The following is a 288358-nucleotide window of genomic DNA, read 5'->3' on the forward strand; positions in this document are numbered from 1 at the left end:
AAGCATCTCCAAGAGAAAACCCCAAATATTTATTGAGATCTCAAAATTTACACCCATGTTGTGGGGGATTCACAAAAATAGCATTGATAACTCATAGTCTTGACTGGAAATTGCTAAAGCCAAACCAAGCAGCTCTCTGGTCTGGGGATACTCTTTCTTAATTTGACACTAAGATCACTCTTTAGCAAAGGGGATTATTTATTTTTATTTAATTGTGAGTAGAGAAGAATAAATGCTTATGGATGTTTTAAAGTCTTTTTTTTTTTTTTTTTTTTTTTTTTGGGGTGGGGGTTTTTTTGTTTGTTTTACTCTGTTTGGGGTTTTGTTGTTGTTGGTTTGGTGTGGTTTGGTTTTGGGGTTTTTGGGGGGTTTGTTTTTGGTTTAATTTGCTTGTTTGTTTGTTTTTGTGGGGTTTTTTTAAGGAAAAAAAATACCAATTCAATATCCAGCTCTGTCATGGACATTCTGTGACCTTGGCAAAATCATTTAGGTCTGCACATCTACATTAGGCAGCTAATCCACCTAGACAATGCAGAGAGACAGAGACAGGCACCAAAAGAGTGGGGATGCAGACCACCTAAATAATACATAAACATTTTTTTTTTCTTCTACTCTTCATCTGCTCTATTGAGTATTGCTCGTTCAATGCCGCATTATCTTTATGGCATAGACTTTTCTCCCACCCCCAACAGGATCCCCATTTCATAAACCATCCTGAAAAATTGCATTAATACAAATAAAAGTAAGAATCTGAATTCCAAATTGTTGTATTTATCTCATCAGAGCTGCTTGCATTTAAAAGATGTAACTGTCACAGTGAACAGCTCACAAGCAATCTGCAAACGAAAAAGGCAAATAAATGTTTTGTTAAAAGTTATTTGAGGAATGATTCTAAAAACCACAATCAACACAAGAAAACCACAGTCTGCTCAGTGACCCATTGAGAACATACAGAGATATGAAGTTTGAATGAAAAAAAAAAAAAATCACAACTTAATCTGCCAAGCTACCTTCTTTATTCTCAGAAATAGCAAATAAAGGCAAGCATTTGTGAATAAGGACTATTCAAGGCTGGAAGCAGGTACATTAGATATGGTGGACTGAGAAAGCAGACTCAGTCTGCTGGAGACAGACAGTCGCAACAATTTCCAGTGTCAAAGAAAAATCTGGCACCTTGTTAAATATTAATAAGCTGTCGAGGTCAAAATGTTTAGGTCCTCCCGACTCAATCACTTTCATTTCTACTTCTCAGAAGCCATTCAATTGGAAATACCCTTTCCTGTCTTGCCCCTCCTCATCCTGCCTTCTCACCAAGAACCATGCAGAACCAGATGAAAACGGACAGCAAATGAGTTGGCAGCCAAATGAGGTTTTTGTCTGCCCTGCCTTTGCTGCTATGAATTCTGTTATTGTTAGTGAGGCACGGAAAACTTAAATACAAGGAAAAGAACAATGTGAAGAGTTGGTTTAGCAAACCTCTGCTGCATTTTCTGCAGGTTAGTGTTATTGATTACTGACACCTAAGGGTCTGACACATAATCAATAGACCCCATGACCCACATATGTGACATGGCCTGTGGGGGCTTTAGAAACAAGAATGAACATGGCAGCTCCATCCAAAGCTTTTCATATAATATTTATTTATTTATTTGCTGGCAAAGCTGTTTCCACTCAAATTACTGTCACGGTGAAAACTGGTGTCAGAGGGGTTTGTTCATATTTTTCTCTGGAACCTGAAGACTTGGAGCAAAAAAACCCAAAAACCTGTTAGTGGAACAAAAATCTACCTCAGACCAACAATCTTAACAGCTGAACCTCCCCTTCCCTCATGAATTCAGTTCCTTGTAGTGAGAACTAGTCATCTGAAGGAGAAATAGCTGCTAGAATAAGAGAAAGAGGCAGAAGGTGTCTCACCATCTTACCTTTATCTCTCTGCCAGGTGTGCACAGAGCACCGTGGAAAGCACCAGTTTGCCTTCAGACAACTGGGCTGGAGGGGCTCTTTCCTGGTGCACAGTCCTCAAAAGCAGGTGGTGAGAAAAGCTTTTGTACTGCAGTTTGCAGACCAGGGTCTTCTCCAGGCATAACTCTTTGTTTCTTTGTCTTCTCCCAGTACAAAATGGTCACTTGGGATCGCTGCTGGGACCCAACGAGCCAGATGTGCTCATTTCCTTGACTGCAGAGTTGTTTTTACCTGGGATTTTACACTCCCAGAGCTTTCCTTCTCACTGTTTGCTGTTTCTGAATGAGAGTTATCTCCACAAAACATTGTTCACTTTTAGTTGGAGGATTCTCAGTGCTGAACTGCTATTCCACATATTGTTCAAATGAAGGCAACCATCTGAAATTCTCCATCTGAATTTTCAGGTATCACTAAAGATTCTCCTCCAATTTCTCCAGAGTATTCTATCAATTGCCAACTGCCTTTGTAATTTTTCTATTTTGTTTGGCTTTCTAGCCATTAAATTGATACAGCAGTATTTTAAGACCAATCCATATACACAGGCCACACACAGGCTGCTTATGAAGACACCTGAGAAAAGTACAGGCATAAGCACAACAAACAACTGAGATGACTCTCTATAGAGAGTTATGAGATCATGGCTGGAAGAAGGGAAACCAAAGAAAGTCAAGCATGATCAAGTGGTCTGAATGAGGCTCTGATACCCAGAGCATTTTCACCCACAAAAACTGATACTGTCACACAGCAGGGCTGACAGGGAGGCTGAAGAGAAGCAGGTGTAAGTCTGGGCCTAGCCTGATGTTATTGGAGTGCTCTGCTACAAGGGTGGTTCCTCACTGCTTTGTAGACTTCAGCATCCAAAGAGAATAGCTGAGCCTTTCCCATCAGCAATGCCTTCTTACAGCAGCAATGCAGCTTGCTTTCAAGCCAGGCCCCAGGACTCACTTGGTGGAGCTGTCTGAGGCCACAGAAGGCATCCTGCTGCTCTCTTCCCTGAAGAATTTTTGCCCTGCTTCTGTTCCATTGTCACTTTCTTGGCAAATCTTCAAGGAAAATACATTTCTGACCCAAAGCTATGTCGACTTTCAATGCTTCTCCCACATCACAAAGAACCAAACTGCTGGAACCAAGGAATTCCCACCAATAGCAAATAACCAGGACAGAAGTTAAGACCTCACAACAATCCTTTCTTACATTAAATGCCTCACAATAGCATCTAGTCTTGAAGTATCAGTCAGCAAAAGTCAATTGAGAGGCTGTTGACAAGTTCCTCCACAGTCCTGTTCTCTATGCCAGCTTTTGTGCAACCCTGGAAAGATTTCAGTTCTAATAAACTCTTTGTTGACATGAGCAAAGTTTCTATTAGGCCAGTGAAGCATAAATTTTATAATGCATGGAGGGTACTACACTGTTGTTGAGAGGCAAATGCAGATTAAGACAGAGGTGGAACTTAAGTGAGAGTGGGGAACACACAACCCACACTCAGGTGATGGCCTTAGAGACACTTGCTATTTCAACTGCTCACTGCTGAGCCTGGCAATTCAACCCTTTCCACTCAAACCACTTCCTGCCCTCCCTTAATAAAAACATCAATTCCTGATGCTGGGCAGCTTCACCTCAGTGTTGGTGTTTCACATCAAATACGGCTGAATTTAAGGGAGGGTGGCATCTGGTCTGTAAAGGTTTCTGAATCTTTCAGGATAGAACACACTACACATTTTAAACATACACACTACACAAGTCAACTACTGACATTTTTCTCTAGTTTTCAATCTCTTGCAAGACACTGTTATTTTATGGAGAGCTGAAAAATACCCTTAAGTTGCAGACAAATAATAATACCCATTCAGTTCCACAGTAGAAACCCTATGAAGATTTTCTCTTTCCAACAGACCCAGCAATATCCTGCAGGAGAGATGACCTGCTGCTATCATTTTAGAGGTGCAATCTCTTTTTTTTTTTCATCCTTCCTGCTGCAGAAAATTCTTCATCAGCTCCTGATAAACACTATTTCTGTTCTAGCCTGTTGTGTTGCATGGGGAAAAGCAGTGCTGGGTGCAGGAACTTCCTGGTATCTATTTTACGCCTCCAGGAGTTTTCCAGCAGCCTGCAATAATATAAAAGATCACCATGGGCTGTGATAGGACCAATTACAGCAGACAGCAGTTATTTATAGAAAAGTCAGCAGCACTGAGGCTTTAACACCAGCCAGCACAACCCCCTCTGCTTCCCATCCCTCAGTGTGAGCACCAGCATCCTGCTACACCCTGCAGGGGTGAGGAGTTTTAAGGCAATTACCTTGGTACCTCCCAGGACTGTGGAGACACATGGCATATGCCCACGGGACAGGGGAGGAGTAGCACTTTACACACACCATACCTCGGAGCTGCCACAGCAGATTTCATTTCCATAAATCCCTGACCCCAGATGTCACCCGCGTTCTGCAATCCTTGTCCGCCTACTCAGCAGCACAGCACATCAGGGCACAGCACAGCCAGTGTAAGACCCTGTAACACACACCCTCCCCAGCCCTGGCTCTTTGCTAAGTGGCTCTTCTCTTCCTCTCCAGGACCTGCTGCAAGGTCTGGCCAAATATCACAGCTGAAAGGAAAACAACGTGTGAGCTACGAACCTCTCTGACCTTTCCCAATTATGATATAAACTCAGTGAGAGGATTCAGCTTTCACTCCCTTGATGCAAAGGTGAAAAATTCGCTGAAAAGGTGTGGAATTCACCAAAAAGGAGGATGAATCACAAAAAAAAAAAAAAAAAAAAAAAAAAAAAAAAAAATTTATAAAGAAAGAAATTAAAATGTTGAAAATTTACCGAAACCTAGACAAATGGCAGTAGGCAAGTGGGAGATGTCACTTCCAGGGGTCAGATACTGCCTCATTGAATCCCTGCCACAGGACAGACAGTGCTGATCATCCCTAACATGCAAATGTCCATTCTCAGAGCTGACAAGCAGGACAAGGACTCGTTGGGTCCTGCAGTTTGTAGCTCAGGCACTTGACTCTAGTCACTAAAGAAATTTGGGTTCAAAACGGAATTTTGAATTATTTCCCTTCTGGAATACTTAATGCAGTCTGTAAGTGCAAACGTGCTCTTGGAAGCTGAGGGGAAAAGTTCATGGCCCCTTTCTGAGGTGAGCCTTTCTCGCAGAGCAGCTGCAGAATGAAATGCAATATTGCCATCTACTGCCCGGCCGTGCAGCCAGCCCCTCTCTGCCTGACACAGCCAGCTGGAGATGAGATCAATGTTTCAGGACAAGGAATCTTTTAATCATAATGAAAATGTGATCTTGACTGATCCGAGGTCACATTACATTAATACAGTCTTCAAAGCTTTTTTAATAATACAATTAACGATTTCTGCCATACCATTAAGAGAATTAAAGACCAAAAAGCTTAAGGGGTATTGACCTATTCAGTTTCAGTTTTTAAAATAACCTCAAAGCAACACGGACTTTTTTCCTTTTTCACTCCCTCCTTTAAACTCCCACATAATAATTCTTGGATGCATTTTTCTATTTGTGTTCATGGATATCACACTTTTACTAAAGATTTGGATAAGCCAATAGAGGGGATCTCCATTCTGATGAGTTAACCCCTTTTATCTCATGAACCAACAGGTCAGGCTGGGACCACTTGCACTGCAGTAAGAAGAAAAACAACAACATTAATTAGGAAGGTCAAAAACTACGGTTTGATGCAGAAAGAGACTTACACAAAGACACTGTAATTCCTCACCCCCTTTTCTCCAAGCCAACAATCTCATTCTCCTCCTTAACCTACCACTAAAGCTCTCACCCATGCCTTTATAAATTACTTGGAAACTTAAAAGGAATTTAATAAATACAATTAAAATACACCCTGGCTAATTTTCCCTCCCAATCAGTTCGCTCCTCAGCACCAGAAGCCGCAGATTTAACTGGTATTTCTCATCAAGTGGTGCTATTAGGTGGCCACACTGTAGCCTGGGCATCCCTGGGTTCAAACTGCTCCCTTGGCAGCTCAGTGTGGGATGCTGGCCCCCAGGAACATCCCCTGCCAGGACATGGTGGGGCTCAAACTACCCAGAGGCTGTGACCAAGCAGCCAGGACTGACGTGCCCTGCTCTGGCTGCTGAACAAGCAAGGTCAGCATCACAAAGCAGCAGCACTGTGACTTTCACCCTGGATGAGTTCCAGTATTCAGGAAAAGACTTTAGCCAAACTGGCACTATAGTGTGTGTCTCTGTATCAACTGGGCTCTCTTCTGGGCTTCCTTGTTTTCTTTCTTTTTTTCAGGCTCTATATATAAAAGCTGTCAGTCCATGCTTAATTTTTAGGACAAGTGAATCCTGGGTAAGTCGTTTTGAATCAATTGCAGGGTTCTGTGAGGGAGAGCAGCCTGCTCTAAAGATCTGCGTAACTCCTGAGCAGGATACAAGGGGGAGAGAGCAGAACTGTGTCTGAGCAGCAAAAACTGTAGACAAAACCAGGGGGTTGTGAAAATCTGTAACAACAGAGAGGAACACAACTCAGCCCATGCCCCCACCATGTGAGCTCACTGTCCTGGGCAGGGGTTCAGCCATGGGATTTGGCAGAGAGGATTCTTTCTGATCAGAGTTACACCAATCCACTGCCATAAATACAAGGAATAATCCAGTATCAAAGCTGCCAGGGTTGTATTTCCCTGCATTTCCAGGTCCTGAGCAATAGTATGCTGTCTGCCTCCTAGACTTCTAATACCAATGACCTTTTCCCTTGACTAGGACAGGCAATATTGGTTGTCCTGACCCTGCTATGTTGAGAGGTGAACTATCCACATTTGTGTTACCTCCCCTTCAGATCCCATTGCTGGAATCATCTCTGCCACTGTAATTACACCTGCATCAAAGAGACTGACTGGTCTGAGAGTAAGGCTGCAACCAGGCGAAAATACAGAGGCAAAAATCAAGCACTTCTATTGCTGGGAACTGATGTCAGCTCTGTCTTTGGTAGAATCCTTCCCCTTCCTCTTTAGGCCCACAGCACCACTCTGTGAGCTCAGGCCTGTAAGTCAAAAGCCAGGCAAGGACAGAGCACAGCATGGAATATCCATCTGTGGAAGCAAAGGCTCTCTGAAGCTCTCAGTTACCTCAATGACTAGAAAGACATAAGGTCCCTCCCTCCCATGCCCAGCATGGCAGAGCAACGTGCTTTGCAATCTATTTGACAACTCATGAGGATATTACCTATCGAAGTGCTCGTGTCTTTGATGCCTTAACTGTTCAGGCAGGACATGCTAAATATCATCTTGCAGAAACTTCTGATGTCTACAGGGAGCAAGACCCCTTCTTGACCTTTTCTCTCGGCATTTTGCTGGTTTTGTTCTGTGCTTCTCAGAGCTGCTCCTCCATCCCAGATGCACAAAAGGGGTCAAGCTAGCAGAGGTGGCTTGTGCCAAAGGCTTTGGCTTCTACCAAGAGACACTTTAAAAGGAAGATATTTGTGCTTGTGACATAGAGCAAAGAGGGACAATGCGTCTTTCACTCCAATTGATTTACCCATCAACCTTCTACGCAAACAAGGATAAAAGCAGCATTTCAGTCTGTATTACAGCAGATGGGCTCTGCATGCAGCACAAGAGAAATAGCTTTAAAAAAATTGAACCAGCCCCAAGATCTGGAGAGGGTGGGGGAATCAGAAGGCTCTTTTATATCATGAGGCTTGAAGACAGCATTTACCAAAAGGCATCTTGGTTAAGATACTTATCAAAGGCTGGATGAGTGGGGACAGGCCAAGCAAGGAGAAACTCAGAAAATTAGTCAGTTCAACTAATCCTTTTAGGAAGGGTTTTTGTGTTCTCCCTCCCCACTCCTTGCAGAAAGCTGGGACACGATTACTGGTTCCAGGTAGGAGGATTGAAGGTATGCTGCACATCTGTATCTTTTAAAAGCAGCATGAAATTAAAGCCATTAAGCCAAGGCCACTGTGCTGACCAGAGGGCACACACAGCTCTGAAGTGTTTCTCCTCTCATGGTCACTGACCTTTAACATACCACAGTCCAGAGAGGCTGAGCTATTAATTTACAAATCCAGTCTTGGTGAATGAATGCCAACATCCCCAAATACTCTCATCATGGTGAATGCAACCTCTGATCTCCTCCCTGAGAATGCAAAAACAAAAACCAAAAAAGAAAAAGGAACAAGTTAAGCTTCATCTAAGTGTCAGGTGGCTGGGAGAAAAGAATTCTTCCAGATGGAGTTTATTGATCTTCCAAAAACGGAGCCTTCAGTTCAAATTAAAACCAAAAAGACTTCTTAAAAACACCACCAAAAAAAAAAAATACCGACAACCTTCAAAATAGAAAAAGTCAATAAAGCCTAATGCAAAAAGAGGAGATTAAACTGGGACTTCACCATCAAGCTGGACTGCAAGAGGAAACAAATAGCAAAGCAGGCTAATTACAAACTCCTAATTTTGTTTCCCACGTACTTAAATTTTATTGCATGCTCATCTGCAACAAGGAATACATAAAGGAAGGCCTAAGACAGCAACAAACAATGAACTACAGCTGGATGCATTCTTTGTTTATGCAGTTGAGCAATAAAGTTGACAAAGCAGAAATTCAATTTGGACACGTTACTTTCCCCCTTTTTCTGCAACATCCTTAATATGCAAATGTTAAGAAGTATCCAGGTAGAAGTTTACACTGTTCCCTCCCTTGTTAATCCCCAGGAAAGGACACTAAAATGTGAATCTGAGCATCCCTGATTCTTTTCTACTTTGGCACTTACTTGTTTGGCAGAATTTTGAATGGCTCACTTCTCAGAATCAAGTCATACAAGTCAAAAGTGGTTATTGAGTGTTAATTTCTATTCCCAAACACCTAAAAACTTCGCACAACACAGCCAGAATCATCTGCTGGGAAACAATGAGATATAAAACATAGAAAGTCACACACAGCGTTCCCGATGAGACAAGAGTGCAAAGGGGCAAAATCTGGGTGCAATTTGCATTTGGTGCTACTCTGACTTCACCTTGACTTCACAAAAATTCGAAAAAATCATCCCGGAGCCCACTGGAGACAAACTCCACAGACAAATGAGCCTGAATGCCAAACACAAGACAAGCTTTACCACATTCCCATCCTCCTTCCCGGGGAAACCAAGGCAGCCTGGGATGCACTGAAACCCCGGGCACGGTCTGCAGCCCCGAGAGATGACGACAAAGTTACGCTGTGTAATGGTGCCATCTCGTGGTACTGAGACAGGTGACGCTGCAAAAGCTGCATTTCCAGTGCAGATATCACAAATCAGACATCGAAACCAGACTGGTTAAGTTTTACAGGGCATGGCCATCCAAAAGCACAGGAGAATTCCGTGATGATTTACAACCACAGGTCACGGCAGCCCCCATTGCTCAGCCTGACCAGGACCAGGACAGGGGCTCTGATGATGTTTCAGCTCTTAAAAGGAATTTGGAAAACTGAAAATCTATCTGAAAGGACAAGAAGAATGCAGCAAGGTCAGGAAAAGCTGCCTCACAGAGGCAGATCCAAAAACAAACCAGTGCTGTTCATGGATGTCATGAAGGACCACAAGGTCTCCAACCCCACATTTGAAAGCATCTTGACAGTACCAGAGCCATAGCTCAGTGTTAAACAGAAAACCAAAATTCATCACAGGAGGCTGAAACAAAATTAATTCAGACTGAAGAAACTGGATGCACTTGTAAAGACAAAACTTTAGAACAACTTGCCAACAAACGTGGCAGATTTCCCACTGCCCAACATCTGAAAATCAAAACTTCCAAATCAAAACAATCCCTCTAAAAATGGGTTGTTTCAACCAAAACCAATGATTTTTTTGACACAGCAACCATGCACAAAATTGTCTGGCTTACATTATGTGAAACATGACAGATTAACCTAATGAAATTTCTAGCCTTAAAATCCATATGTTTACTTGTCTTGAGAGCAAATCAAATCCTTTTTTCAGTTGGCACACACCCACCAGATGACTGCTAAGACTAATTTTGATTTTTAACATCTTATTTGCAGGCCAGAGTTCAGTGTCTCTGCTTGTAAGAATCAGAGATACAAACTCCCTCTCAGCAGATCTGCCACCCCTCTCTCACAGACACACTCACCTCCTCCTTGTCTCCTGAGCAGAGCCGTCACTGTGTCTCACCATGACCAAAGTGCAGATTCAGAAAGAGATTAAATCCAAGCTTTTGAAAACTTCCCTCCAAAAACTGGCATGCTCTTTCAAGCCTTTGCCAACTTTTTCAGCACCCTGAAACCATCTCATCCCTAAGTAAATGCAGATTTGTTTTAAATGAAAGATCTTCCAATAAGAGAAAAAAAAAAGTGTTTGTGCTGTTGGGTGTGTTTTTTTCTACTCTGTTCTATTAAGACAGTGAAAATACTGGATTTGTTTCTGCTTCACACCCTCTTAGGATTCTTCTGATCTCATTAAGCAGTGCTTCAGACTGCTAAGAATGAGTTGCAGGTCCAAGCTTCTGCATTAATCAGACACCTTAAAGCACTAATATAACAAAACAAAACAAAACAAAACAAAACAAAAAAAAAAAAAAAAATCAATATTCAGACTAATTGTTCTGTAAATCAGCATTTCTGTAATAACATGGAACCAGCCTCTGCCCTCCTGGAACCTGTAGCCCTGGAATTTAGTACAGTTAAGTAGGACCTCAGAATTCCTGGCTGTAGCTGTCACAAGTTTTGATGAGAAATAAGTTTTGATGATATCTTTCATTAGAGAGAACCAAGCAACTGCCACCACAACCTCAGTAAATGCACCTTTACCTGCTCCAGTTGTCATCATGAGAATTTTTGATACTTAGAACACAAAGAGATACTTAGAAAACAAAAACCTAAAGAAAATCAAGGAAGGAGAGTCATACACAGGGGAAAGAAGCAACATTTCTGTGAGAACAGCCAGTAGTGGTTGTTAATGTAGCTGTGGATCACTGGCTAATAGCTGAAACATATTCATTTTGGGGATTTTGAAAAATTGATGGTCTCATCCTCTAACTAAAAGAGTGAATGAATTTAATCTAATTATTCATCTGCTCATTCCAGACAGTACCTTATATTTCTCCTTTATCCTCATATAAATTCATTTAGAGTTTCCTGGGGCCTTCTTAGATAAAATTTTGTTGAAAGATTTAATTCAGATTAAAATTCTTAATGTTCCTCACTTGCTGGGACAAACCCAGTTTTCCTTACTCTGCCATTATAATATAATGTGCAAACTGGACATGAGTTCAGTTTGCCAGGCCACTGCAAGTCCAGATGAGCTTTCATGAGTAGAGACATAATAATTTTCTATCATATTTCAAAGCAGTTGCAGTTGGTATTCCAACTCTTCACAAATTTATATATTTTTAATGTATTTAACCATAATTTTAGCAAGAATATAGGCTGTTCCACAAGAGGACACAGAGTTCCTAGCAGTCTTCACAGCACTCTTGGGGACTTTTCAACAACCTTAAGATCAACTGACTTTAAAGTTAGTCCTAAATGCACTTTCTTTGCAACAAGAGAACCATAGCAACGTGATTAAGGCTGGCACACGATCCAGTGCTTTAATTCTCTTGGCAAAAACTTGTAAGTTCCAATTATAGCATTTCTTTTATTTTTTTTTAAGAGATGCTTAGGAAGGTCTGATTTCACTGTGTCTCAGGCATATGGTTTACAGAGCAGCTCAACAGGGAAGGAGTTACTTGGATACATGAATAAATGCTTCATTAAATCACAACCCTAAACAAAAACAGGGTGATGGGGCTATGTGTGAGCAATTATGCTGCACAGGGAAAAATATACATCTCTACAGTGTACCTACAATGGCTGCCTACAGAACTGTCTCCTTGGAAATGCTGGATTAGTTTCTGGAAAGAAACAACTACCTCTCCTTGTTCCAAGGCAGCCACTTAAGAATTACAGGCTGCTGGATCTGTTCAGGATTATCAGGATGCTCCTGCTGTTCACCTCTTTGCAAAGCCTTCTCTGAACTGAAGATCTGATCCTTATGAGTTTCACCTGTAATTCATTAACACAACATTCAGGCTTTTGAAATTCTCCACTAAAAGATATTAAAATATTCTAACACAGAACCAGCCTGTGGTAAAAGAGCAAAATGTCTTTATCAAGCCACAGCATGGTAATCTAGTGATGTTGTATTTCCAAGTTAATTGAATGCAAAACAAGGAAAGAGCCTACAGGAAATAAAATATGCAATATGGAATCTACAGGAAGTTCTACACCCTGAGCTTGCACACAGAATTATCACAGTGCCTGAACTGAAAGGCAGTTTAATGCCTGTAGCTTGTTCACTCTTCTTCTCTGCACCAAACTTTTTCTGCATGAATGGCCTTTGTGTGCCATCCTGTCCACCACAGGGTTTAAGGCAGATTTTTCTGCTAGAAAAGCTCAAATGAAAGCAATTCAAGATCAATTGTTCACTCTGAAAGGAAGGTTACAACTGTCATTCTGATACCAACGTGTGTTGTGGTATCTCTCTTCCATAATGCAGGATGTGGTTTCCATAGAAATATCTTCTCACATCAGTACCTACAAGCCCTCCAATTATTCCCCTTTGGACACCTTGTGCAATCCAATAAAATCTTTTCAGAGCAGGGAAATAACCAGGCTCAGCTACTACTTAATTACTTGGTGAGAAGAAAAAGGAAAGGACATTTAGTAAACAAAAGCTTTATTTAAAACAAAACATAAAATGAAGAAGGTGTGTTGCAAAAAAATTTCATCATATCTGAAGAAATTTCTCCACTGTTACAAATTAAGAAAAATCAATTACAATTTTTAAGATCATACTGAATTTTGCTGATTTCTGAAATAGCAATTATGGTGTAGTTTTGAATTGTTTTGTGGCCTTATCTCCTACTAAGTCCCCAGGACCTCCTCTTTTCCTGAGTCCTTTATGTTGCTGAGCATTGCCTGCACCTTGTTCCAAGTCCTCCTCTTCAGGACCTCGTGAGTTTGGAGTCCCTGCTGTTGTTGTGTCATCTTTTTTCTCTATGGCATCTCCTGCCTCTTGCCCAACGCCAGGAAAGCAGTCAACACCCTGAAATTAGAGCCAAGACAGATGAAACAGAAAATTACACACAAACAAAATCAACAGTGGTTTGATCCTAATATCAATATGGCCATGGCCGCCATAAAGGTGCAAGGCAAGAAACTCAGCTGTATTTTTTCTATAGAACAGAACAGCTTCATTGCTGCTGCTCTGCCTGCCTTGCCAGAAGTGTCAGCAGAAGGAAAACTGGGAGCACAGGGAGCCTTGATCTGGCTGGGTGGGCTCTGAAGCCGTGCCCACAGCACACAACAAGAGCGTGCACCACGGGGGCTGGAGCCATCACAGCTCCCCCAGGACACTCAGGGCTGAAGGAAACAAACTGATTTAGTTGTGTGGCAACCAAAATGTGCTGGGGAAACAACCCCTGCAGCTCTGTTTTGCTTCCACTCGTCTCTCTTTTTTCTTTATTACTTGAAAAAGCTTCATTACTGTGATTTTTTTTTCTCAGATATGTGGCTTAGGCTCCATTTAAACCTCACCGCCTGTTTTAGGTCTCAGTGCTACAAAAAGCTAAACAAGGCCAGATCTGCAGCTCAGCAGTGAGATAAAATAAATAAGACCATAAAGAGTTTGACTTATTCATTCTGAAGTCACACTCAAGCTCCTGCACAGAAAAGACAAGTGGAGTTCAGAAAGCCTTTCCATATGCAAACCTTAGAATTCACTGTACACCTGCTTGGTTACACCTCCCTTATCTCAGTAAGGATGAAACTAAAGCATTTTATTAAAACTATTCTGCATTCTTCAGCCTCTCAAACTATTACAGCTATGTAAATTAGCTATAAATATAATTTATAAGTGTGTATGTATATATATATATATATAATATAGCTGTGACTACCTACATAGATATAGGAGTCAGTAGTAAAACACACCTGTGGAAATCTCTCATATTTAAACCTCTCCACTGAAAAGGGGAAAGGCCACCAATGGAAAACAAGGTCATAAGATGGCATATTAATGACTGTACCTTATTCATCTGCTCCATATCCAATTGTCTGTGTTTACTGGTTGGAGTCTTCTCCATACAAGAGCTCACTTCAGCCTCTGGAGAAATTGGGGGGATATTTTGCCCCAGAAGGAGATTAAAAAGGGAAAAACATTATCATACTTCCATGGCTATTTCCACTAAAAAAAAACCAAACCAAAAAAAGCCACCTGACTCTTACCTTCAATCCCTCTTGCTTTGTTTTTGTTAATTAACCAAACCAGGGCACCCCATGACATTACCACAAAAACCTAAGGTGAACAACTTTACCACAAACAAAATGTCTTTGGGTCTTGAAATCTCTGCTAAATAAATAATCTGTTCACCTCTTACATCTGGAAAACCCATAACCCTTTCTCCTTTTCAGAAAATATAGCTACTCTGACCAATTCTGATAAAGAATTATATGCAATCAATTTAAATTTATTTTAATCCTTCTCAGCCTGCTTGGTTTTGCATTAGCTTCACATTTACATGCTTTATGTATATTACTAAACTACTTCAAAACAGCTCTGTTCACTGCCTGGTAGATTTAGCAACCACGACCAAACCATGTGAAATGATTTCTGTTCCTCCAATCACTCCCAGAAGAGAAATGTCACCATGTTCCTGTTGCTGAGACTATTTGATGAAACTCTATCTCCTACATTTTTCAAACAATAAGAATTAATTCAGAATGAATGACTGCAGCTATGTGTGACAACACGCTAAAAAGCTGGATTTTTATAGATATATATGTGCAGACAGAAATGTGTGTGTGTACACAAGCCTATGTATCTGTGCACATCCAAACTGAACCATCAGCTGCAGCAAACAGAGGGCTGCAGTTCAGATGAACTGCCACTAGATGCAGCCACACCACCTTGCAAAATAGAGAATTCTGACCTCAGGATTACAGAAACCTGTTTTGGAATATGTATGACTGTAGAATTCTTACAGGAACATTAATGGTATTTCAATCCTGAGTACTGGTGTGGGAAAAGAAACCCCCATAATATGGGCAAAATATTCAATTTTTCCTCTCAGTAATTTTGTTCCAAAACAAAGCATTGCACAGCATTGCAAATGTCAACAGGAATCTAAGAAATCAGAGCAGAATAAGATTCATCTATTTTCACAGTTGTTGCCATAGATCCTGATTGGAGCTGACAATATTGTATTACATTGTGTTTTGCTTTCTGCATAACAGAGAAAGCAGGAATGAAGTCCTTGTTCCCAAGAGCCCCCCTAAAGATAGAATCATGGAATCATAGAATAGTTTGGATTGGAAGAGACCTTTAAAGATCATCTAATCCAATCCCCAGCAACGAGCAGGAACATCTTCTACAAGACCAGGTTGCTCCAAACCCCATCCAACCTGACCTTGGGCACTTCCAGGGATGGGACTGTCACAGCTTCTCCAGCCAGCCTGTACCATGGCCTCAACACCCTCACGGTAATTTTTTTTCCCTTTATCTAGCCTAAATCTATCTTCTTTTAGTTTAAAATCATTATCCCTTGTCCTGTTGCAACAGGTCCAGCTAAAATCGTTATCCTCATCTTTCTTACTGTCCCCCTTTAGGTAGTGGAAAGCTGCAGTCAAGGCAGTTCCATAGCCTCATGTGTATTTTTACTGACAGCAATTCTGGAGGAATGATATTTCCCCATTCTTTGGGTCATTCATCTCTTTGTTTTCCTAGAAGATGGCAAAAAGAAGAAAGAAAAAGGCAAGCATCCTCTCCCCCAGGATCGGCTGAGTTTTGATCTGATCACAGTTCTCTTCAGTTGCCATTAATAAACTTCACTTAGCAAGATTAAAGGAAAGAACAACACCAGGTTTTGCTGGTTTGAAGCATGAGGAACACAGATATAATGGCTTCAGAGGAGCCCAGCCTAGGGCTAAAGTCTGACTTAACTCTCCTGTGGGTGCTGCAGACAAGATGAAACGCGGTGTCTCGACGGAAGGTTCCCGAGCCAAAACAGAGCAGGATGGATGTGGGAAGGCATGGGAGCAATTTGCTCTGGAGCACTCCTTGCTGCACTTCCAGAAAGAGACAATGTGAGCCCTTCTTTTGGAACCCAGTGCTTATCACAGCTTGTGTGCATGCAGCAGAGGGGCCTGTCTGAGTCCTCCAACCAGCTGAACAGATTACATCAACGAGATCCCCATATGAACTCTCAAAAGGTTTCCCTACTCTGTTGCTTTCTTTTGTGAAGCAGGCAGAAAATGCTCCCAGCAAAAAGGATTTACCCTGTAGGAGAGTACTTGGAATCTTCCAAAACCCATAATGAAAACCTTTGTGTTTCCATCCAAGAATGGTATTGGCAGCAATTGAAGGTAATTAAACACACTGCCCCACTGGCCATACAAATTTCTTCTTTGTAATAATTTTAGAGAAACAAACCCCTGTCTATAACCCAGACAATGTGTTGTGCAATAGGGACTTTTTGGGCTAACTTCTACCCTGCTCTAAGTGCACTGCAACAGGAGTTACAGCCTGGCTGTGCTTTGTTCAGGGTCTCTCAGATGCTCTGCGGTTCCATTTCATTACCTCATAATTTCTAAGAATTGTTCTGTTTACTGTGAAAAGATGAGGGCACTGGACTGCACACTCAGTAGTTTCTCCATGTGCAAACAACAGAGACATCACCTCTCCATGATCACTACCTAACCCTTGATTACATTTCTTATATTTATAGAACTGTAACACAGACAAGTTCACACTGATCGTTTTAACTCACTTTCTGAAAGGGATGAGTCCATCTGAATTTTTAACCAGATATTCACTCGCTGGCTCCAATCTCCTGGTGCTTCCACTTCCCACAGTCGCTTCTGCTCCTCAGGATGAGCCTGCAGGAATTTCTGGCACACTGAAAGGAGAAACCAAGGGGCAGAAGTATGAATGAGTGAAAAGTACGTTGGAAGAAGGAGCACGTTCTCAGATCTACTTTCATTAGTTCCTTCAGAAATCTTTCTTTTGCCTTTTCATTTTCCTCCTCTTTCTTTCAGCTGGGACTTTTGGTAAAAGTCTATGTGGAATCACCTAAACAGTCACAAGTGAATCCTGCCATCTGCTTCAGTCTAGATTATTTCCTTGTGAGTGCAGAAATAAAGGACTTGAAGTGATTTGCTGAGCACCTTCTTCTGGCACTGTAGCACATAACAATGTCCAGACACTCAGTAGGTTTCAGACTAACAGCACAGTGGGGATTTTTATCCTCACTACTCTGAAGGGAAAGGTGCTCCTCTGTCTCCCATCTTTAACCATTCAGAATGCTACTTTAATCTCTGTTTATAAAGAAAAGCTCTGCTTCAGTTTGGTTTTGGGCCAAAATCACCCTCCTTTTCACTACTGCTACCCTATGCCCCATTGTTAGGTTGATTTATTTCTTTGGATGTGAAAAAACAGAAATGGGAAGAATCAACAGAAAAATTTCAGGATATCTGTGACAGATGTACAATCACCTTTAAAAACTATATTGCCTCAGATTCCTATCACTGTCAGTACATACAGACCATCCAAAAATTTGGATAAACTATCAAATTTAGGTCTGCTTATGTTATCAAACTGCAGTATGTTCTATTTAGTGGTAACCTTAGGATGTGTGCAGTGTCAAGAGGAGGCACATGCTGTAGAACAAACAGTTCAAAACATTTAAAGGGATTTTTAAGCTTCCTTAACCACCATCCTATTGCTTGGATCAACTGCACTAAGATAGTGATCTGTAAACAACAAAATTACTGTCATATTCTGTCCACTGTAGTTCATCATGCTACAGAATGGGTAATTTATCTTCAACTTTCAGTTGAGTTTAACAATGGGATGTCAAAACAAAAACCCTAATTCTGGTATGTAAACATTTGCCTTACAGTACTGAGCAGATTGCAGACATCAATTTTATCCAAGAATATCCTGACTAAATTAACCATTCCAATAAAAACTACTGAAACTAACATATATACTAGAATCCAGGTATCTGCTGAACAGCTTTTTCCTTCCTTTTAGGCCTCAACAGCAGCTTAAATACCATGTCCATGTTAAATAAACTGTCCACAGCTTCAGAGATTTCAGCACAGAGATTTAAAGGTTGCATTCATTTGTCAAAGTATGAAAATGTGGTTCCAATGAAATTAAAAACAGACAGTGACTTCAATACACTCAAAATTTAACTTACAGTATTGGTATTTTTATAAAAGAAAACCTAATTAAAACATGATGCAAGTCGAATTTATTCACTATTAGCTCTAAACTTAATTGAGACAAAAGCACAGTCTTCCAATATATTGCTAGTGCTAACACATAAGAAATGCAGCTTTCTCATCCAGGGTTTCCACAGCCCTGAGCTCTGCCAAAGGAAAACTGGATATTACTGGGAAAAGAGAAGAAATGCTCTCAATACTATTCCCTCCTGAATTTAGAAGTAGCAGTACCTGCTCAGGTGCTTTTGAATACACTCAAGGGCACATAATAACCAGGAGAAAGAGCAGATGTGGCCAAAATTTTGTTGACATTTATTAGGAAATAACTGGAAAGCTGTAAGTCAATCAAAACATCTCCCCAAAAATAGTGGTGAAGACTGCACCACACAGAGAGCAACCTTAGAACAAAGTACTTTTCTAAAGAAGACAGTTTTATTAATAACGTGAGCACAGATATTTTCTGTGAATATTACTAGCAAAACTAGAGTTTTGACCTGAAGACAGAGAAGATATATTACTACTTTGTGATCTTTTAAAAGTGACAAATGTTCAAAGACAGTTGATACAAAACAAGTACTGATGTAACTGAATGACTGAGTAGATCCTGGGTATTTGGCTTATTAAATGTAATTTCTTAAAAATGCAAGATCTACCAGAGCATTATGTGCATAGTGTGGGCTTGACAAGATCTTATGAGTCTTTTCCCTGTGGTGTCAAATAAAATGTGTAAGTCCCTGTCTAGGGCAGTGACACAGTTCTAAGAAAGAACAGTTCTGGGAACACAGTACGTCAAACAGACACTATGAGTTTTGTGCTTTTTGTTGTCTTACATAAATATTGGCCTACCTTTCCACAAGAAATTCCAGATGGCTCTGGAAAAGGCACCAGTTGCAGGTTAACAACAGTTCAGTTCAGACCAGGGCACTGAACTCTTACACAGTGAAGACAATCTTACCAAGACCATATTGAAAATTATACATTATACATGACCCTTACCTAACGTGTCCACATCAAAGGATTTACCTTGATACATGGCAGCAGAAATAGGGCAGCTGATCCCCAAGGCATCCTCAGCCAGGAAAGACTGACAGAAATCATGCAACATTTTCATCCCAAGGCCACCTCTTCTGCACTTTCTCCTGACGAATATAGTATCCAAAACTGGCAGCAGGTAACACTGACTGGTTGTGCCATCACATAGGCTTCCTGAAAACAGACAGGGGAAAACACATCCATTTGCAAACAAAACTGGTATTGCTGCACTAACTGCTGTGTGAGTGCAGCCACACACACGGCCCTGGTACCTTTCCACAGGCTGTGAGGATGATCTCATGGACAGTAAAACACTTTCCAGGAGGATGACTTGTGCCATGAAATGGAGAGGACCTGCCTAACGTGTGGCTGACAGGTCTCACCAGAGGTCTTTTCCAGACACTGATTCTTCATAATCACACCACCTTGGTGCACAGGCAGTGTATATAGGAAAGCTCACTAAAAAGATGTAAACAGTCTAAACCCAAAGAGATATAAATATTCCGAATGTAATGTCAGTATGCTCCTTTAAATAAACAACTGAGTGGTGCATTTTAAGAAAGCACTATAAGAGCTCCTTTGTAAGTCCCTCTATTTCTACTGAGTGATAATTTATAACACATGAAGGTGCTTCTATTCCATGACCTGAACTACCACTATCAGTGTTAAACCAGAGGTTTCACTCAAGGACAGTCCTTGCTAACAAACACATTAAGTCAATTAACTGAAATCACGGGGTCATGACATAATGCTCTACATGTGGACAAAATACAGACTCAAGCATAAGCCTCCAAACTATTAAAACTAGTTCTCAGTGAAAATTTGTCCAAAAAACCCCAAAACACAGAACCAAGGGACTTATTTTGCAATCACAAATGGTAAACTCAAACTGGAGTCAAGAGAATTGATTAAGAACAGACGTTCAGCATCCAAAATTTTGATGTTCACCCTAATCAACCTAGGGTCCTATTGCTACACTTCCATTCAGTGCAGAATACCATAAAAATAGAACTTCAAACTACTTTACAGCATAAGCACTCAGTCCTGAAATGACATCAGTTCACTTACATATAGGAGAGGGTCCCCACAGAAAAACCTCACTGATTTATCTTAATTTTTAGAAAATATTTATGAAGATTTTATGCTGCTTTTGAGTACATGGCAGGTTAAATACAACTGGATATCCAGGTCTTTATAATAGAAAATTGTTATATTTTCATACTTTGTTGCTTAAGTCTCATCAAGACCTTCTTGGTTTATTTTTCTCACTACTTCCTAGTGGACCTGACTCAGTTTAGTTCCAGTCTTGAGACATGAAGCTTTCACCACTTCACTAAGACCCGTTTCACAGTTTTGTCAATGTCCTGTTGAAGGCCTGTTCCTAAATTCCAATAAAAGACTTTTAAGTAACAGATATTTTCCTTGTCACATCCCCACAACAATCTTGAACTGGGGTCTATTTCTGTTCCTTCAGTTGGTGCACAGCACCTTTTGCCGATACTGGACAGGCCTGACTTTAGTTCCTCTCTTTTCTAGGATGCCAATTTAGCACAGGATATATGACTATTCTTAATTCTAGACCCTGATTTGTCAAGCTCATCATTTAGCAAGAATCCACATCTCACAGACTGAGCCATACAACAAGAGTATGTAGCTACATAACCATCCATTCACATCTTGATTAAGCTTCTTGGTTCACTCCTGCTTAATCAAAGTGTATACTTAACTTCAAACACATGTTCCAGCACATTGTTGGAAAAGGGTGGGTTGTGGTGGTGTTTATAACCTTCCAATATTTGTAACACATGATGGGTAGTTACTCTTTTTGTCATGAGCCAAAAAATTGAGTATATCCCCAGTCCCATTGTTAGCTGCCAACCCAACAGAGATGTCAAATTCCAGCAGAATTGCACCATCCCTTCTAAGGGACAAACTTTTCCTCATGAAGTCCTTAAGAATTCCTGCATGTTGCAAGTGTTCTTTAAAGTTTGTTATTATCTCATATAGTCTGTGTCCTATAAATCCTGATGAGAATGCTGTGCAGCAACCCCAGGAGCTGAGTGATTTATGCCTGAGCTCCTAATTTTGTGTTGAGAAGATGACAAAAACTTGTCATGTCTAAAGGCACTGTAAATAAAGAAACCATGAAGCCATTCTTCACCTTGTCCCTGGGAAACACATTAGGAGAGTCACAGCCCACAGGCATTTGAAATAAAATAAACAAACAAACCAACCTTTGGAACAAAGGCCACTTTGTCCCTGTTTCCCACAGAATGGCACAAAGTTACCATAAGCTAATGGTGGCCTGGAGTTGACCACTGGGCTCTCACACATCTGGCTGAGAGGTTTGTTTCATTGCTGGAACACACAGACAAAGTTTTGAGGTGAGGGAGGAGACAGGGAAAATAAGGGCACTGGTGATGGAGAGGGAAGCATTCATGCAGTCTGCCCTTTGAAAGCCTTTGATCTGCTTGGTTAGGTCACAAGTGCCAAATGACCAACTTAGGAGCCAGCAAAATGGCAAACAGATATTACAAGGGCAGGAAAAGCAGACAGCCATTAGCATTCCCAAAGAGCCACAAACCAGAAAAAAAAAAAACAAAACCAATCTGGTCCCCACATCCAACAGACCCAAAAAAAACAAGGTTGTGCACACCAACTATTTCCCTGCTGAACAAGTTGGCTTGGCACACACATGTTTGGACAGGCCTGGAGCAGGCTGAGCACTTGTGTAAAGGGTGGGGAGTATTTCTGCAGAGCAGAACCCAAGGTCAACCCATTGTACGAGTTTGTATGTGAGAAGGCGAACAAAGGTTCTGGCTTCAATAAAATTAAATGAATTCATGTCTGGACTGGTATGTAGTCATTTCATTTTCATTACAGCCAGAACCTTCAATCCACCTCAGAAATGCACATTAAAAATATTATTGCTAGCAAACAGAGGGAGACAAAAGCAATTATTCAACAAGATTTCAGCTAATTGTCTGTCAGGTTAACGTCAATGTCAATTTATTTTATTTTTTTTAAAAGAAATGTATATAATCAATGAAAAAGTAAAGTTCTGTTATCTTTTTAAGGATCTCTTTCTACAGAATAGCACCTTTTGATACTTTAGAAGTATCAAAAGATATTTCCAAAGGCTTGTATGAAGAAAGGTGTGAAGTGAATTTGAGCTCAGGAAGCCACTTCCAAAGACCATCTCTAAGATTCTAGTGTAGGATAAAAGCAGAGATTGGGCCAGGGTTGCTTTTTTGCCTACTATATGTCTGCTTAAGAGTTTTTGCAGTCAGGTGTTCCCAAACTGTGACTTGTGGAACATTTCTAAAGAATGAATAAGAAGCCAACAACACATTTACTCCTGATACACCGGTATGTTTTACAGCCTTTTCAGAGGATTCAAAGGCTGGTTTGATTCACATCACTCCATAGTTACTACTAAGATTTGTCAGGAGGGAAGGGACAAGCTTTAACAATCTGACTCCTTTGTTTTTCATACCACAGACCGCTTGGTCTGCAGCTGGGCAGATCATATGTGTTACAGAGACAGCAATACATAACAGTAGGGGGGGAAAAAAGGCTCTATAAAAAAGGGATTTTGTTCTGGTTTGTTCTTAAAAGCATTAAGACACTCCTGGCTCATTGCATCCTCCAACTTCCTTACTGATTTATTTGCATCATGAATCTTCTGCATTCTCCTGGCATTTATGTGAAGGTGGTGAAGTCTATTTTTAGTAATTACTAGTCCTCAGTAAATAAGAAAGGAAAAACTCTCAGGGAATTACATGGTCTCACTGCACAAGAAACAAGTGTCAGTAACCGTGGTAATTAATCCTACATCACCACACAGAACACATTCTTTCTGAGGTTTTCACACAGAGCACGAAATAAATACTTTAAACAACATAAAACGGATCCCAAACCCCAAGTATCTATATCAAAGCTTTCTGCAAAACATTTCATTTTCAGGTTGCTGCCTGCAGAGAAAGGTACAGGAAGAGGGAACCGTCATTTCCTATTGTACCTTTAAGTAGCTCCATTTAGTGAGGTCTAACTGCTCAGCTGACTGATATGGAAGCTGCTGACATAGATAAAATTGGAGACATTTATCTTGGCACGTGACAAAGTGTCTTATCAGCCTCATTAGTGGCTTAGTACATCTCATCAATCTTTAGTATACCCAGTGGTAAATGCTGCATGCCTGTCATTGGACAGGAATAGGCACATTCCAGAGAGGCCAAGTTGATGATCTGTGTAGTCATGAATAAATTTTGCTTTAATAAAGGTGTCTAATGCTCACGAAAAGTGATAGCCTTGAAGAATGAGACTTGTGTTTATCTATACAACAGGTGCAGGGTGGCCAGTGCCAGAAGTGGCCAAATTGTCTCCAAACTTTGACCTGCAGGAGTTACTGCATCTCTGAGCAAGGCGGGTGCTCGAGACCATCTGTGCCTCCTTAGCTGGACTATTTAAAGAGATCCAGTTAAGGATGGTCATAAGATGGATGGAAGCATGGAACTGGACCAAAACTACCGAGTTCACTTTGTACAGGCCACCTAGGAACTGGCAAATGGAAATGGCATTACAATATTGCCAAGACAGTTAATTGGAATCACTCAAGTCCATTGAAAATTTAGTTTGCATAACGACACATTAAATCTGTAGCGAAGATAGAACAGACTCTCTGTTCCTTGGTCACCACTTCTGTGATTCACCCAGAAGACTCATGTTTGAAAGAGCCATGCTCCACAGACCTTTTTCTGGCTTATTTGCCTCCACTGAAGCATGTTTTTTGTCATGCTGTAGATAATGGAAAAATTCACAGATGAGAAATACAGTTGAATACAACATCAAAATGAGAATCTCAATTACCCAGTGAAGAAAAATCAAACTGGAAAGAATGGTCAGGTAATTGCAGAGCATGGAAATAAAGGGAATCAGAATCACATGGTGAGCACAAAGAGAAATAATTCTTTCCTAGGACCAGAAGCTGTAACAGAGGTCCAGCACAATATAAAGTTCTGTAATCAAAGCTGCCTCTACTAAATGTTCTGACCAGGACAGCAAAAGAAAATAGAACTTGCATTATGATTTAAAAAAATAAATTACGAAAATATGTAAAACAACCATGTGAAATACAGCTTCTGAGGGAAGATATTTATCATAGTCTGTTTTGGGCCTAATAAATCCAGGCCTCTTCTAAAAAGCAGAGAGAATAGAATCAAACACAGCCATGGCTGGTATGAAATTGAAATCACAGAACTTCAGAAAGAGGAATTATTTTCTAAATGCGTACATCAAATAGCAAAAAGCAGCAAAAACAATCAGTTTCAAGCTTCCCGAAAAGGCTTTGGCAAAAGACTGCAGTAATTTGTGACACAGGCCAAAAACTAACAAATATAGCTGCCCAGAGAAAAAAAACACTGGCAAGAAAAGGCAGATGCTGACAAAGCTGGACTTGAAGGATTTGTATTTTATGTGGACCTGGTTTAAAACCAAACTGTGACTCTCAACTTACTCAGAAACAGTTTCAACTTGGCTAATACTCCACCCATAACAGACTACTGTGCACATTTATTTTACTGAAGCATGAATCATTACAGCCCCTACAAGTGTTTCTTTCCAAAAGTTTTGCTCAGGAATATTTATGGACTTAAAGGAAAATGTACTTGTGTTTGCCATTACAAACCAGTTCATCAGCATAATCAGAGATGCAGACAGGGGTCCTTGATCATAGGCTGAGTCCTGATTCCTCATTGATGGAAGCTACACCTCTGTGTGTATCAGGATTTTTCCATCCCAAGAAGCAGAACATCTCACTGTTGCTGGCCTTTGGGACTGCAGCAGAAAAGGCACCTTCAGAGTGTCCTCTGGAATCCAAAACAACCCAGCTCTCAAGCTGTTTTTTTTTTCTCCCATTTTGGATGGATGGGTATTGAATTCTGACTTGGACAATATTTTGCTTCCAAAGATCCCACCTTCTCTGTGTTTAAGCTGCTGGTATCAAGGTGATTCCCATGAATCTTAAACACAGACTGGTAACCAGCTCCTGTGTGGGGGCACAGGCTCAACTGCATACCTGGAGTTATTCCAATTAAGCCTCTTCCACTCCAGACTGGTTAACAGCTATTATTGGCATTAATACAGACTCTGTGTTTAATAAAAGACCTTTACTAAAGCTAATCAAGTATCCCTAAAGGATTAAAACACATTTTGTTTCTTTTCTATGCCACTTAATCAATTATTTATGAAATCAATTAATCATCATCCTTTAAACTGGGAGTACCACAACTGCACAAAACATTCCAGGACTGATCTAGTGCACACCTTCTCTACACAGCCCAGCCACTGCTCCTCACACAACCAAGGATCCTTCCTCTTCTTCCCACCACCAACTCCCAATACGTCTTTCCCCCTGGGAATTGCATTCCTTTTTCAGGTATCATTCTTTCCTGCAGTCCTCCATCCTGTGGATAGGCCCTGCATTCTTTGTTCCTAGATGTACGACCTCCTACTTGGCTGCATTAAAGCACATTTTACTGGAGTAAGCCTAAGTACCTCAGATCAGAATAGGGTTTGGAACTATCATGTTTAAATGAAAGTAACGTGGATGGCTTCCAAATTCTGGGAAGGTTTGTTCCCCAGATTAATTCTGAGAGAGATTTCATATAAAAATGTAAATGAGAGCCAGGATTATTTATACTGAAAGATAAACAAAAGGATTACATTTTTAGCTATTAGGAACCAGTGGAACTGTGTCTCTAAAATGACCTTACCTTTCATCTTGACTGAGTAAAAGGCAGCAGCCTCGCCGTTTCTCCAGAGTATTTTGGCACGCTCGGTGGCAGAGTGAGGTAGAAAGAATGCATCATTAGCTGAACTCCCTTCCAGCATTCCAAAAATAATGCAGTTCAGAACAAAGAGGACAATCCTTTCTCCAAATGTCTGGACCTTAGAGAACAAACAAAAACAGACCAAAGAAAAATGAGGCAGAGAATAGTATTTTGCATCTCATAAAAGGTTTCAAAATCAAAAGAGGCTGGGAAGGAGGAGGTCAGGAAACATGTACACTTAATTTGGGGAAAATACCTCCTGAGCTGGTTCAGCTAGAATAACAAAAACAGTTTTTCCTAGTGTTTCACCCTCTATCCAGCGGGCATAGAATAATTTAGTAACTATTTATAAAGCTTGACATATCTCTTGTTGTCACAGAGAGGAATTCTAAAGCAGCAGAAGTATCTTGATTGCAGTCACAGTGAACAAGTCACAGATTTGGAACCAGATTTGGATCAAGGCAATCTAATCCTACTCAAAAGTGACATGACAATTGGACTCACACTGTGGGCCCAATCACCTCTCCCCTATTACCTGTGTTGCCACAGCATCGAAGAGTTTAGTGGGCCAGGACCTTACTGAGATAGACACTGTACAAAACAGAGAATGGTCTTTCCCAACTAGCTGTAATCTAGTGTAACATAAACAGTTATTCTGTGCTGGGCTTCTTAGGAAACAACTGACAGGAGAGGGAGATGGAGGAATATAAAGGAACAAGATTATATTGACCATCAAGGTAAAAATGGGTGCCAAGAAGCTTCACACCAACGTTCAGAAAGAAATTAAAGTTTCCACAAATAATGGGGATTTACCTTTCAGCAATGAGCTACAGGGGGTAAGGTTTCTATTTTCAGACATTATTTTCATTCTCTGTTGATACAGAGATGCTTGAAAGCCTGAATGCTTGTGTTCCTGCTCCAAGTTCTATCTTGCAAGGATTGGTATCTCAAAATCCCTCCAGTTACCCATAAAAAGCCTACTTAATTCTGAAAATAATTAACCTCTATGTGTGAAAGGAAAAGATGATAAAAGAACAGAATCATTAACGACCAAAGATACTGAGGGTTGAGTAGGAAACAAAACTGATTTAATAACCTCATGGCAACACAAAGCTCATCTGCAGCAGGCATCTGACATTTTAGCTGCAAACAGACTACAGGCTACCCAAACCTTTCAAATTATGAAAAAGTAGTTCTATCTTACTAAAATAATTTATTTCGAAAAAGAATTATGGATACAGAAATTATTAAATAGCAACCATTTCATAACATGAACATAATATAAAAATTATCCAAGGAAAAAAAATCATAACTAGCTAGATAATACATTGTTCCAAAGGGTAGTAACACCTCCCACCAGACAGTTAATGTGAGAAATTATTGCTAATGTAGTATTTCAATTTATGATTATTCCTTTAGTAGGCAGTGAGGGTAAACTAAAAACCAAAAGAAAATAAATCCCACAGATGAATCATAAACTGCATGCATACAGAATTGTTTGGAGAGGACTAATGTGCATGTCACTGTGTTGTGGAGATGTGAAGCATTTGGTGAGCCACAAAGCCCAAATCCCACAGGTTCACAGCAGAAGCTGTAGGAGACCAGAGACAATTCCATAGGATTGTTCTGGCTGGGAAGGTCCAGGATAAAGGCAACTGTTCAAAACAGCATCCTCACCAAAACAAGCCCATCTCTAGCAGGATCAGCCGTCTTCACAACATCTTCCACAGGCCACCAACGCTGGCTCAGATAAACTGCCAAGACTACAAAAACAAAAACAGGGGAACACGTTACCCACAAATACAAAGTACGTTCAGAATTCTTCCACAGGCAGCCTCAGATCTACTTCTCCCCACAGCTGACTCCAGTCTGTTCTGCTATGAGACAGCAGAACAACAATTGTATTTCAATTTCACCTCCACGTCCCCTGATATCCAATTTTCAGTACTGCACGAGGCATCAAGTGAAGATAATTTTTCTCAGGAATTGATGTGACTTTGGTGTGACAGCCTGTGTTCCATATGAATAAAGCACTTCCTGCTTAATAGTAAGTTCAGTAGCAGAGAAGGTTTGAGTGGCATTTGGGACAGAGGAGCTATCTGGATAAAGGTTACAGTTTTCAAGTTTCTTTCAAACTTTCCCCTGCCCACACACACATATTTGCATATATTTGAGTGCACATATTTGCACTCATGCAAGTCAAACACAAAAATTCTCATAACTGCTTTATCAAACAGTTTTTCAGCTCTCTCCGTGATTGAATTTCTATCTATGGGTACCTTTAGAGTACAGACTCCTAAATCTCTGCATGGACAGATATTTGGGGAGGTTCAAATGCACACAGAGAGGTTTCTATCAAGAAAAGACAGACATAGACACACATAATAAGATACACTTTGCCCTGAAGCAAAAGTGTATCAGCAGCCCACGTAAGTCAAGTCCTCATGTAGGTGTGATGCAAAACTTGCACCCCACTTCTTCCCATCCTTCCTCAATTTTTCACATATGCAGGAACAAGTATTTAAACCCTACTCCTACATGTTCATCTCCAGAATTCATTGCCTGCCAATAGATTTACAAGGAAAAGACTTGAAGCAGCAACAGCGACACTGAAATTACTTCCAAGCCTTGTTCAGAAAGAAAAGTTTTGACATGGGGTCATTTCAAAGAATTGAGAATAAATTTTAAGGGTTTGGATGAGGTTTTGGAATAAACACAGAAATCTGATCATTTATGACCACAAACACAGCAAACAGCAAATATTTCAGCAAAAAGAACTTTTAGTATCTGTACACTGGTGACATTCACCTAAAGTACATGGCTACAATTCCAGGATTGTTCAAGAGCACCAGTATCTCTAATATCTTCAAATAGGGCACCTACCATGTCCATTTTTATATAGAAAGATAGAATAGAATATAGGAAGAATGTTGCAAAGAACAGCACACAGTTCACATGTTTTGAGTCCTACAAGAGCGCTCCAACAACTGGCTCTAACCTACCCAGCTAGGGACAAATATAAGAAAGTTCAAAACCATCTGTGAGTTAGAAACAAATTCACACATGAGGAAATGAAATGACTTTAAGGACAGGATTCAGCATTTACCTGTTTTAGCCTCAGGTTATACAAATGTCACTGATGCACACAGGTTAATTTCCCTTTTTGCTTCAGACTCCATCACTCCTGCTGGCTTTAAGGCTGGAGATTCCGCTTAGCTAACTTATATTTCCAATAAATTATTAAAGCATGTGCCAGAAAGCATTACACTTTGTGTGCTGGGTTAACAAGGAAGAAGTATTGCACGCAAGGGCAGATGCCTGTTTATAGCACCAGACTCAATTCATTAAATATTATGCACTTACTTGCATGGGATTTTCATACTCTTTCTGTGATGGATTCAATCTGTTCCCTCAAACCCTTCCCTCTGCTTTCAAATGCAGCAGCCACTGCTCCATTACACATCCATGAAACATGCAGCTACAAAGGGAGCTGAGTCACACAAAGGGGACATAATGGGCCAAATGCTGACTTTAATAAGAGCTGCAAAGAGGTTTGGCACACAGTTCAGACATACAAGACACATAGCAAAGGTCAGAAAAGTTTTTAAAAGCTTTGAGGAAAACAGGAAGATGCATAACCATGTTGGAAGGAGTTGCTTTTATAGAACATTTACTGTGCTATTCAATAATTTAAATGTGTGGAAGGGAACACTAGTTGACATAGCAACTGTCACATCACATTACTTGAGCAACCTTATCTATATGGATGCCTTCCTTGAAGGAAAAAACATTTCTCCAAATTTCACACAAACATATGTACTTTGCTTTTTGTTATCATTTTTCAAGTCAACATCTGGTCCGCAGTTAAATCCATCCATGTTTCCCCATACTCTCATTTTCATTTCATAATCAACTTTGAGGAACACTATTTCAAATGCAAACATGATTTGTGAGACCACATGTTCCCTTTCTCTCCCTTCCCAGCCTTGTTGTTCTTTCCAAAACATTCAGTTCAGTCCACCTGATCACGAGAGATGGAGTTATTGCCAACACACATCACCTGAACTCTGAATCACCATGTGTGTGACTACAGTGACCTTGCAACTGCAAGACTCGATGTGCTGGATCTTGCAGTTGCAAGACCAAGTGAAAATGCATTTCAGGTCACAATTAATGGGGTTTACACATGCTCAGGTGGGTGGCTTGCCCTGTAAGCAGCAGCTTGCTAAACCTCAGTACTTTCATCACCTGCACTCAGACAAACACAGGGTGTTGCAAGAAGCTGACAGGCAGTGGAGCACAGGATTCCACAGCACACGAGAGTTTGGAATCCAGGACTGAGCTGAATTAGGCACAAAGCATAATGCAATTGTGATTATGAAATGTCTACTTTTGCTGGGCAAACATGGATCCCTTCCCAACTCAGGCCTGGATTATATTTTTACTTCCTAGGCTATGCTGGCCAAATGTTCCCACACTGGTATGCAACTATTTAAATGAAATGTGCACATCAGGATTCTACACACAGAGCAAAGAAGAAAAAATAAAGCGACATCCAGCTTGGTCCTTCTTTTTCCCCAGCCTTATCTGAATTGCTGAAACACATCCCTCAGTTACAAACTAAATAAAGGTGATGTTACATATGATAGGTGCAATTAGAGTTTGCTTAATAAATATCTAAGATAAAGTAGTAGTACTTTCTGAAAAGTCATCTTTACCTTAATTCTGTCACTATTCCCGATTGCTGACACACTTAAAGAGGTTGCTTTTGCAAGACTTCCACTGTGGAAATACTCTGATACTGGAGCAAGAAAATCCTCAGAAATCCTTCTCTGAACTGCACTCTGCAACACTGACATACCCTGAACTAGCTGGGTCCCACAGTTCCCTGTCTTTATAATGGAATAAGAGCATTTCTCACTCTTTTCTAGGAATTTTATCAAAACAAACACATTAAAGCTTGGGAGGAAAGCAGATTCCTGCTGGAATGGCAGCCGTTCAAATATCTCAGATAGATGTTCCCTGCAACCAGTTACATTCTCTTATAAAATTCAAGCTCTACTCAGTGATTTGTAGCAAATGTCTTGTGATAAATGTTCCAAGGCATCTCACAGTTATTGTGAATTATTAGATGCAGCACACAGAAAATGCCACAATAAGGTATGTTTATTTAGTGTTATAAAGATGTTAATCACCCATGTTATGCTCTGTAAGCCCTTACAATGCAATTTACGTTCTCATAAAAATATCTGTACAGATATACTAACAGAACACAACACTCAGCCCATCAAAAATAAATTAAAAATGCTTCCAACCAAGACCAAGTCCTAGAGAGAAGCTGCCATAACCATTTTCTCTTTGAAATATGCAGATCATTTCAAACCACAAGCTACACATCACTTCTGGACAACTCATCTTATCAAGATGATCAAAAATAAATCTCAGTGGTGGAATCCACCCCTCTTTAAACCAATTTTCAAGAATTAAATGCCATCAAACTGAATCACAACCAGGAAATTTGCTTCCAAGAGTGCTCCTGCTGTGGAAGAGAACTAAAATGTAGATGCAGTGGACAGGTAGAGGAAAAGAAGAGATGAACTACAGCAAGACTGTTTTCCTCTTCCATCTGGATGAAACTTGCTTCACAAGAAAAGTGTAAAGCTCAAGTCAGGAAAAGAAAATTATGTAACTTGCTAAATGTTTTCATTTTCTGCCCTTAAAGTAAAATGTCCTTAAAGTAACAAAGACTAAGTTAAAATATATTGCCTTTCTCTGAAGGAATTGGTTTTGAATTAATTTGGTCTGTTCACTGGTCAGAACAAAAGGTCACGTAGGTGAGCAAATCCAGGTGGAGTTGCCTCCTTAGCACAGTCTGCCACTCTAAGAGTCAATTCCAAATCTGCTGAGCTGTGGGAAAAATTTTAGGACAAAATACTTCAAATGTATAAACCCATATGTATAGGTATGCACATACAACCCAGCAGGCTTTACAGAATTACTGAAAATTTATTAAAACTCATCTAAAGAAAGAAAAATCACATCGGTCAAATCTGATGTGTGCAGGAAAATTGGTCACATGTTTATAGTACATAAAATCCAGAAACAAAGAACTTCCAGAAAATCCTTTAAATCATACTTGTGGAATGAAATATCAAAAGCCAGGTGATGTGGGCCTTATTTAAATAACCAGGCTTAAGAGATCTCTCTGTTCCTCTGGCTCTGCACTGGTAACTTAAGCTGAAATTTTACAAGGGGGGATCAGAGCAGTCAGTCAGGCTGTTGTTTATAATATAATAAGGTGTTTCTTCTGCTAGGTTTAAGCTTTTAATGAAGATAGCTATCATGTAATTTAGGCTCCAATTGGACTTGTTTGACTTGTTCCTGTGAGAAATCATTTTTCCTTGTGTGCTTGTATCTCATTAATACTTCTTGTTCCTAATACGAGATCATTTAACTGAAGAGCTGTGCTAAATGCACTTTCACCTGCATCTATTTAATAATTCTTTATTCCTGCTTTGTAGTTACAGATCCAAATTCCTCTTGTGTAGACTAAACTATCTCAGTGCTGTTTTCAGCCACGTTCCTTTGAACACAAGTCAGGAGAGCACAACTGCACTCTGAGCAAGTCTGGCCTCTGGTGTAGATACTTCTCCCCTTTATAACACCAGTGTGTGCCTCTCTGCAGAGAAATATTAATGGTATATATAAATTAATGTCAGAAGAGTAATTCTACATCAATAGTTTCAGAGGGACCAGAAAGTCTTTTGACTACACTTGGAATGTGGAAAGGTCTCCTACCTTCTCCTGTGAATCACAGCCCATTAGCAAAGATCCAACTGAAATCCTGTGTAGAAGGAGCTGGAAAACTGCAGAGTTCACCTCTAACCACAGGTGATTTTAATCTGTTTTTTGTTCTTCTGAAGAAATTTCCTGCTTACAGGGTAGGACTGAACAATGAACACTTACACTAACAGAACCTGCTCTAGGAGTGCAAGATCATTACCTGCCACACTTAGAACTGAACAGAGAATTTTGTTTTGCCTTTGCTTTATTATTAAGAATCCTGGTTATTGAAGCTTTTCAGGCATAATTTATAGCTTATCCTTTTAAAAAGGAAGTCCACTTTTAATGACAGATGTCATCAGTTTGCTGCCACATTTGGAAGCTGGAAGCTTGAGAGGTTTCATGTGTTCTGTATTTCCTAAGTGACACAGTGGGTCAATGCAAAAGTTCATGTCCTCATTGAAGATATTCCAAAAATTCTACAGCCCATTCCTTCACAGTAACATCAACACTCCTCATTTAATCTACACACCAGTAAATAGCTCTGGAATAGCACTGGTGGTACACTCCAGTACTGGAAATAAAAGGCAATTAAACCCAGGACTGAAAAAAATATCATGAAGTAAGAAAAAAAAAAAAAAATCAGTAAGAAGCAATACTATTTCATACCTGTATTTTATTGTTTAAAGATTTCAGGATTCTATTCAAATCATAATGTTAAATTTCACATCATTCTGAATTAGAAAAAATATTATCCTGTTGAATAAAGTCAGAAAGAATGACAGATTTACCCAAGGTGATTTTTTCAGCTACCAGCATAGAATTTATGCATAGAATTTAAAAGTCCTGATTGTCAATTCTTCCACCTAATCAACAGCCCACTGACACAAATCCTTGACAGATAAACAGATACCACTTCATATTCAAAACAAAACCCAGAATATTTAAATACATAAGCAAACCATCTTAAAGGTAAAGAAATTACAACTACTCAAATTTCAAAATATTTTGACCAATTCTAACCTGTCTCTTTATCCTTTGGATCAGTTAACAGCAACAGTTTGCAAGTAGGATTATTTCGGTAGAGAGGGACAAAACACACACAGGAATCTTCAAGTTTAACCTAAAAAACAAATAAGCCCTGTAGCTCTTTGTACTGCAAAACTCACAACAAGTACTTCATGTATCAGATGCACTTATGACATGTTTTATTGACATGCTTTGCTGACATGCAAGGTACAAGCTTAGCACAACAACTTCTCAATCCTCAAGTTCAAGGCACTGAAATATACATAATATTTTAATATTATCCATAAGGAAAGTTAATTTCAAAGAAATCAAGCTACTGAAGTTAGTGAAGACCTTAATGCTGACTTGCTCTGGTTAGTACATAACCTGGCTTTGAACACTGTCACACGCAGACAAATGGTGTTATGAAAGACCAGACACATCAAATGAAAACAAATATAACTTGCACTTCTTACAGCATCCTCCAGCTGAGTACTTGTGGTGTTTTGCAAACAATGAATCAAGCCTCAGGGTACAGGGAGTATCAAAGCATGAGGGCAGTGCCTGGGCAGTTTATCTTCCAGGCACAGCGAGGGTAGATAATTGGCACAAGGTGGTTAAGTTGAAGGCAAAGCTAAAATCAAAACGCAGCTCTCAAGCTTTTGCTCTTAGACTAAACTTCTAAATGATGTGACACATAAACACAAAATTACTGTGCTCAAACAGCTCTATATGCATAGAAATGACGATTTCCATATGAATATTGCAAATGCTGTCATGTAAGTTTAGGTACAGGCAAAGAGCGTGCATGACTTAGCACAGTATGTACTGTACTTTCCAAAATCTGGTCCATTGTGTATGTGTGGGTGTGCCTCTCTCTCTAATTGCACCCATTTGTCAGTTTGCTATGAAACTCAAATCAGTCACGTGCTACATTTAATATTTCTTGGTACATGGAAGAAATATGAATATGGATTATTCAGGATAACAACTCTAAGCTGAAACCAGTGTTCAGTAGTTGATGAGCGCCAGAATCCTGGAAGCATCTATGCAAACACTGGACTACAGAAGAGAAAAAAAAAAAAAAACAAAAAAACTTGAAAACTGCTTGAAATCTGTATTCATGAGCTTGCCTAAATCTGGGGATTCAGTCGTTCTTTGCATGCTTCAAACATAACAGCATCGATGTCATTACGGCACCTGGGAGAGTTTCCATAATGAAAAGGCCAGGAGGACTTGCAATACTGCCATGATTGTTATTTTGTTTGATAAGGTAAATGTGCACTTTCACAGGTGTTAACAAGAGCAGCAGGAGCCAAGCATAGCTTTGTGTGCGGCCGCTGCCAACGGGCTCGCACCCTCACTCGCAGTAATCCTTGCTATTTGTGTCCTGGATGCTTGACCAAGCCGTACCAAAAAGAAGTTCTGTGACCCCAGCAAGTGGGCTGACAGCCACTTAACTCCTGCTAAATGATTATGCACTGTTGCCAGTCCTGCCACTTGAAACCTGCTTTAATTCGGATGCAGAAGGAGGAAAAAATGCTTGGTAATGCAGCCATTATTCGAACACCAAACCCCTCATCCTTCAGGTTGTGGGTCTGGAGTAGAGATTGTTAGCTGGGATGTTCACTGGGAAGGGGAGTTTTGCCTTGATACATTTACATTATTTTAAATTACAAAACATCAACATTCTTTGAGCTATTTATTATAGAGTATAAGGAAAAAAGACAATACAACAAGAACAGTACCATTACTTATGCCCTTGACTGGCTGACTGCAGATTAGATTAGACCTGAATTAAATGAATGCAAAGAGAAATGTGTTGCTATGAGACTCAGATCAGTCATGTGATACATTTAAGGGCTGGTGACAAGCCACAAAATCAAGACAGTTGTGAACCAAAAGCCAGAAGTCCACCTTTGATTGATCTCAGCGTGTGTGGTTATTGCAGGAACACACAGAGCACTGCCTGGGATTTTAACCTCCCCTCCCTTCTACTGGAACGGCAAATGAACCTCTGAAAGTACCAGCAGGCATGGAAGGTAAGGACACAGAAGCCCTAAACTGGGGGATCTCTGCATGTTCAGTCTGTTTGTATTTAGCCCTACAGGCTCCACTAGAGGGCATTAAAAGAGTATTTAAACCCTGTTACATTCCCGGCTCAAAGCCGAAGCTGCTCCCACCTGGAACAGCATTTTTCTGGAAACTACTGCATATTATTTTCCTAAATTGCAGAAAAGCTACTGTATTCTAAACAGTCATTTGAACTAATTCAATTTCTGCTTTGATAGTACAATAACAGGTACCTCAGCACATCTTTTATGATCTACCAAATGCCAGAATTAAAGGTTTCATAGGTTGACTGCAGTAAAAATTTTTAATAGGTCTGTTCAGTCATCTCTATTCCACCCAGGTGTCTTAGGAACAGACTTCCTTTGGGAGCATCCACACTCAAATTTACCAAAACAAGTACTGGAAAGAATGGAAACAAAAGACAGACTGTATCATAATGCCTGTGTAAACTGCACAGTAGAGGCAGAATACAGAGCACCACCCTGGTATAAATCTCTATAAAATTTGCTTTTGGTTCAGTCCTGTAATGAGGCAGGTCAAGATGCAAAGTTCACCAAACTTCCACACTCAGAGGCTTTTAGACTTGGACTTTAAGCTCATCTCTCATTGACACCATGCAAATTATTTGAAATAATGCACGATTTGCTGATTTTATGAGATCTGCAGTCCAGCCACACAAGTTTACCCCTACTAGCTGATCATGAGCACAATCAACAACTAATCTGCAGGTATCTAATTTGCAGCATAGGAAACAGCAGCCTACTACCTCTCCTCCTCCAGGGATGGAAAAAACATCAGGAGTGGACAATGACTTCTTCAAGAGTTTTTCATAGTATGTTTCCGCATCTGCTTGCAGAACCTCTGGATCTCCTGCTATTGTATCAACCAAGTAAAGTCGACCTGTGATTAAAATAAAACACAAGATATTTTTAATTGTTATATTAAATAAGAAACCTAAGTCTTAAAACCTCAGTTTCCCCCAGCAGCTGCTTGGTGTGGCTGGGCCCTTAATGATCTCATTAGAGCCTTCTGTATAATCTTAGTCTAAAATAGCAAGGCTGGTAAAAACCTGTATGTAATTTATCTGTATGTTATTTACCTCTTAACATGCAATTTTACAAAGTAGAACCATGACAGCATCAAATCACACTCGTCTCCTTTGAATTCAACAAGCACAGTCTCAAATTTCTCTAGGTGTAAGTCAATTGCTTTAAAGTTAGAAGAGCAAAAAAAAATTCTTCAAAACACAGCCTGACTTTAGCACTGTCCAAAAATATAACAGAGAAAGAATTCCAAAGCTTCCATTCTTTCTTGGAAGACTGCCTCTTTTTGGGTCAGTCTATGATCTGTTGTTTGTCATTAACTTTTTCCTTCTCTTTTTTGACTAACATCATTTGAGCACTTTCACAACAATGAAATAATGTCAAAAATTTACCTACACAAGGCTTTCCAAAATAGTAACACCATCTTTTATGCAACATAACTTTGAATCCATGTGGCTCAATGCTGGAGGGTATTTGTTAATTGCCTGCAAATATATCTGATGCCTGTTACCCAAATGCAAAGTCCAACCTGGTGCTCCTGAAGAAGCATTAACCTCTTTCTGATGTAACAAACCAGACTGTCTGGTGGCTCATCACCAGCCCAAGAACAAGAACGTGACAGGAGATGTGTCAGCAACCCAAATGGTGTCCAGCCACTCTTCAGTCACAGGAATGAAACAGCTTCAGTTTAAGGGGCTTTCAATCAACAAACTAAACCTGCAACTCTTGTAAGCCCTAAAGTGAGGACCAAATGTTCTACCACACAGCTCTAGTTGGTATCTTAGCTCTGAATCCTCCCTTTTTTAAGGATGGTTTGGTCTCACATGGCAGCTCCCTTGGTAAGTTAAATGTAAAATAACTGCACTCATAGTTAAGTAAATGGCTGAGACAAGGAAGAGGCTTAAAAGGATCAGTGCAAGACCTGTCTATACTAAGACTAAGAAACTGAATCATACAGGTACCATATTGAAAATGATACCTTTCCACATAAAAGTAAGAGCATGGGATTTGTAGTACCAGTTCAGACCATTCACCCATGGTCCCACCACTCTCCCTCCAGCAGCGATCAGTATTTGATTCCTCAGCAAAAGGATAAGAAAATTCAAATGCTTTAAATGCTTTAAACACTATTTTCCTGCCCTTTGCAGGCAACCAGCCTCCATCCCTAGGCTTGGCAGGAAAGCTGTGTACTCAGAATGCTGAAGAGAAGCTACTTTGTAAATGGATTTCATAGCATGTTTGTATGTGACAAAATGGGAAAGAAAAGAACATTGCAACATTGGCAAGTCGAGTCACATTATAAAATCTCAGGCAGAACTTAAATACCATCGAGCAAAGAACTTATGTCAGGAGAGAAATTAAAGATTATTATTCAAAACTTTGGCAATTCACAAAAGCAAATTTACCAGTAAATTAATCCTTTACAAAAGAGCAGCATGTAAGACTTGAGTTTAGCACAAAGAAAAATATTTGCCATGCTAATAAATACTGTTCATGAGGTGCTGCTTACAAGGCTCCCTCCTGCCACGGTGCAGCCAATGCAACTTAACAGCACAGTCATGTTTTCTCCTCCCTGAACAAAGCAATTAACTTTCTGCTTCATAATATGCTTGATCTCTAAGGTAACAGGGACCACTTGAAGGACAAAATAAGGTCACAGCTTAAATAATGAGGCATTAGAGGAAACTTCTACATCAATACGGCTTTGCACAGAAGTAATCTTTTCCTTTTAAAAATGCTTTTAGATTTCCAGTGAATTTGTCTTTCTTGTGCAATGCACTGAAAAGGCCCAAGTGTGTTAGGAGCACACGTTCCAATAAAAGCTGAATCAAAAAATTTCTTGTGAAGTAAAAAATGTTGAGGGAGGAGAGAGAGTGAGGTTCCTTTAGGAGGAACATGGAACAGAAGTGTCACTTTAGGTAATCTGGAATGGCCTCAATAAGTTGGTGGGGCTAATGCTGGCTTTTGTGAACATCCCCTCAAAATGCATATAATGCACAAAATGCACATGCACATATCACACTGCTCAGTTGCCGCGGGCAGGACAAAAACTACTTGTCTGCATTTCTTTTTATGTTAACTAATGTGTTTCCCAGTTTCTTCCCAGTATAAAGTGACAAAATAACATTTGCCCTCCTGTGTATGTCACTTTTACACTTCTTATACAGGCACAAGAAAAAAAAACCCTCATAGTCGATCCATAACTATTGCTACTAGGCATTCAACTAAAGCCCTAATTACTGCTGGCTAGCAGGATGTTATAAAGGTTGCTAAATCAAATGCAAAATAATCTAGCTTTGCTTTAGAATAAAAGCAGTGCTGTTCTCCCAGGAGTACTTCAGTCTCAGGCCAAACCAGCATCTTGGGATATGGAAATTACGATGTCCCAAGGACGGCCTTTTGACCTAATTGGAATGACAGGATTTTATTTGAATTTGATCTTACCTAGCTGCAACAACAGAGCACATGGTGGCAGCCACTGTGCCAGACCTTGCCAGCAGCCCTCGTGAGGGGCTCTGTGCACAAAGGATTCCCCGAGCCACAAAAGGGGCCTCCTGCTGCAGCCACAGAGGAGGCACCATAAACCAGGAGAGTAAATTTAGAACAGGAGGCCTACTGCACCAGAGGGATTCCTGACATTGGGGCTGACATCTTAAACAGCCAAAGCTCCTAAACAAGGTCAAGGCATCCTCGAGGTGGATGGGGCAGCAGCAGTGACAGGGAGGGGGTGACAGAAAGATACCAGCCTTTGTCTTCTGCAGGGCACTGGCTTTCAGGGCTAAGGACATGGAAGCTTTGCAATTCCACAGGGAAAAATTATCTAGAGACAAATAAATGAGAAACCCAACGAGCACATTTCCATTTCAGGCATGCAGAATAGATTTTAAAGCAAAAACTAGCAGCGCATCTGCTTCTCTCTTTTGTTTCCATGGAGCAGTCTGGGCCACATTCTCAAGCGAGGATGTGCAAGTACATCTCCTCTCACGCTGGTGATCTGTCATCAATTTGCACTAAGAATCTGATTTTTTGAGTGAAAAGCTACAGCTGAAACCAGCTATAAATACCAGCAGGCACTGCCCATACAACTCAGTCATCTTTAGGAGATTCTACCCTCCAAAACCTCAGCCTAAAACATTGTTCAGCTCTGCCAAAAAGGAATAAACCAAGGCCCCTGTTTCAGTCTAGACCCCTAAACTCAGCTTTTTCTACTCCCACTGCTATTCCACCCCTTGTCTCCTCCAGAAGAGAGAACTGAATTTCATGGGGGTTCGATCAAGTGGACAAACATCCTCCTTGAAAGATAAAAGCCAAACAAATTTTACTCCACTTAGGACCCAAAAAGATCAGTATGTGCGAATCCAGATATAGCTCATCAGCACACACATGTTCTGCACCATGGGACACAATATTCTACCCTAAACTAGAACTAATTTTTATGGATTACAGACAGACTCCCAGCATCACAGATTCAGCAAGATCTCATTCTATCAGTTAAAGTAAGCAGGAAATATTTTTCCATGGGCAAAAGAATTTATTCTCAATACAAGAGAAAACACATGGTGCATACAGTCGTATGTGAAACTACAGACTGTTGTAATGTCCAAAGGTAAAGGACATACTTCCATCTAATGAGATATTCTGAAGCCTCTTTGCAAAGTTATTTTTGACCATGAAGCCAATACACAATTTACTAAAGAGACATTTCCTAGAACCATGGAATGGTTTGGGTGGAAAGTAACTGTAAAGACCATCTCATTCCAACCCCCTGCCATGGGCAGGGACACCCTCCACTAGAGCAGGTTGCTCCAAGCCCTGTCCAACCCAGCCTTGGACATTTCCAGAGATGGGGAACATTCGCTTTCATTGTTAAATCTTCTATTCCTACATTCACTTGTAGCTAATTAATACTGTTCCCTTAAGCCAGCAAAGTTGGTGATGCAGTTTGTTTCCAGACAAGACACACCACTGGCTTGATTAAGATGCACTGAGATATTGCTGGTCCTTCCAGGAAGTCAGACTTGTTGAAATGCCCATTTCAGAGTAAGGCCATTTAGGATGCAGCCAGATTGTAAAGCAAAATACATCAACCACACCGTAGATGAAGCATGAAAAGTGTTATGTCTGAAGTGAATTAATCATTTATCCTACAACTACTCTTTCATGTTCTACAAACACAGAGAAGGATACTACATGCATCCATTAAGGACTGTATGTTTACAGAAGAGCCATCAGTCACCACAGGACTTGTATCTGGATTTTGTACATTTGCGCAAATTTGTGCATAATTTTACATGTAAAAATATGAAAAATACCTCAGTCAGATTTCTAGTGGTGTAGGAACAAGAGGGATAAAAAGAACTTAACATTTCTAATTTTCAAGTTTCATTATTTTTTAATTTAGTTTTGCCACTAATGCTTGCAATAAGAGCATTGGCTTTGTTTATTGGCTTTATTTTCATGCCAATATATTTCACAATAACAACAATGACAAAAAAAACCGCCAAAAAAAAAAAAAAAAAAAAAGAAAAAACACCAAAAAAACAACTTCAGCAGGTTTTAAGTGTTTCTGGCGATATTCTGAGGGGTTTTGTACAGGAAGTATTTTTCTTTTTTTTAGTTTTTAAACCACTTTGCAATATGAGACAAACATGCTCCAAAACAAAATGACAGTATATCATGTCAATATTTAGGAGGGAGTGTTGTTGTAATTAAACCATGCAACTGAGACTAGAGCTCCTAAGATTTATTCTTAACACAGGTGTGTTTTTGTGGCCCCTAACAAATCACTGCATCTTCTGACTGGTTCCTTATCAGTTAAGTGTATGTCTTATCTACCACTTCAAAAGGGTGTGATGCTTTCCTTATCAGTGCCTCTGAAGCCACTATGTAATAAGACCAAGAAGTCACATAACATAAATTGTTCTCGGTTCTCCATGGACTGTCACTGCCATACTACAGAAGCACACCCAGGACAGTGTCTAGGTTTGAATAACTACTTTTTTTTTGCCCTTCTGAACCATCCACACATGACTGAAGTGCTGTCCCTCACCCTCTCACAGGAGCAGGAGCTCTGTGATAAACAGCAGGGTTTCACATCAACCCTTCTTCTTCCCTTCCCCATGAGCCTGAACAACTCCAGGCATGTGGTTTTTGTTAGACAACCGTATTTGTCTAACCTTTCAAAGGAAGGAAGAGGTCTTTGGCACGCTCCTGGGAGTACACGCAGAACCTGACTCTCACATCCTGAATTTAACCGAGCAAATACATGTACGAAACCCAAATTCTGGTGTAAGTGAAACTGCAGCATCAGAACAGCGTGTGGTGGCACTGGGTGAACACCGTGCTGCGGTATCACAGCGAGGCAGCTCCGCACCATGTGCTGCACACACATCACCCATGAAAACAACGTCCTTCCCACTGCTCTGCTTTCCCCCATTTCTTACAGGACAAGAACTCTTGGAATATTCAGGATGTAGGCTTCAGGTTCGTATGTTCCAATCCCAACATTTCACTTACTGTTCTATCACTGCTCAAATGGCCAGAAGGGCTTGAGGAGACAAACTAAATAAGTTTCTGTCTGTAAATATTCTTCAGCTGTGGAATTAATAACTGAAGGCAGAAAGGAAAAAATAATCCTAATCCCACTCCCAATCAAGAAATCTGTTTGATTAAATAGACGAGTTTAGCTATATATGTCATTACCACAAATTTTGTCACTCAAATGGAAGGCAAACCAAATCCTAGGCAGGCCAAACACAGGCTGCTATCCCACTAGCCATGCCATTCCCACAAACACATTTTTACTACTGATTTCAGTAAAGAGAAGAAAAAAGCTTCAGGTATACACATATATTTAGCTGGATGTAGATGAGAAAAAGGAAAACACCTACAATTTTCACACACTTCCATGAGCTCTGAAGGCCTTCCGAACCTTCTATTACCAGGTCTATAAAACACGTGTTTTTCATTTCCCAAAACTTAAGGTAATCCAAAATTTTCGAAATGGAAAAAGAATAGACAAGGAAATTAAACAATTGATTTAATTATTTAGCTTTTTTTCATAAAAATACTTAGCTGAAACCACATGAATTAAAATGTTTTGAAGGCTAGAAAAGCAAGTGCTTATTGAGGGCAATCATGTAATGGTGAGTGCACACTGAAGGAACACTTCCTCCACTCTAACCTGCACTACTCCCATAATCAAAATTCCAGCAAATAGGTTCCAACTATATCTATTTTCCTTCAGATGGATCCTTAGCAGTGTTATACTTCCAAATATAAAGCCTCATCCAACTCATAGCACAAATAAACTAAAATACATCTGTGTAAACAGGCTACCCCTGTCCTATTACACACACAATGCACATCTGGACTGGCATGTTTAGCACTAAGTTTTAACCCAGTGTAATTGAAAAAAGCTGAGGTATTACAGCCCAGAAACAGACTTTACAAATAAAAACTGCAGCATACTGTTAAACCATGGAAGTGCTACCAGCTGTAGCTATGACATATCAGAATTCATACTTCTGCACATTTAACTTTGTTTTTCACAGAGCTTAGATGTAAAAAAAAAGAAAGAGGCAGCTTACAGAATAATTCAGGGGAAAATGCAGTGCTGGAGAAAAGGGTGATTCAGGATTGTCATTAATTAAGACTTTAAGATTCATGTTCACATCAAGGTTTTCCAAGGAAATTCTATCAACTGAGTGGGACTGCTGCTAATACCTCTGAGCTCGTGAACATCAGCATCAAGTTCTTAATAAATACTGGTTTTCATAGAATCAAGAAATGGGCAGAAGTGCTCCTTGGAAAGTCTAACTTTGACTACTGAAGGCTGAGGTATGGATTTTGGAATCATAAAATGGTTCAGGTGGGAAGGGACCTTAAAGATCATCAATTCCCTGCCACGAGCAGGGACACCTTCCCAGGCTGCTCCATCCAACCTGGCCTTGGACACCTCCAGGGATGGGGCAGCCACAGCTGCTCTGGCATCAAACTTGTCTTTTCTTGCACATAGAAGCAAAAAAAAAAAAAATCTAAATCTGTCAACTTGATTATTTGTCTATCCCTTAAACAAAATGAAATACACAAGTTTTCCAGAACAACTGGAAGAAGGCGGATTTGAAAGGAAAATGGCAGGAAAGATTCTGTGAAGAGCAGCAGATCTTTGATGAAGCACAAGTGCAAATGCAGAAAGTGGCAATTCAATCCTTTACAAAGATAGAAGGTAGAAAGGAGGATCTCTTAGTCCAAAGTCATCCTGTAACTTGAGGGAAAGGAGGAAAACAATGACTCCCATTGTGATAAACAAGGAATAGTGAAATGGCAGGAAATGACAACTGAGTTTGACAAATGGTCTCACATGAATTCTCCATGGGGAGAAGCCAGACAGACTGACAGGACACTTTCAGAGAATGATTGTGTTTGAATAATTAAAAGTTATTACTGAAACACACACTGTTATAACCTGGCACCAGGGCTAGGATTTCAGTACCACATCAAATACATTTCCCCATTACTACCATCATCCAAAGGAAGTGTGAGAAACCTGAAGTCACACCCCACACAACCCTTAACATCATCTCATACAAATTACAGCAGTATGTGGCACACCAGGAGTACCTGAAAGCCCTGCTCTGCTATCAGAAAGGACAACATTCCCCAAACAAACAAAGCAGTGATGAAAACATGAGACAACTGTCTGGATTTTCAGAGATATCAGCTTCAAATACCACATCATTTGAGTTGCAAATGCTTTACATCTGACAGGCCTACTGCTCCCACCAGCAGAGAGCATAAGTCTGCCTAAAAAAGCCCAGCAGCCTTTCTCCAAATTACTTGCAAGGACCAATTTGCACAGCCAGAATAATCTCAAAATAAAGCAATTAATTTGAAGGAGGGGTGGGACAGGGAGGTAAAAAAGGAAAAAAAACAAAACCCAACGTCCCTTCCCCCAGTAATTCCCACTTTGCTGAATTTATTACATGGCTGCAAATTAATACATCACCTGCACCAGCTATCACAAGGCTGTCTCAGAACTTGCTTTAATAAACAGCTGCCAGTAGTGGAGGAAATATGTAAACATCACTCTTGGTTCTCTGTGCCATTGTGTCAGCTATTCTACATGTCTTTGAAGGTGCTCCAAAATCAGCATGGCTCTGCTTTTCCCTTTTTCTCCTTTTAGGAGGAGGAAAAAGCAGAGAAGGAAAGACAGGCTGGCAACAGAGGGCTAACTCTGTGCTTGCTGTGCTCTTGATAGTGAGGCTCAGTGTGTTCAAATGCAGTTTACACAGGCTCTTCTGTAAGGACAAAAGAAACCACTGCTGGTGGTTAAAAATGCAAAAGGTTTTGATTGCAATTGCTTGACAATCAGCCAAAGATATGACTTGGGGGAAAAACACAGCAAGGCAGCTATGACCAGAATAGAAGAAACAAGGAAAAACACATGGCTCGACTTCAGAGCAGAAAATTGACTTAGGCTTTGCATAAACGACAGCAATACCTCCAAGCCTGCCTTATCCACAGTCTGCCTGCAATGGGAACATGCAGGCTAAAAGCAGAGCCTATTAAAAGGCATAATGTTTCTAAACGGCATCTGTTACATACTAATAAGCATTACTTAAAGGACACAGGCCTTAAAATTGCTACCAAACGTGCACTTATCTGAGACTGCTGCAAGGCAGTCCTTACCACAGTGTCACACGGCACCATGGGAATCTGAATAATAGAAAACGTTTTTATTTCCTTTGGCTTGAAATCCTTACGCGGGAAAAACATGGAGGCACCTCCTGAGATTTTGAAGCTGTGCAACTTCACAGGAACGAAACACCAGCAAGAATTACATCAGAGGAGCCATTTGCCATCTGCTGTCAGTAACACTGTAAAGCCCAGCCACCAGACAGCAGTTTCAAAGGTTACAAACACGACGTTTTTAAGCATCCACAGACCTCGGGGTAACTGAGCAGGACACAGTTTCCTCCAGTTATGCGCGACCTGAGGGTCTGCCAATCATCCTGCAAAGACAACATGCCGGAGCTGGGAATTGCCAGGCGAGGCGTTTGGAAGTCTCTCAGTATGCAACCTTTACACAATGTGGCAAATACATACCAGCCTCATCACGTAGGTTCCTATAACACACTCGCAGCCATAATGCCTGCACACCTCCTCCCACTTGCAAATTGAAACCGGCCAGACTTTCTCCTGTGCTGTTTGTTTTCCCAAACTTTCCCTCAGGGGAAGGATGGTGTTCACTGAAATGCTACTATGGAAAGGGACTCTGGTTTGTTTGCTGGGGTTTGGGCTGTAGTTGTGCTTTGAAGGAAGTATTTAGGATTTTGTTTCCTGATTTCTTTTCTTTCTAGACCACGACTACATATTTATGTTAAAGACAGCGAGGTTTCAACAACTTGCCTTAGCTGTGGCAATGTTATGGGAGCCCTTACCTCTTATGTACACACAGTCTGAGTAAAATTCTACCAGTTCCATAGATGAGATTTTAGTTCCACTGTAGGAGTCTGGTTGTTAATCAGTCTCAGAGCTCTGAGAAGCATTTTTAGATGCAGAGGCCACATTCCTGATGGTGCCTATACACTACCTGAATTTTGTGTTTCCACCTTCCAGGCTGCTGACCTCCTTCCTATAAACTGATTAGCACGGATTTCATGGAGGGCAGGGAGATTTCCATCTTCCTAGAGAGACAGATGGAAATTTAAGGCTTCATTAATGCAATTGCCAAACTAGATATACAGGTTTCTCATCCACTAACTATTTCTCAGGCTCCAGAGCTGTATAGACGTGGTTGCTCACTGTTCTCACTGTTTCTGTTGGGTGGTTAACACATTCAGGTCTGACTTTCAAGGTGTTCTATAATCAAAATGAATTTGCAAGAAGGCTGAATTTAAAACAAGAACCTCAAGTTCTAGGTCAACAGCTGGCCTGCTTCTCAACAGCCAGGTTTGTCTGGGACTTGCAAAGGGGCTTAGAAACTTGGAAGTGTAAACAATCTTTCCCTGTGAAAAACAAGTTACAAGGACAGGCATCAAGACCGAGTTGTAGCATCTCAATTACAACACAACATGAACTGAAAAGCACTATTTGCACAAGAGCTAATGGCTGACTCTATCTGTTACTAAAGTGTACTGCATACTCAACTTGCTCATTGCCAACTGTTCCATAATTATTTTGAACATAGATTTATGCAATTAAATAACTATGCCAATACTCAGACAACACCTAAAAACAACATCAGCTATCCCAAAAGAGGAAGGGGATGGAAGAACAACTATTCTAAACATTCGGTTTGAGGGTGATGAAAAAGTCAGGGAGAAATGCAGACATTAACTGAACTGCCCAACACTACAATGCTTCCTTGGACATGAAAACCCAAGTTCTGTTCATCTAGAGATATTTTATTTAAGGACATCAGTAGAACTGAGAGTCTTCCCCCACCCAACCCCAAGAAATAGCATTATTACAAATGTTTTACTTCTGTAAGTGGTTGATAGGAGGGGAAAAAAGAGCAATCTGACTGCAATGCATTTAGCCATGAGCAGCTAGAGGAACTAATGAACAACATCATTATTTTACTGAAGGGGATGAAGTAGGTGCTTTAGATAAATGGCAGCAACTTAAAATGTGTTTCAGAAAATAAATTCACTTTCTCTCCATTTACCTGCTAGCGTGACAAATTAAGAAAGAAGAGTATAAAAACAGAGCAGGAGGGAAAGCAGTGCAAAAGCTAACTGAGGTGATGCAATGGGCCCTTATCCAAACAAGTGCGTGAACAGAGATTCTTGGAAGTCCTCCTAGTCAAACACAAACCCAGAACACTGCACATGCCAGACTCCTCTGGAAACCCACGTGCAGAAGATCCACCTATGCTAAAATCATGTCTCTTACCAAGCACTGGGAGCTTGGCCATTTGGGAACTGACACAATGTTCATTTCAAAAGTCCACCAGGTACTGAAGGGCTGAGTTCTGCTGGGCAGAGCAGCTCTTCACCCACTGCCACAAACACCAGCAGATCAACTCCTGCTGAAAGGAGACAAAGGGAGAGTGGCTTTGTCACAGAGTTCACCCTCTATGTCCACATGTTTCTTGTTCTAGTCACCTCGTCAACAGCAAAGAAAAGCTTTAAAGAATACTTTCTAAAGGATGGGTATGATATAGTATATGTATGCAGTAATATATTTGTATATTTTACTTTGTACACTACTCTGCAGTATACAAAGCCTTTTATATCTCATCTCAACACCAAAACAGTCCAACTAACTATTTTTGTGTGGTGAAGAACCAATGTGTTTACTGCTTTTTGTCCCTGTGTTTACCCTTTTGTCCCTGTTAAACCCTGCTCTGCTTTTGTTAAACCCTGGTTTTTGCTCAGTTTGGGTAAACAACTGCCGACGGTGCCTTTGAAAATGGGTATTTTTATGCAGTGTCCCCAATGCTCCTTAATGGCTTAAAGATCTACCGAAGTCTTGATTCATCCACCGCAAACACACACTGCAAACAGGAGTTGGGGGATCATCCTCTCCCCAGCATCACCTGCCGAACCACGGCGGGCAGGAGCCACCGGGCCGGCTCTCTCTGGGCAGGCCTGGACTAGCTGAACATCTGCAAAAGTCACCTGTACTTTGGGAAATGGAAAAACAAACCCTGCAGCACCTGCTCCGGGTGACCCTGCGCGCAGGGCTCGGGCTCTCCGCCTCCCTCGGGCGCTGCCGGGAGCGCGGCCGTGAGAGCCCCGGCCCCACCGGGGCACGGCCACAGGCGAGCGGGGCAGAGTTCCCTTGGAAAGCCCCGAATGTTTCGCGGTGTCTCGGCCGCCCGTGGCCACCCCGAGCCGCCTCCTCCTCCTCCTCTCTCTTACCCGCGGCCGCTCTTCCTCCTCCCTCGGCCGCCATCACTTCCTGCGGGGCGGGCGGGCAGCACTGAGGGCGGGCGGGCAGCGATGGCGGCTGAGGGGGCAGAGGATGGAGGAAGGCGGGGAGGAGAGCAGAGGGGCAATGCCGGGCCCGGGGTGGAGGCTGAAGGGGCAGAGGAGGGAGGAAGGCGGGGAGCAGAGGGATGGCGGCTGAGGGGGCAGAGGATGGAGGAAGGCGGGGAGCACAAGGGCCATGCCGGGCCCAGGATGGCGGCTCAGGGGGCAGAGGACGGAGGAAGGCGGGGAGCAGAGCAGAGGGGCCATGCCGGGCCCAGGGTGGCGGCTGAGGGGACAAAGAATGGAGGAAGGCGGGGAATAGCGGGGACCGTGCCCGGAGAGGCGAGGGAATGTCCTCAGGCTCGGGGAGTGCCCTCAGGCTCGGGAATTGCCCTCAGGCTCGGGAATTGCCCTCAGGCTCGGGATTGCCCTCAGCCCTCGCCATCGGAGCACGGCCCTGGGAGAAGGTCGGCCCGCGCTGCGTCTGAACTCAAAAAACTCCTACAAAAATCCCAAATTGTTTATTTAAAAGGCACAGAACGACAAAGCATAAAGTTACCGCCAGTTTGTGTTAACGCGGGTGACGTGAGGTAGAAGGTTTAGGAAGAGAAAAGAAGTACAAAAGTAACGTTTTTGTAGCGTTCTGCAGTGACCGCTGTTGATCTGAAAGAGGCTTTTGGAAAACCCGGGCAGCTGCCTGCTGTGCAGTACCACAGACCATAAACTGAGGTACAGGGGCTAAAACCAATACTACAGCTGTCAAAATTAAAAGTAGAATTCAGGAGGTGACTCAGAGCAGCCTTCATACCCCCATAGTACTGTCACTCAATTATATTTAAAATAACAGATAAGTATCAAAGCCATGGAGGTCTAAAGTATATGGAAATAATGGGTACATTTGCAAAGAAATAAACTCACCTTTGCACTTTGAACACCCAGGTACACTGATGTGACCTGGGGACCCAACTCAACAGGGACTCCATTGCCTGTTAGCAGAGCAACCAAAAAAAACCCTGAGTGGACCTGCCATTATATTTTTCCATTTACTATTTCTGTGGATTTTGCTGTAGAAAAGGCCTCATTCCACAGGGAACAGTGAGCTTTGCACTGAAATGTTTGCATCCTCTCTTTTCGTGGCATCTTTTTCTATCTACATAAAGACCAGCTTCAGTCTTTCCTGAGGACCATTTATTTTTATTAGTATGGGAAAGAAATATGGAGTGTTAGATCCTGAAATTTCTATTTAAAGTCCCATTATGGTTTAGTGTTAAATAGCATAACAGCTTGATTTCTCCCCCCCTCTCATTAAGTGTTGAACAGCTTAGATAAAAATGAGAATATATTAAACACTTCCACTTCACAGTTTAAAACGCTGGTCAGTGCCCGCCAATAACAAGAAATAAAAGAAATATATATAAGTAATAATAAAAGAGATAAAAATTAAAGAGCTGTTTCTAAATGAAGGGCCATATTCTGTTCTTGCCATCTACTAAAAAGCTACTCAAGCAGTGTGCTGCCAGCTCTGCAGCGTGGTCAGAATGCATTTGGAGAAAATATATTTTTCTCTTACTCAGCAGTTCAAACAATTTTTGAAAGTATCAGACAACTGTGCAGAAAAATATTCAAGGTGATAACCAGGATTTTCACGGTTGAGTTACTCCCATTTCTTCCCTACCTCGAGATGATGCCGTGCCAATCACACCCGTGTGTAGCAAAAAGGAAAACAACCAGTGTTTAGCTGAGTCAGCTGTGTCTGTGTCTTGCCCTCAAATAGCAAGGGCTTGGATTCTTAATTATGGATGGGGAGATTAATTTGCACAGACCTCAAATATCCAGTGACCCTCAAATCCATTGTTTTGGGCACAGATACACATGGGAGTGCTAATATTAAAGCTGCAATCAAACTTTAACAAAAACTTCAAAAGTGGCTTCAGCTTCAGATGAAGAAATCTTAGAGGAAAGAAAAGGTTTCATTTCTGAATAATTTCTGAGTAAGGCCTAGTTCAGATTTTTCTTGTCTTGTTTTTACTGTGTGGCACAACTGCAATAAACGCATTATTCCTCTAAGTATACTACCGTGCACACAAAGCTTGGGAACATGAGCAATCAGTTAAATCAGTGCAAAAATTAATTTCAGTGATTTCTGTCAAATTCCTGGTTTATTTAAACCACCAGCATTCCTCCCACACTTGCACAAGCGTTTACCAACACTGGAAAGATCTCAGAATCTTTACTTCCAATTCAGCAAACATCTGCTTATGAAAAGGGACTAAATTAACTACTGAAGACAATACTTCTGCCCCCCTCCAAAATTCTGTCAGCTTCTTCATACAGGCTTAGTGAATTAATCTTTGCTACTCTGTATTTTTCTTATTCCCTTTTGCCAGCTGTAAAAACTTTAAAAACTAGTACTACATTCCAAACAGATCATATCAGTTGTTTCAGAGTGCATGGAACTAATAGACTTACATCTCCCCTCTGGAAGAATATCTAATGAAATACCTAATATTTTCCAGCATTCAAGCAATACCCTTCATATATATATGCTATATATGAATACCCTTCATATATATTGCTATATATATATATATATGCATATATATATATAAAGCAGCTCTCATGTCCCAAAGAAAATAGAAAGTCTCACTCTAGAAATTAATTAAGCAACTATAGACCTTAAATCTTGCCTTATTCCTTACAAAATCTTTGTTCATTAGACCACCCTGTACTTAGATTTTTCTCTAAATAAACCCCAGCACAAATCAAAAATAACTATGAGAAGATTGGTATGTCATTGTCCTGTTCAGAATCATAGGAAATGTCTTAATGACTGGTCAAGCATAAAAATAAAAAAAAATTAAAATCTGGATTAACATAGGAGTATGAAGAACTGTAGGATTTTAAGAATAATTCAGTGCTCCCAGTGGCAGATTTCACCTTATTTAAAGCTGCAGAAAGCTCTGCTTCCTGTATTAGAAGCTCCTTCAGCCCCAGCAGCCAGCAAAAGTTAATTCTGCAAGTTGTGTTAAGAGAAAAAAATGGATGGTGGAATCAGAGTCTTTTAAATAAGGAGAATCCACACTTCTTTATTTTGGGTCTCAGCACAGGACGATTTAAATGACAGACACAGGTCAAAGCTCCAAACTTCATTCAGCCACCACCCAACCCAAGGGATTTCTTCAGAGATTTTTATTTTTTCCTTAAGGTCTCACAATTACCAGCTCTCTTGAGATAATATAGTGGCTTTCTATTCTTAGCTTATTTCTCCTCTCCCTCTCTCTCTCTCTCTCTCTCACACACACACACACACACACACTTCCTACTCAAAACAAGACCCAGTGAAACCCTCTGCCCACATAGTTATAATTCCCAAGAGAACTTGCATATGCTTTTGTTTTGGGCAGTGACAATGTGCATATGTTTTGATTTCAGGCCCCCCCATTGGCTCTCGGGCTCTACTTTAATGAAGACAGACCAGCTATTAAACTCACCAGTTTCAGCAAGCTATAACCCAGCTTCTAGAGTCCCTCTGACCTTGCAAGTTGGAGTGAGATTTTCTAACATGTTGCCTGTTAAAGGATATTACCAAGTAAATGTTTTGGGTTAGCAAATACGCACTTTTTCCCATTGGTGTTTGGTTTGAAAAGTGTACAGTGCTTGGACTCTTTCATAACAAGCCTGAGATAAAGATCAAGAGTAGTAAATCAGATAAGTGCTGTGAAGAGGAACAGCAGAGTTACCCCTGAGCTTAAGTTAGTAAGAAAAAGCCCAAGAAGAGTGGAAATGGACAGATAAGTTTTTGCAGTTGTCATTCCTCAACATTAAAGTGAATTACAACTGCTAAAAACAGAATACCCACAAAGATGTAGTAAAACTGATTCAATCATTTTCCGTTTACTCGTACATAAACAAGTGATGAAAAACATTGCTGGATATTTTCCAAGAAATTTCTTTAAGCTTTTCCTCTTCTTCCTAAAGACTCCATGTCTGGGAAGGGAACAAGTTTGGGGCAGTCCCAGTCAGCCAGTCTTCTATCTTTAATAGAGACGTAATCATTTTTGCTTTAAAAGTTACATGAGTCACAAATCATCCCTGTCATGTGAAGCCAGACTCATCACACTTGGAAGAAAAAAAGGTGCCCCAAATGAAGTTTGCCACAGATACCTGAATTAGAACACTGCTTGGAACTGAATGACAACAAAATTCCACCTTCTGGAGGATAGATTTCATGGATTCAAATTCCAACACTGTGGTGGTGACTGGTAAGATTTTGATTTTATTCTTTGAGCCAGAGATGGTATGCATGCATGCTTGATCTTTGTCATAAACAGTTTCCTGGAGGGAAAAAGAGTAGCAAATGGTCATAGTAACATTTCCAAATGGAAAATAACTTGCTGTGTCTTCCTAAGAAAAATCAGATGCATGTCAGAGGAAACAGACTGCAGTCTGCCCTCTTTACTGCCATCCAGTTTGGTTTGTTGTTCATTCTCTCCATGTTTTAATCTTTGTTGACATTCTCTCTGATCCAAACCACATAGCTCAAGGCAGTGTGGGCTACTATTAGATAAAGCTTACCCAAAGACGCTCTGAAGCAAGAAAACCAGGTTGCATCACAATGTCATACAGTCAGTGTCCAGAATTAGAGCAGCACATGGCAACTTTCAGGGGCTCAGTTTCATGGCAAGGTAAGGGAGTTTTAAACAGGAGATGCTGCCTCATCACTGCTAAACTAAACCATTCCATTTAAATATACCAAAGGAACATGCCTGAACATGCAGCACAAGGGACCAAATTTGGAGTTTCTCTTGCTGGCTCCAACTACTGCAGCATCAGAGAGGCAGAACCACCAGCTCAGAGAGTGCTGAGCTTTAAAAGGTTAAAGCTCCTAAGGAATGCTGCTGCTCGCTGTTCCTCTTGTTGCCACTGGCTCATCTAAGGGCAATCATTACACATATCTTGACATGTGAGTTGCTGGATAATTTTCCACTGCAGGTCATCTGAGGACATAGGAACGAGGGTGAAGCTACATCAAAGAGATTTGCATCTTGCTGTTTTCAATTAAACACTTTTTTTTTTTTTTTAATAGCTGCAAGATGGGCAGAACTAGTCTGGCTTGCTCCAGACGTTAACTGCAGATGAGCTGGATGGGAGTGCAGGAAAGGGCAAGAGGTATTTGCTAACCTCCTAAAAGGCTGACAGTCTGGTTCTCTCCTATGATATTTATGGCACATACCCCTGTTGGGAACACTTCTTAGCACCCTCTTAGTTTTTTCCTCTCTTTAGATCACCATTTATGTCCAGAAATCTCCTTGGTCAAAAAGCTTTAGACCAGTTAAGACACACGTGCATCTTTTAATCTACTACAGAGATTATCACAGCATGTCTCTGTCACATTTTCACCTGCTCAGAATATAAACCTGCTGGCAGGGAGCCCAGTTTATTATATGGAGCCCAGTAACACTCAGCCACCTACCTCTCCACATTGCTTCAGGTATTGCAGTAAAACTCTCCTACATTTTAGTAATCTTTCATAGCAATTTTATCCTAAGCTGTAGTTTCTTAGGGCCACCACTGACACAAGTGTTTCATTGTGAGCTACTTAATAACTTTATTATAATTCTGCAGTTCTACACACACAGGTACAGAAGGTTGTACAACTACGGCTCCAAAATGGAGCAGGTGCCACCTGAATTTTGCTCTCAAAGCACAGTAGGACTAATGGGGTTTTATGTTTCCTGGAAATGTGAAATGAGCAGTATTTTCTTTGTTCCCTCCCCATAGGAGGAACTCAAACCTGGAGAAGATATTGTCAAAAATATAAGCTTTTCATAACATTAAAGAGAAAAGATGGAGCAATCATGAAATAAATATTAACAAATTAAGAAATGCTTAAAGTCTAGCACTAATTAAGCTGTCACAAGCCTGCATTTAGACTTAATTGCCTCCACATACAAGTAGCTTTCACTGTGCAAAATGGCAATCATCTGCTGTCAAGTATTTACTTGTCCATTTAAGGATTTTAAATATTTAAGAGTTATAGCATTAAAACCATTTCACAAAGTCATTTTCCTGACAGCCAGGATCTAGGACTTGGCAACACTCTGGATTGAGAACATTAATTGAGATTAATAAAGATAGTGGGAGTTTTCCATCAAACTTTCCAATGACAAAATGCCCATCTGCTCAAAATTAGGTCTTTTCCCTTTTTTATTAATAAAAAAAAAATCCTTTTACAAAAAAAAGATGCATAAAATTGAATTTAATACTTTTGGAGTCAAAGTGTTGTTTCACCTTTTCTCCTCTCTTTCCTGGTGAAAAAAGTGAAATAAGACATTTTTCCCAGCATCACATTTCCTGGATAGAAAACGGTAAGTTTTCATTACTTGTGATTAAAATAAATCACAAATTAAATAAATTTTACTCTTCCAAACATTTTCATTAAATATGCACAGCTTCATCTTCATGAGCTTTAACAATACGAATGACACATTAACTGTGACCCAGGAGTATTTAATACCATAACTTTTAGTAGTGGTATTTCTATGGATGATGATCCTTCCCCAAAATCATCATTTACATGATCTGTCCTATTGGTTCCACTACATTTACCCAGCTCTCTGATAAGAAAGCCTTGACATCAATGAAGATTGCAGGATTAGTTCTTTTATCAGTGAATATACAAATTGAAAATACTATTCCCTTAAGTGTTATAAAAGCTAAATCCTATCTAAAAAACTCAACCTCCATAACCAAAACTAGGAAGATAAAGATCAAATATATGTGTGCACACATGTCAGCACGTAATCTGCAATTGCAGAATAAGCACAGGTTAAAAACATATTTCTCTTTTTTTCAGGTTTTGGTCCCTTCAGACAATACCTGGTTAATTCTAGCTGGGAAGCAGTGAAGGTAGGCATAAAAAAAAAAAAAAAAAAAAAAAAAAAAAAAAAAAAAAAAAAAAAAAAAAAGGAGGGAAGAATTTTATTTTTTAGACATCCCAACACAAACTGGTTTTAGGCTTTCCATTCCCTTTTCCTGAATCATTAAACAGAATTGTGCCACATGGAGCAGACACCCAACATGGAACAAAGAGGATAATGAAGAAATTAAATGTTATTTTACTTGCATTATTTTTTTGGTGCTATTTAAGCACTTCAAAACATTATTCTTTATTTTAAAAAATTATTTTTATCCCGGGTGCCTTCTCTACAACTACTGCATGTTCCACAGGTTATCCCTGTCTTCAGTACACTGATCATTTCTCCTACCACAGTTCATTTTATCCTGTCTGTGTGACACAAGTGGAGCCTATTGAGTTCTCACTGCCTGCTTCAGGCACACAGAACCTAAACTGCAGTTCTGAGTGTGAGTTCACATTTCAGCTTTGGCTTCCACTTTCAAATGACAGTGAAGTCTACAGTTAAATTGAAAACAAGGTCATTCTGAGAGGGTTTTTTTCCTCCATACACCTTGACTGGCAGTAACAAGTCTCTGATGCAGTCTCGAAAATTCCTGCTTGTTTCCTAAATCTGTGTATTAGAACAAATTTAGCTGGGAGATACAAAGACATGGTTTGGATACCTGGCTTTCAGCATCAACTGATTCATTCTCCTTGTCACAGACAAGAGCCTTTCCTGGAGTTCAGTTACTCTCATAAGGTACTATGAACAGAGTTACTGTGAGAGGGTCTTTCACATAAGATTTTAGTAATCCCAAGGTAAAAAGAAGGTTACAGAATGAAATATGAAACTAGTGGGGGAACAGTCAAAGTAGTAAAATTAAATTGGAGCATTGGTCCAAAATGTGCAAGAAATGACAGATAATACTGGAAAAATGGAAAGCAGGACATGTAAAACAAACCAAGGAGTCTGTGTTCTATTATGAAGGCTGAAACAAGTCCATATATTTTTTAATTCTTTTGGACACTGAAATGAGAAAATCAGCTATAGGAAAGTATTAGCAATGACAGAAAGGTGATGGCTCTACAGGACTATAACCATAGTACTAATTTAGGTGACAGCTACTGAATATCTGTTTGGAAAATGAAGTACACTCAAGCCAAGATGATTGAAAAACAAGGAGCCACTATGTTTTTCCAAAGACCAAAGCTGTAGCAATTCCACCAAAACATACATCTTTTCTATTCTACCTTTGTTGGGTGAAGAATGCTGAGTGCAGCTTGGTGTTTGGTAGAATAAATCTCTTGCCCCCTCCAAGTCATGAGGGATGTTATCCCTGTAGTCAAACAAGAAACAAAAATACTTCTGTGATACCTTTCCACACCCCAGCCATGACCCAAGGAGGCCCATAAATTATCTTAACTCCAACTTGACATGTGCCCTAAACCACAAATATTTGTCAGTTGACAGTGTTCTTGCTCATTATTTCCTGATTCCTATTGGTTCTAATTTTGGGTGCAAGATCATCCTCTTCTGGCTGAAAATAGAGCATGTTCTTTATCTGCAAGCAAAACAGCCTGGAGCAAGAAGGCACGGATGGGATGAGTTTTCTGTAACAATGCCACGAGCTGGCCACGCCAAGGAGTTACATAACAAGGGCCACAGCATTCTGTAACAAAACAGATGTCAGTCCTTGTGCATGGAGGAGAACAAATCCATTTCCCTCTGATGTGGCACCCTCTATGTGGAATTAATTTGTATTCAGACTTGGGATGCTGCTTTGGTTTCCTACTACCTGGCAAAGGTGGTTAATTCAGGCAAGTCAGAGAAACTTGCTGCAAATCTGGAAGTACTTTGGATTTTGATAGGTTTCTCCATACTAAATAGCAATCTCATAGTGTTGTTCCATTGGCTTCATTCATAGGAGTAGCCCTTGGATCTTCAGAAATCTTATGCACATATATTAAAGATAGAAAAATTTAGTATTTACATCTGGAAGTAATCCTGTCTTGGCTTGGGGTACCTGCATGGATCACTGGAGTGACATAAAACCCTCCTGCCAAGTCTCTTTGCTGTGAACCATGCAAGTGTGCACTCAAATTCATCCTCAGGAACGTGCTGAGCAGCCAGAACAGACCTACTAAATATGACTGGTCAGGCTTAATGCCTTTGTAGCATTACCCAGAACTATCCTAATTATTACCCCAGAATGAAGTAGGTGCTTATCAGAAGCCTGGACATCACAGCACCCTCAGTGATGATGTAATGCTGATACACACAGTCATAAAAGTTCACATCCAAGAAGGGTCCTCATACCAAAAGCATCTGAAACCTTGTAAAAATACATTTAACAGTTCCAGTGTCCTAATTCCAAAGCATAACCTCACTTTTGAAATGGATCCTTTGCCAAAGAACCGTGGCTGCCCTTCTGTGAGCAGTACTTGCTCACAACTGCTCCCTTAAGCTCCTCCACAAGATGCTGTTGGTGGGATCACCTGTGCTCCTGAACCTTCTCTTCTTGCTGTAGGGAGGATCAGAGATTGATCCAATGAGCACACAGCCCATTCCAATAGCTACATCCCTTCTGTGTCCTCCTGGGCACACAGAAAAATATTATTTCTCTTACAAATTCACTATTTACTACTATTGCCTTTGTGGTGAATAAGCCAATTTCCCTTGAAGTCCTCAGGAATCCAACGATAAATGTGAGTAAAACTCTACAAATCACAATACCTACTGGTTTAAAAAGAGTATTTGTCTTGAATTTCCTCTTTTAGAATATGAAGATAATTTTTTTCAAGAATGTGAGGAATACCCCATTGTTTTTGCATGGACCCAAGTTCTCATCACAGCACAAGACTCACACCAGGCATTCATCAGCATTGCATTCTTCATCCATGCAGTTTTTGTTCCTCAGCAGGTACCCCTCAAGTGTTCAGGGAAAAGGAGATCAAATGAACCCAAAAGCACAGACAAATCTGTCAATTCAAGGTCCTGGAGAAAAACTTCAGAGCTCTTACACACACCATCACCTGGCCCAGCATGGTTGTCTAGCACTAGGAAGACAGCTTATCTTTTAGAAACCTGTCTCACTAAGTTTTTCATGGTTCTCATAACTTCATTCACCTGAAATAGCCTCATAAAATATGCACAAAAGCTCTGCCAGCAACACTTTTAACTCTGGAAGTGCAGGACATTCTCACTGAAGGAAAACACCACCAGGTATTTACTCTGCATTTGCTGACACTGAGTTATCAAGATGCCTTAGTGCTGCAGCACCACATGGGACCTTCAGAATCCCAGATCCCCTGATTTATTTATTCCATGCTGCAGATTGATGGTTCCACCTAATAACCCTTGATCCAACCCTGCTGCTGTGTCTCCTCCAGAAAGTCCTGTCTGCAGCTTGGCACCCAAATGACCTATCAGAGCACTCCACCATCAAGGTCAAAGTCCCCAGTTAACAGGGCACAAATGTAAGTTGAGTGACAACATTCATAGTAATTAAACTGTTAGTGCAAAGAACAGGTCACATTTCCAACTGCTTCTGGGAACTATGTCTGCTATCGGGAGATGAGGATCAGATCTCCCAGTGCAGTTTTTCATCCTGCCACTGACCATGTGGTCTTTGGAAATCTGTCATTTAATCTGTCTCTCTCCCTCTCTGCTTTAGTTTCATCATCTGTGAAACTAAGACATTGCTATTTAGTGCCTTCATTTCTGTTTCTTACGTCCCTGAAGTTTTAAGAAGGTTATCTACAGGATTAGGAAAAACCCAACAACTCAAAACAACCAAAAACCCAAACCAAACACATAAACAAACCCCCACTAACCAGCCACACAAAAACACCTTTGTTTGCAATGTACTTGCAGTGTGGCTGGGGCAACTGAAACCTTCTGGTTTCCTTTCTGCACCAACACAAGCAGTTCACAAGATTAACACACGCAACCACCTTCCCAGCGACCCAAATCAGTGAGAACTCAGACAAAATCAGTGATGTTTTCCAGGGTTTTCTAGAAGTTCAAGCAATTTCCAACGCTGAGCACCAACCTGAGCACAGTGCTGTGCAAATCACTTCTCTTTGGACCAGAACACCAGTGGACCAGAACTATGACCACAACTCACAATACCTCAAGGTCAGCAGCTGATAATGCTGGATTTCTTCTCCCTTCTAGAACTTCCCAGAAAAAGAATCTTCATGTTTTCTTTTGAGCTACTTTTCCCACAAAACAGTCCTCCAAAACTTTTCTCCTCCTTTGAAATTTCCTTTCCTGTTTCAACTACAAAAGACAGGCACTTGTTTACTGACTTCACTCACCAGTGTGAGCTCTAGTTTCCAGGTGCAGTTACCCTCCTCTAACCACCTTCAGTCTCCCACCTTAAATGCAAAATTGGTTCTGGTTAAGGCTGAGACAAGGAACAACCTTTTTTTGTTTTGTTCCATGTTTACACAACATCTGGTCTAATGAATGTAAGCCCATGGCTGGGATTGTTAGACAACACAGTAAAACACATTATTGACAACACGCTGAAATTGCTCAGGACATGGAGAACCATCTTCCTTTGACACAAATTCTCAGCCATTTGCTATTGGCCAGCTTGAGTTTGGCCCTGCACAAAAGTACTTCTGTGTGTTTCTGCCACTGGTGACAGCAGAATGTCTCAGCCCAGAGAGCACGAGAGGAGAACAGCATTACAGCTGGCTTTGGGTATCCACGTTCTGCACCAAAGTTAGGGGCAGTTGAGTCCTTTAAGCCTTAGAGTTTAAAAGAAAGCATCTCATTAAATGTAAAAATTAAAAATGCTTTGGGGGAAAAAAAAAAAGCTAATTGTGAACCATCTGGGGTTTTCTTGTGTGGAGGCTCAGGCACAGTACAGCATTCTTCAGCAGGATGATGCAATGGGCTCTCAAAGACTGTCAGTGCCTACAGGAAAAAAAGGCTGGCACTGTTCTCCAAATGTGTTTACTTCCCTGCAGGCATTGTTTCCTTGCTTGTGTCAAATAGTTTATTGAGCACAGCTAATCAATGCTTCCGCTGACAAGAAAATTGGAACAGTTTATATAGGAAGTGAGTGTTGAAGGGCAAATTTCCCAGAACTGTGGGCCTCGTCCACATGGGTATCCTGAGTGAGAAACAAAAATCCGAGAATACAATGACACTGATTACAGTTACAGGTCTCTTGGGCTAATCAGACATCTCCACTTTTGCCTGTGTCCCCTTAAAAACTTAACCTGTGCCATCCTTTGGTAGTGGTTTACTGAAATGGAACAGGGATTTTCAACCATCATTCCACTTTTCTGGGACAAAGCTTTCCACCTCAGACAATTCCTTCTGCATCCTGCCACTGCAGCTGCTTATCTTCTGCTGGGGCCTATGCCTTGTTTGTTATCCCTCTTCCACTGACAAAATCATTTCAAGTCATCTCCATGTGACATTTATTCTCCAGACCATCTTCCAACCACCTGCCCAACCTGCTGCTTTGTTCTATTCACCTCAATTCTGGGCATAATCTTTTCTTTGGGAAAATTGGTCCTGTGTGGAAATTCAACTGTACATAATTAACACAGGAGTAACATCTCAGTGACATTTCCTTTTACTAGAGAAACATTCTGGACCAAAAAATTAATTAAACTCATTCTAAATGTGACTTCCTCACATTAACAGTGACCTTCAGCAAAGCTTACCTGAACCTGGTCAAGCCAGCAGATCTTGTGCCCCTGCAGTGAAAAAGTCACGCTTAAGGTGAATTCTCCTTGTTTTTGTCTCTTGGTAGTGCAGTTTTTCTACCAGATCTTTCAGAGAAACAGCTCTTACCTACAGCAAAGCCTATTTAGATGCTTTCAAGGGTGGAGCTTTTCTGAGAGATGCTGTCTCATGGCTCCCCAGGGACCAGTCCCAAAGCAATAACCCCTCCCACCCACTGGAGACTGAGCATCTCCTTGGAAAACACAACAATGGCTCCACACGGACAGACGTGACATTAGCAAACTGTTTAACACATTTTAGCCTCTTCCAGTTAAAAGAGAGGGAGCAACCACAAAACAAATCTCATTGCAGACCAATGTTCAGGAACCATGGGCTAAGATGTTGCTCTTTAACGTGTTTTCTCAGTTCAATCAGCTCAGTTTCTTTATCAGAATCAGAAACCTAGTGCTCCTTCAAGTCCTCAGTGGCTTTTTTGTAAACACAGGAGCTGTCCAAGAGAGGCCTTGGTGAAAACATCAATCTCAGGATCATGCAGCTACCAGTGGTTTACCAAAAAGCAAAGGAGCAAATCTGCAAGATATGGACAACTCTTCAGCCACTGGTGGGTAATGATGAAGTTACACAATTTCCTCCCCTTCCCTGAAAACAATGAAAAAATCTCCAAGAGAGTTATTGCAAAACATCAAACAACTCTGGAAAGTGACTAATGATACTGTGATCAAGGTTCCAAGCTGAAATTCCGAGCACACATTAATTAGCAGGCTGGTTTAACCCTATGCCAGTTAAACAGCATAACTGATGCTGAACAAAGGAAAGGAAAACATCTACCATAAACTGCAAAAAAGGTACTGCAGCTCTGCAGTCCTGACTAGACACAACAAAAAACTCCAGCCTTACTTGGTTCTCATTTATAATCCCTTATCAAAGTTTTCTTTAGACATGAGCAAGACTCCCCACCTTGAAGCCAGCAATTCACATAACGCTTGGCACTTTTGCATCACGTGTTTTTTTTAAAAAAAAACAGGTCTCATTTTTAATTTCCTGTTATTCACTCTGGTGGGAAAAACCAGCTTACAGTTCACGTTGGGCTGGCTCCATCCGCCACAGCGCTCATCATCCTGGAGCAGTGTGGGAAGAACAAAGGCTACCAGGAGAGGGATGCTTGTGGTTTTCACCCAGAAGGTGCCTGCTGCGTGCTAGATGGCCCAGAAAAGATTGAATCTGCAATTAATATGAAGGCTCTCTGGAAAAACATCTCAGTGGAAGGGATTGATATCATCCTTTCCAGAGATGCAGGAAGGTAAATGCCACCTGTCAGGGGCTCACAGAAACAACTCAGCTTGTTTCACCTTGGGGAATCTTTGCCATGGCATCTTCTCAACACAAATCACTCTGAAGCAAAGTCTTCAGAGGGGCACAACAACGAAATTGGGATGGATTTAAATTTTATGTAAAGCAGCCTTCATGAAAAACTACAGCCAGTAGATATTTTTCCATAGATTTGTAAATTCCAAAAGAAACAAGTTCCAACATAGCACGCCCCGTGATGAGCAACTCCAGTAAACCTCAGCTATTAGGAGAGTCTGAAAGCAATACTGACTAGTAGCAGATTTTAATCTATTTTTCTCAGCTGGGAGGGATACAAAATGTAAATAGATATACTGGAGAGCAGCAATTACAGGTACTGTTAGAACCAGGCCTGTGATCTCATTATGTGTTCCAGTAGCATTGAAGCAATTTTCTACTATGCTAGTCTTCACTGGAAAGGAAAACAAACCAGTAATTTTCATTTTTATTTTAAATAAAAATCAGCTAATATTGGCCCTTAAATTCAAGATTTGCACCTGAATTTTAAAAGGTGGAATGATAAGAAAAATTCCTTCAGACAGGGAGATTTTATGACTTAGACAAAAACTGTGTTACATGGTTGTAATTTCCAGCAGGGTGTGTAACCTTTCCCACCCCACAAGAATGCCTGTCTTGTGATTATTTTTTTTATTTTATTTAAAGTTCTTTGTGGGTGGGTGTCTGAGAAACCAAACCATCAGATAAGCAACATTTGTTTCTCAAACTTGGTTTATTTTAGCATTTCCTTTATTCACTAAGCAAATATGTTCTTAATAATTTCATAAACCAGATCTGGTTTGGCTACTTAGAATATTTTAATTTAATCAAGGTTTACTGAGCCTTAATTCAGGTTTCTGGTTTTGTTTTGTTCTTAATATTGCAGGTACATCTGTGATTACACCTACTACACTTCTCTGTATTATGGCAATGGAAGAGCTGCTTTCATCCACGTCCCTCCATTATCTGAGTCGGTAACAGCAGAATTTCTAGGAAAAGCATTACAGACCATTATCTTAGCAATGTTAGAACAGTGTGGGGAACAAAGAGAGACAGATCATACAGGGGGAAAATGATGATTTCTTAGAATGTAATTCCTTACCTCTTAAATGAAGCAGATCTAAAGATTATTTAAAACCCACACACAAAGGATTTTATAGCCCATGTTATTTTCAGTGTAATTTCCTTGCAAAACCCAACCGTTTGCATCTCTTAGAAAAGGATTGAGGGGGAAAAAACCCAAATGATTGGCGGCTCATATTGCAAACAATAAAGTTGTTCAGATTTCAGAAAGTGTGAAAGTGGATTGAAAACATTTTAGATGCTGAATCCTGGTTCTGTTGGTTAGAAAGACATCAGAAAAGACTTGCTGACCCCAGATGGATGCTCACAGCTATAAGGACTCAGCACGAGATGGAGGTAACAGAGATCCCCCTCAGCCCTTCCGAGTCCAGAGTTCAGCCCACAAAATATGTGGGTATGGGAGAAACCAAAACACACTTGGGGATTCTGGTGTGTGAAGTTCTACAATTCTCTCTCACTGACCTGCTGTAGATGCTGCTTTCCACATCAGCAATGGGCTCTGACTCAGAGGGACTTCAGAGAAAACAAAACCAGCAGGATCTCTAATGCTCTTTGTACCTTGAGTTTCAACCCAAACCTGCCACTTTCCCCAAATTCTTCAGTGCCTGTCCCAAGGGAAAACACCCCAGTCCTTCCACAGAGCACAACCCAAAGGCAAATCCAAAAGCTAACCTGTCCCAAGAGAGGCAATCCTGAAGCACTGTGCTGTGGGGAGAGTTAGGGCACCTGAGGTTACCTACAGAACAGGCACCCAAGGAGATCCCAAACTGTCAAACATGGGACCAGACTCCTCCACATCTCAAACAGCTCCACACAGAAGGGCTGGTACCACAGGGGGTCACACAGGGAATGTCCACACTCTCCTCTGAAATCCTGCTGCCAGGACACAAGGACAAGATGGAATCAGTTAGTGGAACAGCACAGCAGCAGCTTAATCTGAACACCTGGGATTTCCTGAGGGAAACAAAAGCCTGTTCCTCAAGCACCATCAGTAAAAAGGACAAGAGACAAACACAACAGCACAGGCAGCTGCTGGGGCTTTGGGGCCACCACTGAGCCTTGTTTTAGTCAACGTGTTGATGCCAAGAGTCTGAGGAACTGGAAACGCCAAGATAATGCTGCTACTGGCTTTTCCAGTGGTACAGAAAGCTGAAAACCAGGTGCTGGCTGGCTGAATGCCTCACATGGGGACTGCTCTGCAGGTAAATGAATAACTAACAATGCTCACCTTATCCACAGGAACCGCCTCGTGCAGAACTGCTCAAATCTCAGCCACAAAGGAGCCAAAAGCTCAGTGTCTCTCGATGAAAATGCTTTTGATTTCAACCAAACAATGGCAGTACTGACTCCTATTAAGAGTAGCTCAATTAGAAGCAGCCAGAAAGGGCAGAGGAAAATCAGAGCAGCTTTACTCTGAGTTTTCTAACCTGTACTTGCTTTGCATAAGGAGCAACAAAATCAGAAACAAGCAAATGCATACAGAATTCTTTTATTTAACTTAAATCATGTAGTACTGAAACTACTAGAAAAAAGCAGAGTAAGAGAAACTAAAGGAGCCTTAGCTTCAGCCATTCAAAATAGACAAAGTTTCTTCTTTTCATAATGTAAAGAATCCCGAGTATATCGCAATAACAGGAATAAATTCTTACAACAGAATATACAAAAACATTTTGAAATTTTTTTTATCTACTGATTCATTTTAATATAAACACAGGAATTTCTTTAGGAATAATTTATACACAGCAAGTCTTTTTATGTAATAAATTGGCCATGTTATTGTTTAATTTTCTCTTAAAAAAATTTAAACAAGAAAAATTGGAAAATGTATTTGCAACTGCATCCATTCCTTAGCACTTTCTAGTTTTTTGTCCCAGAGGTAGACAAACTCTGGCCAATCCTTTCATCTCAAACCTCACTGGTTCAGAAAACAGAAGAAGTGAAAGGTGTCCCTGTCCACAGCAGAGAGGTTGGATCTTCAAGATTTTTAAATAACAGTAAATAGGGACCCTGCCTTGCTCATTTCAACAAAGCTTCCAATGGTGCTCAACAGCTTTAGAGGCTGCACACAAGCATTTAAAGTGATAAGAAATTTGCACAGAGTTCTTCAATGGCAATTACCAAAACCACCTTCCCTCTTTCCCTTGTGCAGTCACATCCTTCAAAGCAGGAGGCCCCCCACGAGCCTGGGGAGCAGCAAACCCTGCTCTGTTTCCCCCACCAGTGAGGTTCCTGTCATCCATGAAGGTAACTGCCCTAGACAGCAAAGTGAAATGACCAGGTAAGATGATCCCACCCCAACCAGAGGGCTCTGGAAGACCAGGATACTGAAGATACAGAACATTTTCCCAATTCCTTTACTCACTCGCTGTATACTGGGTCACAAAGCTTGGGCGGGACAGGGGAGAGGGACAAGCCATGAATTGGACAAGTCAGCAATTCCTTTTTTGGCATATTGTAAAGCTAACTAGTAACTGGTACCATGGAAAAACTGATCACAGACAGACACACCCACACACAGAAAAGTGCCCTTAAATTATATTTTAGGCATTTATAAACTACAAACATTTTATAAAATTATTCTATGTACTTACAAAAATGCAATGAAACATGTAATTAGTTCTTGTAAACCAGATCTTCGTCAACTGACTACCCGTAATCTACTGGACTTAAAGCCCTATTGAAAATGCTAATTAATGGTTACTAATCAACGGAACGCATACCCAAAAAAATATATATGAGCACACACACGCATTTGCACACACACAAACTAGTGAAGTCCTAAGGTACTTGCAAAGCAGGCCGACTGCAGGTGAGACTGATCCATACAGGCTGATGACCAAGCTCCTGGTCAGGAATTTACTGCTCCAGCTGCCAAGTCCAGAGGTTCATTTACAAGTACCAACCATCAGAATTGTGACACCTGAGCACTGATGCTGTCCCAGATTAGGCTCAGGATACTGCCTCAAACTTCTGCCAAGCCCTATGTCTTTGTAAATTCCCACTGCTGCGTCCTGTGTTTTCGGGTGTCTCCCCACAAACTCCTCCAGGCTGACTGACCCGGCTGCTCCACACCAGAGGCTGTTCAGCACCTCTGAGCAGCCACTTCTGAACCAAGGTGTCCTTCGAAGCCCTCCTGTCTACTTGAGTTCTGTATCTTCAGCACCCCTGGCCACTTGTGGTGTTTCTACACATCATTCTTCAATCCTTGTCTGCACATCTACTCATGGGTTTAAGTTGCAATATCTGGCTTTATCACTGGTTAGTAAGGAGTGGATCCCTTGCACCTTCCTCCACTGTTGTTCAGCCCAGTGATTGAATACACGGTTGACAAACAAAATAAGAGTAACAGGAAACAAGTGTTACTTGTACTAATGGAATGAAAAGGGTTTAAATATATATATATCTATATTATAGATATACATATGCAGATATATATATGTATATATAGATATATATGTATGGAGTTACACCAACAGCAGGAGTGTTGTTCACTTAGACTCGGATTGAACCCAACACCCCTCAGCAGTTCCCAGAGGGCCTGACAGCAGCTCCCTCTGGTCACCACTCCTCCTGGGCAAACTGGGCTTTCTTTCCTTTGTTTTAAGAGACCAAGAGGAGCATCAGTGCAGCCACACCTGGAACCACTTGGCACCAGCTGGGAGGAGCAGGGGCATCACACAGGGTGGCTCCACACCTTGCACCGTGCTCGGCTGCCGCCTCTGGTTCATCATCCCCCCGAGGAGCACCTGGATTTAGTGCCACGGCTGTGATCCCTGCAACCAAACCACCTCCTGTGCCACGGGCACTCTGCAGTGCCAGGCAGGAGAGCCCTGCAGTCCCAGCAGCCTGCTCCCCTCGGTGACGCCAGCTCGTTATCCCACTGCAGCGAAACATCTCGGTGCCATCCGCCAAAATGCTGGTTTTTTCAGTGCTGGGTGGGCTTTTGTGTTCAATTTATAAACAAACTGGATTACTTTAACTTTATTCAAACATAGCTGAAGTTCTAAATAAATTTTCCATACCAGACAAGCCAGTGGTCTCAGGGAAGAACAACATTACAAACCATATTATGACTCTATCAAGCCAACATTAATTCTCAGTTGTTCACATGCACAAACAACTCGATTTACTGTCCAAGGGAAGTCTGCATGAAAAACCCATGTGAATAAAGCTATTCAAAATGCACAAAACACAACAACAACAAAAAAAAGCTATGGAAACAAACAGAACAAAAAAGGAATTAAGCTTGAATTGCAAACACAGAATGCAATGGTATCATGAAGGTGGTTTGGTCCAGGAGAGCTGACTGCCATCACGCACACGGACGCGAGGCCTCGTGGCCGTCTTCTACGGAAGTGCTTTTTGAAATGCTTCTCGTGATGCTACGTCATTAGTGTTTCTTCCTAATGCATTGTAAAACCACCTATGTACAATTCTACAAACCAGTAACTCGGACAGTTTTAACAAAACCCTCCTAGCCAGCTGAAAGATCTGAGGATCTCCAGTTGTGGTAATCAATATGTGCAAGGGAGGGGAACAGCCACTGCACTCAAAGGTCACTAGAACAATCATCAAACATGGAAAACCAAACCAATGTAGTAAAAACTTCCAATTTTGCTGGTTTCTCAGGACTAGGGAGAAATGCTCCCTCCAAAGACAAACTGCAGTAATTAACCACAGCACTGTGTATCCAAGAGGCCGGGTACAACTCCAAGTAGCCAAGCACCACATTACTCAGATACCACAACCAACACCTGCACGAACAGCTGCCAGAGCTGGAAAAAAGGAAACATTATACAGCAAGTTGATGGCAAGCTCGTGTTAGTCCTGTGTGCTTGTAAACCAGTTACACGCTGTCAGAGGGCAGTTAAAATTTGATGGCTGGTCCATCAGAATCCACAGTTATAATGCATATAAACAGGGGAAGAAAAGGGAACTGACTTTTTACTGGCACATTAAAAGAAATTAATTCAATGTTAGTTTTGAAAAAAACATCAGTGCTCTCATCAAACAGAAGCAGCAAAGACCAAAGCTGTAAATTTGATGTAGTATTATCATCAGGCAGCCTGTGACAAGTTTTAGTCAAGAAAGCAATGCCATCACATATGAGCCAATTTATTTTTGGGTTCTGATTCAGCCAAGTATCTTTTTGATGCTTGTGACATCTGAGCAAGAACTGGCAGGAATGACTTAGTCCATTCTACAGGACAAACAGAAAGACCATTCCCTTTAGTATTTCTTCTGGACCTTCAAACATTGTAAACACTTGATTTATGTAACAGATTTCAGGAAATACTCACAATTTGAGGTTCCCATATTGGGTCAGCTGCATTTCCACTCATCCAACCACGCAGCATTTTGCTGCTGACCCAAGGGCTGCTGTGACAGCACATTAAAAAGCCCCTGTGTTTCCTTAAAGAACGGTCACCCTAAGTCAGACAACTCTTGGATTTCTCCTCACAACGACAAATTTTTAAAAATTGGAGAAACCCCTTGGAAGTGAGGCAAATATTCTGAGGTGATCCTCTGTGACAGGCAGTGACTGTTCCCCTCCAGAATCTAGAGCATGTGGTATATGGAGTGAGAGGTTACCAGTATCAACGGCATTTATTGGCTGCTGAGAGATGTGAGATGTATTTTTTTTATATACACACATATAAAAAAATAAGAGTGAGGTAGATAAATGTTTGAAAAAAAAAATCAAAAACTGTCCCCCTGTCATACTCTAAAACCCTTATCTCAGTATTTAAATTCATTATGGGGCATCTCTACAGTGATTTAAACTGATATCACAAAAATAAATAAAAAATCCTACATAGAATACCTTCTTAATTAACTTTTTTGTCTTTTTCATTTTCAAAAGGGAAAAATAACTATGGGACAGAGGCAAGAGAAGATAATGGGACCTAAACTACACAAGCAAAAAGCACTACAAACTTTTAAAAATCTCCAGTCAAAACTAGCAATCAGTATATTTTAATTCATTGTTCTTACTCAAAAGATTTGAACATTTCCATCCCAGAACCACCTCTTCCTGCCATCGTTTGGTTGGATCAGTGCTAAACAAAGGCCTAGACTGGAACTAAGGTAAGATGAGCAACTGGTACGACTCCTTGGGCGTCGGCTTCCTGACGGCCCCTCCTTCCCCTCTCACCAAGGCTTCTGCAACTCAACAAGCTCACTCGTCTTCTTTTGTTCTGAGGTTTGGTCTGTGATTTAAGCCACAAGCTTGGACTTGTACAGGTTTCCATAGCTGCCAACACTTCACTGTTTGCCAGCCAAGCTGCCGGCCCCAGCTCCGAGCTTCCCACCGGCCCCACGGGAACGGCGCGGGGGCTTCCCTTGGGCTGGGGGTGGTTTTCTTCACCAGGGCTGGGAAGTGCAGCCCAGGTGGCCTCCACGAGGGCTTCCCATCCACGAGGGCTTCCCATCCACGAGGGCTTCCCTCCACGAGGGCTTCCCCTCCAGGAAGGTGAAGAGCTGGGGTTGGCTGGAGCCAGGTGATCGATGGCCACCCTAGGAATGCCTGGCATTGCCAACTGCACCTGGCACAGCTCTTGTTCACAGGGTGGAAGGGTTGAAAGAATCTTTTTAAGGATCAGTGACCCAAAAGCCTGGTGTTTGCTGTTGTACCTAACTAATAATTAAAAAAGAATACATGTGTGTGTGTGTGTGTGTCTGTGTGGGGATGGGCGGGTGGATTTGTGCCACGACCAGAAACAAGCGGGGAGGGCAAGAGGGGTAAAGGACCCTTGTACAACAATGAATATAAACACTGAACAAGAATGTACTAAATAGTTAACCTTTTGTTTCTGACCTGAGTTTGTATCACGCCTTGCACTGTAAGAGACTCGCCTGCTGTCTGGGCAGAGGTTAGTGGGAAGGAAGGAAAAGTGGGGCTTAAAAACAACCACACCACAGCACTGCCAGAGTGTTCCCGTGCAGGGTGTCCCTTCTCTCTCCTTGTCCCCCTCCAAAGCCCTGTAGCCCACACAGCCAAGATGTTGTAAAACAACTAATGGGAAGGAAGAAAAAGGAAAAAAAAATAAAGAAAAAAAAAAGGAGGAAATGTATTTATAAAAAGGCATTAAACAGTTCATGGCAAATCATATGAAAGGTATCAGTTACTGGGAAGGAGGAAGTAAAAGTTACACACTATAGTACAAAGCATAAGAAAATTTGTTGAAGTGGAAGGGAAGGGAAAGGAGGGCAGACCTGAAGGTTTTCATAGATTAAATCCACAAAGATAAAGAACAAAAAAAATAGCAGCTTTTTTCTGTACAGACATATAGATGAGTATCTGAACCGTAAGAAAGTTATAAAAGTGACACAAAAGACAATGTGTATGCAAATGATCCATGGTCTAACATAGAACTGCAAGACCCTTCAAGAAGTCTTAATAATAAAGAGAAAAGGTCAACAAAGCATCATATACTTGAATCCGGTTACTGCGATTTTTTTGTCTTCTCCAATTTATGTTTCTAGGTGTTTTTTCCTTGCAAGCCTGTGAAGGAAGGCAGGCTGCAACGATGGAGATCTCGGCCGCTTATTCTCTGCTTTCTCGTAACTCATTTTTGGCGGGCAGTTGACTTTTTTTGTACGAAATGCATGTGTTTGTTTAGCTCACCACTGCCAGTTTTGTCCAGAATTCACTGGGATGGGGACAGGGGTGGAGGGAGGGCTGGTTCTTTACCCCATCCCTTTTATCTTCTCCATCACAAGAAAAAAAAAAAAAATCACATTTTGTCCAGTTTTGAAAAAATATCTAGACAATTTGACTTTTTAATTTTTTTTTTTAAATACCAGTGCATGACTGAATAGACATATTGGTCAGGATCTGTTTTGAACAGAGCAGTTGATTACTGTGCTCCTTCCATGACTACATTAAAAAAATAAACAAAAAAAACCAAACGAAAACAAAAAACAAAGAGTTCTCTTTTTTTTTTTTCTTTTTTTTTTCTTTTTTTTTCTTTTTTTGGCAAAATTTGGCAGCGTTGAAAATGGTAACAGCCTTGGACGAATGATGGCCCTTTTTTATTCTTTTACATGTTCCTAAAAAGATTAAAGAGCAACATTAAAAATCCAGTCTTTTTTTAGTTTAGGGGTTTTTTTGTGTGTGGTATTTTTTTTTTGTTTGTGTTTTTTTGTTTGTGGTTTTTTTTATAAAGACCTACAGTGTTAGGCAGGTGCTTGCAGGGGTACTGGGAACCACCTGGCCTGCGATATCTTTGATCTGATAAAAGTGCTGTACGGTTGAACTTGCACGCAGATATGTTTTCCCATTATGAAGCAAAAAGAGACAGAAAGAAAGAGAAAGAAGAGAGAGGAGAGAGGAGAGAGAGAGAGACATCAGATCTCAAGTTTTCTGTTGCTATTAAGTGTTAACATTAAGAGTTTTAAAAGGCCAACTGTGTGCCCCATGACTGGAGTCCTTGACTGAAACGAACATCTGCTTGCATATCGAAAAAAAAAAAAAAAAAAAAAAAAAAAGAAAGAAAAGACGGTAACTTGTTTACTGAAAAAAAAAAAAGGGTTCTCCCAAGTGCAGCTATGGCAGTTCTGAAGATCCACTGAGGTACAGTAGGCTTTTTTTTGAATATATTGTGATTTTCTTTCTTTCTTCCCCCAATGCCTGTGTCTGTGTGTTTTGTTCCTGCTGCGAGGATCAGCAGGCCGAGGACTGCGGCAGCGGCAGCGCCCTCTCGTTCTTGCGGCCCCCGTTCATGTGCGCGTACGGCTGGCGCTCCTCGAAGCTGGCCCGCAGCACCACCACGCCGGGGCCGTTCTCGGCCTTGTGTCCTGAGTGCTTGTCAGTGGGTTGCAGGGTGGAGGAGGGGTCTAAAGGAATGCTCTCCATGTTTTCAGTCTCCAGGTCAAGCTCCTCTGTGTCCGGAGGCTTGTTCTCTTCACTGTAGAAGAAGGAGACCTCTTTGAAGGCTGGGTCCAGCTCGTCTTTGATGCTACCGATGATCTCCAGGAAGGAGGGTCTCATTTTGGGGTTGTACTGCCAGCACATGCGCATCAGTTCAAACCTGGGCAGGGAACACAAAGGAGAAACGTTTACTGAGGTGTTTCAGAGCCATGGCTGGGTCAGACCACGCATTTGAGACAATCATTCCATTCTGAGGGAAGCCAAAGTGACAGAACTTTCACAGGCTGAGATCCCCAGGGCTGTGGGTTCAGTACCCATAACTGGCCACTTACTCAAGAGTTGGGCTTGATCCTGGTGGATCCCCTCCAACTCACAATATGCTGTGAATCTCTGTGTCACATTTCCACCCTCCTTCTCATCACCCATTCACTCCCATACCTCCTATCCCACCTCTTCCGCTCCCTCCCACACATCTGCCCACACCTCATGTCTCATGGGTAGGTATCTGACATCCAGAACCATTTCATACTTTTATTCTGACTTGGTAGTTCTCTTTTTTCCTCTAAATTACCCTGTGCTTAGTCAGCCGTAAGTTACGTGATTGTAGACACTCTTGGAGTATCTTTTTCAAGCAACTCATCCCACCCCATCAATACTGACTTGGAAAAAAATTAAAATAGGAAACGCACGCAAGGTAAAGCTCTGCCTTTTTCCCCTGAAAGAAGAAAATTATATTAAAATTAATTGTAATCCTCAGCGGACATTTGCCATTCTCATTCTCTAATCTTTTTATTTTAAAATTAGCTTGTTTTCATTTACGGCCAGGGATGCATTAATATTTTACAGAGTGTGAGATCATCTGTTTAAGCACATCCATGATTAGATCTGTACAATGTCCCATGCTGGCAAAACAAAACCACAAAATGAAACAGTAATAGAGACATAATGAAAACAGCATTTTCATGACACAGCAAAATTGGATATTCCCAGGAGATCGCCCTGAGCTTTAAACATAACACAAGAAAGGATTTCACCGTCTGTGAAGGTGGAATAGGGATGTCTTCTGTTAACACAGCACAGTAATAGGACAAATTTAAATAAGAAAAGGAAGATTAGCATTAATTCTTCGAGCCAATCCTCTGTGTACACAGTGTTCAGAGAACACGCTGTGTGGAGGAAGTCACTGCTGGCCAAAACTACTACTCTGTGCTAGAATAAGAATGGATCTAAAAATAAAATAAAGCCAAGAAAGATCTCTCAGTTAAGGTAATGCATGTCTCTGACTCACCTGCCAGCACTGGGACCTGCAACTCCAGTCAGACCCCCTTGGCTTGCTGGGGTTTATTTCCTCACCTCTGCCAGCCTTCCCCTTAACCCAGGTCACCTAAACTTTTAGCTTCAATTCTAGAGAACAACACCACCATATTTCCAACTTCCACAGATTTTAAGAGCTCAAACAAGCAATTCTATTTCATCTTTCATTAGCTCTCACTGCCTTGTGCCCTCAGTTTACCAGATCTCATGCATCAGTGCGGGAAGATTGTATTTTTAAATTAAATAGACAAAAAAAAATCTAGAAAAAAATCACTCTCTTTTTGTATAGAACCTAAGTTCCTCCTAGAGTAATTTCTTTGCTCTAGAACAATCCTTCCAACAGGACTGACACTGAGCTGGAGAACCCTGGGCTCTGCAGCCCATGGTGGGTCTGGAGAGAGTTCAGGAGCCCTGGCCTGAAACCAAACCCCAGCAAAGAAAGCCCCTGCCCAGAAACTCGGGAAATTGGGAAATACTGTTGTACCTCCACCGTGTTCTCAGCTGAAGTGAACCAGCAGAGAGGGCAAGTGGCTGTGTTTGGGCTGCAAACACTGCTGAGTGCTTCAACCAAACCCAAAGCAATCCTCACTGAAGTGCATCTGAAGTGCCCAGTTATCCCTGCCAGAGCTGCACTGGCACAGCTCCGTGTGAACAAACGTCAGCCACCTGAGAATGGCCTTGTGACACCCAACAGGAGCTGGCAAAACCAGTCTGTGCTGGGAGAACTCCCCGGGTACTCAATGCTGCATTGTAACCGCACGTAGACACGTAAACACTGCCCGAGTCCTGCTTGTTTTCGAGCCTGTGAAAAGCCTTTCAGAGCAAAAGCGAAGCCAGACTATAAAACTGCACCGTACCCTCACCCACAAGCGGTGAGGAAAGCTTGAGACATAAATATATAAAATCCATTTCTGTTACTTCATTGCTGTTTCCCTTCCAGCTGACTGCTGTGTCCCTGAATAGAAGCTTGGCTGGAGCCAGGAACTCTGGATATTCGCTGGCGCTGCGCCCCGAGGCCTAAGGGCAATGCTAAGGAGATACCACAAGCAGCGGAGTAATGCATGTGACATCAGCACAAACAAGGACATGTGATGTTTCTTTTAAGCCATTCCAGATTTAAAAACCCTACAGAGTTCCCATAAAAGGATTTTTTTTTCCCCTCCTTTTTAACTCTGTGTTCGCAGGCCTTGTTTATATTATCTTAAACAAAATAAAAACCTTTCCAATGGACAATGGAGAAATTTACAGGCTGTTAATTTAACCTGAGCAGATTTATAAAGTACGTTCCTGACTGGTGGCAACTGAGCTCCAGGGAGCTGGAGGCACCACCATGGGTTAGGGGAATAGCCAGCATCCCTCTGTGCATCTTTTGCTCAAAGAACTGAGCAGAAACTGAGTTGTGAATTGTGAGTTCTGAGTTCTGCTTTGCACCAAGACAATAAAAAAAAACAAACAGAAAGTGGAAAGTTCCTATAGAACCTGCATTCTATTTGTGCTTTGCAATACACTTGATTTGGTGGGGAAAGGCAAAAGGACCTCTTCTCCCCTGCTGGTGCCGTGTGCTGCCAGTGCCTCTGCAGAGCAGACCCCGGGCTCTAAGCAGGAACAAAGGGAAATCAGCACTGCGTAAATAGTCTACAATGCATGTGGGGGAAGCAATCCTGCTTCAAAAACAGAGTGGAATTCCAGCCTCCACAACTTTTAAAAGGCCCATGGGAACACACTGTCTGAGAGCTTCAGCTGTACCAAAGCTCGGTGCCACGCAGCCGTCACCTGATGAGCAGTGCCATAACAATGGGAGGACATAAAAACATCACTGAGTGCACAGGAAGAGGAGAAAAACAGCAAAGCTTCTCCTGGCACCGTCTTACTGAACCATCTGTCTTATTGCATGGTTCTGTCTGCAGAGCCACGCGAGCTATGCCAAGAGGGTGTAGCATAAACACAACCGAGGCTTGTTTCACCCTGTACAAGAGTAAAGAGCCTCCAGAAATACCCTCCTCTCTGTGCTTTGCCCTTTTCACAGGGATCCACCACCTCCCAGCCACAGGACAACCCCCTGTAAAATGCCCCACCTTTGCCCAAGCATCCTTCGCCCTGCACAGCCACACACTGTAGAACAGAACCTCTCCAGCTTCACCTAAAAGCTACTGACCCACTGCTGCCAGGCTCAGGGGAGCACAGGCAGTGACAAGGGATGGAGACACAGAGTGCCCCAGCCTGCCTGCACCCTGCAGAGTTCATGGGAGGGAACTCAAGGTCCTGAGAGGAGCTCCTGCCCTGTGGCTGGAGGGTGCAGGGCTGTGTCAACATCACATCACCCACACGGCTAAAAATAGCAGATTTGGTGACAGCAAGAGTCCTCTCTGTGCTCTCATCTACACTTCCCCACAGCAGTTACCTCTTCCACCTGTCCTGGAGGTTTCTCTCTGTCAGCACACTCCCCTCTCTCCACAGACAGGTCCACTGATGGTCTGACCAGAATTTCAGCTGCTTCCAAGTCAAACTAATTTAAAGAACGAAATCCCTGTGCTTTTGTAGCTACCTCATGAGACACAGGAGCACAGAGCTCCCCTTCTCACCTGCTTCCAGGCAGCACCAAGCCCAAGTGACCTCTCTGCAGCCAGGCTTTGCTTTTGAGACATCCTGAGTTGACATTAGGAGTCAATACTGAAGTATCACAGACCAGTCTTCATCAGCAAGAATTTGTGCTGCCTAAAAAATACCTCCCACTAGCACAGACACGCCAAGAAACCTGCCTTCAAACAGAATCTTTTAGCAATCTCCAGAAAAAAGAGGATCCCTTGGTTTACATAGGGTTTCATAAAGCACTGGAGAAAACAGTGGCCTGGAACATGCTGGGATGCAGGGTGAGATCCATGTGCAATTTCAGGGCTCTTAGACACTGTTAGAAACACTCTTCTGCCCATGTCCTAATTTTCCTGTAGGTCCCCAGCTGAGAAGGAGGTTACTGGGCCCTGGGGAGGACCTCTGCCTACAGACAGGTCTGATCCTGCCAGCAGTGTGTGGGTGAGGACTGGGAGCAGTGGGGAGGTCACTGAGGGTGGCACAGTAGTGTCACAACACCCTGGGCAGGGAAAGAGGTGAAAACATGCAAAGAATAAAAGCACCACAGGAACACAGGAGGTTTTTTGATTGCCAAGTGCGTGTGCAGGGAACAAAGGTGAAGGTTACTCCTGGAGCTCCCTACTGTTATTCCTACAACTGCCTATTTGGATTTCAACAGATTTGGGTGTCTCTACTAAAACAAAGACAAAACAAGCTGAAAGGGAGCAAAAGCAAGTCACAATAAGGTCATACTTTTTTTTTTTTTTTTTTCTTTTTACAGTTGGGATAAAGCCAAGATGTTTTATACTCAACTTTATCACTGAAAAAAAGCAAAACAAAAAATCACCACTAATGTGGACGTGCCTTAGGTCTGAGTTCAGCTTCATTCCTTTTTCTGACAGAGCAAAGCAGCACAATTCAAAGGCAGATTTTTTTTTATTCTGCACCTCTGAACTGTGAATCCTGCTGGGCAGAACCAACGTGAGAACAGCTTCTTCATGAGGAGCAGCACAAGAAAGGCCCTGGCTGTTACACACCAGTGCAAAGATTTGCTCTGCCAGACTTCACCCAAGTTCTCCCAGCTCACAACCCAGGACCTTGAAAGTGGATTCATCCAGTAGCAACAACCCTGGAACAGAGGAGATTCCCTGAGGAGGGGGAGGAAGGAGAACTGGGTGGGCTGCAGCAGAGAGAACTTCTGGCCTGACTCCCCTCCCAGCCCTGCTCAAACCACACACACCCCAGTGAACGCTGGAACTCTCCCCAGTGAGTTTGTTCTCACTGCAGAGGTGCTTTCTCCTGTGATCCCAGGGAGCTGAAGCCATTTGTGCCCACCCCCATTGCACAGCTCTGACCGTGTTAAACAATGTCCAGTCAACCCGACTGCCAGGAATTCTCCACAGCATCTCGAAAGGGAAGGAATGTGAAACCAAGGAATCACATGGCAGCTACACCTCCCCCTGCATATACCACCCACCCCCCTCAAACAACAAAACAACACTGCATGTCATCTGAAACCACAGCCAGCCTCCAGCCAAAAAAGCTATTTTCCTAAGAATCCCAAGCAGCTGAGGCCCTTAAGTGATTGTATCCCTTCTGTGGGCCTCCAGCAAATTTCAATAACTGCAAGACGCAGTATTTCCTTCCCAAAAGTCAGTTTGGGAAGTATATCAAAGCAATAAAGTCTGAACAACTGAAACTGCTGTACACAAAGGCCAGCAGAAGTATTTCAGCAATGTAAAGCTAAAAACTGAAGCTGCTGCACTGCACACCCTCTGCTGCTGCAGGGCTTTGGGTCGATCCTGGGGCAGGGAGAGGTTTTTCTGTGGACAACCTCACCCTGTGCTTGCAGGGAAGGAAACTTTTAGCAGGGGGGATTTGTTTATCTCAATGGGACAAGTGCTGTGACTGAAACAGCAGATCCAACCCAGCTTCTGATACACTGATTTATCTGTATGCTGAACTAAAAAGTTGAATTCCAGTGTTTACACACATTTCAGCTTGTCCCGTGCTCCTTTCTCTCTTTATGCTCAACAGAATTACTTTAAGCAGAAGAGATATGATATAGGCACAGAGCCTCCTGATGCAGCAAACATCATTTATGAAATGACATTTTTATTAAGCCTAATTTTATTTAGTAACACAAAAGCTTGGATTTTGTTTGCTTATTAGAGGAGAGATTCTGGTGAGATTCTGAGCAAAAGTTGTTTTCTGGAATGTCTCGCTACCATAAAACACAGGATTGACAGAGACCGACTGTCACTCTCTCCCAGCCCCTCCCGTGGCAGAAGGCAGAGCAGGCCCTGCAGGGGGTCAGGAGGCACAGGCTGTGCCCTCGGGGCAGTGGTGGCACTTACAGCATGTCGGGACAATTGTCGGGCTTTTCCAGCAGCCCCCCTTCCATGACGAAGCGCAGCACCTGCTCGTTGGTCATGCCCTGGTACGGCTGCTCCGCCAGCGTGGCGATCTCCCACAGCACCACTCCGAAGGACCTGCAGGAACAGCACACTTTTAGCACTCCCAGCCTCCTGTACAAGGGTGTGTTTCTTACAAGATGTTGAGTGCTAGGTATCCATGGGTATTTTCTTTCTTTTACCAAACAATTCCATTTGCCAGCAGTGACAGAGACTGTTGACTCAAACACTCTGCTCTAGTGAGAAAAGGGCTCAGGTGAGAAAAACTCAGTTATCCCTCTGTGACATGCATGTAACTATGTTCTTGAAACAGAGCTTCCAGCTCCTTCCAGATAACTACAAAGGAGAGCAGAAGTGAAAAAAAAAGCAGTTTTGTCTAATAACAGGAATTGATTACTGGCAAAGGAAGATAAGCATAGTTATGTAATTGGGTAGTTTGAACGTAAGTATTGACACTTTCTAAAAATATCTCCATTTAAAATTAGATTATTGAGCAGACACAGCTCAAATTGTCTGCCCTGCACTGAAGAGTCATCTGCTTTTAGAGCTGCTGGGCAAAGAAGGAAAATCTCGATGCTGTCTGACTTGTGTGGTAAAATGCTGAGTCAAGCTGAGTGAAAAACACACAGTTCCAGTGGGGGGATGTTATGAAAACAGGAGTCCAGTGTCATGAGCTGGTTATGGCCCAGTGGTTTTATCTTTCAGCTATCCCTGGGATCTAAACTGGTTTTGCATCCAGAGCCAGAAACCACAAACTGCCTTGCAATTGTTTTCCTTTTAGGGGAGGGAGGGACAGGGGGTCAACTCAACATTTGAGTGCCTTTGAAGCTCCTTTGATCACCGCAGGGATAACGAGGACAAGTTTTGCACACCTACTCGTCAGACTATCCTAACAAATAAACTCAGGTTGCTCCTCCCAGGCAACTACCAGCTCTGAAAGAATGCAAGATGCTGAGGATTTATTTATAGAAATCCACCCTCACTGTGAACAGTATTACATTAATTTTAAAATGTCCTCCTTCCCTAACTACAACAAAAACAGCCTGTCTAATTACCTCATTCTTCAGCCTGAAAAGCAATAAAAGAATGAGTTGCTAAAATAAAGCTCCACCCTTCAAACCTCCAGACACTCTTCCTTCCTGCAGTTGCCATTTCACCTTACAGCTTATAAATCCTGGACTCCAACCACTCAACAGAGTTTTGTCTTTTTGACATCTTGGCTTCTAAAACTGATCTCTAAGAACATGAAACTACATGTCATAATATCTGCCCAGAAAGGCAGGAGAAACAATCTCAACCTTTTGTTTACTGTTTGATGCAAATAAATGGCTCTCAAAACTGCCAAGCTCCATAGTTTACAATGAGCAACTTCAAATCTGAACCAATAAAAGGATTCAGGGAATTTTCCCTGGCATGAAGAGACCTCTAATGTATAGTGTCTGGTGTAAAAGTCACTGGGAAGGAATGATCCTTTTAGCCATAAGCAGATCAAGTAAATAGACAGTATTTTAAGTTCCACTATATTTGGAATTTAGATTGAAATTTCTCTGTAGCTGTGGATACATATTCTAAACAAACAGTGAATTTCTCATGTTGAGCCTGGTTTTTTGTGCCTCCAGACAAGCACACCCCTGTGAACCAAATTTCAGAGTAAATCACTTCCAACAATTAAGATGCCAAACCATCCCAAAGAGAAACTCTCTGAAATACCCACGAGTACTGTGAGCCTCCTCTCCATAAAACCATTTTTTTCCTCTCTATGCTTACAAGTAAAAATCTATCAAGATTTTACTGCTCCTCCTCCTCAGCTTTCCAATCCTGTAATCAGTAAACTACTTTCCAGGCCAGGATATTCACTCAGATTGTCCCACTGATGAACTGCAATACTGTTTGCACAATCCTGATTTGGACTGAGCAACCAACAAATGCCCAATCGTGGAATCCCAGGGTGGTTTGGGCTGGAAGGGACCTTAAAGCCCATTTTGTTCCACTCCTTGCCATGAGCAGGGACATCTCCTACTATCCCAGAGGTTGCTCCAAGCCCTGTCCAGCCTGGCCTTGGACACTTCCAGAGATGGAGCAGCCACAGCTTCTCTGGGCACCCTGTGCCAGGGCCTCACCAGCCTCACAGGGAAGAAATTCTTCCCAATATTCAATCTAAACCTCCTTTCTTCCTTATTAGAGAAACACTCACGTACTTCCTGCAACAACTACAGCACTAATTTACACCTGACACCTTATCTGGTGTCACACCTAGGGTTTTTTTTTTTGTTCGGAATTTGAGTTATATTTAAAGAATACCATCACTAAAGAGTCCCAGGCTAAAAGAAAGCACATATGGAACACACATGGGACATCCCCATTGCTCATTCTGAGCTGCTCCAGAACCCTTCAGAGGCAATGGCTGGACCTGAAAATTCCTGTTGTGTGGTAAGAGCAGGCAGCTCTGCCAGCTCCTCACTCCAGGCTTGGTCAGTTCTGCATCTGGGGATTTTCTAGTGATATAGTCCAAATTTCTGTCTGCTTTGTGAAGCCATTACAAGTCCCAAAATTCTTTTACTGGGGGGACTGCCAAAAGCATGCCTGCACTGTTCCATCAGATAAATGGCTGATACAGGGCTTCCCTTCAACTCAGTGAGGTTGTTTTTATCTGCTTCCAAGTCTGAGGGTTACTGGATTCAAAAGTAAGTTACTAGCCATATGTAAAATAAAATTTAAGCATCATTCTGGTGCTTTGCTTTCTCACTTTAATTCCTCTTAGGAACTTTTTGTTCAGAGCTGGTGTTGTGATCTACAGACCACTGACTCCAAACTCCTCAAGCTGCTCAAGGAAAATGCAGTTTACTTCTAAAACACCATTCCTACTGACTTCTAGACATTTGGAGGCAATCAGCTGCCAATTCTGTAACAGATCAGCAGTAAAAACATCTTGTTAGGAAGGCAGAGAAACCATAAAAGACAGAGGAGAGGTTTTGCCAGTACACAGCCATCTTCTGCCAAGTCCTCCCTACCTATCTCCAAAAGTTGGGGGGTGTGGGAGAAATTGTTCCAGGGGATTACTTCTCCTAAGTACACGCCTCTATTAATAACTGCACAGATACAGCAAGCATGCAGTGTGCTTTGAAAGAAAACCCTATTTCTGCATCTTGCAGTATATAAAACAAGCAAACAAAGCTCCAAATGGAGAGGGATATGCACAAGGGAGAACTCCCCAAAAAAGCCTGTGAGTGTACACAATCCATCTGAGGGAAAGTGATGTTATTTACACAGAAGGTTTTGATGGAAAAGCAGGTCAGCACTAGGAACCTTTCTAAATTCTTGGCAACTTTTAATGCTTTTCTTGAAGGAGGACAATTTAAAAAAATGACAACTTGCTCTTCCAGGTGAGGGTAATGTTTTTCACTGCAGAACTGATTTTACAACTAACAGCAGGAAACATGCTGCCACCTCCAGTTTTAGAAATCCATTTAATTCTGCTCTCCCTGAGAGCAAAATTTAACTTCATGAGTTCTTGCTCAAACACGAACTCACGGAACAAGAGAGTTAGTTACCTGTGAATGGACAAGAGGAAAGCAGTACACTCAGTTAAGTCTACTAAAACAAGAAGAGAGGCTAGAAAGGAGGAGGTTAAAGCAGTTTTCCAGAGCCCCTGTTTTGTTACCAGACGTCGGAGTGCGTTGTGAAGACTCCATCTTTCAGCGATTCTGGGGACATCCAGCGGACAGGCAGCAAACCCTTCCCTCCTTTCCGGTAATAATCTGTCTCGTAGATATCTCTCGTCATGCCAAAATCTAGAAGGTAGAAATACTCTTGAGTTTGTGTGAGAAAATGATGAACATTCCCCCTTCCTACAAGGCAGAGAATCACACTTGGGTGTGAGGAATCTGTGATTTTGCAGACACTTCAGCTGCCGCCTCAGGGCTGGTGACCTTCTCTCCCAACACCAACAGATTGTGCCACTGACTTCAGGGGTGACAAGTCTGAATGGTTTAAATATAGGAATATGCAAAGTTCCAGCATTTATGCTCAAGCTTTGCAGTAAGATGAGTCTTCTGAAGGTCATGTAATTCACTAATTGTTCCCCAAATTCAGTGATTTTCGTTTTTTTTAAGGAATGTAAGGATCTCCTTTAGTACTTATAACTATTGCATTTAGTCAGACAATCTCACATGTTGAAGGAAATACTTCTCTTGGTTTTCTTTTTCCTGTTTCCAAAGGTAATTCCCAGTTTCTGTACACTATTCCATTTCAAGTGCTACAGAGGATTATGCTGCTCATTTGTGATTAACACAGCCAAATATTAAAGACATACTTCCGGTTTTTATCCATGCTTAGCTGTAAATTCATAAGCATTTGCAAGACTTGTATCTAAAAATGGTCACCCCCTGACTGTAACTCAGATTTATTCCAGTGTGGGTTTTTTTCTCTACAATCAGCCTGAGACAGAACTGCTGGGTCTCACACTTGCCTATTGAAATCAGTTACTGCCCTCTCAGACACCAACCAGAAAGTTAATAAATCAGAGGTCATCAGTCCTCTGACTGACACTAAATGCTGTCTGATGACACACAGGGCAAAATCCATTTTACCAACACAGACCTGCAACTGCCCCTTTTTTCCCCAGGAAACATGTACAGAACTCCCCCTGCTCTCTCAGCTATCACCAGTCTGTGGTGAGTGACCAACCAGGGACACTGGTACCCTTGGTGATTGTGACTAAAGAGCCCATCTGTGCAGCTCCTCCATCACTCCCACACACCAGGGGGACTTTATCTTGGCTGAATGGAAGATTCTTTCAAAATGTAATGCAAATAAGAACCAGACACACAGGGTAATGTGGCACAGAGCTCTTCCTCTGAGATGTGAACAGCCTGAGTTGGTGTGTTCCAGCCAAGATGCTCCTGAACTGTTTCTGCATGAGGGGATTTTCAATGCTGCTACATAAACAAGAGCAGGGCAGCACATTTACAAAATGCTTTTGGGGTGACCATGAACACGTTAAAGGGAATAAATGCACCATATCTTCAGTTTACAGAATTGTAATACAAGCTGATGGGGGCAGGAGGAGAAAACTGGAATGGGAAGGATTTAGGCTGACTTCCCACGAACCTGCAGAAAATACACAAAATCCCCAAAAGATCTTATTTCCTAATTAACTGACTCAAAATGAAATCATTTTTTCTTTCTCCCAAATGACAGGATTACTTACACAAATTATCAAAATAGCTGAGTTAAGCTCAGAGAAAAAGAATTAGTTTCCTACAGCAGAAGGCTGTTGCTATACACGTTATTTTAATATGCACAACTCAAAAACAGCCAACAGCTTAAAATCACTCTCTGGAGAGAAGACTGAAAAAACTCATCTGACACTATTTTGGAGGGATGCTGAAAGGAAAAAAAAAATTGGTGATCTAACAGCAGAGCAGAAGAAAAGCCATTCAGCTGTCTGAGAAGCAGAACTCCAGTTTAGACTGGAAAGCACCCAGCTGAAGTCATTCCATTTCCAACTCAGATACGATTTAAAATAATCCTAAAATTCTCATTCTTGAATCAATAAACAGGAGGTAGAATTATTTTTGTGCTTTAACAGAGACATGAATGATGCACCAGCAGTAACTCCACCATCCACCCAGTTGTCTGCAGTACCTGAACCTAAATCACTTTCTCACCAAGGCTCTTTTTAAATCCACATGCTGTACTGTTGCCTCACTGGAACAACAGCAAGCAGAGGTATTCCAGAGGTTTCAACTCAGTGTTAACTGCTCACAGGTCTTAAATCACAAGGAAAAAGCAAGCAAGCAAAGAACATATTTCATTCTGCAAATATTTAAACTAGAGCTCAGTTAAATAAATAACTACACAAATAAATAAATAGCCTTCCAAGACACTGATTTTCCAGGATGATTCCATGACCTGTGTGAGGGTCAGGAGAGCCCACCTCCAATTTTGACAGTGAAGTCCTCAGCCACCATGCAGTTCCTGGCAGCGAGGTCCCTGTGCACGAACTTGTTGGCGTTGAGATAGGCCATGCCGTCCGCGATCTCCCCCGCCATCTGGATCATCTTCTTCAGCGTTGGGGGTGCCTGACCAGGGTTGTTCTGGGCAAAAGGAACATCCAGCAATTAACAGACCACAGCCATTCTCTTGTGCACATACTGTCCTCGTGTTCTGTTCCTTTAATTCATACTCATTGGAATTTCTAGATCAAGGGCGGAAGGGGCTGAGCTCATTTTCTACAAAGGCTGCTGTGATTTCAGTGGCAAGTGACCTGTGTGTCATCTTTATCCTTCAGACCCCGTATCATATGTGACAATTTTAGCTGTTAGTCTGATGGCCTATGCCTGAGAGTTTACAGAGGAGCTAGGATAACAGATATTTACTCTCCAGCAGGGGCAATGGGCAGGACACACGACATGAAACAATTATCCTAACGTGCTCTTAAACCAGCCAATTTCTGTAACATCTTGATGAGAATGTAGATCAGACAAGAGATCTAATGCAAATCTGGAAAAGGGGACTCAGTGACACAAGAAGGGACCTATTCCATGTGGAGCCCTGGGCTGCCTCATGAAAGAGCTGCTGGAGATCACACAACAGCTCATGTTCTGTCCTTAGACTGAAGGAGAAGGGCAGGAAAGGCTAATTGCCTGCTGCTTCCAACGTGAGGCTGTCTTGTTCAAGATGATTCAAACTGAAGAAATAAACATCCAGCAACTCATGACTCACCTCTGTGTCTGGCCTCAATGATCTCAGGTAACTTTTGAGGTCGCCACGTGTCATCAGCTCCATGATAACCAGTGTAGGCTGGCCCTGAGAAACAACACCAAGCAGCCGAACCTGGCAGAGGAAAAACAAATGTTCAGTACAAGTATACAAGCACAGCTAATTATCATTTATTCATGTTGATATGTAGCCCTGTGGGAAAGGTCTGAATGTAGATTTGGATCCACTTTCTGACTGGGGTGTCACGATAATATTACAAAGCTGAAATCCCAAATTCCCACTTCAGTCAGGGCAGACATGCCTGGAACAGCCTGGTGTCAATGAGCACCAGGGCTGGATGAGTCCCAGCCACATCACATCCTCAGGACTCACCACATGGTGACAGTTGAACTCCTTCATCACCGAGGCCTCGTTCAGGAACTCGATCCTCTCGCGCATGCTGGCAGACTCATTGACCGTCTTGATGGCCACCCTGGTCTCTGGCTCATCCTTCACCACTCCCTTGGCTATTCCCTCGTACACCATCCCAAAGGAGCCTTGCCCAAGCTCCCTGCACATGGTGATCTTCTCCCGGGGCACCTCCCACTCATCTGGAACATACACTGAGGGGAGAGAGAACAGGATGTGATGTTCTGTGCTGGGCTCACTCCCTGCTCCCCACAACAGTTCTGGTGTTCAAACCCCACAGAGAAAGCTGAGACCTTGCACCATGTGTGCAAACAGGCATGGGTCTGTCCCATACAGACACTGCTGTCCTTTGATGATGGCATACAAATAAATCTGAAAGAAAGGTGGACTTGAAGCAGCCTCACTATGGTAAAGACATTGAGATAGAAATAAGGAACCTCAAAGCACAAAACCAGGGTGGGAAGAGGCTCAAATCAATGCTTTAGGTTAAACCTTTCCTTGAAATCCTTGCTCTCCTAATTCTCCCAGACAGCATCAAACATACTTGATCATCTGTATCAGTTCAGTGTCTGCTGTATTCTCTATTAACACTGATTTTATGGCTAGAGGGAAGCAGACTCTGATCCAGCAGCTCTTTGCATGGCACTATTCTGATCCCTTGCACACACACCGTTGCACCAGCAAAGGCAGAACTTGCTGCTGCTGCTGCTGCAGGTCTTTGATCTGAGGCAGAAGAGAGCTCTCAGAAGGTGACTGCCAGGAGGCAGGACTGCCTCAGGCAAGAAGACATCCAAGTACTCACTGCTGCTGCTGCCTATCAGTCACCAAAGGAGGGGACAGTTGTGTTACCTGCTCTGCATGGGTGAAATGACAGGATGAAAACAGAGGATTGTAGCATGAGCAGTGACAGACCTTTAACCCCAATGGTGTTGCTACAAAAAACAACACTCTGGGTAAACCCGTCAGTCTCCTGGGGGCTTTTGGAAATACTATTCCAGCAAGAATTCTACAACAGCAGCACCAAACTAAACCATAAACGGAAAAACTGAGGCCTCAAGGACATTTGTCTGATGTTGTGATTTCTTCAAGTAGTGGGTTTGTTTCAATAGGGCAAAACAGAGCATAAAAGGGCAAACATGAAAGAACACAAATTCATTCTTCCTTCATTCCAGTGAAAACACCACTGGAAGAGTAGATGATAATCTGGAAGTGAAATTAGTGAATCAAATTTGCCTCAGGAGGACAAAACTACAGGGAAACAATTAAAAAACTCCCCAGTTTCAACAGACAAGTGGCAATTGTAGATTCCAGGGCTGTCCTAATAAAACAGAGCAAGTGGCTTTACAGCACGTCTATTAGAGTTTGATACCTTTAAAAGTCAGACACCAACTGAACACAGGACAGTAAAAGCATCACAAGTTAAGGTCACACTCACCATCTGAGGCACTGAAGTACTCGGGGTTCACAGAAGCATAAAGTACTCCATTGCCCAGTCTGTCACTGTTCCTGTAGAAATATTGGGGTTTATTTCTTTTATCTTTAAATCTGAGTATATTTCAAACCATCTCTTCTACAGCTTTTCCACTGCTTACTCAACCACAGAATATTATTTACTGCATGTGGAGTTTTTCAGACAGGGGACAAACTGAGATCTTATCTACCCCACAGAATCAATGGGAACACAGTCCAGAACAGCTTCCCAGGAATTCTGGAGTCTTCTCTATACCAAATCAGCACCAGGAAAATGTAAACACAAGGTACTTTTAGCTGCTGAGTAAACTTCTTTTAAGAAAGGCAGCTATATAAATATAAACCAGGAGACCTGTGGCTGAGAATGCACTTTACCATCATCAGCTCTGCTGTGGGAGTGAAGTTTTTTAGCAAAAGACATGACTCTTTTTAGTGGGGATTCCAATGAGCATAATTAATGAGAGAGCAATAAAAGACCTCCATAGCTAGAAAGTTGCAAGACGAACATTTGTACTGCTATTAAGTTCTCATTACGTGTTTCAATGAGATTAAAAAAAAAAATAAATCACAAGTTACAAAAAACAAAACTGAGGAAAACAAATTAACAGAACAGCCCCAATGATGGCTCTTGCCCAGGATATAATTTTTTAAAGTGGATGTAAAGACTTCAAAAAACTCTCTAGAATTTGAAAAAAAATCAGATCAACCTAAATGAACCTAACTTTTCATGATTTATACTGGCCTATATTTCAGTCAAATCTTCTGATTATACAGGTCCAGTGTGTGCCACCATTGCCCCACTGGTTTGTTCCTCACAAGCCTTCCTCTTCCTACTCAAACATGATACTGCAATAAAAACCCTCTTCATATCTCTAGCAGCAGCAGCCAGATGCTGGTAACTCTAAACCACCTCCTTTTCCATATCAACAAGACAGAATCTACCTCAGCCTCTCAACTCCTCTGAATGCCATTTCTCTTTTTAATTTCCAACTCGCTCCACGGGCACAGATTTGAAAATAAACAATTCCCCTCCTGCAGGTTTAAGCACCAGCACATGGAACTCACCTCTTTTTGTTAAAGACATAGAGCATTATCAGCAATCCCCCAAGGATGAGCAGCAGAGCAATAGGGAGCACAATTACCAAGTGCAGGAAGTTTCCATAGTTTGCTGCTGCAACCAACAAGAAAAACAATTGTTTCAGGGTTTCTATAAAACCTCTGTTAACAAAGAAACATTCAAAGCCCACTCAGTGTATTTCCATACAGGGAAGAAATCAAAGTTCTCATTTTCTTGTCTGATGTGGAAAAATGTACTTTGAAACCCTCCCTGACTGCAGATGAGTGAAACAAGAAAGCAGACACTGAAAGGCATTAATTTTGTTCAGAACAGTGTCTGTCTGGGCTTTGTTTTCACAAGTTATGCTTAAAGGACTTGCATTCCTCAGTGAACAATATCCAATTGTTCACTTGCACATTCACCTTTTTTCCCCACCTTTTGTTCACCTTGCAGCTGCTAACATTCAGAATATACATGCACTGCTCTTTACTTCAAATTGTTCAAAGGTCAGCAACCAGAAAACCAAAAAGGGATAAAAGATGGAGCTGCAGTTTTTTGGGGATATATCTGCTCTACAACTAAACACAGAATGTCTTAAAGAGGGTCGCTGTGGTCATGTTCTTCCAAAATATAAATGACACTCACTGTCAGGACCAGCATCACCCTTTCATCAGGACACTTCTTTTATCAAATGTCACTCAGAACAACTCAACCCGTCAGCCAAAAATCTACACAAATTATTTGTTTCTCCAATTATTTTGCAATTTTAAGCAGGTTTGCCTTGTTGCCCCGGGTTTTGTACATGGCAGCTCCATGCTGTTACAGCTATCATCACATTCCCAACATAGCTGCACATCCCAGGAAGCCACAGCAGGGTGTTCTCCACACCCACACCTGGCTGCACCTCTCACAGACACCCAAAGCTGCAAGGAAAGGACCACACCTCACATACCCCTCCATAGCTGTCAACAGCTGCCAAAAAAAATGGACCAGAGAAGAGTTCCCAAAGAACCATCAGCAAGTAAAAGGAGTGTGCAGAGGCAAGAGGCTCAGATACCCACTCACATGAACATCAGGAATTATCAAAATGACAATAAACCCCCAATTCAACACAGACTATAAACATTTGTCTTACATTTGGGCTGCACATAGAAGGAGATGGGCTCAGTCCAGGACCCATTCCCAGCTAAGGAAGTGGCCTGAACTCTGGCAGAATAGTTTCCAGGGTTCAGGTGAGTTAGTTTAGCTCCTCCAAGCTTCTTGTATTCCTGTCTGGAAACACATTCCCGCTTTTCCTAGAAGAAAAAAGCAATTTATGCATATTATTATCTTCACATTCTGGAGGAAGTGATACAGCTGCAGGATAAGCTCATTTTTATAACGAAAAGCCCCACCTGATCAATTTTACTTCAAACACCATAAGGAGATATGTGGAACTTAAGAACTCAGAGGAAATGAAGGAAAGACATGCTGGCAGGTGCTGGGTGTCTGAAATCCCAATTTCTGTTTGTGCAGCACTGCACAGAAGCAGGTTAAGAAAGATCCTTTTTTGTGTATAAATTAAGAGTTATGAGCAGTGATGCCAAATCCTCACCTCACCATGCTGCCCATATTTGATTTCATACATCAGGATCAGCCCATTTGGATTTGCAGGCTCCAACCACTTCAGGTAGACAGTATTTTCCTCTTTTGCTTCCCATGATACTGTTCCTGGAATGTTATCTGCTCCCTCTGTAAGATATTTACAGGTGATGTGAGAAGAACACCCATGACTGAAACAGGAACTTTGGCGAGAGCTGAGGAACATGGAAGATTCATGATATTCTTCAGGTGCAGAAGCTCTGCAGCAAGAGCCATTCAAACCCAGGGAACAAACTCTATTTGCCAAGGACCTGCTGGAGATTAGCTCAGTCTGAACTACTGCTTCCCAGAAAGTCAGTGCAGAGCATACAGCTCCACCAGGCATGGGCCCTGTGTGCCAAAAACCTGGTTATCATCACCTGATTCCTCCTTCTCAACTCTCCCCAACACCAAAACAGTGCAGGGAGCTATTCCCACCAAATGGCTGCAAACAGCTGTAAGCACACATCATTTGCCCCCACTGACAGTCATCCCCATTTAAAACAGAGTCTCAGCAGCAGCTCAGGAACTGCTTTATCTCTATTTAGCTCCTAATAATTTTATGTGACTTATTCAAAACTCAACAGGAACGTGAAGCGCATTTCAGTCTGGACTGAAAAAAATATCACCTTCTCAAAGATCTCAAAGGTAACAGGATTGTTTAGCCTTTAATTTTCAGAGGCACGTGTTAAAAATCTGAGAACACTGCTTTCCTTTTCCCTGATCTCACAGATTTCCTTATTCCCTTGAAATAAGCAATACTTTTCGCTTTTTTTTACTGACACAGCTGGATCAGGATTATGATAGCCTTTCCTTCCAGAAACAAAACAAAATTGCTACCATTCTGCATCCAATATCCCCAGACATCTGCTGGAGTCAGAAGCTGGATGCCTATGAGCTTACACTAAAATCATCTCTATTCTTCTCAGAAGTACAATCTGCGAAAGTCCCAAAGACGAGCACAGCATTCAGTGTTTCCTATTTGAAATAGTCTAGAGGCCAGGGATTGGGCACAAAGAAACACAGTATTCCTCCTGTTCCCAGGCTGGACAAATGCATGGTCGTTCTGTGACAGAAGAAACATTTGGCAAACATTCCCACCAGCAAAACTCCAACATCTGCAAACAGCTCCGAGTGAACACAGCAAAACCAAACATTAGCAGAGAAACGTTGCCGTGGCTCTATTCAGCACACAGGGAGCTGAGGAACAAAACTTTTCCGCTCACCATGTCTGGGGGGGTCTCACTTCTATTGCTGGGAAACGGAGTCTCTCCTAATTATCCTGGCAGTCAGCTTCTCCCTTTCTCAGCTCCCAGCACAGACTTGAACACATCACTCAGTACACACAACACACCAGTCGAGGACAGGAAACAAAAAACTTATGCAGCTCCAAATTTATGCTACTGCATGGAATTTTTTTTACTATACCCCAATGTAATTATAACTGATTTAGGAGAGCTTGTCCCCCCTGAGTTTGATCTTTGCCCAGCAAAGGCAGAGCTGGCCCCATGTGAGCATACCTGAGGGCATCGTTCTGGCAAACACGAAGTTGGACGCACTGCAGCCGAGCGTGTCGGCCTCGTGGTTGCAGCTGTGAATATCGATGCGATAAAGAGTGAAAGGCTGGAGATGGGAGATCACAGTCCTCTCCTTGCCATCCACCTTGGTCTCAAAGAAGGGATATTCCACCTCACTCTCCTCCGTGTCAGAGGCATTGGTGAAGTGGTCGCTCCCGGTCACGTTCCTGTTCCGAGTGGCCAAGGTGGCGTTGGCGATGCGGAACACGTCCCTCCGCTTCCTGTCGGGCCTGAGGAGCAGAACAGGTACAGGAAAGGGCTCGTTAGAGAATAATCCACTTCTTCTCCAGCTTTGGGAAAACTCTGCCAAACACCCCAGCAAAACAGGCAACAGATAGTAAAAAAGCTAAATAAAAGGATACTGCAAAACAAGAGGAAAAATTTCTTTAAATCTGAACCTGCCAGGTGTCAGCACATCTCATTTCTCTCTCTTTTGGTCAGGAACCAACCAAAACTCTGAAGCTCACACTGAGCCCCAAGATGAATTACAAACTTCTGACCTCACACAATAAACCAATCAGCAATGAACAGCTTCACCATTACTCAACAAGCATCCTGGATTTGTGTTTCATGACAGTAATGTTGACGCTTAAAATGGAAATCAGATGCCAAAGGTTGAAAAGGTTATGGGGAGAAAAATTGTTTTGAAGTTTGCTGGATTAGCAAAAGAAGCTGAGCCTACTGAGAGTTAGCTTTGCAGTTGTGATGAAATTAGAATGTATTGCATTGAGAGGAGAAACCTTGGAAGGCAGCTGAAGGCCATGAAGGTCCAGCACCACTCGGGTGGTCATCTGTGTATCTCTGCTTCTCTCACCCAAACAAAAGCTCTGCAAAGGAACAATCCTCCTACGTAAGAAAACTCAGCACTAATATTGTGTAGAGGCAAAAGTTCAATGAGCAGCTTTGCCTTCCAGGCATCTGGGGGAAATTTAAGCAGAGTTAAAAAGTTGAGGATTTATGGCCACGCCATTGCTCTCTCAAGCCTGGGGAACTGTGTGTAGTGAACAGCCCCAAGTGACAGGACAAGGATCAAGATACTCTTAGAACCTGTGGATCAGGTAACCAACACCCTGTGGACCTGTCCCAGATCTGAGGCTGTTCTGCACAGAACACCAACCACACAGGGCAGTCTGGCTTCACTGCTCCTGCTCCTTTGTCTCCAAGGGCTGCAGGAATGCTCACACACGGAAAGCAATGCCCCAGGGGAGGTAAAGGACAAAGTAAGAAGACTCACACTACAAAACAAATTTTTGGATCCTATCCCTGAAATCACTTCACCAGTGCCCATGGAACACCTGACCAGTGCAACAGGTAGCAAGAGATGAGGTCCAACAGATCTACCAGAGAGCAAATTACAAACCAGGCAAATGAGGCCTCCCTGGAGCACACAACAGGAGGAAAGATGACTCAACGGGAGAACTTAATTCACTGTCAAATATATCATCTGAGTACATGCAGCAACAGAGCAGCACGCTGCAGAGAGAGCCAAGAACAGGCTCACTCAGTTTTGAAACCTTCTGGCAGAGTTGGATGAATTTTTCTCTTGAGGAGTTCACTACAAAAATTTCCAAAATCCCTTTACTACGTCGTGAGTAGTCGTTTTGACACTCTAACCACCATGTAAACCACGTCACAGAAATAAACACAGACAAGAAAGAATTTCCTAAGTTAGCAACAAATTGTTTAAAGCAACACACCAGTGAGTATCTTGTCAGTTAAGGCAATTTCATAGAACGTAAGAATTTGTGCCTTGTCTACACTGGTATCTGTGGAAGTTACTAAACCTATTCACCCTGCTTACAATGTGTATTGATTTACTGCTTTAGCTCAGTGCAAAGAATAAACTTCTCATCAGTAAGAAGTTGGATGCCTAGCCCTGAACTGATGGAACATTTGCACAGATTCTGTGGTTAAAGCTGTGAAAATAAGAAGTTCATTTTCAATCAACCACAAAAGCATGTGCCAATGCAAGAATCCAAAAGGCCTGACTTTATCACTGCTTTTATGGGATGCATGGATCTTCCACTCTTTGGTGGTATCTGGGAGTGGAGGCGACTACAGCCCTACCTTGTCTTTGGAGAAAAAGATAAAGGAACACAAAACTTGTTGGTGAGAACTACAGCTGTGTCAGGAAAAAAACTGCAGGATAACCACAAGGCAAACACAATTACAACATTGTGAGATTTGAGATCATTGCTTTTCAGTCAAGCAGCTTCCTGCATTCATGAAATGCAGAGATAAAGGCAAAAAACAAGCATCCAAGGAAGTAAGGAAAAGCCTAGAGATAAAAACTTGAAAAATCATTTATTCCATTAAGGGAGAGGAAGGAAAAGAAATGCAAGAGAAAAATTAAAAATAACACTATAAAAAATTAAATCAAATCAAATCAAGTGATTTTAAAATCTTGGGCTATTTAACAGCAAAGCTCACTCTTCTTCTACTTCATGGCAATTTTAATGTTACTGCTCAGACTACACACAGAGCCTGTCTCATCCTGCTCATCAGAGAAACAAAAACCTTGAAGAAGGAACTCATTCTCCTCTGGTAGTGAGTGTCTCTTCAAGACTAAGCAGAGTCCTGTTTGAAATTCACCATGGCACTAATACACATGGGGTCATCCAGAAGTTGCACAAGAGATTAGATCAACAGACTTCTTAAACAATCTTAAAACCCAGTCAAATACTTTCATGCTATATTACATGCTGCAACTCTTTCATAATAACCTGGAGACAGGTAGAACACTGGAAACAAATACTACTATTGAGGCTTGCATTAACACATTAATTAACTTCTCCCTTGGGAAAGAGAGAAAAATACCTGACATCAAGTAACAAGCTGCTTAGATTTGTCCCATGGAAATGTCTCACCAGCTCATAAACTTTAATTTCCCTGACATACAGTCTCTTAAAAGTTGCTTGGCTGTGCAGCTATTGCTGAGCATTGTCCCTTATCTGCCCCTGCTGTTACAAAAACACCCTAATGGTAGTAATTTAAGAGAAAAGGACAAGCTTTCAGGAAATTCTTTGTGAACTGATCAGTTTATTTGTTACTGAGTTCAAGGTTCTATGAGTTTTCTTGTAGGGGGGCAGGACTGCCAGAAAATTCAGGAGAAGACAAACACCTTTTGAATTACAAATGTTTGGGGAAATAAGAGAATCTCCTTTGCAACAGACTTTCAAGTAGTTTAGACTTGACGCATGGCTTTCAAAATTCCCTGCGGAGCTATTTCAAGAAGTCCAAAAATCAGATCTTGTGATTTTCCATGGCTAAGGATTGACCTGATCACGATCAGAGGCTGTAACTTCCCTGTACCTGATCTTGGCTGCTGCTTCTCCTCATCACTGGGGAAACACTGCACAAATGCTCAGTGTGACCCAAACACAGCTCAGGTAAGATACTTCACACCTCCCAAGAGAGGCAGTATTTAGTTCCTCATTTTTTGGATGAAGCTTAGAAGCACTGTGAATATCAAAGTCTCAACCTCAACAAGTCAATGCAACAGATCCTTGAATAAAAGTATAAAAAATCACAATGGAGAATGGTAAGAACCAGTGTCACTTCAGAGTTCTCAGACCCAGGATTTGACCATGGGCTTCCCCTGCCAGGAGGGAGAATGAGACAAGGCACATCACTGAGATCTTACAATGTATTGAAGACTGTAACACAACAACTGTACACTGTGTGCCCTGCCCCAACACCCAAGCACCCAAAGTAACAACAGCTTACCTGAAAGACAGATTGGAAACTCAAGGATCAAAATCACCAATTAATTCAGTAGGATCTACTCTGCATTGCAGCACAGAATCATTACAATGACATTTAACATGTAAACAGGTGTTTATCATGGTAGAGTAGAAATATTTAATATTTCTCTGCAGAGCTGACCCAGGAAGGATAGAAGCTTTTTGCAATTAGTGCAGTGAAAAAAGAAAACCAGATTCAATTCTGTGAAGTGACTGTGCCCTTAATTTCAACGATAAATCTTCAGATTAGGAGCACAAGCACTTAAATGGTAATTTAAAGAAAAATCACATCTGAAACCCTTTGTCTGCTTCATGTTGCTCATCTCTAAAACCCTTACAGACAACGAGCTCCTTAAGTGACTCTTGAGTCTGAAAAGAAACCATCACTGAAATCCTTGATCAATACAGGAAAGAACCCTTACTATGGGCTAGAATTGAAAGAAAGAAATGAAAATTGGCAAATAAAAGAAACTGCAAAGTAAGGCTGTGGACTGTCTCACATGAGAGGAAAGGTAATGTTTAGTGTCTCTGTGTGCTTTCATGTCCAGGAAACCTCAATCCTAGGAAATGCTGAAAGATGAAATTATCAGCCCAACTTCCAAGAAGGAGTCCAAAATCCATTACCTGGGGACAAAGATGGAGTTATGAAGGAAGTTCTCAAACACTTTCCGGTACTCTGCTTCCTCCTTCTCTGCCTGCTTTTCTGCCTCTGTCTTGGGACAAGCACAACAAGGTCCTTTTTCTCCCCCACAGCCCTCTGGCTTGGTGGGCTCAGTGGCTTCTTCTGTATCAATGGTCCCATCAGCATATCTTCGAATTGGGACTTTATCTTGAAAGAAAAGGACAGAGATGGTTTCCTTCTCTCCAGATCATGGATACAGCAACAATCCCCTCTACTTGCTGTTTATCCATCCCATCTACTTGCTGTTATTTAACTTTTGCCAGTGAAGAGCCCTGGCAGGCAGAGTCCCAGACATTTCAACACAAGAGCTTTTAGTTCTCCTACCTTTGGAGCAGTAATTGTGTCTGTACAGGTAACTGTCCTGAGGCTGCTGCTGCCAGCGCACGATGTAGTAGGAGAGGTTCCCATTGGGAAGAGAGGGAGGATTCCATTTCACAATCAGCTGGGATGAGGAGTTGGATGCTGAAATAACATCCAGGGGAATGGATGGCACTAGAAAAGAAAAAAAAAAAAAGAAAGAAAAAGGGTATTTAAATCTAGAGCACTCTACAGTGTATTTCCATACAAACTTTTGAGTGAATCCCAATGCATTTCTATACTGCAAGGAAAAACACCACTTTACTCCAAAGAAAGGATTTTCTACTTATGCCAATAGTTAAGGCTTCAACTGCAACCAAGTCCCAACCCAAAGTTGTACTTAAATTAATCTTTACAATGGAACAAAGCCTGAAATTCTAACTCCAAGAAGCTCCCATAGTTCCTAATGAACATAATATCTGAAAAAACAGAGCTTTAATTCAAATTTTAATGCTACTTTCATAATTAGTGAAACTGCTAGCACTTAGCACATCATCTGCACATAAATTTTATTTCTGTATCAACAACAGAACTTGAATAATAATGCACTGATCACACCTGCAGCATTATCAACCTCTCACTCCAGAGTCCAGCATCTCACCTGCAGCATTGGTTCGAATATATATAATTTCACTTTTTGCTCCATGAATATGATGATTTTCCATCATTGTGAGGGTAACAGCCTTGACATAAATGGCATATTGAGTCCAAGGTTTCAACCCTTGCAGCAGAATTCCAGGATTGTTCTCTTTGTTTGGTGGCAGGTCGACATCAACCATGTTCCAGCTGTTGGAGCCACACGCATCTTGCCCGTCATACTCTGTCACATTTTTGAATGGTCTGAAATATTCAAAGAAAAAAGTAGCACAAATATTTATTTTCTCCCAAAGGTTGTCATATACATACAAGAGTGCCTCACTTCAAAGTTGCTCAATGAAACAAATAAAGCTCACTTCCTTTTCACAGCAGAATATACCATGAAGAAAAAAAAAAAAAAAATCTTGTATTTCCAAGCAGTACAAAATTCAGAGTTCAGTTTTAGTCATGAGCAATAAAGCAACATTCTCCAAGAAAACACTGTATTTATCTCGTATTTTTTTTACTCAAAACAGAGAGTGAAATGCTTCAGACATATTTAGATTTCAAATAAACATATACCAGAATATATGAAGCTACTCAAAATAGTTTTTGATAGGGGCCAAGCTTTTTACCATAAAGAACCCGAAGTTTCAAGACTGGCCTTGACCAGTCTAATGGACTTTTCATCCTTTTATTTCTACACAATACAAACACGCTTATATAGTTCTACTTCTCAGAAGTTGTAACACTGGTGCAAGAGCATACAAAATTATGTTATTAATAACTGTACACTTGCCAGCTTCATTGTACAATATGACAGTGATCTTTTTCAAGTGATGCTGGACATGAACCATTTGTGCTTCCATGTCTCACAGCTTTGCTCCATGGATCATTACCAGCATTCCAAACCTCCCTTTCAGACCTCCAGACTGCTTGGAGAGTTATTTTTGTGTTCATTTGGGGCTTTTTATTATTTTAAATCTGAGCCATTACAAGGATATGCAAAGGCAGAGACATCTCCCAAGTAATTTGGATTTCTCCAGTAACTGCCCAACATCTTCATTTTCAAGAGATACTAATACAGGAAATTGCTAAAACTGGATAGTCTAAATAACCCAAAACCCTGAGCAGACAAGTCATCCAGGTGGCAGGACAAACTCCTGACCTGGGATGCTCTCTAATCAGTACTTCAACTAGAGAAAGAAAATATCTCAGTAAACATGATGACTTGGGAGGAGCTCCAAATCAGACCCCTGAGAAGAGCCAAGCCATCCACCTTTCCCTTTTTTCAAATTTGAAACTTCCTGATGGATCTGCAATCCATTTGTAGGACTCATTCAAACCAATCCTGTTTTCAAGGGAGGCTTGTGCTCCACCAAGAAAAGAATTGGAACAAAAACAGGACTTGAGGATGAAATAGAGAAACTGGATGAGCCATCCCACAGGAGGAACAGAATCATCTGCTCTCCCTTGGACTGCCCTGGTTAATCTCTGGTGACATCTACTTACGCCTCTTTGTAGTAAACAGTGAAGCTAATGAGGTCTCTGTAATCTGGAGGGCGATACCTCTCCCATGTCAGTTTAATCCGATTCTTGAGCGTCGTGTTGGAAACAAAATGCAGAATTTTGCTTTCACCTGCAATACAAAAGGACAGGACTTGCTAGAGTTGGCATCACATCACCTGTCAGTGTTCTTTGTTTCAGTTTTAGCTAAGGAGACTTTCCAGTAGCACCTACAACACCACAGGATACCAACATCCTTTGTCTCTGTAGAGCTTCCTCTTTCCTCCTACTACATCTGAGTGCTTAAGGGTAAGCAGTGACCTCGGCAATCAGTTTAAAACATGCTTGAGACACTTGTTATTAATTTTTTTGAAGCGGATTTTCTTTTAATGCATCATCAGAAAGCTCTTGAAAACTACTTCAGACTCTCCCTGAGAGAGTACTGGAAGCACTGTTTATCCCCAGGACTGGTTTGGAGGCACTGAATTCATCACCCGGCTCCGAGGCACGCGCGGAGCACTCACCGCCCTCCGTGTGCTCACTCTCCAGGACAACTTTTGACAACTACCATTTGTTTTTCTGGAGACTGAACAACATGGAAAAGACAAAGGAGTTTACATTCCTATTCATCAGCGGCTGGACCAAGAACTCCAAAACCCAGTTCATATACGGCACAACCATTTGATGGCAGCAGCTTCCAGCTACTCTTCTGAACAGACCTGGATGGAAGCCCACAGCTTTGAAATGAATGGCTTCCCACTACCAACTCACTGAGCTTTCCAACCCAAAACAAAATAGCATTTTAAAAACTTAATTCTTGGATGAAGAAATTGTGCTCTGTCAACTGTGAGCTTGTTTCTAATGTTCCATAGAAGCTCTGAAAATAAAGAGGTTTTCACCCTCGTGTACACTGGCACTGTTGGTGCTATCTTTGCAAAGGCAGTTGAGCTTTTGTTGATTCTTCTGCCCTTCTCAGAGTCAGAAAGCTTTCTGTACTGGTTTCTTAAAAAAGCAGGCAGCGGCTGGCACTGGCCTCAGTGGTAGTAAGGCCTGGCTGTGTGTCTGTAACTCCTCCAGGACTGCAAGGCTTTGCTCTATTGAATGTGCAAAGAATGGAGGGTGCTTACAACAAGGATCTGGGCCATCTGCGTGTCTGCATCGTGCCCAAAGAGATATTCAGCAGACTACGTGTCCTAGTTTTGTAAGCACCATCCACAACAAGGGGACTTGACTTATACACAAGACCCATTTTAGTTTACTCAGCTCCAAAAACACCACAAACCGACCAAGGGAAAAAATGCACTGTCAGTTTTAAGGGTTTGAGGTGAAACCTGTAGGCATTCTTAATTCCTAGATGAGAGATTGCTTTTAAAACATGCTGTTACACCTGAAGACCTGATGTGCAGACCACCAAATCCAACAGAGAACTTTCCAATAACTGACCATTGCAGCATCCAAAACTAAACAGATATGCTCAGGCTTAGGAATACTGCAGAACATTAAAAAGTGTTCTCAGTTCAAAAGCAAGTAATTTGAAAATGAAGCAGAGCAAACTGAGTTTGAAACAAGCATTTCTAGCAACCAGGTACAATATTTGGCAGGAGCTTAAATGAAGATGAATGTAACAGATACAGTTTGTTTTGGTGTCTATGGAATTGTTATTCAGCAGGTTCCTTAGTATCAAGAAAGAGTAAGTATCAGAGAGAGGAAAACACCTATAATGATGTAGAGTTATAAAGGAGACTGAGAAATTGCTCCTTGTTGGATACACCAAATACTGGATTTCATTTCTCATTTCCCAGGTATGCTGCTATTGTTATCTGCTGCTGCTGTCATAAAACAGGGCATTTGGGAAGAAGTCATCTTCTACAAGTGGGTTTTACAGATGAGATAAGGATTGTATAAACCCATCATTTTCCACTCATGCCAAGGTACCTTCACAGCTACAGTTTAAATCCTGAACAAGCAGAAGGGCTGAAAGCCTCCTGCAAATCCTAAACTTGAAATATTGCAATGGTCAGCAACATGTCAGCATGTTGGGTTTGTTCTTGTGACACTCTGCTGTGCAGTTGGCATTGAGATTTTTTTTTGTTTGTTTACTTACAAGAGGCTCTCTCCCCATTGTTCCTTGGATTGATATCTCCTTTGCTCTGTCGTCCCTTGGTTCCTGAAACTTCCTCCATACGGTAAATCTCAGAAACACACAGTTTAGGATTAAATGCAAAGTACATCTTCCCCTCACTGATTGTCAGGTTATGATGGTTCCAGTCCCACAGCTGCTGAAGATTGTGGTTGTCAAGCACGTAGAAGGAATAATTCCTAGAAGGAAGTTTTTGAAGAGAAAAAACTCGTTTTAATTCACAGCCCAGTCCAGTGAAGAATACCTTAATATAAGAAAACTTTGAAACACTGTTTGTTCCCTCTTACTTTTAAACTGGCATTCAGCAAAGGGCTTTCTTCTCTCCCACAGAGCAAGTAAACCCTGAATGTTTAGGGGCAGGGAAATGAGTCTGACACAGGACTCCAAAGGTGACACCACACCATCTAAACCCCACTCCAACATGTGTTTTAAGAGTTGCATAGGAGCTGCTATGAGGAACATATAAATTCATGGCCTCTGAACAGCAGGTCTCTACACTGGATTTTCCATTTGCTGGCAAATGGGAAGCAGTAACCTTAGATACTTTATGGAAGGAAAAGCCTTCTGGAGTTCTGACAGTAAAACACAGTTGTTAACACAGCTCTTGCTTATGTTTACAAAAGCAGCTCTAAGAGTTTGCATAGTGAGGTTTCCATGCCTCCCTGTTCTACCTCTTGGCCCAATAAAGATTTCCTGCATTGTGCCAAGTACAGTTGCACCTGTACAACGAAACCCAACAGCAAATAGTTGTACTGACTGCACAGGATCCACACTTCAGAGCACAGAACTAAACACAGGCAGCTGTGCTGGGCTCACTCCCTAAGCCCAGCCCTGGAATAACATGCACATCCTTTATTTCCACAGATACTGTATACAAAGTTGTATGCAAAAGACCTACTAAATATTATGAAAGCCCTATTAAATATTATGAAGAAATTCCTGGTACTACTCAATTGGAAAAAAAAACCCACATGTGCAACAGAAGCAAGATTGTAGGCTCTACATCAGCTGCAAGACAACACCTGCAAGGACACTGACACTTTGGGATAAGCAGGGACAGGAATGCACCACTGGGAAATGAGATCAAGGTCTGATGAACCTAAAACAAGCTAACCCACCATGGCAGCATTTATGTCAGTCTGGTGGGAAGTTCCCCCATCATTAACTACAGCAATACAAAATCCACTATTAAGACAATGAGGCCACACTGCTAAGCCCTTGTCAATAGAGCTGCACTGGGCTTTCTACAAACCCTTCTGACTACAGAGTTTCTGCAGGGAAATGTGGCAAACAAAGCACAGGGCTCATAAAAAGCTGTCATATTATTCATTTATGGTTTCCCATCAATTATTCCATTTAAAATTTAGTATTAATTCTTCCCTCACCCAAACTGAAACAAAAACTGCATTTTGGCTCCGGCCTGCATAGATTTGCCATTTCTTGTACTGCAGAGTGTATTTTCAGAATAAGGTTAAAGACAAGTTGTTTCTCCTATTTCCACCTGTCCCCTAATTACCCAGAACTTGATTTCTAATGAAGCTGATATACCTGGTACCACTTCACACAGATGCTGAGAAGAATGTGCTCAGTTAATAAGGGAGCAGAGATATGTTTGTGCTTTAAATGGATTTTGCCAGGAGAGAACAAGGATGTCGAACTGCCTGTGGGACAGACATCACCAAATCTTGTGTGGATTTGAAAGTACTGCACCTTACTAAAGTTCAGTGTTTTCTTGTCTTGTTTGAAAAGCTAAACTTACGAGCTTCTGAAGCCTCCACACAAACCCAGCCTCACACCTCAGTGTACAAACTCCCCAACTCGTTTTTTCAAACTTCACTCACACACAGGCAGCTGAGAAACGCCCCCAAAATCAGGAGTGAGCTGAGGAGCATCCCCATGGGAGCCTGCAGTGCAGCCAGGTGTCACCACAGGTCTGGAGGGTGTCATTCACTCCCCACCCACCCTCAGCACAGGCTGCCTGCTCTGCTGGATTGCTGTGGTTAGATCAGACCCTGCTGCCCTCCTGAAGACTGTCTGGATTCACCACACCCTGACAATAACGATCTCAGGAAAACAAGCTGTAAATTCCTCAGTGAGGAACCACACAACAGCTAGAGATGCTGTTCACACCTTCCAACAGGCCTGACAGCTGATGCCTCTGCCTCAAAACGGTGTAGAAAACAGGGAGGAGGTTGTTTTGATTTTATAGGCTGTCCCCCAGTTTGCTGCAGAGGTTGAAACACAACATCACAGCAGAACAGTGCCACAACTGAAACTCCTCCTCAGTGCCCATCCCCTCACTTGCTCCTGAAGGCCACAAACTGCTCATTTTTCAGCACCCAGCTGGAATGCTCTGGGATACCAGGGATGCCTGCACACCATCCATGCACACAGCAGTGAGCACCAGACCCCAGCAGAGGATGGAGGGGCCTGGCAGAGTCAGACAGGGGAACAAAACCCTGCAGCACACACTGAGACTCCTCTGGCAGCACATCTCCATCTCATTTTCCCTGCTTGCAAGGAGAAATTATTTTCTTGCTGTGGGAGCATGTTCACTATAGACATGGTTTTCAAAAAGGCAATGAAAATTCTAAAGACAAAGTAGATTCCCTCTCAACTTTCCACTTTCCATGATAACCAAGGCAAGCAACAGCAACTGAATAAGGAACAAAGAACACCCAAAGTGCTGTTCTGTCAGTCCAGTTCAATAAATAAAAGGACAGTGGCTGTGGAGTCAGTCGTGTAATGAACAACAATCATAACGGGCCTTAAGTTACCCTTTCTCTCACCCCTCAAGGCACTGCTGGCACAAACAGTTCCTGATCCAGCAGCCCACTGCTTTCCAGGTTAAGATCCCACTAGTCCCTGTTGTTCACAGTTCTGCCCAAGTAATTGTTCAGGCTCAGTCCTTCCTTGTTGGGTGCCTACTTCCACCTAAGTATTTTGGACATGTTATTTAGACTGTGGTAATGCCTAAATTATGTCAGGCGTTTTCCAAGCAGAGACTGCCCCTGCCCCTTGGTATGTAACTGCAGTCATTTCCTAACACTGGGGAATTTTAGCACAAGCAGCTCTTTACTATAGAACTGTTTTACCTCCCTACTCAGCCCTGTTTTCTTCTTCAAAGCTGCACCCATTTACTTCTCTAGTTGGGAATTTGACTGATAAATCTCCTGTTTCCCCCTGTTTCAGCTCTGTTTGCTGGAAGACAACATACCATACACATAATTACTATCTAAGCACAAAGCTAAAGTCAGATTCAAAGAGGTGGAGGGAGAGAGAGGAGAGAAGCAAAGCCAAGTCGGTAACTGGAGTGTCTGTGAGGGCACAGAGCAGCCGAGCAAGCCCGAGCTGGGCACTGACAATCCCGTGGGATTTGCAGTTGGAAATAAATGTCTCACAGAGCCAGTGCTGCTCCTGAGCACACAGAGTGCTCTGCAGGGGCAGCAGGGAGAGCAGCCCTTGCACTCACTGTCAGATGCTGGAATTTTAATAATTTAAAGCTGACCAAAGACCAGCCTGAGAGAAAGAGGGAGGCTGTGAAGAATCCCTGGTGCTTTAACTTTCTACAGTCAGGGCAGATGTCAGATATAAGCAACCTCTCCAATGACCCTCACACTACTTTTTCTCCTACAATTTCCCCCAATTCTTCATTTAATAGTTCTGTCATTATGGAAGGGACTGATTTCTTCCACAGAGCACTGGTTTAAACTTGGGATGGCTATTTGATTTTGGATGAGAAAAAGCAAGAGAGTTTGCTGAAGGACCCTCACCACTCCTCAGCATCACACACTCTGCAGGGATAAAAACTTTTGCCCTGACAAACTTTTACCATCATAGGAAAACAGGAGTTATGTACAGCAATAAATATCACATGGTGAGTAATTATAGAAGCAATATAATCCACAGCAAACATTTCAAGGGATCAACTTTTCCTGACCAGTCTTTTGCATGCTCAGTAGATAATCCATGTAATAATGCTAACATTTCAGGGAGTTGCAAATAATTGCAACTTGCACTGCAGTTCACTTTCAGTTGTACTCCCTGGCCGGTAAAATTCTTGTTTCCTTTCAGCTGACTTCTCCATAAAACTCTTCTAAAACCCAACAGTAAAGAGCTACAAAGAAATCCAATTGTTTCTGAAGATGCCCTTTTCTCAAAAAGAGCAAAAAGAACAAACAAAACCACTTTATTGATGTAAAGAATCTACCTAGAAAAACCTGAAGTGAAAAGCAACAGCAAAGGTACCATAAAATACTTGTAATATACTCAATTTGACATGCTGATTTGGACAGTAACACAAACGAGCAATGCTGTGCAGAGCTGTTCATGAGGAGAAAAACGCTGCCTATTAATGGAAGAGGGGATTCTATAAACGAAAGTGAATGGTTTTTAGGATACTTATTCTCCACAGCTTTCTATTAAAGTGAAATTGCATCCACGAATATCTGAACACTTACCCGTCCACCTGTTCCTCTCCCAGAATGTACCGCAGGTTCTTCAGGAACGACAGGGAGACCAAAGCATGGGAGTGACGAATCTTCACATACCCCGTTACTGTCTCAATCAGACCCATAAAATTCTCCAGTTCTGAGGCAATGTTATCTACAGTGAGAAAAGGATAATCATTATCGTAACAGAATTCACAGCTTTGACTAATATTCTGCTTCTTGCAGTATTAGTTCAGTAAGAGAAAATGTTTGTACTTGTTGCTCTTGAAAATGAGAGACACTGGTTTTCCTCCCCCAGAACAGTTGCCTGTGCAGCCAGATGGTTGAAGGGCAAAATAAAGCCACAGAGCAACAGTGGGAAACCAGTCTTGCTTTTCCATACTGGAACATCTGATTTTTCCACAGGCATTGCCCTCTGAAGCCAGCACCAAATGGTGAGCCAGCATTCTGGCAGGGATGAAAAGACCCTTGTGTAAATGGACACACCATGAGATGGAATTGCTCTTTGGGTATAGAGCAAAAGCTCAGGTAAAAAGCTCCACTGGAAAACAGGGAATGAGACTGAAGATGGAGAGGAGAGGGAATGTTCCTGGTCTGCTCTGGGCCACAGAGCACTGCTTTCCATGACCTGAAAAGCTACAAAACTGAACCAGTTGATGAAACAAAGATAAAACCATCAGGAAGCCCTCCTGCCATGGAGCATGTTCCAGACAGCTCACTGAAGCTGACTTTCTATTAGAAATTATTAAAATGACTGCAGAGGAAGCTCCACTTTTCAGAACTGCCTCCTCTCTACGAACTGTCCCTGCCCAGGGCTGCAACACCCCATCCTTCATCAGCTCAGGCTTTGCTGTCCTTATCTCCAGCAACCCCTATCTCAATCCCATGGCCTGGTGTCACCACTTTGCCAAGTTACACCACAGTTCTAAGGAGAAGTTTTTAAGGACTTGGGAGAAGCTACTTTGGGGTGTGTTTGCTGCCATAAACACACCAAAGTCCTAACAGATGGCTAAGACCAATAACCAAATACCAATGGTTGGTTCCCATACCAAATAATCAGATGCTCTTTGGCACTCTAAAATAATGCTGAAATAAAATTAAAACACTGCCTCATGCTTGCCCCAGATAACCGGAACATCTCCCATAAGGGAAGACTGTACCTGTTAGCAGTGGGACCACAAATTAAAAAATCCACCTGCTGTTGTAACTAAACCCTGGAACTTTCATTCAGCATGAGATAGGGAATCAAACAGATCCCAATCTTTCAACCTTATTCATGAAACCAAGAGGGACCTTCCATAGGGACATACTAGTCCAATAAAAACTAACAGTAATTTTTACTCTGCTTTTAAGAGCTCATCAACTGTCAACACCTCCCTGGGTGATGAATCACTGCTCTGACAAATTTAATCCAGCGCTTGTTCAAGACATGTGACAGAGGTGGCCAGCTCACTAATGCTGACCATCCAGCAGCACAGTGTTAGGCTTTATAACAGCTCTCAGCACTCTGGATTCCATGTTCTAGCAAAACACCACACCTTGCCCTAAAAAAGTGAGGATCTGCAGTCTTACACTGCCATGTGACAAGTTATTTACCTACCCAGATGCAAGGATTTTCAACTTTTCCACCTTCTCGGGGCCTTTATTACTCCTTTGGGACCACTGCTCATCTAACTGCCTAATCCTGGTTCCCTGTCCTGCCAAAAAACCTAACAAAAATACCCTGCAAAGCTTTCCCTGGGAGCTGAATGCCTATTCCACCCACAAGGGGCAGGACGGTGCTGCATTGGGCCAAATCAAACAGGAGCACTGCCCTGGGCCTGGAAAGCAAACAGCTTGCTGAGTTTTTAATGTTCTTATCATTACGCTGACGACAGAAGGAAAAATGTGCAAAGCAGCCTTATCAGGGGTTCAGAGGGAGAGGGCGATCACTTACTTCCACGCCGGATGTTGATCAGCAGATTTCCCTTGAGAATTGTGCATCCCTGCAACATTTGTGCTGACGTGACCGAGTCAATGGTCTTCGTTTTCCCATCCTCACAAATCTTGGGGCAAGGCCCCTCGCAAGGGCTGCAGAACATGCTGTGAGGAAAGAGGGGGATATTGAAAGTGAACAGTGATGTGCAACTGAGTCTACAGACTGCTTTGAGTTGAATTTTGGAAGGTATTTCCCTCTAAAGCTTAGGCAAATCCTCCAGGCCAGAATGAAAGCTGCCATACTTGTTCAGGATACACTTGCCTGCTGCACTGCAGAGCAGCTGGAGCATTGTACCTCCTCACAGTGACTGAATGGACCCATTCCCATGGTCTGCCAGCTTCTGGAAGGCTCTGTGGTCCTTCCAAAGGGAAAGACACTTCAGGTAAAACCCAGTGCCCTCACAACTGTGCATTTACTCTGACCGAATTGTTCCCAGGAACCCCTCCCACTTACAAAGGCAGCCTCAGAGTGCAGGGAGGTTTTGTGCTAATCCAGGCCCAACCTCACAAAACAGGCCAGCCAAGAACTGGAAATGGAAAAATACTGTTCACATTCTTATAAAGTTGTCTGTGTCCATGTCCATAAACCAAAGCTCAGCACCAGGGAATTCCATGCTCCTGGCCATTTAACTCAGAAATCTGACAACTGTGGGGCCACACAGTCAGGAGGGATGTGGAGAAAGTGAGCAGTCAATCAGTCACTACTTCTTACAGCTTAAGAGGCATTAAAGCAGTCAGTTTAAGGAAACAGAAGATTGTGTCTTGATGCAAGGACAACTAACTGGCAATAGAAATTGGGAGAGGAAGGCCAGAAGTCTAAGCAGGTTCAAAATGGGTGATACAGATGGAAACATCAAGAAAGACACAGCCCAAGAGTCAGAAAAACCAGATTGCCAGAAGTTGGGAGGCAACACTGAAACACAGGCTCATTTCTGCTTCTTATACTCACAGGCACTCAGAAGCATTTTTAGCAGCCAAGCTCAAGCAACAAGAACTCAGGACAGACCAGCCTTTGGCTGCAGGAGCTTTTTAAAGGCTCCATGTTATATTCTCTACATATTCATCTCAAAGTTGGACACTTCATGTCTGCACAACACAAGCCCTCAGATACTCCTCCCAGCAAATGTCTTTCCCAATTCAAGGTAATTTTTCTTTTCCAATTTATTCTAGCACTTTACTTGGTATTTCATGATTACTTACTCCACCTAATATTACTTCAGAGAGGAAAAATAAAAATTGAAAAAATCCAAACCGAGCTCCAAAGACAAAGGCCTTTGCTGACAACACTGATGGACAGGCACTTACTATTTATTTTTTTATAAAGAAAGTGAACTCGCTTTCCTCTGAGGCTTAAAGAAATATGTAAATTGATAACAGTTTTCCATGCATAAACCATAAGAGTAAGAAGCTCCTTTTCTAAGTAGTAAGCTCCTATTTCAAAATCCTGCTCTATAACACGCCACAAACCACTAAAAGCTGCAGACACAAGAAAGAGGCTTCAACTAAATGTACAAAGAATGCTGGAAATGCTTTCCATTTGCAACTATTTGTTAACAGCATCTCTGGGGAACAGAACATTCACTAGCCTTGAGTTACAGCTCCTTTCAATCTCTGCAGAGAGCACAACACCGAGATAAGGCGGGATGGCTGCGCACTCCAGCGTAAGCTGCTCAAACAGCTGCTACTACAAGCTCCAGGAGATAACAAAAGCTGCATTTCTCAGGTGAATATCTGGATTTGGGCAAAGGCTGTGTTAAGTTGCTTGTATCCAAATGCCAACTGGAGACTGCCTGCAATGGATGGATGACACCAAGCGAGCAGGGGCACACAACTGCTTCATCACCACAATCACCTTTCCAGAAAACACAGCAGCCTGCAAAGACATCCTTTTAACATAACACTGAAGCATTACAGATTTTAGCACTCTGACTATCCTTTACTGAAATTCCATGACTTCCAAGGGACAGGAGGCAACAAAGGCTGCTTGCTTAACCCACTGGAAATTACAAAAATCACAAGAAAACATTGCTCCTATTGTTAGAATTAAGTAACAGGTGGAGAGTGACACTCCTACAAGAATTTATTCTGTATAATACTGTTGGCTGTTGCATTATTTTTGTCACCATCTAGATGATTACGTCCTTCTAAAGCACCATTGTTATCTCCTGGAAACGGTGAAAAAAAGGGAAATTAAATTAAATACCATTGAAGAATACATGTGTCTAAAATGCAGGCACACACAAAGTAAATAATATGCAAGGCAAGGTAACTCCTATGGTTTGTTCTGTGTGATAATGATCATCAGCCAACTCCAACCTTGGGCTTCACTTTTGTTTTGTTACTCTCTACTTGAAGAGCTTGTTCTGCATTGCATGACCTCCCCCAGCCATTCTGAGGAACCAGAACCCACCGACGCTGCACAGGCTGCACTCATCAGGTCGATTCATCACAGAACGGTTGAAGTTGGCTTCTGTCACGTAAACCCCCACTGAAATTCCCCCTCCTATCTCCTCCCCTCTTCCCCAAGTAATTTACACCCCAATCTACCCCCAGAACAGGGAGTGGCAAACCCACGAGCAGGCAGAAGGCGCGTTACCTTTGGCTCCCATTGCGGATGAAGCCCGAGGGACACTCGGCCATGCACTCGTCGTTGTGGATCACGAACCTCTCGTACTCGCTGGCGTCCGTGGCGGGGACTTTGGAGCAGAACTCCCTGGTGACACAGCGCCAGCCCTCGAACTTGTATGTGTTGGGGGGGCAGGTGGGCAGGCACACGCCCTCGTAGTAGTAGTTGCGGCAGGCCACGCACGCCGTGTTGTTGTCGGGCGCCGTGCAGCTCCCCAGGCACTCGGGGTGGCAACACTCGTTTTGGTCTGTGCAGGCTCGCTTCCCGCACGAGCTGGGGCACACTGCAGGACACAAAGCAAAGGAGGGTGAGCAAAGCCTGCTGAGGCACTAAAGGAGAAACTCTGCTCTGTGCAACTCTGTGGAGATTCATTCCCTGCACTCTAGAGCGTCCCTGAAAAAAAAAAAAATCCCAAACCCGCTACTGTAAAAAAATTCTGGTTTTCTCAGCTTTAGTTGCCTGAAAGTATCTTTTTCTCAGATCAAATTTATGACATGAACCAAGTAAGTAATAAAGAAAACTGCTGAAAGCATGATCAACATAAGGATAATGGAAACAGGCAGTACTGGAACCTATTCCATAGCCCTAGTATTATGGACAATTTTTTTTTTTTGGCATGCTGACTTATTGTCTTTCTAAGCATTTCTTGCCTTTCCTATTTGTACTTCAAATTGGTCTTTTATTGGCAAGAAAACAAGCTTCCTTCAAAACAACTTAATTACACTTGTAGAAGGAAGCCCTGCTGTACTGCAGCACACATGGTTGGGCTGACCCCAGTGTAGCATCCCAATGTTGCTTATGTGTGCAAAAAGCGGTTTAATAAAGTATCAAATCATCATCCACATCAAATACCAAGGAATTATGGAGCTACTATTTTCCCCTTAAGAGCATAACAGAAGTCTGCCTTATCCTCAAATTCTGGGTTCAGAGAACAAAATATGAAAGGAAGGAAAAAAAAAGCCAAAACGGGGTGCAAATTTATGGAGACATTCATTTTATGTGAAAGCATTTCAGCTTGGAAGACACGAACAAAGAGCAGAATCCTCAGCAGCCAAGCTCACCACTGCTAGATCAAAAGAAGTGGCAGCATTATATTTATGTAACAACAGCATTTTGATTACAGCACTCTATGGCCTTTTAGCCACACGAGCCATGTGCCAGAGGCTCTGGAAACACAGAGATTGCAAATCTGGTTTGCATTAAGTAGCTGTTTGCCACTTTCTAACTTAGCTAAAACACTGTATCACTAACAACAGCAGAAATCTGGATTTCAGTGGTACCACTACAGAGAGATCTAAGGGAAGCACCACAGACATTTAAACTGAATGATTTCAGCAGAGGGCAGAGAATCAGGAGAGAAGTTAACATCCCAAAACGATCATGGAAGCAGCTGATGAAACTCCATACAAATTCTGCATTGTGGTTTATCTCTCAGTCTGCAGCTATGGTGTTGTTTTAATGCAGGACTAAACATCCTAAAATTTTAATGCCCTCCTCTTCCCATAATGAAGTCCAGGCTTTCCAGTTTTTACAATCCCATTCAGCAGAACTCCCTCATCCTGACATAGGACAAAATTCTCAAGACTCCTATTAAGCAATAATAATAACAACAGTAGTAACAACAAAACCAGTAATTCCCCCACAAAAACAAACCAAAACCCACAAGAACCCCCATTGCTCACAGCAATGCTGGTGCCTGCTCAGGTGCCACAAGTATCTCAACTATCACGTGAAAACCAAATTAAGAAAATTTCTGCAGAGCCTGTGAAACTACAGAGAGCAAGAATGCAGAGGCAATCACTGCTAAATAATTCATTGTCTGAAGATGCTGGGTTTTGTTGGTTTTTTTCCTTGAAAAGAAAATAAATCATACACAAGAAACCAGAATAAAACACACATGCAGGTGTGTATTCTCTTTTTGACTGTAATCAGTGCAAAAGGAGTCTGCCCAGATGCCACCTTAGTAAGGCATCACAAACTGCCTTTCACCCTAAGGTACACAGAACTTGCATCTGGCACTACTAAGGGATTAAAAACAAAAAATAAATCAGTGTGTGTCTTGCTAGCAGATGGACTGCTGTGCTGAGTGGGTGCCAGAACTCAGATTTCATGTGGTAGCTACATTTCCAGTTCAAAGCCCTACTAAAAAAAAAAAAACCACACACACCACCCCATCCCTCCACAAAGTTCATTACTGGATGTATTGATTAAATACATGATTTTTTTTTGTTTTCATCTGAACAATTTGCTGGAAAACAAACACTGCTGTACTAAGTATTGGGATAAACATAGATTAAGTTTATTTCATTCCTGTGCAAGACTCCTGTATTCCCTTAATGCCTCTGCCATTCATGAGCAGTCTGCTACAAAAATAGGATTCCCTGCATCTCCTGGTAAATCTGCTGACTCTGGTCTACGGAAATATAAATTGGAGCACACAAGGATACACAAGTTCACATGAAAAAGGCAATCAGTGAAACAGGTTTTCAAAACTATAGTAATATTTTAATGACAACCATTTTAACATGAACTCCTGAAAACTTTATGAAGATAATTTTTTAAAAGCTCAGCATCCTCGCTTTTTTCCTCAGCCCTATTTTCTGCTTGTTCTTGCTAACGTTGGCAGAGTTTTCAGCCTGGAGACAATACGGGTATCCTGTTTCTTTGAAGAGGCAGAACAAGAACTTCTGTGTGTGTGTGTGTAGGACATATTATCAACAACAAAAAAGCCTTATCTGCCTTACACGCAAGTTCCCTCAGATATCCCTGTTCTAAAAACCTTACTAAACAACACTGGCTGACCTCCCACTCCAGACCCATTTATCCTCCCTCCACCCTCCCAAACTGAGCTACTTGGGCTCCTAGATTTGTACCAAAACACGTAAAATGCAGGTTCCAAAATACTTTGGCCAAAAAAAGCACCCTGCAATACACTTGGTAACTTGTTGACTTTATTCTGCAAGAACATTAGAAACACAAACAGGAGCAAACAGGGGGCTGATATCTGGGGACAGAATTTATCAGCCAGGTACAACAGTGCCTTGGAACATGAAGGCTGATGACGATATTAAAAAAAAAACAACAATTCTCTGAACAAATCCTTGCTGACAAGCCCAAGGGCAAAAAATGCTTAATTGTCATCACATGGAGATACCAAAATAATGGAAAATTTCAGAGACCTTGGAGGGCAGCCATGGGAGAAGGAAGTCAAAGTAAGACATGGAGAAAGGCAGACCCTTAAGCACTTTAATAAAGAGATGATGGAGGCCTGACTAGAGCAGCATCCTGTTACATTTAGGGAGTGAAAGTAGTGTCAAATCTTCAGACAGACACTACAAGAGTATCAGTAGCCCCAAATCCAATTTCCTGGAGCAAAACCAACAACAGAACTTTCATTGTCCATCCATACTTCACCTTCTCTCTGATTTCTTCACGTGAGTTTTTCCCTGTCAACAAAAAATTCAGATTTTCCAAATACTATTAAGATACTATGATCACTGATACAAAAGAAAAATAAAGGCAAAACTTTTATTCCAAGATGCCCATTTACTGAGCAAATTAGATTCAGACCTGACACACAGCAAGGAGACACCTTAAAACTAAATGCAATAAACATCTCAGAAACACAAGGAACCCCCAAGAGAATCCGACTCAGAGACTCATTATCCTCAATTAAAACCCCCAAGATGCTAAACCAGAACTGCAAACACAAAGCAAAGTTTGGAAATCCTCAAACACAGCTCTGGGAGGGGAGTAAAAAAAAAAATTTAAAAAGCAAGCAACAAATCATCTGCCTGTATTTACAAGAGCTCCCTTCTGGACAGGCTCAGGCTAAGGAGGTGGCATAAGTTTGTCTGACATCTAATCCCTCCCTGCTATGTGGAGCGTGCACCACGCCAGGGCTCGCTGCAAACACCCTTGACATCATGGCTATCGTGGAGTTTGGGCAGACAAAGTGCTCTTATCATCTCCAAGACGCCCATGACTTCAGCGAAGCTGGAGCAGAAAAATCAGGTGAATAAACAATCAGTCACAGGGAGTGAAAATGCAGCCAGAGGAGGAAGACTCCTGGCAAGCAGAGGCGCCGGCCTCGGCCAAGGGTGGCACCGCGCCAGTCACACGCGGGCAAGAAAAAGGTTTGCCAAGTGTGGGATAAATATTTTTTAAAGATTCTTTCTCTCCTTGTAAAAAAAGATATTTGATCCTTCTTTGGGTTTTGGGGTGGTTTTTTTTTTTTTTTTTTAATAGTCTTTTGGCTTTTTCAGAGCATCCTTCAGATAAAATAATGTTTCAGGGGAAAAAAAAAAAATAAGGGAGGGAAGAAAAAAGCGCCTCATTTTGAGCAGAAACCAGAGGAGGAAGGGAGTGTTTTCTCCTAGCCAACTACTGAAAAAATTAGCTGTCTAAATTTATCCACAAAGACAGAAAAATACAGTCACTTTTGGAATGCTAATCCTTCTACATGACAGAATTTTTAAAATATTGCATTTTAATGGGCTAAACTTTGGTACGGCCTTTCAAACAGCTGACTTCAAATGCTCAAACAGCCTATACAAGACTTGATTTCTTTTGCCCAATATTCTGTGAGAATAGAGACTGGAAAGACACTACTCAGAAAATCCAGTTCCAGTGATTCATGGTCAGGGCTGGAATCAAAAACTACAGAATAAAAGGAAACACACATATTAAATACATGCAGTAGCGTGTTCTGATTATAGAAATATGGGTAAAAGTCATCTCCAAGGCACTGAAGAGGCCACTCAGAGCAGCTGTATAAATCTTTATATTGCCACAGAAACAGGTATTAGCAGCATATCAACAATGGCATATTTTTTGTCTTTTCTGTTTGCCCTTCTCTAAAACTGATTAACTCATAATCAGTGACAATCTGGAAGGCAAAAAATGCTGCCATGTCGAGTCACTTTCTAATAGCTCAGGCATGAAGTCTGGCAGCTTTTGACATTAACTACCAGATCTCAAAAGTTCAGTTCAACCCAGCACTGATCTAGGACCTGAAAGAGATCATCTCCTCCTTCATTAAACCTCCAGTATGTGGAATCATGTCCACCAGAAAAATACTTGGACAGGTCTATACAAACTTACACCAAGAGGGCATTAAGTCTACAGCCCGCAAGCTACGTCTGACTCGAGATCAGTCATGCATTTCCATGTTTAAATCCTAGTCACCACCAACCCATTTTTATCCCTGAGACCTTTCCAAGGATCCTGAAATTATTCTGAAGTGGTTCAGGGAATTATTTCCTTCCCACTACACCTGGTCAGCCTCCACACAAAGCTTTTTGGTCTCTCGCTTCTCAGCATTTCTGTTTGTCACAGATGCTGCATATGCCTTTATCCCTGCATGAAGGAGTGGGTGTGATGAAGCATCCAGAACCTCAAAATAACCTCAGTGGATTTGCCCAGCCTGACATCAGCCCACTAGCTGCCCAATTTTTAATCATATGAAAGATTGATCGAGGAACCTGTTCTTGCATTCCCTTCCTCAGGATTTTACAAGTGAAAAACAATACACAGCCAGTAGTGCAGCAGTTGGAGCCAACTGCTCAGAGGGAAACACCTGCTCAGATGGTTCTGGAGCAAAGGAAGTGGAAGAAAGGAGTGGGAGACAGGTTAGGAGAGGAAGTCCAGCACCAAGGAGAACCTGGAGTCTTTCTGATTCCACAAGATGCAATGAGGTCTATAAAGCAGAGAGGAAAAGTTCATCATTCAGTGAGCATATTCCAGTTGGATACACTGGAGTTTGATGACCCCACACACTCCTCTTTTGGCCACCTCCCATTCATTCCTTACCCTAGAAGTTACACCAAAACAGCTTCCAGGCCTCCCAGCTGTGACACAAAACAACAGATCCATTTTATTCAGAGCAGAGGACTTGGGGACACTCTTTGGCACTGCAAAACTCCCGACCCTTCAGGTTTCTGCAAATGAAGCAATCAATCCTGCTAAACACTCCAGCAGCATTACAGAACTCCCATCACACCAAAATGAGATCAAATGGAAACCTGAGTGAAGAAAACAACCACCTTATCCCACAGTCAACAGGAACCCATGGATAGCACAGGTAGCGTGCGTCTGCTCCCAAGTGCGTAAGGCCACGGCCCAGGAAGGTCCAAACAAACACGAGTTATTGACAAACCCAGGCAGCATGAATTGCATTCTCTTTCAAAACAGTTTGTGTTGCCCAGCACAGCCCAGACTGGCACCGTTGCAGCTGGCACTGGGGAGAATGAGGAAAAAAACAAGTCCATTTAGTCCCTTCCACGCCAGTATGAATTCAGCACATAAACAAACCCCACGGAGGCAGATACACAACCATCTCTGGGGATTCGGGGCCAGTTGCACTCTGCCTTCCACACTGGGTAAACAAACTGGTGGGGAATGTTTTACCATCAGTATTGCACTGTTCCAGAAACATTTCCTCTACACACGAGGAAATTTCCCGCTGGAAGATGCAAATCAGAGCAGTAACACTGATCAGAGTGGGGGGTCAAGGCAGGAATATGAGGTTTCCCCTGTGGTGGTGAAAGCTGCTCCCCCCATCCACTGCCATCCCCCACCACTCACTGTCACAGATTTGTCCACATTCCTAACGGGACAACTGGAGTTCTTGAACTCTGCAGTAACAGATAAGGAAAGCAAAGTGCTGCTGAGGAACAGCTCTGAGGCAAATTATTTTTCTTTTTGCTGCAGATTACGAGCGATATATTGGGGTTTTTGCTTGTTCTTGCTTAAAGCTAGATTTAATCTGCCCGTCTTCCAAATGCTGCAAGTGTAAGGCAATAAGCTTTACAGGATTTAATTAATATACTGCAAGCAAGGAGTGCTGGTCAGCCATCTCCTGGCAAAAGCCCAGCTGGAGAAGGACTACTATTCACATTCCAGATTTATTCTAAAGGAGGAAGACAGGCTGATAACATTATCACACTGGCCTAAATTATGTAGTTCTCTTAATGCTGAAGGATCACGGCAGTTTAATCCAGGGCAAACAAGAGTCACTGGTTTGGAGGGATTCAGCTCCTGCTCCATTTCAGGAATGCCCTTTGCGTTCATGCCTTACACCCATCAACAGCTTAACCATTCTGGCACCAGCAATGAAACAGAATGTTCGTCTTGGAGGCTGAATCAACACTGCTCCAGCCAAGGGCTAATTACACTAAAATTAAAGGGAAAAAAAAGCTTCAGGAAAACTGTTCATAATACACACAGTGGGGCAAACCTAGAAAGTTTTTGTTCATCTCCAACTCAGACGACAGCAACAAATGACAAAACCTATAAGAAGGATGAAAATTCAAGGAAACAGCCAGAAAGACCAAGAACATTCAAACAGTTTTACTACAGAGCAAGAATTTTTCAAGCTGTTCACCTGTTAGTGAGATAGCCCACTAAAATCAGGATTAAGATCCAGATGTTCAGGAGCCCAAGAAAAGAGCAGGATGATAATGAAAGGGCAGAACAAGTTGCAGAAATGCTGATAGTTTGCAAAGTTATCAGAGACAACTGGTGCATTTGTTTTAAATTAAAAACTACGAGATCTGGGAGTGTGACATCACTTATGATATTTGTACATTGCAAGTGAAAGGCACCCTGTTAACAACAGCAACGATGCTCCAAACAATATTAAGGCAATTATGCTAAAACGATCAAATAAAGTATTTCCTTCAGGACTTCCAGAAATACAAGAGTGTAAGCAAATCTGACAGCGACTGAAGATTATGCTCTAGAGATCCACAACAATCAAAGGGTGAGCTCTTTCCTTGGTTTTAATAACCACAGAATATATTTTTCATTCTAAATCTTCCTCTATTATAAATGAAGAGGGAACACAGAAAGTTCCAGAATTTCTAAGACCTAAAAGCAGACAGGAAGATTGTGCATTAATCCATTTCTTAATGCGTTTTAACAAATTTACAGACAACATTGACAGTGGGAAGGATACAGCTGACTTTAAAGCGGTATTAGAATTAGTTTCTTCTCATATACCACAACCATGGACAGAAGTGCTTCAGAGGGAAATGGGAATATGTTGAGTTATCTTTTTAGACTTCATACAAATTGCTTTCATAATCTCTAAATCACCCTGAACTATCTCCACCTAAATTTTTAACTCCATCCTTCATGGTCCAACCTGCAAACAACAGAACTGCTGCAACAGTTGCCTGTTTGCTTAGGGCTTCCTGACCAGCTCTGGTGTGGACAGAAAAGCTGGAGATGGGCTGCAGAACCTGCTTTGGGAAGTGCAAGGATGCTCCCAGTCCATGTGGTACTGGACGTGATCACAAACCCATAGCAGGCCCCAGGTGAACTGCTGCAAGTTCAGCAGCTCTGAACCCCCGGACAGCTCAAGCCAAGCAAAGGACTCCCAACACCTGAGTCAGAAGGCACTGGGGAAAAGTGTCTTGGGTCAGCAAGGAGCAGGGATGGAACAGCAGCAGCTGGGACTGCTCAGTGCTTCCTGCTAACCCAAGTGAGGCATGACAGTGTCATCCTGCCTGTACTCAGCTCACTATCTTTAAAAACCTCCTCCGTTGTTAGACTGAACTATTTTGGTTCTTCCAACAGTTTGATAAATAAACTGTTTGACTGTGACATCCCCCAGAAACTGCAAATACACAGAACATACTCACGGGACAAACAGCACACACAGCCCTGCTGGCCATGTACTCACACACAGCTAAGACTTGGATGCTCGAGTTGTCTCTGCTGATACACTTCCACACGCTTTTGAGGAATTCCTGCTAGCATGACTGGGGAAAAAATAATAATGACATTGCCTCGGACTTTCTAAATCCTTCCCTGTAGTAAGGATTTGTGATCAGATTAGGGAGTACCAAGAGGTTTATTTATTTATTTGTAGGAAGGACAGCCAAGGTGAGCTGCATCCCTAGATCTGACAGGGGCTCCAGGCTGCAGCAGAGCCAGCTCAGAGACACTGCCTGGCTGCTCTGAAGCTGGAGACGGCATCAGACAGCACTTATTAAAGAAGAAGAGGGGATTCATGTTTTTCATATTGGCACAAAGTGGGAAGCACGCTGCTTCCCACTCTGTTTTTGCTCGAGTTTGGCACGTTTGAGCTACGCTTTTCTTCTCCAGTACCTTTTTTTGTCATCTCAAGTCACATTCACATGAACATATAAATACGCAGATCCTTACGCTCTGTGTATAGCAGATACTTACAAGGATGGTCTCAAAAAAGAATATTCTTTTCACACACTAAAAAAATTATACAGAGTTATTTTAAATTCAGAACTGTTTGTATATTCCTTATAAGTTTATAAAACTCTCACTGTCCTCCCATGACTAACGAAACTGGAATTGAGAGAGTATTCTATATTTATAACTCGTCTGGTTGCTCATGCCTATGGCCCTATTTCCACCCTCCATTACTGTACACAGAGCTATGTGAGGTATTGTGGGTTCCCAAACTTCACCGATTTCCTAACAAGGCAGGCCTGTGTCCCGGAGGAACAAGCTGGGGGCTGTTTCACTCCAGCATTGGCCGAACTCAGAGGGAGAGGCCTTGAGCACTGTGGTTTTGGCAGCTCATCCTGAAGCTGGTATTAGAGGCCACGTCTGGGCAGTGACACGCCGAGCTGGCACCGGGCTGGGGATCGATGCTGTGTCTGCAGCACAAACCCTCTGGGATTCCTACACGCTCACCCCAGTGACTGCAGCGCTGCACGGAGCAGCTCCCGGGTCACCTACAGCACAGACACACCACAGGCACCAACAAATCCCACCCTGACAGACTCACTGGCCTCTTAAAATCCCAAGGAGGTAAAACCCTCAAATTTTATCCAAAACTCCCCCAAGAGCATGGTGTGTTCATTGATACCAGCCCACTACAGACCTCCAGTGGCTGGCAGAGAAAGAGACTCTATCAGGGAACTAAATACAGCAAAATAAGGAAAAAACTGGATTACATACAAATGAGGGTTGGGTGGCATTCCTTATCCATATGAATGCCCAAGACTCATGCAGTCATATCCCATCTTTTGAACAAAAAGATTTCACTAGTTCAAAAATCCCAGAGAGAAATCTGAGGTTTTGTCATTGCAGCGGTGCCTCAGAATTGATGCATTTTTAACTCATACCAGGCACCCGTGGGGTGCAAAGCTTTTTTAAAATTCACAGCTCCTACATATGCTCAATATAAATAAATATTTATCAAAAAAATTAGAGGGGGAAATAGGTACAGACATTTTTTAAAATTCAAAGTATGTTGTTGGTGGCCGGGATTAGGGTCTAACACTCATGGAGGTGGATTCATTACAAGGCCAGGATGGATAAAGCCTTGAGTGAACTGGTCCAGTGGAAATTGTCCCTGTCCACAGCAGAGGGTTTGGGACTAGGTGAGCTTAAGGTCCCTTCCAATCCTTGACATTCTAGGTTTCACTAATTCATTAGATACTAGATTAGAGTAGATTAGATACTAGAGCTATAAAATACCCAACAAAAGCAAGAAACCCACAACTCTTCCTAAGAGGTTCTGCTGAAAAGCAAGTTCAGAAGAATTTATCTGGGGGTCTAAAAGCTTCACATACAAAAGGAAGGCAAGATCTGGACTACACTTAAAAAGTTTACAGCTCAAAAAAAAAACCATTACCAGCAGAGCAAGAGGTGAACATGGACAACTTTGTATAACTGAACTGAGAATGTTTTACCCATAGAAAATAAATGTTCCCTTGGAATACTGTAGCTGAGAGTGACAGCTCCTAAATCCTCCTATAAGGCAAACCAAGAACACCTGCCTCTCCTTCCATTTAATCCCAGGGTCATTGTCTCTGCTGTGGGCAGGCAGTGGTGCTGCAACTTTTTTTTTTCCCCCTGAATTTATTCAGCCGCTTTCTTTGCTTTGCAATAAAGCTGTCAGGATTAACAGGCAGCTCTGGTGAGTCAGATGTTCAAAGAGAAAACATGATCTGTACCTCTCCCCATCTCTACAGCAATGCTACTGGTGGAATTGTTTTCCATCACTTGCCACACAAGACAAACTTTTAAGAGCTATTAAACACTCCTCCGGCTTAGCAAGAAGAAAAATTGTCTAAATTTATCAAAGGAGCTAAAGTTCACTACACTTTGAGGAAAGGATTTAAATATGGATTATGTTTTCATCCATCTAGGCCACTGAGTAAAATCAAAAAGGTTTTTGAAGAACTAAATAGAGCAAAACTTAGTATCGCCATTTAAAATATATTTTTTAAGTTTCATTATTATTTACATGATTAAAAAATGTTTATGCTGAAGTACAGCAATGATGTTTTTCCACAATGTGATCATTCAACAGACCCTTTTCTACAGTTTCTAGAAATTCTCTTTTAATGTTAAATTCCACTACATATTTCATCAATTCTCCAGAGGGCCAGTATTAGTTACAGAAGGTTCCCAAGGCAAACAAGCTCTACAATTCAGTAACATCAGTATTTACAGGTTCTTCATGCAGAATGTGCAGACTCCAGACAGACCATGAAACTTTCCACAACCTCGTTTACCCCAGAAATTATTGGATTTATAGGACACCCACAAACACCTACAAATGGAAAATTTATTGAATTCTAAGCTTTATTTCTCAATAATACTGTAGTAAACAAGACTCCAATTACCTTTTCTTCCAGTTATGGGTCTCCCTGAGCCAATAACTGCAGATATCTGGTTATAGAGGTCAAAGGAGTGACAGCATCACCACATTTCCCATTTTCCACCTCCTCATGATGCTACTCTGTGTTTTTACTATTCAGAGGTACATCCTCCTCCTTGTACTGATCTATTCTGAACACACCAGCCACGCCATTCCCTGCATTCTCCACTTGTATATTTACAGAACACAAAGCAGACCAAGAAGAAAATATTTCTGGCCATGCTGCAGATATCAATACCATATCACCCCCACAAACATTCCATGCTGAGAAATGTTATGTATCACCTCTGGTCCAGCTAGTCCTCATTATAAAAGGGGACCAGTGGCTGGTTTTGGTGAGCTGGAGGGGGACAGGGCTGTATTGCCATCACTGAATTTGAGAATCACTCTCCTCTTCCATCATTAGAAATGGTATTTCTCTTCCAATATTTACGACTGCAACATGAAACAAGGAATGGATCTGCCTTTATTTCAAGAAGGGCAGGCCCTGCTTTCCCTGCAGTTACATGAACCTCAACTTCCATACCCATTAAATTAAGTTTTCTGTAAATTATGCAAACACTAGCCAGAACACACTGCTTAAAAATCACACTGGTTAAAAAACAAACAAAACCCAGACAAATCCAAATTTGCAGACAGAACCTTCAATGAAAAACAATGAAAGGGAACTACCAAAAACAGTAGATCCTGCTTGTTGATGGCTCTGAAACAAGAAACAGGGAGGGGAAAAAATAATTAGTATTCCAGGATGTCCCACGCACACACCCAAAACTAAAAGCATTAAATTGGATGGGAATAGAATAGCTGATCTTGCCTACAGTCAAATACAGAGAACTATCATTTAAATTGCAAATTACAGAGCAACAGATTTTTGCACAAAGTTCAAGGCTGTTCTATGGTTTGTTTTTATGAATTAGGAATGACGTGGGGAAAAATTAAGGGGTTGGGCCAGCTACTACCCTTAATACATATTTCAGCTTAAATATTTCTCAGATTCATTTGATGCACTTTACCCAGGCACCAGGGCTTGTTAAAGTGATGACAGAAAGTAAAGCAAAGCAGCTTCCCAGAGATCATCCCCGAGGATACAGCAGCATCCGCTGGTGGCCACGCTGCTGCTGGAGGATTAACTGCTGCAGGAGGATCTCCAAACTGACTAATTACTCCCTCCTCCCCACATGGGAAACTTTTAATCCATTTATACCTTTCCTGGGCACTGCTTTTTCGACCTACAGTTCGTCTGACAAAGCTTCTGCCTCCCATCCCCAAGGTTTTACAGAGTTTGCTCCTACCAACAGCAACTTCTTGGCCTTGGTGCCCACAAACCAAACTTGATGAATGCTTAGTAACAGAAAAATATATGCTTCACATTCATACAGTGCTTTTTAATCAGCAGTTCTCAAAACGCTTTACAAAGTATGAAATCTAATCAAATGGTTGGGTTTGATGCGGGGTTTGGGGGGATAAATGCAATTAAAAAAAAAAAAAAAAAAAGATGAGTTACTCCACGTTACAGCAAAAGGCAGAAGATTTAAGAACAGAAGAAGCTGTTTGCCTTGATATGCAAAAGCCTCTGACACTACATGACCATAATAACTTTCTTTTAAAATGCAACCAGTCCTGAATTACAGACTTCAGCACACGATTACAGAACGCTATTCAGAGGACCTGGGGCTCAAGTATTTTCTTGTCAGGCTGTTAGCACATAATAGAGAAAAGATCAAGCAGAAGCCAGACGATCTATTAAAAATTGTTTATGAAATCAGCTTGCTTTGGGAGTATTTGTAAAAACTTCTACTAGTGAATATGTCTGTAGCCATAAAAAACCAGATATTTCACTCTAACAATGGACCCCAGCCTAGTCTAAAATGTAAAATACCTTTGCAATATCAGACTTGGGTCTTTTGGGACAAACACAAAGACACTCTGGTGAAGGTTCTGCAGACGTTAAAGGATGACAACCAAGGATGTCAACACCTTCAGCACAGAAAGAAGTGAGGCTTGTCTGACCAAAGGATATTGAGCCAAAGGCTTTACAGTAACACATGACAGATCATAGTATCATAAAATATAAAGACTGGAAAGGACCTCCAAGATCATCAAATTCAACCTTTGACTGATCACCACCTTGTCCGCTAAACCAGAGCATTGAGTACCACGTCCAGGCAGTTCACCAGGGACTCCGCCATCTCCCTGGGCAGCCCCTTCCAATGCCTGACCATCCTCCCAATGAAGAAATTCTTCCTGATGTCCAACTTGAACCTCTCCTGGCACAGCCTGATGCCATTTTTCTTGTCCTGTTGCTGGGTGCCCAAGACAAGAGCCCAACTCCCTCGTGCCAGGGAATTGTAGAGAGCGATAAGGCCACTCCTGAGCCTCCTTTTATCCAGGCAGAACACCCCCAGATCTCTCAGCTGCTCCTCACAGGACTTATTTGATCCAGACAAGTCCTCACTTAACAGTAAAACTCAGCTGAAAGGCTCATTATAAACTAAAGAATGTAAAGCAGAATTTTGGGATTCCTATAAGAAAATGTGCACATGGTATTTTCTCCGAAAGTTTCTATCTTAGATATTTTAACTCAAAGACTTTTTGATTTTTGAAGGGTTTCTAATTAATAAGCCAAATGGCTTTACAAATTAATTTCACTTTTTAAAATACACTGTTTTCTTTGTTTTGTCATTCTGGGGTTTTAATCACATATGCAGATGGTGCCACCTGGGAAAGTTTACACGCTTACATCATTAAGTGTCTTTGAATTAACTTCATGCCAATAATTGTTTTTAAGACATAACATTGCCAAATTTGTCACTTGAGAAAAGTTAATCTAATTCTTTTCTCACTCACTGGAGAGAGATGGTGACTTCTTCCATTGAGGGACAGACACACATGGACAGAGTTCAGCCACTTGCACCCACACAAAACTCCCACCTTTTTATCTCTGGTCCCCACTTGACTGTCCAGCGTCTGATGCAACCTCTACTACACAACCAATGTCAACCACAACTGAATTTTCTCAGCCACCAACAGCCCCAGCACCCTGCACTCACAGCTGGATTTAACAACACACCAGTGGGGATGTGACAGGATTTCACCCACGGCACAAAGATGGAACCTGGAGTCTCCATGAGCTGCCCACAGCTGCACAGCTTGGGACGTGCTCCAAACCATCTGCATCTGAACCTGGGAGATTGCTCCAAACTGCCTTTTTTAAGATTAACAAATGCGTCTGCCTTAAAAATTATCATTTAGAGAATGACATTACCAGGTCAACGTGTTCCTGAGCACTGTCTTTGAGAAAAGACAATTTTAAAAAGCGTTTTGTGGCTGTTGGTGCAATGGGTAACAAAAACCAAATAGGCTCAGAACAAATAACTTAATAGCAATGTCTGTGGAAACCAAAATCTTTTTAAATGCAGTTTGAAATCTGCCAAGTTACACTTAAAAGAAACTCTACAAGGCCACAAAAGCCCCTTTGGCCAGCTTCTCATTCCCTCAGATTTCCCCTCACCTGCACAGCAGTGCCCAGCTTTGCTCACATCTCCCTCATCCCTGGACAGATGAAGACAACATCCTGTTCCCTCTGCCATCTCCCACTCTGCATGAGCTTATCCCCTGCTCCCCTGCTGGCCTAAATTATCCTTCCGGAGCTTGCACACTCTGCAGCCTCTTCCCTGAGCTCTTAAATCACTCCTCAAGCTTCATTCCTATCCAGACTACTAAAAATGCAACCTCATCAGCTATTACCTACAAAGCATTAAAAAAGCATCCTCATGAACCTGGTATTCCCCAAATATTGATAGAGACTATTGGGAACCCCATCAAGAACCAGAAGCTACAAAGTTGATGCACATGTGGAATCTCGGTTTTGTTTGTTTAAATCAGCATTACCTTGATAAAACAACAATGCTGACATGCATCCAACAAATTACAGCTGAGCCCTTGTATCTAAGGATGAAGATCACAACTAAGAAGTATTCAGCAGCTCTAAGTCTAATCTCATGATCCCAGTTATTTTCTTAGCGAAGTCCAGCAGCGTGTATTGTTTCATGGACAGCATCCTACTCATTTGTAATGTGCATGTTGTCAATCAAAAGACTCGATAATTGAGCAACAATCACATTTAGAGCTAAATGCTTTTGAACTCTAATCATTCCAAATCAAGGCTCAGCAGACCAGTCCAAAGAATCATGTCACATTCCAGAGCGCTGTGGCTTCCACCAGGTACACAGTGGGTCTAAGTGATTACATGCCAGAGAAATCAATTTTTAATAAAAAACTCTGTTGGTTAAATAGGGAAAAAAAAAAAAAAAAAAAAAAAAAAAAAAAGATGCATAGAACAAGATTTTTATTTTGTATAATCATTATTTTATCTACACCTCCACACCCTCTCACATGACGGTATAAGTGTGTGGTGCTTGCTCGTGTTTTTTTGTCAACAAAGAAGATCAGGCTGCACTGCAAACACCTGCATTAGAGAGGCTTCTTACAGGTTCAATGACTCTTTGTGCATCCTAAATCCCGCCACTGAAAAGAGACAAAAAAATAAACAGGAAAAGAAGAGGGAGAAGAAAGAAAAAAAAGGAAAAGAAAAGAAAGGAGGGAGATGGAAGAAAAAAAAAAAAGAAAGAAAAGAAAAAAAAAAAAAAAAAAGCGGCTTGTGTTGTTTCATTCACCACTCATTCCAAAACATTCAAATGAGCCCCAGCTCGGCGGGGAAATCCAATCAGGATAATGCCGGGGCTGTCTATCCGTGCCCGCAGGAATTGCACACCCACGTGATGGTTTGTTTATGACTCTGGAGCAGCATCACGAGGCGCTGCCCCTCGGGACCCGCTCCACGGGCAGGGACAGCCACGGCAACCCCGGCCACGGCAACCCCGGCCACGGCCCCATAAAAACATCCCTTCCCCAAGCCCGCACACGCACCCCGAGCCTTCCTCCCCACGCAGCTCTTCACTCCAGGCTTCAAATCAAAGGCGAGCAAGGAGCAGCAGCCATTCAAAGCGCAGAGGGGAGAAAAAAGGTCTTTTAAAAGCTCGTGTGCACGAAACAAAGAAAAATTTAAAGGCAGTGCTTATCGTAACCTCAGTCTGATTCTGCAGGTATAGATTTCTCTTCGTGAAAATCAATAGATGATGATTTTAAGCCGTTTGATTTCATTAGTGTGTATCAAATCTCTGCTCTGAATGGAACATCTGAATCAATCTGTGAAGCTGCTACAGGCAACACTGTCACAGTGCCTCTTCTCTACCACTCTCACCACAAAGACAGCAAGATAAAAACCCCACACTGGAGGTTATTTGATATTTCTAAACAAGCACCAGCAGCAGATACGCTTCTTCCCTTCAGCCCTCTGATTTTTCACACTGATGTTTCAGGTGGAAAGGAAAAACTAAGCACACAATGCATTGGTTTGCTGCAGTGGTGACTGGAGAACTAAAATGTCCTATTTCCAGTACTGAGAGATGGAAACATGTTGAATTAAACAAATACACATGTACGCTCTTCATGCTGAGGCTGTGGGGTTTCACCACAAAAGAAACACATTATAGATCATTTAATGCATTAAAAAAAGATGGCACAGTGGATTTTCTATGCTGTGCTCTGAATCATAACGAGAGGCTTGTTAAAACCTGAGCAGACACACAAAAACAAATGTCGTGGCAATAGGATTATTTTTTTTAATATCTGTTTTAGTCAATATGTCACAATATAAAAATCTGGAGTTTCAATCTCTGGGTTTTCTCTGAGCCTCCACCCCTAAATTATGTCTTTTTAGTTAAATTGCTGCCTTCATAATCCAGTCAGCACATCCCAAGCTCCACATTGAGAAAGGTTACGATCCCATTTGTTTCCCACTGGTAAGACTGGCAGTGAGAGGGAGCGAGAGGCACGGCACAGCCTCCCACACGTATCCTGAACGCCCCCAATCCATATGGGAGTCACTCCAACACCCAGCTCTGCACCTCAAAAGCTGCTCTGCTCAGAACTTCAAATAAAAAAAATAAATGTCTCATTTCTCCTCCCTTGCATCGTTGTCAGAATTACTGAAAGAGCGAAAAACGGGAACAATTTGCTTCTTTTGAGCGCAGACTACTCCTGACAGGATCAGTATGAACAACTTGCAATTTTGAGGGAAAAAAAGAAAATAATTCAGAAAAAGCCATGTGAATAAAGTATCAGGCTTCGAATCTGTTAAATAACTGCTATGAAACCTATTACTGATATTTTTTACACTTTTTTTTTTTTTTTTTTTTTTAAATATGACTATTCTGGATTACTCTAAGACTTCTTTGTTCACTGAATACAGACACTCCTCTTACCTGCCTGGTAAGCCAGTGGAAGGTACCACACCCCCCTCTAAATCCTCCAAATCATGTATCTGCACATATATTTCCAGTTTAGGGGAGGCAGGACACAGTCGGACCGTGGGGGGGGAGGTTGTTTGTTTTCTGTATTCAGAATAAGAAAGTGAAAATGAATGCAAATACCTCCTTTCTTGGCAGCAGGCAGCGCATTGTGAGCATCTCAGCCTCCCAGTCTGAGCACTGCAGCTGCCGAGCGGAAGAAATAAATAAATAAGAGCCCAACCCTCACAGCGAAGTGTTTCAAAGGACAAAGGATATAAAAAGAAGAGCTGCAATAGAGATTTCAGCACAGCCACAAGTGAGACATCCCGAATTCCTGCGCCTTGTAGCTGCTCTCGGATTATTCCTTTATTTTTAAGCTCCTTACAATGAGTCTTACTTATCAGTCATTCACATCCACCCCTCATTTCCCACCCTGTTGTGATTTGCTGCAAAGGCCATCCCCCCATCCATCACCCCTTGGTGGTTGTTTCTCTCACTGAACAGACATCACATCAATTTGAAGATCCAGGTAGCAAATCCCAGGGGCTCTAGATGCACTCTTATTTTAAATTAATAATAATTTATCCTAAACACCTTTCAGAGCTGATATTGAGGTGATGCACTTCAGTTGTTTGGCTTTGTTTTTGAGCAGCCCAGGTCCCTGTGAGTGATGCAGGAACATCAGGTACTGTGGCCTCCTGCTCTGGGCCACAAAACCCAAAGAGGCAACAGGAAGCAGCGAGTCCAGTACTCTCAAAGTTTACATTTGCTTCACTTGGGTTGTCTCACCAGTTGGGAACAAACATCAGCTGGGGAGTGATGCAACTTTTCCCCTTTCTGGCACGCTGAAGAAACAACAAAGCCGAAGATGCAGGTCACAGCCTGGAGCCTGCACAGGTAAAAGGACACATTCCCAAGCTCACAAAACCCCAAGTCTGCTCAGCTCTGAAGGGAACAGGAAGCCCATCAGCCCACACAATTCAGTTAGACAAAGCAGAAAACATATTTAAGCTTTTCTTTAACTTTTTTTTAAAGCAGCACCCCATTCCTGACTTCTCAAAAGTAAAAATTTTGGTTTAGAAAGCATGGCAATTAGGATGGTTACCTGGGCTGGAAATGCTCTATTTTTGGACAAGAATAAGAGCTAATTGAACAGAAATTATTTCCTGCAAGACTTTTGCTGTTGATTTTGAAAGCCAGAAATATGACCACAGAATAACACTGTGCCTCTTCATAATCATTGCAGAAATGTGATACTTTACATATAGGCACCACACAGCACAAGAAAACCATTTTTTCTGGTGAAAGAAGAAATGACATGCCTGTATTCTTTAATCAGAAGAGAGCTTGGGAAGTCAGGAGATTAACCTCAGTGATATAATACTGCTAGCAAAATTCACTGAGTAGAAATTATTAATTGCTACATTTAACTTGTTACTAATTCCTTAGAAGGATTTTATCAGATCCACAGTACTCCACATATTTGAAGAGATCTGCCACAAAATATATTAAGAGCGCAAGTCAAAGGGATAAACACTAACATAATTCTTCAGCCTCTATCTCAGGACCTGTCAGGTTTGCTCCTGGATAAACACGTGAAGGAGCTCTTCATACCCTGCCTGCTTCTCTAAGCCACGCTTCACTCCTCACAGAAAAACACGTTCCAAAAGCCACTGGTAAACTGCCACCTCGCACTACCCATGATTTGAATTTAATTTAAAAGAATTAGTTAAGTACATCTGTCCTAAGAATGAGAGCTATCACAACACAAAGCAAGATTTCTCCATAGACACGTTGCCACCGGAATCTGCCGCTTCCCCTGGAGCACGTGCGGCTTCTGCGACACCATGAAATTCAGAGCGAACAAATAATTCCAGCAGGAACTCCATGCAAGCTTCACAAAAGGCAAACATTGTGGTTTTTTTTAAAAGCAAATCCTAGTTGTGAAGTTAAATCTTCACTACAGAAGACTAGCAGAAGAGTAAAGCAGGGGGAAAAAAAAAAGCTCTTAGTTGAGTAAATCTGTATAGAAAGGTGGTTAGCTGTGGGGTTTGGAAACTTGAATGGTCTAAGGGTATGGGGCAAGGGATTTTTGCAGCAGAAAAATCTTTTAGTAGATACTCTTGGAAAAGGAGGGGGAAGTAAATTTTGGAGCATACATGTAATTTTTCAGGTCAGATGCATCTGTTCCATTAAGGGATTTCACTAGTGCTGGTTTTCAACACAGTTTTTTCTCTAGCCAGAAGTTAATGCTTGTCCCATTTGACCCTGGAACGGAGCAGACAGTAAAATATTTAGAAGACTTGACGAAGCTGCTAACAAGAATAAAGGGCTCAAAATGAGAGAGTGGAATTAAACCACCAATAAACTAGGTCAAATTATTGGACTGCAGAGTACCCTGAAATACAGCAAAAGGTAACTATTATAATTGTAATTTCCATCCCAGGTCATTTAAATGATTAATAGCAGGAGTTAGAACAAATGAATTAATTCCTGCAACTAACTCAATTTTGTTGTATTTCCTTGGGTTGTCTGGACTTTTAAGCTTTGTACCCAATGTCCTTTATGCTTTTATTGCAATAACCTGATGGACTTGTACTTTTACACATTTTGTGGGGGCCTATATCTCTTTCATAATATACATATTTACCAACACCTGCTCTGAAACTTTACTTCCTCCAGGACCTGCATAGAGGTACCTAAAGAACAGAGAGATACCCAAGTTAGAGGTCAACCATTAACACAGCGATGCCAAGGCCACCAGTAGATTATGTCCCTAAATAAGAGCAGGATGCAGCCACACTTGAGGATGTGCCATGCCTGGGATTCATGAGGATCATCAACCACAGGGATGTGGAGGCTCTGCTGGTCACTGCACCAATGCTGGACATGAGCAGCAGCCCAGACCACCTGGACATGGCGAGCAGAACAAACCACCAGACCCTCCAGCCTCACTGACCAATACACCCACACCCAAAGGTGACGCATCCCTGTAAAACCCTGCCAGGCAGAGGTGGGTCACAAACCCCTCCAGCAGCCTGGGGCAGGTCCCCAGGTGTGTGACAGGGCCAGCAGGAGGCCATGTCCCAGCACACAGTGACAGAAATCCACATCCCTTCCCACGCACGGCTCCAGCAGCTCCGACACGAGTAATTCCCATCCACTGCTCCTCCATCACACCCACTGCCAGCTCTTCTTCGTGCTGCTGCAATGGGGGAAGCCTGGCTCGGGTCACGGCAAAAGGTACAAATCCGCTTATTTTAACACGACACTGCCACGCTTCCTTCTCCACACTCCCCCCACACCCCGAGACGGGGGCAAGCACCTCCCTGCAGAAAGGCTGCCTTTGCCGGAGAAAGGGAGATGGGAACAGCATCATAAGGATCCCCCTGACATGGAGAGCCAGCCTGGCCCTCTCCGCAGCCGTGCCCGCCCCAGTGCCCCCATCAGCAGCAGAGGAGCCCCCCCAGTGCAGTGCCCCCTCCCCGCCGAGCGCGGGGCTCCCGCACAAAGGAGCTCAGAGCAGCAGACCCTCCCTCCGCCCTCCACCCCTTCCTCCACCTTCCCTCGCCTCCAGCCTTCCAAACAGACCTCAGCCTTTCATAAAGGGAAGAAAAAAAAAAACCCTCGAGAATAACCCACCCTACAGCAACCCCATGTTTTTTCCCTACAGGGCGATTGAAACAGCTCCTGTATTAATCAGGAGAAACCCAAATTTAGAAGAGGCGCAGCATCCAAATATAGGCTCCAACACACCTCGCTCTTGAAAAGGGTCTCACTGTTTGCCTCCCGCCCTGAGAGGAGCCATGGGCTGAGCTCACAGCGCCGGGGGCTGTGCCTGCCCCGCACATCCTGCATCCCACCGCAGCATCCCCAGGGAATGCAGCATCTTGCATCCCACCGCAGCATCCCCTGGGGGAATGCAGCATCCTGCATCCCACCACAGCATCCCCAGGGGAATGCAGCATCCTGCATCCCACTGCAGCATCCCCTGGGGGAATGCAGCATCCTGCATCCCACCGCAGCATCCCCAGGGAATGCAGCATCCTGGATCCCACCGCAGCATCCCCAGGGAATGCAGCATCCCGCTGCCCCACGGTCACTGTACCCCATCCCCACACCCCGAGGGCAGCAGCCCCGCCGCCGCCCGGCCCAGCACAGAGGTGGTATTTTTTGGCAGATGTCAATAATCCTGTTCTCCAGGGAGGATCCCTGCGACTGGCCTGTTATTCCAGGCTGAAAGTAGTAAACAACCTCCCAGGGGCTGGAGACAGAGGTAAACCCCAAAGATGCCATGTCCTCGCTGGAGTGAGTGCTATTACAGGACAAAAACAACATGGAGCTTTTCTCAGGCTGTGCTAAAAAAAAAATAAAAAAATGTAAGGCAAAAGTTAAGAATGCTGCTCCTATAAGAGGAAAAAAAAATGAAATCAAAGTCATATGTTTCTCCAGAGGGTTTTATGAGTTTGTTTACGACAAACTGTGTTCACAAATGCTCTGAAAAATACAGAAAATAATTTGACTTATTTTCTATCCACGTAGATTTTATAAAGATCTTTCTCCCCCTTTTACAAACATTTATTTTCTTTTTGCAAAGACAGAAAACAACGTGGGGAGGGAAATATCAATGCACTCAACTCAGCCACAGCTTTTTCTACACATATAGAAACATTCCAGCAAAACCAAAGCTTGGTATTTAGCTTGATAACATACAGATGAAGGAAGAACATTCCCAATAAATCTGCCCCACAGGGGAGGATTTTAAAATTTGTTAAAAATGCTATTTGACCACATTCTGTTGCTACATTCAAGTGATGTCACGCTTGTTGCAAGACAGAAAATGTGCCGCTCAGAGTAACATCTAAAGGCAGCTCTAACCAGGATGGGGGGATTAGTTTGGCCTCTTTCAAGAGAATAAATTATTGCTGAAGATGTTTACACAATGCAGCTCCACGAGCTGAAAGGTTGCTTTCAGAAGAGGCCCAGGCCCTGCCGGAGGAATGTGAGCACAGCCCAGGGCAGGCCGAGGCTCAGCAGCTCCATTTCAGCCTCTGTCTTTTCCCTTCAGGTGACTATTTTTGGGAGGCACAGAGTTGTGTGTGTTGGGGCTGGAACCAGCCAGAGCTCTGAAAACATTTGGAGTATTTTAGACACGACGGTCTCAGCATCGTGTTCTAAAAGCAACCTGCCTCGTAGGAAACGCTGGAAGCGAGAAAAGGGAAAAGTGCAGCAGCATTAAATAAAAACTGAAGTAAAGCTAAGAATCAGATCACAGTGAAAAGCTGCCTTTCTTGCTATCACTGTAATCAAAAAACTCAGTTCTACAGACAACAGCAACACAGAGCATCATAAGGGAGCACAAATTTGGCCTCAATTTATTCCTCTAGAATGCAGCATTCCTTAATTTTTACACAGCTGTATGCAGACATCCCTACAACCACTGCCTACATATCACACATCAAGAAACACTAAATTAAACACAAGTTTAAATGGAACATCATTGACATTTTGTTTCCATCTTCTCGAGAATAACCAGACTGAACTCTTTGACAACACTCAAAATCTGTGTATTAAAAAAAAAAAAAGGAAGGGGGTGGTGCAGGGAGGGAGAAAATGCTCTCAGATGTGTGCCCAGCTCCTCACTACTGATTCTTTTGTCCAAATACACAGTACAAAATAAAGAGACATAGGGCTTGTCAGGGTGCTGAGATTCAAAACAGAAGGGCTTAGGAGGAGGGACAAAAGACCTGCTGTAAAAGCATCTGCAAAGTAAGCAGGAACTGCAATCCACCCAGTACCCACTTTCATGTCTTGCTATTAAATTCCTGATGTAGTGATGACAAGAAAACCCTGGACTGACTTGAAGACTACAAAGAATCTACATCAAATCTCACAGTTTTACCCGTGCTTAAAACTAGGAAGCAACTTCAGGATCTTGACCAACAAAGCCCAAAGCCCCAGGGTGCTGCACTGACCACAGTGGATGCCCCAAACCCCCCAGAGCAGGTGCAGAGGCTCCAGTGAAAAGCAGTCTTAATAATGAAACAACAGGTAGTTTACTGTCAGTAGGCTTAGTAGAGTTTGCACTTCCTCTGTGTTGTGGGGGTTTTGTGTGTGCTTGATTTGATTTTTAAGGAGGACAGTGCCACCAGGAAGGCTGAAGCTATTCCATAGACATTACACAGCAACAGCTGCACTGGGAAAGAAAAACAGATGTCAGCACACCTTGTTTCTATACCTAGTAATAAAATATTTATGGATCATTCTCCTTTCTTCCCTCTCCCAGTTTCCTCTGCTCTGCTGGACATACATTCTCTGAAAACTCACTTTCAGCTGCTTAAGCCTGACTTTTGCTCGACTTGGCAGTGTTCCTTTTATGGTTGGATTCAACGACCTTAAAGCTCTTTTCCAGCCTAAATGACTCCATGATTCAGGTATCTCCTGTTTCCCAGAGACACCTTCCTGAGTCCCCAAAGTGAGCTCTGTGTGAGCCATCACCTTCCATTCCCAAAGGCCAAAGCCACTGTGGTCACTGTCCTGACAGGTTCCTCCACAAGGAACCTTGGGAAAGCAGGATGACAATTCCTGGGATCAGGCAAGGTTAGACATGCCGAGTCACTCGGGAGGAGTGACACTGTAGCAAGTAACAAAATACCTGCAAAGCAGTGTTTCCTGCATCCACCTGGTTGCCAGCAACACCCAGCACCCGACTCTGTGGTGTAACCTTTCATTATGCAGTGCAGCTCCCTCCCTCATCCCCACACCCTCCTTTTCCCCCTTTTAAAGGGGGAGAAAGCCTCCCTTTGCAAGAGGAAAACTTTTTTTAAAAAAACTTTAAAAAAATAAAACCATCATTTAGGCAAGAGAATATTCAGAATTTATGGCTTAGATTTGCATGCCTGCAGGCAAATCAGAGGCAAGACATCTCTGATCAAGTATGCAGCTCTTATCTCCCGTAGACAAAGCAACACCTCCATCAAGCATATGGATCATCAACGTGCCTCTTGGAAGGGACAAGGGAGATTAGGTATCACCAGTTACACAAGCTGCACTTTACAAATCCCGTGTCAATTAAAAGATGCTGTGTATTCTGAAACTCCCACACTCCCCATGCCTACACATCTTCTGTAGGCTGCATTGGCAGCAAAACTAGTGGCATTTGGCCCAATAACTGAGAGGATGCTGAAGCTTAATTCAGTCCTTTTCCCTGCACTCTGGGTGCAAACAAAACTAACAAACAGAACATGTTGAAGCTGGCCAAAAAGTTTTTCCAACTACTACATCATTCATGCACAACAAATGCTCCATCCAGCATTTTCTGTCGCATAACAGGAAGCTGCAGAGCCGAGGCCCCCCAGAACACCTCTCCTCATCCTTCCCACAGTTACATCCTCCCTTTGGGACCCAGAGGGGTGACCTCACCAAAACCCACCCCAGGAAGGACCCTGAATTGCAGATACTTTGTTAAAATACTTTTTAAAAAAACAACAAAACAATTATTCTAGCACTGTAAAATGCAGGTTGCTCACATCTCAAATACAGACTGCAACTCTGAGCCCGTCAGCTTGAAAAGGATGGAAGAAAACTAGAAAAGGCATAAAACAGCATGACAAAGACCCAGAACTATTCGCACATGCATGAAAACAAAGACTTGTCTTCAGTATTTCAGCCTGAAGAAAAAAAACAGAATTAAAAACCAGTTACTGTCAGAGTAATTGCAAGTAAAATGCTTAAACCCAGATTTAATTCCTACAAGTAAGTGGAGTGCTCTTCCACATTCCTTCTACTGCCCAGAGATACTGTTAATGTACAGAAATTAATTCTGCTTTTGAAGCAAATCAGAGTATTCAGACCCCAAAATTTTGTGGGTTGCCCAAACTGTCCAATATCCTCAAGGCTACACCTCACCTCCTCAGAAATCTCCTCTTTACCCATAAGATTACTTTTTCCTACTGAAGGATCTCTCAAATCCCAATTTCATGTTCTTTTGCAAAACATTCAGATGTTTAGTTCAATTATGGTTTTTTTTAATCCTGCTACAGTTAAACTAAATGTTCTCATTAAAAAAGAACACATTCAATTATGAAATCTGCAATTTTAATTACAATTATTCTATCCCCATCCACTTTGAAACTCAAACCAAACCAGGACTGTTGTTTGTTCATGTCTGAACAATGTTTTTATTTACCATGGATAAACGGAGACTTATCTAATACCACTTACATGGAGTCATAAATTGATTTTTGATTAATGTTTAATCAAAAACACAGAGACCCATCTGTGCAAAAAAAAAAAAGTAGGAAGCAGAAAGCCCTTGTCCATGGGAATTTTTTCTGTGTCAGCTCTCCCAAGCTCTGTGTATCGACACGAGATCCTTCCTCTCGTGCTGGTAGGAGGATGCAGCTCTGTTGACAGAGCACTTTACAATAGCCAGATAGCTTCCTCTAGGAAACACTAATTTAAAACAAGATTATTTATTTTAAATACAAAGGCTCTACAACCGACAACGCGGAGTAAACATTTTAAATCTCAAACGCTCATAAAAATTAAGAGCATTAATGACAGCCTTCCCTACCTCTGGCAGGGAGCTGCCAAAGCTGAAGGTGAACACAGCTCTGTCAGCTGGCAGGGCCACAGGTGAAAACAGCTTTAAAATCCCACATCTCACTGAGGATGAAATCACAGTTTTAATGAAAATTGAATATTCAAGCCTTCACTGGAGCACAGGAGACTTCTCCATCCCAGGATCAAAGTCCAGGGGAGCACCAGCATTGAGGAGGCGGCAGCACTCGAGATCAATACAATGTAATAAAATAAAAAAAAAAACCAAGAAAGGTGAACATTTCTAGCTGTAATCAAAATAATAAGAGGTTACCTAACCTCAAAAGGAATCTCTCTCTTTCAAAACAGAAGCACATATTACAGTTTGGTGGTGTAAATGTCTTGACAGCCTGTCCTTGGGAGGGATGGAGTGGAGGGGAGTGATGCCTGAGCAACCCCAGGATATTTGGGGAGATCAGAAACATCAGGAAGGCAGTAAATCTTTAAGAAGCCAGGGATGAAGTGGCTGCTTCCTCTTCTGAATGGAGCCTGAGCAACACCTGAGTTAATCCTCAGGATCTTTTCATTCCTTTCTCAGTGCCTCTCTCTTGTATTCACGGTAAGAGCCCAGAAAAGCAAACAATGCTGCTCTAAAACATTTGGTCCCCAAACCTCTTTTTGACAAATGTAAATACACACTAATTTTTTTCAACAATTAAGAACTCCCAAAGGAAGATGGAATATTAAAAAAACTGACAAGAACAATCTTAATTATAGCTCTGTTAACACATTATGATAATAAGTACTTGTTCTTTATCAGACATTTAAAAAAAATTATTATTGTTCTGAACTATACAAAGGCTGGTCTAAAGAACAAGGATCTTTGTCTCTTGCTGCCAGAAGAAACAGCATTTCCTGAGGCCTGTTTCTGCCTTCAACTAACAGTTTTGATTTGGGCTTTAGAAAAATAACTGCACGTCCTCAGCTGGAGGGGAAAAAAGTTCCCTTCTTCCCCCTCTCTCAGATGCTCACAGGAGAGCAGCATCACCAGTGGTAATAACACTGCGTTTCATCAGCCTTCAGGAAAAACAAAGTCAAACCTCTGGCTATCCTGGCTCAGGTAAACAACAGGAGTTCATTACAGAGTTAATACTTGGGTCTGTTCATATTCCTCTTCCTCCTTTCCACCTCCCCTCGGAGCCCCCGGACTAGAATTACAGCCCAACAATAGCCCAATTGTCGCCCCCGGCAGCAACTTCCAGTCCAACAATAGATCCTTCCCTTTTCTCTCCACCCAAAGGAAAATTAATAAGGAAAAATTTCTCTGATTACAGGGTAAAGAAAAACATTTTTAAGGGGGAAGACAGAGAGACCTATGTATATACCATGAGGCTCTGAGCTTCCTTTGTACAGAAGAATGTGCGTTCCCTTTCCCAAGCTGCTTTGTATCCCACAGCCCCTCCTATGCAGGGGAAGAGATGGGGAGGAAGGTTATGTGCTCTGGCACGAATGGCATTTCCTAAGAAGGTCACTTCAACCACCACTTTAAAGGGTCCTTCCTTTTAAGAAGTCTCACCTATCCCCACAAACGTGAAGGGGAGAGCTGTGAGCCCCTTTATTGCAGTGATAACCTGGAAGTGCTCGTGCCTGCTCTCCCAAACGGAGCTCGCAGGAATTCACACTCGGGAGGGGAGACGCAGGCTGGATTTACAAAGCAAACATTGTTTTTTGTGGGGAAAGAGTATTTACACATAGGAACAAATATGTTTTATTTCCCACTTTTCAGATGAAAAAATACATGTTACTGCACTGCAAATATTTTGGTAACATGTGCCAAAAGCCAAAAAACAAAGAGAGAAGCCCTTCCTTTGGAGAGGGAAAAGAATCCCCACCTACTACCAGCCATGGCTGCACAAAGTCCAGCGTTAGGCTCATGATTTGTTTCTGCCTGCTAAGGAGCCTAACGTTTATTTCGGCAACAAAGCAATAACAAAGATTCAAAGCTGCTTTCCAAAAAAACTTCCCAAGTATTTAAAGAATTTGTTTGTGCTCTGCCAAATATCCCTCTGTTCCTCAGGCTCTACCCCTGCAAGCAGGGCAACATCTGTTGGCTTAGGGTGACAGGAGAAGGAACAGGATATTTTGTGATGCTGCACTGCAGAAGCTGCCCAACATGTAATGCACATTGATATTAATTTCAGCTTCTGCCTGCACAGTATTTACTCATGCAACAGCTAGTTAAAAGCTCTGTCCAAAGTGCCCTTAAGTATTTGAGATTTATCTCCACTAATCAAGGTTTATTCTCCTTCAGTTATAAGCACTTTACTGAATCGCTGCTCTCCGTAGTTCTGACATCTGACTTCTCTTCACTGAAACTATTAAAAAAGGTTCTATCACTTGGCTATTGCAACATTCACAAAAGCAGATCTGAGTTCTTACTGGTTTCAACAAGAAAAATCTTGGTGATGTTTGGTAAGAATATACACGCAGAAAAACCCAACACTACAAGTGTGTCAGCAGAGTTCCCACATCAGCTGAAGTCCCAGCCCAAGGCTGGCCCAGGTTCTTTCCAATGACTAAATTCAAGGTTTGAATTTTAAGAAACTTGCAGCTCAGCAGGACCATGCCCACCTCCAGCTAAGGGAACCTCCAGGATCCACCTGTGGATCAGAATTCCTTGGTCTTGCTCAGCAGGAGCCAGGCACTGGCAGTGTGCAGCTTTTGGCAGCCCTGCTCAAATCCTGTTTAAGATTGTCCATGTTCCACCATCCCAGAGTCCTTTACCTGCTCTCTTCAAGCAATTTCTCCAGTGATATGTAGGTCCTGAAGCTGTGATTTACCCCTGAATTTGAGGAAATGTTAAAAATGCAAGAGCCATGCTATTCCAACAACCAGCAACATCTCTGTAGGAGACAGGAATTCTATTGCCTTTGAAGAAACTCTGCATTCACCAGAAAAGCATTTTAAAAGGCAAAATTTAATTTTTTTAAATTTTTTTTAAATTAACACTGACATAATTACTTACACTTCTTAAGGAGGATTACTAACATCTCTGCTTCATTTCCTCTTTGGTTTATTCTTAAGGACAAATATTTTGTTTATAGTGAACGGAGCACATATCCAGCTGATGTGAGTACTTCCTGCAAAGTTCACCTGGCAAAAATCTCTGGACTGCCAAAGGCTGCCCTACAGTCCCTCAGATAACCAGGGTATGGCTGTGGAGTTGGAGGATTGGAAAATGAGACACACCAGCTATTCTTCTTTCTCCATGAAGCCATTCATGAGGTGAGAATGTCATGCATAAGTCCAATATCTGCAACAGCTCCTAAATAATGCACCGTTTGACACTTCTATCACAGACACAGTTAAAAAGGAGGAACAAAAATCTACCACCCATGGTTTGTTTATGTAGGTAAATTTAAAATTAACTTCAAACTCCATTTCATTTTATGGTTGTTGATTGAATAATCCTCACACCTCTGCCTGTCCTTTCCACACTTGTGATTATAAAGGAACATATGAGACAACTGCATTCTTACAGCTTTAACTCTCCCTGCCAGCTCCTCTAACCTGCCAGAGAAGGAACACACAGGTGAAGTGAAATGCTGCCACAACACAGTGTCTCTCAAAGTAAGAATATTTGTCCACAAGAAAGCGATCTTGCTTCATCCCTCTGCTTTCTGGAACAGATTGGAACTAATTTCCAAGCAGGAATGTACTAAAAACAGAATAAATTCAATTGCTATGATGGTTAACAATGGTATCACTCCAAAAATACCAGTTTTTTGGACAGCTGAGGCCATTTGAAGACCATGCAGTGTATCTCTCAACCAGTATCTGCAATTCTACAGTCAAGTAGAACACATGGATCTTTCCTGTAGATCTTTATAAAGGCGGTTTAAAAAAGGAAATCAAAGCACAAGCATAGACAGCCTTGCCCAAGATCCCCACAGGTGCCAGAGCCTTCCCAATACTCTACACCCATTCCACAAAATCTGTCATAATAATAATAATAATATTCTGGGAGGTGGCCGGGGAGGGTTGCTTTTAAAACTGCTGAAAATAGCATGTTGTGATTGCATCTTGCAGCCACTGTGTGCTCAGAGTGAGGACAGGTCCAGCTCCTCCTGCCTGTCCTGATGCCCCTGTGTGTGCAGGAGTTCCCCAGCAGCTCAGGGACATCCATCCCCATCCATCCCCCAACTCCAAAGGCCATGGGAAGTGGGGACATTTTCCAACAAAGCTCAGTGTGTGTCAGCCCAGCCAGGCAGAGGCTGAGCTGTGACACAGGTACTGAGCTGTGCCAACAAAACCTTCGGCATGAGGCAAAAAGGAGAGAGAGCAAAGATGATGAATAAAAATACTCAGCACAGGAAGAATACCTTTGGCTCACACTGCCCACAGTCTATACTGGCCTTGCTCTTCTGTCAAGTTACAGCCACCTCAGCTGGTTTCTGGGCTAGGGAACAACCAGCTCCATTCTTCACTCCCATCTTTCCTGTACACCTCCAAGAAAAGCAGCACCAAGGAAGAAGTGACCAGGAAAGCCAGCCCATCCCCAGGTCCCTGCTCCTGACTGTCCTCCCTGACTCACATGTAGCCACACTTACAATTTTTAGCAGTCTGCTGGGGCAGCTATGATTCCTCACCTCGGTTCATTTAAGGACCTTAATTGTTTGTTTTGGCTCCAACCAGCAACCGTGTTTATGAAAAACAGGTTAAGCTTTTGGCACCAAATTGTTTTCAAAAACCCTCAGCCTTTGAAATAGTGCCTTCTTTAAAAAAATGTTTTTCTACCTTGAGATGCTGCCTTTCTCTCCAGAGAGACATTTCACCTCCAGTGCTCACTACAGTGGTGTTACCTTTTTGTGTTCCCATTAATAACTCTTGTTCCTCAACAGTTCACACCTTGATCTAAACGATTCTGTCTAAGCTAAGGCATAATGTGACATTCCAGAGAAATCTGAAGTGATTATTTCCAAATAAAAAAACCCAAAACAACACTCCTGTACCACGTGACCATGAATTTCAAATTTTCATGGTAGATTTGCATAAATAAGGTGGACTTGTACACTGTGAGTACCTCTACATGGGAGCTAGATTGTAGAATTTATCCCTTTAATTCAAGAAACTCTCTTGATGCCCCACTGCATCCTGTGTACTGCTGCTAAAAACTGCACAACAGGATGGTTCTGCAAAACAAGAATCTCTCCAATCCAAAACTGGCCACAAGATTCTACACTCCCATTTGAGTTTATAAAAGTATCTTTTACTCCACACTCAACAGGCTCCAATGCCAAAAAATACCCAGAATTCACATCCCAGAGTAAGAATCCATCATTCCAGGGCAGATCATGCTGATGTATAAATGCATTAGGAAATCCTGAGTACAGATCTCTCACTTGCTTTTTTAGTTCATTTAAGAGCTGCTTCCATAAACTTTTATTCTAGTTAAATAGTTTTCTACAGCATTTTGTTAGACTCAGTACTTCGAAGATTCATTTGGATGGAAAACAAAGGTATCAGCTGTGACTGTTTTCCCCTGAAGGTGCAGTCAGAAATGAAATGGCTCGAAGCCTCAATGGTGCAAAATTACCAAAAGCTCATATTAAAACAAGAAACACCTATTTTTCCACCAAAAGGGTGGTGAAAACAGAGCATCAACACTGAGCTTCATTGAGCCACACTAAGATCGTAAATGGCCTGATGTCATTTCTTGTCCATTTGAAATGGTTTTGGTCTCCAGCTCGATCATATCCAGGAAAAAATTTCCAATAGACTAATGCCAATACAACCACCCTCTTTTCGGACTATAACTGGTACATGTTATAAGGTTTAAAAGCCACAAAATGTTCCAAAACAGCCTGGAGTCACTAGGACGATGCTCTCTTGGGACAAAATCGCTCCAATATTCTTCAGTCTCCTTCCTAGAGAAACAAACTGAATTAAAGCAGCCACCGTCCCCCTACAGGCAAGAATCCCAAAATGCAACACCAGAATCCTGCTCGCTGCTCTTTCCAACTGTTTGGAATCCAAGGAGGCCCTGCAGCACTCAGGTAAGACACAGAGAGCTTGGGTGGGGCAGCTCCATGGAGATGTCTCCAGGGATGTCACTTCAGAGAAGTGGGAAAGAGGAAGGAGAGAACAAAGAGCACAAACAGATCCAAGCCCTCTGGGTAACTCTGTCTATCAATTTAAACTTAGTATCGGCTTACTCAAAGTGAGTCCAACCTCAGAATGCAGTTTTGGTCAAATAACTGACATATAAAATTAAAGTTCATGCAACAGAAGGCTCTGATGGAAAGGGAAGCTGTATGATTTCAACTCCTCCAGTAGTGCCAGCCAACATTTTCTAACCAACCGTCTACAGTTCGACCCCCAGCTCCTTCATTCAGCCTCTTAAATGCCAGTCTGGGTTTTAGGAGGATAAAAAAATCTCACCACTACCTCAGTTCTTCTATCAAAGCATCCTGCTGGCAAAGAAGAGGCTGCTCAAGGGAAGTGCAGAGGGTGGAGAGGGAATGTCCAAGCCATCCGACAAAACTGGAGTCATCTCCACCACCAGCTGAGTTATCACCACATCCCCCAGCCCTGGTGCTACAGTGGGAAACCTTCACAAATCACCACCATGAACTACTAGAAGAGAACCAGGCCATCAAGCAAGTCAGCACAAGTCAAACACATCAGCAATAGTTCAGAAAATCCTGAACGGACCCAGAAGGCCAGTCTAGAACTTAATGCAGACTCAGGCATCCATCAGCTGGAATATTTTAAAGTCTCTTTTGCTGGTTTGGAACACACTGATAGCTGTAAAATATGGGAAACATCTTCCTAAGCTCAGCATCAATGCTGCTAAACCACTCAAGATGAACTTAAATGCATCATGTTATTTTAATTATTTTTCTAGAGCATATTATTTTTATGTCAATGCTTGTCATTACAGTGGGATTCTTTACAAGAAAAGAATAAAACTGTGAGAAGGAGTAAAATCTTAAATCTTTTCTCCTGTTGGCCTAATGGTACAGTTCTCCATACACCTGGCAATGAAGAAAATAAATTCATAGATGCCTTTTGATTTATAGCTCCAGTGCGGTTTCTCAATAATACAGCTATCTTAGACTGCTGCATGCATTTAAAAAGTATTCCAGCTCTTTCAGAGATGAATTACAGTAGCTACATCTTTAACTGAAGCTCACATAAATTTCTTTTTTTTCCCCTCCAAGAAAACAATTACAAAACATTAAATCACTTTTATAACGCACTATGAAAACAAAAACCTTTAATTTGGGTTATGATCTGAATGGTTTGTACAGGACACTTGGGCTGCTCTTCTGCTTTACTCCTGCAGCAGCTCCAAGTCAGGAGCCCCAGGTCAAGAGGAATTATCTGACCATTGCTCAGTTTATAAGGACAACACACCTCCTTCTATCTTCTCATGCCCCACAGAAGGATAAAACCATCAGAGCCCTCTGACACTACTTCTCCTTATCCCCAATGCAGATGAAGTCTATGGAACAAAATTTATAGCCTTCCTTCTTCCTTCCATCCTCCTCCTCACCATTATGCTTCTGGAGAAAAACGTAAAAATAAAATGAAAGAAGAAAATATGACAAATTATAATAGAGGAACTTGTCTATCCTCTAGACTTTTGGTCCAGATCTGTTTGCTCATATCTTTCTTTCCTGGCATCAACAATGATCTCAGAGTAAAATCATTTATTTATTTTAAATCTACCTCAAACTGTAGATACAGTCATTGTTTTGAATATCAGAAAGGGTGCCTCAGAGCTCTCTGGTTTGAAAACCTATTAAATTTCACTCAGAAATAATAAACAGCTCTTACAGCCTCCAACAGTTTGAACCACCAAGATGCTCAACACGGCCTCTGCTAAGTGGATAGGAGGAGACAGAAACAACTTGAGTAATTTAGAGCTTATCTGTGGGATTTACTAATATAAAGTATGACTTAAATATGGAAATAAAAATGGTGTACAACACATATTAAAAGCAGCTAACACATGCATCCTACCCAGCACACAGAGGACAGAACAGCAAGTGCTGTAAAGAAAAAAAATCCAAAAGAAAATTGCTTTGCCTGCTTGTCCTGTGCCCCATGGAAGAGCTGCAAGAGCTCCCACCCAGTTCTATAGTCTTGGGAAACTTTGGGATCCCCTGAACTGCAGGAGTGATGGATTGTGCTTTACGTGCACTTAACTCTGGAATAATGAACTTCAGGAGGTTTGTTCCTCAGCAGCTCCCGGTGGTGAGGAAGGGACAAGTGGGGGTGCTGCCAGGCGTGTGACACCAGCCCTCCGGATTGGCTGCCAGTGACATCATTTTATTATTCAGCCTCATGTTTGCATCTCAGCTTCCCCCTTTCAGGGACCTCCGGACCTCACACAGCTCCTCGGAGCGTGTCCGAGCCGCGTCCCCACCTCGGACAACCAGAGGAGAACAGGCCTCTCTCTGCTGGTTCTGGAGCTGGGAAAGGCCAAGCAGGGGTCACAGCAAGAGTTAAAGCAAAATCCTTAGGAAATGTGTTGCAGAAAAAGACCTGAAGACTGGCAAATGGAAACCCCATGCAAGGCACCAGCAGAGTTAACAACACCCATGCACACAGGCGGAATTGCACATGGATGTAACAGTGTATGGAAACAGTGCAGGGACTGCTCATCAACAGTGCCCATTCCTTTGTTAACACCCATAAGGGATCCACCACAAAGCGGTACCAGCCCTGTTTACCCCTCCACAACACGAGGCTGCCTTTGTTCCAAGCTCACATCCTGCTTTTCCCTTTACACGCTTGCCCCTCCTGAACTGGGACGCCTGTAACCCGATACACAAGAATGTTAATTTCTCAAGTGATTTTTGTAAAAGCACAGAATGGAAGTAACTCGATATTTTCCCCATCTTGAAAAATATTATTTTATAGCGCATACAAGAGTAGGAAAATATATCTGGTCTACAACAATGCTTTGGGAAAATAAAATTAAGAAAGTGCTGCTCTGCCTCTGGGTGCCTAGTACTGAGTATGTTTTCTGTTCCATACACACCAGGATGTGTGTGTGTGTGTGTGTGTGTATCCAAACGCACATATCTGAATTATTCATGTGCACACAAACACAGATCAATCAGGCAAAAGATCAGTTTCCAGCAAGCACAAAAACACCTAAGTTAATGCGGAGCTTGAGTGAGTGCTCTGAGGCACAGTGTACTGCACCCGCCTGCTCGTGGATCCAGGAGTACCTACAGAGCTGCATCGCTAAAAAATGTTATGAGCAATTTACACAAAATCAATTAAACAAACACAATCATGCTCTCAAAACTAGTTCATCTACAAAATGCATTTTCTGCTCACTCCCAGCAGCGTGCATTTGAAGTGTGTATCTCACTACCCACACCCTGAAGGATCCTAAAATCCCGACCCTCTGACCCCTTCCCAGGGATATGGACAGGCACCTTGCCATGCAGGAGTGCAGCTCAGACAGGCTGCACTGCTGTCCCAACACAGCCCACCAAGAAAAGCTCCTTGTGCATGACAGGCACCACCACAAACCACTGTATAAATTCAAGCCAACGTAACTTCAAGTTCTAACTTAATCCGTGTACACCATCACTAGCCTGCATCAATTCCACACTTTATGATGCCACTATTTCTCCCAAATTAAGAGAACATCACTATTTCAGGACACTAAATCAATGTGTTTGGTTTTATTTCAAAAAACTATCTCCCAAACGCCAGAAGTACTTTTAAGACTGCGTCTTAATTTTAATTTGATACATACTGCTTCCTTGTGGTGGTGCATCTCCTATCCCCCCTCACAGCAACCTTAAAACACTCATTCATGACATTCCTACCTTGGCATGTTCTGCCAGGACAATAATTCAGCCCTCTTTAGACCCGAGGAAACTGAATGCTTTTATGTGCAAATGAAATAAAAAAATGCTATAAAACTCTTCTGGCTTCAACTCCTAGACAGCAACAAGATGAGGGAAAACCACTGGTGAAATTAAGGAAATATAGAGTGAGATTTTCTTTTGTTTACCATGTGTGGTTTGGAATACGGGATTTCACAGGGTATTTTCCATCGACCATGATGTCAGTGATCGAAGTTTTCTTCCTGCCATGTGAGGAAAGACTTGAAAATGCAGAATTTCTTCTCAACACATGTGGATCTGGGTTAACAGGGTGAAGTCCCCATGGATCAGGGACAACACAGGTACAGCTCAGTCTGCTCTACAGCAGAAGACAGATCTGCTCTCTGCTACCATCACAAGGGAGCAGGTCATGCTTGGAGCACCACACTGAGCCCTCTGGCTCAGAAAGCTTTCCCTGACTTCAGCAAAACAGGCTGCAGTAAGCAGGACATGGAACAACCTCTTCATTTATCACACACTTTCCAGAATGCTCTGAAACTCCAAGCAATCCATTCTGCACAAAGCAGTGCATTCTCATCACACACATTCTTCCTCCATACAACTCAGCAGGAGCACCCAACACTGCACCTGAGCACACCTTGGAGCAGGGATGGCCCTGGGGAACCATCCTAGTTTCCAGGGAAATGGCACTTCTTTAGCTCCTTTGGCAAAAGGAAAACGTTTACTGGCTGGTCTGATATAGATTTTTCAAAGAATTATGAAGTTGAGTTCTCCTCACTCTGATTTTGGCTATGAGACTGTGAAAGTTTCCAGACTTTTCCCCTTAACCACCACAGACCTCAATGACCCTCTCTAACATTCCTTCAACCAACCAACCAGAAGTATCAGCCCAAAAATGATCCAAAGAGGAGGACTGTAATCCTCCGTGGATTCTTCCAGTGGCGAGAACATGCAAGTCAAGGCATCATGAGACACTTTTTAGAGATGAATCAAAGCCAGCAAACACGGAAGTTCCCAAATCCAGTGAAATATCTCCCCAAAAAATAAAAAGAAAGCAAGCTCCCGGCTGATGAAATAAGACTGACAAGCATCAGTCTCAGGTGGATTTATTTCAGAAATCATGTTACAGCAATTACTGGTCCCCTAAAACATTTCTCAAGCTCAATTTAAACAAATGTGGGACAACCTGGCCTTTAAGAAAATGGTTCTGAGATTTATTTTTCACAATACTGGCACAAAGTGCGAGGTTTTACACCTGTTGGGCATTTATTTGTTGCTTTTAGTAATTTCTAGTTTAGTTCTCTTTTGCGAATGTGGAAATGCTTGTATTTATTAGCAAGAAACTACACTTCCAATGCCCTCTGTGTCACCTGCAGAGAGTGCTCAAGCTGAGAAACATGGGTTCAAGTGATGCCATTTATTTTGAGTCTCTCCATCAGGATCAGCTTCTGGATCCTCCCCAGCTCCTTCCTTCTCTCACTACGCCTACACTTCCAGGGAAAACTAAGGAAAATCTAACACCTCCAAATGCTGCCACATATAAAAAACATACTAGACAAAACGTGAAGGACATGAACCAAATCCCAAGAAGGAGCTTGTGGGTATCTTTTATTTATAACACTGAATGAAATTCTGTAGAATTGGAGGTGGGGGGGGAGGCTGTTTTCACAGCAGGACTTTCCCTGCAGCACAGACTGCAGGCATGGGCACTCTCTGCTGCTCAGAAAGAAAATTTGGAACAACTGGACAGGAAGAACAAAAGCAAGAAATACTAAGCTCCAAACAAGAGGAGAGGTAAACTCAGCTTCCCCCACCCACCTTCCACAAAAACATCAAATATTTCCTTTCATAAATAATTGCAATAGGATGCCGTAGACTTTTCCAAGCAGACAATAGCTGGATTGTGTAATGTTTTGCCCCAGGCAGGGCCCGGGGGGAGGGGGACACAAAGGCCGGCTTTCAGAGCTTGGGGCCTCTCGCTCCTGCTCCACAGCCTTGCTCCCTTCCTACTCCCTTCCTACTCCCTTCCTACTCCTTCCCTTCCCGGGCTGGCCCTGCTGGGACTGGGCAGCGGCGGCCACCGGAGCCTCCTGCTACACACACACAACAACAGGCAGCAGAAGCAAACAAACAGAGGCTATGGAGCCCCTCTGGCCCTGCAAAACAGACCTCACATGGAGCAACACCTCTTTTTTCCCCAGGAGAGGACACTGCGGGAGTGAATTGGGGGTGCTGGTGACACCACCCATGGGTGACCAGTGACACCACCCATGGGTGACCAGTGACAGCCATGGGCTGCACCCACTGGCCTCGCTGCTCCCCTGGCCCATGGAGAGCCCCCAAAGGAGCCCAGCCTCTCGCTGGGTCTCAGGTCAAGCTGTCTGAGAGCAGAGCTGAGTTGGGGATATTAAAAGAAAAAACAATAAAAAGACCTTTTTCTGTCTATAAGGTGTTTTCAAAGAGTCACCCGTTCAAACTGGGGAAGGTGAGTGGTGTAATTCACTCAGTGGATTGATTCACCTTCCTCCTTCACATCCAGAATTTGAAAACCACCCGCCCTGGCAACATCAAAGGAGCCCCAGTGCTCCCCAGGCAGCCAAGGCAGGCACTGCTCCTCTTTCATGTTGCCAGTCTGGAACCCAAACCAGCGACAGCTTTGCCCGTCCTGGGCTCTGAGCAAAAACATTTCTTCCAAACAGATGATTCAAGCTGCCTGCCCCACCTTGGAGATAAGCACACTCAAAAAAACTTATATATTTTTATCACCTGCATGAGGAAGTACTCAGGCTGGGAAAAGCCAGAGTAACAGGAGTGCCCAACCCTGCCTGCCCAAAATATGCATTAATTCTCTTTAGTAGAGCAGCCTGTACTTGTACCACCTCAGCACTGTCATCTCCCCAAAGCCAAATGTTTACTGTAATATATTGTTTATATATAACCTAGTGTATTATTCTGTGTAAACCAACTGTAATAGCATGAAGTCAGCTGTGAGACCAAATAGACTCTTCTTTACAACAGAAACAAGCAGAGGACACTTGGCCAGTTGCAAAAGCAGGGGCAGTTGTGCCAAGTTTGCAATAAATCAGGTTGTTTTGTTTGGGTTTTGAAGTGCAGCAAAAAGACGTCAATAAATGCATCAGTGCAGGTAAAATGATCTGAGCCACACTTCAAAACACCCACCACGTCAGGTGCACAGAAAACAAGGGACAGGTGCTGGCCACAGAAATTAAACCAAATTTATGACAAATTTATGCAAAACACCTGCTGCAAAACTGGCAGGAAAAAAAAAAACAACAGGATATAGGAGGAAAATATATAGTCAAACAACTTTCCAAGGTGCATCTACAGATGGAGACACTGCCTGTTTTTCCCATAGGCTAAGGCATAAAAAAACACAGATAAAATGGGGAAAAGCTAATGGAGCAAAATCACCTGGTCATTGACCTTACCTGGTCATGCTTTTAAAAATGTGCTTTGAGACATCAGAGTGCATTTGAATGATGTTCTCTTTTTCTACAAAAGGAGAATTTCTCTAAGTCACTCAATAGCCACAGAACACCTGGGAAAATCCAAAAGCTGAAGTTTCCCTCCCTGCCCCAAATCAGAGCTGTGTCACTTCACCTCTGCCAGGGCAGCACTGGCTCCTCTGCACTTTGGAACCCCTTCAAACTCTGCCTGCCCACCTCAGGCCATCAACATTTACCAGGTAAATGAACAGAGACTCAACCAAACTTCACTAAGGCATGTAATCAAGAATAAAATTAATGAAGCACCTTTTTTTTTTTTTCCTCCAGAAGTATTTGCCCCACCTCTTTACACACAGGTACCTATTTTTACCTCCAGACTCATTGGTGATAATTTGCAGAGAGATTTAAGCCACCACCCATCAACTAACATTTCCACAATACATATCTGTGAGAGCTTAGTCTGGGCTTACAGTGGTTCTGTGTTTCCCTCTTCTCAGGTAACAGAGAATTCTGACTAGAGTTAGAACACATGGAAATGTATTTGAGAGACACAGTAACATCATGTATACACTAGAGAGTGAAAATCCTGAGTATAAATCAAATTAGTCCAAAACAGCTTTAGAAGCTCATTCCACAAGCTACTTCAACCAGCCCCTGTCATGACAATCTCCAGCCTGGGCTCAGTAAATCCCTCAGTTCAGAACATGGATGATTTTGGGAGAATGGTGAATCACTGGTAGAGCCACAGTTTGGTTTACTGAGGGCTTGGGAGAGCCAGGCCCTATGTGGATCACCAGAGCCAAGCACCAGAAAAGGACATTTATACCTATTCTTACTGCTCTTTTACACATGTATTACACTTTGAAAAAACATGGATGAAAAACATGACAACTTTAAGAAAAATGGTTACTGAGTTAACAAAACATCTGTTTCTAACACCAAATTTTGTATTTCCCAAAAACTTTTACCCTGAGAGCCAAACTGCAATATTTAGATGTGAGGCACATCTTACACCACCTCAGTTCAGGACTGGGATTCAGTCCTTTAAATTAAAGGCTAAACCTGTGCTGTTCTTAACTAGTGGGAGCCTGGGCTTTACAAGGCACCTTATCGTGAGAACAGGCTCTCTCAAGATTCCCAAACCCAATTTCTAAACCAAAAAGATTCAGATAAGTATCTGAGCATTTGCAATGCTTATCTGCTCGCTGTTCTTCTCATTTCTGCCTTGATGTTTTGTAGGGCTCCACAATGAATGTTTGCCTAAACTCTAAAGAGAATTTCATGGCTGTGCAAGTTAAAATTCCTCCACACATCGAGATAATTTAGAGGGAAATCTCTCGTGTTTTTCTGAAGAATGTAAAGCTGCATTTGCCTTCTTTATACGTGGTGGAGTCTTTGACAACACTGACAAGATTCTCCTACGTACCCACATGAACAGTGGTGGGGTCTCCATGAAGTTTGCCCTTAAGTCACATGCACAAATTGCCAGAAAAAGAGATTATTTTCCTCTGTAACTTCATTTTTTAGTTCGACTTTCAAAAAGCTTATTTGTTGGCATAATTTATTTCTGTCATCTTGTAGGATGAGCTATTTACTTAACAAAGCAAGGAGTTTCTCACCATCCTCACCATGGAGCAGAGCCCCTTATGCAGTGCTGCTTGACCTGGGGTACTTCATCTTTCCCTTCATGGTCCTCACTGTTTTTTTCCCCATTCTATCCCATTCTAAACTAAAACACTTTCCAACAACAAGCTATAGTATTACCCCAGGTTAGGATCATGTGCTTAGGGCTCATCTGAATGTGGAAACCCTGCTTTGCAATGCAAGGTAGTATTCTGTAATTACACAGCAAGGCAGGTACCTTGCTAGTAAAAATACTCAGGGCACAAAAGCAGAAAGGCAGCGCAGCAGCTCCCACCCGATCTGCAACACGAGCTCCTTCTGTGCAAGCCTGGCAACCCTTAGGATTTCAAAACCACTTCAGACCCACAAATTCAGTGCCAGCTGGGAGAGGGCAGATCGCATGTTGAAGCTTTATAACGAAGTGAGAAGGTAAGATACAGCAACTTCTGCAAAACACCTCCTAATGACAGCCCACACAGCCATTACAGAGGCCAAACATATCAGCTTCCCACTCAGCAAAGCTGCCAGAACTCAACTCAAAGCAAAATTTATATAAACGGAACAAACAGTATCATATTCAGCTATCGCTTGTGACTTGCCTTCATTTTGAGAGCGAGAAAAACCAAAGGATTCTGAGTTACCAAAAGAAGGCGGGAAAGGCCTTTCCCACCCTCACAAACAGAACAATCCTTCTGTTACCCTGTTTTGAAACTTCTCGATACTCCAAAGCAGCTCTGCAGCCATAAGGACTTGCAACATTTCAAGATAGTAGTTTTCTTATCCTAAAAAAAAAATTTAAAATCCAAGCACATAACCAAAAGCTCTTCACATACACTCTCCTTGCTTTCACACCCCAAAAGCCATAAACATCATTAGCATCTTACTGCCCGATTTCCTTTTATTCCCCCCTTACTCATTAGATCAGAAGACTTTAGTGTGAGAATATTAAAACGATGAGGAACGTCAGTATCACACCCAGAGAGAATCCTTGGGAACTCACACTGACCTCTCAAATGTGAACTAAATCCTGCAACAACACTAAACATAAGGTATTACGTGTAGCAGGAGCTCACTCTCAGGGTTTCTAAAACTGGAGATTGGGAAGAAAAAGCTTCTGCGAGTATGAAAATAAATTGCTTATACACTGGGTGTTTGTCAGATTGAAAAGGCATCTTAATACTATTTATTTTTTACTTTGAGGGACAAGCTTACAGAACTTAGGATTTCCAGTGCTTCCTTCTTAAATTACATGACATGATATTACTGAAATCAACAAGTTAGATCACTAGTCTTGCACATCGAAATACATAAAAAAGATATCAGGATGAAATAAAGAGGGTGGTGCAAACAAAAACAAATACTCTATGAATAAAAGCATTACCTAAGAGCCAGCTTCCCCTCTCAGTATTTTCAAGAAAATTCTAAGAGGATTTGCAGAGTTAAAGATAAGGACCAGAAGAGAGATAACAGATGGCAATGGAAAGAAAGCAGCATGTAATAACTTGATAGGGTACATTCAGTACTCCAGCACGTTAGAAGAAACCCAGAGACAACTTCCACGTGCATGTTACTTGGCTCCCTATTTATGAACAGCAGCATCATCAAGGGCTCAACACATAATAATTTAGTTTTGTATTTACTGGTCTCTGTTTCAGCAGACCAGCCCAGTAAGGAGAGACTTTGAACCAGACCTGGCCACCAGCCTGGGCTCCTCGCCCTGCACAGAATCCATGGGAGCAAGCCTGCACCAGGGTCAGCCCTGCAGTGGTAACACAGCACCTGCAAACACCCAAGGCTGAACAAAGGTTGTTTCTGTGGTAGGGCTGCTTGGCTGGGGGATTTTGCTGGGGTTTTTTGTTGTTTTCCAAGGCTGCACTTCAGAGCTGTGTGTTTTCTGAGAGGCAGCAGACACAGTCTCCCAGTCCTGCCAAGCAACCGAAATATCGCTGGTCAATAACCTCCTCTGCTATCACCACAATCGTTTTTTGTTTTGCTTAAATTTCCCAGGCTAAAAGCCAAGCCTTTCAGAGGTAAAGGCCTTTAGGTAAAGGTTGGTGATCCTGCATTTTTCTCTGCATTCCCAGCCTCATGGCCCTGGTAAAAGCACTGCAGACAAACACTGTCTAACCTGTTTGTCCCATTCCACCCAGGGAGGAGGTCAGGCACCCACAGTTTCTATGCCTGGGCCCCCATGGTTGTCAGCTCCAGAGGTGGAGGCACATCAATAGCTTTGGCAGAGATGCAAAATGGCAGTGAGCAAAGGCAAGAGAAAAAAAGAGTGTCTTGATCCAGAGGTCAGAATTACTACAGAACAAAAACTGAGTAAGTCTGAACCTGTACCTGGAGAACTGAAATGTGAAGGCATTCTGCATCCCCATGGCAGGGACAGCAACACACACAGAGGCAAAGCTGCCCAGCTGTGACCTGCATGTGCTTACACTGTGGAGAAAGGAGACATACAAGGAATACAAAACTGCCATGAACTGCTGAAAAAAAAAAAAAATCCATTTATTTCCAAACAGGACTCCTTCAAAACCACCTTACAGGAGCAAACACCTAAAACTGTACTGAAAAACTATGTAAACTGTACAATCCAAGGCTGCCAAGGCACTTTGTACCACCCTTCCCCTGAGTGTGCTTTGTGGAGTTTAGTCTTTCAGTGAAGTCAGGGTGCTCAAATTATGATAAAAGACTTTCATCTCTGGCCATGAGATGTCAAGTCCCCAGTACACAGTTATGATTTGAGAAGGACAAACTGCAAGGTTATCATAGCTGGGGCCAGTTTCAAAGCAAGCCAGCCCCAATGGTAAGGAATTACAGTTCTGACCTACATCCAAGCCCATCTTTTTATCTGTTGGAGACACAGGGGCATGGAGTCAAGCTACAGTAGTCTAAAAAACAGAAACAAAACGCTAAATAAAATAAAAAGAAACAAAACACACAAGCAAATAATAACCCACCCCAGCAAGTACAACACGGTCTGTACATCTGCATGGCCAGAGGACAGAGATACACCAGCCAAACCTGCACCCCAGAACTGCACCTTGACCTTCCCAAGGTCACTTCAAAAAGCTCTCCAGGCTACTCTGTATAACTCAAGCTGCTCTGCAGGATCTGCTCTTAAATAAATATATAATGCACATATGTATTTAAAAACCTAAGTACGACGCCAGCCATTTCTTGTGTTTGTTGTGTTTCTGTTCAACCAGCTGCACACAGGCATGCTTGGTAAAAAATACAGCTGTGTAGAAATCCCATTAAAGAGAACAGCTATATTTTTAATTACCTCCAAGGCAAAGATTCCAGCACACAAACACACAGAAGGGCAATGTTTTGCTTTGGTGGTGGGGTTGGGGTTTGTTTTTTAATTTGTTTAAAAAGTGCTCAATCAGTGGCAATTAAAAAATTCCTGCAGTAGCTTAGAATCAACTAAAGCCCAGAACAATCTGTAATAACATCACACAGTATCACCTTATTTATCAGCCCACTGCTCATGAACCACAGATAAAAAGTTTCTGCCCCAGACATAAATAAGCAAAGGCAAATTTACGTCATGCAAGAAAAGCTCTGCAAGGAAAGAAATCAGTGAGACAGGCAGAGATAGAGATAACGTGTTCTTTGGGTTCAAAACACCCAACTGGTCTGGAAGCACTGCAGAAAGGGTGTATCCTACAGGAAAAAGAATTCCCATGGAGATCACAGGGATGTTTTAAAACCAGATGCAGCCAAGATGCAGAAGGACAGAGTTTCTTCCAAATGTGTGAACTGCAAAGTGTATCCAAGCCTGTAGTTTGTGCAGGATTTTAACCTGCAGCAAGGTCACAGCTTCATGTATCTACACCAAATTCCTCATGCAACCAGCCTTGGCTCTCCCCACGTGTCTTCTCTCAGAAGAATGGGAATAGTCCATCAGTTTACCCCACGGGCTCACCTTAAATCGTTAATTTTGTTATGTTCAAGCTGCTCAAATGGAAATCACCTAACAAGCACAGAATAGAGGCTTAGCTCATGCTCGATATAAAGATTAAAAAATCCGGGATTTCCCCATCTCCCTTCAGCCTAACACTGGCAACAAATGAATTTAATTTCAAGAAAAGATAACCACAAAATAAAATAATATATATTTTCCACACACTAAAAATAACTGACAATTGTTATGGGCTTGTTTGTTTAATAATATATTAATATGAGGAAACTAAGAGATATTTTCCTTCTTTGTTTCAGCTCAGTTTCATTAAAATAGCTTATAAAACCCCCAAAGAACATGTCTGAAACTGCAAAGCCACAAACACATCCCTCCCCACTTCCCTTCCCAAGTCCTAGTAGTCCCTAATGTGCAACCAGGTAAAGCTCAGGGAAGGAGAAAGGAGTTTTATTAGCAGAGGGCTCAGAATTGGAGGGCAACCAGTGAACGTTGCCTGGAGCTAAACCTCTAAAGTTCCTCATTGGCGAAGTGCGCCCGCCTTTGATCCGCCGAGCTCAGAGTCCGCTTACTTAACCTCCACAGGAAGAGCTCACTTATGTGGTGCAAGATGAGCTCTTTCCTACACTTTCTTCCACAGTTCAAAAAAAGCTGGCACACTGACAGGCTTTGCACGTTTCCAAATATATTAAAAAAAAAAAAAAATAGCTCGGCAAGAATTTACAAGTAGTGATAATGCTGACGACAACCCGCAAACCATCTACCTCCCAAAATGTGATTTTATATTTTTTTAATGAGACAGGTCCATGAGAGATCACAAGTTCCAGCGTCAAGGATATCTCCTGAACTAAACATGATAAGCCAACAATCTCACAAAGTATTTTAGTGTGTACTTTGTTGAGCATCCTACCAAAATAATTGATACAGAATTGCAGAGAGAGAGACTGACAAGGTCCTTCCAGAAAAGATACCCATAGTATTTCAAGTATCTTCCTTGTTTATAGAAAACTTAAATAAAAACTGTCCCAAACACATTTCCCGACACATTCAGAGCAGGGTTTTTCAGATGCCTCTGCACCACTTTGGTGGGGTCACACTAAACACGTCTGCAGCCTACACTCACACAGAAACAACATGTTGGTTTGGTCGACTCTCAGGAAAAACAAATGGAAATAAGATTGTGCAGTCTGGGTGGAAGGACAGCCAAGTCTGCCTGGTCCTACTGCTCAAAAGCTTTCTACCAGCTGGGCCTTGAAGATGCAACTCCTATGCCCAAACCATGCCCTGAGCACTCAACTCTTCACATGAAAACTTATTTCTGTCCATTATCTGTATATTGCTCATCATCAAAAAACCAACACCAACCTGAAGCCTCATTCCAGTCGCTGTGAGCCAGCCTTTTGTAGCCCACAAGCCCCTCAAGTCATCTCAGCTTATTCATCCCTCAAGGCTTTTCTTCAGAGAGGAGCCTGCACTAATGGATACAAGTCACTGAGTGGCCCTTAACGCCAACACTAAAAGGAGATGGATCAGAGGGAACCAGATTTGGTATCATTAGAAGTTTATCACTGCTCACTTTGATATCACCAGAATGCAAACTAGTCTGGCTAGAATTTGCTTTGAGGAGGTGAGCAAAGCTCTGCTCAACCCTGCCCGCCCACACACACGGGGAGTGGAATGTAAATGCAAAGGTAAAGTGCCCACCCAGTTTAAAAATTATTTCAGAATCCTAATATTAAGAGGAAACAAGCAGGATGAACCTGCCTCCCCCACCCCTGAGACAATTCTCCTACATCCCAGTAATGACCTGCAGTGGAAGTGACTTGCAATTCTGCCCATCTAGGCTAGGAAAATTAATTTACAAATAGGGTATTTCTGGCAGTTCTGATGAGACTGATTACAGAAAAATGATGCACTGATGTGAATGAAGTGGGAAATGAGTAATTATCATGGAATCCTAGAATAGTTTGGGTTGGAAGGGACCTTGAAGCTCATCTTATTCCACCTCCCCTGCCGTGGGCAGGGACACCTTCCACCATCCCAGGCCTTGAACATTTCCAGGGATGGAAGGGACAACCACAGCTCCTCTGGGCAATTATTTTTGAGATTTCCAGACACAGGATGAACAAGTGCTAACACCAGAACTTCACTGGGGCAAGTGAAAACTGCAAGAGCATATAAACTCAACACAGCACATGCTGCTTAAATATTTTTTGAAAATTCTAGCTTAGCTGAGGACATATTCTTGATGCTGAAACTTGTGATCTCTTGTGAACCTGGTCTGGGTTACAAAAAAAATAAACCAAATTTGGGAAGCAGGTGTTTTGTGAGCAATATAATATCTTAAAAGGAGACATTAACTTGCACACCTTAAATTCAAAAGCAATGCTGCCCTGCCTTTAGAAAGGTTACTGTTGGTAATTAAATTTCTAGTCCTAAACTGCCTCTACTGTTCCAGCTCAAACCAGCAGCTTTAACTGAGTTGCCTGTCTCTCTTTGTGGGTTTGTTTTGAAAGAAGCTCAATTATGCTCAGGACAATGGCCCGTCTCTTCATTTTGGGTGAATAGGAAGCAAGGGTGCCGTTGTCACCCGGCTTCAATGCAGTCACAACAAAGGGCTCTGAAGTGCCGAAAATAATGGGCTACCTAAAGTATCCGGGGGGAGGAAGGAGAGAGGACTTTGTACTAGCCACGGTCCCCTTTCTCCTGCCCTCCAGCAGGGCTGGGTGTGCCGAGGACACGGAGGGGACAGAAGGGACAGGGTGGGTTGGTTCAGAGAAAGGGCAAAGCCAGGAGCTTCAGTGTCTGGGTGGGCTGCAGGGGGGAAAGGGGAAGAGGGGCAGGAAGGCGACAGCATGGAAGGGAAGAGAGCCACACGGCAGATTCAGCGAGAAGAAAGAAGGGATGTGATTTGCTTTCGTAAAAAAAAAAAAAAAAAATAGGACATAGTATTGCTGAAAGGCGGCGGGTGAATGAAAGGCAGCGCAGGCTGCTCTTGTAGTGCGGTCCCTCCTCCCCTTCTGGTGCCTCATTCATAAATGGCTGCTGGGGCTGGGCTGGGCTGGGCTGGCGGCACGGCCCGGCCTGCCCGCGCCTCGCTGCTCCTGCACACACACACAGCCGGCCTTCCCTGCTCCCTACACCTCCTCAGCCGGCAGGAGGGCTCCGGGGCCGGCAGGAGGACTCCGGGGCCGGGCAGGAGGGCTCTGAGCTGGGCAGCAGGGCCCGGACACGCCGTGGAGGTGCCCGGGGCGCGGTCGGGAGAATCTCTCGGTCGGGGCTCGGGCACCGCTCCCCGGAGCTCGCCCCTCTCCTCCCTCCCTGCAGAATCTCTGCATCCCACAGCCACAAAACGTGCCCAGCTGCCGGGACACATCGCCATCACCGAGCCCAGAGAGGTGTGTGTGCACAGAGAAACAAACAAGGCAGGATTTCAATAGGAAATCATCACCTCGGTATTGTTAAAACCGCTTTCCTTTGCATGCTCAGCTTAGGTAATTCTGGTGCTCCCTGTATCTGCAGCTAAGAATTCCTTCAGAACATTTTAATTAGGAAGAACAAGACTCAAACGTGCCATAACAGTATCAGTACTAATAAATCATGGGCTGTACAGTATCCTACTGTTTGTAGCTACAAAGGGGAATTTCCAAAATGCTTTTTTTTTTTCAGAAAGAAAAAAAAAAAAAAAAAGGAAGAAAAATGAAAGAAAATGTGCACAGAAGGGAGGCAGATGCATGAAGGAAGGTAAAGAACCCACCTGTTGTGCTCAGGACTTGCACAGATGCAGGAATATTAGGAAAAATGTTTCTAGGCATTGCCCAAAAACTGAATAATTTATGACAGATGGTGAAAGAAGCCAAGGCCTGACCAAGGACCTTATTTCATTATCAGAAGATAAATTAACTTACTGAAATTGTCACCATCAGTCTGAGTTACTTATTTCTGATTCTCCTGGTAAACAAACATAAACTCCTGCTGAAAAATGAGCAATTCTCCTGCTAAACAATAAATCAGGAGTTTAATCCACTTCTTACAAAGCCATTTAATAACAGACTTACTCTTACAGCCAACTTTCCAAGAAGATAAAGTAATTCCCTTAAGAAAGCAGTTTCTTATTCCAAAATTAGAATAATTTGACAACGTAAAAGATGACAAATAACATCTCTCTTCCATTCTGCTAACCCTCCAGAGGGGCCCCAGCCCAAACAGCAGGCAAGTGGGAGCAGGAATCTGCCCAGCTCACCAGCAGGAAAAGGCAGCCTGCTCTCCTCCTTTTCATTTTACACTGGGTAGGGAGAAAGGAAGGATCACATTTACACTAGGAAATAATAATAATAAAAAAAAAAGGTCTTGCAGAACTAACTCAAGATCCCAGCTTCATCTTTTATCACCAAAACAGTTTTCTCTCTAGACCAGAAAAAAAAAAAAAAAAAAAAAAAAAAAGTAAATAAAGGTCTTGGATTAACACAAGCTCAAACTTGAATTAAGCAGATTAAAGATGCAGATATTTCCATGTCAACGTTTCATAAAAGTGCCCATAGAACACTGTGAGATGGTGCAAGATCCTCAGCACTGATCCATCATCTCACAGGCATTTCAAAAGAGGATTTCCAAACTCCCAGCCAGGTACCCATTACCACACCTGACTCAACCTGGATGTCTGCAGTTACCAAAAGAGTTTATTTACTCCACACATGCATCAATCATCTAACATTCAGAAAGCACTTAAAAAACACAGGCAGTGTCCACCCTGCTCCCACCCCACCTCACCCCTCAGGTTCCACCTCCTCCTGTCACACATCTGTGAAACCTGTAAGTCAATTTTTTAATCCATAGTGTGGTTTCTGAAGAACAGGTACTGTAACCAGAGCCAAAGGCAAACCACAGCTGGCATCTCTCTCCTGAAGAACTATTTGTGAAATATTTTGCAAGCTGCCTAAGTCTACAGCGTCCTCCTGGAGATAAATTCCCACTGGCATTTGATGAATGTGTTGCTCCCCACAGGTGTGACCATTGGAGATTTTCTACTCCCAAAAGAAGAGCTGAACCCACAGCCCTGCAGGGGAGCATGAACACATCAGCACCAATTTTCCATGGGTGTCACTTCCATTAACACTGGTGGAACCATTGTCACTAAAACAGCACCAGCAAGGACAGAAAATTTTTAAATCAGATCTGTAACTTCAGACTCTTGTGTTCATCATCTGGGCCTCCTGCAGGACAGGTAAATCAAAAGGCAGCACCTGTTCAGCTGCTTGTTTGGCCCAAATAATCTAGAAGGGATTTTTTGTTTGGCCCAGACACACACTGAACAATTCCACATTCCCAGTGCACAAGGCCACACACCCTGAGCCACTGTACACTGACCACATTTCAGAAGTACCAACTGCCATGAGCATTCATATTTATGTATGTACATGTGCATATAAAATACATACACAGACATAATATATTTATCTTAGCCTGCTTCCTAGCACAGCATCCCAGGAAACAACCAAGGGGGAAAGGAAGTTCCTCAATTTCCCTTAAATTTTGTGGCCATGCCCTTAAAGTACATCTTTTGCAGAGGTATTATCTGATGATAGAAAGACCCTGGACAGCTTCAGAAGGGAAATAGCTCCTTCAGGTACCCCCAAACAAGCAAACAAACAAACAAAAAAAAAAACACCCCAAAACCCAATCCAAACTTTGGATTTCTGATATCCTTGAAAGCTCTGCAATACCCTGCTGTTTTGTATCAAAAGCAGATCAAGATTTGCAGATAAACAACATATTTGGTTGTTTTCACAGCCTCTAAACCACAGCTCTTCCTCCTGTTTGTGAATTAGATCTTCTCGTACAGCAAACAGAACAAGGTAAACAAGGTGTTCTCTCTCTTAACCTCCATCCTCCATGACCTCAAGCAGCAGAGATATGGTTTTTGTCCACAAATAGCCATGTCACCTGTATCCAAACACCATAAACAAGACACACCCCAACACTCTACAGCTAAAGCAGAGTTTCTGGGACAAAACCAGAAGCCACAAACTGCAAGTGCCAGCGATCGTATCTCACAGGAGGAAACCAGGTCTCAGATCTCAACAATCTACCAAGACCTAAGACAACATTAGGTGATGGAAATAACTTGTTCACCTTAAATGAGAGACTCTAGAGGAGACAGCTTAGTACTTCATATACATCAAAACCATTACTTTTGCAGCCAGCCAGAAAGCCCACATATTTTTCTATTTTTTTCCTGGGGGTGTCAGCTCACAGTCTCTTACATAGGCTGAACACTGGCTCATGACTAGTAAAACAGCTTTTATACATTCCTCTTCCACTTAAACATCATTATGTACTTTCCTGCAACTTCACCATGATCAAAGTCCTCACAAAACAGCAAAACAAAGTGACAAACAGGATGTATACTTAGAACTTCAGTTGTGCTGGCAAAACACACAGTATCATTTACATTCCATTTCAGATCAGTTTGTCCAAAAAATAACCAGTACAAATTATATTATGTTCATACCAGCAGGGAAAAAAAAAAAGATAAGATACACAAAAAACAAGCAGAGCAAGTGAGTTTCCATCTCTGTCACCAAACAAGAACAGACTTCTGTTAGCAAAGATAAAGCAATTGGAGACAAAAGTAAGGAATTAACATTTCCTCTGCACTAGCCACCACCATCAGGAGGTGTATGGCTTGGAGCCAGGCTGTCCTGCAAAACACTGGAGAGATCACACACAAGAGTCAAGCCAATATCAACTATTCCGTGTCCCAAGCCCAGAACAGAGTCCTTGAGTCACCACTGGAACAGGAACTTCACTTATCTCCATTTTATCTCAGCACCAGGTCACCCATTTTACTGCTGTGTGAACACTGATATTCTTGTATTTCCCATTTTTTCAGTCAGTCCACTTCTCATCATCTCCAGCCCATGTTTCAGCACTGTAACTGGGACTGTAAGTGTCACCACTTGATCTCAAAGCATCTCTGTGTGGCTCAGTTAGAAATTCCAGAGTGTCCCAGTACTTTCCACAGTTGATACTGGAAAGAGAAGCAGGACACCTTACAGAGCATACATTTATTCTCATATGGAAAGAACTGGTGCTGACTTAAGTCAGTTCTCACTTCCCTGGAGTACTCAACCAGTATCAACAGGCCTATTCACAAATTTGAAGTGCAGTATGGTCTTAAAGCATTTGCTGGAGACAAACATTCATCAGTTATTTTGTTTCTTAATTGAGGTTCTCCACAAATGGTTTTGCTGTGTATGACACAGAGGCCAAACACAACAGCAGGGGTTCCTCTCTCTGTGTAGTTTTCTAATACTGTCGGAGGGCTGCTTTGTAGTATGATTACATTTACCTATCAACTTCCATATTATTTTTTTTTGTGCTATCAGGTTCCTACAGGAACTCCTTGGACATCTTTTCATCTGCTCTTCCACTGGATGGAAGATTCTCAGTTCTGTCTCCCCAGTTGCCTTCTGATTTTAGCAAGTCCTCTTCCAGACCCTCTTTTTCCACATTGCCCACAATTCACCCAATGTGATGCACACAGTACATGAGCAGACAGTTCACCCCTGATGTTCTACCCAGATCTGGATGCACCCACAGGAGGGGAGATCATAATCTGGTGTCGTATTTATTCCCAATGTGGATTTGTACCCCAGTGTTCTGTGGTAACAAACAGCCACCAAAATGGAAACCTCACCAGGGCATGGAACCTGTTTTCCTGTTTAGCTCAAGAATTACCCAACGCACACAATAGTTTTAATAATTATCATAAACCAGTTTTACTCTAAGCTGTCAGCTCTAGCAAGAGTCTGTCCAAGGCGGGGGAACCTCCCCAAACTTACTTGGGTACAGTATTTAGCTGACTTAATTTGAAGCCACTTTTCCCTTCCAAACATGCATGCCTACTCAGCAAACGGTAACCACAGCTGACTCACAGGAGGAGGACAGACTCCTCAGCTTTTTTTCTTCCTGTACAAGAGAAAAACAAGAGGGCACAACACTCACTGCCTCCCTCCTTCCTCCCAATCACAGCCAGCTCAAACAGCACTGCCTCCAAACAGAGCCAGGAGAAACCTCTTTCTGGGATACAGGCAACAATAAAAACCTCTGGTCTCAAGGCAAACAAGCATCCTCAGTTGAAGCGTGGGCTGGCTATGGGTTTAAAAAGCCAAACTCCGTATCATTCCTCTTCCCACACAGACAGACTCCAAGGGCAGAACCAGGCCACCCTCTCCTCTCTCCCCTTTCCAGGCGCCTCCCGCTCCCACAGACGAGGCTGCAGTGCCTGGAGCAGCTTAAAACAGACACGGGGCCCCAAAAAGACGGGAGGAGGAGGAGGAGGAGGAGGCACCGAGCTGCCCTCCCTCATCCGGCACTCCACGTCTGCTCAGCCCTTCCTCTGCTTCACCCCTCCTGTTGTTGCTGCTGCTTGTTTTCCTCCTGCCTGGGAGTACAGAAAGCGCCAGCCTGCTACAACCGCGCCCTGGAATAAAAAAAATCATAAACACGGGCTGATTTACATGCATGCATTACTTGGATAAACACATGACTGGCACCGAGAAATCCTCTGGTAGGGAAAAGCAGCACCTCTGCCCAAAGCTGCTGCACAGACAGCGAAACATCTCACTCGGGCACCTGGAGCAGAAAAAGCACTTCCAGATTCCCAGTAATGAGGAGCAAAAACCTGCCCCATTTACACATGAAAGAGGCAACTCTGGAGGAGCATTTCAAGCCTTTTAGAGGCGACACTCAATCTTTGTGCAAAAGAAATGTTGATGTTTTCCAAAAGAAAATATCGTACAAACCCCGCAACCACAGAAACCTGTTGTCCAAAGCATTAAAAGACTTTCAGTCAACAATATCATCTCTATCCTTTCCAAAGAACTGAGACTGCAAATGAAGCACAGACAGAGCTTCTTCTGAGGACTTTTAAATGTTTTCTGTGCATAAGATTTCAAAATACTCCTGAGATAGCCGATTTCATTTCATAAAGGGGAAAGTGAAAAGACAGATTTCCAGGTGTTTGTTTAATTATTGATGAGACTGAGGAAAAGCATCTTACAAAGCTTTGCTGCCCTGTCACACCAGGTTCATTGCTCAGAGCAGCTGGTCACTCCCTGCAATGCTGCACACACAGGTTTCAGAACTGACCCTCTCATGACAGGACACATTTCCAAAGCAGAGTTATTCAAACTTATTCACATACATTAAATACTTTTACACTTTAGTAAAGTCACTAGAATTTTACTTTTCCTAGCATTTTGTCTTTTCCAGTGCTTTAAAATCCACACAGCAAATCCAACAGAAGCACAGCATTCCTGTATGGGGTGCAAATCCATTTCAACCCCACTTGGCTACTCTTCTAAAGGATTCTTGGATTTTAATATCCACTGAAATAATATACAGCTACTCCTTACAGCTACACTTAGGTCCCTGTGCAGAGAAGGGTAAACAGCAGAGCCCTCTGCTCAGGGGCTACACGAGGAGGATTTTCAGAGAGGAATTTGTCATTTGTCCTTGCAACACAACCAGACACTGCCAGGCTGTGACAGACCATCCCCTGGGACCATCCCTTGGTCATCCTGATCTCCAAGTCTTCTCACTCACTGACTGTCCCCACCAGAGCACAGACTAAATGACAGCCAACACAGCCTTCCTCCAGCTTTGGAAGCAACAAAACCTTCCCAGCTACTCTCAGGAATCCTCCAGCAGAGCACGGAGTGCTGCATGCCAGGGATGGAATCCTGAGGAAGGATCTGTAGCAATGTGACGTGGAAATTGTCCTCAAACTGTAGGATGTTTGTATCAAACATTCCTCTAGGATGAACTTTGATTTCTCTGAACTTCCCTTTGTTTTTCAACACATGGATTCAGAGCTGTCTCTAACCAAGGGGACCCACTCCTGACTGCTCTCCTGCATGACAGGCTTTCTGGATTTTTTTTTTGTTTAAGGTAGGAGGAGATGTTTGAGTTAATATGACCTTAATTACACTATGAGCTGCTCACCATTATCAGCTCAGTTTCTGGCAGCAGCAGGTCCCCACTGAGCAGACGCTCCCAGCTGTTGGCTTTGCTGCTCCTTACCACGCTGAGATTATGAAAAACAGTTTCAGTTCACCCCCCCCCAAATGAATACAATACTACTAGGAAAAAAAACTTATTTAACTGACAAGCTGCCATGACAGCACTCATCTTCCCCTCCTCTTCTGCCACAAGTTCGTACCAGTAAGGACTTGTTAGAACTACAGAAAGTCAGAGAAAATGGTGTCATCACCAGATAATAGAAACTATCAGACTACCTGTTCATTTCAGCTACAGAAAGAACTGGTTTATGGGAAAAGGAACTAATACAGAGCAATACAAGTCTACAGCAACCAGTGGCTCCAAGATGCACAGCCACGTGTTGAAGCTTTTCAAAAGCCAAACCCATCCCGAGCTCAGGTCTCAGCCTTTCAAAGGCACTTCTGTGTACGACAAGAGATGAGAATCAGTAACTTGCCTGGCAGGTAGGAAACACACTGATCCCATGTCCCAAGTACCAGCACTGCTGGCTCATCACACACACACTGCCTGTGTGTGGTTTCACATGTAGTGAAACACAGGTTGTCTCTGTGCTATCAATGATCCCTAAGCTAAATTAAAAGGATTTATTAGCCCACTGCCAGCTCTGCAAGGATGGCATTGCTAACACAGGCTCGTGCAAGGGTGGGCATGGAAAAGGAAGTGCTCTCAGTCAGTGGAAACAAAGCAATCAGAGCTTCCAGTCCTGCACTGCAAATCAAGTCTGAGACAGCTAAAATGTAAGATTATTTCCTGCAGCCAGTTAAAGAAGCAGTTAAAGGTCTGCTTTTCCTAAAGTGCAAGGTGTGGTAGTTCATTCTTGAACTACCATCCACACTGTTGTAAGATGTGACACTCTTTTTTAAGATTTATTCACAAACAACACATTTGACTGTCCTGAAAATTTTTTCCACATGCTACACTTTATTATTCTTCACTTCAAAGCTCTGGAAATTCAGAAGCCTGAAATACATTGCAGTTAATAGCACTTCCAGTTTCTTAGATCTAATTACAACCTGAGCTACCACTGCAAGTTAACTTCTAGTCAGTTCTGGCTCTTCTCCCACCCAAAACGAAGTTTACATTTGCATTCTTAGTTCCCTGGCTACATTTGCCTATTTTAAAGTAGCAGAAATTATTTTTATTGTTAAAAATAACTACCATAAATCAGTTGGGAGTTGCAGTTAAAATACTTGACTGCATGATAACTAGACAGTAAGAAAGCAATGACAGACTGCAACTAGAACCAGTAGGAAAAAAAACATGTATCTATTCACTTTTTTCTCTTTTCTCTTTCTTTTACCTCCTTTCTGAAGGAGCCAGGAACAAACTATTTACAGAGAAAAAATGTGTTATTCATTTATATATAACACTGCACATATACACAGAATATACTATACACACTTATGTGATCACAATGTATTCAATCTGCAAATTAAATTAATGCAGTAACTTGTATTTTGAACTAGTCAACAACACAGAGTGCAGCAATGAGAGCACCAAAGGTGAGGTTGTTTTCCACTCAGCTGAGGGGAAAGCTCTGATTACAAATTATCAGAGAACCTACTAAACGCAACAGAAAATGTGTAAGTTTTAACAATTAGAAAAGTACTGAGGTTAAAGGCTGAAGAGTGCAAATGACACCTACTCTATTGGTACTCAGAGGGATCTCAGAGAGAAATCTGCTTTGAGGGGGGAAAACCCAAAAAAACAAAAAAAAAACCCAAAAAAAAACAAAAAACAAAAAACAAAAAAACAAAAAAAAAAACAAAAAAAAAAAAAAAAAAAAAAAAAAAAAAAAAAAAAAAAAAAACAAAAACAAAAAAAAAAAAAACCACCCAAAAAAAAAAAAAAAAAAAAAAAAAAAAAAAAAAAAAAACACCAAACACAAACCACTCACCAACCCCTTCCCTGGATGACAGAAGTTGAAATGGTTCCTACAAAAGAGCTTACCAAATAGATTCCAGGTCAGCAAAAATTTCCCATATGCAGCATTGATTTGCAATGGCAGGAAAGGACTCACCAGTTCTGTGCTTGACCCCAGTCTGCAGAGTGTGTGAGTAATCCTATGGCCATCAGAGGTTTGGCAAAATTCAAACAGTTCATTTTAAACTGTCTGGATGAGGAAAGAATAAAACTACCACAAGAAAGGTAAACCAGAGTTAGAGCTAAAGGATGGACAAACCAACATCCCGTAGCTGTGACTGGCCAGTCAGGTGGGTGGGGAAGAAAAACTTCCCCCCACCTTAGAAACAGGAAAAGTTGTACTGCAGACCAGTCATCAGGAAACCCTAGAGGAAACGAGCAGGTTTATCTCACTGAGCCCCTACAGACTTTTCAGGAAGTACTCCAGGAAGTAATGAAAGGCTTCCCTGGCCAGCCGTGGCTGCCAGCAGAGATCCAGCAGCCAAGTGAGGTCTAAGCAGCAGGGGCAGGGGTCCAGGTGGTAGATCTGAAGCCTTCTTCCCTCCAGGGAGCAATAAAGAGGCTTCACCATGTGGGATGCACTCCATCCCCTCTCAACAGGCTGATCTGGCCAAGGGCAAAAACCTGCCACTGATTACAACAACGATCTTAGCCAACATACAAAGGAATCAAACTTGAGGGAGGAAAATAAAAAATACCACATTTACAGTCTATTTCCATCTCTTTTGGTAACATGAGACACAGTCTAGTCCAACAGCGAGCAAAAGCTTTCAAAGGAGTGCACAAAGCATTAATATTTTCTGTTGTGTAGGTTTCACAAGCCTGTTGTGGCCTTAAGGGACATTCCTCAAAACCACTGCTCAGGTAATGCACAGCTTTTGAGCCATCCAAACCCTGCACTCCCCTCCCCAGCAGCACTGACAATAACACAGCATTGGGAGGACTAAAGCCATCAGGTGATGTTTCCAAGCATCACCAACTGTTGCTCCAACTGCTGCTCTGGCAAAGGGTTGAGATGGCATCTGACACATACAGGGACATTTACCAGGCTCTGGGAATAAAACAAATTGACCTTGCTACTCTAAAAGCAGAGTGCTGGATTTCACACACACACACGAGTTCTGGGTGGAATCAAAGCACCAGTGAATAAAGCACAAAGGCAAGTGAACTGTCTCAGCAGCCTCTTGCAGGGAACAGACCTGCAACTCAGCTCTTTAAACCTGAAAAACACTAAGTAATTGCATCAACACCTTTATTTTTAAAACATTCAAGCCATTTTGCAGAATTATTTGCTACTGATGTGTATCCATACATCACTGATTCATTTAAAATTTTAGAAAGACCAAAATGTGTAAGTATGTATTAAAACCTTGTCCTGGGCTGATCCCCAAGGGGATTTTCACCCTCTGCTCTGGTGAGACCCCACCTGCTGTGCTGCCTCCAGCTCTGGGGTCCCAAACATCAGGAAGATGTGGAGCTGCTGGAACGAGTCCAGAGGAGGCCACAAAGATGCTCCAAGGGAGGGAAAAGCTCTGCTATGGAAACAGGCTGAGAGCTGGGTGTGTTTTTGAAGAAATCACCCATTTTTGGTCCACCCTGGCAATGAATCAGTATCTCAATACACTGTGCTGGCGCTTGTTGTGTCGGGATTTGAAGAAATTTAAAGTCTACCAGAATTAGTGCAACTCAGCAACACAAGCCTGGGAGACAAGCACTGAGATCATTATATAGCTCAATAAATGTGACAAAAAATCTGCTGCTGCTACAGCCACAAAGCAAACTCCAGTTCTTGGGGAAAACTGCAGAGGCAAAAGCTACCCAGGCAGCTGCACAATCCACACATCCCAGTCTCTGAAGCACAGCACCTTACAGGACTCCACGGGGTCACTGAGCTGCCTGAAGTACCAGCATTTCTGTGAACCTCTAAAATCAGAGCTGAACCCCTCCTCCTACTCTGTTCCTCTCACTGCATCCTTTTCCCAAAATGAACTGCAAATCTTCTGTACACTCAGTGAGGGGGGAAAAAATAAAGAAAAAAAGGTTTATATTCATCTCATGCATTAGCTTTTCATGAGCTCAGTTACAAGCTGTCCGTATAGCAACGAAAATTTACTCTTTAACCTTAACTCCTAGCAACATTTTCAAATTCTGGTAGCAGCATCTTTGATGCCTAAAGACTAGGCTGACTTTGGAAGTCAGTGGGAAACATCTCTGCATTGCAAATAAATGTGTTTCCATTTCTTCTATTCAAATGGTGCAAGTTATTTCTGAGGTTGCAGATTTTAGTTTTAGGCAAGCAAAGAAGAAAAAAAGGTTTACAGCACCATAATGAGAAAAACCAGTAGACAGAGTACCAGACAACCAGACACCAGAATAAATCCTTGATAAAGTCTCTGTTTGTTCAAGTAATTCATCAAGAACCGAAGGAATTTGAGGAATACCTGCTTGATAGATCAAAAAGTCAGGGAAAATGATAACAGAAATATTTAACTGTTTACCTTCACTTTGTTTTCAGCCTTTTTTAAAGGAAAACACTGCTGCACTGCATGAAGCAAACTGACTCTTTTAATGTCAGCTATGTTCTCTGCAGATATCCTGGAATTCCTGTCCCTCCTTGCACTCACATCATACTCAATGTGTGCAGAAAGTAAACCCAGGGCTGGTGAAACCTCAGTTGTTACTTCTCCAGAGCTCTCTGGTGCTCTCAGGCTCCAGGATGCTCTTGGGGAGAGCGTGTCTGTGGTTGTGTCAGAGGACAGCAAGTCTGGCATCACACTTCTATTTCCAGCGATGCCAGGGACTGTGACCTTGAACAAGTCACTTCCCCAGCTGTTAAGGTACAGACTTCACTGTGCAAGGAGGAGCTGTGATGCTTTAATCCTTTCAGAAATAAGGAGTTATTCAGCAGAAAGACATGTTTTCAAGTACTGGATTAATCATTCTCTAGATTACTTTTTTTTCTTATCTCAAATGGATGCTTTATCCTAGGACAATGAAAATTCAAAAGGCTCACTGCTATGAAGTATTGCATTCATAAATGCTAGTGTTAAAAACTCTTGTAATTATTTACCTATTTTTTATCAATCATCACAACTGACACTGACTCAAAACACATTTTGTGGCTTTGCTTCATGACTGTTTTCCCTCCTGCCTTTCAGTAAAGTGAAACTTTCCCCACCCCAAAAAATCACAGTTCTTGGTTTCCCCTTTCAGTTGCAAAAGCATCCCAGAGCAGTGCTCTGGCCTGGGGCTGATCCTTCCAGGGATGAGGAGATAAACCAACCATTTTTGATTAAAACAGAAAACATTCATATCAGGTCATTCCACTGCCTTCTTTCTCTTCTTAAAATTAAGTAAACAGAACTTAAATTTGGAGCTAAAACGAAGTTGACAGTGACCCTGTTATAACAACAGTACTTCAAGTGCTTTAGAGTCCAGTGCCAGTTCAAAGTTTAGATTCTGGCCAACTGACCGTTGGAGAAATAAATTAATATTTCATTACAAAAATAAATTTCAATAAACTGTTCTGGTTTGAACTTCACATCTTTATCAGGAACACGAGGTAAAGCAAACACTCTTTTTCCAGAAAAAGAACATCCATAAATTCAAAAGGAAACAGTAGGTTTCAATGATGGAAAAATATTACTCAGCATCCCAGTTAACCACAGAATGTCACTGCTGATCTACTGGCAGCACACTGGCAGACAGGTACTTAATTCTTAGAGGGGTTTGTCTCAGCCCCTTCACACTACATACATTGGAGCTGTCAAATCATTAGAAACAAGTTTAAAGATCGTTTATCCAACATGCAATTTTATTTGATCCCCCCCCAATCAATCCACAATTTTAATTTCATTTTAACCACAAAAGCACAGAGAACTCGTCTTAACAAGAGGGCTGTGCTCACACACCTCTGACAGCACCCAGGCTGGGGTGGGTTCACCTGTCACTCCAGACAAGGCTCCTTTATTTACCAAATCTGCACGGCGGGACACAGCTTCCCTCCAGGATTATTTTCTATTTCCAGGTAGCAAAGCTGTCCCTGAACAAACTGCACTATTTCACAGCTATCTATAGCACAGACCAGGCAGCAAGTAATTTTAATCCCAAATCCTCTTCCCCCTTCATGACACCAGCAGCTTTCAGATACAGCATCTCTGGCTGAGAAACTTTGATGAAACAGCGTCTTTGGATAAAAACCACTGGAATTATTCCCTGCAGCAGAACATTAACTATCTCGGCTTTGTCAGGCTCTCCTTGTGCTCTCACAGTCACAGGGAGGAAGGGTTCACCTCCAAAAGCAAAATCTGCATCACTGAGCCCCAGAACCCCAGCTTTGCATGGATGTATCCCAGCCAGTGACACACATCCTGAAATCCAGTCTGAAATCCAGCTCTGCCTGTTCACCCAGCACACCCCAGCACCCTCAGCAGCCCCTCTGAGATTTCAGGTTTTCCACAGCCCTGCAGGGAACAAGTGCCAGCAGCAGCTCAGTCTCTGTTTTGGTGGGTGATCCGACAACCTCTGTGACTTCCCCACAAGCTCCACATCTTCCTGTCTCGCTTTCATAGCACCTCTCTCCCAGCAAATCTCCCAGAAGGAAAATAAGGTGTGGACAGATTTATTTGCCAAGTTAAGTATCCATAACTTGTTCCACGCTCCTAATCCCTGCTCAGAAAACAACCTTCATAAGTGAGAGTGAAATATATGCAAGAACATGAACCAATGCAAAACACCTCTAATTTTAGATGTTCAGCTCACATTAAACTAATCAAGCTTATTAATCTTTTGAAATTATTTCAGTCACTTCATTTTAAAAGGGCTTTTTGCATTAAGTCTGGTTAAGTTTTGTTCAAGTTTTGCCCTACTTAGTCAAAGCTTAATAAAGGGTATTTTCATCTTCTTTTAATTTAGTAACAACATTTACAGAGCTGAGAGGTGCCCCAGGAATGGGACTGCCAGAATGAAGAGAGTGATGCCATTTATAGATTTTTCTTATTTTGAGGAGTTCTGTAACTATATTTATTGAGTAGCCAGTGAGTGCAGTTCTGCAGTGGTCTATTTTCCTGTACCAATTACTAAGAAATTTGAAAGTGAGAACTGAGCTTTACATCACAAGTTCTCACACTCCCACTGAGCAACTACTACAACTGAAAAAAAAAAAAAAAAACCCTGCAGAATCCCAGTATTCCAGAACAAGCAGGAGGGGAGAGAGGGGAGAGAAGAAAACGTGAAGACAGACCACACACGACAAGCTCCTGTGTCCACAGAGTGGCAGAAGCTACACTGAAATCATGCCACGGGTCTTAACCTGTGTTACTAAAATTACAGCTGATTGGGGATGAAGATTTGCTTGGAGAGGGGAAAAAGTACTAAAAAATTAGTTTTTTCTCAAGTTTTCTTCCAGTACTCAGAAAAATATTCAGTATTCCAAGAGATTTCTGACTAATACTCCTAGCTTTATGCCCCTTCTCATCCCAGCAGAACCTGTAGTATTTCATGACTGATACAGAGGGATGGATGGATGGAGAGATGCTCCAAGGATGGCTGTTTCCAGAAACAAAAGCACAAATTTGGATCACTTTCTCAATTTAAACCTATTGCCAGGCTCCCAGGTTACAATTAGGACAAGTCTGTTCCATGTTCCCTCACCACCTAGCCAACACTAACTGAATGCAGACTTAGAGACTTCACTCCAGGCAAAAAAGTCACATACAAAGAGCTTAAGACCTCCAAACATTCAGAGCTGCAGACCAGGTTTCAGCCCTGCCTCTCATTTCCCTGGGTTTCAAAGTGAATCATAACATAATCCTCTAAATACTTAAGAGTTTCCCAAGGCTGTGTTTGTTAAAAATCTGAGCACTGAAAGAACTTTCTAGGGATTTTGTCATGTACTTTGACTACCTCCAAGTTAATCAAAACATTCTGTGTCTTCAGAAAGACTCCACTGGAAGATTTTTACTGAATCAGAGGGATGAAATGACTGAAAAGGAAAAATTGGCTTTCTAGCCCGTGACAGATAATTTGTGGGAAAAGCAGATGACCTTTTTCCTTGTTCTTTGAAAAAGAAGCCTGAATTCTTTCTATATCACACCAATCCTGCAGGACTGAGGTGAATATAGGAATCATCGCTGAGATTATGGACTGAGATCTACAATGCTCCAGTCATCCTCCTCTAGAGATATGATGGGACAGAGAACTTTAACCTGGATGGTACAGGCAGAATAAAAAAGGAGATCAGAAACCCCAACCATCGCTCCTCTTTTCTGGAAATTCACACCCTCTAGCAAAAACACATGTTTAATCTCCTACTCTTTTACTATCGACAGCCTTCCTACGAGTACATGCAAAGGGCCTGTTTCACATAGATTTAAACATTACCACGGCATTCTTGTCCCTTACTGCCTCCAGGAAATCTGAGCAATTTGTAGAAAGCATTCCTACAGCTTCCCTCCTCCTCCTCCTCCTCCTCTACTCCAACAAGCTGCTGCAGCACCAGAACCGGCACAACTCAGCGTGTACAAGAGATTAAATGCTCCCAAGGATATCAAAAATCACTTCTCCAAATGCAGTTAAAGGCAAAGGCAGAAGCCAATGCCACCCCGAGTGCACAGATGAAGGAGGAGCTGCTCCCAATCCACTGGAGAAGCCTGAGCCAGCCCCCTCTTCCCATCACTTGGGAGGTTTAGGCAAACTTGACAGACTTTGCCTGGAGGAAGTTAGCACTCCAATTATTCCACCAGCTCTTGAGAGGAGGTGGAGCAACTGCTGGCACAGGAGCAATAGAAAACAGCTGGGAATCAGCAAAGTCTCAACAAGCACAGGATGTAGATGGACAACAGCTAAATTCATTTACTGAAATGACTTAAGCTCTTTTGTAAGCTTTAGCCCTGGCCTCAGATATGCCAGATGATACCCTGGTTACTCAATCTCAAACATTCCAGCCAAGGGAGAAGCAAAACATCCAATATCCTCCCCTTCTGCAGCTCCTCCCACCCAACCCCCCAAAATCCCCTCTTAGAGACTCAAGGCAGGTTTAGGGTTTCTCCAAGGCAGGAGGGGCGAGGGAGGAATAAAAAATAAATAAATAGATAAATAGAGTTGGCAATTCCCTGCATACTACTTCCTAAGAAGGACTTATTTAAAAGCTTTTAAAAACCCCATAAACTAATAAATTATTACATCAGGGAGCAGTAACTCATTATCTTGCTTAGCCAAGTCAGAAGTAGCCAATTTAGGCAGCCGAAATTTCCATTGATAGTTAACCCTCACTTCCAGAGCCTTTGGAGGGAAACAGTATCTGTGCCAGACAGCAGGAGCTGCAGAGGTAATCCAAGCTGGGCGTGCAGTCCATCTCAGTGAGAACAAGCTGAGACAACTTGAATTTCCTCCAACTCAGCTGCAGCCTGTCATCCTTTTCACCAACACACCTACTTGACCCCCACAATACAATCATCATTTTAACATGCTGCAGAAAGACTTGAAGTGACAGCTTCATTTGCTGTATGTAACTGATTTTTTTTATGTGAACAAAATGGTTTACTGGTTATAAGAGACAACATGACAATAATAATCCCACCTCGGTATGATTTAGAGGCTTCCAGTATTGGAGTATTGTTCTGCCTTCCAGAATTCAAACTCTGAAATGCCCTGTCCAAGGCAGACCTGTGCTGGGGATGTGTTACAAGAGGATTACTCCTGGATGGTATTTCAGTAACAGCAGCACTTTTGCTACACCTATGTCCTACTTCTGCCTGACGTGTCTTAACTAAATTTAACCCACTAATCCCAGCACACCTGAGACAGACAGCAGCCACTAACACTATCACTCCTACCTTAAACAGGAACACAAACCACAAAGTAAGATTACTCAGATTAAGTGATTGACTCGAGGTCAGAGGAAGTATTTTGTCTGTCCCGCATGTGAGCTCTGGACGAGGTAACCTCCAGCCCTGAGCTTGAGCCAGCAGACCCCTCTGGCTTTCTGCACCAAAGCACATCTCCCTCCCTGTTTCCTCTCCCAGCTCTGCCAGTCGTCGTGGATACTTGCTCCTGCATTTCAGCAGGGCAGATTTAAAGGCTGTGGCTGCCTCTGTTCCTAATCCTTGGGCCAACACGAGCTCTGAGGAAGCATCTCACAGCTGCACATTTGCCCTCGACACTCACCACGGAGCCAAGGTTAGCTCTAACACTGCACAGCCCCACAGTAATGGGCTTTCCACAGCCAGGGAGACGTTGTGTCTTCTCAAAGCACATCTTTTAGCCATGCACCAGCCTCAGGCACCAAACCCTCCCTGCCAGGCTCCCTGTTCCAACCAGCAGCTGCCCAGAACACAAGAGAGAAAACGAGGGAACACTTAACGTGGTATGAAGGAGCTCACTGGCAATTCCACAAGCAAGCAGATTTAATGAGCTTTTTAAACCATTAGGAAAAACATGTATTGGCAACATCTTCCAGCACATCAGCTTGTTGTCCAAAAGGGCAAAGCAAACTCACTTATTTCCAGTCGCATGGAGGAGGAAAGAGCTCAGAGTCTGGAGCAGCACTTTGTGTAAAGTGATTGAACCCACAACCAGCACTTCCAGTCACCTTGGAAAATACAAGGGACCTCCACATCCACCACAAGTGTTTCAACATATTGACCACTGCAAATGAGCAGCATCTGGGCATTGTGGGCTGCCCTGAAGAGTCTCTGGTTGAGACAGAAATTAAGAATAAGCAAAAAATCAAACACAGTAACATCAGACAACACTGATGAGTACTAGCCCTGGAACTGGTCAGCCCTCTAGTTTTGGTAGTCTGTAGGGTGAGAGAAGGTAATTAAAATATAAAAGATTCACTAGATCAATCACCCTGCACACAATATAAAAATATTTGCGTACATTTTGTATGTCTGTTTCTTTTTGAATATGCAAAAAGCCCTGCAAACATTACCCCCTCCAAACACCCCCTGCACAGAGCATGGGACATCCAAGAACATGAGTGTAAGCCTGTGGAGTGCTCTTCAGGAAATGTCAGAAATCTTCACACTTAGAAGGTTGCACTGGGCCTACAGAAACACAAACCAGGTGAGCCCCATTCTTCAGGTACAACTGGGGACATACCCTGAAGCCCCTGTTCAAAGGCAGTACTGGAATATGACAACCAGACAGCAAATGAAGCACTTGGGTATGTGCAGGAAAGGCCCTGCTGGACAAGACTCATAATGAAACCAGAATTTTAAAAGACCTTTCTTATTTCTTCTTGAACTCACTGGAATGAAGACTTCAAAAAAGCTTTCTCTGAGAAACACACCACGTACATTGTATTCCTAAAGGAAAAGGCTATATATTTTATTCACTACCCACCCTTTTGGTCTCATCTCTTTTTCATTCTATTTCCTGCCAAAGCATCAAAATCACAAGAAAAATAAGTCCCTAATACTGAGTTCATCAAGTATCTGCAAAACACCACCATGCCAGATGCTTTTGATAATGTGCTGTCTACAAGCAATAACTGAAATTACCAAGCCTGGTCAAAGTAATAAACCATGGCTCTGAAAGTCACCAGAAATACAAATATTTTCCCATCTTATTAGTTGTTCCCATCTTGCTTTTCACAGAACACTACAAATATGGCATTTTTTAAAAATCACTGATTTTAGTAGTCTCACTTGTAGTTGCCATGGATGCAGTATTTTGTTCTAATCTGCATTAATAGTTTGACTGTTAACTCTCGACTCACGCACCCTAAAAACGTGGAGCTGCTGGAAACTCTGGTCCTCAGGCATAAGGGAAGGTGGGGCCACACAGGATCCAGCAGTAATTCTGAAAATTCATGGTTCATCTCCGACAGATTATTGTGCTGACACTCTTAGCACAGAATTTTAAATATGAGGAAGGAATACACTTCACTGTATTAAAAATTCAAGGGCCTAACCCTTTTCCACATACTTTTATTCAAATCTGCCGGAAGAACCAAAGAAAAAAAGTACAAACAGCTTTTCTCTGGCCTGATGCATCTTGGTCCAACAGCTTCCTACTGATTTTTGTAGTCAAACAGTTGACCCTTGCCAGGAATGGGACCCAAAGTGAAAAGAGTCATAGTTTGCCAAGTGAAGCAGAATCCACAAACAAGCATCTCACACTGGCTACAGACTGTTTCCTTTGAGAGATTTAGGAGGGAGTAGGGAAGGAAGGCATACTGGGGTAGGGCTGGGTGTTCTCTGAAATGCATTATTTACAAATCAGAAATGAATGCACAAAAATGTATTAGCGAAGAGAGAGAGACACAGAACTTACTCTCCAAAGCCTGGCACGTTTTTCCATTTCATCTCCCCCCTAGTTTCACAAACACACATTGGCCTAATGAGGTGAGTTTGCTTAACTTGTGCATTTCCACTGCAGAACACTGTCTAACCAGAGAAAGGTGCCACAGAAATAATGAAACTTCTCAAGATGAAGTCTCTTCTGTGTGTACACACTGTTGAGCTGTACAAGTTCACCAGAAAATAATGTGCATTATTTATTATATGTAACACTAGGAAATCTGTAACACTTACAAAGACCATTATGATGCCATTAAAAAGATTTCATGTTCAGCTTTCTAGGCATCTTGGGCACACAGCCATCGCTACAATAATTATTATATTTATCACTATGTAAACTAACTGTAATGCTTCATTAAGATAGAGAAAAATGGTATCACTGAGGTCCCTGCAAGAGCCAGCAACACTCTCCTCAGTGAGATGGAGATTTCCTATCTGCAGCTGTTCACTGGGATGCTCCAGGAGATTTTATTCTGCCAGGACAATACAGCAACACGTGTTAAGGAGAGTCCTGAGCTACCACGTATGGCCTGCAAAGGCATTTATGGGGTAACTATACCAATATAGTTACCATATCCCAGTATACTGGACTCTCCTGAAGACCATGATGTAGGGGTTTTAGCCGGCATGGTGAACTGCTCATACAAAGCTACATGAACCAAAAATCCCTGAAAGATGCCTTTTAAGGTCATCCAAGCAAGGGAAGGCTCTATCCTCTGAAGAGATGCTGGATGTCCACCCTGTGCTGGGAAGGGAAGACAATGGCTTTGCACCCCAAAGGGTTAAAAATCAAACCAATGGGCATGGAAAACCAGAGTTCCCTGCTATCTGCTTGACCTAACAGCCTGGCAGGCACAGGCAGCTTTTGTCCTCACACATGCATCTCGTTTGAATCAGAGGGACCCTTCTAACATGGAAAAATACTGACGTGACTTCGACGTAAGCTATAAGCCTTGGAGAGATTTCAAACATGTTTGACACTGATACGGGACTAATTGTACAAAACTCCAGAGATCCACAGGGACAAAGAGCTGCCGGCAAAACCTCGCTCTCCCTTTTCAGTTTGTGCAACCAGAGCCTTCAAACAGAGACACTTTCCAACAAAAAGACTCCCACCAACACCACACTGGTGTGTTCTCCATTTCCCCTCTGCCTCCCTAGAAGATTCTGGTGTAGGTTGGAGAGCAGACTGAGCTCTTTGCTGCTGGATTTTCAAAACCCACCTAACACTGGGTGTCTTTCATTCTGAGTGATGGGGACAGTCACAGTCACCCAACCCAGCTGCAGGACACCACGGCCTCATGCATGACCTTACAGGATGGACACTGTCCACACTGGTTCTACCTGTTCTATTAAATCAATCAATCAATCAATCAATTAAAAAAAAAAAAAAAAAAAAAAAAAAAAGGCATTGCCTTTGGAATTTTGTGTGATTAAAAGGAAGTGGTGAACAAAGCTTACCAGAGGCAGCTGCCTGAATGACACCAGCACCAGTTGACTGTGCCCTCTGCACTGACTAATACAATTTAAGTCAGCACAGCCACCACAGGATACTGGATATGCTGGAATTTACATTGCTGCTAATGGTAGAGCTGTTTACTAGCACCCACATTCAACCATCAGAAAGCCACAGTCCCAAAAGCCTGAATCTTTTTTCCTTTTCTACTTTTTTTAAGGTTTCTTATCTAAAAACTCTTATCCAGCTTCTAAAGCAGGATTCAAACTGCCAGAGAGTCAGTAAGAACTGCAGTAATTTCCATTTATGACCAGCAGAATTCACTCTCGAAATAAAGTCAATGTGGCAAGATAAGACAGAGTGGCCACCCAGATCCAGATCGACTGGTCACTAAAGCCCTGTCACTACAGATAAGGGTCATTTAGGAAGCACAAGCACACCAGAGAAATGGGGATTTGCAGCATGAGGAATTCCTGAGGAGTGACAGTTTTAAGCTTCTAGAGACAGGAAAAACAGGAGGGATGATAAGTGCTGCAGCCCTCTGCCACACACAGTAAACACTGTAACCCAGCCCGCATTGATTAAGCTTTTCCAAGCTGCCCAGATTATCAGAGAAGGATGGGAAGATGTTTCCTGCCTCAAGTCAACCCCCCTCATTACTGTCAGATGGAGAAAGGATCAACCTCAGTGCATTTCTTACAGAGAGCATTACACTGCAGAACACTGAGCCTCCACCTCAGCAGATAAAAATCCCAGATTTACCTCCTTTAATTCTGCACGAAAAGAGTAAGGACGGGGGGTGTTTCTTTTCCAGAGGAAAGACGGTATAAATCTCCAAGCACTTGCTAAAGAGCTGAAGTACAGCCTCACAAACTCCCTGCTCAGAAGGCACAGACCGAGAGCATCCCGACTGCATCTGGGCCTCTCATGCATTTCCTCACTCAAACCCCAAATGGCATTTTACAGTCAAATCCTGTTATTTACTGAGGAATGCAAGACCTAAAGAATACGACCAAGATTCCATCAACATTCTTGCTTTCAAGGGCAGGATTAGAGCAGCAGCAACATTATGGGTGTTTCTACAGCCTCTCCATCAACACTGGGGCATTTGCAGAGTGCCTGACCTGCATCATCCCCACAGCAGCACATGCCACATGCTGAGTACAGGACAGAAAAAGGGACACTGCAGTGTTAACCACAGGTATGGCAGTCCTGCAAGAAAGCAGTGCTCAAGTCTTATAAATGAGGGGAAAAAAATAAATCACAGGTAAAATGGTGATGTTTCAGCTGAGAGCTGCACACACAATAAGCTCATCATCTACTCCAAGACAGAAAATTCCACATGTCTCTGCTCTAAATCCAGCTGTCTAGGGAAACTGCAACACCCTATTTTCTAAGCAAAGTACTTGATGCCAATACCATATGACAGGGTTTTTCCATCCCTTTATTATAAGTAAAGAAGAAAAATACTGGAAGCTTTAGAAAACTTTTCTTATTGCAGTTTAAGTCCTGGGGATGGGGACATAAGAATACACACACACACATCACTCACCTCTCCAACCACAATGCTTTCTTCAAGGTGCAACAATATCACAGTGACCTGTGTTAGTGCAGATCTGCTGCTAACCACAGACACTTTTCTTGTAAGTGGTGATTGTCAGGGCTTCTGCTATCTCAACCTTAGTTCACTCTAACACTGAACTTGACGGAGTCCCCTCCCTGCCACCAGATCTCAGTGATGCTGCAGAGCAGGGACATCTCTACCTTTGCAGCAGCACCATCTGAGATGGAAAAGGAAGCCCAGTGTAATCAATAATTCATGGAATTATGAGAAAAACTACTCCCTGTATCTGTAAAAATGCATGAGTGGGAAAGTGATTTGCTTCAACTCTTCATCAAATTACACCAGTGGATTAACTGGTGCACAGTCTAACCCTGTAAATCCAGGCTGGGGAAGGAAAGGCAGTGCTGGAGTGGGCAGGACAAGCAGCCCTGGAGCACAGGATGGGCAAAGGCTCCTTCCCTGCCTGGCATGTGGCACTGGGCACTGCAGGAGAGCAAGCAGGGCTCCACCTTCCCTGCCTGTCTGCTCCCAGGAGCAACATCCCACATCCCCTGTGCCTGGGAGAGGGAGTTGGGTGCCAAAGAGCTGCTCAGCACCTTGGCCTGTGGCTGTCTGCCTCGGCAGCATTCAAAGGAGCTTCTCAGGCCTGGGTGACTCCAGGGGAGATTACAAGGTTCATGCACAGCAGGGAAAGGCAATGATCAGCAGTTGAAGGCAATGAAGGGGAAGAAGCTGCTGCACAAAACAAAGTCACACATTTCTGAACATGCTATGCCCTCAAAACATTCCCCAGAGTTCACAGATTCTGGCTTTACTCGTAAGCTAAAATAAACATTTATCTGAGTGCTCTACCTTCCATCTGCACTGCAAATTCCACTCAATTCTGGACATAAAATATGCTTCTCCTAACATAAAATACCTGCCCCAACTGAGAAAGTCTGGGATTAGTCCCATTTCTCTGATGGGACAAGCTGATGCTGACTTCAGAATACAGGACAAAGGAAATGGAAGACACAAACAGAGCTTGCATCTACTGCCTTTTCTCCTTTCATGGCAGACATAGTACCAGAAACACTAAACCTGGGATGATTCCCACCCACTGGAACTGAATGAATAAGAAGAATTTTTCTCCTTTGTTACTGGTAACCAAAGTTACAACCATCAGTTGTAGAGAAAGGAAAAAAAAAAAAAAAGAAAAAGAAAAAAACCCTAGTTAGAACAAAATACAAACTATTTCTTACACGTCCTTATCATAAACCCACACAGGTCAATCTCCAGCAGTCCCCAAGGAATCATGCTAATTAAAAAGACACAAACAAAACTACACCAAAGGAGGACTTTATTTACTCTGATACTATCATAATAAATTTCTTCTCCAGGGTGCACTGATCTTCAAACAAACATTATTCTCCCCACCTCCTCCACTCCTACCACTCTGAAGGCTTTTGTTAAATATCTTAGTGTCCAATAGCCAACACATATCCATTCAGCACCAGACATCCACAAAGAGTTTGGATTTTTATACATGAGAATTTTCAGGAATTAGAATTTATTTCTCCTCACCAGAAAAATCCAAAAGGAGTGTGAAACAGGGACAGCTCTGAAAATCACACACACCTCCCAAGTTAGACGATTAAGTCAGCATTTCTCACAAGCAATTCTTTAAACTTATGGCAAAAAAAAAAAGGTATTTATTTTTACTATAGCAAAATAGAACATATTTCTTTACGAGAGAAAAAATAATCAGACATTGAAAAAGATGGTAATTATGTAAAAAAAACCAAAACTGAAACCCTGAAGAACTTCAGGCATGATCTTCAGGCATTGGCACAGAGTTCTCTCAGAAGGTCCCTCACTTGGAGCATTCTCAGCACAGCACAGATAAACCTGCTGTAAAACCCATCTTCTGACATCTCACCCTAAAACCAGTGAATTCCATGCTCGGGCCGGTATCACACACAACAGAGTTCCAAGCTAAGTGCTGCCAGGAAAGCTCCTCATGGCCCCAGATAGTATCACTTTAAACCCTGTCCACTTGGAGCCCCTGATTGCTGTTGTTATTCCAGACCACAGACTGAAAAGGCCTCTAAAATAACCAGGGCCAGTTCCACAAGAGCTTTGCAGATTACAAGCCAGACCTAAAAACATGTCTGATAACATACAGGAAGCAGATGTAGTATCTGCCATATTAGGAACCAAGGCATCCCACTGCTGGATCCCTCATTAAAGTAGATTGACTGTGCTAGAGGAGTTTTCTGAAGGAAAAGAAAGAAAAAATAAAAACTAAAAGGTGGTTTCACTCCATTTCCTAACACTTTTAAATCACATTTAAAAAAAAAAAAAAAAAAAAAAAAAAACGAAAAAAAAAACTACATCCCAACTTACCCTCCAACCCCACACCATACGTGGATTCATTGTTCCCAAAATGATCCTCACTTCTCCCCACTCAGCTCTCCATCATGATACTGAGGCAACAGCAAAGTCCCAAGAGGGCAGAAGACTGACCCAAGGCACACTCAGTTGTCTCAACCAGATGCACAGTCAAGATCAAAACCCCCAGGTCCATGGGGTGCACTCCACCCTCCTCCTCCCCACACCCAATTTTATGCTGTCCTGAGGAGAAGCCTGAAATTACGACCCACATTCAGAAGGAGACTGAGTCTTCTGGCAAACCTCCCACATGAAAAGCAGGATGTGCTCACTCCTTAGCAACTGCATGTTCATTTCTATCCATGTGGAAGGTACGCGGCTTTTTCGTTAGAACTGAAAAAATTAATGGCTTTGCTTCGGAAATATTCCAATTTCTACCTGCTAAAAGCAAGTACCAAACACCTGGCTTGTTTCTATGACACTGCTGGGACTAGAAGATGGCTCAGTACGTGTTTTTCTAGGCAGTGGAAGACCATGTGAGGAAGAGGCCACAGAGGGAGGGTGACAGGAGACAATAGACAGACTGAACTGTGAACTGGCACATCCCATCGAACGGAGACACGCGCTTGTACCAAAGGTCTCCCCGAGTGCCACACGGATCTCTGGCAGCCCCTGGATGTCTCTAAAAGGTATGGATGACATTCTGTCTCCATGTGACAAGCCTCTAGTGCTATCCTACCTTTGCAGCCCCACCAAGAAGCCAAGAGGACAGAACCTGCAGGACAACACTTTGTGAGCCTCCAGAATTCACCATTTCTCCCTCCTGTTGCATGGCAGACGCTCCCCAAGCCATTCCACTAAAATAAACACTTCAGTATTAAATGGATGGGGGTTTTTTTATTATTTTTTTAGCTATTATTATTGTTGAAAATTATGCCTGATTGGTTACTTAACAAAAAATAAATAAATAAATAAATAAATAGATAAAAAACTGTTTTGGTAACACAATACTTAGAGCTCAAAAAGGCCCCAAACACCCACAAAACACATTCCTGCACTGCAAGCTTGGGATACAGCTGAAAATGTCTCTTTGCAAAGCTTATTGCAACTGGGATATAACATAAAACCTGGCTTAAAGTGCCCCAGTTGCCCCAAGGACCAGGGCAAGCACCTTCCCTGTGTGACTGCAAGTGTTTGCAGGGCTGTATAGTGTTCTGGACCAGGAAATCTGATCCAAGTTAAAAATACAGTTTATTTTCTGGGACCAAGTTATTTTTAACCCAGATGGAGTTCTCTGCTCCCAGTCACTGCTTGAGTCCATAAACAATTGTACCAGCACAGAGGTTGGTACAGGGCAAGGAAGCATTTAAGCCAGCCATGCTACTAGGAAAATAAAAAATAAAGAAATAGAAAAGCACAGCTGTGCTTGGGACTGATGACTGGCATCTTCAGGGTATTTTTTCCTGTAATACTTATGAAGTACCAATTTCATTGCCACTACAGCAATTCAAAAAATATCTTTACATTCCCAGTTCCTTCTAAAGAGCCATCCGGGGTTCCCCCAGCCCTACACCCCTCTGAACATCCTCTCCCACCTTCAATAATACCTGTTGCTCTATTTAAGGTGAGATTCCCAGAATTCAAACTGGGACCCAAGGGGGAAAAAAAACATAACCAAAAAAATCCCCCCAAAAGTTCAAACACACAAAGAAAAAAACCCCACCCACTCATCAAGACTTATTTCTGACTCCACAGGTTTTCCTTTCCCCACCACCTGAAGGTTTTCTTCACAGTGGTAACAGCTGAAGGATTTTTTGTGTGTCAGCCTGACTCTGCACAACAGATGGGAAACCCATCCCAGCCCCATGCTGGGAATCACCAGCTCACATCCTCCTGCCCAGCTATGGAGAGGAAAATCAGCTTCAGCAAGGAGGAACTGATGCAAGTGTGGCTTTCACTTGATACCAAAGTGAGCAGCCACAGGCCTAAAGTATTTGCAGTTTCAAACCTATACCTAGCAGAGAAATATATCAGCAAGAACATAAACCACCACTATTATGTGCCTCCAATCAGCCTTTTTCATGGAGGTTATTTTGTTTTAAAGGAAATAAGAGCCATCTTTTTGCAGGTCCTGATGCTGAGCACACAAGGAAAGCATGTTTTCTTTCTTCATTTGATACTTATAAATAAGATTAGATCATGGTTCTCCAAATAGACATAACACTACACATCTTCACTCTTACACACTCCAAGTGCTTTGCCTTAGTTTTTTAATATTTCTAATCTTGTGGCTCACTGCACTGGTACTTACAGAGTAGATTTGTGTGTAGCAAGAGATGCTTGGAGCTCTCAGTCATTCAGCACGTTACAGCTAAAGATAATTCCCAGATGAAGTTTTCTTAACTTCTAACACAATCCCAAAAATCCACATTCAGTGCTGACTTACGTAGGTGTGGTCACAAACAGCAGCTGAACACACGCAGCTGCTGGAGCACCATTCCCTGTGATTACCCTGCAACCAGCACAAAATTAAGGAATTTATCTTGTGGTGGGTGTGGCAAAATTGAAAAAAACAATGGTGAGGGGTGTTAAATTCTTTTTTTAAAATAAAATTGCTCCCAAATACAAGGATGAAACTTATTTGTGCATTTCAAAGAACAAGACATTTTAAAGGCAATGATGGGTAGATGAATCAGAAAAATAAATGTGGATTAGAGCTGAAGAAACAAAAGATTTTTTTAGCTCAGTAACTGCTTTTATGGTTACTTCAAAAAATTGCCAGTTTAAGTGTGACTAATTTGCAAAATATTTAATTGTCTGAAAAAATGTATTGGTTTTGTGCAAATATGAAATCCAAATACCTCACACATCTACTTAAATGCATGTAAGCATGGCTAGTTTTCTTCTTCCTTTTACTTGCTTGATTTGCAATGACTTTTTTTAAATAAAAAAAAAAACAACTTCACAGATTCAACATCAAGCATTTCAGGGTTTCAGATCAGGCAAAATGCAAAGGTAATCTCTTGCAGAATTTTAACAAGATCCTAACATAAAAGCACACTCCAACATTAAATTGTTGAGTATTATGTGATGTGGATAATACTTTTTTTTTTAATGCAAAACTGTCTTGTCTCAGAGCATCATCTTGTAGCACAGGGCTCAAATACTTAATAAAAAGATTGTCTGATCTAAATAATGTTGATTAAGTGCTTTTTATTTCAAAACATCCCACCATGCTTTGCAGCCTGTATCCTGTTTTCACTCACTTCTTGGGAGCAGCTGCTCTGAGAGTGATTAATAGTGCATCACACTTAAGTCCACAAAGCCACGATGACAATATCAAATGGAAAAACAAGGAAAACACCAAACAGTTGTGTACTCTGAACTACTGACACAGCTCCTGTTATTCTGGAGAAAAAGGTTTGCTAAGTGCTGATTCAAGCAGTGAAGATCTGCACTGAACTCTGTAAAACCACTGTTTGGAACACAACAATGCTTCCAGTATTAAACTGCAGCAATAATAATTAGAAATAGAATCCTAACACAAATCAGTCAAGCTCTTCCAAGGTTTGTTTTTCTCTGAGGTCCTCCCTTCCAGGACTGAGTAGTCCTGACCCTCCTGTGTGCACCAGATCTGACAAGGCAGCAGCCCAGGGTAACCTGCAGGATGAGAACACAAATATCCCCCCACAGTTCATCTAAAATGGGACTCTAAAAATGTAGAAACCTTGTAGTTCAGCACGCTGGTGCTTACAAGCTTTGGAATGCTTTGCATATTTTTCAAGGTTTATTATTTTTGGCAGGGAAATGAGGGGAATTTAACAGTCTTATATACAATTGTGCAAGTGCTGCCTAAAGAAGTTTGCCACTTTCACATTGCATGAAAATGGTAACATGGTAACACCACCCTACCTGCTCTAGAGCAAGTAGGAACAACTGAAATAGTAATTTCTTCCTCACTATGTGAAGTCTTCCGTTCATGTAAGTCTCATCCACAAAGCAAAATAAGCCAAATATGATGAATAAATTCACAGAACTGTGCCAGTAACTTGCGAATTGGCCCAGTTTTACTACAACTTGACTGCTTTCAACAACCAGCCACCTCCAGCCCCTCTTTTTTTCCCTTGGGCATTTCCAGGAGAATCTTCGATGTAAAACAGGGACATGGAAGATTACTAAGTAAACTTTTTCAGGTCACAGTTCAACACTGTCCAGCCCTAGACTTTGGCAGAGCAGGCCAAACAAAGTGCTTTGTCCATGTGTGCTAGCCAAGGAGAAAACACCAAGCTACAACCCAGGAAACAGCGACGATCCCGACTCCTCATGCACAGCAAACAGAGCTGTTTGCCACTCATGAGCTACAAGAAATCCCACTGTTCCAACGCAATCAGCTTGGTTGGATTGGTGGGATAAAAGCAGGTTGATAACAGTGTTGCCGACCCAACTCCTCTGTGGCTCAGCCTCCCCCGGCTCTCTCCGCGCTGAGTCGAGGATGATGCTCAGACAGAGGATTAGGAGCCACACAAAAGCCATGTGCTCTCCAGCCCTCCAACCCAGCTACAGGGAATCCAAACAGAGCACAGAGAGCACAGACAGAGCCCCAGCCACCTCCCGGGGACCAGGGCCTCTCCAAACAAGCCTTCGGAATGGTAACGAGGGGCTCGGAAAAAACGTTTGTTTCTACAAATGTAACCTGACCAAGTCAATGCTTCTCAGTCAATGCAGTTCACAGTGATGACTCCCTGGAGGATTTCTTTGAAAAGGTTGAGCTTCTTCAGAATTAAAGTTTGCTGCATCTTTCTTCTGGCTGCAACAAATAAAATGCTCGCTATCCATCCACATTCCAGTAAATCCCCAACTCCAATGGGTGGATAAAAGAGTGAGAAAAACAAACCCATGCCACCCTCTCACGTTGGTTAGTCTGTGGACTGTGATTGCACGTAAAATAGATGCACAAAGGGGGTTTTTTAGTTTAAAAATCCACAGGCATAGCGAGTTCATGGAGGGAACTCTCAGTGAACGTCATGTCTTTGCCATTGCCACTGAGCTGGTGAGGCACAACCAGATTACCAGACCAGCAGCATGTGGATCCTCCTTCCACTCCTACCCTCTCAGGCACGTGTGTCTGATCAAGCCCTTTAAGTGTCCTGCATCCCATTTTCCCCATACATGAGCAGAACTTGTCCCCCTGTCCCTCCAAGAGCATTATCCCAAGGCAAAGCTGCTGAGGATCGGGATGTTCTCCCCCATGTGCAGATCTAAGCCTCTCTGGCTCAAGCTGACTTGACCTTTACCTTTCCAAGCCATGCCTTCCTTACCTTCTGGAAAGGATCCTCCAGGAAGAGCTTTTGGCTCACTCACAGAAATGGACATAAACTTCTGTCTTTCCAACGTTCTCCTACCACAACATTCAAATTTCTGGATTTGCTACCCACAAACCAGTTACTCCTGAGGGAAACTGTTCCATTTAAAATAAACAAAATCTCTGCTTGCTAAAGGTTTGTTTTATTACAGGAAAACCTTTCCAATTTCTTTTATGTCCCAAAGAACAGTCATGCTCCTAGAAGGCTCAAAAGAACATTCCTAGATACCAGGTGGCTTGAGCTGACCATAAGAAGATAGACCAGTGTTGGTTTCTCCTTGAAAATTAAAATAAATATGCACCAAAACTTTATACACAATATTCTGTGATACCTGGACCAACAAATCTGGCCAGAGTTGACATTTCACATGCAGTGATGCTTTTTCTGTGCTGCCTGGAGTGGCCTCAAGAGAGGCCAAGGTAAGGCTGTGCCATGGCTGACATGTTTATCCATCAACAGAACAAAGTCACTTTTCCTTCCTGCACTAACTACCACTTACACACACACTTAACCACAGAACTGACCCCTGTTCCTAGGCCAAATTTACATTATTCTTTCCTAACTGAGCTTGGCTGCAGACAGGTGCTAAAGGGAGACAAACTGCAAGCAGACGTTTAAAAAAAAAAAAAAAAAAAAAAAAAAAAAAAAAAAGACATTTCAGCTACAAATTCAAAAAAAGAGGGTTCAGCGACATGGGTTTTCAGGCTGCCATGGCAGATGTTATTTTTGAAATGACTGTTCTCCCTCACAAGGGGGAAAAGCAGTGTCAGGATGCACACACACTGCAGAGGCTTCTCAGCAAATATCAGCGCAGCAGTTCATGTTCCCAAAGACAAACCTGCACCAGCACTTGAGCAGATAATGGATTTCACCTTCCCATTCACCTTGACTACACAATTCTACATTCACAGTGCTTACACTCCTTTTATGCCTAACTAAACTCGGCTTGGAAATGAGAAAAGGGTCTGAAATTTGTCTTGTTCTTAATGCAGTTAAGTAAAACAAGTAATTTCCTAATAGAGCTGAATCATGAATGAATTATAAAATAAAATATTTAACTTATTTTCAATCTTTTAAAAGAGCTGGAGTTTGAGTTTTTCATTCGTGCTGCTAACAGGTAACATTGGCTTCTGTCACTGAGATGCATTTTAAAACACTTTTAAAAATCAGGCCTTCCAGAACTCATATAGTTAATTCTCATTAGTTACTGCCCATCAACAGTGACAGAACAATATCAATTAGTATGATAACAACGAAGATAATCAGAATATTATTTTAAAAGACTGTTTTTTCCCTTGCTTAAGAAAAAACTTAATGCATTTTGTTCTTGCCTTATATATATGAGACATTACAAAAGCAATTAAAAATTAACGGAGAAGTGAGTATTCCTCCTTGTGTACATTTCCTTCCTCTACAACACCTCAACTCCCCAGGCAGCAAGCTGGATGAAAAATCTGTAAGCTGTCCTGTTGGATATTTATACTCAAGTGGTGAATTTAAATCTGTTTTGCTTAATGTGCTTTACATGTGCTTCCAAAACAATTCCAGCATATCCACCCAAACAGATTTCTTTTCCAGAAGCAGCAAACTGAAATATGTAATATACAGTCCTATACATCACTGGTCCGGGGAAATATAAGAAAAGAAGGTTACATAGTAACAAAAAATGCCTTTAACAACAAGATTTCCAGGTAAGATGTTCATTAATTTTTATGTTGCAGATAAAGGGTACCTGCAGCCACTCAGGAACGCTGGTGCACCACAACACTCATGTTAAATAAGATTATCCTCCTTATGGGACAGATGGGACACTGCAGCTTCAGTGACTGTCCCATAAACCAAGCCCAATCTCACACCTTAAAATGCAAAACCCATTTTAAAGAGCTGCCCACACAGAGACATAACACAGGGAGACACAGACACAAAGCATCAGGTAAAGTCCTTCAAAATTCAGACATGAGAGAGATTATAAAGATTTTAAAATACTGGAAATGAGAACAAAAAAAACAGTTTATGGATTTTTCAATGTATTTTACAAGGAGAGCAATAGTAATAAATTACTTTACTTCTCTTATTAGGAGTAGTCAGGACAATTTTAAATTACAACTCCATAACTTTCTGTACACAGGAAAGATTCAACTGGCATGTTTCCCATAATTATCAACAGTGTTTAGCATGTAAATTGACAAAGACACAAAGTGTCTACAAACATTTATTTTTCAACTGTTTGGAGCACAGTAAATAATTAAATGGTTTTTTTCTCTTTGCCCACAGGAAAAGGAGAATAGAGAGCATAAGAAACACTGCTCAGCATCTTCCTAAAACTAATATATTTAATACGTGTCAAATGTGCTGGGAGAAATGGCTTCGTCTTGCAGAAAATTATCTTTAAAAAAAGAACAAACCCAAATTAAACAACCCAATAAAAAAAACCAGCAAGGCAAAACAAGGCATTCATCATTTGTCTGTTGATATTTTAATGATACCAATGATCTAATGATTGAGCTTTTGAAAGATACAACAAGATAAAAACTAAGTTATTCTTTGAAGAAAGACATGTAAGACTTCTTTCGAAAGCTGCAAAATCAGCTGCTCCAGCTTTGTACACTTTTGTTTTAGATGCAAAAAGCAGGCAGCATCATTTTCCCCTTTCTGAAATCCAAACTTTCCAAATGGAGCATGACAAAAGCTGAAGTCCTGAGTTAACTTCCACAGCAAGCTACAGGCATGCAGGGGAATCTGGTGTGCCAGAGCAGTTCTCAACAACATTGTTATCAGAGAAAGTGCTGACATCCAGCATTTAATCTACCAGCAAAACTGGAATCTGCATTCTCTCTCACCAGAACCTCCAAAGCTCATTTGCAGCACAGACTGATCCATGCTTCAACAAGATATATTAGAAAGTAATTAAATTTATTTTCTGGTTGATTTTTGGATTCAAATAAAACATGTCCCTAGGCTATAACCAGCAAGAAATTCTTCACTTACAATTAAATTACTGGTTACTTTTCTGCACTCCTTGTTGGGGTTAAATAAGGAAAAAAAAAACAACCAACAAAGTGCCTGGGGTTCCACAAGGCCTTTCTCCTGCCATAAAACAATCAAAGCTCCATGGCCATTTTCCCACCAAACAATAAAAGTAATAAACACTATTCAGACATTCCCCAAACTGACGGGATTATGAAAAGAGGATGAAGGGCGTGGGGGGGGTAAAATGAGGTCTGACAACAACAAACCCTGGGGAACACACAGGACTGTGGAGGTTCCACCAGCCCAACTGGGGTGGGATTTCTCTGGAGGCCACAAAATCCGAGGGGATTCACACACAGGAGGAGACACAGCAACAGCCTGGCACTGCCACCTCCTCCTTGTGAATGGAGCACCAGACAGACACAGCCAGGCTGACGTGGGAGGTGGAAGGAAAGGACATTTTCCACGCTGGGACACACCTGCAGCACCTTCCCCATCCCTCTGTGTTTCCAGGGCAGGAGATGCAGATGCTGAGTTTGGAGCTTCTGCCATGAAGCGCAGTGAAATCACAAGGAGTGATTTCCAAAAGGAGTGGAATGGAACCCAATTCCACAGCTAAGATGGTTTTGTTTTTGTTTGGGTTTTTTTGTTTGTTTGTTGGTTTTTTGTTTTGTTTTGTTTTGTTTTTTTTTTAAGCTACCTACAGAAATAGCTGCAATAATCAAAGGCTCTCTGACTTCCAGGCTTTAAAAAAAGGAAAAAAAAAAAGCAATGGGAAGACCCAGTGAAACTGCTGTCAAAGCCAACTAGAAGATTAATTATAAGGTGCCTGCTTAAATAAATAAATCCAGTGTAATTGCAGAATCTAGAAATTACTACTATGGATTATAAAAGCCACTTCTGGTTGGCCTGCTCTAAACCAACCAATTTAAAAACCCATCAGATATATGAATGGCATAAAAGCCTGGGTATAAACAGCCATGTCAAGTGCATTGTCTGTCTTCAAGTAAATTATATTAATGAACCAAAATTGTTTGGTTGTTTTTCACACCATGAGACAATGTTTACACTTGGCAAAATCCTCTGGCCTAGATTTTTAAATAGGACTACTGGTTTCAGGCACCTTACATTTGATTTGTCAGACCACCCACCAGAGAGCTGTGGACCAGAACAATTCTTAAGAGAAATAAAATCTGTGAATCAATCAGGGTATCTCACTGACAACACCAAATTTCACCTTTATTCTTCTTCATTCACAAAAAATGTTGAGAATGCATATCAATTGTTAAAAGGAGATTTCAAATATTAAGTGAGAGTATGATGCCACTGCTTCATAGAAAAAAAATACACTGATGACATAAGGAGTAGGGAACAAAAAACAAAATCAGTGGCAGGACTTCAGCAGTTCTGTCAGTGACAAAAAGGTGATATATAAAAAAATCATTCCTATAAATTGGAGGATGCTTTATTTTATTGATATTGCTTTAGGATGGAGAGTGATGCATTCACTGAGAAACACCCAGCATTAATTTAGAAGCCCTAATTTGCAAACCCATTTTGGCAGAATGTCCAGAGAGTAAGAATATGAGATGGTTCCTAAATTAAAGTTCACTTGATGAGGACAGGCCTCTAAAACACACCCCAATTTAGGCTCTACCTGAAGCTGCTGATACCTGCACCACTCTGTCTTGAGCTAGCAAAGAGTTTCTCCACCAAAGGCACAGCCCAGAGTAGCAGAAATAATAGATGTAAGAAATCAAGCAGCCCTCTATCCTCCATGCTACAAAGCAAACCATCTGGCCCAGAATATTTTTCTCCACAATTACTATTTTCTTGCCTAGTCCCACACAATAGGTAGTGAGGAAACAGACTAAAGCACGTCAATAGAAGCCTTCCAAAGGAAATGCACTTAGAACAGACCCTCAGGAATACTTTCCTCACCTGGAGACAAGACTGCTACAGATGTAAGAGTCATTCAAGTACAGATAATGATTTATCTGGAAGTCATTTTGAGAAGCAATTCCCTTGTATAATTAAGGCAGCTTGGCTCAGGGAGCACGGAGTGAAAGTCAAACAAACAAGTTTGCAATCAGACTGTAACTTGTATCCATGTTTGTGCTCAGAAGAGAAGGGCTTGCTAAACCAGAGTTCCTGGTCCCTGTTTAACTGGTTCATCACTTGCCCCTGGCTGTCCCATTAGCTCTCACATCTGCAGCAGCACAAACACCGTGTTTTTATTATTTCTGCTAATCCTATTTTCCATGTATTACATACAACACTAAGTGTTTATTACTCCAGCATGTGGGTAGGTTAAACCACACCTGCTTCACAGGAATGGAAAAAAAAATTACCAGTGCAGCAAAGCACTTAACAAGAAAATTAAAAAAGAGTTGAATACCTCCTTCACTTAATTCTACTCCAGAACACATTACTATAATCACATTTCTATGCTCTTCCTCTGTTGGTATTGCAGTTACTACACTTCAGCTATCACATCCTAGAAAGTCCCTGTTTCCAGACTGTCTTTCCAACAGTACAATGACAAAATCAACCTTCTGTACCTGCAGCTCCAGGTAAGACAGTCCAAGGTCTCTCTCCAGACACTTCAAATGCTCCATGGAAATGCTCAAGAGCACTGCTGGGAGTGCAGCCTCCCACAGCAGCAGCATTTCACTACGTAGTCACTGAGAACCAAAAAAAACCCTACTAAAATAAACTTAAAAACATAGAAAGCTGAACCTTCATGTAAACTGACTCCAGAAAGCAAAATGACCAAAGACCTTATAGCTTCCAAACTAAGGTACAAACATATTCCTTTGACTCCAGCTCTCTCACAATTAATTTTTCATCCACAAGACACACCCACTCACCCACACAAAGCAAAACAAGCCCAGCACAAACCCTATAAATTTAATCAAGGAAGGAAGAGCAAGCATGAAATGTTTATTTCTATTTTTAAATACTTGGGAGGTGCCCCAATACTCCCTGCCTAGATAGATAACTAAGTAGGTGCTCCAGAACTGTGAGATCCAGTGCACGATCTGGCACGAGCAGGCACATCCAAGCAGCAAAACATGAGAGAAGCTCTAAAGGTGATTAAGAAAGCCATTAAGAAAGGCTTTTGAAATAATTGTTTCCTCTAAGCCAGGATAGACACTAACTCAGGGTGTTGCTGCAGAGAAGAAAAAGATACAAATATATATACACACACATATATATGTCTGTATTCGAGCACACCAAAATGCTCTAAGCACACTATGGTTTATAAAGAACAAGACAGTCTCCTCCTTGTTCCCACAGTTCGTTTCTGCCTCAAGCAAAGTTGGTTGCCACTCTGGTTGCTCTCTCCCTCACCCAAATGGTTTGCATAGCAGATATGCTGAACAATCAAGTTTGAACCAGGCCCTAATCCTGCTGACTTTTCTCGCAAAACTGCTGGAAAGGAATTCCTCCTGGCAGCTGCAGTGCCTCTGCTCATTAGTTTACCAAGCAGCAGCAGAATGAACTGGACAGGCACATCATTTCTGTGCTGCTGCTGCTGCTGCAGAGAACAGCAATAAGGGCCAGGCAGGCAAAGGGAAGGCTCCCAGTTTCCCAAACACACATTGGGAAGGAGTACAAGAAAAGCAGAGGTTTGAGAAGAAAGAGAAGCTTGCAAGAGAACCCGGGCAAGTTACTGCCACACTTGCTGCTGTTGTGGGAACACAAGCTGGGAGGAAAATCCTTTCCCTTTGCTGTAAGATTTGGAGGTGGGGATGTCATCCTTTTAGGGGTTTTTTAACTCCCTGAGGGTATTGTGTTTAACCAGGCACGGCACAGTTATTCACACCAATTCCAGTGTCTCCTGGATACTAAAAGAATGAGTAGGATAACATTGCAAAATAGCTGTCCACTTGCTCATGACATTCTTTGTCCAGACAGCACCCTCACATACAGGTCAGATCATGCAGCCCACTCAGCACACACAGAAAAGCAAATGTTTTTGCTTCTTGCTATGCAATTTCCTTGCAGTAACCCCATTACAGCACACTTAATGTAAACAGAGCTTTGCACCATTTATGGTGATGGGTGAGCCCCGTGTTGTTGAACAACATTTCCTCCTCCTCCCTCATCCCAGGCCAGCTACCATTTCAATGAATATTTAATAAGTAGACAAGAAAACCAAGAAAGCTTCACAGCTTGAGATTTTCAGGTACTACATGCACCATGTTGAATTTATTTACTGGAAAGCATATGAACACTGTATCCAGAAAGCAGAGCATGAACAGCACAGGACAGGTACAGCACACTGATCTGAGCACCATTAAAACAGTGCCACGATTAAAACAGCAATGCTGGTTCACAGAGCAAAACGTTCTTTTTAGACCAGACAAGAGCTGGAGCTGCGACCTGAGATTGCCACGGACTTCAGGGGCCTCCCACTGTCACCAGGGACATGCTGAAAGATTTCCACTGCTTTCTCCACTCCCAAAATGCCCTCACTCTCTCACACCTTTTCTCCTAAAAAGATCATCTATGGGTGCAGACAACTCTAACCATTCAAAGAAGAACCATTTTCTATCCTAAGGGTAGAAAATAATAAAATTTTTGCCTAGGAAGACTACGACTTTTTTCATCTGTAAGATGAATTCCAATTACTTATATTCTCCTGTAAACCACTTGATCCTAAAGCAGCCCTTGAATTTAAAATCTCTCTACAGCTGGAAGCAGTATTTGTTTTCCCTGCCACCGCTCTCTTCATCTCCTGGTGCAAGGTATTACTGATTATTTTAATTTCTCTTTCTACAGAAGAGAAATGGATATACACAGACAAACAACTGCAGCGAGGAGAAGAGGAAGAAGGCTTCATCTCTTGAATTAGGGATTTGCATACTGGTTTTATCTGTAACACCCACTGCAGTACTTTATCCCAGACTCTCAGATCACAAAAGACAGAGCAGACAGTGACTCACTGCAATTTCGGTTCTGCGTGTAGCACTTCACGTGGACCAGTCAATTCTGATTCTGCCAAACAGCCTTCACAGGCACTCAAAGTAAACCAGCTCCTCTAAGAAAGAGCTCCTATTCATGTGCTGCCTTCACGAGGAAAGCTCCAGAGATGGAAGGGAATTTAGTCAATGTTTCCCTTTTGTGCTGTAATGATTTAAGATTCAATTAATACAGCACGGGGAGGCACTAATTCCGAGACACCTGCCTTGGTGATAACTGGATTAAGACCTCCAAACTTGCTGCACTCCCACCAGTGCCAGCCTGCCAAATGACAGCAGTTGTCAACATCGACCAACTGGAGCCTGGGTTTTCTGCTACATCTCAGAGCACTCTTAAAAGAGGATTCCCCATGAAACAGGAAGGGGAAAAAAAAATAGAAAAAACACCCCACTTGACAGCTCTGAATTTGTTTAGCCAGAAGTCACAGCTCCTCCCCTGCAGGCTCTGAAGGCTCCTATCAGATGCTTTCAAAACCCTCAAAGGGAAGAGATAAAACCAAATAAAGGGATAGATGGAGCATCCTCAGAGACAGAGCTACTCCCTCACTGATCAATATACTCTGGGCTCTAGAGGCTTCAAAAAAAGATTTTGGGGCAAAAGGCTGGCAGGGAGGGGAAGAGCAGAGCAGCTGGTTGCATTGGGGGAAGAGCCAACAGGTTTGGGGCTTAGTGCGGGGTTTTCCCCTCTCCTTGTCCCCCTCAAAACAAGGTTTTCTTTGGATTCGTTTGGGCAGCATGAAAAAAAAAGTGCCTCAGAATAAAGACCACACTGGTTTGAAATCCAGGGAGAAACTTTTGAGGCCGGTGTGCCAGCCCAGTAATTAACAAAGTGAAACACTTTCTTACCTTTTCAACACCACAGAAACTATTTCAACCGCACAAGAAGGAGCTGAATTTTATTTTTTTTTTTTCCTTTACACCCCTTCATCACCCTGGACCTATTGGAACCACACTTGAAAGCTCGATCGGGGAGCGCTCAGTGATACATAACTTCCATTTTAGTGAAACAATCCATCTGCTCCATGTGACTCAGAGCCTGCTTTAAGAATGCAATACTGTTTAGGCCAACGGTTGCACCGCACAAAGTGTTTTGTTCACATGCATTCCTTTGGGATGACAGAGCCTATCCAACGGCCCTAATGGTTGGGGCCTGTGGTTTTTTTCCCTCATCCGCTGAATGCTGCAGTGACTAAGCTGACAAAAATTCCTAGCCAATTATAAACCCACTTAAAGAGACAGGCAACCCCCCTGCAACCTTCCCCTTGCTATCCTATACGGGGAAGTTTCTATACATAGAAAAACATCTCCTCCTCCCAAGGCCTGCGTTGATATAAAAGACTTTCTCTGCGCGCCCAACACTTCGAACATGCTTCCTAAATGGCATCATTTCCCAAAACTAAAACCTTTAATCATCCGTCTATGTCCCTCGCACATCAACTGGAAAAAAATAAAAATAAATAAGAAAAAAAAATAATTAAGACGATTGCCCCCGTAATTGATTGAAAAGTTTGAGAAGCCATTAATGGGGGAAGATGAGTGTGCTGGGGAGAGATGAGCCTGGATACCTATGGAGCACTGCTTATTAAGGAGGGAACGGTTAAGTGCCTATAAACCCAATATGTTGCAACCAGGAAAAAACACATCAGGAGGGTCACACTCAATATACAAAGCAGAAGTTTTGTATAGAGCGTAAGTTGAACTTCAACTAGCAACAACTGAGAACTTCTGAGTTGCCTCTCAAATCCCTCCAGCAACCAAATCCCGAAAAAAAAAAAAAAAAAAAACCACCAGCCTTTCCCAAGAGTCATGTGCTGAATTCATTCTCGCCTACACCATCAAGGGCTACACAAATACATTTAATAACTAGCCCGGGCACACAGAACCGTGTTTTGGGCAGGTAACTACACGTTCACTTTGCCCAGCAAGAAACAGTAAACAGAAAAAAAATTATGGAGAGAATGGCATACTGTTCCCAGCTTTAAAAAGCCAGGCTCTGGGGCACCTCAGACTCTCCCCATTTTATGGTGGGCAAACTCGTTGCTAAATCATTTTTAGCGCTGGGCTGATAGCACATGCACATTCCATTCCCAAAGCTCTAAAGGAGGGGGAGGAAGAGACAGTCGACAACTGAACCAGGCTGAGTTCACCTCAGAAATAAAAAAGGCAATTCAACAATCTGTATTAACGTATTATTATCCGAGCATCTTTTTATTAGAAGTTAATTCTCAGAGTCACGGACAGACTTGAAAAGGAAATCCCACTATTAGTGGAGAAGAAGGCTAAACAAAGGCTGGTTCAGGACTGTTGAACACTGAAAAACTTGTTTGCCACATAAAAACAGTTTATGAAAATGCTTAAGAACAATTAATTCCTACATTCGTCTGTGTTTGGGGAAGGAAAAATAGGAAAATGGTTCCTCCTATTCAAAATTTTTAGAGAGCAAGATTCCTATCCAGGATTGAGCCTAAGTTTCCCTTTCCTTCAGCCCATTTCAAATTTAATTGCAGATCAGTCATCACAAAAGATGCATTTCTATATATTCCATAAAAATGGGTCAAGTGGACAGGTGGAGGACAGATCACTTTAGGGCCCCCACCAGGATAAGAAGACTGCAGCCCAAGTTCACCCCTTGTCTGACATCCACACAAGCATCACCTGTAAAAACTGAAATCCCTAGGAAAACTCACAACCCACTCCAAGCTGGACTCACTGCATGGATAAGAGCCACAGAGAACTGCAGAAAATGCTAAACCAGGCTGAGTTTGCCTCGTCCCTGTGACATCTGCAAGAACACAGTAAAAACACAGCTTTCTTTTAGTTTTACACTTGACATTTCCCTGACATTTTCTCTATAACACTGCTAGCTATTCCCAGCTCCCAGTTGTTTTGCAAATTCATCATAAAATTAAAGCCTTACATTACACCTAATTAACTATCCAATACGATTGTCTATTCTATTAACTAACATTTGTCTAACATATATATCAATGGGCCCTGGAAATCCATGTTAAGCACGTTAATGAAAGACTTGGTGCAAGTTTAGATTTGTATTTAATTGCATAGATTTAATGTGGCACTGCTGCACAGGAAAGTAAACCAAAAAACTCTCTAAACAGGGCATCACTCTCAGTCTGCTCCAGGATGAAAACAAATCGTTAAAAACACCAAAGTGTTGCAAGTAAAACCAAAACCATTCTGTTTTCCAGCCCTAGCTAGCACCAGATTATCAAATTTCTGAAACATTACTAACACACAGCACCTCTAAAAGTAAATTTAATATGTGACTGAAGTTTTAAAAGTTTTAAACTTTTTTCTTATTTTAAGTTTAAAACAAATAAACATCATCTTAGAAATCCTCACTGAATGTGATCACAGCCATCATTTCCCTCTCCCCCTCTGCTGCACAGCCTCAGCCCCCTTGGGCTGCAGAGTAATTCCCTTCTCCCATGAGCTTCCACATAATGTGAGGTTAGACCAGGACTTCTTTTCAAGCACTCCCTGCTAGAAGGTTGTCAGGCACACAGTGTGCAATCTGCTGATGCTTTTGTGTCCTCCTGTAAGGAAGAACTGGCTCTCTTTTCTTCACCACACAGCATCAGAGGAAACTGAACTGAGGAATGAACACACACGCACAACCCAGAAAACCAAGGAATTACTATTTCCTATCAGTGACCTCTCAACTGCAATTCTACAGGGTTTTTTTTCTGATAGTGAAACAGTTTCTTGGCACAAGACAGTGCAAGTTAATCCATTAAGAATGGTGTCTATGTAAAACAGAGTTTGTATTACTCAGAGGAACTGGGCACATACATTTAATCACCCCACCACCTGTAAGGAACTGTAGTGCCACTGAAATCATGGCCTCATTTACTGTCTCATTCCACAACACATGGATTACCCTTTCCCATTATCTCAAACAACACCAGGAAAAATCAATTTCTCCAATAGCATGGATGGCCACTAAAATGTGGCTACACATCACCTGGTGACCATAAACACACCTCAGGATTGACAAAGATAAAGCAAGTTGCAGCAAGTGTAAAAGGCAACATCTTTAGAAGATGGAAGTGTGTGTGGGAGTAGAAAAGGCACTGGGTATTTTCAAAAACTTCCAACTTTTTTCCATTTTTTATTCCAAAATGTGGAGGAAAATTCTCAATCTTTTCAAAGTATTTTTAAAAGTTTGGTTTTTTCTTTTTTTTTGTGTTTTTTTTTTTTTTTTTTTTTTTTTTTTTTTTTTTTTTTTTTTTTGTTTTGGAACACGTAGCAAAGCAGTAGACCGAGCTCACTGCATCATCTTTTCATACTGGAAAATGAAACTCTCAAATTAAAAGACCTCTCAAAACAAACAGTCTCCTACAAATCTTTGTGCCAAAAGAAACTAGGAAGCCACGATGAGTACTTAACATTATCACATAGTTTTTGGTGGCTAGTGCAGGCTGCATGATTCCTTCCCAGGTTATGCCACTTTATAATAGAACAAAGAAAAATGGCAAGTATACATTTGTTTAATTTTAGCCCTTTTCTCAGAATATAAACCACTGCTACAGTAATTAACTGCAGATTGGCCTAAACTGCTCTGCGGCCATTCCAGCTTACTAATTAAATATGCTCTCACAGCCATAATAAAAATTCTGGGAAACCTCTGGCTGGAGAGCAAAACTTCTCAGGAGGGGAGCGAAAGTCAGCAAAAAACTTCATTCAGAAAGAAAACACTAACAAATTTTTTTTTAACGTTCTCCAGATTTTTCTAACTCGGTGATACCAACTGTGTCTTTTACAATTATTATCTTTTCGTCTGTTTATTTCTTTCAGAAGATGTTTATTTGCTGGAGAGTTTGCATACCAACCAAATACAACCAACAAACAACCTCTCCATTTCAAAATACGGTCAGGTTTATATGATACTTAATTTTTTTTTTTTAAACCAACAAAGGTAGTATTAGTGTTACACAGACCAGCTAATTTGCTTGCTGAAAGAGTAAAGCTTAAAGCTGACATATATAATATCTACTGTATTTCAGTGTTTAAGAAGGAAAAAAAAAAAAGCAGCAAACAGGAAAAAAAAAAAAAAAAGCATGCAAACATAATTTTCAGCAAAATAAGAATAATTTGATTCATCATCTCTGGCACCCAACTCCTTCCCCTCCCTTTCTGCCTACACAGTTCACGTACGTTCACTGTTTCTAAAGGACAGGGGAATACAGTGAATATTCCTCAGAGAAGGGAAGACAAGGAGAGAAAGGGGAGGGGGAGAAAATGCAGCACATGGTTTTCAGCACTACTCTGCTGAATCAACAGGGAGCAGATTCCCAGCTGGTGCACACTGTAAGCACTGCACAAGTCAATGGAGCCATGTCAAACGACACCACTCAACTGCATTATCTTCTGAGCTCCGTGTAAACAAACAGGAGCAGATTCCGAATATTTGTGAGAATACATCATGTTACTGTCTCCATATGTTTAAACATTTTAGTAGAAGGCACATATGGACCACTCTTCCCACTCACTGTCATTCTCTCCCTCCTGCTCCTCATACACCGTATCTTCTCGGGCCATTGTCAAACCAATTCAAAAATGAATAAGGATACATTTTCATTAAAAACATTTTGTGCTCAGCTGCCATCTGCTTCATCGGCCTCCAAATCCTCACATGCCTTTTCCATGGTCCTCAGTTTCACACATTCAGAAGCTCCAAGTTTCCTCCTGTTGTATTGTGCAGTGAGGTCTACATGAGCTATTGTTTCATGCCAAATCCACCTCTTTTGAACGAAATGCTTAATAGTTCTAGCCCTAATGCACGTCCTCTCTACAATGCCAGCTTACACATCTTTTTTTTTAATGCCTAAACTCTAATCTTAAGAGCTCCCTCACGCACTTCAGATACTCCCCATCATTGTTTTTATGGGAATTGTGGCTATTCCATCCTCTTTGGGAAATAAGGGAGCTCTAATTTGCTTTCTCACAAGGGGAGGGACCCAGACTGTGCTCTCATCCTGTCCCACAGAAGCAGCAGCTGAAGACAACACCCTTTCCTCACAGGTGTAACAGCCTTTCTCCCCCATAACCAGACCCCTTGTCTCTTCTCTGAGTAGGAAAAGTTTCAGCAAGTATTTGACACTGAGTATCTCCAGCTTAACTGGGGGAAAGAAGACAAATAATCAGGATAGGGGAAAAACCCAACAGGGCACCATAGGTCTTACATACAGATCCCTGTTACTTTCCCAAATAGTTTGCCCAGCTCATTTCTTATGGCCCTAACAATAGCAGAAGTGTCTTAGGAAGCATTAGCTGGACTTGCTTGAAAAAGAACACAAAGGTTATGGTAGACAAGGGATCCTGAACTTCCAGGCAGCCTTTCAAGGGTGTAATTTACATTTGGTTTCTGCAGACTTGGAAAGGCCTAGTGACTAAGGCAACAGACCTCAAAATTTAATCATCAGCAAGAAGAATACAGAAAACAACCAAAGTTTTCTTTACAGCAGACCACTGGACAGGCAGAGCTAGTGTGTCATCAGACACAAGCCTTGCAAGGGGTACAGCAGGAACAGTTTTTCTGGTTCTCACATCAGCTGCTGAGCGAGATGCAGGCAGCTTCCATAAACCTTTCCAGCAGTCACAACTGCCAGAAAAAAAAAAAGAAAAACATAAAAGGCCATAGTCTCATTTGTATGTCTGGACGCTCAGTTTTTATCTTTTCCATCTCCACCTGTGCCCCAAAGCACCGATGCAAACAAACAACTTCAGTGCTCTCCTTTTATCTTGAGGGATTCTTCTTTGTGGACCTGCAACCCCAGCGAGGCACAGCTGGCTCTTAATGCACCAACATAAAAGTAGGTGCAAGTCGGAGAGAAGAGAGTGTGCCAAGCCCAACACAACATGCTGCAGCTCCAAAGAGAGCAAACTCGTATTGCTGCTGCCTTGGGGCACTCGAAGGTAAAGGAATGTACACTACACAGAAACCAGGGCAACCAAACTGGCAGCAGAGCTGCTGACGCTTTTACGCTGAACCTTAAAAATACCCAGAAAAATGTAAAAAAGTTACAGTTCCTTTGTAGAAGTTTTTTCTATAGAAATGTCCACGGATTATTCTAAGTCAGACACAGCATATCCTTCCCTCCCTCCTCCCTCAGCATTGTTCCTGCACAAGTTATATTGAAGGAAGCACAAGCTTCTTCCTTTGTTTGTGAGCAAGAAAAAGAAGGAAAAAAACAACTTCCACTCAACGGCAAAACTAAACAGAAGCCAGGCTAGTTAAAGTACTAAGTGTTCCCACACAACATTTACCCACCAACTTCAGATCTTTCAGTGTAAAACCTAAACAAGGACAAAAGAGATTTAATACACACTCCTCCACAGAGCCAGAGCAAAGAAAAATAAAAAAGGCACAAAGGAACCCTGAATGATAGAGAACATTTTCAGCTGAACGTTACTGTGACGCACAAGGAGAATGTCAGGGTTAAATTAGATACTACACCAGAAAAATATTCCCTGGAAAATAACATAGGTGTCATATCTCGACCAGTAGGAAAATGCCAATTGAAACACTCGGTAACTGAAAATTCCCTCCTTCTTTTCTTTTTCATGTCTTGTGTGATTTTGTGCTGCAAGAGTCCTCTCCTGATCAGGAGTTCATTGCCAAAGTCCCTGAGCAATCTAGCAGGGGAGACAAAAAGCTTCCTTTGGAACAACTGCACTTTTATACCTCCCTTGTTTTTCTTCAGAGCTTGAGTACTTTGGGGTTGTTTTCTTTTCAGATGAATGGCCTGTAAATTTTAAGTCATCTTCCTCAAAGTCTGTGGTTTATCACAACAAACAGATTAGTACAGGTCCAAATTTCTCTTTTTATTGATTAGAATTTGATAATTTCTTTATATGCTGTACATCCTAAGATACTCTAAACCAAATTGTTTTTCCACACTGTAATGCTCTTAACAAGCCTTTCAAGGCCCTTTTCCAATACTTGCTTTCTTCTTCACAATCTCCCATGAAAGGAGATGAAAGCACATATAGAAAAAAAACCCATTACCTACACCCTTGCCTTCAAAGTCCTGCTATCACAGTCTATGACCTCATTTTATTTAAACAAACTTCTTCTCATGTGTATTTAGGATCCAAATCATTTCAACAGGTCCTTAGATGCCAAAAAAGTTTTTTTGCACGTTACTTTTGTCTACTCCAAACAGGCAAAGCACACAACAGAAAGCAAGTAGGTCGTTATATCTCATTAAATACACTCTCATTACATCCATTCAAACCACTGAGGGCAATGAGGTTGCACAGGAGTCACCTTGGTCACCCTCTGTAGACAACAGAGTTACACTCTGTTAATGAAGACATAAATTTGGCCTGCAGGACTCATAGCAACACTCCCCTTGCCCTGGGCAAAGCACAAAGTCTCCCAGTAACAGGCTGAGGGGGGTTCTTTGCTTTGTTTAAAAAACGAACTTTATTTCCTGTAAGTATTGATAAAAGCACATACTCCAAATGCCTTTTTGCAGAGGTATTTTTGGCATGTGTTGACTGAAACTGCCCCACGATCGACTTTAATTGCAGTTCTAATTGAACAGGAGGACTCCACAAGGAACTGACAAGCCACTTTAGAAAAACACAACATGCCCAGATGAAGGTAACCCGAATATAGCCCTGATATCTCTCCCACTGTGGTGTTTCCTATCATTATGGCAGCTTTGGTCAAGACTGCCCGTGGAATTTAGGAACTGTTCCTCCCAGTTTGTAATGAAGCCCCACTGATACTGCAGGGCTCAGCTTTCGTAAAGTTACAGGATGAACTCAAAAAGCCTGCTGTAATCATGTTACCTGAGTAAACTATGTGTTTGTTTACTCTATTTTTAAAAAGTGAGAAGAGATCAGGTTTTGTTTTTGCTAATACTTGCTATCAGAAAGACATAAACCTACCAGATAAGAACAAGACACACAACAGTAACTTCACTGGGAGTCAAGATATTCATGGACTCTGGGACTCTACAGAGTGTACTGAGAAAATTAATGTCAGTAAACAAGTCCTTACGCACAGGATTTACCATTACAGGAATGTCTGGAGCTGCATGCCAAGAGAAGCAAAAAACAAAGTCCAGTTAACAGCTTCAGCACGGCAACAGCCCTGGCACACACGGAATGTCACTTCAGCAGGAGGAGATGGCACTCGATGGCCACCTCCTGCCAAAGTCCTCCAGGGAGGTAAAGCTGCCTCCAGCTTTGCTACAATGGCATTGGTTCCATACTTACACTTCCCACCTTTTCCATGAGGAAGTAACTCAGGGAGTTTGTTTTACAGTTGCTGATTGTTGTTTCCTCTTTTTTTTTTTTTTTTTTTTTTTTTTTTTTTTTTTAATTTAAGTGAAACAAACCTTTACTGATTGAGGAAGAATCTCTTTGTGTGGCAACTGGGTAACTCATATAAACTACACACAACTAGAATAAAAGTTTCAGCTGCTGAAGAGCTTATAACAAAACCACAAAACTAAATGTTTACTTCCAAAAGAGGTAACAAAAAAAAACAGGATTATCTACTCAAATCTTACTTTTCTGGCAGTGGTTGGTGGTCCAGCAGCGGTAGTTGTACTCATTGTTAATAGATGTCTTCTCACACAAGGGCTTCTCTTCCATTGTTCCTGGACACAAGTCCCCACACTCCTTTGGAGGTTTATTCCCAACGATGTAGTTGTTGGAAACAGCATCTAGGATGAGAGACCAGTCCACCGTGGAGAGGTAACACAGGTCAGAGTTCTTCTCGATCCGGATGGCCCCGCGGGTGATGTTCCTCAAGTTGTGAAGCCCAATCTCTTTCAGATTGGTCATTTCAAAGATAACCAAGGCATAGTTGTAGAAGAGGTTCCTGCCACGAATGACCGTGAGGTTGGGGAAGAGGTCGCTGAGGCTCTCCAAGCCCGCCACACGGAACAGCAGCAAATAGTCAGTGATGACGGTGAGCTTGGGGAAGCGGAAGTTGCGGTAATCCTCTGCTTTGGAGATGAGCAGGATCTGCAGGAAACCCTCGATCACCGTGCAGTTCTCCAGGCGCTTCAGCTCGTGGATGTCGTTGCGAATGTCGACGTTTGGCCCGCAGACTGAAACGGGAGAGGAGGGAGAGAAGTCAGTAAATCAGGCATTCCTGAGCCTTTTGAAACTGGAACGCGAGAAGGATGCTCTTTCTGATGGCCGTAAAATTTTAAACTTTTAATTAGGTTGCAGTGTTAAAATAGAAAATGAGTGCTTGATTTACACCTACATGGAACCTTCATTTCATTTAACTTATCACGCTAAGAACTACCAGGAGCAGCTCTCCCTGTATCCTGCAGCACACAGAGAAATGTTGATTTATTACTGCTGATGACAAGAGCTGCATTACACCGAGGAATACAAAGATAAACCAAACACATTTGCACACCCTGCTTCAAATTAGATCACAAATGTGCGCCCAGAGCAGGGCTTGAGCCCCATCACTTCAAACCAGGCAGGTAAAACAGAGTGATCCACTGGTCATTGTGTTACTAATTCACTCCCCACCCTGATTAAGACACATGCAAACAAAGAAGGCATTTCCCAGAAAATTACAACTGAGGCCCCAAATCACTCTTTCTGTCCAGGGTCACACGCCAAACAAGTCCTAATTCTTGGAATACTGGTCTTGCAGTAGGTCAGCAACAACACTAAATCCACAGAAAGCTGGTCAGCACTTCCTGCTCTGTGACTGGGAAGAGAACAAAGTGCTTGGACTTATAGCACTGAATTCCTGTTTGCATGTTCCAGTAAACCATGTTTCACTAATTTTGGCACCAAGATAGAAAGAAGTCTCTTGAGTTCTAAGAAACACAGGATAAATTTATGTTTACAAGAACATGCGGCATCACAGTGAAGAATCTTTCCTTGAAAACAGCAGACTGAACTCTATGAACTCTCAAGAAAACAATGACCAAAAGGATTATTCCCTAATAAATCTATATATTAAGTCTTCCCATATTAGAGACATATCACAATAACAAAGGGGCTGGAAGACATGTGTGTTAATAATGTAATATTTAGACACATACAATCCACTTGGATGTAAAACAAAGAACTACAGAGTGCAGAGAGCTGTTGTTCTTCAAAACCCTCAGAGCTGGTCTTCTTTGGAAAACACAGAAAAAAGATTCCCCATTAGAGATACTAAGTTGCTTGTAAGCAAACAAAGCAAAATGCCTATTTATTTAGGCAACCCAAAAGTCAAATAAACCCCAAGCAATTCAATTTTGTGGAAAAGTTCTCTTTTAATGCATGCTAGGCTTAATTATTTTAAGAACATCTTTTCCTCAGACAAGGGAAAGGTCTAAACAAGCACTGGAGCCAAAAAACTTAAATTCTAACCCAGACAAATTGTCCAGAGATTCAGAAATTGCACTGACAATAGAAAGCAGTCCTTCCATCCCACAACACTTATCTAAGGCTAATAACTTAAGCTAACAAAGGATCCAGAGCATGAGCATGCTAAAACCACAGCAACTCTAATACCCAACAAGGACTTAAAGACTTCTAAGTCTTTAAAAGACTAAAAAGACTTTCTGGTTAGAGGGACAGCATAAAAAAAAATAAAATAGGGCGAGATCTTTGTTAGGAAACAGATGTTTCTACACAAACTATTACTTAATCTTCCTTCTGTAAAGATTCAAGCTGAAAGCAAAGGCTACTAAATGTGACTTGCTGCACTGAAGTAGCTATGTGCGAGGAAGTTCATTCCCTAGATCTTAAAAAAAAATAAATAAATAAACAAACACCAAGACTAATGTACCACCAAGGAACACTTGGTCCTCATTAGCACTGAGATGGGAAATCCCCATTTTTGTACATACTGATTTCAGAAAAACTGGACTCTACCGCTGGAACACGTGCTTGAACTTCAGGAAAACATTAAAAAGGGTGAATGGGTTGGCACTAACCAGCTTTAGAAGCCAGATGGAAGGGGAAGAATGTTAAAGAACTCCAAGATAGTAGATCTGGTAAGAGAAGCACTGGTTAGGGCAGAAGAAGTGAGGGGTTCTCCCCTGAACTCGTAGGAAAAACAACCTCAAGCCTTTTAATGAGCTGTACCCACGTCTTGATTCCACCTTCAAAATGAACCCTCCAACCCACCTCAGTGACTGTGCCCTCTGCCCAAAGGGTATTTTCACTCTGCCAGTGGGCTTCTCTTGTTTGGACAAGGCAAGTTAGAACACAAAGAGTGTCCCCCATTAAACCCTTTTGTTTTCCATCTCTGCCTGCTGGCAGGCCAAGGTGAACAGTATGGCAAAGCAAAAGTAGCGGAATTTATTTTCCTGCCATAAAAGTTTAGAAAGTCTAACTGCTCCAAGCCCTTTATTTTGTTAAAGAAATAAAATTTGCACTTGTGCTGACATTTTGCAGGCAAGGTTCCAGAGTGATGGGTTTAAAAACAGCTGAGTTACAATACCCTAAAGAACAATTTGTAAGAGAAATGGCAGCAACCGTTAACTAAAGCATTATATATCTGTTCATGTCTCTGTTTGAGGCTGGGCTCTCAAAGTCATATTGCTTTTAGCTTTGTGTTTGTTTCAGCTTAAAAGTTACTTAATTTTAGATATTTAATGCTTTTATAAATCAATTAGATTTCTAGAGCTTTATGGCAAAAGTATGCACTCACTTGCCTCAGTTATGAAACATCATCCCCTTGGTATGGAAAAGGATAAAGTCCAGTGGGGTCCCACATTAGAAATGGATCACAGAGGAGTGGCTGTTGACATTTTTGATTTAAGAACTTATTAGTTCATCTAGTGAGTTGTATTTTGCAGAACTTTGCACATATAATGAGAACTGCAGAGATACAAATGTGAAATAGGACAAGCATTGTGGGCCATCATGACACTTGGAAAAATCAGTTCCCATTAAAGCAGATACTTTTTAAAAGAAATTTCTTTTAAGTTTGCATTGTTCAGCAGAGTTAATTATACCACAATACATCATGTTTTTCTCACTGCCCTGAAAAGGATTATATGAAAAACAAATTAATCAGAGCTCAAAGTCAACTCCAATTTCCATCTGGCTGTGCTGTGTTTTCTTTGGATGCCATTTGAGAGAAAGCATATATGGACTTACAATATAAACTGGTCTGTCAGACACAATGAAGTGCACAGAAAATGCTCTTTACAGCATTTATACCCCATTTAACAGTTTTGGATATTCCAGTTTAAAGAACTTTTTTAATATGACTAGGATAACTTGCCTTTGTTTTACGTTCAACTCAGAACTGGAAATTAACTATTATGTATTTATTTTGCTCACTAACGGAACATAAAAATGCAACAGCTGTTTATTACCCTGCCCCACTAGTTCTGGGTAGATTATAAACACTCAGGATAATTACCAATAGTCAGATTCATGCTGTTTTCATTCAACTGCCTACAGACTTCTAAGCCTTTCCTTAAACTGCCTATCATTTATCAGACTAGGCCTAAACCAAGTGCCTAATTCAGAGTCAGAAATTTGCTCTTTAAATACAAATGTATTTATTTGTTTAAAATGTAACTACCCAATATGGTAAAATACTGAAGAGAAGCAATGCACTCTTTACTTAGATAAACACAAATGCTTTCCCTGGAAACAGCTCTTTAGTCCAGAAGTCTTGAGCTCTACCTGGTATCCAACAAGAAGCCCATTTGTGCTCTTTTTTTCTGGGAGCATCCCACGGGCAAACTGCAGAGTACATAAATTTCCAAAGGCAACAGAAATACCCACTCCACACTCCAGTCATCCAGACAACCCGCAGCCCATTCCTAGCCAGAGGACAGATCCAAAGCTGCTGGTGTAACTGAGATGGGGTCAATGAACTACCAGGAAAAGTGATTGCACGTAACAGGTTCATACGACGAGAGTAATTAATGCTCCTTGATCTGGCAGAGCCTCCTGGCAAGTCTCTGTAAGTGGTGCCCTGGCTGGGAGCAGAGCTGGGGCTGTGAACACACACACACACACAGCACCACTGCTGAGGACAGGCTGGGCAGGCTCCAAACAAGAGTGTCACAGAGTGCAGTGATCCAGCAGATTCCTCTCCACCTTAACTACAATTTGCCAAAGCTTACTGGGATCATTAAAACCATTTTGATATGCAGAGCTGCCTTGTCACCTTGAGAAACACCTGCTATCTCCTCACCATCTATTTACAAACAGTCACTTACTCCACACAGCAGCTCTTCACTCTTTTCCTGTATCTGCCAGTTACTTCAGGTCACTGGTGACTCCTGAAAGGGCTTGGCTGTTGCCCTTCAGTGTTTGAAAGGAAACCTTCCCTTCTTTCTGTAAAATCTCATGCTAGCACAGACAAAGCAGCAGAAGACTTTCTGCTTAACCCTACAGTACAACTTCTGCTTGCTACACCAGTTGGACATAAATTCATCACAGTTAATTCACTATCAATACCAAGATGTTCTTGGGCAGCATTGACAGTTCACATATTCATTTGTTTTAATAAGAGAAGGATTCATTTCCTACAAGAAGCAACTTCATCATTGTGTAGTAACAAGTTTTGTATTCCTCCAGGTTGCTCCATTTAGAAGTTCTAAAGAAACACAACTACGTACGTTTTTCGTGAAAAAAACCACACTCCTCAACATTTTAAGCTTTGCCTTTGACCCTTTACTTTTTTTGATGACATTAGAGGGCTGTACTACACTGCAGAGTCTCAATAGCCTCTCAACTAGCCAGAAGTTAAAGATGGAGCAACCACCACTGTCTGGCTCTCCCAACACCAAAAGGTCTCAGACAAAGCAGCACCAAGACAGCTCTGAGTCACCAAGTCAATCCAGCACATCCCTTTCACAATCCTACAGCCTTTTCAACACAAGTCTACTCCAGCTGGGTCAGGCTTCCCCTAGCAACAGAGACTCATTCAGCCTGAGCAGTCCTTTGCATCTCTGAAATGACAATGAGGATAGACAGCCTGCCATGAGCATCTCACCAGCAACCTCAATATCAACTCACACTCATCTTTTTTCCTGATTTCCCTTTGTTTTCCCTCTTCTGACTTCACTTCTGTGACAACTGTTTCCTTTACTTCACAGCAGAGATGCAAAATTAATCTTAAATGAGGATACCTGCAGTTTTACAAAGGGCATCCCTCTACACCAGTTGCTGAAAAAAAAAAAGCACTAAAGGTGCAGAAATTGTTTTAATTCCATATTGTTTTCCTGTCCAGGGGTTGTAACACCCATTCTGAGGGCCAAGTCTATGATCCACAAGGTTCCAAAGGGTTCTTTTTTTAAGGGAGGGCATGAGGTTGCTCAACTTCTCATCTATCCTGGAACTCTGCACAGTTGGTAACAAGCACAGTGTGTTACCATCAGGGCTGGACCAATTCCCACACAAAGAAAGAACTACAAGGCTTAATACAAGAAGACAATTGTGGCTGGTTCTACTTTTAGAGTAGCTTGCTCACACCACCACAGCTCACTTTGCCAATAATGGCTTTTCTGAGCACACTCCACTCCAAGGAGAGGTTGGCTTTCCCAGACAGCTACTGCTGCTCTCTGGTCAGCAGAGAGCTGATGTTACTGAGAGCAGAACATTTCTCCCTCCCAAACTGCTCTAATGAAAGAGGCCTGACCACATCACCCCTCAGTAATGTCAGCCCAGAGCTGTGGGTCTTTCTGGGAGATCAGCACATCTTCTGAACAGTGTTGTTATTTATTCCCAAAAGAGCCACTTCCTTTTCATCATGTGTTTTTTAGTTTTAATCTATGGCAGGTCCTTATAAAGAAAGAGTCCAAAACAGCTACTGAATGTGGCTGTGGTCCAGCTGCCCTCATCCCAGATTCCCAGCATGCAGCCTCCCTTTTCAGGCAAGCATCTCCAGAGTTCCCATCCCTCTCTCACAACAACAAAACGTGTTTATTGCACTGAGTGGATTTAGATCTGTATAAAGTATCAGGGGCTGCATATTGACATGTTTACTATCTACTGGATCAATCCAATGGAGGGGTTGTCTGGCACTGGAAAAAAGCCTTCAGGCTCTAAAAAAATTCCTTGAAGACACTAAAAGGTTGAATCATGTTAGGAAAAAGGAACTGAACTCAGGATAAAGCTTATCATCAGGTTTATAAGGAGCCTCTATCCTACATGACTAATTGCTCAGAACAGGAGCAGAAGGACACATCAGTGAAAATTCAGAAGGAATAGTCTGAAAATGTGATGCCCACACAAACTACACACAGGGGAAAGTATAACTTGACCTTAATATCTCTCTTCATTCTTACTCCTAAGAATCATGCATGTTTTAAGGAAGCCATCACTTTCAATGACATGGCAGGCAAAGCTAGAAAGTCTGAGAAGGAACAGCTTAGCAACCACAATTTCCCTTCGAGCCCATGAAAAGTTTCAGTACAGTTGCACCATTTGCAGACGTAAGGAAAAAAAAAATTACTACTGAAGTCTCAGGATTCTTTAATTGCATACTCTGCAAAGAAGAAATTAAATGTGGAGTTCACAGAAATCAGTGGTTGGAGAGATTGCTTATGACACTTTACATTAACACAGGATTCCACCACCCACTGAGCTCTTGGTTTTGCCTCCATAGTGACACTATGAATGAGATATATATTTTAGTGTCTTTAATGTACTTACACAACCTCCCACAAAATTTCTGTACTCTCTAAGCTCACCTATCCTGTATGTGTCACATCAATCACTAGATCTCTTCCCAGGGAAGCCAGCTTCTGTGTTACCTCTTGGGATGTCAGAACCAGCAACAAGGAGGGAACTAAATCTACATCACGATTCAAGCTGCTTCCCTACCCACCGAACTATTTCTCTTCACTGAATACGAGACATAAACCTCTTTACAGTTACCAAGATTTTATGAAGCTACATCTCTCAGGGTGGGGAGGGGATAGATAAAAGGCACCCCACAACCCAGAAAATGTCAATCGTTTTAGATTTTGCTAAGCAAGACCATAATTGAATTTCAACTTCTGTATTTCCAGCACCAGCACAACGCTGCCATCTTTGGCTTTCAAAACATGAAAGGGAATACTCAAACCCAAATAAAACCCCACTGTTTCCATTTGAATATAAGTCCTGAGAACATTCTTCATAACGTATCTAAGGCCAAGAAGGAGGGCTTGGGGCTTTTTTTCATTTAATTACAAGTTAAGTTTTGGAGGACAAAGTCAGACCACTACGATCTTCAAAACACTCACGGGACTGGAGATTATATTGCAATGTAGCTTGTAATTTCTGAGAAACACAGTATATTATCATTAATTTACCTCATGCTACTCATCACTCCTATCAACCTTTTACAGAACTGTTTTCACCCAGATTTGGAAGGAAAAAGTGGTGTCACGAGAGGCCAAACAAATTTGGTGCAAATACTTTAAAAGGCAACCAGATTCCCCTTCTCCACACGCATTCTCCTTGTCTCCCACAGCCCTTAGAAAAATACACAGATCCTACTTTAATTTTCTCTTCTGCCACTCTACTAACTATGTATTCCAAATCCAAGGGCCACTATGTTACCACGCTGACCAGAACAAAACATTCACAAAAATAACACACAAAAGGGCTACAACCCACATCACAAACTAAAACTGTCTCTGCCTTTTTGCTCTTGCAATTTTCAGCTGTCACTGGCTAAAGATATCTCTGGCATTGCTGCTTTCCATGAACTTCCTCCAACTTCCCCGTAAGTTTACACAAATAAAATTTCAGAATAAATCACATTTCTGTCCCTCATCTCACTTTCTTTCTCTCTGCCAACATTTTACTTTGAGTATCAACAGGAACAGCAGCTTAGCAAAAGCAGAGCCAACAAAACGAACTGAATCCCTTTAATAACACTGATTGATGCCTTCTCTGCACAGCTCACCAGAGCAAGGAGGTCTAGAATTAGCCCAGCTCACGTGAAAGCATCCTCATGACAAGTCATCCCCAAATTAATCCTCTCTGACCAAGACTGGTCTGATACACCACATCCCTCAGGGGTTCCTTTGAAGCCACATCCATTACCTCCTGCTGCTGAAATAGCACATCAGTGCCTGGGCTGGCAGGGATTCCTGCTCATCCTCGTGGGGGCACAGGGCAGGAATGGAAGGAGGAGAAACATCCAGCCCAGAACCCCCGGCTGTCAAAGCCAGGAAAAGAAGCACCAAACTTTTAACCCTGATCTCCAGTGCCCAGGTTGTGGGCAATGCCTGTAAGATTCTCAACCAAAGAAGAAGAAAAGAAGAGCTAAGGATGAACCTCACCAGCGAATTCCTCACCCATTAACAGCCCGTAGGTGTCAAACACTGAAAGCCATTGTCTGAACCTTGCCGTGGCTGGAGCTGAACGCTCTGACCTCTGGCAAGCTGCTCCTGTGCATTTATAGGCAAAGGAAAAGGTGTTTAGAAGCACCAGCTGAATGCAACTCTAGGGTAATTCCCTGCAACACTGCAGAGTCACAGCCTGGTTGAGTTTGTGAGAAAACTATTAAACAACAAAAATAAAACTGCGAAAGAAAGCAGGTAATGCCTAAATCACTAAAATGAGCCCCCTCCTCACAGGAGGCTTCAAACCTCTGCACTTTTTCCTATCCCACACTATAACTTCCCTGACAGCACCACAAAATGAGCATGTGCCATTCTACACAAAATATGTAACATACAAGTGAGTAGGTGGCACGTTATGATCAATAACTATGAGAGTAAAACATTTTTTTAATGGTGCTAATAATGTTTAAACCCAATACCAGCAGCTTCAGTCTAATGCCTGCTAAAGCAAAAATGGAAGACTGAAATTACAAGCTGTTTATAACACTGAATTTATGTTTCACAATCTGTGATGACAATAGAGCTTAGCAAAAATTGTCTCTCCTGGGGACTGTTCTTTCCACCTTTAAAAAAAAAAAAGTTGTGCGCATGATTTTATTTATTTGTTTTTAAAACAGTTGTCTGCACATCCAAGTGACTCAGCAATTGGCTGACAAAAACCTATGGGATATACACTTAGGTAGCTGGGATAAGCAGCCAAATCCTTCCAGAATGGAAATTCATCATGTGGCTGGGCTCAGCAACTCACATTTAGGAAGACTTTACCATGCTCTCAGCTGCCTGTCACCCTGCAGTAATCTAGGTAAGCTGTCACTCTTTAAAAGCTTTTGGGGAATCTTTTTAGTATCATTATTTTCCAAAAACGGCTGGCTAATCAGGCCAGATCATTCAGGCTTCATTAGAAGCCAACTGACAAAACAGTATCATAACATACAATTGCATCCATAATGGTCAGCAAAGGATTTAATAGTGAGTCATAGATCCACAGAAAAATTACAAGTCTGATGCAATTACTCTTAACAATATGCAACACAGGGCCCTACTATGCTGTGCTAACCAGCTCTTAAGCAATCAAACACAGAAATCCCACATTCTCTGGCCTTCCACAGCAATGTTTCTGTTTTAACAAACTGAACTAAGACTTAGTCCATTAGTATTTCCACCAAAATAGAAATTTAACGTGGTGCTAAAAAATAAATAATGATGTAACTGAATAGAAGAAAAAGTTAATGCTATCAAACTTCATTTAACAGAACAGGGAGCTCTCCCACCCCTCCCTTCACGTGGCAGCTACACAGCTTAAAAATCACATAGGTCATGCTGTAACCTGCTCTCTCAAGGCAGTTAAAATATGACCAACTTGCAATCCCCAAAAAGGGCTTTAAAGGTATTAAATTACATATATGCAGGTGCTGTGGGGCTTTCCAGCCATGAGCTAACTGGATTGAAAAAAGAACCTTCCTCTCCAAACACAAGGTAAAACATGTGGGCTGGCGCCAGAGACAAGGTAACGTAGTTCAGGCCTTATCAACCAAAAACACTCGGACCAGAACACAGTTTAAAGCAAATGTAAACCAAAGTAGCCATTACCAGGTGGAGTTCTTACATGAACTCACTTTTCTGATGAATTGGATGCTTCTGACTCACTTTTACTATCACAAACACAGCCCAAGGGAAGTGTCCTTTGTACCAGGAGGGCAGCGTTCACACGGTATTAATTGTCTCAGAGGCATCACAGCACAATAACCACGGAAAAAGAGAACCAAACACCTCTGTGATACCACTCAAGATGAGCCTCTCCTCAAACAAAACGTCCTTAATGCACACAGGTGAGAAGCTACCAGATAAACAGGGTTAAGCATGGGAAAGCATGGGAAAGCAGAGCTCTTTAGGCACAGTCAACCACTGGAACTCCAGGAGTTTCATTTCTCTGAAATACAAGGAAAGCTTGAGTATAGGATTTTCAACGTATCTGTGCAGAGGTTCTCATCAGCAATTGATTGAATCTTACTATAAAACAGTAAAAATAAAATAACCTAAATTTATACAACTTGTTAAAAAGAGAAGAGCCAACAGTGGTTTCCTTCCATCCGCCTTCCACACTTACATTCAAGGTGACATTTCAGCCCATACTGTCTATTTTACATTCATATACTACCCAAGACATTGGATTTCCAACCTCAAACACAGTTTTTAGACACTGCCTAGAAGCACTGTGGGTGATGCACGACGCTGCAATTCTGGTGAGCAGAACAGTTTGGGTATTTAACCAGCCAGGCTCTGCTGAGTTCTATTGCCTGGCAACTGCAATTCCTGTCACCATATCCACTTTTATCAGAGGAGCACTGGAATGGCAGAGCAGGCAGGAGATTTACTGTTCACCCTCTGGTGGGTGGTTGTGGAGAGCCTGGGGTGCAACACGTTACCCTGATGCATTTCTAACAAATTCCCCCATGAGAAAGCAGCGGGTTCAAGAGGGTGAGACAAATAAATCCATGGCAACTTTCATTCAGCAGCTCCTCATCAGGGATTACCTACTCCACCCCCTTCTCAGCCAAAACTGGGGGGAAAAGTGTTGCAAGAAGGGTGTTGCAAGACTTGGGGGGGAAGAGGATGCAGGAAGTTACAGGAGATGGGACTAGGACAAACCAAGTAGCAAATATCAAACCTGGATGCTGCTCTGGACACTCCCAGCTCCAGGAACCTCCCCTCACTGGGATCTGCAGCAGCACAGATTTATTCCAGAAGGTAAATCAAGGCAAGACCAAGAGGGAGAGTTCAGTCTGCATCACTGTTTTTACCCTGTACACGCACCCCTCTCCTACCTAAAGGCACAAATGAAGAACAAACACTTAACCTGACTGTAGCCAGTTCCCTGGTACTATTTCACTATTTGTTCTCATCATAAAGAAGATAACATAAGAAATTAGAAGAAATTTGAGTCAGAAAAGATGGTTAACATCAAGGAGAGAAAAACAACCAAGTGAAAGTTTTGCTTTGTTTTTACAGCAGATATCCACAGAACGATGTACACAAAACGAAATTTTAACTCCAGCACACAATTTTCAAGTCATCTTTAAAACTAGCTTGTTGCATTCACCAGGAAAAAGTGGATCTAAACATGCTTTTCTAGGTTTAACCTGAACTGATTCTTGATAGCCATGATTTTTGGAAAGATTACTATCTTAAAAAATCTCATCCTCTCAAAAATCAATTTTCATCTTAGGCAGGGGGAGCACGATACACTAGAAGTTTTTAGATTCAAATTGTCTTAACTGCAATAGAACTTAAGTGCCATGACCTGGTTGATGGAATTAAAATAAAAATATTCTCCCTGCAGGAACTGTGGAGTCCCCTGGACAACTGCTGTCAAAAAATGGTTTAGCACTAGAACGCCTGGAATCTCAGCCTGTGAGCAGGTGTGTTTCTTCAGCCAATTATTAACAGATGTATACTACTTAATATTTAAATTATTACGGAAAATATAATCAACCTATGATAAGAAATCTTTCCTTAGAGAACTTAGATTAAAAATTGAACAGTGAACTTTATCCACTGCAACAAATAAAAGGAGGAACTAGACAGAGGGAAGCAAGAGAAACCACAAGAACCCTGTAATACACTCCTAAATATATAAACCTAAGTGACATATCCTTTAGTTTCATTGCATTCAGAAACCTTTTTATCATGGTAACAATACAGACACTTTACATTCTGCAAGACAGACAAAAAAATAAAAATATTAGCTGATCTCAATAGCTGCCATCTCTCAAACAGAAGAACCACCCTAAAAAAAAAAAAAAAAAAAAAAAATCTGAACATCTCCTGATGAGAAGGAAACCAACACAGGCAGAAGCTGCTCACAAGACTTTAGACTTAGGCTACATGATTTCATCAAAGCAAACCTCTCTCTGGACCCAGACTACATTCAAAAACATCTTGGTGAGACTGTTTCCTTCAGACACAAGGAAGGTTTCTCCAAGCTCTGAAATCCCACAACTAATTATAGCACACCCCACATCCTTCCCCACCATCATCAACAGCAAAACCAGCTGCCAATCTGGGAGATAGAAGAACAATCTAACCTCCACTGTGCCACTACAGCCACCCCAAAAAAAGGCATTCTTTTGCCTGTAGTTATGATTTGCCTGCCCAAACACCACCAAGCCCCACCAGCCGCAGAGCTCCTGCCAACACAAACGGCGCTGCCGGGGCGGGCGTTGGGTGGCACGGCCGCGCTGGGTAACACTGCCACATCCACATCCAAGGCTTTAAACCAAGCCAGAGAAAGAAAAACATAAAGCAACAGAAGGAGGGAAAAAAGCACAGGTAAAAAGGATTTGGGCAAGAACACCCTCCTTTCCAGGTGTCAGCCTGAAGGTGAACTGGTGCAGGAGCAGAGGTGACGGACAGACTTCGGTCTGACAGCTCGGCCGGCCCCACTCCGCTGTTGTGAGAGAAAACCACGGTATTTGTGCAAGGCTAGTTGGTTCCATGTTAAGAAAACACATCTGAGCCGACAGTGCTTTGCTTTACCACATGCCAGCTTCATTCAGCTTCAGAGGCAGAAAGCAGGACTCGGTCTCCTCACTGCCTTCCCAGTTAACCAACAGTTTAGGGCACAGACAGTCCTGAGCTCTGAACCGCCCCCAGACCTGTGTGCCTTTAACAGAAAACTTCCTAGTCCTCTTTGGAAAACATGAGTGCCCAAAGAAGGAGGTCCCTTAGTGACAGCAATGACTGTGTTGGGTAACACTGTGTAAAGACGCGTACAATGGAACAGATAAAAACAAAGAAAGTCAAAGAAAGAGACCGGGAAGCAACCTTTGTTTTGGTGTCAATTGGTGCCCAGCCATGCCTGGAGAGGTGAGGAACGGGAACGGGTCATCGTGGAGACCGTGCATTTATTAAAATGTCACAACAAAGAGAGAGTGGCTGTGACTAACAGAGCCAGTGAGCTCCGGGCAGCTAAACCAATCCAAAGGCTGACGGTTTATCAGAAAGGAAAGGCTGGTCAAAAGGAAGTAATGAAGCAGATATCCATCAAAGAACAAAAAGCAGGTCTGAACACAGAGCCAGAAACGAGACTGCACCAGAACTTACAAATGAAGTGTAAAACATCAGACTTGGCAATCCTGCTGCCAAGGAATTATTTACCACACGACGATCAATATTACAATACACACAGAGACGAGTATTTTTATCTCAACCTCCATTTGACCCGGTGGGAGCTACAGACACTTTCTCACACTAATTCACATACTTCAAGGAGAGTCAAGATGGGAAAAAACGAGTTGGAAGCATTTCAGGTTCTGTCTCCTTTCAGCTCATTTTCACTGAATCATACCAAAACTATCTGAGGGAACAGTTCAGACCAAAACCATCTGAGGGAACAGTTCAGAATTGATCTGTGCTACCCAAGATCTGATCAGTAAAGCAAAATATTCAAGGATCACAAGAAAAGGTTTCGTTCATGCATTGAGCCAAATCCTAGTTGTGCTGTCAGTCCTTTCAAGTCTTTGCCCTTCCTTCACTGCATCAAAACCATCTTTTAAAAATTCCTCTGAAAAGTGCCTGAACTTCCAAGATCTATTCTCTATAGCCTTGAGCAAGTGATGGGAAATAAGCTTTCTCTCTCAATGGCTACTTTTAAGTTTAAAAAAAAAAAAAAAAAAAAAAAAAAAGGAAACCACTACTAGACCTATTACAAATTTGGAAACTGCAGCTCAGAAAATAGGGAAGGAGGGGAAGGCAATGGAGGGAGGAAGAAGAGGTCTGATTTTCAGACAATCAACTTGAAAAATCCTTACTTCAGTGAACTGGCAAATAATGTGTTAGACATCTCACTTCTGAAACACAGCCATGCTAAAGGGAAAAGGGTTAATTATATCCCTTATGCTCCAGAGTATTTCAACAGGCTACGCATTATGCTCTTCTGAAGGGCAAGTTGTTCTTTTATTTATTGTTTAAAGCACAAACATAAACACAAAGTGTCCAACCCTAAGGTGGTGATTACCACTTTTACTTAAACAGAAATGCAGGGCTGCAGGCTTTCTCTGCTATAAAGCTTTTAAACCTGTTCTGTTCCTCTGACATTTTCCCCCCTCACTCTTCTCTGATAGAGATCACAAAAACAACTAAGACATCTGACATACAGGAGAACATCCTGCTGATTAAGAGAAAACAAGAGCACATTACTCTTGAGAGGATACAAAGCATCACTTCCTAATGCCTTCTACTCTGTCAGCACAACGGGCTTCTTGTCATTTCAAAGGGAAACTGGTCATATTGATTTTTCCAAAACAGGAGTATTATAAAAATATTATACATTTAATTGGTCTTAACAAAGTGCTCTTGTAGTGGGGCACATCAACAGAGATCCAACAGGACAAGATATAAGTTATCAAGGTGTGGCTGTAAGTATTTGAAGATTCTCTGTGAGCAACAGCATTGAGAACTGCCAAGATCACTCCTCATAAAGCTTCTTGCAGCTCCTTTAAACCTTAGTACAACTGAGAGGTGTCTTTAAAGTGTGGCAACTCTTACTCCTGAATTCACAACACCCCGAACCAACATCATACTCTGCTGAAAACCAGTGTCCCTTCCACGCCTCACCAAATTTCAACCATGCAACTCAGTGCTCCATGTTTGCTCAACTCTTTTCTAGAGGAAAGGAAAAGTTCTTTACACTCTCTCAGAGCAATTTATTCCTCTCGTTGTTCCCTTGCAAAAGCCAGACCAACTGAATCAGCTCCTCTGACTGAAAATCGCACACCCTGCCTGTCAGGAAGCCGGCAGGATTATTTTTTTCCACTTTTGTTTACAAATTCGAAAGCTGAGCTGTTCTCAGACAGCAGCATCAGCCATCTCTTTCTCCCTCATTCCCAGTTTTCTACAATCTTAATTAAGGAAACACCAGGGAAAACTTGTACATGCTTTCCAAGGAAAAGGTATAGATTTCTTCTTCTCTTGGCTCTTTATTTCTGTTTGAACACAGTCTATCAGAGGGTACAGCCAGGACAAGTCTCAATGGTTCAAAGACCATCTGAAAAGTCGTTAGGCAGAACACAGGTTGTTACTTTCCCTCTGAGAATATCCCTCCAGAAAAATTCTTTAAAATCAGAACTTTGTGAGGAATGCAGCAGAGGAGCATCCTCCCACCTCCTCTCAGTCCTCCAGGGAACTAAACTAAGTTCTTTCTTCCTGAAGTGATACTTCAAGGCTTCTTTATAGCTTCATTCCAGTGTAACTCAGAACAGGGTACATCCTCCCTTTAATTTCTTCCAACAAATCCCCTTTCAGCAGAATTTACTCTCACATATGCAACGTGGGCAGAGTCTAGTAATGTGACTTAATAGTTCCTAACAAAAAAAAAAAAAAAAGGTTTTGCTAACAGTAAATTCTAGGAAGGAAAAAAAAATTTAAATCTTACCTGCACACAGTTACCACAGTGTTTCTAATTAATATCTGTCAAAAGAGCATTTCCATCACAAGAAAAGAACAAAGCTGCAGAATGACAATTTGCCATTTATCAAAAGGTAACTGCAAACAACAACAGACACACAAAATGTTCTGTGTCCCACCCCACTGGTGCCTCTGCATCCCCTCCTCTGCCTCTGTCCCTCTCTGCAGAGGAGCAGGGCACAGCAAACAGCATTGGGATTTCAGGGCACAATGGCCTGAGCCCAGCAACAGAAACACAGGTCAGTTAGAAAGAACTCCAGTAGAGCAGACTAATGAAAACTTTAATCTTCAGCTTCTATCATTAGCCACTTAAGACACCTCTTCCCCCCACCTTGCTGCGGGGCGAGCGTATTTTAGTGCGCGGATTATCATTCCTGGGAGGTAACTCAGCCGGCCAGACCATCACACACACACACCTGTTCTCACTGCAGACATCCCTGTCCTGACACCCAGGGCAGCGTTGAGTTACTTCAGAGAGAGTCACTTCCACATTCCAGCCTCAAACTCCCCTCCAAGAAGTGATCAGTCACTCTCGGCTTTCACACTTCAGTAATTTTGGAATCAACAGGAAATGGAGATCAATTGTGATTTTACTAACTCAATAGTGACTCATCATTCAACTCCCTGTAGCCTTCGAATTCATCTGTGAAGAGACATGATAGCGAGGCTAAATTAAAAATAGCAAATCTGGCTCACTCACAATTAACACTCACTTGTCCATCAGATTTGCCCTGGATTGCGACATTTTCGGGATTGCGACATTCTGACCGTTTTGCGTCAGATCCCAAACGCACTCACAGCTTGTCTCTCTCAATTCAACCAGGAAAAATAATCAATAGGAAAATTTATTATAGAAACCAGCTGTATCACACCCTCTAACATCCATCCATTGCTCAATTTGCATGTCTGAATAAGAGTTAACTCTGCCTATCGGTGTTAGCAGCCACTGACAATGAATCTTCTATTCTCTGTATTATGAAAATACTCTCAAATCATTAATTTCTTTCTGCTTACACAACCTTCAAGCCAAAAAAGAAAAAAAAAAAAAAAACAACCCCACATTTGCATGAAATCGAAAGTCAATAAAAAACAATTATTTCATTTACAAAAATAGAAAATCGTTTTATATAAACCACTTAAATGCATTCTTCTAAAAATAAACTTAATTACAAATCTAACATGAAATTGTAACAGCATATATTAGGGCAAATGCCTACTGTAATTTAAATAAAATAAAAATAGTAAGCATATAATTTACACCAAAAAAAAGAGTTGGGACTGGTGAATTTGCTGTTCAGTGCTCTCTTGAAGCCACCCTTTGATGAAATGCTCAGAGAGCTTTTACCTTCAACAGCTACTTCTGCAGTGCCTCATTTCAGTTTTCTCCAATGGCTCAATTCAACCAGCTCTTAATCCCAAATTAAAAAGGACTCCTGCATAGAAACCTGTGAAACAGTCAGTGGGCAAGATCTATGAACTCTAAACTTTTGAGAAACAATGACAAACTATTTTTTCTGTTTATTTTTTTTTTAATCATGCCTCTCCTTCACACTTGGAGTTTTAATTAAATCTCAAAACCCAGATCTTCTGCATTTCAATTAAAATTCCATTTTCCATCCAAATAAAAAAAATAACACAAATGAGAAGTAATCTACCAGAAAATACATCATTTGCCATTTTGTCACTTAAAAATGTGAAAATTAAGGATCTGAGCCAATGCATCCAAGGCATCTAATTATTTACATGAATTTGTAGAAACACATTGCTATTCACTAGCAAAAAGGTCTGTACTTTGAAAAATGGTTGGTTGTGAATCAGAGTTCTAACAGCTGTCAGTCATTAAAAAAAAAATCCAACTAAAAATACTCAAAATGAGATTCAAACTGTATATTCAGAGTGAGCTCTTCCTGCTTGCTGCTGTAAGTCACTATGAAAACCATTTACTCCATCTCAATAAAAGAAAAAAAAAAAAAAAACATACTAGTAGTGCTCTAAGGGCCTTCATACTAAGAAAGAAATAAACTTTGAAGGACAAATTGGACCTAAATTGGCAACATTTTCACCACAAGGTTGCAAGATCCCATCCTCTTGGCCTTTCACAGGACATTTCCATGAGAACAGAGGGGAAAGCTAAACCAGGGTGTGCAGACACCCTAAATGGAGCATCCCTCCCTCCCCCTGCAAAAATCAGTAAACATGATGTGACAATTACATCCTCAGCCCCTCTGGCTCTCCCCCTAAACAGGATTCACCTCTTCCCAGGTCAGCAGGGAGAAACTGCAAGGGGCATCAAACACAAACTCAGGCAGGAGACAGTGGGAGCAGGGAGAGTCATCCTGAGCTCAGAGCAGTGTTTTCATCCTGCACTGAACAAGGGCTGTGGCCACACGTGCAACAAGCAAGAAATAGCTGCACATTTCTGTGAGCAGCTGCTCCTGAACAAGGAAAAGAAATCCCATGGAATGAGCAGAGATCATCCCAGCACATCCTCACAGCGAGGCCAAGCCACGCTCAACCCACCTCAACTTTTGTTTCATTCTTGCTGCACATGACACCAGGTAACGTTCACAGTTGCCTGCGAAGATCTGGGTGTATTTTTAGCGTAATATACTATCTCCTTATCAGTCAGCTGATGCCAACACCCCCATCCTCACACTTCTGTTCGGAGTACAGTCATCCAACGCCTGGCAAGGAGCAGCTTCCCAGGGAAAGTGCTGTCACCTGGATGACAGAGCCACACGAGCATCCCAAGTCACGTCCCTGCTGCAAGAACTGAGCCTTTAACCACCCCCCAAGGACTGCACTTTCTGTCTTTTACAAATGGGGAGGGAAATGCAGACACCCGGAGGAGGAATACAATTTCTTCCCAACCCTTCAATACTGGCAGCTCCTGAAGCACGAGATGTGATCACTCCCTATTTTAGCATGCATGACTACCAATGCTCACACAAATTATCTGGTTCCTTTTAAAATCCAGAATTTAAAATTACAGTGTTTAACTTGAGGCTTTTCTATCCAACTAGTGGATAGATAGAGGTGAATGCACTGATAACTTCTTGCTATGCCTTATTTGCTCTTTGTTAAAAAGAAGACCCTTGCTCTCAATTTATGCTTTTAAAATCAGGATTTAAATAAAATCAGATCTGGAAAGAAAAACAAATGTGAATACAACTGTGCAGCACTATGATACAGCATCTGATTCTCACATTCCAACTCTCTCGCTCCTCAGCACTGCAATGTATCACAGACAAATTTAAAAATAAAGTCACTGGTATCAACTACAAAGACACCAAGAAAATCCTCAGACACTGTTGGCTTAGCCAGTGGAATGTGTAATTCTTGTCTACATACTATCACTTTCTTTCATGAAAAATACTGGAAATATCTTTTTGCCAGGTTAACCAACTCTAACTTCAATCTCGCTGACATTTCTTAGGCAGAGCTGAATAATTCCATTCATATGCAAATGGTACAATAAGTCGTGAGTAGCAGCATTTGCAGCTCCTTCAAAGAGATGAGCATTTACTCTCTCCAAGTCTCATCTGCAGTGATGTACCCAAAATGTTATCGGGCCCAAAAGGTACAGCCCCAGCGATTTACAGAAGGAATATTTTCAGCCTTGATGTTGGTTGGAGGTTTTATTTTTTTACTTTGTGGGGTATTTTTAAATATTGAAGAGATGAAAGAATCGAGAACTGAGATTGCATCTGTTGCCATCACAATTTAACCACAGTCCATGTATTTATACAGTAGAATCTCCAAAATAACACTGCATCTGTTAAGATGACAGTGTTTTTCCATGGGCTGCACTGTGTTGTAGTGGAGTTACTCTAAAGCTGATGCTTTTGAAGTGCTGACTGCGATCCACCCCGAATTCCTTTTGTAATCTTCCTCAAACGTGTTGAATTTATAAAGCCGTTGTGTTCCTCAGCGTGGCTTGGGAACAACAAAACCCTCATACATCTCATCAGTGGGCATTTGGCACTGAAGCCTCACAGCTAATGCAACATGTTTATTTAAACAATGAACTACCCAAAGAGCTGCAGAGCCCGTGTACAAACAGATGTGTGTTCCATGTGTGCTCTGCTGCAGCCCAGAACCTCCACCACACACACTCCACTGCCCTTCTCTGTGCCTGATTTCTGCAGGACAACAACTGCACTGACTTGGAAGGGCCTTTGTTCCTTCACTAGCCACTTCAGAACCACAATCCACCTAAGAATATCTAAGCCTGAGTCTTAAAGAGAATCTCACAACAGAATTTGTATATTCGATATGTATGTCATGCCTCTTGTTGAGACACAGTATCAGTGAAAATATTTGTCCACATAGTCAGCCTACTCCAATGTGACAAAAATATAAACATTTTATTAGCACTCACACAAAAAAATAAACAAACAAACCTTCAGTCACTCCCAGGCAGGACCCTGGCAGGCTCAAGTCAGTCTCTAACCAAGCCAAGTCTCAAGTTTGAAATAACAAATTTGCTTTTCTTACACCCCATTGCTACTCTTGTCTACAGGGACAACTGCAGAGACTCCAGCTCCACCAAGGGCGTAGCTGCAGGGAATACCAACATCACTTCATAACACAGAATCTCCACATCCAAGGAGCACAATCAACAGGACTAACAACAGACCCTTTGACTTTCTGCATCCTCCTCCACATACAAGTGGTCACACATCCTACTAGTCTCCAACTGCCCCCAGTCTCCCATCTCTCAGGTCTGAGGAAGAGGAGCAAAGTGCACAGAGTAGCAGTAACTCACATGGATCTCTGAAAACACCTGGATATTCACTCATTTCATACATCCCAGGAGACACAGTGTGCAAGGGACCGATAAATTTACATCCATCTCACAAACAAACAAGAAGACAAAAGCCTCAGCCACAACGAGCTGAGAGATGATGTTAACTGCAATCAGTACAGCATCACAAGCTGCCTCCTCCTGCTGGGGCTCACAACAGCCAGAGAGAAGCAACAGCTGACCCAGTAGAGGAAGTCAGGCTGTATCACAATTCCAGTGGGCTCCCCCTTCTATCCAGTGGAATTCCTAAAGTTTGTGTCATCACCCTGCTGAGTCTCTCTAAAGTTGGTTCGCAGCTGAAAAAAAAAAAAAAAAAGGTAGAACCACCTGAAATCTTAAAAAACCCAATCCATTCTATGTAAGCCTAGCAGTACTTTTGAGAACAAACCAAATCCCCAGTGGGACACATGGAATTTGAATAAGGAAGACAACAACTTAACTACGCATCAAAAAATCCCAGAAAAGAGAAAAGAACAGAGTAAAAACTAATTTCTGCCGTGGCAGAGCACGGGGACAGGGTAAACAAGGAATTTCCATTGCCATTTCAACTCTTCACACTTCAGCCAAGTGTTACTCTGAGGTCAGTTGAGCTGAGCACACACGTGTCCGTTCCTACGGCGCAGGGCTGGTTCCTCACTCCCTGCCCAGCAAGAACACAGTGCACTCTTCAAACCTTTCAAGGCTACTCTCACACACACAGACCCAAGGGGATGTGAGAAGAGCAGCAGCAAAGTAAAAAGTACTACTTGTAGAAGGTCAAAATGTGGAGACAACTCTAAACTGAAGCCAATGGAAATAATAAGGAAACCAGCCCAGTGAGAACCAGGGATAAAGCCCTTCCCTGCAAGCACAAGCCAATTCTCTTGTAGAGAGTTGGTTATAGACAGTTTCCAGGGGCAGCTGTCACCAGATCTTTCTCCAAAATGCTCTATCCCTTTGACTAAGGCTTAAGAGTTGAACTATCCCTGTCTACAAGAAGACCTTTCACTTTGAAAAACCTGCGATCATTTTTACGGCTGCTCTATCACACATCATTACGGGGGCTTTTTCCCCTATCCCATAAATTCCTCCAGGAGCTTGCTTCTCAAATATAATGAGCTGCCTGTCTACAGAATCAGGAAAATCAGCACTGAGTCAATTTATGCTTGGGGGAAGCTGTTCCTGCATCCAAGAGATCTGGAATTCTCTTTCCTCACCAATAACGCTCTCCAAGCACAATGGCTCAGCTCTGGCAAACCTCTCCCGTGCACACATCTCCAGGAAGACTTTTCAAACCCAGCACCACGATCCTTATGCAAATCAGACACCTCTAAGTACAAGCACCTTGCTGGAACACCTCTTACAAACCCACAGCAATGCTAACAGAGAAGAGTAAATAAAACAAAGCGATGCCACCTTAACCTCAACAACACGCACAGCAACCAGCAGACCCTTTCAACTGCTGTGCTTACAACTTTTCATCCCATAAATGCTCTGCCTGGTTCAGCAGAAATGCATCTGTAACTAAAAACAAAGCGAGCACCTTGGTCCTGCCTGCTGCTTTGTCTCATCTGTCTTACAGAAGAGCTGCCACTACACCACAGTTTGAAGATAATGATGTACTCTCACTTGAGAATCACACACTCGGCTGCAGCTACCTACTGTATTCCAGTAGTAACAAATGGGAGAGATACTTCAAAGAGCACATTATCCCAGCTCTAATTTATGCATGCTCCCTCTTACCATCAAGCCATTTATTTTAAACCTGTCAGATATACTTGTAACGTGGCATCATGAATAATTTAAAAAGTAATCTGTATAAACCAAGTTTATAAACTTAACAGCAGGTACAGTACCTTTCATTCAAGCAGACTGCTCTCTGATAAAGTACAAGGGATCTTTGACTACTTCAGCATGTATTCATTTCATGCATTCTGAACTTCAAAAAATTCTTCTTTCCTGCCTCCAATCAAACCCTCTGCTATTTGAACAGTATTGCGTAAGGAGATCACTTAAATGAGTAATGTAATAATTTGCAAATTGTTCATATTAAAGGAAAAGAACTACAAAGCTGCAGGAAACAGTCAGTAAAAATGACCCATCACCAATTCAACAGCAGGGGAAAAACCACTCATGTAAAGTTTGCCTCTGCCATTAAAAGCTCTTAATATTTCCTGCATCTGCCTGATGTTGTCACTTTCTGACACTGCTCCCAGCACAGGCAGAAGGGATGCTCGACAAAGAACTCCAAAAAAAGCCCATCTGTTAAGAGAAAGTGTTTTGATCAGTTGATGCTCACACTTCCAAGTAAACAGAGCTATCTTTACAGCACGTAATGGCACCAATAAGGGGTTGGAGATAACATTCCCTGACCGGTCACAGAGCTATTGCAGCAACTTCTGCCTGGCTGGAAACACGGGCAAACAAACTCATTCGGCCAGGGGAGCTGCCCCAAACGCTCACCTTCACAAACCAAGTATTCACCAAAGCAGGACACACACAGTGAATTAATAAACTGTGATGGTAAAGCACTTATGTGAGCAGTACGACTATTTCCTCCTTAAAAGATTTATTTGTATCATTTACACTTTTTTTAAGTCAACAATGAAACAAAGTCTTAAAACCCAATCTGGTCAGCAAGGTGACAAAGGGAATTGCTGCCCTAAGTTATTATTAAAGTGACTTTGTGCTGCTGCAAAATTGTGTATTTGATATTCCACCCAATTATTTACTAGTGGATTTGGTCCTCTAAAGAAATAGATCTTAGTACTTTATTAGGGTGTGAAATCCCTTCTCCTCAGACAGGTCAGAGACAACAGGTCAATCTCATTGAAAAAAATTATCTGGAAAGTCAGTGAAATATACAGATGTTTGTTTCTGCTCATACCATCAAGTTTACCAAGAAAGAAACAGACTGACTGCAAATGTACAGGTCTGGCTATTCCAAAATAAATAAATAAATAAATAAGATTCTGTGACATTAAAGCTTAGGAGTCATATGCAAAACGATCTGGAAATAAAGAAGCAACAATTTTGCTTTTCAGCACATTTTAAACAACCTTGTGCCACAACAGCAACTTCCTGAGGATATCAACACTGAAGAAGTTAATTGGTGTCTTGCAAGATATCCTAAGGGAATGGCTTATGTTTTGCATTTGCAAAGGTTAGAAAGCAAAACTTTCAGTGATAAGGGTGAGTTAAATCTTCACAACACACCCGGGTTTGTCAGAATGCATCTCCTTAATTAATTAATAAGTCAAACTGTTATCAAACTTAATGAGCAAAAGCAACAAGTCCTGTCTAAAGGAACCAGAGTCTATCTTTGAGGACTTGGTACAACTCTGTTTTCAGAGCACAGAAACATATGAATGAACACTGTGTGTTGCTGCTGATCGTCCTCAAAGTTTCTCTCAGACATTTCTGGACACAAAAAAAGACAAATATAGTACTCCAGAAATCAGTCCAGATTGTACCTGTCATGACTTGGCTAAGAGGGAAAAAAAGGCAGCCCAAAAAAAACCACACACAAGACAGGCTGGCTAACAACCACCAATGTGTCTTCATCAACTGCTGTTTGTTGAGTTCTGCTTTTGCACAATGAGGAAAAAAAATGTGAAACTATTCTTTTTAAAGTGGCTTTCATAAATCATAAAAACTAATCCAACTAACCTACACAAAGAAGCTGTCTATACAATTTACAGTGATAGAAAAATTACACATGTCAAATAGATCAAAATACTAAAACAGTATTTCTACCTTTCAAATACATCACTATATTCCCAAAGTCTTTCTGCACACAAACTCTTAAAAGCAGCACGTTCCATTAGCACCAAAGCCCAGAAACCTTAAAAGCTCAGCTCTGTCAGGAAGATTCAAATTAAACTGCAACTATAAATCTGCAAGAACTTTAATTATGAGACTCCCGAGACAATTACTTAAAGTGCAGCTTTTTTTTAAAATTTAGCATCCACAATAGTTTTCAATAATAAACTGCAGTTTACCCATTCCTGTGTATGCACTCACACATAAATAAAAACCAGCTGCTACTTGATAACATCCGAAAGCATTTCCAAATGTGAAAGCTTTACACCAAAATCCAACTAAGAATGTATTTCATTTCAGAAACCAAAGTTTCATGAACTTTTTCAGCAAGTTGCCATCAGCTTTTCAAGTACAATAATGCCCATGAAGTTTATTAATTTAACTGCAGACAATTCAGAATAAATACCCTAACGTCTTAAAAATAATTTAATTCAGCACATTTTGTAAGTTATGAACTTTAGAGCCATTACAGATGACGAGCCAGATAAGTTGTTTGCTGTGTGGGATCACAAAGTTAACATCCAGTGTGAGAAAAACAGGTTTCCTGCATGTATTATTGCCTCTCTCTCTCTCTCTCTCTCTCTCTCTCAAAGTTCAGGACTATAAACAAACTTCTCTACAATGAAGTTTGCGGTAGCTCACAATTCACACAGATGGAACATACACACAATATAATTAATCATTTAACAAAACTGCCTCTTCTGCTCTCACTGAGATAATCGTCCCAGTGATCGCTGGTAAAATCTACCTCAGAGTAAAAAGAAAACAAAAATTACTGGAGAAGAGAAAAAGCATTAGTTAAACATGAACTGAAATTATCCTTTAAAGCTAATAGTTTCAGCCCTGGAATGGATTTTAATTTTAAATGTTAGATGCTTAAAAAAAAATTTCTCCTCCAAGATCTCCTTAGTAAATGCCAGTTTAGCAGAAAATTAAACAGGATTTGAAACAACTTTTCCCATGGTAACACATACTGATAGAAATTAATTATTTACAAATGAAGACTGATTCAAAAATCATCACATGGATGTTTTTTAACACTAGATTTTGTGTGTATCTTTCAAGATGAAAACAATTTCAGCATCACTGGCGTGTGTTTTAACTATACCCTAGAATTACTTTGGAGGAACAGCACGTCAGGGAAAAGCTGACACAAAAATTAACACAGTAGTTGATCACATCTTGAGCAATTTCCCTATTAAACCAAATAAATCATGTCATCTGTTGTGCTGAAGTCAAACTAATTGATCTATCTTCTTGCTCTCTGCAGGCCCTCTCTTCCCTCACTTCTCAGAACGTAAGAACTAAGTGAAATTTCCTTCACTTTACACACACAAAAACACCCAGTGTTTCTCCCTCACACGTTGGTTCAACCCTGAAACTTCCAACATACCTTTTTTCCACACCCATCCCTCCGCTTCCTCACGTTCAACACATTTTGTCTGATATTAGCTAAGTCGCTTCCATTTCCTAACCCTCTCAGTTTCTGACTCACACAAAGCCTTTGCTCCAGTTCTGGTTTGCAAACCAGAAGTCCAACCCAACCCAATTTAAAAAAAAAAAAAAAAATTAAAAAAAAAAAAAAGCCCAAGCACTGCCTGGCTCACTCTCCTTCCCCCGGACTCCAGGCACCATCACTCCCTGCACACTCCCCTCCTTCTCCCTTTTCTGCTGAACCCCCCTGATGCCAATTTCCTCACTGGCTCTGTGAATTTTCTATTCACAGCCTCAATTACAGCAGGAATGATCCAACTCCCAGTTACCAACATTCCCTAACCACTGGGCGTGCAGGAAAAGGCTGATGCAAAAAGCGAGGTGTGTGTAACGCCGACACTCAGCAGGTCATGAGGGCTTTTACTGAGCAACCTGGAGAGAGATTAAGCATCAGCATGAGCTACTGTTCATTATCAGAAACACAACATCCAGCCTGGATAGACAAACAAAAACTCGGGCGCTGACATGAGCAGACCCATCAAGATATCCATCAATTTGAAGTATCATCACACCTAAAACTATTCTTTTCCTTCCAAGTGTTTAACCCGTTCCCTCCTAGACGTTCCCTCTGTAAACACTGAAAATCAAAACCCCATCGTTCTCAAGGGAGAAAAGGAAGAAAACCCCGTGTTTATCCCTCATCTTAAACCCACCCCCAGCATCAAACAGCCTCCAACAGTTGTAGCTTTACACATCAAACACACGGGTACAGCACCACAAACTCCAGCGTAATGAAAGGTCTTCTCGTTTCCATTTTTGTGCCGTTCCAACACAATCTCAGGGAATTCTCAGCATTTTTAAATTACTTTTTCTGAATCAGAAGCTCTCCACTGAAGCCACCTGCATTTTAAAGAGGTTTCTGTCACATAACTACAAACACATTTTATATAATTTAGCATTAAAGGGATGGGTCTCTCCCCTCCTGTTGTAACTCCTTTGTATTCCTATTTAGGAATGCCTTGCTTGTTTGACCGAAAATGGAAGTGCCTTTTAGCTATGACACAGTATATATGAAAAACAAATAAAAATTAAGATTAATCTTCCTTCCACTATTGTGGGGAGAGAGAAGAATATGAAGAGATGTAAAACATCTGCTCTGGAGATCATTTTTCCCCCTAACAGCAAAATTCTTTCAGCAATAACTCGTGAAAACAAAGGCTATTAAACTGTAAACTACAAAGACAATCGATTAGAGGCAGTATTCAGCTAAGACAAGTTTTTCAGCATATCTTCCCATATTTAAATGCCTGGATCTTCTTCAGAAGATATTTCATTCAGGATGTTCATTTTAGGTAAGTGGTAACCACAAAACACTTCAGAGGACTACAACCTAAAATCCTAACATACTCTTCCTGCATTACTTCATTGCCAGGGCTGGGTGAGCACTTTTATTTCAAGGTACTTTGTACCAGGTAAGACCAGGAAAACAATTCTAAGTGTGTATCCCAGCAGTTTAAGAAGGCACCAATCTCCTCCTCCTCCTGTTCTGTTTCTCCACGCTACTGGATCCTTTGTAAGCCCTTCCCTGCAAAAGTGCACGGGGCGGTTTTGTTTTTAAACTTAAAGATTAATCTTCCCGCTTGAAAACAGCACTAGCCAAGAAGTTCTGCTCATGGAAGTAAGTAAGACTGCAGCTCTCCAGACCTGGCTGGCCCAAAAGCCTAAACTGGGCCTTAATTTGCACGGAGTTAACAGGCACTTACTGCCTAACAAAACATAATTATTACTCAACATGTATTACAGGCTCTATGTGCTTCTTGCTTACTTATCTTTTTTTGTGCGCTCACTGTCAGTGCATCCAAAGAACTTCCCTTTCTTTTCAATCTGCAACCACTACTTTCAGAAAAGCCCTTCTGCCTCCTAAATTCTTTACATTTAAAATGGAGAAATTTGATCTCCTCGTTCCTTCCCTCCAACAACGCGTATCTTTCTGAAAGGGAGAGGCACACAACAGCACCAGGAGTGTATTGAAAAACACACGGCAGAAGGAATTAAAGCATCAGGATGCAGCACAGGAACATCCCTGTTTCTGCAGACACTGAAGGAGAGGGAGCACTGTTTAAAATGGTTGGGCTCCAAGGCACATTTACCATCTCTCCGTCTACAGAGACACTCCGGGAAACAAGGGGAAGGCTAATTTCATGCAAGAGATCCTCAATCCAGCGTGAGCCCGGCATACCAAGAGAAAACCGATCAGCCCCGGGATTAATCCGGCGATGATTGCGGTGTAATCAATGGCAGCGCAGCCCTCCCTGACCCCTCGATTCCCCCTGCGCCCGGGAGGGGCGGGCACTGCAACACAATCACAGGTTGGAAACGCACAAAAACAAAGTCGGGGCTCCGGCAGCTCCCGAGCGAGGCGGGAGGACGCGGGTTTGGGCAGGGGATGGGCGGAAAGGAGGGAGCCGGGCCCGGCTCGGCGATCCGCGTTCTCCCGGGGAAGCGCCGTTCGGGGCTCGGTGCACCGCGGCCGCTTAGAAAACGCATCACCCCTAAAATCGCAGCCCCTTCTGCCATCAAACCTTTTTTATTTACGCGCAAACGTAAAGTGTCAATGTGCGAATTTTTTAATTTTTTTTTTTTTTTTTTTTTTTTTTTTTTTTTTTTTTTTTTTTAATGAACGGCAGCCCGTGACCTTTAGATTGCGGGATGCCGCCGTAAATTCCGCACCCCGCGCACCAGCCAGCGAAACCCCGTCCTCGGCAGTAAAGCGGCAATAAAAAAGGCAAGGCGTTCATTTCCAGGAATTCCTCTCTCACTACGGCCGGTTACTGCAACGCAGCCTCTAAATATTGACAGAGATCAAGCGCCTTTCCATGCGGGGAAAGCGAGCGGAGTCCTTTCCCAGCCCTGACGAGTGTTTACTACGCAGCTCGGGGGGGACACAAAGGAGGGCACGGCCCGGGCTGGGGCTGCGGCGGGGCCGACCCGCGTGTACGGCCCGGGCAGAGCCGCCTGCAGGGAAGGAAGGCGGGCATGGCGGGCAGGGAGACGCGCAGCCCCGGGTTGTTAAACGTGCTCCTCCAGGAGCAGCAGACGCGTAACAGGAGGAAAACACGCAGAGCCCCGCGGGCAGGGGCGAGACCCGCTCGGCGCCGCGGCGGGAAACGGCGGCAGCGCCGTGAGGGAGCCCCCCTCACACACAGACGGGCAGGGAGCCCCTCACACGGACCCCGGTAGGAATGGGGATCCCTCACACCCGCCGCAAGGACGGGGTGCCTCTCACACTCCCCGCAAAAATAGGGAGCCCCTCGCACAGAGCCCAGACAACGCAGGGAAGCCCCTCATACAACACACACACACGGCGAGGGAGCCCCTCGCCCAGGGAACCCCCTCACACACACACACACACACACAGAGGGAACCCCTCACACACAACACACACAGAGGGAACCCCCTCGGCAGCCCCCTCACACCCCCAAACACAGGAGCCCCTCACACACACCCCCAAACACAGGAGCCCCTCACACACCCCCCCAAACACAGGAGCCCCTCACCCCCAAACACAGGAGCCCCTCACACACACCCCCCCAAACACAGGAGCCCCTCACACACACACCCAAACACAGAGAGCCCCTCACACACACACCTCCAAACACAGGAGCCCCTCACACACACCCAAACACAGAGAGCCCCTCCCGCATCCACACACACACACACAGGGAGCCCCCCCATCGCCAGCCCCCTCACACACATTCATACAGGGACCCCCCCTCACACAACACCCACATAAACACACGCACATTCACAGAGGGACACACACACAAGCACAGGGAGCCCCTCCACATTAACACACACAAACACAGGGAGCCCCTCACGCCCCCCCAAACACACAGAGGCCGCCGCCGCCCTCGCCCCCTCCCCGGCAGCCCCTCACTCCCTCACGGGGCTCCCTCACGGCGGGGCCCCCCCGGCACTCGCTGTACTCACTTTCCCCATTTGTTGGCCACAGACAAAGTGCGGCGAAGACGAGCAGGAACCCCCAGACGACGGCGAGGGACTCTCCTCCAGCGCCAGACTTCATTCCTCTTTCTTTAATTGGACAAAATCCCCCTTTCCGAAAAACAAAACAAAGCGAAAAGAAGTCCCAAATTGTTCGGTTTCTTCCCCCTCTCCCCGTCCTCTAAAAATAACGAGCGGCGGAGGAGAAGCGGGGCAGGGTAAATAAATCCACGTTGCCTCAAGAAATGAAGGAGGAAAAAAAAATAATAATAAAAAAAAAAAAAAACACAAGAAGAAAAAAAAAAAGAAAAAAAAAAAAGAAAAAACCACAAGACCCTTCGGGAGCGGCAAACCGGAGGGTTGTTGAGGTCCCTGGGTGTTGATCTTCCGGAGCAACCACACCAAAAATACAGAGATATTCACGATGTATTAACGGCAACAACAAGGCATGGAAGCCCCGGGGCGACGCTGTCTCCGGGGCGGCGGGGCGGGCTCGGGGCGGCGGGCGGGGGGCGCCGCCGTCTCCCCTCAGCGCTGGCTGCGGTGGTACATCGTGCCCAGGAGCCGCAAACACGAGGCACATCGGGGCTGGCAGTCGGCATCTTCAACCTCCATTTTCAAACACCGCACACACGCACACACACAACACACACACACGCAGAGAGAGACACAAAAACTGGGAGGGCCGCGGAGGGGAGGGGAAGGAGGGGAAGGGAAGGAGGGGGGGCGCGACCCAGACAATCCTATTACAAAACAACAACAGCTCCGCCGTCCCCCCGCGCGGGGACGGGGCTGCCCCGGCGGGATCCCCGCGGCTCCGCTCCCCGCTCGGCCGGGGAGGGTGCGGGGGACACCCCACGCACAACCACCACCCACAACAACACCGCCGCCACCACGAGTCCGGCTGCCTGCAGAGCCTCGAAACGCAGGATTTGGGTCGAAAAATGAATTAAAAAAAGGCTTCCCCTCCTACTCCTCCTTCTTCCTCTCCTCCTCGGCGCGGCTGCCACAAGCTCCTTCTCCCAAAAAAAAAAAAAAAAAAAAAAAAAAAAAAAAAAAAAAAAGAAGCCGAATCCAGGACACACACACAAAGCAGCAGCAGCGGCAGCAGCAGCAGCAGCAGCAGCAGCGGGGCGAGCGGAGCGCTCAGCACCCCGCCTCCTCCCCCCGCAGCTCTGCTCTTCGCATCCCTCCGAGCCGCCTTGCCATCGCGGCGGGGGCGGGGGGGAGGAGGAGGAGGAGGAGGACGACAACAACAACAACAACAACAAAAACCACCCGGCAGCGAATTTGTAAATCCTTTTCCTTTTTTTTTTTTTTTTTTTTTTTTTTTTTTTTTTTTTTTTTCTCTTTCCTCCCTTTCCTCCTCTTTTCCCTCCTCCTCTGGGTGCGCGCGCGCTGCGAACCTTCCCCCGGCGCTGCCCAGCCCAAGGCAGGGGGAGGGGGATCCGGGAGAGGTGTGTGTGTCTGTGTGTCTGTGTGTGTGTGTCTGTCAGAGCAGGGGGGGCTGCGGGGGGCGAGGAAGGCGATCCGGTTTGCTGAAGGTCAAACCCCAGGAGCTTGTTGCGAAGGGTCTGTAATTCCTCCGGGGAGGAACGGGGCGGGGAGGGAGACGGGGGGGAAGGGTCTGCTGCTCTGCTGCTCCTCCCGATTAATTCGCCGCTCGCTTGCAGCAAGCAGGGTTCGCAGCGCTCTGCTGCCGCGTCTGCCCCCCTCTCCCCTCCCCTCCCTCCCGCCCTTATCCTCCTCCTCCTCCTCCTCCTCCTCCTCCGCGCTGGCTCCCTGTGCACGACGGAGAGTGAGCGCTGGTAAACAAGAGCCCGGCGTCGCTCCGCCGCCGCTTCTCCGCTCTGCGGCCGCGCGGGGACGGGGCTCGCGCCCGCCCTCCCCTCCCTTCCCTCTCTCCCCTCCCTTCCCCTCCCCTTCTTTTCCCTTTTCCCTTTTTCCTTTCCTTTCCTTTCCTTTCCTTTCCTTTCCTTTCCTTTCCTTTCCTTTCCTTTCCTTTCCTTTCCTTTCCTTTCCTTTCCTTTCCTTCCCTTCCCTTCCCTTCCCTTCCCTTCCCTTCCCTTCCCTTCCCTTCCCTTCCCTTCCCTTCCCTTCCCTTCCCTTCCCTTCCCTTCCCTTCCCCTCCCCTCCCCTCCCCTCCCCTCCCTGGCGCGCTCCCGCTCCCCCCCCGCGGGTTCCCCTCGCCCAGGCGGCGGCGCCGGCGGCGCGCGCGGAGGCGGCGGCGGCGCGAGCGAGCGCCGGGAAAAACCTGGAGCGGAGCGGGACCGGGACCGGGACCGGGAGGATGCTGCGCTTCGGGATGCTGCGAGGCCGCCGCCGCTCCTGCCTCTGCCCCGGCCTTCCCGAACGCGGGAAACGGGAAGAGGTCTGACAGATGTGCAGCGAGCATCCTGCGGAGCGGCGGGAGAGCCCACGAGCGGGCCCTGCCAGTGGAAGGCTGCTGTGTTCTTGACAAATAGATAAAATAAAATATATTAAAAAGGCAGGGATGGGGTTAGGAGGAAGGAGAACTGCGATTTTTGCATGGCGTGTTTGTTTATTTATTTACAGCATTTAATGGAAACCGCTCCTCAGTTTCACACAGAGAACAGGGCCAAGGGCTGACCCTGGAGTGCTGCTCCCAGGGATGGGGGTCAGGAGTGAGGGACAGGGATGCCAAGGCTTGGCCCAGTGCAGGGGACAAACCACAATGGAACATGTTCCTATCCACACTCACCATCCTCCCCATCCGCACTCACCATCCCCATCCAAGGCTCCAACATTGTCACTCTGTCCTCAGCTCTTTGCTCATATCCCTCAATGACACTGGACACCTGGCCCCAGCTGATGGGGACATGGGATGAGGTGAAGCAGGAGAGGTTTGGGCTTTTCGGGATCGGAAGGCGTGGGCCGTGTTCCCGCTGTTGCGCCAGAGCTCGTAGTAGCCATGCTGCTGCCTGGCATATGGGTGTCCTGAGTAATCACACATTTGTTGCAATACTTTGGCATGGGGAGATAGCAAAATGATTCTGAAGTATAAGAAAGCAGACATCTGCGAGCATTAGCTATGTTCTAGGCTGTTGGGTTGGTTTGTTGGGTTTTTTTAAAGTACATTAAGAAATTTGCAAATGTCACATTATTAATGCAAATGTCAAAATTAAGTTTTTACATTTAAACCTGAATTCTTTTTGAGCATCTTGTATTACAATATCTTTCAGTGACGCTACCCCATCATTTCCAACAACTTTGTACTGTACATGTTTTTCTTCTTGTAGTTTCTCCATCCATTCTCCTATTGTTTGCCTTGTGAGAATTGTCTGAGCTACTCATTAGATCTCGTACCCCTTAGGAAAGATGGAAAGGTTCAATTCTGTGTCACAGAATTGAAGGGAAAATCATCACTCAGTACAACATGGCCAGGATTGCCACACAAGCACACTTATGCAGGACTCTCTCAATAATTCAAGAATAACTCAAAACTCTGTGCATTTGGGTGGTAGCACAACCCTCCTGAGATTCCCTGTAGGGAAATCAGGCATTTGCACCTGAAACCATTCTGGACTGCCACGTGTGTGTCTACCATAAATTTTATCAACCACACACAAGCTCTCATGTCCTCAAACTGAACCAGAGAGATCTTCATGTGCCATAAATTTTTACTGTTGCTGGGTACAGCTGTGGCTGCTACGGGCACCAGTTCTGAGCAGAACAAGTGTCCTTTCTGTGCGTGTCATGGCATTGGTGCAGCATAAATTGTGATGTCTTATTTACCAATTAATGTATTGTTATATAAAGGCAGAGCTGAAGTGGGAACTGCCTGTCTATCATTCATAATTCTGCTGTCATAAATAACTTTTATTTTTGTCAAACAGCCTTTCTTTCGTTACTTGGGCAAATAGGGTAAGTCATGGACAGGCCCATTGTACTGGCTGAGGTACAGGCAGAGAGCAGAAAGATGTCCTGTGCCTCCAAAGAGCTTCCAGTCTCATATAAACACACTCCTATAGGTGTCATAACGTAGTTTGTTTCTGGAATCTGTCAGATTGTTTTTAAAACTTAAAAAAAAAAATGGTAATAACAGCACATTGTTGAATGGGAGGGTTCGTGGTGCTCTCCATCCTCCTCAGCTGCTGATGTGAAATTCATAGTTTGTAATCATCTGGCTGGATTCTGCCAGGATGTCTTTATCTTTTATTCTGTGGAGGTGAGGGAGGAATCCCTTTTTCTGTGAATGCCCAGGTACTCCTAGCTCTGTTCTCTTAACCTCTTAAGAGGAGAGCTGTGTGCAGTGTTCAGCTTTCCTCATACCTTCCCATGTTCAGCAGCTTCCAGTGCCAGCCATGCACATGCTCAGCTTTAGTGCACCCTTTTGGTCAGATCTGGCTCCCGGGTGTTGGCATCTCTCTCTCCAGAAGGGCTCCTGTCATTTTCAGTGGAAATATTTAAATATGTAAATCAGGATTTTTCAACATGTACAACCACACCATGGTCATTTCAACCTTGACGACGAAAACCTCAAGCACACTGTACCTGTACCATGTGCAAAATTAAAGTTATAATTTGGACAAATTACAGCTAATTTTCATAACAATGTGCTTCATGATGAAATCATAAAGTGATGGCTCTTCTTCTCTGTCCTGTTGGTTCTACAATCATTTCTCATCAGCTTTGTGCTCCCCTTTTGTCCACTGCTGGTTTGTGGTCCTTGAGATAGATGGACAGAAAGAAACTCCAGGTTACACACACACATTTTACCCTCCTGAGTGTGATGCTGAATGCCACCAGCATACCCATGTCCTGTTTAAAATGCCACTTAAGTGGAAAACTCAGGAAGTGTGGCAGTGGGGATGAAACAAGGTGGTTAAAACAGCCACTGACCCCAGTCTCTCAAAACATATATCTGCCCAAGGCAAATATCCTCATACTCAGCCATACTGTAGTTTTAACTGCAGCCTCACCACTGCTTTCTGAGGCCACCACTGGGGAGGAAGAGGCCTCACTCATTCCCCTGCCTTGGTGCTCGGACTCCGTATAGGCTTGACTAGACTTTATTTTGGCTTCTGCAGCACATTCAGGGCAGCCTGACCTCTTTACCAGACGCTGGCTTGTCATAACCTTTATGCATCTGAACATTCTGTATTATAGGCAGGAGGGAGCTGCTGAAATTTATTCTCCTGCCTTCTCCAGCCGTGTCAGCTCCCCGGGATGAAGGTCAGTCATCACAGAGCACTGTCTCTGTCTGCTCCAGGGGCTGCTTTTTGGAAGGTCTCTGCAGCTCCTGGAGTGGCTCTTGCCATGGACCAGCGGCTGAGAGCACCCACTGCAGCCACCTCCTCTGCTCCAGGAGCTGCTGGTGCTGCCAGCTCACCTTGTTCAGCCTCTGCCTCAGGCTGAACCCTCTCATTGTGGGGAGGTGTGGGTAGGTAAGAGGTCCAGGTGAGAATTGTGCCTGTGTGACTGATACATCTTTTACACAGCCTAGGTGAGAGTGGGTTTTGTACACCTGAAAGATAAACAAATCCTCGGAATTCACTCTTTTTCCCCCTACAAATCTCCCCTTATAAACTGCATTTTATGGACTCATAACAAGCCAGGCAAAATGTGGGTTGCTCCTTTTTAGCACGTTTTTCACTTTTTGCCAGTTTTTGCTCTGCATTGAATTGCACCCTGCACCAATGACCTTCACAGGCTCCCGACTGCAGGAGGATGCTCAGTCTCCTCCCAGCAAGGGGACAGGAGCACAGCACACCTCAGATGGATGCTGGGTGGGCAGATTTACATTAACTCCTCTGTCTGTGGAGCCTCTCTGGCCTCTGACCATCTTCTCTTTCCCAGACCTGCAGGATTAGGATAGAAGTGACCATTTCACTGTAACATTGAGAGGGCAGTGCAGAATCCTGCAGCTGCAGGACAGCAACCTCTTAGGACAAAGAGAAGGAAAAAAAAAAAACAACAAGAACTGGACACGTCTGATGTGTGCAAAATTTAACTACCAGAGAGCTAATCAGATAGACCCAAATGAAGGACATTTCTTTGGCTCTGAGTGATTTCTATTTCTCCTGGCCCTAAAACTACAGCAAGCAGGAGCTGAAGATTGTTCCCTCCTGAAGCAAAGAAAAAGCAGAAGGAAGAAAAGGGTGCTGTTTATTACCTCTTTCCCATACACATCCCTCCTTCAAACAAGGGATCTGCAGTTACATGGATGATTTAAAGGCAGCAGCTGAACAAGAATAACTATAAAATTCATGTTTTAATAACAACAACAATAATAAGCACACAACAGCATTTATAACCCTAGTTACAGGCCTGAGATATCATATCCATAGCAACTGCAGCAAGCGGTGAATGCCATATATTTAGAGTTGCCATGCACCTGCCTAAAATAGCCACCGATAAATTATGCTGATATTTGTGCCTTTTTGACAGGGTTTTAAAGGGCTGTCGATGCTCTCTGCAACCACGCCGAGCCTTTGTGGCGCGGCACAGCAGCAGCCAAACCCCTTCCCTGCCAAACCCCTTCCCTGCCAAACCCCTTCCCTGCCAAACCCCTTCCCTACCAAGCCCTGTGTCCCCTCTCCTGCTTCTGGGTGTGAGGAATTAGTAACAAAAGGCCCCTCAAAGGTGAGCAGAGTGAGCCAGAGGTGCAGGGGAGGGAACAGCTGCTTCCAGTGCCTGTTGGTTGCCCACTCCGGCTATCAGAACCTGCCTCCATTAATGGATTGAATTAATAAAGTGTTGCAAGTAATTAGGGCTCTATCCTGCTCCTGTTGCAGGCAGTGTTGAGGTGATCACGCTGCATATTAATGGCGTGTGTGTAAATAGTTTACAAAGAGTTAATGAGTGGCTGGGAGGTGTTGGAAGACGTGCCCAGTCGGTTGTGGAGGTTGGTGCAGAGTCCAACAGGTCAATTGCGTGCTTGTAACCATGGCTTATGAGCATCCACCAGGCCATCTGTTGATGTGCTTATTACATTTTATAGCACAAACTCCTGATGTCTGCAACGTGCTTATAACAGCTATTAATCTTGTATTGTTAACTCTTTCTAAGCAACATACGTTTGAACTTTAACATCACCAGCAAGGATTTCACCAAGCTAACAAGGAGAGGGACCTGATTTTTACACCATGTACTGTGCAGGAAGGGCCTGTCCCTACTGTGTTATGTGATATTTGCATTGTCCATTTTGGGTTTTCACTTCTTAAACTTAAATATAGATGAACATGAGTCCTATGGAACATGAAGCAACCTGGTCTAGTGGAAGGTGTCACAGCCCATGGCAAAGGGGTTGGAAATAGATGATGTTTAAAGCCCCTTCCAACCCAAACCATCCCAGAATTCTGTGAACCAGGCCCAGGGATGATGTGATGCTGACCCATAGCAGCGAGAGGAACGTGCTCCCATCAATACCTGGAAAAAAAAACTTGCTGCGTTTTCCAATTGATTAGTAACATCATTACTAGATCTTAAAATGTGTTTATAGGCAATTAAATGTCACAGTTCATTCGTAAGGAGAATAATTATTGCTGCTGTGTAGAAAGAAACACAGATGCAGATTGACTCCAGTAATTTTAAGCTCACCCCTGTTACCTGCAGGAGAATTAAAAGCTTCTATGTTACCTGCTTCTATTTTGGGCGGGGTTGTTTGGGGTTTTTTTTTAAACCTTAGGTATGCAATCATTTATTTATGACAGATTTCAAAATAAAATTCTTGAGTGTCTCTGCATTTGCAGTTGACTCAAGATGGAGCTGAATATATGAAAGTTAAGATTCTTTGTTCTAGTTTGGGAGAATATATAAATGGAACCCAAAATAAAATAAATAGAGGATTATATATGATTAAACAATGGAATTATTTGCTGTAGGTATTCATTTATACCAAATGTTTGATAGAATTCTATACAGATCTAAACATTATATAAGCAGAGTATATACAAAAATATGTTTTTATTTATCCACATTTCCACCACTTCAGCTATGTGCTATCATCAAAAATCCTTCAAACCTAAGTGACTCCAACCTATCTCACATTTACAAGAAGAAAGGAAAAGTTTATTCAAAATTATTATGGAAAACCACAGCCTTACAACTAACAAATTGTATCTCCAGCATAAAAAGCAAAAAAAGCAAAAAAAAAAAAAAAAGTTTCTGAAAATTGCAGAACTAAAAAAACCCTGACTCTTTCTTGGCTGAAATAAGATTTTTGACTTCCTATAAAATCCAGGGCTGGGCAGGTATTTTTTTCAAAGGCATCAAATTATGGATTGGATCAAATTGGATTTTAGGGTAAATTAATGTGCAATCCTGAATGGCTGCATATACACCTAAATCATATTGCAAATGCTTTAAAGCTGTTGGAACGTATTTCCAGGTGGTTTGGGAGTGTGTAAATATTAGCACATTCTGAAGGTTGGTTTTAAAAGGCCCTTCATACTCGATAGGTCTTGACATCAATTTTCCCCTAATTTGCTCTGTGTGTGTGTGTGAGTGCTCTGTGTGACCACCATGGATTTTAAAAGGGATGACTCATATGGGTTTAGTGGTAGAAGAAGGAATATTGGGCTAGAGATGGAGGGCATGGAAAGAAGGCTGTTAATCATAAGCAGCTTGAAAAAAAGAAATCTTAAAACAGTTTTTTTTCCAGGACATGCCAAATACAAGAAGTTACAATATTCCTTTGAAAGGTGGGTTTCCATCAGATCAGCACCTGGGCACTCACTGCCTTTAACCCCTTCCTCTGCCCTTGCCCTTGTTCCACGTGTGAGTGTTCAGAGTGGGCACAATGCCCATGAAATGAAGTGTCTCCTTCTCCATCCCTTCTTTAGAAAATTACAGCATTTAAATAAATTAGTCAAACGTAGAAGGTTCTTGCTTTGTTTATCAAGGAAATGAGCTAGAAATACCGACTCTAAATACTTTCAAACTTTAGATTAAATCAGAACACAGACTGTGGATCTGATGCTGGTTTTATTTAGAATTTTGAAAGAATTAAAACTGACTAGTTTTGTAATGCAGGGGCTCCAAGATTATTTCTTGTGTTGTACTTTTAGCTTTCTCTTCCTGTGCTTCCACTACCTACAAGCCACTTGCCAAGAACACATGTGCTCTCCGAGGAGACTGGTTCCATTATACAGCAATTACTCAAAAAGTGGACTTTGAATCTCAGTTGTTTAAATCCCAGTTACCAGCCAATTATAACCCCAACAGAGACAAACTGGCTCCTTTACATAATGCCTTTGTTAACTCCTCTGTATTCAATGCCACGTGGATACATTCAGGCTACTGCTTTTTTTATTTTTTTTGCTTTTCTGGATGGACTCCTCTGGCCTGTCTAGACTTTTATTCTGCCCCTGGAGACAGTCACAGCTTAAATTCCATCCAAATTGGGAAGATGGAGAATAGCAGCTCTTGAGACCAGCCATCAAATAGTTTGTATAAATATATTATACCCTCCTTAGGGCCTTAAGACCACTTTTCCTGCAAGTTAACAAACATTTGGGATAATTTAAATATTTATCCAAATAATTTGGACAAACCAATCAAAGTATTTCCCCTCGTATCTCTCCAGGCCACACACTCTCCATTTTCTTCTCTCACAGCATTTCTGGAACTGGTGTTCATGCAAATGAACTGGGGGAACACTGACAATTTGTCCTTCAGCATCGTGTGAGCTTCTGGATTTGTTTTGTGGGAGAGAGTTGTCATTTGCCTGGAAGTTCCCATAGTGAATTTATTGGTCTTCTGACGTTCCTGGCGCCAGGTCTGCATTCCCACAAAACAAGCCAGAAGAAACTTTGGAAACAGAACCTTTATAGTATCCACATATTGGGCCATATTCAACTCCAAAGTCAGCAGGTGCAACTCCCATTGATTTCAGCGGGAATTCTGTCTGCTTAGGCTGGAGCTGAACTTGGTCCATAGTATCTGGCACCTCTCCCAAAAACTCTCTTCACTGAATGCTGGGAATGAACCAAAGCTTAATACACTTCTCTGCTGTCCCAAGGAAGGGAATCAGTCTGTCTTTTCAACAGATTGTAGAGAAAAAAATACCTGCCAGTCTTGCCGAGCTGCTTTTGCCATTGTGCCCCAGTGTGAATATCTGACACATTCTCATGAACTCACACTTCCCCTTGTCTAAAGATGGTCTGTCCAAGATATCCCTTTTCTTTTTCAATTGAGGCTTAAAAGGCAGAATTAATTTTGTCTTTTTTTTTTCTTCTTCATGACACAGTATTTCTTATGCAACGATTTTTAAACATCACTGTAAAAACCTTCTAATGCAAATAATTTCAGAAAGAATCTCTCCTGAAAAGGAACATGATTTTGTCTGAAGAAATGTTCTTTCTGCTAAGTCATCCTAGAGAGGAAAATAGCATCAGATAACATTTTATTTTAGTCCCTGAGAGGGGAGGGAAAACTCTCAGGTGCATTTTTAAGACCCTCACATTTTGGGATGTGTCGCTGAAACTGAACATATGCTTAAGCACATTCTTAAATAAGACCCTTTGAATGAGGTCTTACATAACTGTATCTTCATACCAGAGGATTTGCATTTTGTAGTATTTGCAACAGCAAGTGTAGAAAAATTAAAATAGCATTATAATCTCCAGGCAAAATTATGTGTGGGTTAAAGGCATGAGATTCCGATTCGTCAGCGAAATCTGGTGAGAGCAGATTTTTCAGGGGGATGTCCATCATCGCAGGGGCAGGATCTTATCAGGCAGGGCTGTTCTCACAGGAGTTTGGCATAGATTAGTTTATGTAAATTCGAGATAAAGTGCTGAGTGAGATAGGAGGATGCCTGGCTACTTTCTCCACCTTCTCAATCCAGATAGAAATAACCGAGACGAGGCCACGTCCTCACCTGCTCGAGTGGAGTTGTCAAAATGTTCTTGCCATCATTTAGTCCCACCACACTCACTGTCAAACATGCCTTTGAAAAATCCTCTCGTAGGCTTCTAGCTGGCAGAAATCTGCCCGTGGACGTTTATGAAATGTTATTTTCACTTTCCAACAAGCAAAACTGCAGGAATTTTCCTGAGGAGGCAGCAGGGCAGTTCCATCAGAGGGAGAAGAGTGGCAGGGGTGCTGGGGAGATTCAAAGGGGTTTTTCCCTTTTTTTTCTTTCTAGGTGATGGCTTTTCCTTCTCTCCAAATACCCACAGTAGCAGCTATTGCTCACAAATCAAACAAAACCACACCGTAATTGTGGGATCTTCTAAATTGCTTTTCATCCAGATTATTGTCATTTATAGGTAGACCCCTCAGAGCAGATTTCTGGTGTAACACATCAGCTCTGCAGGGCCATGAACAAAGGCATATAAGTTGCACCCCTGCCCAATGTGTTGAGGGGAAATCAAGGCAAAGGTTTGGAGAGCAGGAGAAATGACCCTGGAGCAGGAGAAAGGATTTCTACAAAGCACCTTCCTCCAAGGAGCCAGAGGGCGGGACTGTGTCATCCAGCAGTGTCACTTGGTGCATCACACACCTCAAATACACCACTTAACTGATAAAATACATTAAAGAGATATCAGCTTCTTCAACAGACCCAGAGAAACCATGAACAAAATGCCCAGGGGAATAAATGGTGAGTTTAGTGAGTTAGAAGATCGAGCAGGCAATGCTAGAAGATGTGGTATGTAAAGGAGCCTTTCAAACTTTGTGTTCATGGTCCTAAACACCATCCTGCATCAATTCAAACCAAAGATCTTCCTCGCTAGAAATATTTATGCAGAGCCTGAAATGGAGAGAAAAGTATTTAATAAATTACTGTGGAAAAGCATCTTCTGATTTTACCAAGTCTGAAACACCTCAGGAAAAGGCTTTGAAGAATATCAGCTTTCAGGGGCAGGGGGTGTCATTGCTCCTGAAGAACAGGAACAGATCTATATAGTGAGTTTCCTTCCTCCTGGATCCCAGGTATTAATCCTGGCATTTAAACAGTGAAGCCTCCTGGTTTATCCCCACAGAGCACAGCACTGGCTGCAGTGATGATACAGGAGTTTTATCCCATGTGCTGCAATGTTGTCCCTCATAAAGCCCAGCACTGTGCAGCAGGCACAGTAAACTGGAGACAATCAAGGTCTTAGAGGGTAAAATGAGGGTTTTTATGTGTTGGGCAGCTTATGATGGTGTTTAACTTCAGAGCCTCCGTATGGCAGTGGCCTCTTCAGTCACACAATTAACATCAGATAATGAGCAGTGCTGCTACTCCTGAATTTTGGCACACCAGGGGGTGGCTTCCAGCACTGCCATCCCCAGGATCAGAGTCATCCTCTCCACTGGGAGCTGGGCAGGGCTGCTGGGGATTGCAGTGGTGTCAGTGAGGCTGAGGGGGAGCTTTCTGCAGTGGTGCAGGTAGAGCCAAAGATGGGAATTTGGCTTTTTTGCTGCTAGGGATGACCTACATTGCAGTAGCAGAGACATTTTCAAAGGGAGAATAAGTTTTCTTTGCTCGTGGCTCCCATCCAGGTTTTTTTCTCTAAGAACAAGCTCTCCTCCACACTTTAACCCCAAGTCAGGACTTGAGGCCACCTCCATAGTGGCACATCCCACAGTGTGTACCCACCACCCCAGATCAAATCAACATTTTGAGAACTTATTTTCCATCTGCCCCAATGAGACCACTCCTCAAAATCAGCTTGTCTTTTTTCCTGCAAGGGAATAATCAAGATTTGAGCTGTATCACAGCCCTCTCCCCACTCAACCTAACATGGATGATGCTCTTCTCATTCTCTGGCATTTGGCACTTCTGCAGCCTCCAGATTCTTGTGAGGGTCCAGAGAGCAGAACTTGTCTCCATCTTCCCATCTGCTCTCTGAAAATAGCTGGAAATTAAGGTTAAAAACTGCCTTGCCTTTGGGCTTTACTTTCCTCTGCCTCTCTATAGGAGTCACAGGAGCATCATGCCTAGAGCAGCCTCCTGGCGCTACACAAGCCTTAGCAGCTGATCACAGGCTGGTGTGCCTGAAATATTTTCCTGACATTCCATTCCTGTGGAAGGACTCACCAAAAAAAATTTTTAAAAACCCTATACCAGTCTAGAAACACCCAAAACCAAACAATCCCCCCAAAAAAAATCAGCTGGAGAAGGTTTCTGAGGTCTCTGTTGGTGGGTAGGATCAAGCTCAGCTTGCATTGCTTGTGTGGTTTTCTGGAATGCTGCTGCACTTAGGAAAAGTAGGGGTTAAATTACTCTTTTTCCCAGATTTTTTTTTTTTTTTTTGGAAGGATGACTGAGCAAGAAGCAGCACTGTGACTGCAATGCATCCCTTATTTGCCATCAGTAAGAGGTGTGTGAACAGCAGTGGAAAATGACAGGAACACTGTTTGTACAATGCATTGCCACTTTGGAAAATTTGGGTGCTGGTAATAAACTGTCACATATGCAGGACTAACACAAATTAAGTCTGTGATACACCAAATGTCATCACATTCTCAAATTGAGAGCATCTTGCTCAGAAAATCTTTTTTCATTTTGAGTTGCCAGTGCCTTGAAACAACTCCCCAGCAGCAGAAATGTCCCGGCACCTGAGCAGTGAGCACAGGACAGAAGGGAATAGTAGAGACCAGGTTTTTTCCCCATTAGTGGTATTTTGCTCCTTCCCACACTAATTGGAATTCAGATAATGTTAACGTTTCCATTCTTATGTTAAAATTAATAGTAGACTGCTGGTATTTCAGCTAGACATTAATTGTATAATATTCATACGACAAATGCTATTAGTTTTAGAAATCTTCTAGATAAACTTATATAAATTTGTCACCACAAACCCATGAAAAAACTTTCATGCATATTAATTAGGGCTTTTCTATACTGATGCCAGAATCCTGAATAGTCCAATGCTAGCTGCCTACTTCTAAATAAAAAGGGGAATATCCAGCTGTGTTACTCCATTCTTTCAGTCTTTTTTTCCCCCTAATTGTGAGCCTGGCATTTCTCACCAGTGTGTAACACTGAAGAAATTCCCCTCATGCCAAGACTGTCTGCCACAGAACACTGTTGTATAACAGGTTAATATTTTACAGCTATTATCTGCCTGTTATTTGAATTTGAGTGATTAGGAAAGGAGAAGAAAACACACACAAGTCTTCTGTGGAGATTGAGTGAACAGTTGGGATACACCTTCCCCAATCCACAGGAGGTGGCAGGAGCCTCTGAGGCCATTTCAGCCTCAGGAAGCTCCAGGAGCCCAGTTCCTCCCAGTGAAAGCTCACTGGTAGCAGCCTAACAGCAGTTTCCAGGGGCCAAACCCTGAGCTGAGCTCTGGGGCCTCAGTGGGAAGGAAAACAAAACAATTGCAGAGGAGTAGGGGGAAAAGCGCAGCTTTAGGTTACCTGCCGGCCCTGCCCCACCGTGGCATCCTACCCCAGCATCCTCAGCCTCTGGGCTCTCAGCTGCCATTCACACTCACTCTGAACCAAGAATTGTCACTTCAGGTGTCCTCTGTACTCCTCACATTTTGGTCCTGGAGAGAAGCACCCCCTGGTTCCTTCCTTTCCTACATTCATTTCCCCTGCTCGTCCCTCTGCCTGGGATTGCTGCACACCCTCCACACCTGCACATTCTCCTCACAGACCCCTCCCTGTGCTGGGAGTCAAAGGAGCTCCCTGGCTGGCATAACCCACCAGAGACCCACTGAAATCACCTGTCTGCTGATATTCCTGGATATTCCGTTGTAAAAACTTAATGGCAGGTTTTATTGTCATGCTATTTGCATCAGAGTGGCAAGCCAGATGTTATGATCATTATTGGGTTGTTCCTTGAAGATTCTACCAACCAGGCTTTTCTTCCAGCCCTCCATTACCTCCTCAGCTATTCCATGCCTTACCCAAACAAGTGTTTGAAGGTCAACTCATTTTCAAGGCGAGCCTGCAGTTCTAATCCAACCCTCTTCTCTAAAAGAATGCACCAGCCTGACTATGAAGCACAAGCTGGTTCAGTAGGAAAACACTTAAGAAAGCTCCTTTAAAAAAACAAAACAAACTTGAGAGGTGAAACTACTTATTTTAGTAATGAGATGTTAAATATTAAGGTGAATAAGTACTTAGCAGCGTACAAAATGCCAGAAACTCATAGACATCCACTCTTTACTCATGGCTGTTAGAAAATTACTTTCACAAATGTTCTCCAGTGCTTTGTGTAACCTGAGTTTCCCCATTTCCCTTCATTGTATCCCTTTGTGCAATTCAGATTTGTAAATCATTCCAGGAAACTTTATATTAACTCACAAGAGCCCTCCAAGACAATATCCTGTAATTTCCACTGGTCTGACTCAGACCTAGTCATATCAGCTCAGAAATATCCCTGACCTTTTAGTGTCATTTTCCTTCTGGTGATCACAGAAAACTAAAGTAACTTTTGGATAAAGTTTTGCTTCCTGATTTGGAAGGGGAAGGTTTTGCCTATACTTTCAGCCCAGCTGAATTCACACTGAATAATTTCATTATGCCTCTGTAAATTCCCCTTACAGCTTAAAAGGCGCCGGGTATTTTTCTTCCATTGATTATAGCTGAGTAGTCTAACACAGCTGCATTTCAATGGAAGTGAAGTGATTCCTTTATATCACAGCTATTTTGCCAAGAGCATATGGTGTGAGGTGGATGAAAAGGAGAGTATTGCAGGCAGCCACAGCAGAGCCTCATCCATCACACCCTGAGCCTCCCAGAGCAGCATTTTCCTGTCTCCCCATCCCTCACCGACTCCTCCTTGCCGGGATGTGCAGTGACAGGAGCACTCCCAGTGTCCCTCAAGCAGCCCACACATCCCATCTTCTGCTTTGTTTCAGCCCCAGCTCAGCAGAACCCACTTCCAAAAGCAAAGAAAGCCGATGCATCATGGCTAGAGAGGAAACATCAGTGAGGGTGGATGTGCTTTCCCACCCTCCTTTATGCAGCATTACAACCAAAGTTGATCCCTCCTTTGTACACAATTAAGAGCAGCAATTTCCAAGATAGGAGGGGACTGGTGGCACAGGGATGCAAAAACTTCTGTCCCAGAATATTCACTGGGACCATGGCCTGGGCAACAGGGAGCCCTTCCCACGATGGGATCCTGTTTTATTTCTGACAGCCTCTGCCAGAGAACGTTCACTGCTGCATCCAAACCCTTCTCCGGACAAACCTGCTGCTTCCCAAGGAAGGCAGAAATCCATCCTCTTTTGTTTTCATCCGTTTTCACAGCGTGCTTGTGCTGAGCTGACTGACATGTGAATAAGCCCCAGGAGAGTTATACCTAGGACGCTTCTACTAAATATTGCTGGGGTGGTAGGAGGGTGCAAACGCAAGTGAGGCATTTGGAACTGACTTGTAAACAGTTGCCTTGGTACTAATTAGAGTGTTACATTGTCTGGTGGGATCCACTCCCAGGAATGTGCACAGCCTGGATTAACTTTTCCAGAGCCAGGGTGGCAGACTGTAAGCAGGCAAGATCAGGAAATCGCTTGTAAGAGGAGCTGGGTTGGTTTTGAACCTCCTTTCCTGAGGGCTTTTTTACTGGTTAGCAGAAAAGATGTAGTTTTGCCCAATATCCCAACAGCTGCACCAGCATTGTCTCATGAGGTCTGGGGTCTTTATACAAAAAATTGCCATTTATCCTCTGTTTGTGGGGCTGCTCGTGTGAAAGCAGCGTGGTCCAAGGAACCATCTCCAGAGGAGGATTTCCAGGTCCTGGGGTTTGCTGCTAAGCTCCTGTTTGGCAACCTCAGCCAAGACACTTCTCCTGTCCTTGCCCAAACTTTTTATTCCTGGTCCTGGGGCTCTGCAGGTGCAGTTACCTGTACTGGAGCCAGGCACACCGAGGTGCTGCTGCATCCCAGGGGAGTACAAGCACAGGGAATCAAGTCTGGGGAGGTTTCAGGACTGTCTCATCTGGGCACAGTTTGAAGCATCCTCCTCTAAACACTGCCATGAACTCTTCCACAGACCTTATGGTCAAAATCATCTTGTGCATTTCATCTTTTTTTTTTATGTTCCTCTATTCACCTAATCTATCACACCTGCTTTTTGTCAGCACCTGTTATTCCTGTGGATTTTCCTACACTTGGCTGTGGAAGAGCCATCAGAGGAGTGAGGATGTTCTGTTTCTTCAGTACCAGTCACTAGCTCGGGGTTTGAACACAGAAATCACCTACCCACCATTTATTCCATCAGGGACAATGGCAGTGCTTCATCCCTGAACGCTCTCAGGAAAAAAAGGATCCAGATTTTCTCCTCAGTCAGAATTTCCAGGAACTTTCTGGAAGTCTTTCCTAGAAAAAGAACTGCTGAGAATACAAATGCTGGGACTTGAGGCTGGCTAGAAGATGTTGTGCATGTAGGAGATATCCTGGAAAAGGGAAGGAAATGCTCTCATCCCTCAACAGGGAATCAACACACGAGGTGATCTTTCCTGTGCAAAGGATCAGACCTGATTTAGGGTATATGGGAGATCTCATTAGCACAGTCTGGCCATTTATTGCACATACTAATCACTTACTTAATGGTATTGCTATTTGATTATTTAATGGCTGTAGCATCCCTTTTGATCCCTCCTTTGCACACGCTTAAGTGTAACAATTTCCAATTAATTAAATGGCCTTGGATCTCATATTACTCTTTTAAATAAAAAGAAGAGAGGTTAAAGATAGCTATGTGAATTAATTCCTGAGACTTTTTTCGGTCTGTTTGCTCAGTTACAGAGGATTATTTCCAGGTTCTGAATTCGAAATTCTTGAGTGTACAAAGGGAAAAAGTGGAGGGGACCAGCACAGCCCACAAAATCAAGACACGAGTTTCTGTGGGGTTTCTGATAACCATCTTTGTGAAAAATTCTACATGATGTGATTTCAGCAATTTTCCCTACCATGACTATTTGTCTTTCATAAGGACAGCTGAATTACATGTATTTAAAGTGACTTAAAATTTTCAAAACTCCCCTCCCTAAAAAATAAATTTAAAAAAAAAGCAGTCTAAATGTCATGCAAACCCGACACCACAGATCTGACCATGAGCTCATCTACCATAATGTCCACTGGAAATTTAATCAATTCCACAATAAATTCTTCTTTTATTAATGAGTAGCTGATTGGATTTCGTATCTGTGACTTGACATGTGTGAGTCCACCTGCCAGGTTTTTTTTTGTGGCTTTAACCACCAGGTTTAAAAGGCTTTTCCCTCTCACTCTCTGTACATCACTATGTGAAAAAAAGAAAAAACAACAAACCCAGACGAAGAACAAAAGGAAACTCCCCGAGTGACCGCACAGTGGAAACACTGAAACCAAACACCCTCTCCGCAAAGCGATATCGAATGAACCAAGTAAACAACCTGCAAAGAAAGAGATAAACCCATTCTTCTTATCTCTTTCAATTTTTGTAACCTTAGACATCCGTTTTGACCACAACAGAAATCAGGCAGAAAGACGGATTTTTAAGAAACTCTTGAAGAAATGGGAGAGGATCCTGGAGAGCTCCTGACTCATCCCAGGAGAGCCGGGTCGGGCTGGACCAGCCCGGGCTGTGTCCCTCATCCCGCCGAGCCCCAGATGGCAAAATTCGGGATGTTTCCTTGCTGGAACCGTCTGAAAGGGCTCCTTTCTATTGGCGTTGAGTGAGTCACTAGCCAGGAACTGCATCTCATGCGGACCATATGCAGGGGAGCTGCAGAGATCTGACTCAGAGATGTAAATCTGTGTCGTGGGGAGGCACCGGGGGGGTTTTCGCCGCGCTTTATTCTTTTTCTTTTTATTCTTTTTTGTTGGCGTGGGGGAGGCAAAAAAAAAAAAAAAAAAAAAAAAAAAAAGAAAAAATGCCTCTCTTTTGTGATTTTAGGGAAGTTTACTTTGGGAGAAATCAGTTCGATGAGAAGAGTGAGGAAAGAGGGACGAGCCGGGATGCTCCGGGCTCAGTGGCCTCCAGCAGGATCCAAGCGCGGTGTTCCCAGCGCGGATCCCACCGCTCGCGTTCCTGGCGCCGGGACCACCCACATCCCACGGGAGGCATGGAAATCATTCTGCTCGCCTGGGTGTGTGTGTCTGAGTCTTGGGGCACCGGCAGCCCAGGCCCAGCCGCAGCTCGGGGGGCTGGAGAGGAGCCCGCAGCTCGCTGGGATGTTGGGATGCTCCTGGATGTCTCCCCCGGGTCCCTGTCCCGGGACTGCCCCCGGCCGCTCCCGCCGGGTCCCGATCCCGCGGGCCGGCTCCGCTCCGGGTTTTGGGGTGCCGCATACTTTGCCCATGACACAGGGCGGGGATCGCGCCAAGACCTGGGGTGGATTCTGCCGGGGGAACCTGGAGCCTCAAAGGGAAACTCATTCATCCTGAGCGAAGAGAAGGAAAATCCCCAAGAGCCCAGGCTCTGCTCCGCTGCAAAGAGGGGCTGCTTATCTTACACACATTTATTGCAGCCCGTTCTCCCAGCTCTGCCCTGGGCGCTGATGCTCTGCATTGGTCCCTTTGCTTTGCTTTGCTTTGATTATTCATAAAGTCTTCCAAACTGGGGTGCTGAGGGGAAACGAAATGAAAGGTGTGTGATGGGAATTGTTTGGAGTTGTGAAGTCTGGAGACAGGAGCACAGGTGTGTAGGAACATCTGTGAACAGCGGGGAGAAGGAACTCTGCAGACTTGAGATATTCTAGAAACATCTCCAGTATTTCTTACCAGGCAATCATATCTGTAAGCCCTTCCTGTCCCATCTTTCCCAACACAGGTGGGCATCCCCTTGACACCATCTTCCTTAGCATGAGCATAACTTCCCCCAGTGCCTTTCCCATACAAAATCACCCTTGTGATCAGATGGAGAAGCTGCCACAGACTTCAGCTGGACAAAAGGAACCTAAACTAAAGTACTGACGGCCTTTCAATTGAAACAATTAAAATGGGCCTAGAGAACAAAGAATTTTAAAAAGAAAATGACATTTCTTTCCTCCTGTCTGCCCTCTGAGGGCTGGCAGGGCTGCTTGAGGCCACTGACGTTGCCCAAGGTTCATCCTCAGTGCTGCAACCACTGCACAAACCTGTGCAAGAGCTGCTCGAGGCTGCACCGTTGCATCACAGCCCTGAACTGCAGAAGGATTTTGCATAACTCTCCACTTTAAATTCTGTTGTTACCCCACGCTCTGGGTGTCTGAGATGGCTCCTCCAAGGAGTGCATGAGCAGAAGCTTTCCAGAGGCTGGAGCAGACAGAAGATCCTAATCTGGGTGGTGAAGAGTTTGTGCTCTGGGGCTGTGCAGAAACTTGCTCGGGACCAACTGTAAGCTCAGAATTTCAGGATTGTCCTAATTAATTTTCTGCTTCTCCCTGAACCCCAAAAGCTGAGCAGACTCTAGTGCAGGGAGGACAGGCTGCCAGCTGTGTGCTCTGCCAGGGGAGCCCCTTGGTGGGGAATACACCATGGAGTGGCCTCATTCCATAAATCATGGCAAGGGGGTGTTACTGCAGGGCTGAAAATCCAGCGGTGGCTGTGAGGCCAGAGGGGTGAGAGGAGCAGGTACACCATGAGCAGGGCAACAGGAGCTTCCAACGCCTGTGCACCTCCTTCCTCCCATCTGCTGCTGCTGGTCCTGCCAGGGAAATCTGGATTTCACTGTGCCACTTTTGAGAAAAACAGCTGGGGGCTGGGGGGCTGGCAGACAGGGCTCAGTAAGGGCTGGGTGAGGCAGGAACAATGCAGGGGCAGAAAGAGAGAGGAAGGGGGAAGAGCAGGAGCTGCAGGTCTGGGCACAGTCGTGCCTTCGGTAGGAATTTTGCAAGTCCCTGTCTGCAGAGTGTTGTTGTTGATTCTGCCGTCTTTGATCCAGGTAAACAGGACTTGTGTGCACAATGAAAACAAACAAGCCGGGCTGGAAAATATCATGAGTCAATGAGGCTCTTTGGGTGCCTCCACCTTCCCTAACCCCAAGTCAGCAAATGCTCAAGTGTTTGGCAAATCCAGGGAAGAGGCTGGGACTGAGCCCGGGGCAGCCCAGGCTGCACACCGGGATCCAGCCACCCTCTCCTGTTTAATTAAAAGCCCATCAGTGAGGTGTTTAAATACTGGGCCATCAGCTTTGCCTTATGAATACTGTCCTGGCAGCTCTGGAAAGCAGGTTCCCTTTGCATCTGAGCCTCCCACTGGCTGTGGAGGATCCTCCCAAGTGAAACGTGGGGATCAGCAGGACACCATTTATCACTGATTATCACTTGCTGCAGGTAGCAGCTCACTCCCTGTGCTCCTCCTCGCCTCTTTCCTACAGATCCCATCAGCCAGAGCTTTCGCTTTGGTACAGCCCAGATCTCCTTTCATCTGGAGCCATCTCTCGCAGTGACTCAAAGTTTGGTCCTTTCTTAGAGTTTTCTGCACCAGGCTGAGGGAAAAAAAAAATCTAAAAGAGATTATCTCTTTATGCATCTTACTGTGGCTGGATCACTTCCTACATCAGACTGAAGGCTGGGATGGATGATTTGGAGGTATTTTCTGAGTCTAGTGATTCAGTGATGCTGTTATTTTTATGATGTAGCACTCATGATGTAGCTTTCTGACATCAAGACAAATGCTGGCGAATTTCCAGGAGCCCTGGAGGTGCAGAGCATGTTTAAAGCCACCCTGGAAGTCTTCTGGTGTGAATGGGAGGAGGTTGGGCTGGAGGCAGCTTCTCCTGAACACCATCTCTGAGATCTCCAAGCTGCTCTCTCAACTCTGCCCCTCAGTGCATGGCTCAGCTCTGCAGCCTGGGATGCTCAGAAAATTAAATTTATAATTTTAACAGAGCACAGACCAGTCACACACCATGTGGGTGCTTTAAATCTTGTCCTTGCAACCTTCATCCCCCTCTCAAAACGTGCTCACCCTCTGCCTGGTTTAGCCAGGGAGCAGCATTTCATGGTTGGACTCGATGATCTTAAAAGTCTTTTCTAACCTTAACAATTCTGTGATTCTGTAATTGCTCATAAACATCTCTTTTTTACTTTTCTATATTTTTTTTAACAGGAAGCTCAAGCACACACTTGTCATCATTAACCCTTTTCTGTCTATCTGAGAATTATTTCCCTCCCAGGATGATTCTGGCATCCAAATGGCTTAATGGCATTTTTTTTATTATTGTTATTACTTCAAAGCAATGATGGGTGTTGGGTATTTGAGAACCTACAAAGAGAGCTCAGCCCTTGCATATATTTTAAATTATATGTTGTGTAAAATGAACATGAGACACGGAGCAATTTCTCATCTCTGGGTGGTTTTAAATAGACAATAAAAAAAACCCCAAGATAGTAGATAACATTTTATTGCAGAATATAAATTAATCTCTGTTTAGCTAAGCAGAGAGCATACCGCTCAAAAATTAAATGCTGGGCACCCAAAAAGCAATAGAATTATTAAATAACATAACTAATAATAATGATGTCCCACAGAATTATCTCTGTTTTCATCATACGTAGCTCTTTGATTATTCAACTGTTTTATTTTCTTGCTCTAAAAAAAAAAACCAACATAATTTATTTAGTTATTTCTATATTAAAACACCTTGCCCACAAGCAAAAAAAAAAAAAAAAAAATTAATGCATTGCTGAAATTAAATTACATTATTTCTACCCTAAAAGTACCATGTGTAAAAGTAGGAAAACTCCAGTGGAAATGGACCAATAGAATTGGTCTTTCATTTGCAATATTCTATTTATGCTTCAGAACAGTTTTGACATTTTCAATGGAAATATTTATCTGTTCATTTCATGAAGAGGCATTAATTGTAACTATTTTAACATTTTTAATAATAGTAACTTATTTTAATATTTTCTTTTTATAATGTAAATCTTACAAAGACTACAATCAATTTCTACAGTGAAACCGCTTTCCAAAGGATGTACCAGTCAATTGACCAGAGGACTCTACTGATGATTGTTTTGGGTTTTTTTTGTTTTTTTCAGACTAACGGGATATTTCTGTTTTCTTTGTTTCCTTTACAAAAATCCTGGGGTTTTCCAATTTAGGATTTTTCAGGGAGTATCCAGTAAGTGGAATTAAACCTATTCCATTTTCCAATAGGCTTCTGCAGAGGCTTTGTGAAAATCAGTGCTGTACATGTATTGTTCACAAAGTTAATTTCCCCTCTGAGTGTAACAGGGATTTATCTGGAAACGGGCACCAGGCTTTGCCCTGAGATAGATCCAATTTCCACCTCATACTACGAGAGTAAATCAGGTGTAAGTGCTGCACCAGTGGAGCTGTGTTTGTGTGAAGTCACTGCGAGGAACCCTGGAGGGTGAGTCCATCAGAAACGCGGCTTTTTTTAACAGCAATCCAACTGGAAAACTGATTTTCTCTGATTTACTCTCTGGTATATTTGTACCCCTTTATTTTTAAATCCTCCCTGCTATTTGCAGCCTCCAAATTTCCAACCAGCACCCACTGCTGGGACATTCCCCAGGGTGGTGCTGGGGCTGTTTTTAAAGGAGGCAGAGCCTGACCCTCTGTGTCCCTCCCGTGGGTAACCAGGGCCACAGTAAAAATCTCTGATTTGGAACATGGGGCACGAGGAGTAACCAAAAAAATTAATGGAATATTTAAAAGTAGCAAACTTTGTACAGTTTGATTAACGCACCTATTTATTCCCCCCCAATTGCATAAATAGATTTGCAGGTGTAAGTGAGGGGTCTGAAAATTTTCTTAGAGGTTTAAAGAGCTTCAAAAATTAAAAAAAAACTTCTTAGAAACTTCCCTTCTTTCCTCCTGATACTTCAATACTGTCCTTACACAGCCCTATCAGCCTTGGTTAGGATTATGATCACTGGTTTTAAAGATCTCAGAGGTCTTTTCCAGCCTAAACAAGGCCCTGATTCGATGAGCCTTAGAATAATGTCTGGAAAACCCAGCCATGAAATGTGATGCCACTGTCCCAGGAGCTGGAGAGATCCAGAGCCAAAAAGATAATCCTTGAATTCCCCAACCTGATTAAGTCACAGTGGTTTTCAGGAACTGTTTGCAGGATTGGTAAGATTTGCTTAAAGTATCATTTTGATTTTAAGTCAAAACTACTGGCTCAAATTAAAGGAAAACAAAACCATACTTTTCTGTAGGGTCAGGCAACATTTTCCCATCACGGTTCTATTTTATGCATTTTTTTATATTGTCTATATTCACAGAGTCACAGAATATCCTGAGCTGGGAGGGACCCACATTCAACTTAATATGGTATATTTCTTATGTATTTCATATATATGTATATGTATATCATATGATAAATCAATATTTATATAATATAATAATAAATATATTACTTAGGGTTGCATCAAAAAAGGAAATATTAATTCCAACACACTGCATTAGAGAAGTTTTTAATAACCTGAAAAAATTAAAGTGTAAACTTAATGTTTTAAAATTAGTTTTCCTTTTTTTTTTTTTTTTTTTCCTTTTTGCAAGCAAATTAGTCACTTTTCAACCTGTTACCCATTTTTCCCATTGACTCTTCTGTTTCCTGATTGCAGCCATGACCAGGGCCAGAAACAATAAAATCCAACAAAGAGGGACAATTCCCAGAGCTTTCTGAGCCAATATTCCAAGCCTCAGAGGTTGGGATCACTCAAATCAAGATCAGGACAATATCAGAATTTTCAGTTCTTTATCCAAACAGCCGAGGCTTTTCCAGCTGCCCCATCACAGCTCCACAATCATATGGAGTTCTATCAGTGATGCTCATTCCTATTTCACAGGCTATAATACACACAGCAAAAATTAGATGAGGGTCCATTTGAGGTTAAATATTTCCATGAGAGAATAATTTCTGTTTATAATAAGAGAGGAAAAAAAAAAAAAAAAAAAAAAAAAAAGACCACTGCTCTATTTTTAAAACTTAATTTAGAGCTGATATCCAAAATATCAGTCACAACAGAACGTGAAGGAGGCAGGATTTTGCTTCCTGCTCCACGGTTTTCTCATGGAAATGAGGGCACCGGGAGCCCCCTGTGCAGGGCTTTGTGCTGCCCACACTGCAGGTGTTCCCTTGTGTCACCCCAGCCACCCCCACAGCCCAGGGCAGAGCCTTGACATCGTGTGTCACCTTCTGGTTTGTCCCTAAAAAATGACGTTGTCCCACGGGAAAGGCAGAGCATCCCTTCCTGCTGCCTCACAAGGGTGTTAGGGTCCAGCCCTGGGAGCTCCTGGCAGTGCCAGAAGAGGGTGGGATGTCACTGGTGGAGTGTCACTGCTGGGATGGCACTGTCACTGTTGTGTGTCACTGCTGGGATGGGTGTCACTGCTGGGGTGTCACTGTTGTGTGTCACTGCTGGAGTGTCACTGCTGGGGTGTCACTGCTGTGGTGTCACTGTTGGGTGTCAGTCACTGCTGGGATGGGTGTCACTGCTGGAGTGTCACTGCTGTGGCATCACTGTTGGGTGTCACTGCTGGGTGTTATTGTTAGGATGGGTGTCACTGCTGGGTGACATTGCTGGAGTGTCACTGTTTGGTGTCACTGCTGAGATGGGTGCCACTGCTGGGATGGGTGCCACTGCTGGAGTGTCACTGCTGTGGTGTCACTGCTGTGTGTCACTGCTGTGTGTCACTGCTGGGTGTTATTGTTGGGTGTCAGTCACTGTTGGGGTGTCACTGCTGGGATGGGTGTCACTGCTGGGATGCCACTGCTGGGGTGTCACTGCTGGGGTGGCACTGCTGGGATGGGTGTCACTGCTGGGATGCCACTGCTGGGGTGTCACTGCTGGGGTGTCACTGCTGCGGTGTCACTCTTGGGTGTCAGTCACTGCTGGAGTGTCACTGCTGTGGTGTCACTGTTGGGGTGGCACTGCTGGGATGGGTGTCACTGCTGGGGTGTCACTGTTGGGAGTCATTGCTGGGTGTCACTGTTGGGTGTGTGTCACTGTTGGGATGTCACTGCTGAGATAGATGTCACTGCTGGGGTGTCACTGCTGGGATAGATGTCACTGCTTGGGTGTCACTGCTGGGGTGTCACTGCACACGAGGGGAGGACAGGAAGGACAAGGAGGGGAAGTGATAACACAAAGGTTGGGAGGAACGAGCCTGCACTGCCACGGAGCTTCCCCAGGGCTGTGGGCACAGGGGAATGAGCAACACCTGCCAAGGGGTGAAGGCTCCAGCCCCAGGACTGCCTCGTGCAGCAGTAAAATCTGGCCATTTGTCAGTTCAAACAAGTGCTCAGACACATCCCAGTCACTGCCACAAAGCTTGGAGAGGGAGGTCAGCAGGGTCCTGATGGGGAAAACTATGCTGCTGGCCAGCCCAGGGAAGGCAGGACCCAAGAGTTGTCATTTACTGTCCCTGACGGTGTGGCCGAGGCTTGGCTGGAGCCCGGGCTGGGTGATGAACACACACCCAACACCTCCCCTGCTGCACTGACCCTCCCAGGGACCCGCAGGGGTGACAGGGAAGTGCATTAGTCTCGTTCTGCAGCTTGGCAGCAGCACATTGGCAGGTGATTTTCCCCAAGGTCCTACTAAAAGTCCAGGATAAAGGTTCAACAAACCTCTGGGGCTGTTCAGCACCGGGATCACCCGCCCTTCTCCCTGCCTCGAGCTGGCGGCTGCATTTCCTGCCCTCTCCTTGACTTCAGTGGATTTTTAGGGCACTCAGGGAAGAAAACCTCCCATAATTACAGGCACTGATGTGTTAAGAGCACTCCAAATGTTTTCCTCTGGTTTTGCATCGGAGCAAGCAGGCATGCATAGTTTCTTTTTTTTTTTTTCCTAAATCATGCGGTTATTTGGAAATTAAGTATTTCTGCCTACGGAGCTGCTCATCCTGTTTTTATGCTGTGTTGTTTTCAAGCCATAGGCTGCAGTCTCTTGTCAGTAAGAAAACAATGGAATGACTTGCTCTTGTTTCTTTTCAGACACAGAACACCATGAACAAAGTGCCTTTTAGAAACGTGGCTTTGCTTGTGGAAGAGGGTCATTAACATGTTTCAAGGCCAGCCCAGATGAGGCTTTGAACACCCTGGTCTTGGGGAAGGTGTCCCTGTCTGTGACAGGGGGCTAGAGATGAGCTTTGAGATCCCTTCTAACACAAACCATTCTGGGATTCTCTGACTCTGTGGCTTAGGAAATTCAAGCAAGACAGCAAGGGCTGATTTTAACCTTCCTGAGATGGACAGAGAGGTGTCCTGGGCAAGCCAGCAGGTCCCGCCACAACAAGAGGGATCTGCTGCTGCCAGCACTGGCAGGACAGAGCCCAGACCATGGCACAGACTCCCTTTGCTGCTCTGCAGACATCTCAGACACGAGGCTTAAACTCATCCTCTGCAGGAAAAAACCTACATCGGCGCAGCTGGAAACCACCTTTCCATTGAGGAACGAAGAAACCTCAGAGCACTCCAGCAACCTGACCCTGCAAAAAGCTGCAAGGAAGGGTCCTGAGGGGGAGGCTGGGGAGGAGGCCTCATCCTTCAGGCCGTGGCTCTGTGTCCCAAGTGGTTGTGCCGATGTTTTTTGGGGAAACCGCAGCGCCGGTTATCGAGCGCTCCCATTAAAGTCTCCGGTTCCGGAAGTTTTGCTGTCCTGGAGCCAGATAAGCTCAGAAACGTGAAGCCAAAGAGGCAGAATCAGCCAGGCAGTAAGTGCCTTTGAGAGCTGGCAACCTGGAAAGCCTGTCCCCAGGGACCTGAGGAGCAGCAGAACAACGGGGCTGAAGGGGAACTCGGGGTTTTTCAGCCCAAAGGTAGCACCACCAAGAAAATGAATTAAATTTAATATCCCCTGCAGTGTGTTGCCATTCCTCCTTCCAGAGGGATGTAGCTGAAAGAGACCAACTCATGTCAAAGGCTGAAAAAATCAGGAATTACAGGTGTTAAGGCTTCTTTCTAGGAAAATAAAGCCCATTTGGTAGAGGAAATGTTTTCAGACAGGATGTAGTTGTCAGTTTAAACAGGCAGCAGGCTGAGGGAGGCAGGGAGGGATTTGGGACTTTTGAGCAGTGTCTAAATGTCATTAGATATGGCTTTGCTTTAAACAAGACAAGTAACTGGGAAAGTTACACCCAACCCAGTTTGGGACTGGAGAGATCCCATCTGGTCTGCACAGCACCCCCACACTCCTCTGTGTTAGCTGAGCGCTCAGGCCCCCAAATCCATTCCCCCCCAAAAAACACTCATACACAGGTTCTTTCCCCTCTCTTCTCCCAGTGCCCACCAGTACATGCTGGTGCTTCTATGGACAGATTTTATACTTCCAGGTGAAAAGGCTCGAAGAGGTGGGAAACAGAAAGATCCTCAGCAATTTCCTCAGTTTAACAACTTTTTAATTGGATGGCATTGATTATTTCAGTGATGAAGTGTATTTGGAATATGGAGACAACACAAAGGCATGAATGAAGATTAAGTCTTGCTTCCAACCCCAGAAAATGTTAAAAAGAGTTACCAGAGTATTTGAAAATATTTTTAATAGTTTGGAACAACTAAATTTAGCTAAGCTGCAGATAGGCCTCTCTTTATTACAGCCAGAGTTACTATGGCAACATGCTACAATTATTTATCGCCATGACGATCCACTGGAGATTTTTTAAATGCATTATCTATTTTTGTTTGCATTGTCATTCCTGCCAGGGGAGGGAAGACACCAATTTGGTGCTCTGTGAAATGGTCAACATTTCACCCCAGCCACGGCGGGGTGGAGGCTGGGGGAGTTTTTAAATTGAGCGGCAGGAAAAGCCAAAGAACAACCTCTCCCAGGATTATTTCCCCCCCCCCACCATTTTTAGTCTAAAATAGGGAACTGTTCCTAACTGACAAGTGAATAAGAGCTTGTTCTTTGCCAGTCTTCCTCCTGACTGCTCTTTGATAATCTGAGATACCAGAAACAAATGGGAATGAATGAGTTCTGCAACACCCAGGAACTGTTATTATCTCTGCCACGGGGAGAGGGAAATGCGGACGAGCTATATTAGGCAACTTCTCTAAGGTCACATCAGCAGGCAGCGATAAGGACGTGATTATGACCTGCTTCCCTGGCCACGTCCTCCAGTGTGGCAGCAGCATCACGATTCCAGTGCTGTCACAAGTGCTCTGCATCTTTATTATACACACCAGGTCAGGGGAAATTGGAAAAGCCTGTCAATCCCTGGGTTGCAGGAACAAGGGGGGAATATCTGCAAAGTGCTGCCGCTGCATTTGTTTGGCTGTGACAGCAGAGGAGCTCCGCCAGCTCACCAGTGCTCAGGGGACACGTTTTTGGGTGCAGGATGGGTTTCGCTGCCATCACTGAGCCCACACCAGTGCTCCAGGAGCTCCACGCTGGAGATGTCTTGCCCTGGCAGAGGCAGAGCAGGCCTCCCTCCATCCCAGGACACGGTGTGTGGGTAAGCCTGTGTCAGAGCACACCACCATGTCCCTGTACCCTCTGCGGGATGATGCCGGAGCGGAGCGGACGTGCTGGAGGAAAGGTTGGTGGATATTGTCCTGACACATCCGAATAATGCTCTGCTGGTCTTGTCCAGAGTGGTGGTTAAGTAATCCTAAGGAGGACGTGGAAAGAGCTCCCTTTGTGACTCTCTGACTAATGAAAAGCCCTTTATATAATCCTGCAATCAACTGCATGGGGCTGCTGGGACGGGTAATTGGGCTAGGAACGGGCTCCGTTTATGGGACATTATGTAATTTACCGTTCTGTCATCATCTGCTCCCAAAAACTGTGACTCTTTCTCCAAGGCTCACACTTCCAGGGATACAAGTAATCATCAAGACTTGGCCCTTCACATCTTATATCATGAGCAGGATCTTTACAGGTGTACCCAGTGTGGATTAAACCTGACTCTCCTGTGCACTAACGAGAGCAAGAGGCAGCTCCTGGTGGGACAGTCCAGATTTTGGCTCCTGTACAGCAAATGTAGATGCAAGATCTTTCTTCTTAGAGGAGGTTGTTGGTCCAAGCAACACATCCCATAAAAGCAGCCATGGGACTTGCTGTGCCCTGAGGGGAGCGAGGTGGACGTTCCCAGAAGGTGCTGCTCTATTTATGAGATTATTTCCAATAGTCTTCAGGGGCTTTTGCTGTAGGTCAGCACTGCAAGACCAAAACCAGGCTGTAGAACATAAAAAACGAGGGAGGCTTCCTTGCCAGGCCTGTTCCTGAGGTGACAGTGGCCACACTGTGGCACAGACACTCTGCTCTGTGAGAGCTGTGCGTGGTCCTGCCTGCAGAGCCCCACGTCACATCCCATGGCAAATCAACAGAGCTGCACAACTGGAGCAAACCCCAGAGCACTCCTGCTGTCATGTCAATAGTCCCTGAGCAAAGGGAGTTGGGGAACTGCTGCTTTAGACCAGAGACATTGACACTCATTGATTTAATAGTTCTCCTCCACCTTCCAAGGCTGAGCCAGTGCTGTGGAAATCCACCCCATTGTTTTTTCCCCTGACTAAATGAAGCACAGGTCTGAGTACAAAATCCCTGGTGTCTGCTGAGAAAAGCCTCAGAGGTGTTTGCATAAAGCCTGAGCACCACCAGCTCCGTGGCAGGAGCGGTTGGTGGGTAATGGCTGGGTTACACTGAAAACCAATCTGTTCTCCATCTGGCAGTGGGAATATCACTAGAAGGAAAAGGAGGCAGGACCAGAACTGTTAAGACCTCCAGAGTTCATTGCTGCTGCAAGAGTCCATGAACAGAGAGAACAGGAACTACTGTCAGCGTGATTTGGGGCCCTGAGGATATGGGGGGTGAGCTGGAGAGGTTGGGTTTTCCCTGGTTCTGCAGGTTTGTCACCAGGTGGGGACAGGGTGAGCACCATCCCTCTGAGGTTGATGCCCAGAGTGGCTAGAGGGCCCTTTTGCAATGCTCACCATGACCTGACAGCAGCAGCATGGCCCCATGGAAATGGGGGCTCAGCAAATCCCTTTGCCCCCCAAGTTCTGCTCCCCTATGGCAATAAAGATGTGGGTAAATTATATTTCATGTGTTTTTTAGCACAAGAGAAAAGCTTTGAGGAATTAGACCCTTGTACTAAGCACTGCAAATATGCAAAGTAAAGGGCAATTTCTCTCCCCAGCTACAAAAATGGGTGGAATTGCAACAGGGAGGTGGAAACACGCATATATTCAGTGATTTTTCACAGGTCACACAGAGTGTTTTCATTGCTCAGACTATTTATTGACGTGAAAAACAAAATCCTGCTTGTAAAATCAGACACACACAGTTTGGGAAGGTGTTTTCTGAGAATTAAATCTGGTTGACATCCTGAGCCAGTCCTCGCAGACACTACGGTATGGAATGCAGGAGGACAGATTTGGTTTTAGGCCAGGTCTGTGGGATTACACTGAGCCTCTGATGTTTCCCAAGTGATGAATTATTTCAAGGAACAACCTGGGCGATAGCAGCCCCTGTGTCACGGTGGCAGGGTGAGAGAGAAAGACTTTTAAATGTTAATTAGCAGGGAAGAGCTGTCTTGCAGACTAACCACAAAGATCTCCGGTGATGGCAGGAGGCAAAGGAGAGCAGCAGAGCATTTCATTTGTAATGCATGGTTTTATTTCACCTTGGAGATCCTCTCATTGATGGATTTGGCAGGCAGATAATGAGACTGCATTGCTGTAGGGTCCCTGACTGCAAGGTGCTTAAGCACAAAAGGAAGGCCCTAGGAAACCTCCTGGCAGGGGGCAGGAAGGCTGGCACTGAGCAGGGATCATGGGAAGAGGTAGAGAGGGAAAAGTTGTACCAGGAGGCAGGTGAGAAAGAGCAGAGGCTGAAGGTGTCCAGTCCCAGCTGGGCAAGGGGAGGATGAAGTGGCAGTGGGAGGAGGATGAGATGATCCTGCAAAGGTAAGAAAAAGGTTGAGCTGGGTGATGAGGCCAGTTTGAGCTCCACTGCTCCTTTGCATTGCTTCCTTTTTTCATGCAGACATCTCCTAAGCAAATCCCACTCCTGTGCCAATGCCATCAAGCTGGGAGTGCTTTCCAGTCCTCCAGCCTTGTCATCACCTTTTTTGTTAAGTGGACAGAGGTGCTGTGGCTCTCCCACGTGGAAAAGAGATTTGGGAATGTGGCCAAACCAGGGACAGGGTTCTCCTCTGCCCTGCCCCAGTGTCACACTGTGCTCTGAGGAGAATGGACAGGGGGTTTAGCTGCAATGATGATGTGCCAAGTGCTGCTGGCAACTGTTCAGGGCAGAGCTCCATCCCACTGCTCTGCTTTGGGCTCCTCCACTGGGTCAGTGGAGTCACCTCTGCCCAGGCTGCCCCATGGAGAACATCAGTGGGGTGTGGGGTAGAGCCATCCTCCCTCCTGAGCCACAGGAAACATCTCTGCCTTTGCTTGGGTTGCAAAAATAACCCATCTCCAGGCCCTCCTAAACTGGAGGAGTGACTCCACTCTGTCACAAATTACTTCATTGACATTGGAAGGGTAAAACACAGTGTCAGACAAGAATGAAGCCAAATGTCGATGCCTGAATCTTTCCTTCTAATTAACTTTAAATTAAAAAAAAAATAAAAAATAAAGTAAACTAAGGGCAGAGGCACTGGCTGATAATGTGTGCTGGTGCTGCAGGGACAGGAGGCTGCAGCAGCTGCATTTTGCTCAGTTACACAGAGTTTTTAAGTGTTTTTTATCCCAGGATGAGAAATGCTGTATAACAGTAAGATTTCTTTGTCCATCTGTCTGTCTGTCCATCTCCAGAGCACGGTCTGAGTGTGTTTATCCCTGCAGTTAAGGGGAACTGCAGTTACAGCTCTCCTGCACATTTAACACTATTTCCAAGTCCTTCTTGACTTCCTTTTTCGTCCTTCTCCAGGGCTATGTTTAGATTCCAATTTCCAATCTCCTGGACTGAGATTGTTATTAAAATGCAGCAGTGGTAATGCTCCATGCATCCCAGCCACAACAAACCACTGCAGGCGGGCGCAGCACTGGGGAGAGCAGTGACCACAGATTGTTTAGGCTTTCAAAAACATCCAGTTTTGCTTTGTAGAGATCTAAAGGCTATTCTCATGTATTATAGACAAATATGGCAATGGGGAAGGGAGGGATAAGAGTGTGATCTGCAGAACCAAACAGAAGGGCTATAATTAATCAGGTAATTGCAGTATTTGCATGGAGTGTCTGTAAATATTACCTCTAGTTCTAAGTACGGTACTTTGGACCACGTATCTTATCGTGGAACAACCCGTCAAATAGCAAACACATCCACTTGACTGGAATATAATGAATATTAGGTCAGCCAAATGCAAACTGACTAAATTAATTTGTAGTTGTGTACCAAGTGATGTTGTGAGATAATTTAATGAAACCCTTCAAATAAATATCCGCTGGGGAACGATGCCGAGGAGCAAGCGGAGTGTGCAGGGAAGGATTCCTGGGGGTGCTGCAGGAGGTCCTGGAGAGCAAACAGGACCGAGGGGGGATCTCACAGAGCACAGGGGAGGATGTGAGGGCTGAGCAGGGACCGTGGTGGTGGCTCTGCAGAGAGCCTTGGACCTCAGAGCTGCTCCTGAAGGAGCTCAGATGGGACACCCAGGGCTGGGCTCAGCCGTCTGGAGAGAGCCTGGCGCAGGCAGAGCTCCGTGGGTGGCCCTCGGGCCCCGTGGGGTTGCCCCGAGGCCGCTGCAGTTGTGCCGCTCCCCGGGAGAGCCGCCGGCTGATGGGAGGGTGATTTGGGGAGGGTGATTTGGAGCAGCGTCACAAACGATGTCTCGGTCCTGTGAGAAATGCCAAGCCAAGTAAATGGGCTTGAGTCCTCCTTTAAGTGTTTAGGTTCCTCAATCAGATCATCTGGGGACTCTGAAAAACCAAACGCTCTGTCTGCCTTTTTCATATCCCTCTGGTTCCTTTTTCTGTTTGGGCAAGGGCAAAATAATCACTGAAACAGCTCATTTGAGGGGCCACCATACGTTGATCCCAATGAGAATCCGGGGGTAGAATGAGCCCTTTTTGAAGTGTCTGATGTCTGGCATGGGAGGGATGCTGCCCATTGCTCCAGCACACACTGGATTGGATGTTATTTCCACAGAAAAGCACAACTAAGGGATGAGGTGCCCAGAGTAGACTCTGAGCAGTGCAGTGGGGTGGAGTCACCCTCTTGCAGCAGCAGAGCCCAGGCCATGCAGGGATCCTGCTGGGAAACCCCCAGAGCACTTGAGGTCACTGGGGGCTCGGCCACCTCGGTGGCAGCACGGGAGCTCTGCAGGATGGAACCTCAGCAGTGGGGATGAGAAACCAGTGGGAAATGCTGGTCCCAATGGTGCCATTCCCCTGAACACCCCACTGGCTGGTGGGGACCCTGGTGTCCCACATGCTGCTGGGGCCTCAGCCTGAAACTCTGCAAAAACCAGAACCCTGGGCTGGAACTGCTCTGTCCCTGAGCTGTCCAACCTCCCAGCACAAACCTGACTCCCACAGCAGTCAGAGCTGCTGTTCTGTGGTCACAGCAGCAAGAGGAGGAATTCCTCTGACCAGAACAGTCCCAGTGCTGCATTCCCAGGGGAGCAGAGTTGCTAACTTAGTGATGCTGACATAAGAGATGCCCTTGATCTGGGATTATAGGACATATGCTGAATTTATTGGGAAGGGGTTTATTAATTTGCCCACATGATGTGTCACAGGACTGTCTGCTAAGTTTACATCAGCTATTCACAGTGATATCAGGTGCCCTTTATCAGATTCTGCATCAGTCACCTCGGAGTGAGACCTCAGAGGAGCAACTGCTAAGGGCTAATAAAGACAGAGCTCCAGTGAGAATGGCTGCCAGTAAATGAGAGTCGTGTTTGGGGTGTTCCGTGTCAGCCCAAATCCAGGGCAGAGAGGAGTCAGACAAGTGGTGGAAAGGTCAGGCAGGGTCATGCCAGCACAGACTGAGCAGGAGCTGCTCAGAGGTTGCAGTTGGCCACTCTGATGACCCAGCACGTGTCCCACCAGCACAGGCTGGAGCAGAGGCCATAGAGGGCCCTTGTTCCCACTGGGGAGGCTCCACAGCCCCTCTGCTCCTCTGGGATGCAGAGGATGTTTGTGCACAGGGATGCCAGAGGGGCTGTGCAGGTCCTTCCTGCAGCTCCAGGACTCGTTGCTGGAGCAGCCAGGGGGTGGCAGAGCAGATGGCTGCGGGCACAGGTGGGCTGAAGGCTGAGGAGGAACAGGCTCATCCCCGGTGTGGGGTCCTGGCAGAATGGGCTGCAGCAGGGACCAAGGGGTGGAGGGGGAAGGCAAACGCAAATACAGGGACAGGCATTGCTGCAAGGCTGCACTAAATGCACTTTCTGCAACAAAGGAGGACCCAATATTAATTCTCAAACTCATCATGAAGAGAAACACCCTCCCGTATCACTATGGGATGAGATAAGCATCAGCACAGGATAAAAAAAAAAAAATTAAGCACATAAGGATAGAGAAGGAACTGTGGAGCTTTTTCAGCATGAATGCACTCACCCCACGCAATGGGGGTGTCCCTGTCCCCACACAACCCAAGGCTCCACCATCACCAGAGCTGCTGCATTTTGACTGTTGGCTGTGGATATCCTCAGCAGCTCCAGCCTCTACATTTACCCACTTGGCAGGAGGATTTAGGAGGAGGGTAAGGCTGTAGCCACATTCCTGAGGTGGCCCTGGGAAGATCCCATCCTCCTCCACCTCCTCCTCCTCCTTCTCCACCACCTCCTCCTCGCCTTGCTGCTCAGCTGCAGGGGCAGGGAGGGCAGAGTGCTGTGGAAGGCTCTCCAAAAAGTGCCCCAGAGGCAGAGAGAACCACCTCTGTGCAAAGCCTGCCCGTGCCAGTCCGGGCAGAGCCCTCATGACATCAGCTCCCAACCAGCTCCACAACACTCCAAGGAGACCCTGCTGTGCACCATGGAGAGAACCTGCTCTGGCTGTGGTGGATTCACGCTGCAAAACAGACAGCCTGGAACCTCAGAGGACTCTCTACTCTGTCCTCAGAGCCTCTGGGACTCTCCCTGACACACAGCACTGCTGGTCTAACAAAGGCTAAGATCACCCCAGGATGGCATTTTTGGTCACTGGGGATTTATACCAATTTAACCATTCCCTCACCCCCTACTGAACCTGCCCCTTCTCAGTTCTCATGATTTACACCACAACATCCATGACCAGCACTGGTCTCCACCCAGGGAACCAGCTTAGTACCAGTTCTGCTGTGCTGATGCTGATTTGAGGGAGCCCCAAGAGCCTCAGGAGCATTGCTGGGGTTCACCCCTGTGATGTTCCCCAGGCTCGCTTGGGAAGGAGCAATCCCAGGAAAGTTATTTTCATTCTCTTGCTTCTCTAAACTCACCAAACCTTATGTTTAAGCCTGTCATCCAGCTGACTATGAAATGGCATCGAATTAACCTGGCTGTGAGCACCTGTTTGCAAACGTGACGGTGCTGACTCTGCTTTGGGGTGTTCCCTAAACACAGCCAGGAGAGTCCAGACCTCCCAGCCCATCATCCCTTTGCTGGGAGCCTCCTTCCAGGGAGCAAGCCCTGCCTGGCTTCGGGCAAGGACCTACAAGCCCACAGGAGCCCGGGACAGGTGTTCCTGCTGCTCCCGCTTGTGAAGGCATTGCGAAGTGTGGGAGGGTGCCGGAGACTCTGTAATTATAGCCTGTGAATTTAAATCCCACAGTTTGCAGGAGTTCTGGGATATTTCATGCAGCGTAAGCTCAGCAACACCTTCGTGACAACATGAAGACTCATAAGTTTTTGCCTCGCTGTGGCAAGGTGTGAGCATTCATTAACCCTCACACCACCGGTGATGCTTGCTGTAAATGATGGGGAAAAGGCCAGGAAAAAAATGAGAAGAAAGTGAAGGAAAACCTTCAGGTGCCTTTGGTAGCTGCAGAGCTCAGGGGAGGCCTTTAAATCATAGAATCATGGAATTCTAGACGGGTTTGGGATGGGAGGGACCTTAAAGATATCTCATTCCACATCCCTGCCATGGGCAGGATCACATTCCACTGGGCTGGGGTGCTCAAAGCCCCATCCGACCTGGCCTTGGCTTGGCTGCTCCTGATTCCCTGCTTGGGTTTGTTTCTGCCTCTGAGCATGAAGGAGTGAAAAAAGGGAGAGGTTCACGTTATCACTTTGAAATGTCTTCACCCAAATTAATCCCTGCTGCAAACACAGATACAGCTCCTTGTCATTCCGCATTAACCCCTTTGTGCTCATTTCCTTTTTTCAAAGAATTCCCCTGAGTTTAGAGTGGCTCGTATTGGGCTCCCAGACTGTGGGACATCATCAGGGAATGGAATCCTTCACCCTCTGGATCTCAGTTTGCCTCCCACTGGGGAGAGCAGCAGTGCTCCACAGGTTGCTCACTAATATGTGCAAAGCGCCCGGGGAGGTTGACGATTTTTAAGCCACGAGTATTAGTTATGCACATTGTTTCAGCATTGCCTGTTATCTCAGCATATTTATTGAATAAATGTATCAGTCTGCACTACTTCAGAGGCCACAGTGCCCTGTTTGCCACCTGCAGCCTCAGCAATGCTCTCCTTCCTCCTCCTGCCTGGGACAGCCTCAGCACCCCACCAAACCCTTGGTGATGCTCATCACCAGCTCCTGAGCTCTTTGGAAAGTAATGGGAGCCTTGCTGGAGTTAATTCCCCCTGACTGAATTGTACCTTCAGCCACCTGAGATTTCATTGCTGAACCTGAAAGAGGCTGAGGCTCAGGCTTGACCCAAGTTTGAAAGTCCTTCCTTCACTCTCTTATCATAACTCATAGAGCCAACAGGCTGTTTCCTCTGGAATAATAAATATGCCTTGAAATAGAGGTTAAAATAGGGCCAGAGAGTGCTGGGAGCACTGGGGCAGGCAGTGACACGTTCATGTTGCTCCTTCTGCACTCTGTATCAGAGGCAGCTCTTCCTGCTCTAGTGCTGCCCCAGGCCTCAGATGGGGATGTGGGGACTGATATTTTTGGCCCCTCCTGGGTGAAGGAAGCACCAGGTAGGGCAGGAACACCACGGTGAGGTCTTTCCCAACCTCATAAAGAAACAAAGACTGTAACTAAATAATATCATTGTACAACACTTGGTCTTAAGAATTTTTCTCTCCCTGTCCTCAATGGATGGGGGTGACCAGCAAATGGAAAGTGTCACTGAGAAGGGACCCTTCCCCATTCCCAAAACTGCCTGTAATTGCATTTTAGTTTCCTAAGTGACAGTGGAAAATGTTTGTGAATAAGATACCCAAGTGACAGTGATAATTTACATGTACCAAATCATCAGCTTCTCACACAGCTGCAGGTTTTCTAAAAACTAGAAAAATTTCATGTCCTCACATCTCTGCTCCTCTGTCAAAAATGACTGTGAGGTTCAAGAATGACTGTGGGGACAGCCATTCTAGGCAGACAAACTTTCCGTCCGTGACCACAAAAAGAAGCAACAGCCTGCAGCAGGCAGGTGAAAATGCTGGGTGAGTGATGCCTTTGTGTGAGCTCATCCTTCTGTGCAAATCATTAATATGCCCAAGAGATGCCAAAAAAATACCATTGAGCTTGAACTTCTCAGCCCAGACACGAGCACTTCAGACTGGTTAGTCTTTAACAGAAAGTTGCGAGACATTAGGAGGTTTTCTAGTGTAGCTTGGTTGCACTCAGCACTTCAGCAAGGTCGTGTCACAGATATTTTTCCCCATCATGGCTGGCTTTGGCTTTCACTGCACTCATGAGAGCAGAACAGCAGGTCTGAGCCTCCTGCCTGGGTGAAGCTCCATTGACACGAGTTGGGAGACTTGCACAAACGAGAGCAGAGCTCGACCTCTGGCTTTGAAGTATCCTTGTCCCAACAGATTTATCACCGGGGCCACACGAAGGCCTTGAAAGAGAGGAAGCAGTTCTGTTTCGCAGCCCTTTCTTCCCGAAAGTTTGTTTGTAGTTGTCCTTTTATTATTATCTTAGCTCCAGCGATTACACATGTGGGGCCCCTCATGCTTTGAGGGCTTTTTGCTCTGACAGAGTCCCGGGGCTGTTAATGAAAAGATTATTTTAAAATACAAATCACTTGTTTAGTGCGTTTAGCTGGTTGTAGCCTCGGTATCAGATTTTAGTTGACGACTCATAATCAGTCACTGCAAAAGGATGGGTGAGTGGGAGGCAAAGGGTTACGAGGGAAGGCTGGAGAAAGGAAAGATACGTATCATTAAATAAAAATGTGACCACCCATGATTACAAGTGTTGTAGTCCTCCTTTTAACAAGCACACACCGTACTTTCATTAACCCGGGCCTGCCTGAATAGCAGCCTGTCTGGCCGAGCGGGCAGTGATTTTGTAAAAGCTGGCCCTAATGACAAAGACAGGCCACCTACCCTGAACTTTTCTCTATGACTTTATTCTTCAGCAGTGCTCAAGTGTAAATAAACTTGTTTACTCCCATCAGGATGGTAATGAGAACGAAGCCTTATTTGTTTCGCCACAATGACAAAGTAATTTGTGCGTGGCCCGAGCGGGGAAGGGGGGGCAGCTCTGCTCTGTGGTCCCTCCACAGGCAAAGTTGCTGCAGTCAGTGTTTTCCTTTGCTCCTCATTGTGTGCCACGGGTCAGCGAGGGAGAACTTCCCATCCTCAAGCTCACACGTAGAGCATGGGCTGGGGAGGGAAGAGCAAAGAAAACAGGGCAGTAAGTGAAGTGAGGAGTCAGACCAGCCTGTCCGGGAGGGAGAGAGTGACTAAGTGAGAGGCAAAGGGGAGTTACCTGGTCCGGCTCGTGAGTCACTATAGAAAATGTACAGAGCGGCACAACCTGGTGCTTGGTTGGGGTTTTTCCACTCAGACTGGTGTCTCTGAAGCGTTAATGAATCACTGCAGCAGCGCAGACAGGATCTGCGGAAGGGGGAAGGGGAACTGAGGCAGCAGCTGGCACTGCTGGGGGCCAGGAGCAAGGGGAGAGGCTGGAAGGGCACAGGGCCTTTCCAGCAAAGATGAGGATGAAGTGAGGGTGTCCTCGTGGGTGGCTTTGAGCTGACCAAAGCTTGCTGTGACAGAAAGGGCCCGTTCTGGCTGCCCTCACTCTTGGTGTGTCCCATGGCCTCTCCCTTCCAAGGGTTTGGGCAGCCTGGCAGGTGAGGACCTGACAGATGGAAATCAATCCCTTCAATTTTTGGTACAATTTTTTTTTCAGCTGATCACACTGAACTGGAGACAGCATGTATAGGAAAAGATTTGTTTAAATGTTGAAACAAGCAGTCTATAACTGGATTTTTAAATTGTTGCTGGAACTAAGAGCAGAGATGGGGTAATGTGGTCCCAGCTCACTGTACTCTTAACAAGGTAGGCAGTGCAGATTCAGCTGGTGTTTGTTAATAATGTTGTTTTTCAGGAAGTGACAAATAACAAGTTTAGAAAAATAATTTAGAAAAATACAATCAACCACCAATCCCGCCCCCACAAAAATGATGAAACCAAACAAAAACAGAATTGAAGGAGGGGAGGAAAAAGGCAGCCCAGACAAAATACCCCTTGGCAGGATCCTCAGGAACCCTTGTCACCAGCTCCAGGCTCCTCTTCCAGAGCTGGGAAGGCCAGTGTGCCTAGAAACTGGAGAGGATTTTGCAGGGGACCCACCCTGTGGGAAGCAGGTAGAGGAATGAGGGATGGGGAAACTGGAGCCCAGTTCATAGATGCAGAAGTGGCCAGAGCTGTGCAGTGATGCCCAAGCACAGATGGGTTTAGCAGAGTTTAGCTGTGCCTGGAGCACAGCAGGTGCTGGGAAGGTGCTGAGGCACTCTGTAGGGAATAGAAATGTAAAATCCCTTAGGCCCTAGCATGTTACATTCCTGAGTGCCAGACAAGTATGTGGTTTTACCCCACCACAGCACATCAGGGCGCTCAGAGCAGTCCATGAGCACTCTGCTCTCACACAGTCAGGAGCAGGAACTGGCCTAACTGCAGCTGCCTCGAGTGGATAAACACCCCTGACATGGGTATTTTAGCAGCATAAATAGTGTCTCCTAACAGAGCTTTGGGGGGGCCTCACATCCAAGGCAGCACCAGATCCCCAGTTCCCCCTGCCCTGAGCTCTCTCCTGGCTTGTGCTCCTGTTGCACCTGAAACGTGCGGAGCCATTTCTTGTGGTGAATTCCCTCCATTTCGCCTGTGTAAATCAGGCCGTTGAGCTTTCCTGAATGTATTCCCTGCCTTGCTACAGCCGTGGAAGTTCTGCTCAGCCTGCCATTGGTGTCGAGGTGACTCTGCAGAGGAGCTGCCCAGAAGGCCACGGGTACACGGTGACCTCGCTCCCTTACCCCGCTTCCAGCGGGCACAGCAACACTCACAGCTGTGACTCCGGGGCAAAACAGAAACAGTTAATCCGGGTAATAACACTTCGCTCCTCTGTAGCACCTTCCTCAAGCACCTCAAAGTGCTTTTCAAACATGAATGCGTTAAGGCTTTGCCACCCTCCTGATAGAAGTGAAAAGGAAGGCAAAACACAGCTCGGCGATGCTACACAAGCTGGAAAACTCTCCAAATTGTTTCCATGGGGACTGAAGCGCAGCCCTCTCCGCGAACAGCGGCAGGGATCAGCCCACCCCTCCGAAATGCCAAGGGAGCAGGAGCACAGCCTTGACTGCTGGGAGATGGGAACCAGGAGGAGCGTGAGGAAGTCTGCCTGTGGAAAGACCTCCATTCTAAAATATAGATCTGTGTAACTGGTGAAAGATGTCTAAAAAACAAATCACTGAATCCTCCTGAGCAAGCACCTGATCTGACTCCTCTGGGAAATGGTTTCTTGAATCTGTAAGAAGCAGAAAGCCCAGGCGAGGCTGCAGAGCTGCACACCCGGCTGGGCTGTAAAACCTCCCCGGTGCTGCACAACATCCCCAGTGACCTCGTTTTCCCAAGTCACCCCAGCCAGCACAGCACAACACAACACAACACAACGCCCTTCCCAACACCGCCTCTGCTCTCGCTCAGAAATAACAAGTGTCACCTGTGAAACCTCTGGCACTGCCTCACACGTTTGTCCCAGGGCTTTTCCCCCACGCTTGTCTCGTTTAGATGTTGTCTAGCGAGGAAAACCTGACAGAACCCCAACACAGGGAAATGCAGGAACCACATTCCCTGCACAAGTCACCTCTGCTGCATGACTAAGGATGCAGATGCCCTCAGGCTGTAGAGGAGTTGCATCAATGCCCAAAAATCACAGTATATCTTTGTGCTTCTTTCCTGTCTGCTTATCCTCACACCTGCTGTTCACAGGGATGAATTTCTGGGTGTTTCTTCTGCACCCTTTGACCACAGAGCTGGAGCTTTCACCTGAGAGCTGAGGCTGTGTCCAGGGCACAGGAATGTTGAGAGCTTTGGTGTTATAAAATATCTCAAACCAGGAACCAGATCATTGTTTTAGTTCTGAATGTACCAAAAAAGTGCTGCTTTGGAGGTGCTGGCAAAGGTGAGTTTTCTCTCTGAGGTAGACTTAATAAGGGGCAAAATGCGGGCAAAAATTAACATTTGGGCTGGAATACTGGAGTACTGAACCCTGAAAAGACAAAATAACTGCATTTATTTGTTCCTCTGAATGACAGGAATTCATCACTCTGACATGGCTAAATGTTACTTCCTAATTCAGATTTTTTTCATCCAGTGAATTGGAATAATTAAAATGGTAGATCCAGCCTGGCTCACAGACTCTCCAATACCAAACCAGAGCTAAATCAGACGAGCACCAGCAGGCAAATGAAAAGGCCAGAGAGATTATTAAAAATCAGTGTAACACCATAATAAGCACTGAGATAAATGAAAATAGCACAGTACAATTTAATGGTGGGGGTCTGTTATAAATTATTGAGTTGTTTGTATTTTGGGATTGATTGCCACAATAACTGCCTTGCAGATGTTCCTGTTGTTAACCCTCAAGGCCTTCAGCAGGACAAATGGCTCAGACTATCATTTATAAAAATTACTCCTTTCAAGGCTTTTTGAGCTTGTGATTAAATATTGTCCTAAATGAGTATGGGTTAATGGTCAGTATGACTGGAATAACACATTAAACTCATCCCCCTTAGCTGACCATCAAAATGGGCAAGGGCATGGGAGAAGGAATGTTAAGATTTGTCCTGCCAATCCAATTGCTTGAAGTTTAAACAAACCTGAGACAAAACTGGGATGAATTTGACAAGGTCTGTCCCACAACTGCTTTATACAACACTGAAAATCCTTGCATGGCTTGAGAAATGCATTTGTTTGTGCATGAAGAACCTTAAAACCTATCTCCTATGTGGAAACAGCCAGTGTGCTCCCAACCAGAATGACACAGAGGGTGGAATGGGGTGTGGAAAATTTGGTGAGGATGTTGTATCATAACATGGGCTGGAAACTCCCATTTTGAAGGTTTAACCCAAGCTCTACCAGGGCTAAGAGGAGATGAGAGACCAGCCTGGCTCCTGTGAGCTGCCCTCACAGGCTCTCCTGTCCAGCTGAGGCAGGGCTACCACCCTCTCCCAAGAGGTACAGAGGCTTTTAACCTTAAATAACAATTACAGCTGATGGTCAGACACATCCAAAAGATTGTGGGGACACAGAAAAACAGGATGACACAGCTGAAGTCAGAGGTGGAGCATCTGTGTGAGCAGATCTACCACTTCTCCCTGCACAGACGCCCGGCTGACAGACAGCAGAAGAGCAGCGCTGTTGCTGAGGCTCCTCTGAATATTTCGGGACTGATTAAATTCCGAGTGCAAATGCTCTCAGCAGTTTCCTTGCAAACAACCTGCTGTTAAAAAAATGTGATCAACAGCCTCTCAGGTGTGTTTTCCAGAATCTAAAATAGCCCAGATGCGGTGCTGCCCTTCACCAACCCCCAAACTGGGGCAGTCAAAACATGGGTGGGAGGACAGGAGGAGGAGGCTAGAGGCCAAAACAGTGTAGAAGGCTAAAAAGGGGTGAGAGGATGAAAAACAGCTGAAATAGGGTGCCAGGCTAAAAACAGGGTTGCAGACAGGCAAAAAAAAAAAAAAAAAAAAAAAAAAAAAAAAAAAAAAAAAAAAAAAGGCAGCAAAAGGAAAACAAGACTGCAGTCCAGGAAAGGAAGGAGAGAGAGGTTCAAAATGATGAGGGCTTTAAAAAGGGGTGTAAGAGGAGTGTCCAGCTGTAAAAAGAGGGTGTCCAGCCAAAAATGAGGGTGTCAGGCCAAAAAGAGGAGTGGGAGTTTGGGAAGGGTTGTGATGCAGAAAAGGGGTTGGAGGCTGGAGGTGGGTAGGACACTGAATAGTGGGATGGGAGGCCAGAAAGGGAGGGTGGGACACCAGGGGGCCAAAGATGGGTTGGGAGGCCAAAACACAGTGGAAGGCCCAGAGGCAGTGGGAGCTTGCAGAAGAATTGGAGACCAGGAGGGGTTGGGGTTCCAAGGAGAGTGAATGGGAAACCCAAAAGTGGGGGAGGCTGGGAGGAGTGAGACACTGGCAGAGGGTAGGAGGTGGAAGAAGACCAGAAGACCAAGAAGTGGGAGGGGGACAGAGGTGTCCTCCAAAAAGGCTCCAAGTGCCATCTTTTCCCAATGGCTCCTGTGTTGCAGCAAGGAACATCTGTCATCCACGCCAAAACTGGGGGATATAAATCAGAAAAAATAAAAAATAAAAAAGAAAAAACTCAAATTATGCAACAATGAATCTCAACTCCGACCTCCAGCATCCAAAACCAGTGAAGGAGAAGCATCACATTAGACCAGGACCCACCAACAGCCACGAGGCTGCTCAGCCCCGGTGAACATCAAACAAAACCGGAGAGGGGCTGGCGGGAGAGGCGCTTCTGATGGCATTTATGGGCCTCTGGGCTATCGGGAGGAACAATCTCCTCGTAAAAGCCCAGTGAAACCCTGTAGCAACACCCTGCGATAACCACATGAAAGGCCGGGTCCTGCCCCGTGGCCTTTTTGTCGGGGACCTGCCGGGGCAGCCGGAATGTCGTGGAATGTCGCACGCAGCAGCCAAAGCAGCCCAGGTTGTGTCCCCGCTCCTCCCAGGGCTGCTCCTGGAGAAAACAGGGTATTTAAGCAGGCGGAACAAAGCTATTTATATCCTAAAGTGTTCTTTTACGCTTGGGAGCTGAGACTGTAGCCTCGGCATCAAAGATAACTTCATAATAGCCTTTTAGTGGAAATAACCCTTATTTACAAGAAAGTTCTTGTCGCTAGGCTGAGATGTAAAACAGGAGCAGTAGATATTACTCATAATGCACTGGAAAAGTTTATTCCATACGTGGCCTTTTTAAAAGCTTCTAAAATCAGCAATTTCAGGTTAGAAATCACGGAGAGAATCTTGGACCCATCGAAGTAGCACAAGCAATTTCCTTACATGTGTTATGAAGAATATCTTAGCTTATGAAAGCCCAGCAGATTTTTTTATTTAATTGAATTTTTATCACTTATTCCATTTTGATTATTGTCTGTAGAGCTGGACAGTGCCAGTGGGTTGGTGTCTTTTCTGCTCCTGGATAATTTAACTGTACCATTCCTATGCCTAAGAACACTGAAGACAACTACATGTTCTCTCAATTTCTTAAAAATAAAATAAAATAACCCACAACAAAAAGCAGCAAAACCAAATGGCCTTTATGCCCAGCCCCAAACTAATGATATTAACTCTCTATATCCTCCTCATGGCTTTTCTAAAGTGACCAAAACTGGAGCAGTTAAATTATCTTGTGTTGTTCCTTCGAGAAGGGAAATGCTGTCCAGAGAAAAGAAGTATAAATACCATAGATGGAGTAAGTTATTGCAACATCACCATCATTTTATCTCTGTGGTATTACACATTTTTGTTCCTTCCCTCTTTCCTTGCATTTAAGTACAAGAGCACAGTTTTGTATTAAAAAAAAATAGATTCTGTTTTAATTTAATTAGCACAGGGATGAACCCAGAAGACAGGGAATGCCAACAATTATATAGCCAATATGCCACATAGTAGATACCTCACAGGTCCGACCAAATGTGCCACATAACACACCTTTTTTAAGTATCTAAGGCATATTTTTTATATATTTATATTATTTTTCCACTACTGCAGCCAGTTTCTCAAGTTAAGAAAGCGAGGAACTACTAAAATCCGTGTGGTTTGGTTGGAGAGTGTTTGCAACCTCAGACAAGGAGGATAAGTTATGTAAAGGGCCGGGCACAAAGTTCTCCTGAGCAAAACGCACCATCTAGAGGTGGCCGCCACTTCTGCAAGTGCGCCTCAGTAAAATGCAGGCAAAAGTGACTAAACTGCTCACGAAGAAGGAAAATCACCTTGATAGAGACAACAAAGTACCTTAATCACAAACTCTGCAGTCTTTGAAATTAATATTTCCGAGGGAGTTTCTAAAAAAAGGCCCTTCTGCACCGAGTCAAATAAGGCTCCTGTTTTCAAAGGCCTTTCAAAAAGAGAACCAGGTCACTGCTCGTGCCTCAAACATCTGAAGGTCACAGGAGGACGAGCTCTGCTCTGGGGGCTGTGGCAGGTAAGGATGCACTAATGGCTCTGCTGACAAGCCCTCGCTTTCAGGTTATTGCTGTGCAAAAGTTTACCCAAAGGGGGGCAAATATGATAGGAAGGCATATAGGGAATTGATCTTCCTAAAAGAAAGAATAAATCCAGAAACTGGAACTCCCCGTGAAGTCAGAAAGGACAGTGTAGTGCTGCAGGGATTGTGGGAATGGCAAAGCATTCCCCTGGTCTGGAAGCAGAGAGGACCCTCAGTTCCAGCCCATGGAGAATCATTCCCTGTCCCAGCAACATTTTAGACAGTTTTTGAGGGTCTTCAGGCTTTAAGAGCCCCAGAAAGAGGATGCAGAGAACACCACCTTTGCCTGGTACTGGGAACATACCTGATATTCATTTAACAGGCAATGCCTGGTGTTTGCTTTATTTTCTCTGTTATAAAGCAGGGTGGCCATGAAAACCAAAAGGTGAGGATGGGAAATACTGCACTTCACACTCCCACCCACCACAGGGGAATGTTCCTCCACTGATCTAATTGCAGGAACTGTCTGTAAACAAAAACCTGTTTTGAAACTCCCATATAAATAGCAATCACAACATCTTGCACCACTTTAATGAACCCTGTTTTCTTCACGTCAATCCATCCCAGGAACGTCGGAATCAGAACATTTCCCCAGTGACAGCCCCATCCTTTAAACTCTGCAGATGAGAGAGCACATGGAACAAGCTGTGCTGAGGCAGGATTAAGAGTTACCAGGGTGACACTTTGTAGTTTGGAGGATGCTGACAAGGAGCCTCACAAAAGCACAAGACCTTCACTGGAGCTGAAGCAACACAGAGACCCAATTTGCCTCAGTTGTCACTGAAGTGGCAAAGAAAATTGTAAATTCCCCCTCCCCAAGTCTTCAATTCTATTACCTGTGCATTACACCTGAATTCCTGGGGGCAGGATGTGGCCTCTGGCAGCAGGGATTTACCTTGGGAAGAGGGATGTTCCATACTTCCACCTTGGAAGTGCTAAAGGTATTCACTTTCCCTTCTGTCAAGATCTCCAACATGTTTCTTCCCACAGACAAGGAGAAATAACTGTGGCAGCAAAAGCCTTCAGCAGTTCTTAATTTGCCCACCATTGGTTGACTACATCAGGTTTCTTTCCCTTTTTCTGCAGGTGCAAATGAATTCATTAAAATTTTCAGGGAGAAGGACTCCAGTGATTCACTGGGCATTTCAGGTGTCCACATATTTGTACCAAACAGGGATTCTCAACGGTTCACTGAGTGCTGTAACTCAGGCACAAAACTTCAAGATCTGTCTCAGGAATGACTTGCCCAAACTTTTCTCCTTTAAGCATTTCCTGTCCTAGCCCACAAATTCCTTGCTCAATTGCTGATCCAGGCCCAGGATTAGGAGGCATCATATACAGCCAATGGAGAAGTAGATCCCCCAGCCTGGAAAGCTGTCCCACATCTAGAGAGATTTACTTATAGTGTTTTTTCAAGAAACCAGAGATTTTTCATAAAAGCAGAGATTCAGCTTTTTCTACTGTTTTCAATGACGAAATAATAAAAAAATCATGAACACAGTTGCAGCCAGAAAGCAGTCAAGTTGTCAGGAAGAGATGACAAGGGGCTGAGAGCTTGGACATTTGGCTGGACACCCACAGTGAACCCCTGGGAGCTTGTTTAGCCCTGCCGGGGCAGCAGCGCCGCTCTGAGTGGACAGCAGTGTCACTTGGGGTTTTTAGGACAACAGTGACATCAGAAAAAGCCTCATAAACCACAGGAAGGCACCTCTTCCCAGAAGCGTAGTGGTTTCCCCTCATAAAAGAACAGCAGATGCTAGAGTGTCACCGAGGGACTTGACTTGGACCACAAAGCCAAGAAAACACAAGTGCCTTTAGTAAATCTCGGCTTCTCGGTGACCTCTGAGGGAGCAAATCTGCCAAGGCTAAATTGGCTGACTTCTAGGCCAAAGCCAACGATTTATCTGTGTTGGTTAGGCTCAAATCCTGGAGGCTTTACTGAGATTAGGAGAAAACTTACTCAGCAGAGAGCAAAGCAGCAGCCAAAACTCAGCCTTTCTGAGGGGCAGGGAGGTGTAGTGCTGTGGGAAGGCTTTGGGAAGGATGACACAGAGCAGAGAAGGAGTTGCAGTGTCCAGAGCAGCTCAGTGTGGTGTGTCTGTGCTCTGACCCCAGCTTTGTGGGGCTTGTGCCAAATTCCAGTCCTTTCCACGAGAGAGTTTTGTTTGGGAGTGGTCCTAAGGGGCAAACACAGAGGTGGGAGCTCTGCTGCCTTATGTGAAGCAGCAAAATCTCTGCAAAACTCCCAGCGCTGCAGCACAGGGTGAAATATAAACGTGCATGTGTCAGGGAGGGAGAGAAGAATGCCTGGAGAGATGAGAAAGGCTGAAATGAGTCACTCCTCGTCTTTTTTTGTCTAATTTGGTAGATAATACAAGGGTGTGTGATGCTTCACTGCCTCCTCGCTGAGTTCCAGGCAGTCAATGAAAGGATCCAGCTGGATCCAGCCCTTATATGGTGCAGAATGAGGCCGGGAGGAGCGGGCACAGGCTGCGGGCGCCTCGGCCCTGAGGGGAGATGTCCTTCTGCCGGGCCAAGGTTTGGGATTGTGACACGAGGTCAAAACTGGAGGTGTTCCACTTAAAAGTAGTGTTATGTATGAAGTGGTATTTGACGCTTTATATAAATATAAGCCCAGCCACGTTGTGGTAACAGCAGCAGGTGATGGCAAAGAGGGTAAATCCAGAAATGCTTCGTGGGGAGGAAAACACCGGGGGCTGTGTTGGGAGAGCAGGATGAGCCCCAACAGTGTCGCCCCAGAATGGCAAGGAAGGGGGATCAGGAGAGCAATGCTGGAGCTCCCTAAGCAGGGCTGGGCTCCTGACTAAACACGGTTTTGCTCTCCGGGAAGGATTTGTCTCCCTGACTTTGACTTTACATCACAAGCCTGGCCTTGCTCCCTGAACGGGACTCAGCTCCATGAGCTCGACTTTGCTTCCCGAGCCCGGCTTTGCTCCCTCAGAATGACTTTGCTCTCTGAAGGAGGCTTTACACTTGGCCTCTTAAGCGGTGCTCTGCGCCTTAAGCCGGGCTCTGCTCCCTCAGGCGGGCTCTGCTCCCTCAGGGGGGCTCTGCTCCCTCAGGCGGGCTCTGCTCCCTCAGGGGGGCTCTGCTCCCTCAGGCGGGCTCTGCTCCTTCAGGCGGGCTCTGCGCCTTAAGCGAGGCTCTGCTCCCTCAGGCGGGCTCTGCGCCTTAAGCGAGGCTCTGCTCCCTCAGGCGGGCTCAGATTCCCGTGCAGGAATCTGAGGGGAGCCGCCAGGAGTCCGCCAGGGGGCGCCGCAGCGCAGATGGGCGGTGCTCCGGTGGGCGGGGCCTGCCCCGATGGGCGGGACATTGTTCAGGTGGGCGGAGCCTATCCAGAGGGGCGGGGCCTGCTCCTTGCCGCGCACTCCCCGCAGCCCCGACCCGCCGCAGCCGCTCCGCGCCCGCAGCCCCGGGGCCACCGCGCCCCGACCCCCCGGCCCCGGCAAGATGTGGCGGCGCTGGGAAGCGGGATACGACGAGAAGAGGGAGCTGCAGGAGCTCAACTCCCGCCTGCGGGTCTTCGTGACCCGCGTGCGGGAGCTGGAGGAGGAGAACCGCTTTCTGGCGCGGGAGCTGGCGGAGCTGCGGGAGCAGGAGCTGATCGGGCTCCAGGTCCCCGAGCAGGAGCTGGCCTGGCTGCGGATGCAGCTGGAGGAGCTGAGCCGGGCCAAGCTGGAGGCGGAGCTGGAGCGGGACGGGCTGCGGCGGGAGCTGGAGGAGCTGCGGGCGCTGGGCGCGGAGGTGCTGGGGATGCGGCGGCGCCTGGAGCCCGAGCTGGCCGGGCAGCAGAAGCTGCTGGAGCGGCTGCGGGGCGAGTGCGTGGCCCTGGAGGAGCTGCTGCTGGAGCTGCAGGCCGAGCACGGGCACATGGCCGAGCGGCAGCGGCGGGAGGCGGCGGAGATGCGGGAGCTGCGGCTGAACCTGGCCGCCCTGCCTCCCCCCTTGGCCGGGCTGAGCCTGGAGGAGCTGGAGGAGACCTACGAGATGCTGCTCAACCAGAGCTGCCGGGAGACGCTGCTGCGCTACCAGGAGCAGATCCAGGTGCTGCAGGAGCAGGAGGCGCAGCGCAGCCGGGAGAACGTGGAGCTGCTGCGGGAGGAGAGCCGGCAGTGCCGGCAGCACCTGGAGGAGCTGCAGCGGCAGGGCCGGGAGCTGTGCGCGCTGCGGGAGCGCCTGGAGCAGGAGATGCTGGCGCTGCAGGACCAGCACGGCGCCCAGCTGGAGGAGTACCAGGTGAGTCCCGGCATCTCCCGCTTCCCTTCCCGCCCTCTGGTGCCTCTTTTGGGGCTCCCCTGGCGCTCCTTCTGCCCCGCTCGCGTTTTCCCATCAGTTCTACTCCATGGCGCGCTGTCAGCCCCAGTTTCCCATCCCTGCTCCGGGAGGTGATAAAACTCCCCTGGCTCGGTGCCTTGCCCACCCCACTCCGCCTCCCGGCAGCGGGTTTTGCCCAGGCTGGAAGAGGAGATGTCCCAGCAGGAGGGTTTTGCTGCTGAGCCCTTTCCCTGTGTGGGTTGGGGGGGTTTGGGGAGAGCCGGGTGCGGAGAGCGTCAATCAGAGGGGACACGGTGACCCTGGGGACATCATCCCGGTGACAGGTGCTCCCTTCCCAGCCCAAGGGCATGCAGCAGGCACACGGCCGTGCCAGGGCTCCTGGCAGCGTTGGCAGGAGCGCTTGGGACACGGAGCAGATCTGAGAGCAAGTCCCGGGACAGGGGGACACGACCCTGAGGCTGGAGGGTCCCAATCAGAGAAATAATCTGAAATTTCTTCTTGTTTTACACTCATTCTGGTGTGTGTTGAGCCTCGGGAAAAGCTTGTGGTCCCCGGCGTAGTTAAGGAAACTTTGGGCTGTGTAAAGGCCGAGGTGATGCTGGAGGGGGATGTCGGTGTTGGGGGTTCAGCATCACCAGCCGAGGGTTTATTCGCTGTCAGGATGATGTTGGGTGTGATGTGCAATCCCCCTGGGCGTGGGGAGGGATCAGCTCCTGCCCAGTGGAGAGCACACATCAGACCATGCAGCCCATCCATCCATCCATTTCCCCAGGGCAACATTTCTTTTGTTCATTGTCAGACCCTTTATTAACACCCCGCTGGAGCCCGGCGTGTGCCCGAACCCCTTTGTCCAGCTTTGTGTCCAGCAGCCCTGGCAGATTATGGGGGAGTTGGCAGCTGGGAAGGGATGGGACCTGTTGCTCTGTGTGTGTGTGTCTGGTTTTTGTACCCTGCTGGATTGTTTGGAAGCTGCATGGTTTGCAGATGCTGTGAACTGAGGCAGATTGGGAATGTAAGGAGTAATCTCAAAGGCTCTTCACTTTTAAATATTTTTTTTTATTTTTATTTTTTATTTTTAAATATTTAAATTTTTATTTTTTATTTTTTAATTTTTTTTTTCCGTTTTTGACAATTCGTTCTCACAGTCACGTATGTAAACGTTCCCAAAGCTGTAGGAGATGATATAGGTTAATCCCTCATTAATTAAATCTATCCAACCGTCAAACCAGGTGAAAATGTGAAGAAGAAAGAAACCTCTTCATTTTTTTTCCTTTTTATATATAAAGTTTCTTGGATTTCCAAATCATGGCCTTCTTGCTGTCTATATTTTTATTAGAGGCTTATAATCAAAGTCATTATTGCTCCAACTGAAAACCTCAAAATATGGAGTAAAGAGAGCATTTTGTATA

General features: G+C 43.3%; 4 protein-coding genes across 4 annotated transcripts in view; 2 read left to right on the plus strand and 2 right to left on the minus strand.

Annotated features, from left to right (window-relative positions):
* Nucleotides 1-12672: 12672 nt before the first annotated feature.
* On the minus strand, nt 12673-48912 carry LOC310914606 (protein FAM169B-like). The gene is made up of 9 exons (XM_083870870.1): nt 48853-48912; nt 36706-36839; nt 33882-33981; nt 27753-27838; nt 26019-26193; nt 19237-19419; nt 16755-16883; nt 14016-14101; nt 12673-13033 (listed from the first exon to the last, which is right to left on the minus strand). The coding sequence occupies exons 1-9, from the start codon at nt 48884-48886 to the stop codon at nt 12812-12814; spliced, it is 1149 nt and encodes a 382-aa protein (XP_083726996.1). The 5' UTR covers nt 48887-48912; the 3' UTR covers nt 12673-12811.
* Nucleotides 42431-65066, plus strand: PGPEP1L (pyroglutamyl-peptidase I like). Its single transcript, XM_083870871.1, has 6 exons — nt 42431-42466; nt 52974-53165; nt 55760-55812; nt 61996-62112; nt 62582-62811; nt 63742-65066. The coding sequence occupies exons 2-6, from the start codon at nt 53132-53134 to the stop codon at nt 63929-63931; spliced, it is 624 nt and encodes a 207-aa protein (XP_083726997.1). The 5' UTR covers nt 42431-42466; nt 52974-53131; the 3' UTR covers nt 63932-65066.
* Nucleotides 65067-69629: 4563 nt separating this feature from the next.
* IGF1R (insulin like growth factor 1 receptor) lies at nt 69630-236934 on the minus strand. The gene is made up of 21 exons (XM_083870773.1): nt 236273-236934; nt 206011-206556; nt 109990-110302; nt 107353-107498; nt 105426-105570; nt 100930-101144; nt 98832-98958; nt 97345-97583; nt 96711-96878; nt 96329-96533; nt 91905-92191; nt 90359-90495; nt 89900-90059; nt 88773-88878; nt 87673-87743; nt 86202-86431; nt 85833-85943; nt 85045-85204; nt 82768-82897; nt 79050-79184; nt 69630-72970 (listed from the first exon to the last, which is right to left on the minus strand). The coding sequence occupies exons 1-21, from the start codon at nt 236364-236366 to the stop codon at nt 72604-72606; spliced, it is 4092 nt and encodes a 1363-aa protein (XP_083726899.1). The 5' UTR covers nt 236367-236934; the 3' UTR covers nt 69630-72603.
* Nucleotides 236935-286094: 49160 nt separating this feature from the next.
* Nucleotides 286095-288358, plus strand: part of SYNM (synemin) — a 20845-nt gene continuing 18581 nt past the window's right edge. The window contains exon 1 of the mRNA XM_083870872.1: nt 286095-286910. Within this exon, the coding sequence (XP_083726998.1) occupies nt 286125-286910 (786 nt within the window). The 5' untranslated portion in view covers nt 286095-286124. The remainder of the gene's footprint in view (nt 286911-288358) is intronic.

Source organism: Zosterops lateralis, assembly GCF_965231275.1.
Source record: "Zosterops lateralis genome assembly, chromosome: 13".
NCBI lineage: Eukaryota > Metazoa > Chordata > Aves > Passeriformes > Zosteropidae > Zosterops > Zosterops lateralis.

Excerpts from the sequence above, each read along its gene's own strand:
- PGPEP1L (XM_083870871.1), top strand. The coding sequence starts at position 53,132 with ATGGATTCAAATTCCAACACTGTGGTGGTGACTG. Across the intron at positions 55,813-61,995 it reads CTAGCTGGGAAGCAGTGAAG|GAGCTGTCCAAGAGAGGCCT; the intron begins GTAGGCATAAAA and ends TTGTAAACACAG. Across the intron at positions 62,113-62,581 it reads GGACAACTCTTCAGCCACTG|CTTACAGTTCACGTTGGGCT; the intron begins GTGGGTAATGAT and ends GGGAAAAACCAG.
- IGF1R (XM_083870773.1), bottom strand. The coding sequence starts at position 236,366 with ATGAAGTCTGGCGCTGGAGGAGAGTCCCTCGCCGTCGTCTGGGGGTTC. Across the intron at positions 98,959-100,929 it reads CAATGGGGAGAGAGCCTCTT|GTGAAAGCAAAATTCTGCAT; the intron begins GTAAGTAAACAA and ends TTTGTATTGCAG. Across the intron at positions 90,496-91,904 it reads TGCCAGAACGATGCCCTCAG|AGGGAGCAGATAACATTCCA; the intron begins GTATGCTCACAT and ends AATATCTTACAG.
- LOC310914606 (XM_083870870.1), bottom strand. The coding sequence starts at position 48,886 with ATGGCGGCCGAGGGAGGAGGAAGAGCGGCCGCGG. Across the intron at positions 27,839-33,881 it reads TCCAAAGGATAAAGAGACAG|TCTTGGCAGTTTATCTGAGC; the intron begins GTTAGAATTGGT and ends TTGTTTTTGTAG. Across the intron at positions 19,420-26,018 it reads TTACTCAGTCAAGATGAAAG|GAAGCCTATGTGATGGCACA; the intron begins GTAAGGTCATTT and ends GTCTGTTTTCAG.